Source organism: Drosophila biarmipes, unplaced genomic scaffold, assembly GCF_025231255.1.
Source record: "Drosophila biarmipes strain raj3 unplaced genomic scaffold, RU_DBia_V1.1 ptg000007l, whole genome shotgun sequence".
Classification (NCBI taxonomy): Eukaryota; Metazoa; Arthropoda; class Insecta; order Diptera; family Drosophilidae; genus Drosophila; species Drosophila biarmipes.
In genome coordinates, this window is record NW_026114528.1 from 261947 (window position 1) to 550304 (window position 288358).

A 288358-nucleotide genomic window follows, 5' to 3' on the forward strand; every position below is an offset into this window, starting at 1 on the left:
TCCTGGTTTGGGAAGAGTATGCTTATGTAAAACATTCCGCGAACCTGTCGGAGTACGAACGAGTTGTAGAAGAGACAGTCAAGCTCATTGACGTTTTTCCACAGTCTCACATAAAGAAGCTCCTGGTCGTAGATACGGTGCATCTGCAGGACTTGCTAGAGGCCTTGGGTACGCACCAAAGGGTCGCGAGAAGCATAGACTTCCTAGGGTCCATACTAAAGGCTGTGGCAGGTACACCTGATGCAGGTGATTTAGAAAGGACTAGGTTCACAGAGATGCAACTGATAAATTCCAACAATAGACAAATAGAAAAAAATAGTAGAGCTCAGGACCAAATTAATAAACTACCCTCCACAGTCAACCAAATTTTAAAAGTAACTCAAACTTCACAAATCGACACAAGTCACCTGTATGAAACTTTGTTGGCTGGAAATAGAATGTTGTCGATGGAGTTGCAAAATTTAATGTTGGCTATTTCACTTGCGAAAGCTAACATAGTTAGCCCTAACATTTTAGATCACGCAGACTTCAAATCAATTTGGTTAGAGGAACCCACCAACACCCCGATAGGTGACCTAATGTCTGTCTCGTCCGTAAAAGTTCTTCAGTCCCCTGACTCATTGCACTTTATTATTAAATTCCCCAAAGTCATATTTATTGCGAGATTCAGCCTAGCGACCTGGAGGCGATCACCGAGGTAGACGAGGCGATTATCATAGTCAACGATAATCCAGCAATGATTCAAGTCGACAACGGTACCGAGATCAGAGTGCTGGGCACGCACCTCATCACCTTAAAAGACGGAGCCAGAATCAGCGGGACACTATTCGTCAACCACAACAACGCCCAGAGTAGAGTCCCTGGGATCGTCAACTTCCCTTCACCGCCAGCCAAGATATTCTGAGCCTCCCGTTCCTTCATCGATTAAATGAACGAAACCTGGAGGAGATCGTGAAATTCAAGGAAGAAGCCGGAACGCATCGCATCTACAACGTGGCGTTCTCCGTGGCGGCTGTATGTTGCGCGCCTGTCACCTGTCGGCGCATCATCACTGCGAGAAGGTCTACAAAGCGGCTGAGGGACGTCGTTGCGGAGATAGGGTCGGCCGAGGGCGGCCTTAACCTCGAGGGGGGGAGTAGTTAAGACAAACAAACGGTCTGAGTTCGCTGACCGAATACGACACTGGCCAAATAGCTGAATAAGCATTTGTCCGGATGTCGTTGCATAGCCGGCAACCACGACACATTTGCGTGGCCGCTATGAAACGATCTCGTAACCATAAGTTGCGGGATTGTCTTGTTTGATTTTATGGTTTAGTTCTTATTCGATTTTGAACAGAGGCACTTCGGCCCTGTTAATAAATAATCATTAAAATAAAACTCCGCCTTTTAATTATACGAAAAGTTTCTAAATTTCAGGCGTAAAAGTCATCGACTATTTTATTGATATAAATCAAATAACATAATTTGTATGTCGTCGGGCCAATTGTTTGTACTGTTCGAAGTGCATAACATTGTTTGAGTAGTATTAGGCAGTTCCGAAAATCATTGGATCAAAAATTTAAATAACCTCTTTGTCACATTTTTAGGTCATAAGTGCACAAATAAAGGCATAAAAAACGACACAATATTCAAATATCCTGTAGCATCGATGCAGAATAAGCAGGAAGATTTTTCGCTTCCTGAAACTGTTACAGACAAATTTCTCCCATTATTCAAGACTCACCTTTGCAAGACAAATGTATTTAATGTCAAGAAATTATTAAATAGCTTAATAACGCCTTAATTAAACATAAATTACAATATCCAGGCTTCAATAAACATTTTTGTATCACAGCAGATGTTAGTAAGCAAGCATGCGGAGCCGTCTTAACCAAATCACATGATGGTATAGACTTTCCAGTAGCACACGCCTCTCGAACGTTTACAAAAGGCGAAAGTAACATATCAACAGCCGAACAGGAAATAGCAGCAATACATTGGCTGTAAATTATTTGGGACCATATGTATTAAAATAGATCCTAAGCCGTTATCAAATTAATTTTAAATAAAAAATTAAAACGAAAAATCCAACTTCCAAATTAACAAGAAAGAGAATAGATTTAGAAGAATTTAGTAAAGTACCTTAACGAAAAGAGCAAATACCAGGTTTATTAAGAAAAAGCATCGAAGAATTTAAAGTCCATGACCGACAAATAATAATAGTCAGATTTCAAAATAGACAGAACAAAAACTTCGCTCTTACACAATCAAATTTAGATGTGTTAATATATACTGCGTTTATACGATGCCACTCTATCATTGCACGCTTTCAGCCGATTCGTGTGTGTATAAACGCCATTTCGTGAATACGACAACACACGAAAGTTGACTTTGAATTCAGCCTGAAAGCGTGAATTTGTGGTGCGCAACCAACTTAACGCTATGCAGACCAGGGGCAACGCTGTGCATAAAAGTGAAAATCACCATCGACCTTCTGTGCGACCACTCAGTAATTTTGAAAATTAATTTTCCGGTTCTTATTTGCCGATTGTAAATAAAGAATTTTAGTTTATCCATCGCATTGTGCGGTATGTTTACATTTTGTAAAAGTGTGACCAGACTAGAATACAAAATTTTACGCGTCTAGCATCTCTACTGAAAGCAAATCACGAAATTATATGTGTCGTATAAACAGGGTTTAATTCTATATCGCGCTTTTAAGAAATCGTGATTCCTATCGTATATACATAGTAATAGTGACATTGCACTAAACAATATCAAATTGTTCTCTTAAGGGAAGAAAAGATATATGCAAGAATAAATATTTGATTAAGATAAATTTTCCAATGTCTGGAAAAAAGCCGTTATTAAAAAAGCAGCCAATTAAAAATGAATAAAATACTAACAAACTTAATCCAGTGACTACAATAAATAAGGAAATATAGTCCAATATTAGGCGAATATGTACAACTAAAACAACAGTAAAAAAAGACAATATTATTGGAAAAAAAAGGCACGTGACGTTGAAACTAACGTAATGAAATGTCCTAAATGCCAAAAAACCAAAACTACCAAACAAACAAAAACTTGACAAAAAATAACAGTGTGTTTTTTCGTAGTCTTTTTAAATTTTGGATACCACAGCCAAGGTCAAATTTTTTATTCTTTGGGCTCTCATAAAAATTTCTCGCTTAACCCAATATTTTTTTTGGTATTTCCTTAGCTCATCTGATAACCGCGCTGAAAAGCAAACCCTACGAAAAGTGTAAGCCACATATTCGCCTCTCGCTGGTTTGCTCGTGTTTATCGTCGATGTGAGTACTAGGCTTAATATAAAAAGCAATAAAAATGGACAGGGGAACTGAATATGAGAATTCCATTATTCATGATTTATTTTAGAAATAGTAGAAAGAAGTCACAGCTCATTTAACGAATACGTCAGATCGCACATCTTAATTGACAAAACAGATTGGGATGTTTGGCTTGAATATTTTACGAATTGTTTCAATAAAACACCCCCTGTGGCACATGATTATAGTCCATATAAATGAGTTTTCGGTGAAACTTCGAATTTTCCAAAAGAATATAATAGTTAAGATAAGGTGGAACCACTAAATAATGTTGAAGATTGCGCAAGAAATCTAAGTTTGGACTAGAAGAGGCATATAAAAGAGCCAGATTATTGTTATAGACAAATAAACAAAACAAAAACTTAACTATAATAAAAATAGCTTTAACCTTGAAATTAGGATATAACGTGGACTTTTAATATACAGATCGTCTTCGGTGTTTACGTTAACAAAATGTTAAAACATATATAAAAACAAGATTGGCAAGCCGAAGTTTGTATACCCTTGCAGTTATAAGAAATAATCAACTTTAGTTACACCGTGTGAAATTTTCAAGGATTGTTGCTGGCTTCAGTAATATAAAAAAAAATATTATTTCATTCTTTTTTTAGACCATTTTTTTGACATCTATATGGTAGAGTTATCCTATTTTTATTAAACTGATTGCGAAATTAATAATACTAATATGTCAAAAAGCCCAAAAGCTATAATTTTTTATACTATTTTACCACTAATTTTGTAATCGTTCCTATGACAGCTATATTTAATTTTTTCTATGGGAGCTATAAGAAATAGTTGTCCGATCCGGCTGGTTCCGACTTATATACTACATGCAATACAAAGAAGGAAGGAAAGTTTCAGCCCGATAGCTTTAAAACTGAGAGACTAGTTTGCGTAGAAACAGACGGACGGACATACTCGTCTAGTGACGCTGATCAAGAATATATATACTTTATGGGGAAACGGAAACGTCTCCTTCACTGCGTTGTAGACTTCTGACTGGAATCATCCCTCTGCAAGGGAAGATAAATACTGAAATTCTTCAAAGATTTGGATGTGCGGTATCATTTCCGTTCCCTTTATTATGGAAGAAATAGTAGCTGAAGAGGAATTTGCTGATTGAAGCAAACCCTTTGTGTGAATAGCTTAACCGACAATAGCAACAGTACATTTATTTGCCGCTGAATCCATTCCAGTGGCTAGCGTTTAAAAAGAAATTGGTTATGTTTAATTTTGCCTATTTTACTAAGAAACTGAAGACCCCTCATTTCAGCAACACTCAAACTCGCTTAAAATTGAATTGAATTCAAGCGGCTTCGTGCAGAGGTTAAAACTATCTATGGAGAACTTTCTTAAGTATTCCATCCGTAATTAGTTTATTTATTATGCTTTAAAAGTTCAGACTTTTTTATGGAGTTTTATACACTTGCATAACTTTATATAGATTTTGTATTATTATTTCATTGCTATTAGCAGATTGATCCGAGCAGCGTAGTGAAAACTTAATGGAGGCTGTTTTCAAGTTATAAACGCATTTCCTTCTCAAAAAAATGTATTGTTTTTTGTTATTATGAATATTTTAGTTGAATTTAGTTTGAAAATACTTAAATGAAAGCTTAATTTCTCCTAGAGAAGGATTTCTAAAATCTATATTATCTATTCGAAACTAATTTTTAAAATATTTTTTTTTTTAATTTATCGGAGCTTAAAAATTTATTTGATTAAATTGTTTGATTTCTTACATTTTTTCATATCTTATTTTTAAAGAAATGTATTATAAAATATCATCAATATTTTAAATTAAATATTTTCAAATTGATTATAATTTTTTTTTTCAAAAACCAATTATTATCGGTACGATTTTATTAAATAAGAAAGGAAGTTAACTTCGGTATAACTAATAATCAATATTAGTAACACCGTGTTCAATTTTTAATTGTTGCTGGCTTCAGTAATAATTAGTAAGTATTTTATTACATTTCCGATCGTTTTTTTTACAGCCATAAATTAGAGTTGTTCGATTATTATTATATTTAATAATACACTTTTAAAAATGCACAAAATGATATTTTTTAGGTATAAGATAAAATGTAAAAACGTTTGTTCCGATTATTCCTATGGGAGAAATAAGTATAACTTGTCCGATCCGTCTGGTTCCGGGGTCCTTTTTTTCTCTCCGTTATGTTTAGAAAGAAACCGAAAGAAGAAGAGTACTTGGTGCATTCTCTTTGAGTTATTAAAAGAGAAGCAGCGGCTGTTTGAACTGTGCGCAGCGACACATTAAAATTATTAATAAAAGTGATATTTTTAAAAAAAAATCAAGTCAGGTAAGGCCATCCGTAGGTTAAAGATGTGCGTTGATCCATGTTTAAAGAAAGTCCCTTTTAAAATTTTTTTATAGGTTTTATAAGATAACCCGTATAGGGTTTTACATAGTTTGAAAAGGTAAATATACAAGTGAAACACATGCCCTTATTTTTTCCAGGAACGTTGGCCAGGTATTCCGAACACCCGGACCAATCTTTAGGAAAAGCGATGAGAAAAATAAAAAAAAAATATCAAAAGATATAGAATAATATATAGTTTTAACTAATGATGAAATAAATGAAAAAAGAATCTACATATCGGAGGTAGTCAGGTATAACAGGGAAGAACGCTATAGTCGAGGGCCCCGACTATCAGATACCCGTTACTCAGCTTAAGGGAGCAAAAGGGAAATGGAGATATATAAGCAGCAAAGATGTTGTGTGAGCGGCAGACAGATTTAAGCATTTTAACCGTTTGTGGGCGGTAAAGTGTGCGTGGCACCCCACTAAAAAAAAACAAACTTGTGCTACGCAGAAAGTGCTGAAATCTGCATGACAAGCTCGGCAGTTCTAGCTTTTATAGTTTCCAAGATCTCAGCGTTCATACGGACAGACAGACGGCCGGACGGGCAGACGGACATGGCTAGATCGTCTCGGCTAGTCATCCCGATCAAGAATATATATAGTTTTTGGGGTCGGAAACGCTTCCTTTTACATGTTACATATTTTTCTACGAATCTTGTATACCCTTTTAATCTACGAGTAACGGGTATAAACATAGCTTGTTCCTTTAAAATAACGATAAAGTCGGAGGTTTATATCTGTAAAAAACCTCAGTTTTTCAGGACTGTGTTGAGTGAAAAAAAGGTATTATACGGAATCCGTCAAAAGGGGATGGTTGATTCTCTGTGGCAATCGGGTATAATAAGCATTGCCTGTGAATTTCAAAAATAAAAAAAATTTTATAAATACATTTTAAAAGCGATGTTCAGCAGCAATATACAACATTATAAACTGTTGCAAATATTAAAATATGGAAAATTTAGAACGGTTTACAAGGGATTTGATTTAAATAATACAAGTTTAGCTATTAAAAAAATTTCTCTGGACCGACCAACAGAGGAGCTTACAGCAATGTGCAATGAAGTTTCTACTATTCGTCGTTTCAAGCATAAAAATATTATTACAATCCTTCACTGCTTTTTGTATAATCAGCATGCATATCTGATGTACCCATATATGTGTTTTGGAAATTGTGAAATGCTGCTTCAAAAAGTGTATACCTCTGGTAAATTGATTGTGTTTATGTACAAAAGTAAATTCACATATTTTTAAGTACATACATACTGCATATGTATTTTCTATCGCATAACTTTTAGTTGATTACACTTAATAAGGCCCCCTTCAGTTCTGCACTCCCGTCGCGAAGACATGTCCGAGCGCAAAAAGCAGTTTTTTTTTTTTCTGTCTAAAACTGCTGTTGTCGACGTCAGCAGAGAGTTCTAAGCATTCTGTTTAATTTGTGAAAAGAGGATCAGCGGCTGTTTAAATTGTGCGCTGAGACACACTTAAATTTATAAAAAAAGTGATATTTAAAAAAAAAAAATCAAGTCAGGTAAATGCTTCCTTAAGTTAAAGTTGTTGTGCGTTGATCCACGTTTAAAGAACGTCCTGTTTGGATATGTTTTATACAGGTAGGTTGTAGGTTTTATAATATAACCCAAAAAATTCTGGTTCCGTTACCCGAAAGTGGCGTGATCCCTTAAAGGGTTTTAAACAGTTTAAAATACAAGAATACAAGTAAAATACATTTTTTTAAGCACATGCCCTTAATTTTTCTGGAGCATTGGACAGGGATTCCGAGGGCCCGGACCGAAAAGCAATGTTGAATATTAAAAACAAATTATTGAAAAAAAAAATAAATTGCAAATAATAATTGTAATTCTACAGAACATTAAATGGTACAACTATATAAAATATTGTGGAAAGTATTCCCATTCCGATGGGGATTTCCCTGGGACGTGTCGCTTGCAGGTGAAAACTCCCTGTAAAAATCGTGAATTTCCGATGGGATTTCGTGGGAAGCGACCCTCGCTGGAAAAACTCCCTTGAAAAAACGCGAATTTCCGATGGGATTTACCTGAGACGTTTCCCTTGCAGGTGAAACTCCCTGGAAAATCGCGAATTTCTGATGGGATTTCCCTGGTACGTGTTCCTTGCACGGGGCAGGCCATGGAAAAATGAGTATAAGGAACAGGGGAAATCCAAGGGGACTTCGAAAAAATTTTCACTTCGGAAAAAGCAGACATCCCATATACCCCTGAAAAACTTATTTTGGAACTGAAGGGACGCTACACATACGTGAGTGAGTATCGGATGGGCAGAACAAGCTGGATCAGACAACTTAATTTTAAACTCCCATGGGAATAATCAAAACCCTATTCTGAAAAAATCAAAAACATATTACAATGTAGGTATTTTAGTCAAAAAATTAAGTTATCTGCTATGGGAAATATCATTCTTTTATTTATTATTTTAGAACTTAGAATCAAATTTAAAACAAAAAAGGGAAGTTAACTTCGGCAAGCCTAAGTTTGTATGTATACCCTTGTAGTTATAAGAAATAATCAACTTTAGTAAATAATTTTTTCATATTATTTTCCCACTAATTTTCCGATTGTCCCTATGACAGCTATATGATATAGTCATCCTATTTTGATAAAATTTAATTCAAAATTCAGAAATAATTAAAAAATGTTATTTCCAAGCTAAGAAGGTTATATGTCAAAAAGCACCAAAGTCATAATTTGTTACATATTATTTTCCCACCAATTTTCCGATCGTTCCTATGACAGCTATATGATATAGTCTATCGATTCTGATAAAATTGAATTCAAAATTCAGAACTAAATAAAAAATGTTATTTTTCCAAGCTTAGAAGGGTATATGTTAAAAAATACCGAAGATATAATTTTCTCATGTTATTTTACCACTAATTTTCCGATCGTTACTATGGCAGCTATATAATATAGTCGTCCGATTTTGAAACCATTTAATTCGAAATTCAGAACTAACTAAAAAATGTTATTTCCTAGCTTAGAAGGTTATACGTTAAAAAACACCGATGGTATAATTTTTAAAATTTTTTTCCCGATAGTTCCTATGGGAGCTATAAGATATAGTTGTCCGATCCGGCTGGTTCCGACTTATATAGTTTGCGTAGAAACGGACGGAAAGACGGACGGTCATAGCTAGATCGACTCGTCTAGCGAAACTGATCAAGAATAGGTATACTTTATGGGGTTGGAAACGTCTCCTTCACTGCGTTGCAAACTTCTGATTGAATGAGATAGAATCTCACTATTTCTGTAGTTAGTTTTTAGTTTAAAAATCGAAAAGCTCTCAAATTACAGCGTTTCCACGGGTATTTTTGGCTTTTGAAGTTAGTTTCCTTCCTTTTTAAAAAATCAATTATTTAATGAGATTTCCAATTTCTTTTGAGGTTATACTTATACGAGTATATAAGGTTTGTTAATAAGTTAGGTTAGGTAGGTGAAGGTGGCGATTAGATAACCAATCCCCTCCACTTAGGCCACACTCGGCCCATTGGGCTCACGTAATCTCTGTGCAGTTGCTTTTCTGTAGCTCTTGGGTTATTGGTTTTCGCGAAACACTTTGTTCTTTTTAAAGACGTTTAAGGTTAGGCACTGGGCAGGAGCACAGGAGATATATTCGTTTATCTGCAAGCAGCTGCGTCAGTAGTCATGGTTGCTGAATCCCAGCCCGTGCTCGTGAGTCCCTAGAAGATAATGACCCGTGAGGGCCGTTAATGTGAGAATGTCCTACCCTTTTTTTTGTTTTTTTTTTCAAGTTTTAATTTGGCCACATTAGTCTGGAATTTACCCCAGTCTTGCCAGCTCGTCTGCTATGCGGTTGCCCTCAATATCACGGTGTTCAGACACCCAGAGTAAGTTGATTCTCAGATGAGTGGCCATCATTCAGAGATAGTTGTTGAGTTTGTTGTGTAGGAGTCGAGGGCCCTGAGGGCCGCTTGACTGTCTGAAAAGATAAAAATGTCTGGGTCGTGACTTTCTGATGTATCCAGGTGAAACATTGCTTCGTGGATGGCCATGACTTCCGCTTGGAAAACACTACTGTACTCTGGTAGAGTGAATGAGACTTTTATGTCTTGTTCGGGAAAGAAAACACCACAACCTGTTTGTGAGTTAAGCTTGGAGTCGTCAGGACCATTCTCTACGGGAACACCCTCTGATGGCCTTCTCCAGAAAAGAATTGTAACCTCGACCTTTACCCCCCCGACCTACTTGCTAAAAATTGGGCATCTGCAATAGCGTTGAGGCTCCGCAAAGAAGCGGTATAGACTACAGGCTCAACGGGTTACTTTAGTTTTCTAACAAATCAACCATACGACTCATTACAGACTACGTTCCACCCAAAGTCAACTTCGAAAGAAGGTACAGTATTCTCATTCGAGAGTTTGTACAGACTTGTACAACCTCCCAAAGCAATTCGAAAATGCCGTCAATATATAAATTGAATGATAAAGATATTCCCCCAGCGGATGTGAGCGTGATCGCATGCAGCCGTCCAGTTGAAGGGGATATCCAATTGCTGCCCTCAGGCTCGTGGGCGCAGGTCGACCTCGAGCGGTGGCGGTAACTAAGAAGCGGCCGGGTAGCTGGTTGCGGGTTTGTGGGCGTAGGGAAGTTGTTCTTCGCTGCGGTCACCGTTCCTCTTGGCTGACTGCCCACTGGTCATCTACTGTAGAATTAGGATGATTATGTTGGGAGAAAATTATTCCCCTTTTCCAGCTGGCCTAGAGACTCAGTCAGGATAAAAAAAGATAAGATTTCTAACGGCGGTTGCCGGAGTTCTTTTGTGCAGAACTTGTGTTCTTTATTCGCTGAATGACAAAACTGAACTGCGTACGGCTAACAAAAATTGGATATCATGCATGGGCATCCGGCCAGACGCTGTGTCACCAGTTTGGCCGGAGCGAGCTGTCGAACGATCGGTCATTGCCGGAGCTCGGTTAACTTAGTTAACTTATACACAGACGGCACTACGTTTGGTAAAAGCATTACAAGACGAAGTTTGTATACCCTTGCAGGTATATGAAATAATCAATGTTAGTAACACCATGTTACAATTTTGAGGATTGTTGCTAGATTCATTGATATTAAAAAAATGTAATAATTATTTCATTATTTTAATTTTTCTTACCGTTTCTTTGGCAGCTATTTTTATTAAATTTAATTCGAAATTCTTAAAAATACAAAAGTATATGATAATGTACACCGAAGCTATGATTTGTTTAGTCGTCGATTTTTGATTAAATTAAATTCAGAACTTATTAAAAATTGATACTTTCAAGCGTAGAAGGTAATATGTTAAAAAAAGTGTTAAAAGTTTTAAAACAAATTTTTTTTTGTTTTTTTTACGGGAGCTATATATATACTACAAGTATCTGCAAAAGAAAAAGGCTTTCGGGAAAGTTTTAGCCCTATAGCTTTAAAACTGAGAGACTAGTTTGCATAGAAACGGACGAACGGGCGGGCATGGCTAGATCGATTTCATCGCAGAGAGTTCGCGTTATTGTAGATTTATTGAACAAGTCAGTACACTTTTATGATTTTATTGGATACTTTTTCCCGAAGCACAATAAATAAACGTCTGCATGCAGATGATGGTGAAGCCACTTAATTATTTTTTGAAAAGATCATCAAGGAAAACTGCACCCCAAGTCTAAGGATCTTCCTAAGGGCGTTCAAAGTTTTGGACCTGGATACGCTTCTGTTATTAGCCGTTGAGTTCGAAGAAATCGAAAAGCAGCGGGGAGCGTTCGCACAGGAGAACAAGTTCTTGAAGACCAAGTCGGCATTACCAAAGCATGTCACATGCAGAAAATTCGAAGAGACAGGCAACCAGAAGACAAGAAAGAACTATTGTATCTTACGCATCGAGTGACTAGCGAAGGAAAATGCACGGATCCGGAAAAGACAACCATCGCCGAACTGAAACCACCATCAACAGTAAAGAACTCCGACAATACCTGGTCGTAGCATCATGGTATCAGCGATTTGTACAAGACGCAAAAATAGTCAAATCTGTCAACGATTTGATACGCAAGTGCGTATGGATACAGAAACAACAGACGGCATTCGAAAAGGTAAAGGAAAGACTTGTTGCAGAACCCTTAATGGCGTGTCGTGATCCTGACTGAGTCTCTAGGCCAGCTGGAAAAGGGGAATAGTTTTCTCCCAACATAATCATCCTAATTCTACAGTAGATGACCAGTGGGCAGTCAGCCAAGAGGAACGGTGACCGCAGCGAAGAACAACTTCCCTACGCCCACAAACCCGCAACCAGCTACCCGGCCGCTTCTTAGTTACCGCCACCGCTCGAGGTCGACCTGCGCCCACGAGCCTGAGGGCAGCAATTGGATATCCCCTTCAACTGGACGGCTGCATGCGATCACGCTCACATCCGCTGGGGGAATATCTTTATCATTCAATTTATATATTGACGGCATTTTCGAATTGCTTTGGGAGGTTGTACAAGTCTGTACAAACTCTCGAATGAGAATACTGTACCTTCTTTCGAAGTTGACTTTGGGTGGAACGTAGTCTGTAATGAGTCGTATGGTTGATTTGTTAGAAAACTAAAGTAACCCGTTGAGCCTGTAGTCTATACCGCTTCTTTGCGGAGCCTCAACGCTATTGCAGATGCCCAATTTTTAGCAAGTAGGTCGGGGGGGTAAAGGTCGAGGTTACAATTCTTTTCTGGAGAAGGCCATCAGAGGGTGTTCCCGTAGAGAATGGTCCTGACGACTCCAAGCTTAACTCACAAACAGGTTGTGGTGTTTTCTTTCCCGAACAAGACATAAAAGTCTCATTCACTCTACCAGAGTACAGTAGTGTTTTCCAAGCGGAAGTCATGGCCATCCACGAAGCAATGTTCCACCTGGATACATCAGAAAGTCACGACCCAGTAGTAGTTAGCTTAGAAAAGGACAGGCGTACATCGACTCGTCTTGTTATGCTGATCAGAAATATAAAAATATATATCAATATATCAAAGCTGGTACCTTCTTAAAATTGTTTCAATTTGCATCTGAAATGTTCAAATTTTTCATTCGTTTCTTAGGTCGAAGAAGATTTTCTGGCTAACTCAGTAGAATTGTGCGTTCGTTCCACCAAATTTATAGTCAACGTGATTGCCCGTAATATCAATTTCGAATCGGGAATAAAATTTAGCTAAAATGATGCTTCCCGCTCTGATCCTTCTTGTGTTCTCCTGCTCTCGGTGGCCTTCTCTTCGGCCTCCCGGCCCTTGCTCTGACCCGGCCGATCACGCCGGCTTTCACATAGTTGACGGTTCGGACAACCATCCGGGCTGTTGCCCGCCAATCTTGCGTGCGTTGCGACAGGTTACTAATTATAAGCCTAACGGTCCCCCGTTGAGATGTATCGCCCCCAAAACCTGGCTCAAAGTAGTTAACGATTAAGCTTTTTAATCGGTTAACACCACGTCACGATCGACGGGATGCCTAGATGCTACGCCCTCTTAATTCCTACTCAAGCAATCGGGCGACTGTCCGTCTCAGCTAAATCAGTCCTTGCAGAAGTCGACCTAGTTTCTATTCAACTAAGCCCTTTACTTGTCTGTGGGGACCTCAGTACCTGTGTCTCAATTAGGAAACTTGCGCCTTGCTGACTTTGACTCGTTTGACTTTGTTCACTCACGTTCCGATTCTTGATGACTGATACAGCTTCCAGTGATGGGCCTGCTTAACTCCAAACTCTCTTTGCTGAAGCTCTCCTGCCTCCCTGCCTACCGATACAAATTTTTTGCCTGTTACCAAATTGTTTAGGTCTAAGGAATAGATGTAGAAATTATATTTATTTAGTAGTTGATATTAGAAATTTTGTTTGTTGACGGTGCGATTGTCACTATATTTTTATATCGTTAATAGGTGTTTTTGTTTTATATCACAGATTTTTATTTTAAATATAAATCATACAATTCATATACTTTCCCATTATTCGTAGAATTCAACTGTTTAAAGGAATTTAATGATATCAAGACTGTAAAATAGAGTATGGATACGCAATGCTCAGTGTTTTTGATCTCTAACTTAAAAGCGTAACTTTTTACAACAATTTTACAATGTCTAAAGTTTGGCAATCCAAGAGTAAAACCATTACAAGTTTAACCTGAAATCTTTAAAGCAGATTTCGAAAAATTAGAAAAAGTTTAAAAAAAATGTAAATAAAAACTCTGTTGCCCATAATTGCTAAACAGTGGTATTTAGACAAATCATGTTAGAAAGCCGTACAATGTGTTCCCAAATACCTTTTAAGCGACTTATAGAACAAAATTTAGTTGTTTTTTTCAAAAGAGGTATACCAAATGTTTCTTTTTTTTTTGCGTATTTGGAATGACAACCCTTCAACAAGGAAAAACAACATTAACGTTTGAGTTCTGTATTTAATAATATTTTTATTTTTATAAGTCATCGCTTACGTAATGAACGTGAAATTCTTATAATATCCTTGGTCTATGTAGAACCACATATTTTTGTTTGAGCGGGAGCTTTATCAACGGTCTCCCTCAAAAGCTTGCTATCGTTGCCTTGTAGCACATTTTCTAACGGCATATGAATATTGTTATTTTTAATCCGATTCCTAAAGAAGCATGTCCAGAAATATTATGAAAATGCAATCTTTTACTTCTTTTAATTAATATTTAATTTCTTTAATTAGGCGTGCAATCTCAACAGTATGAATAATCAAATCCAATTCCAATGGATCCAAAACCATTTTTTGGGATAAAACTAATATCTAAATCTTATTATCCGTTCTAGCAGTACAATCTGTCGCAAACTTAGAACAATCAAGTAACTGAAATTGTGCCGTCTTACACAGTACTATTATCTTGGAACTAAAGGGAACCTGAAGCAACCAACTACTTATTTTCTAGCCAATGAGCTGTTGAATCTATTACTGTTTTGTATATTAAGTTTAAAAATCTATTTGGCTTACGTGGTTGTATTTCACAATTGTCATTTGCAGAAATTTTCGGAAGCAATGTGAACCATAATTTTAAACAGTTTATTGACTTTAAAGTGACATAAAAACAATTTTTTATGAAAAAAAAAAAAATTGGCTAAATTGTCATTGTGAAAAAAAAATTATGAACAAAACAAAAAGAAACTCGACAGCGTTAACTTGTCTATGTACAGAAATAGTGTTTAAAATTTCAAAAGCATCGGTGCAGTAGTTTTGAAGTAATGTTAGGCACCGACTTTGAAAACGTCAGTTGTGGGAAAAACTTCATCAATTTTGCTTCAATTGATGTTGACACAATATTCTTATAAATTCAATTTAAAAATAAAAATTATGAAGAAATGTGTTATACTTAGGTAATAACCATATTCCATTATGCGCATACAATTTCCACATCCCCTAATGGAACTAAGTTTATGGCAGCGGTATTATTTATATTTTGGGTGGTAAATGATTTATTATCGCCTTTTATTGGTGAGAACAAAGTAAATAAAATCATTATTATGCGGTGCCTAATTTGAAAAATCTAGGTGAAACTCTTTTTACTAGTATACCCTTGCGGATAACCCTAATGATTTCAGTCAGAAGTTTGCAATGCAGTGTAGGACACGTTTCCGACCCCATAAAGTATATATATTGATCAGCATCACTAGGCGAGGTTATCTAGCCAAGCACGTTTGTCCGATCGCTTTTAGGCAAACTAGTCTCCCTAGACCAAAAGTCTTCTTTCTTTTGGAGGTAGTATATAAGTCGGAATAATTATAATAAAATTTACTTACTTGCCAAAGTTTACTCCCTTTCTTGTTTTGTTTTTTATAGTCTTTCCAATAAGATTTTCTGCTTGTTTTACACAAATTAAAAAAAAAATTTGTTATTGGTACGGTAAATTAAGCTTTTTGGAACTTAACTTTTACGTATCCAACTTTAAAAATTAAAATAAAAATAAGAATAAATAAAATTAAATAACTATTAAAAACTAAACATTTTTAAAATAATACAAATAATAATAATAATAGAAATGATTATTCACATTGTATTTACTAAGATTAGTAATTATTTGCATATAAGTTCAAATCAAATTCTACAATTCTGACTAGCGCCTTAATTTATAAGTATGCAACATGCTCGTAGCGCTGGTGCTTAGATCCTCTCCTGTATAAATGAGTTCCATAAAGAATTCATTAAATAGGATCTACCTCAGGGTAGGGCAGGGATCTACCATTGGGCTAAGAAGAGTGTTCTAAAAATATTATTTAATCAGCGGAACTTAAGTAAAATAGATTGTTTATCCTTGTAGAATAAAATAATTATTATTAAGTTTGATTTTACGGTAGAATGCCACGTGGAATGCCCTGACTCCTGTCAAAAGTATTGGCGCGAAAAAAGGCAACCACGACAGATCTGCTATAAACGAAATCACGGTGGAGGATCATTATTGGTTTTGGCCGAATTTGGGTATGCTGGGAAGTTTCCACTTTGTTTTATACCGACTAGAACAAATGCAGAAATATATATAGAGTTACTGGAATCTGTGCTCATCCAATTTGCTGGAGACCTTTATGGGGATGAGTGGATATTCCAGCAAGACAACGCGCCAATCCACACAGCTCGTAAAACTAAAGACTTTCTTGCAGCTAGAAAAATACCGCTATTGCAATGGCCAGTGATCAGCCCGGACCTAAATCAAATAGAAGATCTTTGAGGAATACTTTCTAATAAAGTTCACAAAAGTGGCCGCCAGTTCGACACAGTTAATGACCTCATAAAAGCTTTGATCAAGGAATAGGATCAAATAAATCCGACAACTCTGCAAAACTTGGCAACTTCAATGCCCAATCGGATTAATCAAAATTTGTATTAAGAAAGAAAAACGTATAAATTATTAAGAAGTATACGAAAAATATATTGTTATTTTTTTGTTAATATGTACTCAAGCAATATAAAAAAATGTAATCAAAAACCTAATATAATTATTTTATGTTTTTTTTTTTTAAATAATTTCAATGCACATATACTTCTTTCCCTGAGGTATAATGAGTTCTAAATGGGATCCTTGAAATCCGCGATTTAAATTACCATAGCTTTCCTTGAGATGCTTCCTTTATTGCGCCACATTGTTTTCATAATCAATCTTGACTTAGAAGCTCTCGAAGTATTTTTCATTTCGCATATATCTGCCATTTTTACCTCACTACTTCCACGTCTAACTAAATCCTTTTCATATTGTATCCATCATATTGTTTTGATGTGAAATACTAGTGCTCAACCACACAGATGTTAGGCAAAACACTATGATTATGTATAAAAACCTTTTGTAGGTCTAAAGATCCTGAAAATCCTGATTTGCTAAGTCAACTGCTTCTTTTAGAGCTCAATTATAATTTATATATATTTATACCCGGATGTATCAGGTAAAAGGAAGCGTTTCTGACTCCATAAAGTATATATATATTCTTGATCAGGATCACTAGCCGAGTCGATCTAGTCATGTCCGTCTGCCCGTCCGTATGACTGTCTTTCCGTATGAACGCTGAGATCTCGGAAATTATAAAAGCAAGAAGATTCAGACCACGCCCACTCTAACGCACACAATCCGCGATAATCTGTGGCGCATACAGTTCTTATGATAGAAAAAAAAGTAATTAAAAGTTATTTGTCACATCCATACCTATCGACTGACTTAAAAATATGTGGCGCGCCCACTCTAACGCCGACAAACCCAAAACTGTGGTGGCCACAGTTTTCATGCTAGGAACATTTTTTTCTAAAATATATTTGTCTTATTAATAACTATCGATTGACATGAACAGCGCTAATAAAATCTTAAATTTAGGACAATAAGTGTTCTTCTTGAACAGTATTACTTTTGAACGGAGCATCCGATTTTGACAGTTCAGGTGTCGTTTATTATTGTGTATTATTTTAAGTAAGAATACAACTAGGTAAAAAGTGTGGGGTATATCCTATTTTCACTTGTTCACTATCACCGCTCTTTCTCATAACCAATTGATTTTACAATGTCTTGGTATGTAGTTTGTAGTACTTTTAGTTTTTCCATTACCTTTCGATTGATGTATCACTCGTAACAATCGAACGATTACTTTAGATTTGCAATTCTTCGCTTCGTCACTACAGGAATGCCGATCCCAGTAATATAAAAATAAAAAAAATAAAAATTGTTTGGCTTTTCTTTTTTTTGCACACGGCACCACAACACGGTCCAAAGTTTCCTTGTACTATACAAACTCTCTTTCCGTGGACTCTTCAAATTCTCTTTTCTCGTACTCTCCAAACTCCGTCTAACTGCATTTCCTAAACTCTCTTTCCCGCAGTAATGTAATATATAATATATAAATCTTGCTCCTATTTTCGTTACAATATACGGACCAGTATATTAACTAACTTATGACCAGTTTCTTTCTTTAATAAAACCTGGTCTCCTATTTTAAAATTTAAATTTTAAAATTATAAATTTTAAATTTTTTCTATTTTTATCGTATCTAATTTTTATACTTTTGCAGAGGGTGTTATGATTTCAGTCAGAAGTTTGCAACGCAGTGAAGAAGAGTGAAGAAGGTTCCGACCCCATAAAGTGTATATATTCTTGATCAGCGTCACTAAACGAGTCGATCTAGTCTTGTCCGTCCGTTCCTACGCAAACTTGTCTTTCAGTTTTTAAGCTATTAGGCTGAAACTTTCCCAAAACTTTCTTCTTTCTATTGCAAGTAGTATATAAGTTGGATCGGAAAACTATAAAATTATATCTTCGGTGTTTTTTAACATTTAACCTTCTAAGCTTGGAACTAACGTTTATTAATTTCGAATTAAATTTTATCAAAATCGGACGACTATATTATATTGCTGTCATAGGAACGATAAAAAAATTGGTGGGAAAGAAATATGAATAAAAATTATATCTTTGGGGCTATTTGACATATTATCTTATAATATTGGGAATATAATTTTTATATTTTTAAGAGTTTTGAATTCAATTTAATGAAAATCGGATTACTATAACATATAAATGTCAAAAAAATGGTCTATAAAAAAGAATGAAATATTTTTTTTTAATATCACTGAAGCAAGCAACAATCCTTAAAAATTTCACATGGTGTTACTAAAGTTGATTATTTCTTGTAACTGCAAGAGTATACAAACTTCGGCTTGCCGAAGTTAACTTCCTTTCTTCTTTGTTTTGTTATTATGTTGCATTAGTATAGCTTTTTGTGGGCTAGTTTCAGTTTAAGCTTACATTCTTTTGCATAATGATCTAAGTTATACACCGGACTTATAGTATAAAATTGTATTGGGAAGTTTGCTATTCTACCAAGTACCAGCTCATATAGACAATAATCATGTGCCATAGAGGGTAAAGTGTTAAAACTGTAAGTGAAGCCTGGGAGCCAAACGTCCCAATCAGACTGGTTGAGTGGTATGTAGGATCTGATGAATTCATTGAATGTTCAATGACTTCCTTATACGGTTCCTGCTGTCTTATGGTTGTGTGCGGTAGATGTAAAGTTTTCAATTTTCAAATTTTTACATTAATCCTTTATAGCTGCATTTTTATATTCTTTTCTAATGTCCGTAATGAATGTCTTCAATGGGCCGTTTTCACACTTGTGTCTGGTATAGGTATTGTGACAAAATATTTTAAATCGCATATAAATGTACAATCGTGGACATAAGTATTTAGACGTAGTGCTGCTTGCTTGAATTTTTCATCTAGGTCACAGAACTGCTGCCAGAGATCGCTCAACTGGTCTAGCTTACTGGAATAATAACCGTTTCGGTGGCGTCGTTCGGCAGAATCCTTGCCATAGTTTTTATTAGCTGTTGGATCTATCCTTGTAGCTTATTTTGGTAGTTTAGTATGTTTGACTTGTTTCCTCAATAAATGAAGTTGAAATAGTGCACTCGTGTGTGTGTGTGTCCTGTAATGCTGGACAATGCTTAATATCCCATGAAGCTGGATAAGCTATGGTATCTTGAAGCTGGATTAAGCTGCGTATTCTATGAAGCTGGTTTAAGCTGTGGTTAGCAGGGCGGGTGGGTATAGTGTGAATTTAACGCTATTTTTAACCAGTTAGAGGTTCAGCTTTTGGATGGAAGGGGTCGCTGGAGTGTGATTCTGTGTTGGTTAAGGATCACGTCGGACTCACCAATGTTTGTGCCCACCCGAAATAGAGACTTTTAGGTCACACCGCAGGATAAGGGGGTTATAGTGTGCGCCTTGTCGCTGGCACGGGGACGCTTTTATGGCAGGACGATTGCGTCACGACAATGGACGGAGAGACGAAGTGGGCACTGCGCTGAGGTTTGAGCTACCAGAGATTAGCCACTAGTTGAGATGTGTAACGAGGCCTATTCCCAGAAGTAGGAAGTATGAGCCAATTGATAACTGATTTTTTCTTAAGTTGGTACTTGCTTATATACTAACATGAGTTATATTCTAAAGTAGGTCAGTGGTTTTCGATGATGGTAGCAGTTGGTTGACTCTGCGACAATGTGCTGACAGCTTTGGTCGGTCAGTGCGCCGTCGAGTTATTGAGACGTTGAGTCAACCCATTGAATATAATATGTTGATCAGCAATTCTCATAACCAGTGAGTGATACTGAGCGCCTAGTACTGTTCCCAACTGGGCTACAGCTTGATTTGGGGGGGTGCTGGTCATGTTGAGCATGCTTGTGTACGAACAAGCAATTTTCAAGAAATTAGAAAAAAGCATACACAAAATGTAATGAAAAAAACTTTTGACTATAATTTTTAAACGGTGGTTTTTAAACAAATCACAAAAATCTAGTTTTGCGTAGTTGAAAGGAAAATCTTTTAATAAGGAAGAACAACATTCACGTTTGAGTTTTGTATAAAAGCTGACTTTTAATTTTCTAAATTTCGTATAATATACTACGCAGAACCACATATTTTTTTCTTGAGCGGGAGCCTTATCAACGGTCTCCCACAAAGCGACCCTTTGTGGAGTTTAATAACTGCATTTATGGTCAGGTTCAACAAGTCTGTACTTACAATTACAATTGTTCGGCACTGCACCTATGTATGTTTTATGTTACAGATCGTAACTTAAGGCTCTAGATATTTTTTTAAATTGACATGAACAGCGCTCATAAAACCTTAAATTTATGACATTTGGTGTTCTTCTTGAACATTCTGCCAAGGGCCGGCGAAATGAGGTGTATAGGTTATCAATTTTTAAATTATTTTCGTAAACTATATTTTTTAAATTTTATATATTTGTATTTTATTTATTTAAATTATTTTTTTGCTTATAAGTTTTTATTAGACACCTTGCAACCAGCGAACTCGACATATTTATTTATTTGCTTCTAACTTATTATTAATTATTAATTGATTAAATAATTAATATTATTAATCCGATTTCAAAGGAAGCATGCCCGAACTTATGAAAAAATGCAAGTCTTTATTTAGGCGTGCAATATCAACAGTATGAATAATAGAATCCGATTTCAATGGATCCAAAAAACTTTTGGGATATGACTATCTCCTACATTCGAAGATGATAGTACTTCTCAGATTGAATATTATATGGAACACTAACAATCTTATCATCCGTTCTAGCTGTATAATCTGTCGCAATACTTAAAACTCCTTTTGCTGGCAAATCATGTAACTGAATTTGTTCATTCGTAAACCTTAAACAACCAACTTTTTTTTTCCTCTGTCCAATGAGTTGTAAAATCTATTACTGTTTTGTATATAAAGTATGTCGCAGAATATATGAACTGTAGCACATAAATGACAGGAAACCCTAAAGAACAACAATCCTACCGAGGTACAGAGGGAATAGAAATAACGCTTATAACCGCAACAATAACAACCAACTGGTGCAGACATTTCATTAATAAAAAAATTTGTGTTCATTTCATGATATTGATGGTCATAACATTACTCAAATATCAGCTGTTAGTAAAAGAACAATGAAATCAAAAGCATACATTTCAAAATAACTTATCTAAAATACCTATGTGATTCCACAGTTTTCACTTAGTAATAAAATAACAAATTTTAGTAACAGCATGTAAAATTTGTAAGGATTCTTGCTAGCTTCAGTGATATTAAAAGAAAATATTTTTCATTATTTCTCTGACCCCTTCTTTGACACTTATATGTTAGAGCTTTCCGATTTTTAATAAAATTAATTCGAAATTCTTAATATTATAACAAATGATATTCCCAATATTATAAGATAATATGTCAAAAAACACAGAAGCTATATTTTGCTCCATATTACTTTCTCACCAATTGTCCGATTGTTCCTATGGCAGCTATATGGTACTGTCGTCCGATTTTGATAAAATTTAATTCCAAATTCAGAACTAGTTAAAAAATGTTATTTCTAAGCGTAGAAGGTTTGATGTTTAAAAACACCAAAGATATAATTAAACAAAAGTTTTTCCCGATTATTCCCATAAAGCTCTAAGATATAGTTGTCGAATTCGGCTGGTTCCGACTTATATACTACCTGCAATAAAAAGAAGACTTTTGGGAATATTTCAGCCCGATAGCTTTAAAACTGAGATACTAGGTTGCGTAGAAACGGACGGACAGACGGCCACGGTTAGATTGACTCGTCTGGTGACAAGAGTATGTATACTTTACGGGTTCGGAAACGTTTCCTTTACTGCGATTTAGACTTCTGACTGAAATCATAATACCCATCATAATATCTGCAAGGGTATACAAATGAAATAAACTAATAATAAAATATTCAAGTAAGCAAGGAAATCCTTTTATACTGATCGCTTAATATCTTTTAACCCGTAATTTGTATGACCAAAGCTTTTAAATATTAAATGTTGAGAAATCTCAGGGGCTATAATATTTAACATTTTTAATCAAATAGTCAAAAAATGATTTAAAAAAAATCTTTTATATTCCGATAATTTCAATATAAAAAGGGTAATTACAAATTAAATTATCTTTTCAGAGACATATAGACAAATACAAATTGTGGCTACCATAGTTTTGGGCGTTAGAGTGAGCGTGACACATTTTTTTGGGTCAATTGATAGGTATTTATGAGACAAATACATTTCATTTAAAATTTTGTTCTATAATAAAAACTGTAGGCCAGGAATCTGCATGCCAAGACTGACTACTCTAGCTCTTATAGTTTCCGAGATCTTAGCGTTCATACGGAAAGACGGACATGGCTAGATCGTCTCGGCTAGTGATCCTGATCAAGAATATATATACTTTATCGGGTCTGAAACGCTTTCTTTTTCCTGTTACATACTTTCTGACGGATGTAGTATACCCTTTCACTCTACGAGTAACGGGTATAAAAATACATTTTGTCCGAATTTTAAACACTACAGATAAAAACGAAATTATCCACCTTAACGAACTAAAATATGAATTAATAACTACGACATAGTAAATACAAATACAAAACAATACAGATTAAAAAAAAATAAATAAAATAGTCTCTTTTTCAATTTAAAACACATCTTAATGCATTATAAACAAAATACATACATATTTTCGGATTAGGAAGCGAATCGATATAAGCATATAATTTTTACAAACAAAACATAAGGATTAAAAATTATAAACCAGTTTATATTAAAAATGATAGAATTCCTGATTGTCGAAAAAAAAGAAGCAGACAAAATTATAGAATTTCGGTCAAATAGGCACTTCTCATGCTTAAATTTGATGTCAGGATTTCATCGATTAGAACTCGAAGAAAACTTTCGAAACAAATGGCTTTTATCGTTTCACACGATTACCCTATGGCTTAAAAATATCAACAAATTCTTTTCAAAGAAATATGACCATTGCATTTCCAGATATATATATGGGTGACCTAATTTTCATCGGTTGTTCAGAAATGCAGGAAACACAACCTTAAATTGCACCCAGAAAAGTGCTAATTTTTCAGACACGAAGTAACCTTCTTGGTACACAAGTTTACTAAAAAAGGTATTCTACCAGAGAACAAGATATACGATGTAACAGAAAAGTACCCAACCCAAACGGCCGCAAGTAACGCTTGCACTCTGCAATTATTACCGAAGTTTCATTACAAATTTTACCGACTTTTCACGCTACATCATGCGATTATGCAAAAAGAATGCGAAATTAAAATGAACAAATCAATGTTAAGAAGCCTTAGAGTACCTAAAAACCCAACTGATTAATCCAACATTATTACTGCATCCCGATTTTGACAAAGATTTTTGTTTAACAACGGATGTGGAGCTGTTATAACACAAGAACATAATAAAACGCAGCTGCTAGTAGCATAAGCATCACGGTTTTTCACCAAGTGAAAAAGTAAACATTTACACCATATATCAAAGAAAAACACTATAGTAAAAACATACCATATATTTTCCTTGACTAAGGAAAGTTAAAAATTAAAAAGAATGAGACTTGACTTTGAGGAATACGATTTTACTTTTCAATATTTCAAGGGAAACAACCAAACAATCATATCGCGAGGCATTATCACGAATAATAATCCAAGATTTACAAAAGGATAATAAGATTTTAAAAGTCATTACCAGAATTCAAAGTACATAAAAATCCTGCGCAGAAAAAGAACGAATAGAATTGCCTAAACAATCTACAGAAAAAGCAAATATCTGTAATACGCACAACAAAGATGAAAATTTTATTTTGTTTGTCAGTTGGTCCTGAAAATTCTAGACGATGTTAAACAGAAACTGTATACCCGTAACTTAAATTAAATTAACTTAAAGTAAATTTTTTTACTCTGTTTTCTGATTTTACAAAAACGGCTCTTACGGTTTTAAATGAAATTTGAAGGTGTATAGCCCTTGAGATTCCTGAACTTTTGTTTTTCGTTTTTTTTATTTTTAAGAGATTATTGTGTTATTGATAGCGAATAAGCTAAGAAGAGTGATCTAAAAATATTATTTAATCAGCGGAACTTAAGTAAAATAGATTGTTTATCCTTGTAGAATAAAATAATTAATATTAAGTTTGATTTTATGGTAGAATGCCACGTGGAATGCCCTGACTCCTGTCAAAAGTATTGGCGCGAAAAAAGGCAACCACGACAGATCTGCTATAAACGAAATCACGGTGGAGGATCATTATTGGTTTTGGGCCGAATTTGGGTATGCTGGGAAGTTTCCACTTTGTTTTATACCGACTAGAACAAATGCAGAAATATATATAGAGTTACTGGAAACTGTGCTCATCCAATTGGCTGGAGATCTTTATGGGGATGAGTGGATATTCCAGCAAGACAACGCGCCAATCCACACAGCTCGTAAAACTGAAGACTTTCTTGCAGCTAGAAAAATACCGCTATTGCAATGGCCAGTGATCAGCCCGGACCTAAATCAAATAGAAGATCTTTGAGGAATACTTTCTAATAAAGTTCACAAAAGTGGCCGCCAGTTCGACACAGTTAATGACCTCATAAAAGCTTTGATCAAGGAATAGGATCAAATAAATCCGACAACTCTGCAAAACATGGCAACTTCAATGCCCAATCGGATTAATCAAAATTTGTATTAAGAAAGAAAAACGTATAAATTATTAAGAAGTATATTAAAAATTGCTAAAAAATTGTTCAATTTTCTTGCACTATCCAAATATACTTATTTCATATGAAAATAAAGTTCTTTATTTAATTTAAAGTTAATCTTAACGTTTACGAAAAATATATTGTTATTTTTTTGTTAATATGTACTCAAGCAATATAAAAAAATTTAATCAAAAACCTAATATAATTATTTTATGTTTTTTTTTTTTTAAATAATTTCAATGCACATATACTTCTTTCCCTGAGGTATAATGAGTTCTAAATGGGATCCTTGAAATCCGCGATTTAAATTACCATAGCTTTCCTTGAGATGCTTCCTTTATTGCGCCACATTGTTTTCATAATCAATCTTGACTTAGAAGCTCTCGAAGTATTTTTCATTTCGCATATATCTGCCATTTTTACCTCACTACTTCCACGTCTAACTAAATCCTTTTCATATTTTATCCATCATATTGTTTTGATGTGAAATACTAGTGTTCAACCACACAGATGTTAGGCAAAACACTATGATTATGTATAAAAACCTTTTGTAGGTCTAAAGATCCTGAAAATCCTGATTTGCTAAGTCAACTGCTTCTTTTAGAGCTCAATTATAATTTATATATATTTATACCCGGATGTATCAGGTAAAAGGAAGCGTTTCTGACTCCATAAAGTATATATATATTCTTGATCAGGATCACTAGCCGAGTCGATCTAGTCATGTCCGTCTGCCCGTCCGTATGACTGTCTTTCCGTATGAACGCTGAGTTCTCGGAAATTATAAAAGCAAGAAGATTCAGACCACGCCCACTCTAACGCACACAATCCGCGATAATCTGTGGCGCATACAGTTCTTATGATAGAAAAAAAAGTAATTAAAAGTTATTTGTCACATCCATACCTATCGACTGACTTAAAAATATGTGGCGCGCCCACTCTAACGCCGACAAACCCAAAACTGTGGTGGCCACAGTTTTCATGCTAGGAACATTTTTTTCTAAAATATATTTGTCTTATTAATAACTATCGATTGACATGAACAGCGCTAATAAAATCTTAAATTTAGGACAATAAGTGTTCTTCTTGAACAGTATTACTTTTGAACGGAGCATCCGATTTTGACAGTTCAGGTGTCGTTTATTATTGTGTATTATTTTAAGTAAGAATACAACTAGGTAAAAAGTGTGGGGTATATCCTATTTTCACTTGTTCACTATCAGCGCTCTTTCTCCCAACCAATTGATTTTACAATGTCTTGGTATGTAGTTTGTAGTACTTTTAGTTTTTCCATTACCTTTCGATTGATGTATCACTCGTAACAATCGAACGATTACTTTAGATTTGCAATTCTTCGCTTCGTCACTACAGGAATGCCGATCCCAGTAATATAAAAATAAAAAAAATAAAAATTGTTTGGCTTTTCTTTTTTTTGCACACGGCACCACAACACGGTCCAAAGTTTCCTTGTACTATACAAACTCTCTTTCCGTGGACTCTTCAAATTCTCTTTTCTCGTACTCTCCAAACTCCGTCTAACTGCATTTCCTAAACTCTCTTTCCCGCAGTAATGTAATATATAATATATAAATCTTGCTCCTATTTTCGTTACAATATACGGACCAGTATATTAACTAACTTATGACCAGTTTCTTTCTTTAATAAAACCTGGTCTCCTATTTTAAAATTTAAATTTTAAAATTATAAATTTTAAATTTTTATACTTTTGCAGAGGGTGTAATGATTTCAGTCAGAAGTTTGCAACGCAGTGAAGAAGACGGTTCCGACCCCATAAAGTGTATATATTCTTGATCAGCGTCACTAAACGAGTCGATCTAGTCTTGTCCGTCCGTTCCTACGCAAACTTGTCTTTCAGTTTTTAAGCTATTAGGCTGAAACTTTCCCAAAACTTTCTTCTTTCTATTGCAAGTAGTATATAAGTTGGATCGGAAAACTATAAAATTATATCTTCGGTGTTTTTTAACATTTAACCTTCTAAGCTTGGAACTAACGTTTATTAATTTCGAATTAAATTTTATCAAAATCGGACGACTATATTATATTGCTGTCATAGGAACGATAAAAAAATTGGTGGGAAAGAAATATGAATAAAAATTATATCTTTGGGGCTATTTGACATATTATCTTATAATATTGGGAATATAATTTTTATATTTTTAAGAGTTTTGAATTCAATTTAATGAAAATCGGATTACTATAACATATAAATGTCAAAAAAATGGTCTATAAAAAAGAATGAAATATTTTTTTTTTAATATCACTGAAGCAAGCAACAATCCTTAAAAATTTCACATGGTGTTACTAAAGTTGATTATTTCTTGTAACTGCAAGAGTATACAAACTTCGGCTTGCCGAAGTTAACTTCCTTTCTTCTTTGTTTTGTTATTATGTTGCATTAGTATAGCTTTTTGTGGGCTAGTTTCAGTTTAAGCTTACATTCTTTTGCATAATGATCTAAGTTATACACCGGACTTATAGTATAAAATTGTATTGGGAAGTTTGCTATTCTACCAAGTACCAGCTCATATAGACAATAATCATGTGCCATAGAGGGTAAAGTGTTAAAACTGTAAGTGAAGCCTGGGAGCCAAACGTCCCAATCAGACTGGTTGAGTGGTATGTAGGATCTGATGAATTCATTGAATGTTCAATGACTTCCTTATACGGTTCCTGCTGTCTTATGGTTGTGTGCGGTAGATGTAAAGTTTTCAATTTTCAAATTTTTACATTAATCCTTTATAGCTGCATTTTTATATTCTTTTCTAATGTCCGTAATGAATGTCTTCAATGGGCCGTTTTCACACTTGTGTCTGGTATAGGTATTGTGACAAAATATTTTAAATCGCATATAAATGTACAATCGTGGACATAAGTATTTAGAAGTAGTGCTGCTTGCTTGAATTTTTCATCTAGGTCACAGAACTGCTGCCAGAGATCGCTCAACTGGTCTAGCTTACTGGAATAATAACCGTTTCGTTTAGCTGTTGGATCTATCCTTGTAGGTTATTTTGGTAGTTTAGTATGTTTGACTTGTTTCCTCAATAAATGAAGTTGAAATAGTGCACTCGTGTGTGTGTGTGTCCTGTAATGCTGGACAATGCTTAATATCCCATGAAGCTGGATAAGCTATGGTATCTTGAAGCTGGATTAAGCTGCGTATTCTATGAAGCTGGTTTAAGCTGTGGTTAGCAGGGCGGGTGGGTATAGTGTGAATTTAACGCTATTTTTAACCAGTTAGAGGTTCAGCTTTTGGATGGAAGGGGTCGCTGGAGTGTGATTCTGTGTTGGTTAAGGATCACGTCGGACTCACCAATGTTTGTGCCCACCCGAAATAGAGACTTTTAGGTCACACCGCAGGATAAGGGGGTTATAGTGTGCGCCTTGTCGCTGGCACGGGGACGCTTTTATGGCAGGACGATTGCGTCACGACAATGGACGGAGAGACGAAGTGGGCACTGCGCTGAGGTTTGAGCTACCAGAGATTAGCCACTAGTTGAGATGTGTAACGAGGCCTATTCCCAGAAGTAGGAAGTATGAGCCAATTGATAACTGATTTTTTCTTAAGTTGGTACTTGCTTATATACTAACATGAGTTATATTCTAAAGTAGGTCAGTGGTTTTCGATGATGGTAGCAGTTGGTTGACTCTGCGACAATGTGCTGACAGCTTTGGTCGGTCAGTGCGCCGTCGAGTTATTGAGACGTTGAGTCAACCCATTGAATATAATATGTTGATCAGCAATTCTCATAACCAGTGAGTGATACTGAGCGCCTAGTACTGTTCCCAACTGGGCTACAGCTTGATTTGGGGGGGTGCTGGTCATGTTGAGCATGCTTGTGTACGAACAAGCAATTTTCAAGAAATTAGAAAAAAGCATACACAAAATGTAATGAAAAAAACTTTTGACTATAATTTTTAAACGGTGGTTTTTAAACAAATCACAAAAATCTAGTTTTGCGTAGTTGAAAGGAAAATCTTTTAATAAGGAAGAACAACATTCACGTTTGAGTTTTGTATAAAAGCTGACTTTTAATTTTCTAAATTTCGTATAATATACTACGCAGAACCACATATTTTTTTCTTGAGCGGGAGCCTTATCAACGGTCTCCCACAAAGCGACCCTTTGTGGAGTTTAATAACTGCATTTATGGTCAGGTTCAACAAGTCTGTACTTACAATTACAATTGTTCGGCACTGCACCTATGTATGTTTTATGTTACAGATCGTAACTTAAGGCTCTAGATATTTTTTTAAATTGACATGAACAGCGCTCATAAAACCTTAAATTTATGACATTTGGTGTTCTTCTTGAACATTCTGCCAAGGGCCGGCAAAATGAGGTGTATAGGTTATCAATTTTTAAATTATTTTCGTAAACTATATTTTTTAAATTTTATATATTTGTATTTTATTTATTTAAATTATTTTTTTGCTTATAAGTTTTTATTAGACACCTTGCAACCAGCGAACTCGACATATTTATTTATTTGCTTCTAACTTATTATTAATTATTAATTGATTAAATAATTAATATTATTAATCCGATTTCAAAGGAAGCATGCCCGAACTTATGAAAAAATGCAAGTCTTTATTTAGGCGTGCAATATCAACAGTATGAATAATAGAATCCGATTTCAATGGATCCAAAAAACTTTTGGGATATGACTATCTCCTACATTCGAAGATGATAGTACTTCTCAGATTGAATATTATATGGAACACTAACAATCTTATCATCCGTTCTAGCTGTATAATCTGTCGCAATACTTAAAACTCCTTTTGCTGGCAAATCATGTAACTGAATTTGTTCATTCGTAAACCTTAAACAACCAACTTTTTTTTTCCTCTGTCCAATGAGTTGTAAAATCTATTACTGTTTTGTATATAAAGTATGTCGCAGAATATATGAACTGTAGCACATAAATGACAGGAAACCCTAAAGAACAACAATCCTACCGAGGTACAGAGGGAATAGAAATAACGCTTATAACCGCAACAATAACAACCAACTGGTGCAGACATTTCATTAATAAAAAAATTTGTGTTCATTTCATGATATTGATGGTCATAACATTACTCAAATATCAGCTGTTAGTAAAAGAACAATGAAATCAAAAGCATACATTTCAAAATAACTTATCTAAAATACCTATGTGATTCCACAGTTTTCACTTAGTAATAAAATAACAAATTTTAGTAACAGCATGTAAAATTTGTAAGGATTCTTGCTAGCTTCAGTGATATTAAAAGAAAATATTTTTCATTATTTCTCTGACCCCTTCTTTGACACTTATATGTTAGAGCTTTCCGATTTTTAATAAAATTAATTCGAAATTCTTAATATTATAACAAATGATATTCCCAATATTATAAGATAATATGTCAAAAAACACAGAAGCTATATTTTGCTCCATATTACTTTCTCACCAATTGTCCGATTGTTCCTATGGCAGCTATATGGTACTGTCGTCCGATTTTGATAAAATTTAATTCCAAATTCAGAACTAGTTAAAAAATGTTATTTCTAAGCGTAGAAGGTTTGATGTTTAAAAACACCAAAGATATAATTAAACAAAAGTTTTTCCCGATTATTCCCATAAAGCTCTAAGATATAGTTGTCGAATTCGGCTGGTTCCGACTTATATACTACCTGCAATAAAAAGAAGACTTTTGGGAATATTTCAGCCCGATAGCTTTAAAACTGAGAGACTAGGTTGCGTAGAAACGGACGGACAGACGGCCACGGTTAGATTGACTCGTCTGGTGACAAGAGTATGTATACTTTACGGGTTCGGAAACGTTTCCTTTACTGCGATTTAGACTTCTGACTGAAATCATAATACCCATCATAATATCTGCAAGGGTATACAAATGAAATAAACTAATAATAAAATATTCAAGTAAGCAAGGAAATCCTTTTATACTTATCGCTTAATATCCTTTAACCCGTAATTTGTATGACCAAAGCTTTTAAATATTAAATGTTGAGAAATCTCAGGGGCTATAATATTTAACATTTTTAATCAAATAGTCAAAAAATGATTTAAAAAAAATCTTTTATATTCCGATAATTTCAATATAAAAAGGGTAATTACAAATTAAATTATCTTTTCAGAGACATATAGACAAATACAAATTGTGGCTACCATAGTTTTGGGCGTTAGAGTGAGCGTGACACATTTTTTTGGGTCAATTGATAGGTATTTATGAGACAAATACATTTCATTTAAAATTTTGTTCTATAATAAAAACTGTAGGCCAGGAATCTGCATGCCAAGACTGACTACTCTAGCTCTTATAGTTTCCGAGATCTTAGCGTTCATACGGAAATACGGACATGGCTAGATCGTCTCGGCTAGTGATCCTGATCAAGAATATATATACTTTATGGGGTCTGAAACGCTTTCTTTTTCCTGTTACATACTTTCTGACGGATGTAGTATACCCTTTCACTCTACGAGTAACGGGTATAAAAATACATTTTGTCCGAATTTTAAACACTACAGATAAAAACGAAATTATCCACCTTAACGAACTAAAATATGAATTAATAACTACGACATAGTAAATACAAATACAAAACAATACAGATTAAAAAAAAATAAATAAAATAGTCTCTTTTTCAATTTAAAACACATCTTAATGCATTATAAACAAAATACATACATATTTTCGGATTAGGAAGCGAATCGATATAAGCATATAATTTTTACAAACAAAACATAAGGATTAAAAATTATAAACCAGTTTATATTAAAAATGATAGAATTCCTGATTGTCGAAAAAAAAGAAGCAGACAAAATCATAGAATTTCGGTCAAATAGGCACTTCTCATGCTTAAATTTGATGTCAGGATTTCATCGATTAGAACTCGAAGAAAACTTTCGAAACAAATGGCTTTTATCGTTTCACGCGATTACCCTATGGCTTAAAAATATCAACAAATTCTTTTCAAAGAAATATGACCATTGCATTTCCAGATATATATATGGGTGACCTAATTTTCATCGGTTGTTCAGAAATGCAGGAAACACAACCTTAAATTGCACCCAGAAAAGTGCTAATTTTTCAGACACGAAGTAACCTTCTTGGTACACAAGTTTACTAAAAAAGGTATTCTACCAGAGAACAAGATATACGATGTAACAGAAAAGTACCCAACCCAAACGGCCGCAAGTAACGCTTGCACTCTGCAATTATTACCGAAGTTTCATTACAAATTTTACCGACTTTTCACGCTACATCATGCGATTATGCAAAAAGAATGCGAAATTAAAATGAACAAATCAATGTTAAGAAGCCTTAGAGTACCTAAAAACCCAACTGATTAATCCAACATTATTACTGCATCCCGATTTTGACAAAGATTTTTGTTTAACAACGGATGTGGAGCTGTTATAACACAAGAACATAATAAAACGCAGCTGCTAGTAGCATAAGCATCACGGTTTTTCACCAAGTGAAAAAGTAAACATTTACACCATATATCAAAGAAAAACACTATAGTAAAAACATACCATATATTTTCCTTGACTAAGGAAAGTTAAAAATTAAAAAGAATGAGACTTGACTTTGAGGAATACGATTTTACTTTTCAATATTTCAAGGGAAATAACCAAACAATCATATCGCGAGGCATTATCACGAATAATAATCCAAGATTTACAAAAGGATAATAAGATTTTAAAAGTCATTACCAGAATTCAAAGTACATAAAAATCCTGCGCAGAAAAAGAACGAATAGAATTGCCTAAACAATCTACAGAAAAAGCAAATATCTGTAATACGCACAACAAAGATGAAAATTTTATTTTGTTTGTCAGTTGGTCCTGAAAATTCTAGACGATGTTAAACAGAAACTGTATACCCGTAACTTAAATTAAATTAACTTAAAGTAAATTTTTTTACTCTGTTTTCTGATTTTACAAAAACGGCTCTTACGGTTTTAAATGAAATTTGAAGGTGTATAGCCCTTGAGATTCCTGAACTTTTGTTTTTCGTTTTTTTTATTTTTAAGAGATTATTGTGTTATTGATAGCGAATAAGCTAAGAAGAGTGATCTAAAAATATTATTTAATCAGCGGAACTTAAGTAAAATAGATTGTTTATCCTTGTAGAATAAAATAATTAATATTAAGTTTGATTTTATGGTAGAATGCCACGTGGAATGCCCTGACTCCTGTCAAAAGTATTGGCGCGAAAAAAGGCAACCACGACAGATCTGCTATAAACGAAATCACGGTGGAGGATCATTATTGGTTTTGGGCCGAATTTGGGTATGCTGGGAAGTTTCCACTTTGTTTTATACCGACTAGAACAAATGCAGAAATATATATAGAGTTACTGGAAACTGTGCTCATCCAATTTGCTGGAGATCTTTATGGGGATGAGTGGATATTCCAGCAAGACAACGCGCCAATCCACACAGCTCGTAAAACTGAAGACTTTCTTGCAGCTAGAAAAATACCGCTATTGCAATGGCCAGTGATCAGCCCGGACCTAAATCAAATAGAAGATCTTTGAGGAATACTTTCTAATAAAGTTCACAAAAGTGGCCGCCAGTTCGACACAGTTAATGACCTCATAAAAGCTTTGATCAAGGAATAGGATCAAATAAATCCGACAACTCTGCAAAACATGGCAACTTCAATGCCCAATCGGATTAATCAAAATTTGTATTAAGAAAGAAAAACGTATAAATTATTAAGAAGTATATTTAAAATTGCTAAAAAATTGTTCAATTTTCTTGCACTATCCAAATATACTTATTTCATATGAAAATAAAGTTCTTTATTTAATTTAAAGTTAATCTTAACGTTTACGAAAAATATATTGTTATTTTTTTGTTAATATGTACTCAAGCAATATAAAAAAATTTAATCAAAAACCTAATATAATTATTTTATGTTTTTTTTTTTTAAATAATTTCAATGCACATATACTTCTTTCCCTGAGGTATAATGAGTTCTAAATGGGATCCTTGAAATCCGCGATTTAAATTACCATAGCTTTCCTTGAGATGCTTCCTTTATTGCGCCACATTGTTTTCATAATCAATCTTGACTTAGAAGCTCTCGAAGTATTTTTCATTTCGCATATATCTGCCATTTTTACCTCACTACTTCCACGTCTAACTAAATCCTTTTCATATTTTATCCATCATATTGTTTTGATGTGAAATACTAGTGCTCAACCACACAGATGTTAGGCAAAACACTATGATTATGTATAAAAACCTTTTGTAGGTCTAAAGATCCTGAAAATCCTGATTTGCTAAGTCAACTGCTTCTTTTAGAGCTCAATTATAATTTATATATATTTATACCCGGATGTATCAGGTAAAAGGAAGCGTTTCTGACTCCATAAAGTATATATATATTCTTGATCAGGATCACTAGCCGAGTCGATCTAGTCATGTCCGTCTGCCCGTCCGTATGACTGTCTTTCCGTATGAACGCTGAGATCTCGGAAATTATAAAAGCAAGAAGATTCAGACCACGCCCACTCTAACGCACACAATCCGCGATAATCTGTGGCGCATACAGTTCTTATGATAGAAAAAAAAGTAATTAAAAGTTATTTGTCACATCCATACCTATCGACTGACTTAAAAATATGTGGCGCGCCCACTCTAACGCCGACAAACCCAAAACTGTGGTGGCCACAGTTTTCATGCTAGGAACATTTTTTTCTAAAATATATTTGTCTTATTAATAACTATCGATTGACATGAACAGCGCTAATAAAATCTTAAATTTAGGACAATAAGTGTTCTTCTTGAACAGTATTACTTTTGAACGGAGCATCCGATTTTGACAGTTCAGGTGTCGTTTATTATTGTGTATTATTTTAAGTAAGAATACAACTAGGTAAAAAGTGTGGGGTATATCCTATTTTCACTTGTTCACTATCACCGCTCTTTCTCCCAACCAATTGATTTTACAATGTCTTGGTATGTAGTTTGTAGTACTTTTAGTTTTTCCATTACCTTTCGATTGATGTATCACTCGTAACAATCGAACGATTACTTTAGATTTGCAATTCTTCGCTTCGTCACTACAGGAATGCCGATCCCAGTAATATAAAAATAAAAAAAATAAAAATTGTTTGGCTTTTCTTTTTTTTGCACACGGCACCACAACACGGTCCAAAGTTTCCTTGTACTATACAAACTCTCTTTCCGTGGACTCTTCAAATTCTCTTTTCTCGTACTCTCCAAACTCCGTCTAACTGCATTTCCTAAACTCTCTTTCCCGCAGTAATGTAATATATAATATATAAATCTTGCTCCTATTTTCGTTACAATATACGGACCAGTATATTAACTAACTTATGACCAGTTTCTTTCTTTAATAAAACCTGGTCTCCTATTTTAAAATTTAAATTTTAAAATTATAAATGTTAAATTTTTTCTATTTTTATCGTATTTAATTTTTATACTTTTGCAGAGGGTGTAATGATTTCAGTCAGAAGTTTGCAACGCAGTGAAGAAGACGGTTCCGACCCCATAAAGTGTATATATTCTTGATCAGCGTCACTAAACGAGTCGATCTAGTCTTGTCTGTCCGTTCCTACGCAAACTTGTCTTTCAGTTTTTAAGCTATTAGGCTGAAACTTTCCCAAAACTTTCTTCTTTCTATTGCAAGTAGTATATAAGTTGGATCGGAAAACTATAAAATTATATCTTCGGTGTTTTTTAACATTTAACCTTCTAAGCTTGGAACTAACGTTTATTAATTTCGAATTAAATTTTATCAAAATCGGACGACTATATTATATTGCTGTCATAGGAACGATAAAAAAATTGGTGGGAAAGAAATATGAATAAAAATTATATCTTTGGGGCTATTTGACATATTATCTTATAATATTGGGAATATAATTTTTATATTTTTAAGAGTTTTGAATTCAATTTAATGAAAATCGGATTACTATAACATATAAATGTCAAAAAAATGGTCTATAAAAAAGAATGAAATATTTTTTTTTTAATATCACTGAAGCAAGCAACAATCCTTAAAAATTTCACATGGTGTTACTAAAGTTGATTATTTCTTGTAACTGCAAGAGTATACAAACTTCGGCTTGCCGAAGTTAACTTCCTTTCTTCTTTGTTTTGTTATTATGTTGCATTAGTATAGCTTTTTGTGGGCTAGTTTCAGTTTAAGCTTACATTCTTTTGCATAATGATCTAAGTTATACACCGGACTTATAGTATAAAATTGTATTGGGAAGTTTGCTATTCTACCAAGTACCAGCTCATATAGACAATAATCATGTGCCATAGAGGGTAAAGTGTTAAAACTGTAAGTGAAGCCTGGGAGCCAAACGTCCCAATCAGACTGGTTGAGTGGTATGTAGGATCTGATGAATTCATTGAATATTCACTGACTTCCTTATACGGTTCCTGCTGTCTTATGGTTGTGTGCGGTAGATGTAAAGTTTTCAATTTTCAAATTTTTACATTAATCCTTTATAGCTGCATTTTTATATTCTTTTCTAATGTCCGTAATGAATGTCTTCAATGGGCCGTTTTCACACTTGTGTCTGGTATAGGTATTGTGACAAAATATTTTAAATCGCATATAAATGTACAATCGTGGACATAAGTATTTAGACGTAGTGCTGCTTGCTTGAATTTTTCATCTAGGTCACAGAACTGCTGCCAGAGATCGCTCAACTGGTCTAGCTTACTGGAATAATAACCGTTTCGGTGGCGTCGTTCGGCAGAATCCTTGCCATAGTTTTTATTAGCTGTTGGATCTATCCTTGTAGCTTATTTTGGTAGTTTAGTATGTTTGACTTGTTTCCTCAATAAATGAAGTTGAAATAGTGCACTCGTGTGTGTGTGTGTCCTGTAATGCTGGACAATGCTTACTATCCCATGAAGCTGGATAAGCTATGGTATCTTGAAGCTGGATTAAGCTGCGTATTCTATGAAGCTGGTTTAAGCTGTGGTTAGCAGGGCGGGTGGGTATAGTGTGAATTTAACGCTATTTTTAACCAGTTAGAGGTTCAGCTTTTGGATGGAAGGGGTCGCTGGAGTGTGATTCTGTGTTGGTTAAGGATCACGTCGGACTCACCAATGTTTGTGCCCACCCGAAATAGAGACTTTTAGGTCACACCGCAGGATAAGGGGGTTATAGTGTGCGCCTTGTCGCTGGCACGGGGACGCTTTTATGGCAGGACGATTGCGTCACAACAATGGACGGAGAGACGAAGTGGGCACTGCGCTGAGGTTTGAGCTACCAGAGATTAGCCACTAGTTGAGATGTGTAACGAGGCCTATTCCCAGAAGTAGGAAGTATGAGCCAATTGATAACTGATTTTTTCTTAAGTTGGTACTTGCTTATATACTAACATGAGTTATATTCTAAAGTAGGTCAGTGGTTTTCGATGATGGTAGCAGTTGGTTGACTCTGCGACAATGTGCTGACAGCTTTGGTCGGTCAGTGCGCCGTCGAGTTATTGAGACGTTGAGTCAACCCATTGAATATAATATGTTGATCAGCAATTCTCATAACCAGTGAGTGATACTGAGCGCCTAGTACTGTTCCCAACTGGGCTACAGCTTGATTTGGGGGGGTGCTGGTCATGTTTAGCATGCTTGTGTACGAACAAGCAATTTTCAAGAAATTAGAAAAAAGCATACACAAAATGTAATGAAAAAAACTTTTGACTATAATTTTTAAACGGTGGTTTTTAAACAAATCACAAAAATCTAGTTTTGCGTAGTTGAAAGGAAAATCTTTTAATAAGGAAGAACAACATTCACGTTTGAGTTTTGTATAAAAGCTGACTTTTAATTTTCTAAATTTCGTATAATATACTACGCAGAACCACATATTTTTTTCTTGAGCGGGAGCCTTATCAACGGTCTCCCACAAAGCGACCCTTTGTGGAGTTTAATAACTGCATTTATGGTCAGGTTCAACAAGTCTGTACTTACAATTACAATTGTTCGGCACTGCACCTATGTATGTTTTATGTTACAGATCGTAACTTAAGGCTCTAGATATTTTTTTAAATTGACATGAACAGCGCTCATAAAACCTTAAATTTATGACATTTGGTGTTCTTCTTGAACATTCTGCCAAGGGCCGGCGAAATGAGGTGTATAGGTTATCAATTTTTAAATTATTTTCGTAAACTATATTTTTTAAATTTTATATATTTGTATTTTATTTATTTAAATTATTTTTTTGCTTATAAGTTTTTATTAGACACCTTGCAACCAGCGAACTCGACATATTTATTTATTTGCTTCTAACTTATTATTAATTATTAATTGATTAAATAATTAATATTATTAATCCGATTTCAAAGGAAGCATGCCCGAACTTATGAAAAAATGCAAGTCTTTATTTAGGCGTGCAATATCAACAGTATGAATAATAGAATCCGATTTCAATGGATCCAAAAAACTTTTGGGATATGACTATCTCCTACATTCGAAGATGATAGTACTTCTCAGATTGAATATTATATGGAACACTAACAATCTTATCATCCGTTCTAGCTGTATAATCTGTCGCAATACTTAAAACTCCTTTTGCTGGCAAATCATGTAACTGAATTTGTTCATTCGTAAACCTTAAACAACCAACTTTTTTTTTCCTCTGTCCAATGAGTTGTAAAATCTATTACTGTTTTGTATATAAAGTATGTCGCAGAATATATGAACTGTAGCACATAAATGACAGGAAACCCTAAAGAACAACAATCCTACCGAGGTACAGAGGGAATAGAAATAACGCTTATAACCGCAACAATAACAACCAACTGGTGCAGACATTTCATTAATAAAAAAATTTGTGTTCATTTCATGATATTGATGGTCATAACATTACTCAAATATCAGCTGTTAGTAAAAGAACAATGAAATCAAAAGCATACATTTCAAAATAACTTATCTAAAATACCTATGTGATTCCACAGTTTTCACTTAGTAATAAAATAACAAATTTTAGTAACAGCATGTAAAATTTGTAAGGATTCTTGCTAGCTTCAGTGATATTAAAAGAAAATATTTTTCATTATTTCTCTGACCCCTTCTTTGACACTTATATGTTAGAGCTTTCCGATTTTTAATAAAATTAATTCGAAATTCTTAATATTATAACAAATGATATTCCCAATATTATAAGATAATATGTCAAAAAACACAGAAGCTATATTTTGCTCCATATTACTTTCTCACCAATTGTCCGATTGTTCCTATGGCAGCTATATGGTACTGTCGTCCGATTTTGATAAAATTTAATTCCAAATTCAGAACTAGTTAAAAAATGTTATTTCTAAGCGTAGAAGGTTTGATGTTTAAAAACACCAAAGATATAATTAAACAAAAGTTTTTCCCGATTATTCCCATAAAGCTCTAAGATATAGTTGTCGAATTCGGCTGGTTCCGACTTATATACTACCTGCAATAAAAAGAAGACTTTTGGGAATATTTCAGCCCGATAGCTTTAAAACTGAGAGACTAGTTTGCGTAGAAATGGACGGACAGACGGCCACGGTTAGATTGACTCGTCTGGTGACAAGAGTATGTATACTTTACGGGTTCGGAAACGTTTCCTTTACTGCGATTTAGACTTCTGACTGAAATCATAATACCCATCATAATATCTGCAAGCGTATACAAATGAAATAAACTAATAATAAAATAATACCTTTTCTTATCATATTACTGTACCATAGCTTTGATCATTCAAGTAAGCAAGGAAATCCTTTTATACTGATCGCTTAATATCTTTTAACCCGTAATTTGTATGACCAAAGCTTTTAAATATTAAATATTGAGAAATCTCAGGGGCTATAATATTTAACATTTTTAATCAAATAGTCAAAAAATGATTTAAAAAAAATCTTTTATATTCCGATAATTTCAATATAAAAAGGGTAATTACAAATTAAATTATCTTTTCAGAGACATATAGACAAATACAAATTGTGGCTACCATAGTTTTGGGCGTTAGAGTGAGCGTGACACATTTTTTTGGGTCAATTGATAGGTATTTATGAGACAAATACATTTCATTTAAAATTTTTTTCTATAATAAAAACTGTAGGCCAGGAATCTGCATGCCAAGACTGACTACTCTAGCTCTTATAGTTTCCGAGATCTTAGCGTTCATACGGAAAGACGGACATGGCTAGATCGTCTCGGCTAGTGATCCTGATCAAGAATATATATACTTTATGGGGTCTGAAACGCTTTCTTTTTCCTGTTACATACTTTCTGACGGATGTAGTATACCCTTTCACTCTACGAGTAACGGGTATAAAAATACATTTTGTCCGAATTTTAAACACTACAGATAAAAACAAAATTATCCACCTTAACGAACTAAAATATGAATTAATAACTACGACATAGTAAATACAAATACAAAACAATACAGATTAAAAAAAAATAAATAAAATAGTCTCTTTTTCAATTTAAAACACATCTTAATGCATTATAAACAAAATACATACATATTTTCGGATTAGGAAGCGAATCGATATAAGCATATAATTTTTACAAACAAAACATAAGGATTAAAAATTATAAACCAGTTTATATTAAAAATGATAGAATTCCTGATTGTCGAAAAAAAAGAAGCAGACAAAATCATAGAATTTCGGTCAAATAGGCACTTCTCATGCTTAAATTTGATGTCAGGATTTCATCGATTAGAACTCGAAGAAAACTTTCGAAACAAATGGCTTTTATCGTTTCACGCGATTACCCTATGGCTTAAAAATATCAACAAATTCTTTTCAAAGAAATATGACCATTGCATTTCCAGATATATATATGGGTGACCTAATTTTCATCGGTTGTTCAGAAATGCAGGAAACACAACCTTAAATTGCACCCAGAAAAGTGCTAATTTTTCAGACACGAAGTAACCTTCTTGGTACACAAGTTTACTAAAAAAGGTATTCTACCAGAGAACAAGATATACGATGTAACAGAAAAGTACCCAACCCAAACGGCCGCAAGTAACGCTTGCACTCTGCAATTATTACCGAAGTTTCATTACAAATTTTACCGACTTTTCACGCTACATCATGCGATTATGCAAAAAGAATGCGAAATTAAAATGAACAAATCAATGTTAAGAAGCCTTAGAGTACCTAAAAACCCAACTGATTAATCCAACATTATTACTGCATCCCGATTTTGACAAAGATTTTTGTTTAACAACGGATGTGGAGCTGTTATAACACAAGAACATAATAAAACGCAGCTGCTAGTAGCATAAGCATCACGGTTTTTCACCAAGTGAAAAAGTAAACATTTACACCATATATCAAAGAAAAACACTATAGTAAAAACATACCATATATTTTCCTTGACTAAGGAAAGTTAAAAATTAAAAAGAATGAGACTTGACTTTGAGGAATACGATTTTACTTTTCAATATTTCAAGGGAAACAACCAAACAATCATATCGCGAGGCAATATCACGAATAATAATCCAAGATTTACAAAAGGATAATAAGATTTTAAAAGTCATTACCAGAATTCAAAGTACATAAAAATCCTGCGCAGAAAAAGAACGAATAGAATTGCCTAAACAATCTACAGAAAAAGCAAATATCTGTAATACGCACAACAAAGATGAAAATTTTATTTTGTTTGTCAGTTGGTCCTGAAAATTCTAGACGATGTTAAACAGAAACTGTATACCCGTAACTTAAATTAAATTAACTTAAAGTAAATTTTTTTACTCTGTTTTCTGATTTTACAAAAACGGCTCTTACGGTTTTAAATGAAATTTGAAGGTGTATAGCCCTTGAGATTCCTGAACTTTTGTTTTTCGTTTTTTTTTATTTTTAAGAGATTATTGTGTTATTGATAGCGAATAAGCTAAGAAGAGTGATCTAAAAATATTATTTAATCAGCGGAACTTAAGTAAAATAGATTGTTTATCCTTGTAGAATAAAATAATTAATATTAAGTTTGATTTTATGGTAGAATGCCACGTGGAATGCCCTGACTCCTGTCAAAAGTATTGGCGCGAAAAAAGGCAACCACGACAGATCTGCTATAAACGAAATCACGGTGGAGGATCATTATTGGTTTTGGGCCGAATTTGGGTATGCTGGGAAGTTTCCACTTTGTTTTATACCGACTAGAACAAATGCAGAAATATATATAGAGTTACTGGAAACTGTGCTCATCCAATTTGCTGGAGATCTTTATGGGGATGAGTGGATATTCCAGCAAGACAACGCGCCAATCCACACAGCTCGTAAAACTAAAGACTTTCTTGCAGCTAGAAAAATACCGCTATTGCAATGGCCAGTGATCAGCCCGGACCTAAATCAAATAGAAGATCTTTGAGGAATACTTTCTAATAAAGTTCACAAAAGTGGCCGCCAGTTCGACACAGTTAATGACCTCATAAAAGCTTTGATCAAGGAATAGGATCAAATAAATCCGACAACTCTGCAAAACTTGGCAACTTCAATGCCCAATCGGATTAATCAAAATTTTTATTAAGAAAGAAAAACGTATAAATTATTAAGAAGTATATTTAAAATTGCTAAAAAATTGTTCAATTTTCTTGCACTATCCAAATATACTTATTTCATATGAAAATAAAGTTCTTTATTTAATTTAAAGTTAATCTTAACGTTTACGAAAAATATATTGTTATTTTTTTGTTAATATGTACTCAAGCAATATAAAAAAATTTAATCAAAAACCTAATATAATTATTTTATGTTTTTTTTTTTTTAAATAATTTCAATGCACATATACTTCTTTCCCTGAGGTATAATGAGTTCTAAATGGGATCCTTGAAATCCGCGATTTAAATTACCATAGCTTTCCTTGAGATGCTTCCTTTATTGCGCCACATTGTTTTCATAATCAATCTTGACTTAGAAGCTCTCGAAGTATTTTTCATTTCGCATATATCTGCCATTTTTACCTCACTACTTCCACGTCTAACTAAATCCTTTTCATATTTTATCCATCATATTGTTTTGATGTGAAATACTAGTGCTCAACCACACAGATGTTAGGCAAAACACTATGATTATGTATAAAAACCTTTTGTAGGTCTAAAGATCCTGAAAATCCTGATTTGCTAAGTCAACTGCTTCTTTTAGAGCTCAATTATAATTTATATATATTTATACCCGGATGTATCAGGTAAAAGGAAGCGTTTCTGACTCCATAAAGTATATATATATTCTTGATCAGGATCACTAGCCGAGTCGATCTAGTCATGTCCGTCTGCCCGTCCGTATGACTGTCTTTCCGTATGAACGCTGAGATCTCGGAAATTATAAAAGCAAGAAGATTCAGACCACGCCCACTCTAACGCACACAATCCGCGATAATCTGTGGCGCATACAGTTCTTATGATAGAAAAAAAAGTAATTAAAAGTTATTTGTCACATCCATACCTATCGACTGACTTAAAAATATGTGGCGCGCCCACTCTAACGCCGACAAACCCAAAACTGTGGTGGCCACAGTTTTCATGCTAGGAACATTTTTTTCTAAAATATATTTGTCTTATTAATAGCTATCGATTGACATGAACAGCGCTAATAAAATCTTAAATTTAGGACAATAAGTGTTCTTCTTGAACAGTATTACTTTTGAACGGAGCATCCGATTTTGACAGTTCAGGTGTCGTTTATTATTGTGTATTATTTTAAGTAAGAATACAACTAGGTAAAAAGTGTGGGGTATATCCTATTTTCACTTGTTCACTATCACCGCTCTTTCTCCCAACCAATTGATTTTACAATGTCTTGGTATGTAGTTTGTAGTACTTTTAGTTTTTCCATTACCTTTCGATTGATGTATCACTCGTAACAATCGAACGATTACTTTAGATTTGCAATTCTTCGCTTCGTCACTACAGGAATGCCGATCCCAGTAATATAAAAATAAAAAAAATAAAAATTGTTTGGCTTTTCTTTTTTTTGCACACGGCACCACAACACGGTCCAAAGTTTCCTTGTACTATACAAACTCTCTTTCCGTGGACTCTTCAAATTCTCTTTTCTCGTACTCTCCAAACTCCGTCTAACTGCATTTCCTAAACTCTCTATCCCGCAGTAATGTAATATATAATATATAAATCTTGCTCCTATTTTCGTTACAATATACGGACCAGTATATTAACTAACTTATGACCAGTTTCTTTCTTTAATAAAACCTGGTCTCCTATTTTAAAATTTAAATTTTAAAATTATAAATTTTAAATTTTTTCTATTTTTATCGTATCTAATTTTTATACTTTTGCAGAGGGTGTAATGATTTCAGTCAGAAGTTTGCAACGCAGTGAAGAAGAGTGAAGAAGGTTCCGACCCCATAAAGTGTATATATTCTTGATCAGCGTCACTAAACGAGTCGATCTAGTCTTGTCCGTCCGTTCCTACGCAAACTTGTCTTTCAGTTTTTAAGCTATTAGGCTGAAACTTTCCCAAAACTTTCTTCTTTCTATTGCAAGTAGTATATAAGTTGGATCGGAAAACTATAAAATTATATCTTCGGTGTTTTTTAACATTTAACCTTCTAAGCTTGGAACTAACGTTTATTAATTTCGAATTAAATTTTATCAAAATCGGACGACTATATTATATTGCTGTCATAGGAACGATAAAAAAATTGGTGGGAAAGAAATATGAATAAAAATTATATCTTTGGGGCTATTTGACATATTATCTTATAATATTGGGAATATAATTTTTATATTTTTAAGAGTTTTGAATTCAATTTAATGAAAATCGGATTACTATAACATATAAATGTCAAAAAAATGGTCTATAAAAAACAATGAAATATTTTTTTTTTAATATCACTGAAGCAAGCAACAATCCTTAAAAATTTCACATGGTGTTACTAAAGTTGATTATTTCTTGTAACTGCAAGAGTATACAAACTTCGGCTTGCCGAAGTTAACTTCCTTTCTTCTTTGTTTTGTTATTATGTTGCATTAGTATAGCTTTTTGTGGGCTAGTTTCAGTTTAAGCTTACATTCTTTTGCATAATGATCTAAGTTATACACCGGACTTATAGTATAAAATTGTATTGGAAAGTTTGCTATTCTACCAAGTACCAGCTCATATAGACAATAATCATGTGCCATAGAGGGTAAAGTGTTAAAACTGTAAGTGAAGCCTGGGAGCCAAACGTCCCAATCAGACTGGTTGAGTGGTATGTAGGATCTGATGAATTCACTGAATGTTCAATGACTTCCTTATACGGTTCCTGCTGTCTTATGGTTGTGTGCGGTAGATGTAAAGTTTTCAATTTTCAAATTTTTACATTAATCCTTTATAGCTGCATTTTTATATTCTTTTCTAATGTCCGTAATGAATGTCTTCAATGGGCCGTTTTCACACTTGTGTCTGGTATAGGTATTGTGACAAAATATTTTAAATCGCATATAAATGTACAATCGTGGACATAAGTATTTAGACGTAGTGCTGCTTGCTTGAATTTTTCATCTAGGTCACAGAACTGCTGCCAGAGATCGCTCAACTGGTCTAGCTTACTGGAATAATAACCGTTTCGGTGGCGTCGTTCGGCAGAATCCTTGCCATAGTTTTTATTAGCTGTTGGATCTATCCTTGTAGCTTATTTTGGTAGTTTAGTATGTTTGACTTGTTTCCTCAATAAATGAAGTTGAAATAGTGCACTCGTGTGTGTGTGTGTCCTGTAATGCTGGACAATGCTTAATATCCCATGAAGCTGGATAAGCTATGGTATCTTGAAGCTGGATTAAGCTGCGTATTCTATGAAGCTGGTTTAAGCTGTGGTTAGCAGGGCGGGTGGGTATAGTGTGAATTTAACGCTATTTTTAACCAGTTAGAGGTTCAGCTTTTGGATGGAAGGGGTCGCTGGAGTGTGATTCTGTGTTGGTTAAGGATCACGTCGGACTCACCAATGTTTGTGCCCACCCGAAATAGAGACTTTTAGGTCACACCGCAGGATAAGGGGGTTATAGTGTACGCCTTGTCGCTGGCACGGGGACGCTTTTATGGCAGGACGATTGCGTCACGACAATGGACGGAGAGACGAAGTGGGCACTGCGCTGAGGTTTGAGCTACCAGAGATTAGCCACTAGTTGAGATGTGTAACGAGGCCTATTCCCAGAAGTAGGAAGTATGAGCCAATTGATAACTGATTTTTTCTTAAGTTGGTACTTGCTTATATACTAACATGAGTTATATTCTAAAGTAGGTCAGTGGTTTTCGATGATGGTAGCAGTTGGTTGACTCTGCGACAATGTGCTGACAGCTTTGGTCGGTCAGTGCGCCGTCGAGTTATTGAGACGTTGAGTCAACCCATTGAATATAATATGTTGATCAGCAATTCTCATAACCAGTGAGTGATACTGAGCGCCTAGTACTGTTCCCAACTGGGCTACAGCTTGATTTGGGGGGTGCTGGTCATGTTGAGCATGCTTGTGTACGAACAAGCAATTTTCAAGAAATTAGAAAAAAGCATACACAAAATGTAATGAAAAAAACTTTTGACTATAATTTTTAAACGGTGGTTTTTAAACAAATCACAAAAATCTAGTTTTGCGTAGTTGAAAGGAAAATCTTTTATTAAGGAAGAACAACATTCACGTTTGAGTTTTGTATAAAAGCTGACTTTTAATTTTCTAAATTTCGTATAATATACTACGCAGAACCACATATTTTTTTCTTCAGCGGGAGCCTTATCAACGGTCTCCCACAAAGCGACCCTTTGTGGAGTTTAATAACTGCATTTATGGTCAGGTTCAACAAGTCTGTACTTACAATTACAATTGTTCGGCACTGCACCTATGTATGTTTTATGTTACAGATCGTAACTTAAGGCTCTAGATATTTTTTTAAATTGACATGAACAGCGCTCATAAAACCTTAAATTTATGACATTTGGTGTTCTTCTTGAACATTCTGCCAAGGGCCGGCAAAATGAGGTGTATAGGTTATCAATTTTTAAATTATTTTCGTAAACTATATTTTTTAAATTTTATATATGAAAATGAAATGAGGTGTATAGGTTATCAATTTTTAAATTATTTTCGTAAACTATATTTTTTAAATTTTATATATTTAATTTATTTAAATTATTTTTTTGCTTATAAGTTTTTATTAGACACCTTGCATCCAGCGAACTCGACATATTTATTTATTTGCTTGTAACTTATTATTAATTAATTAATTGATTAAATAATTAATATTATTAATCCGATTTCAAAGGAAGCATGTCCGAACTTATGAAAAAATGCAAGTCTTTATTTAGGCGTGCAATATCAACAGTATGAATAATAGAATCCGATTTCAATGGATCCAAAAAACTTTTGGGATATGACTATCTCCTACATTCGAAGATGATAGTACTTCTCAGATTGAATATTATATGAAACACTAACAATCTTATCATCCGTTCTAGCTGTATAATCTGTCGCAATACTTAAAACTCCTTTTGCTGGCAAATCATGTAACTGAATTTGTTCATTCGTAAACCTTAAACAACCAACTTTTTTTTTCCTCTGTCCAATGAGTTGTAAAATCTATTACTGTTTTGTATATAAAGTATGTCGCAGAATATATGAACTGTAGCACATAAATGATAGGAAACCCTAAAGAACAACAATCCTACCGAGGTACAGAGGGAATAGAAATAACGCTTATAACCGCAACAATAACAACCAACTGGTGCAGACATTTCATTAATAAAAAAAATTTGTGTTCATTTCATGATATTGATGGTCATAACATTACTCAAATATCAGCTGTTAGTAAAAGAACAATGAAATCAAAAGCATACATTTCAAAATAACTTATCTAAAATACCTATGTGATTCCACATAGTTTTCACTTAGTAATAAAATAACAAATTTTAGTAACAGCATGTAAAATTTGTAAGGATTCTTGCTAGCTTCAGTGATATTAAAAGAAAATATTTTTCATTATTTCTCTGACCCCTTCTTTGACACTTATATGTTAGAGCTTTCCGATTTTTATTAAAATTAATTCGAAATTCTTAATATTATAACAAATGATATTCCCAATATTATAAGATAATATGTCAAAAAACACAGAAGCTATATTTTGCTCCATATTACTTTCTCACCAATTGTCCGATTGTTCCTATGGCAGCTATATGGTACTGTCGTCCGATTTTGATAAAATTTAATTCCAAATTCAGAACTAGTTAAAAAATGTTATTTCTAAGCGTAGAAGGTTTTATGTTTAAAAACACCAAAGATATAATTAAACAAAATTTTTTCCCGATTATTCCCATAAAGCTCTAAGATATAGTTGTCGAATTCGGCTGGTTCCGACTTATATACTACCTGCAATAAAAAGAAGACTTTTGGGAATATTTCAGCCCGATAGCTTTAAAACTGAGAGACTAGGTTGCGTAGAAACGGACGGACAGACGGCCACGGTTAGATTGACTCGTCTGGTGACAAGAGTATGTATACTTTACGGCTTCGGAAACGTTTCCTTTACTGCGATTTAGACTTCTGACTGAAATCATAATACCCATCATAATATCTGCAAGGGTATACAAATGAAATAAACTAATAATAAAATATTCAAGTAAGCAAGGAAATCCTTTTATACTGATCGCTTAATATCTTTTAACCCGTAATTTGTATGACCAAAGCTTTTAAATATTAAATGTTGAGAAATCTCAGGGGCTATAATATTTAACATTTTTAATCAAATAGTCAAAAAATGATTTTAAAAAAATCTTTTATATTCCGATAATTTCAATATAAAAAGGGTAATTACAAATTAAATTATCTTTTCAGAGACATATAGACAAATACAAATTGTGGCTACCATAGTTTTGGGCGTTAGAGTGAGCGTGACACATTTTTTTGGGTCAATTGATAGGTATTTATGAGACAAATACATTTCATTTAAAATTTTGTTCTATAATAAAAACTGTAGGCCAGGAATCTGCATGCCAAGACTGACTACTCTAGCTCTTATAGTTTCCGAGATCTTAGCGTTCATACGGAAAGACGGACATGACTAGATCGTCTCGGCTAGTGATCCTGATCAAGAATATATATACTTTATGGGGTCTGAAACGCTTTCTTTTTCCTGTTACATACTTTCTGACGGATGTAGTATACCCTTTCACTCTACGAGTAACGGGTATAAAAATACATTTTGTCCGAATTTTAAACACTACAGATAAAAACGAAATTATCCACCTTAACGAACTAAAATATGAACTAATAACTACGACATAGTAAATACAAATACAAAACAATACAGATTAAAAAAAAATAAATAAAATAGTCTCTTTTTCAATTTAAAACACATCTTAATGCATTATAAACAAAATATATACATATTTTCGGATTAGGAAGCGAATCGATATAAGCATATAATTTTTACAAACAAAACATAAGGATTAAAAATTATAAACCAGTTTATATTAAAAATGATAGAATTCCTGATTGTCGAAAAAAAAGAAGCAGACAAAATCATAGAATTTCGGTCAAATAGGCACTTCTCATGCTTAAATTTGATGTCAGGATTTCATCGATTATCGAAAATTCACAGGCATTCCTATATATGGGTGACCTAATTTTCATCGGTTGTTCAGAAATGCAGGAAACACAACCTTAAATTGCACCCAGAAAAGTGCTAATTTTTCAGACACGAAGTAACCTTCTTGGTACACAAGTGTACTGAAAAAGGTATTCTACCAGAGAATAAGAAATTCGATGTAACAGAAAAGTACCCAACCCAAACGGCCGCAAGTAGCGCTTGCACTCTGCAATTATTACCGAAGTTTCATTACAAATTTTACCGACTTTTCACGCTACATCATGCGATTATGCAAAAAGAATGCGAAATTAAAATGAACAAATCAATGTTAAGAAGCCTTAGAGTACCTAAAAACCCAACTGATTAATCCAACATTATTACTGCATCCCGATTTTGACAAAGATTTTTGTTTAACAACGGATGTGGAGCTGTTATAACACAAGAACATAATAAAACGCAGCTGCTAGTAGCATAAGCATCACGGTTTTTCACCAAGTGAAAAAGTAAACATTTACACCATATATCAAAGAAAAACACTATAGTAAAAACATACCATATATTTTCCTTGACTAAAGAAAGTTAAAAATTAAAAAGAATGAGACTTGACTTTGAGGAATACGATTTTACTTTTCAATATTTCAAGGGAAACAACCAAACAATCATATCGCGAGGCATTATCACGAATAATAATCCAAGATTTACAAAAGGATAATAAGATTTTAAAAGTCATTACCAGAATTCAAAGTACATAAAAATCCTGCGCAGAAAAAGAACGAATAGAATTGCCAATCTACAGAAAAAGCAAATATCTGTAATACGCACAACAAAGATGAAAATTTTATTTTGTTTGTCAGTTGGTCCTGAAAATTCTAGACGATGTTAAACAGAAACTGTATACCCGTAACTTAAATTAAATTAACTTAAAGTAAATTTTTTTACTCTGTTTTCTGATTTTACAAAAACGGCTCTTACGGTTTTAAATGAAATTTGAAGGTGTATAGCCCTTGAGATTCCTGAACTTTTGTTTTTCGTTTTTTTTATTTTTAAGTAAAATTTTAATTTTTATTTTGAGTATAATTTTAAAGTGGATAGCCCAGAAAATTGTTGTAAAAAGTTACCCTTTAAAGTTTTTAGGCAACATTTAGTAGTTCAGAGCATCTAACACTGTCTTATAAGGTCTAGGAATCATTTAAATTCTTATAAAAAACACTAAAAAACACTGCTCCAAACTCTTTTTCCGTGTACTCTCTTTCCTCGTACTCTCCAAACTTCCTCCCTTACTCCCTAATATTTCAGATTTAGATTTCTTATATTCGTACGCAGCGCAAGTTTGTTACGCAAACATGCCAAGCCCATTCGGACGCCTACAAACCACACAAGTGCTACCGTTTTAAATTCTCGCTTTGCTGCTTGTATACCTCCTTCCCCCTCCATCACCATTTAGCTGAATAAGTGATATCAGACAGTCATTCATACATTCATATTGATTCAAACATTTTTTTTCAGGATTTCCGGAAATTATGATAGCACTTATCATGAAGGATGTTTTATCAGCTATTACATATATTCACTCTGAGAACTGTGTCCATGGATCGATAAGAGCTCAGCACATTCTTATAAATTCTAGAAAAGCTGTTATATCAAATTTTCGAGATTGCCAAACTTTTATTATTCAAGGAGAAAAAAAAAAGTTCCTATATGGATCAACGGTGGGGGAAAAAAAACCATTGTATTGGAAAGCACCAGAGGTCTTAACTCAAAACCTTTCTGGCTACACCGAAAAAATAGACATATATTCCACAGGAATCACTTGTTGTGAAATGGCAAACGGCTTTCAACCATTTCAAGGCACAGAATTAACATACATGTTTATTGAGAAAATTCGTGGTAGTCGTCCTTTGCTATTGGATCACAACAGTATTATGGAAGACCAAGGTAATTTTTTTCACATTAATTACCTAAGCATATTAAAGAACATCATTTAAACTATGTTTTATAAAATTTGCATAAAAAAAGCTCCGTAGTCCCTTCCAAAAAAATGGGTTTTGCGGTGTACAACATATCTTGTTACAGGGTCATCAGAAAATCAAAACACAAAAATTGTTTATTAGTTAAAATGTGGCCAAAGAAATCTTCGTCGAGCTCTTTTTAAATTTTTGGAATTTTGGTATCACTTTGAAGTCAAAAACGTGATTTAACCTTAAATATTGGAATTGCCTATTGTTATTGTTAAAAAGAACTCGTCGTCAGTACCTGCTGATTGAGGTACAAAAAACAGTGTGCCAGACTTTAAAAAGCTGGAAACTGGACGGAGCAGACCGGCCTGGTATGCCCGTCGTAACAACGGTCATATCTTTTTTTTTTTCGTCCGCTTGACAAGAAATTTTAACACAACATTCTTGATATGTTTTACTTTAATAAAAGTACAAATTACTGAGATAGTTACTTAACCACAAGAGTTTGATTTTTCAAGGTGAAGTTGATTATATGTGTCCCAAACGGCATAGTGACCAAAAATGTCATACATTTTTATACCCGTTAGTCGTAGAATAAAAGGGTATACTACATTCGTCGGAAAGTATGTAACAGGTAAAATGAAAGCGTTTCCGATTCCAAAAAGTATATATATCCTTGATCAGGATCACTAGCCGAATCGATCTTGCCATGTCCGTCTGTCCGTCCGTCCGTCCGTCCGTCCGTCCGCTGAACGTTGAGATCTTGGAAACTATAAGAGCTAGAACAGTCGAACTTGGCATGCAGATTCCTGGGCTTCCTGCGCAGCGGGATGCCACGCCCACTCTAACGCCTACAACCCTCGAAAATCTGTAGCCCCTACAATTTTGTTGATAGAAACAAAATTTTAACTGAAAACGCCCACAAATGGCCAAAACGCTTAAATCTGTCTGCCGCATAACATCTACTGAAAAAGCCGGTAGGTGGCGCCCTAAAATATCGCTCTTCTGCTTATAAATCTTCAATATCCTTTTGCTCCCTTAAGTTGAGTAACGGGTATCTGATAGTCGAGGCACACGACCATAGAGTTTTTCCTTTTTTTTAGCTGTTTTTGAGTCACTGGGGGACTTAGTGGGTACCTAGGATCCCTATGAATGTGGAGTAAATATTTGTCTGTTTTGTTAAGATTTGGGCTATTGGCGCATTCTCTTAATTATTTCTCGTGTCCCGCGTGTCCGTTTGTATAAATGTTCTATGACCATTCAAGGCAAAGGGTGCATCTGTTACAGGTTTTTCATTGCCTGCTTTGTTTTTCACCTCATCTCGAAACATCTCATATTCGCATTGATCTTACCTTGGATTTTTATGATGTAGATGTATTTCTGCTTAATTTTTTGGCATCCTACATTGTGATCTGATGCTCTGCCGTGTTCGATGTTTCCGTCATGGCTTTGTCTCTACCAGCTAGTCCACTATACCACCGCATCTAATGCTGTTTGCCCTGCAGTTTCTCGTTTCCAATGCCCGACGTTTTCTGTTAAGCGTTTTTTCCACGCAGAGTGTAAAGTCTTGACTTCGTTCTATATTTTCTACTAAGGAATACGGCACGCGACCACGGGGTTCCGTTGCTTGATGTGACAGTTATGCTCTTGGTCCATACTTCAAAGTTTATTGCTCGACCTTTTGCCCTTGCTCTGCCTTTACATCAACCACTTTCTTTTTTCAAATCTTTTGCTTTCCAAACTTCCGTTCTCAAGACTTTATTTTTTCGGTGTTTTGTTCTCTAAATTCTAGGTCTCCTAAAATATGATCAATATTTTTCAGTCGTCAGTCTCAGCATAAAGCAGAGAAATATTGACAAGCTCGGGCTCTGGATGAGCGAACATATTTTTGTTTGGCCGTCCTCTCGTTACTAGATCAGAAACATTTAATATTGTCCCAAAATTGCATTTAAATACGGTTTTTAAGCTTAAGTAGGCGATGAAAACTTTTTAGGTGGAACTAAAAAATGTCATTCCTGTTTCTTTAGAATTCCTAATCCCGTTTCGTAATTAAATTTCGTAATACCCTTGTTTATAGGTATTAATATTTTAATGAAAAACTTATAATAATTTTTTTGTATAGTAACGAATATATATTTAGTTATTAATATTACATACCTATATTATTTTATTAATCATGTATTCAGTGATAGCAATTTTTACCGTTTTACGTTAACTAAATTTTTGAAAACCGAAAAACTCGCAGAACTCTCTTTTGGGACGCCAATGATTTCATTGGCAAATATCATTAGTAAGAGCACTATATTACCCCTGGATTCAATATATAATTCTTATAAACGACGTAAAAAATTATCTTAAACAATGACTTGGAAGACATCGTGATATTATCTATTTTGGTATTTTGAGCGAGTTAGTCGTGGTGTTGCCGGCGAATATAGATGTAGTTAGACCCTCGTTTGTAGGTATAACAAAACAGTGCAGGACAACGGCAATTAAAGTTACTGAGGAAATCGATTTCACAAACCTTCATCATACGCAAAGTTTGCTGTTAATCAAAAAACAAGTACTCAAGGCCAAAATAATAAAAACTCCGCAAGACATAAATCCCAAAACCAACAACAACGATACTGAACTATGATCTGACGAATTGATCAGACGAATTGGAACTCTCTACATTCATGACAGCGACACACCTCGAATGTGAAAGTGGTGACGAAGAAATGGAGATCGTCCAAATCGATGCCTACATCCAAAAGATCACCAAGGAAGATTTCTAGAGTCAGACATAAAAATGAATAGTTTCTTAACTGCTTAAGGACAAAGACAAGACCAAAAAAATGCAGTATTAATACTAAGAATCTAAAACACTAGTTCTAGTTCTTAATGTAAAAGATTTACTCTAAATCCTAGATATGGCCCTGCCTATAATTCAATGGAGCTGCAATGCAGTAATTTGCGCCTACAAGAAACTCCATAACATCCCTATACCCCCAAACATTACAATAATAGAAAACAACACAGCCAACAAGTCACATGGTAGAGTAGCAATGCTAGTCCATAATGTCATGCAATTTGACAACAATCAATATAGCTTCTCATAAAACTTTTCAGTTTAATAACTTGGTTAACATGATAGGAAACCCTAACATGAACGCGATTATAACGGGGAACTTCATTTATTGGCATCACGTGCAAAAAAAATATATATATGTGAGTCTTGGGGTCATCGGATGATCACTTTATTATCAGTAACGCATGTAAAGGCGAGAAAAATGTATAGTTTTTATGCAATCAGTTTTAAGACTATCGGGCTGAAACTTTCCCAAAAGTCTTCTCTCTATTGCAGGTAGTATAGAAGTCGGATCGGACAACTACATCTTATAGCTCCCATAGATCGGGGGAAAAATTAAAAAAAATTATATCTTTGGTGTTATTTGACTTATAACCTTCTAAGATTGGAAATTACATTTTTTAATTAGTTCTGAATTTCGTTTTATCAAAATTACGACTATATCATATTGTAATAGGCTTATCGGATGGTCACTTTATTACCAATAACGCTTGTAAAAGCAAGGCAAATGTATAGTTGGTAAGCAATCGGGACGAGAGACATTCTGGTGTGAATGCTCGAGTTAAACGGTCGTGCCAATAAGAAAAAGGTTTTATCTCGTAAAGTAAAGTTCTTTTTCTTCCACAAATTCAGAAGTGGTTCAAGCCTACACCATGGATTATGTAAATGGCTTTCCGTATTGGGACTGCCAACTCAAGGCCTTCAAACCGAATTGATGGCTCGTCTCGGTCGGGACCGACCGTGAACTTCATGACGCCGAAAACAACGATACAGAAAATGGAGAGGAAATGTCTTCCGAGAATGCTCTTTAGCAACACGAGCTTCTCGCCATAAATCGGCAGTTTCAAGCGGAGGCTAGTGCACATCACAATATGTTGCAGCAAACGCAGACACATGGCGCCCCACAACAGCAAAAAGAACATGCAGTTCACAATGCAGGTGGCAACTCCGGCGGTGAGAACACTCTAACGCATGAAAACGCATCAGTTGGGAGCCCTGCCAATCTGATCGTTTCGCCGACCACAAGCGACAACACGTCGATTGGCACCCATGCCAGTTTTGTCGTTTCACCGACAACAACGCATCGGTTGACATCCCCGCTAGCCTGAACGTTTGACAATATCTGCCTCCTGAAACCATTGACCGAGGGCACTGCGTGCAATGAGCTACGCAGCAGGAACTGCAACTCCAAAGGGCATTTTGCAAAGGATTGCCGCAAACCAAAAAGGCCTCCAGGTTCCTGTTTCGCCTGTGGAGAAATGGGGCATTTCGTAAAACAATGTCCTCAGAGAAAAGCGGTAATGACAACAACAACTTGTAAGACTTATACACTTTTTATACCCTTGCAGAGGGTATAATGATTCAGTCAGAAGTTTGCTACGCAGCGAAGGAGACTTTTCCGACCTTACAAAGTAAATATATTCTTGATCTGCATCACTAGACGAGTCGATCTAGTCCGTCTGACCGTCCGTCCTCTTCTCGTCCGTTTCTACGCAAACTAGTCTTATAGCTATATTTTATAGCTCCCGTAAGAATATCGGAGGAAAAAAAAATAAAAATTATATCTTTGCTGCTTTTTAACATATAACCTTCTAAGCTTGGAAATAACATTTTTTATTTAGTTCTGAATTTTAAATTAAATTTTATGAAAATCGACGACTATCTTATAACTGCCATAGGAACGATCGGAAAATTGGTGTAAAATAATATGAAAAAATTATAACTTCGGTGTTTTTTAACTACGCTTGGAAATAACATTAAATTTTATCAAAATCTGACGACTTTATCATATAGCTGCCATAGGAAGGATCGGAAATTAGTGGTAAAATAATATGAAACAAGAAAGGAAGTTAACTTCGGCAAGCCGAAGTTTGTATACCCTTGCAGTTATAAGAAATAATCCACTTTAGTAACATCGTGTGAAATTTTTTAGGATTGTTGCTGACTTCATAAAGTATATATATTCTTGATCAGCGCCACTAGACAATTCGATCTAGCCATGTCCGTCTGTCCGTCCATTTCTACGCAAACTTGTCTCTTAGTTTGAAAGCTACCGGGCTTAAACTTTCCCAAAAGTCTTCTTTCTATTGCAGATAGTATAAAAGTCGGAACCAGCCGGATCGGACAACTATATCTTATTGCTCGCATAGAAACTATCGGGGAAAAAATTAAATTAAATAACATTTCCTTATTAGTTCTGAATTTCGAATTAAATTTTATCAAAGTCGGACGACAATATCATATAGCTGTCATAGGAACAATGAGAAAATTGGTGGAAAAATAATATGAAACAAATTATAGCTTTGGGGGTTTTTGACATATTGTCTTATATTATAGTTTTTTATAGTTTTAAGAATTTTGAATTCAATTTAATAAAAATCGGACTACTCTAACATATAGATGTTAAAAAATGGTTTAAAAATAAGAATAAAATAATGTTTGTATTATCACTGAAGTCAGCAACAATCCTTATAAATTTCACATGGTGTTACTAAAGTTGATTATTTCTTATAACTGCAAGGGTATACAAACTTCGGCTTGCCGAAGTTAACTTCCTTTCTTGTTTTTTATTTATTTGCCTAATATACTATTTATTGCAGAATGTCTCATACACTCTGGGAGCGCTATATCTTTCATAAGTCCCTGTTGGAGTAAACATAAATAAAGTTAGCAGAATTATGCGTAAATTAGAGCCAACTCAACGTCATTGGAAAAACATTATGCTTTGTAATAAAGAAAGATATAAAGATTAAGTTTGATTTGATAATGGAACAAGATGCAATTTTGGGATGGGATTTCATGGAAATTTCTGGCTTGTGCAATTATCTAGACACCCTTGACACTATTGAAGATAGTAATTTTAATAATAATAATGACAACTTGAACCTGTTTGATGAGAGGATTGGTCAACCCTTTGCAAATTCGGAACTAGCATATGATTATTTCACAGATTGCCAAAAAAATAGTACTATGGGTGAGACTGTTAAGGAACAACTATTAAGGGATGAGACTGTTGAGGAACAACTGTTAGGAGAAACGACTGTTAAGGGACAACTTTTAGAGGAAAAGACTGTTATGAATAAACTGTTAAAGGAAGCGACTTTTAAAGAACAACTGATAGATGTTGAGACAAAGTAGAATTCTTAACAGGAACTGTTTTACAACAAAGATTTGCCAAGGTGCCCCAGTGATAGTTCTCAGGATTTTTGATTGTGCTCGATGGATAATGTTGATTTTGCTGCTGTTCGCGTTTCCCCACAACTGGGAGCCGTAAGTCCAGACAGGCTTAAGCGTTGAATTGTAGTGTAAGACCTCGAAGTCCAGGCAGAGCCAATGGAGGCTATTGGATTTTAGTTTTAGATTAATTTTCTTAGCTTCGATATGTCTCCGCCATGTAAGTCTCCTGTCTCGGTGAGCGCCTAGGTACGTTACATCGTCAACTTGTGGAAGTGGCGGGTTATTCAGACACTTTTACGCATTTATTTTTATACGCCAGTCTCTTAACCACCTCTCCACTACCACGAGATGATCAGCTAGTAGTGCTGATGCCTGAATTGTGCATTTGAACCGACATATGAAAGCGGTATCGTCTGTGAATGTAGAAGTAGTTACCCGGTCGTTCGTGGGAATATGTGCGGTGTAAAGGATAAATAGAGTTGGACCAAGTGCACTACCTTGGAGAACTCCAGCCTCTATATCTGTTGCATATCACGGCGAATTCTCTGTTGTACAGGTACGAATTAAGTATCCTGTGAGTGTTTTCCGGCTGAATATTTCTGATTTCTGCCATCAGGCTAGACTCGATTGAAAGCCTGTGCAACGTCCAGGAATACCGCACTGCAGTATTCCCAATATTCGAATGCAGACCGTATTTCTGTTGTTAATCTGTTGACTTTCTCTATTGTTCCATGGCTTTCTCGAAAGCCAATTGATGTGCCGGAATAAAATTGTGCTCTTTCAGATATGGGATTTTGCGCGTCCTAAGGCATTTTTTGAGCAGTTTTGACAGACATGAGAGTAAACTTATCGGTCTGTATGAAGCTGGTATTTTTTTTTGGAAATAGCCAAGTCGTGTAATCCCATTAAAGTGTTTACAAATGACCTCAACTGCACAGTTTGGGAGTTCAATTAGCATTTTGGTTTGGTTTCAATTGCTCGCTGATGACTTTTGCAACTTCGTTTGGTTGAAACAGAAGTGGCTCCGTCTCAGTTTCAATTCGAATTGACGGCGGCAGTAGTGCGAATGAATTTGTTGCAGGGTTTGGCTGAAACACATTTCGAAGGTGTAAAGCAAATGTACAAGCTCTGTCTTTGTCGCTGCCTGAAGAGTCTCTTATGGGAATTACTGTTTCGGCCGGTGTACTTAGATTTGGGTGGGCCCTCCACAAGGGATGCTTTGTGCTGGTAGGTGAAAGTTTTCGCGTTATGCCTTTACTTCTTCGTTCCTTAGGGCCCTGGTAAGACTGCGACCAGCTTCCTTAAGACTTTGTTTTGAGGATGGCGATCACCAAAACAAGCTGTTTCAAGGTTAGTTTGTAGTGAAACGTAGTCCAGTTTGTTGCATGTTTTGATGAGTGCACTATATAGTTGTCTTCCTTTGGGGGTCACAAGGCGGGATACCCAGTGTGCGTGCTTGGCGTCGTAATCTCCTCCTGCTATGAATCGCTCTCCAAGTGAATTGTAAAAGTCCATGAATTGGTCTTCGGAGACTGTAAAAAGTGGTGGGCAAAAACAGCGGCAATGGCAAGGTTGCAGTTGCTCAACTGTAATTTTATCGGTGTAGCTTGCGAATAAATGTTTGCAAACCTTTCGTGAAAGTGGTGTTTGATGTATTCTCTTTTTAAAATGCCGGTTCCGCCATGTGCTTTACCATCTGGATGATCGGTGCTGCAGAATGTGTATTCCCGTATTTGAAAGTTTTATTTGCTGGTGAGATGCGTTTCTGCCAGCAACAAAACGTCAATGTGGTTTTCGTTCAGAAATTGAGTTATTTCAGGTTTATTCGAGTAGTAGTCATAGTTAATTTGGACTGCTGAGCTGCAAGCATTTGTAACAAGGTGTTTTGGTTTTGCATAAGGGTTGCATGGTGGTTTTCATAAAGGACATAAGTTCCATCATATTTTGTTGCAAAGTGGTCATCATCGTTTCCATGTTACTTTGTGGCTGTCCTTTGTCCTGCTGGATGTTATCAAATTTCGGCTTCTGGCGTAAGAAATGCCGTTAGTAAGAAATGCCGTTTCAAGGGCCAAATGATGACCTGACTGCTTTTGCGAAGAAGACTTCCTTTTTTCTTTGCAAAGTTCTGCTGTCTGGCTCCAGCTCGACCTTGAATAGTGGTTGCGGCTTGTAATATTCAATGTCGACTCAAAAACTTTTTTTATGAAAAGGAGTTATGTATATTCAGATCCAGATTCTAGGTAGGCAAGAAAAAAATATCTTAAAGGGGATAAGAATAGAGTTTAAATGAAAAAGTTGAGTTTAATCGGGCAAGTTGTTGAGAAGGGCACTTTGTAGGATTGGTTTATAAGCTCAACAGTTATAGATGAAGTTGTGTAATAAGGATCTTTAGGAACTAACAAACATAAGGTCCAAAAGTCTATTCCGATTATTTTACCCTTGTGTACAGTTTTTTATACCCTTGCAGAGGGTATAATGACTTCATTCAGAAGTTTGAAACGAAACGTTTCCGACCTTATAAAGTATATATACAGACGGACGGACAGACGGACATGGCTAGATCGACTCGTCTTGTGACGCTGATCAAGAATATATACTCTTTACGGGGGCGGAAACGTTTCATTTACTGCGTTGCAAACTTCTTACTGAAATCATTATACCCTCTGCAAGGGTATAAAAATTATATCTTTTGTATTTTTAGCATATCACCTTATAAGCTTGAAAATAACATTTTTTAATTAGTTCTGAATTTGGAATTAAATTTTACTAAAATCTTACGACTATATCGTATAGCTGTCATAGGAACGATCGGATAAAATCTTACGACTATATCATATAGCTGTCATAGGAACGATCGGATAATTGGTGGGAAATAATAGGAAACAAATTATAGTTTTTGGGCTTTTTGACTTATTATCTTATAATATTGGAAATATAAATTTTTTTATATTTTTTAGAACTTCGAATTCAATTTAATAAAATTATTGATTATTTTTTATAACTGCAATGGTATACAAACTTCGGCTTGCCGAAGTTAACTTCCGTTTTTGTTTGATAAAGCTTTATGAATTATAACATAGACCGCATTTAAATGACCTTTGGATCTATTCTTCAATAGCCATATCACCTCAATGTTAAATAATGACACGGGTGTCTTAGGTTTTACATTATGGGATTCCGAGGACTACTATCATCTTATCAATGCAGTCTTGAATTAATCGACTTGCCGTTATTCAAACACCGTAGAACAATGCAATGCCATTATGTGTGACTCTAAATCGCTTCTTTCCGATCGCTGTTTCGATTTAGCAAGGTGTTATGCCGATCTTGACAATTAAGGCAGTTGTGTGCGCTTTGCAATTCCGGGTTGATGGCTGTTTGCAAAGCAATTGGAGCACAACAGCTTCCTTAGGATATAGGCTGACGATCGGCTACCGTCATTTGTAGAAAGCGTGGAAATATGCAGCGGGTGGTTCTTCTTCAAACACAGATCGAGACTACCCTTGTGTTAAATAAATGTATTTTTGGTAATTCTGTTACTTGATTTGGACTGGACATGGAGGGAACTGACATCAGAAGCTATCGATGACCTCAAGAGATCGATGGCGTTTCGTCAAAAAGGAATCAAGCTCTACCTACGTAGGAATTTTGGCTTTATTTTGGGTGGATTGATCCCATAATGAGAGCGTAAGCTTTCATCATTTCATTCTACAGAGTTTTCAGGTGACCGTTCACCTATAAGTGCTTATTTTCAAAGTTTAGTTTTCCCAAGCTGAGCGAAAACCATCATTAGTGAATGGGAATCTCTTGTCTTTGAAGTTAAGTGAATAATGGAATGGAATGAAGAAAACCTCTATGTCGATAGGAGGGAGCAGTCAACAGTACAACGTGGATTTTTTTTTTCAATTGTGCCATGACGGAAAATATTTTATAATTTTTTGGAAGTAAGGAAACAAAATGGGACAAGAAGTTAAAATTTATGAACCAATTGAAATCTGTATAAATATACGGTCACACTTGCGCCCAGACAGACAAATTCAATAATTATTACTTAGATCGGACGATCGGACTTTTGTAAAAATTACGGACTTTAATTGTTTTCTGTCTGTTACAAACATTTTTTGTGAGCCCTTGTTCTTGTCAGTGTGCGCTGGAGAAAACGAAGATTACGTGTGTATGCGGGATATCAGAGCATTTGGAAGATTTCGCATATGTTTGTCTGTCGGTGCGTTTGTTTGTCAACTCCACAATTAAATTGCAAACGTTTTTGCTTCAGTAAATCTGCCATTAGTAGGATTTATTTTTAAAGCTGTGTTTAGCAGTAATTGTAGGAGAAAAGTACTTGGAGTGGACTGTACTAGGTTGTAGAGATGGACTGTATTAGAAGTACTATATTTATGTATATATAAACAAGCAGCTGGAAAACAGTAAAAACAAGCCAGGAAGTTAACTTCGGCAAGCCGGAGTTTGTATACCCTTGCAGTTATAAAAAATAATCAATAATTTTATTAAATTCAATTCGAATTTCTTAAAAATATAAAAATGTATATTCCCAATATTATATGATAATATGTCAAAAAGCCCCAAAGCTATAATTTGTTTCACATTATTTCCCACCAATTATGCGATCTTTCCTATTATAGCTATATGATATAGTCGTCCGATTTAATAAAATTTAATTCAAAATTCAGAACTAATTAAAAAATGTTATTTTCCAGCTTATAAGGTTATGTGTTAAAAAACACAAAAGATATAATTTATATTGCATGTTTTTCTACTAATTTTCCGATCGTACCTATGGCAGCTATATGATATAGTCGTCCGATTTTGATAAAATTTAATTCGAAATTCAAAACCAAATAAAAAATGTTATTCCCAAGCGTAGGAGGTTATAAGTTAAAAAACACCGAAGATATAATTTTTTAATATTATTTTAGCACTAATTTTCCGATTGTTCCTATATGATATAGTCGTCCGATTTTGATAAAATTTAATTCGAAATTCAGAACTAATTTAAAAGTGTTATATCCAAGCTTATAAATTTATATGTTAAAAAACACGAAAGATATAATTTTTTTTACATTTTTTCCCCGATTGTTCCTATGGGAGCTATAAGATAAAGCTGTCCGATCCGGCTGGTTCCGACTTATATACTACCTGCAATAGAAAGACTTTTGGGAAAGTTTCAGCCCGACAGACGGACATGACTAGATCGACTCGTCTTGTGACGCTGATCAAGAATATATGTACTTTATGTGGTCGGAAACGTCTCCTTCACTGCGTTGCAAACTTCTGACTGAAATTATTATACCCTCTTTTTCAGCCATATAGCTTAAAAACTGAGAGTCTAGTTTGCGTAGAAACGGACGGACAGACGGATATGACTAGATCGACTCGTCTAGTGATGCTGATCAAGAATATATATACTTTATAAGGTCTCCCTCACTGCGTTGCAAATACCCTCTGCAAGGGTATAAATATATTCTAAGAATGTATGGGTTCAGTAGTAGCACTGGAATGAATATCTTTTTTATCTGACTGGTATTGTTCTCAGTGTAAATAACGGAATTGAAATAGTTTATTAAATGAAATAGTTTATTAATGCGTGGGACTAATTACATTTCGAAGTAGGCTACATCCAGTTTTTATGACCGGAAAATAATCCAGCTCCAGGAGAGGAAAATCAAAAGAAATTATACTCCCATTTTGCATGAGCACCCACAATACCTCAACATGGCGAATATGCAGAATAGTGGAAGTCTTAAAAAAAAATAATCCAGAACTCCATAAAGAATGTTCAGTTGGACTTCGCTCCCTACAGGGACACCCAGCCGGTGTGGGTGTCTTTTGACAGCTAATGTCGAACTGAAGGATTTTTTAGGGAGTAAATGAAGACTAAAGGAAAGCTGGAGTACCTATTATTAGCCATTTTAAAGGTGCTGGGTGCCTTCCTGCAGTACGGTGATACTGCAACTCTGTTCCCATTCCCATTTTTGGCATATTCGGAATCGGAACTGCACTGCAGATAGGACCGATATTTTTTATAATTAAAAACAAGTTTAATTTTAATTAAAAAATTCATTATTTTTATACCCGTAACTCGTCGGAAAGTATGTAAAAGGTAGAAGAAAGTGTTTCCGACCCCATAACCCCGAGTTGATCTATCCATGCCCCACAAACGGTTTACACGTTTAAATCGACTAAAGCGTTGTTCCTTTTTAATATTTAATTTTTTGGTAAGAAATAATGACAATTTTTGATTTGTTTTTATAAAACAGGGTGTACATTTTGGGTTTTTGCGCGACGTGAGGGGATGTTTATTCATCATGACTTAGGGTAGTGATGGAGAGGGAGAGCAGAGTGTAGTGCGAGCGAGCGAGATGGTGACATCTGCATAAACTGCTGCTATACACTGCCTCTAGAAATTAATCGCACTTTTGGCATGAAAGATTTACACGATTAGTACGACCATTGCGCATGCCTTCGTGCTCTAAATGCAACTACAACAGCCTTTATAATATTTTGTCATTTGAAATACCTATTAAAACTCTTCCGATTAAGGCATCTTAAATCATTAGAATCGTAACTATACTCATTTATTGTATCCTATTTTATATTTAGTTAGTTTTAGTTCATCCGTATTTGGCCCAAAGTTTTAAAAATAACGGGTTTCAACAGATATAATATTTGCAAAAACAAAAATAGACTACATTATAAATAAATTCTTTTTGCTTTCTCTTGCCGAGTGTCGTCTTTTTTTCTATGAATAGATTGGGGGATAAATATAACATAAAAATATTGTGTACATAGTCATAATTGCTTTTCGGCGTTGATGCCGAACAGCTCGATAGCTCAAGATATATATTAAAAATTTATTTCTTCACCGGTATTTACGTTTTTTTGGGAGTCATAAAGCCGTTTAAAAACTACTACCAAAATTGTGCAACCAAAAATTTTTTGACTTTTTCTTTTGAAAAGTTTTTGGTTTTGGGGGGCTTATTGGTGGGTTGAATACTAAGCCTAGTCACTTAAATATATAAAGTTTCACAATAATTGTAGGGGAGAGTGGGGTAAGGATAGTAGTCTATTTTGGTTGGACCATAATACCATGAAGATGGTATCATTGGAAAGCCTGTTCTCTTGGCTATAACGTCTTCTTACAGCAGGTTAGAGTGAATTGCAAAGCCTCCGAGAAATGTTGTAAAATGTCACAAAACTTTTTAAGGGGGAGTCTGCCTTGGAGGCTTCAAAAATCAATTTTTTTATTTTTACACAACCATATACTAAAGCTATAGTACATCTAAAAAAAAGTTTTTTTCTTAATTTAAAAACTATATTTAAATTTAAAAAATAATTTTACGTAGAAATTAATTAAAAATTCATAAAATTAAAAAAATATTTAATTAAAAATTGAGTTACGTAAATCTACACTATTAAAAATATAAAATTTTTTTGTTTTGTTTGTCTCGAATAGAAATGGCGACTTGCATTTTTCCCGCCGCACGACATATGCACATCGAGGCGCCTCGTAAATCTGCGTGTACCAGGCCAAATATTACATATATTTAATTGGAAAAATTAGAGAAGACTATTAAAATAAAAAAAAAAATAAGAAAAATCAATATTTGTATGCTTCTAAAGTAGGCTCCTCTCTTTGACTATCCTTGCCCCAGCGTTTTAAGCTGTAAATTTACTTCCGCTGCAAATGGTAAATGGTAATATATTGATTGCTTTCGGAAGAGATTAGAATACCAAAATTCACATGTTCCAAAAATGGTTTATTAATGCAGCTTCATTAATTTCCAAAATGGAACATTCTGCAGTAGTATATAATATATTAGGTATAAATCTATGGTTGTTGTTTTTCGACTTTCACTTTAGCATGGATTATAGTATGTTATAATAGAATGATCAGTAAGATTATGTCCTATCAATCGACAAATAATGGATTATTCGGATATTAACGAAAACAAATGGAATCGTGTAAGGTCTGAAGAAAATTCATCTGACTTAGCATGTACAGTAATTAGTTCTATCCAACTAACTATTAGTGATTTATAGTGGATCGGTTCGAAATGGCTATCTGAACAAAAGGACCTTTGGCCCGACAGATATTCAAAGAAGATGTAGTATTATATATTGAAATACGTATTATAAAACCGATAATAACGTTCAGGATTTATATGACATTTTTCTCAGCATTAAAAAATAGTATATACAAAAATATATAAATAAATAAATATATAAATAAATTTAATTTTCTCTATTTATCCGCAACGGAGCTCAACAAAGCTGAAAAATACCAAAAAGAAACAAGAAACATTTGCAGTTATAAGAAATAATCAACGTTAGTATCACCGTGTGACATTTGTAAGGATTGCCGCTATTCAGTGGTATTGAAAAAAAATTGTTTCATTATTTCTCTGACCGTTTCTTTGACCGCTATGTATTTGAGTCGTTCGATTCTTATTAAATTTAATTCGAAATCCTTAAAAATATAATATAAATATAATATAATATGTCAAAGAACACTGAAGCTATAATTTGTTTCATATTATTTTCCCACCCATTTTCCGATCTTTCCTATGGCGGCTATATGACAAAGTCGTTCGTTTTGGATAAAATTTAATTCGAAATTTAAAACCATATGTTTAGAAACACCAAAGATAAGATTTGTTCATATTATTTTCTCACCAATTTTCCGATCGTTTCCATGGCAGTCATATGATACGATATGATATGAAACTAAATGAATTGCATACCAAGACATTAAGAAAATCAACTGGTGTGGCAAAAAAAGTAGTGAAAGTGCAATCAATATGCCATTGCTTAGTTGTTTGATTTTAATGAAGCGTGCCGAACGTAAAAAATATGGAAAGTGTATATATTTAGTGATCATACATTATATTTTCGTCACAAAAGCTGATATCAGAACTTTTGATAGTTGACTTTATGTTTACCTCGCTAGGAGGTGTTTTTGTTTGATTCAGAACTAAATAACACGTGTTATATCCAAGCGTAGAAGGTTACAAATTATATATACTTTTTATATAGAATGTTTTAAGTCAGAAGTTTGCAACGCAGTGAAGGAGACGTTTCCGACCCCATAAATATTCTTTATCAGCGTCACTAGACGAGTCGATCAGTCTGTCCGTCCGTCTGTCCGTCCGTTTCTACGCAAACTAGTCTCTCAGTTTTAAAGCTACACAGAAAAAAATCCGAGTCAAGTTAAATTTGACATGCGCATGGTACGTTTTGTGTTTTTTAGACACATATCAATCTTATCATGTAATAATTTCAAATTGATACCAAAAAATTTCGATTTGTTGATTTCTCTCTTTTCGATAATTTATTGATATCGAAAAAGAGAAGGTATAACAACCAATTACGTGAGTGGAAACGGAGTAGATATATTCGAAATTCGAATTGGCCAACCTCGAACATGTTGTCTCGCTTGCACAAGCATACGTTTAAGTGGATATTTCGCCACTTGTGTTTTATCCTAAAGCCGGTCAGTCGTAGTGTTTCCCCAAGTGCACAAAAAATGAAAAGGTGAGTAAACTTAACATCTAGTATTATAAGGTTAATAATAATATTATAAGTGAAAAGAAAATTTAGTCGTGTGCTTTTTTTGAACAACTGTCAACGGCAATGAAAACACGTGTAACTACTTTTGTACGTACGCATTCAAGCGCGTGTATGTGTAGAGGCTGTGCGGGAGTGAAAACAGAATGAGTAGCCATGTGCATCTTATTCATAATGGCATTTAAACATAAAAATATTTTTAAATTCACTTCATTTATGTTTTGTTTTCTACGCCGCCCTAAAAAGTCGCTTCTCATGCACACATACATAGTTTCGTACATATATATGTATTTTATTATTATTATGTATTATATATTGTATGTATTAGTCTGCACACGCTTTTCATTTCCGAATGAATGAATGTGTGAGATGTAAAAAATGCACAAGTGAAATAAATAAAATCTCACTTTGCATAGATGCACTGATGCGCACGCTTTTCGTAGCTTTTCTTTAAGCTTTGCATATATGCATCCTATTATGTATGTACAAACGTACACAGAAAAAAAAATTGATATGATATGATGGTCAATTTGATGAAATCCAGTATCAATTCGGCCCTGATATGTCACATTAATTTGATATGATCGAAATGTTAAAAACGATATTTCGGTAATATCATTTTTACATTAGCGCTATCAATTTTTTTTTAGAAAAAAGATTTGACAAAGCTTTTTTGTCACAATCAAGCGTTGGCTCAGAGGGCTAGCGCTTCGTTTTTGATACACAGGCCTGAGGGTTAGTGGTTCGAGTCCTCCCCGTGACAAATTTATTTTTATTTTTTTATTGAAATCTGAAATCATTTAAATGCAGCTTTGTTATAGCAATTATAAGGACATTTTAGATATTATTCTTAAGCATACGCCTTGGGGCGTACCTGGGACCTTCAGCATCAGAGACAGACACCTTACCATCTGGTCTATCGCACAACGTTTTCCGCGGGCGTTAATGTCAAAAGCCACGAAAACCATGTTAGTGCAAGCGAGACAACATGTTTGAAGTATCTATTGCGCTTCTACTTACGTAATTCACGCCGCCATATTGCTCTATCCTCTCTTTTTCGATGTCAAGAAATACTCGAAACGAGAGAATTCGAGAAAATTACATTTTTTGGTATCAATTTGTCAATTTTTCATGGTAAAAGTGATATTTGTCTAAAAAACACAAACTTACCATGCGCATATCAAATTGATATTGACGGATATCGGGGAAAAATGTAAAAAAAGGGAAAAATTATATCTCTGGTGTTTTTTAGCATTTAAATTAGTTCTGAATTTCGAATTAAATTTTATCAAAATCGGACGACTATATCATATAGCTGTCATAGGAACGATCGGAAAATTGATGGAAAATAATATGAAACAAATTATATCTTCGGTGTTTTTATAACCTTGTACACTTGGAAAGAACATTTTTTAATTGGTCTTGAATTCCGAATTAAATTTTCTTAAAATCGGACGACTATATCATAGACTGCCATTAAAACTATTGGAAAATTAGTCGGAAAATATAAAAAATTTATATCCTTCATGTTTTTTTCACATATAACCTTCTAAGCTTGGAAATAACATTTTTTAATTAGTTCTGAATTTCGAATTAAATTTTATCAAAATCGGACTACTATGTCACACAGCTGCCATAAAAACAAACGGAAAATTATTCGGAAAATATAAAAAAAAAATTGTATCTTTCTTTTTCTTTTTTAAATTTTTACGAATTTCGAAATCAATTTTTTAAAAATCGGACTGGTATAACATATAGATGATCAATAATATATATACTTTAGGGGGTCGGAAACGTCTCCTTCACTGCGTTGCAAACTTTTGACTGAAATCATTATACCCTCTGCAAGGGTATATTTGTATCTTTGATGTTCTTAACATATAGCCTCCTAACTTGTTGTAATTAGTTCTAAATTTCAAATTTAATCTTATTAAAATCGGACGTCTATATCATACAGCTGTCATAGGAACGATCGGGAAATAAATAAAAATCGGAGAGTCTAAGATATAGCTGTTAAAGAAACAGTCAGGTATATAATATTTTTTTTAATTTTTTTAATTTAATTTCACTGAATCTAGTAAAATTTCTTAAAAATGTAATGGTTGATTATTTCTAATAACTGCAAGGGTACCAACTTTGGCTTTCCGAAACTTACTTCTTTTCTTGTTCATATTTAATTTTACTCTTGAAAATATAATTGTTTTACTATTTTAGATTTTTATATTTTTATTAGAACGATCGGATGGTTTATGTCAAAATTATAAATGTGAACGTTAGACAATTTAAATATAAAAATTAAAAAAAATTAATTTATATAAAAAAAAGAGCTTGGAGGATAGAGTCGAAGAGCTTAAAAAGTACGAGGAAAGAAAGTATGGAGAGTACGACGAAAGAATGTTTGGAGAGTACGAGGAGAGAGAGAGAGTTTAAAGAGTATAAAGGAACTGAGTATGAAAAATAAGAGGAAAAAGAGTTGGCAGAGATAGGGGAAGGAGAGTTATAATAAAAGGAGTGGAGAGAACGAGAGAGCTCCGGTGTGCCGTGAGTACACAACAATGTCAAGCAAGTCAAACTCTAGAATTTACAGCCATAAAAGTTGGACAGAAGCAAGAACAAGAGCAAGCTGACTGGAGACTTGGTCGACTGCTAGAGAAACTACTTTAGTTACATCTGACAGGTGTGTCTCGGATCCCTCCGAACTTATTTAACGTGCCGTGTTCCGCACTGAAGGGAGTACAGCCACGGCATTCTAATATACCCACAAGTGAGTATATAATGCACGGGTCTGGGTTAAGCACCAAACCAACGCCCCGGACTAGAAGCTATAGCTCTGTACATAGCAACCACCCCAGTAGCAATTTAAGTACTTGCTTGTCGGGCAAGGACTCACTCTTGCGTAGGGGCGAGATCTATCTAAAATCTCTATTGTTCTTTGGGTCGCAGCACCCGAGTTGTATAAACGCAACATCCACGTCGATCCCGGAGACTCTATAGGTGTCAAACACAGCCACCACGAAACTCCCACTTGGGGGCCGACCTCAATGAGTAGCCTTGGAGAACCACTCAACCCATGGCACCGAAAATTCAGGCTCGGTGGTCCTCACCCCTTCAGCAAGCAATGACAGGCTGTGGCAGTATTCTTCGCCGTTGCCACACGGCAAGGGGGTTTTGGAACTATTGTCCCGGCGCCTGCGGTTCATCCCTCGTCGCATCCATCCTACGCCTTGAGAAGGCAGCATCAGCAAAAGCTCCTAGGACACGCTTCCGTTCTGGGGTCTCGACTATTCCTGCGATGTTCCATCGTTCTTGGACTCGAACAAATCCAAGGGCATCCAAGTCACGCAAATCGCTATAGAGGCGGCACTCACACAGTATGTGAAGCCAGTCCTCACTCACCTCTCTACATGAGCATGCGGTTTTGATGCTGAGGGTTCTGCCATGGAGAAATGTTTTGAACGACCCGTACCCTGTCAGCAAGAATCCGACTCTTAAGGTAAAGACAAACTTCTTCCTCTTGTAGACGAACGCTGCCTCTGGGAAGAACTGGCGAGTCACGGAACCGTGAGCCGCTAGATCCCATCTGTGATGCCACCCATTTAGCAGACACTCGTCTAGCAAAGCCATCTTGGATTTCCTGTCCAACACAGACAAGCCCTGTCCGTGGAGTCAGTCGCTCTCGTCCAGGGGAACGTGCTTTCTCAGCTTAAACTTCACTGCCATCCTATGAGCATAAATAGTTAAGTGGGAATTGAGCAGGCGTAGCACCGACGCATCTTCGTAGCATAGGGATCTTGCCAAGCAAGATCATCGCCGAGAAGCGCAGAACGTCATCAGCAGCACCGCCGCGCGCAAGATTGGCAGGGAGAACATCCAGGATTTACACGGCTTAGATTCGGAAGACTAGGTTCGACTTCCACTGGGTTTTTGATATTGGGACTGCTGGCGTAAGTCGGACGATTGTCCGTGTCGTCAAAGGGAAACTGAGTGAAGGCCGGCGTGATCTTCCACACGTTTTTTTTTACCAAGGTGTTACTTCGATAAGCTCGCTCTGGTCTGCCAAGCGAGGGAACCATAGGTTCAGATAGTCTTTTAAAAACTACTTGATTGAGATGGATACCCTAACAAGAATACTCTGACCACGTGGACGACTTTGGAGACCACAGATCACCATCTAGCGGTTACAAGGTTTCTAAGCCCATTACCGAGCTGCAAGAAGCCCGTCGCTTGGATGTGCTGTAGGATTGGGATAAGAGGTCTCACAAGGTGTCAAGCCATCAAGGTGTCAGCAGAAGCAGCAGTTGTTCATAGCAGTGACGATCAGTGGAAATTCCTACAAAGCCAAAATCGACAGCGGATCAACAGCGAAGAGCTGCGGAAATCCTGGCTGTACTGGGAATGATTACAAGGACAAGACGACAAGTTAGGCTCGCAGACGAAAGGTTCAGCCCAGCAAGCGTAAAGCTCAATGTAGAAGTGCTGATATTACCTGTTGAATTACCAGGGGTAGTAGACGCGTTGGTGCTTAGATAGCCAGGTCACGAAATCGTCATACCTGCCATTAACAGACACAACGGCCGGGGTGTTAACGGCCTGGAACCTGGGAGTCCCTCAAGAGGTAAGGTAGTCTTGCAAGAGTTACCGAGCCTGTAGGAAGCAATTACCAGACTAGTAGACCGGTATTACCGGAAGTTCGAACCAAATCAGAGGAAAGCGGCAGGGAAAATATTGAACCAGAACCGAAAAGGTGTGCGCAAACTGTGTAACTACTTCCAAGATCGAACAGCGGAAAGAATGGGTGACCCAAAGTGGTAATCACGGATAAAGGGGTGCAGTTTGCCAGTCGAGCATTAAGCGCGGGTAATCAAACTAGACCGTAAAAACAATGAAAGCACAATTTGCCGGACAAAACAAAAGGAAAGTCAACTGGTTACTCGCCTTCGTTCCTAACACAGGCAAAGAAACGCCAAAAAAATACAAGAAATAATTGAAATTATGCCACAAAATCTAGGAAATCAGCCCAGGACCAATCCAAGTATTACAGCCTGCGACGGCTGCAATAGAATCCAAGGATCGGCGATGTCGTTTGAAAACAGGAGCAATACCTGTCGCAGGCCGCAGAAGGAAGGTGCTCGATTTTGTATTACCCGTAAACTGCCAAAATCGTATTGTGCACAAGAGCGATTTGAAGAATCAAGAATAGGCGGACGGCACGAGAAAACGACGAGGCACAACATGGGAGCTCTACGGTCCGAAAATGTAAGAGGCAAAAGCTGTTTTCATCAGGCAACAGTCGGAGTAATCTGAAGTTGAGCTGAATGCAATGGGAAAGCTGATCCTCAAGTTACCGTTAAAAGCAGTGATGCAACAGACAAAGGCAAGGCAAACTCTCTGACAGTAAAGGCAGTAAAGGCCATAAGAGCATGCTGAAGAAAATGTCACAAGTGACTGTTCACAATTACACACCAGGTACGGCGCCACTTACCGGCAATCTCTTTGTTTGCTTATAACTTTTTAATGGATAGTCTGATTTCGAAAATGTTTTATTTCATGAAATAATATATTGATAATCAAAATAAATTGCACTTAGACTTATTTGAATACTTTGAGAATGTGGGCGGTAGACAGTTTGTTAGAGTGTGCATGGCAACTTGAAATAAACAGACAGGCGGAAATGACTAGGTCGACTGAATAAGAATATATATATTTATGGGCTCGAAAAGGCATTCTTCTACCTGCTAGAATCTAGTATATCATTATACACTACGAGTAGTAACGGGTATAAAAGTACTACCGTATCATTTTGCTAATTCACCATACGAATACCCCGTCGTAAATTTGGGAACGCATTTCAAAAACAAATAGTTCTAAGTGGACATGTTAGTTATATTTCGCAGTCGAGACGTCTAGATGTATTTCGTTATAGTGTATTCAGATGCGTAACCAAATGAGAATTGGGGAACTTTAAAATTGGAATACGCTGGGTAAAGTTTCCCACCCATTTTCCGATTGTTCCTATGACAGCTATATGATATAGTCGTCCAATGTTGATAAAAGTTAATTCAAAATTCAAAACCAATTAAAAAATATTATTTCCTAGTGTAGAAGGTTATATGTTAAAAAATACCAAAGATATAATTTGGCTGACAAAAATGAAGGGTATTTTCCCACCCATATTACGATCGTTCCTATGACAGCTAAATTAAATAGTCGTCCGATTTTGATAACATTCAATTCGAAATTGGGATAAAATCGGAAAAAGAGTGAAATAATTTTTGTTTTAATATCTCTGAAGCCAGCAACAATCCATTAAAATTTCACATGGTGTTACTGAAGTTGATTGTTTCTTATAACTGCAAGGGTATACAAACTTTGGGTTGCCGAAGATAACTTCATTTCTTGTTTTTTTTCATATTTTTCGACTAATTTTCCGATCATTTCTATGGCAGCTATATGATATAGTCGTCCGATTTTGATAAAATTTAATTCAAAATTCAGAATTAATTAGAAAATATTATTTCTAAGCTTGGAAGGTTATATGTTAAAAAACACCGAAGATATACTTTTTTTTTAAAATTTTTCCCCGATAGTTCCTATGGGAGCTATAAGATATAGTTGTCCGATCCGTCTGGTTCCTACTCATATAAGAAGACTTTTGGGAAAGTTCCAGCGCGATAGCTTTAAAACTGAGAGATTAGTTTGCGTAGAGGCGAACGGACAGACGGACATGGCTAGATCGACTCGTCTGTAGCGCTGATCAAGAATATATATACTTTATGGGGTCGGAAACGTCTCTTTCACTGCGTCGCAAACTTTTGACTAAAATTATTGTACCCTCTGCAAAAATTAACGACCGAGTCGCCTAAACGCAAGAAATCCAGCTTAACCGCCGTTAATACGATTACTTGGTAGCAGCAGTTTCTGTTTACACAGGGGTAAATGAACCAACTGTGCCTATGGATACAGCTAGCTCGGGTGAAGTCCATGTTCCCGGAATAAAATCTTTTGTAATGACTAAGTCTAAGAAAGTATAGGCACATTAGGCACCGTTATCAGTCTAGAGAGGTTAAAACTGCTGCCGGGGGCATAAGAAACTTCATTTGTTCCACAAAGGAAGTTGATTATTTGGGTTAATATTACCCAGATAACACATCTGAGGGTGTTTGGGAAATTTTACGTTAAAAATTCCCATCCGAGGATATTGCAGTTAAACAATTTCGATTTTCATACACTCGTAGGATATCGTCTTTTAAAATGTTTGATATCTTTAGTGTATAACTTTCTGAAAGCTTTTGGCTTGATGATGATTTAGTACTTAAAGAATTTGTTCCCAATAAACTGAGAACAAATAACAGGCCTTCCACTGAGCCAAATAACTAAAAAGTTTATTTTTTGCCTATCTAAATGTTAGGGGACTAAATATGAAGATATCCAAGCTTTATGATGAATTAGAATTTCTAAGTGTGAAAGTTTCCGTGCAATCTTTATCTATTGGGTAACATTTTCTTTTATTCCACCTGGCTCTGATCTAGTAATTTTATTGTTTTGGGCGACTTTAATCTATCTGATATTTTGCTTTACCTTTATCCGCCCATTAAAGCAAGTAAGCTTTATACGAAATTTCTTAAACAGACAACTAGATCTTATGTTTGTTTCAGACCCGTCTGAAGTCACGGTATGTAGAATTGACGCTCTTGTTGTACCTAAAGACCGATATTATACAACAATGGAGTTGGCAATTTGCCTCCACTGCTCTGATACCTTTAGTTTCTCCAACTAAAATTAGATTTTTTTGTAAATGTGACTTAAATAAACTTAACGATATAATTTGTCATTATATTTGGACAGACTTTTACAATTGTACAGACACATATTAATTTGATATGATCGAAATGTTAAAAACGATATTTCGGTAATATCATTTTTACATTAGCGCTATCAATTTTTTTTTTTTAGAAAAAAGATTTGACGAAGCTTTTTTGTCACAATCAAGCGTTGGCTCAGAGGGCTAGCGCTTCGTTTTTGATACACAGGCCTGACGGTTAGTGGTTCGAGTCCTCCCCGTGACAAATTTATTTTTATTTTTTTATTGAAATCTGAAATCATTTAAATGCAGCTGTGTTATAGCAATTATAAGGACATTTTAGATATTATTCTTAAGCATACTCTGCCTTGGGGCGTACTTGAACCTGGGACCTTTAGCATCAGAGACAGAAACCTTACCATCTGGTCTATCGCACAACGTTTTCCGCGGGCGTTAATGTCAAAAGCCACGAAAACCATGTTAGTGCAAGCGAGACAACATGTTTGAAGTATCTATTGCGCTTCTACTCACGTAATTCACGCCGCCATATTGCTCTATCCTCTCTTTTTTGATGTCAAGAAATACTCGAAACGAGAGAATTCGAGAAAATTACATTTTTTGGTATCAATTTGTCAATTTTTCATGGTAAAAGTGATATTTGTCTAAAAAACATGCGCAAATTAAGTTTCTCACTAGTGATTTGATTTAAAAAATTTATTTTTATTTATTAATCACTTAATCACTACTACAATTTTTTAATAGGTCGAACTTAGTTAATTCACTGCTCGTTTAGTTTTACTCGATTTGTACTACTGCTCGATTCGGATCTCAAAAACGGACTGACTGCTCTCTAGTTCAATGATCAATAATCAAACCTCGGCTTAAGAGATTTTATCCACAAAAATTGATAAAGAGAATGGCTCAAGAGAGTCGGAAAATAGGATGATGCAATTTGCCAATTAAATTTGAAGTCCAATCTTGGCCGGAAATTGGTGTTTACATTAGCGGAGTTTTAGGGACCGCTTTGGGGATCTTTTTGTTTACGTTAACGGACTCGGGGCTCGCTTTGGGGATCTTTTGTCTACGTTAGCGGACTGGATGTTTACAGCATCCGTTTGATTTGGGCTGCGTGAAATTGATCTGGGTGGGAATGATTCGGAGGCCTGGTTGAAAGAAATAGCTGACCACGGGTTTATCTCGGGTCTGTCAGAGTTATTTGGAAATTGGCTCTCGGCTCAAAGTTGTTTATAAATTGGGTAAGAGCCCCTAAATAATGTGTCATATAACTCGCATATCAAATTGATATTGACGGATAGGAACTATCGGGGAAAAATGTAAAAAAAAGGGAAAAATTATATCTCTGGTGTTTTTTAACATTTAAATTAAAATCGGACGACTATATCATATGACTGCCATTAAAACTATCGGAAAATTAGTCGGAAAATATAAAAAATTTATATCCTTCATGTTTTTTTCACTTATAACCTTCCAAGCTTGAAAATAACATTTTTTAATTAGTTTTGAATTTCGAATTAAATTGGATCAAAATCGGACTACTATGTCATACAGCTGTCATAAAAACAAACGGAAAATTATTCGGAAAATATAAAAAAAATTATATCTTTCATGTTTTTTCACATATAACCTTCTACGTTTGGAAATAAAATTTTTTAAATTTTTACGAATTTGAAACTGTTCTGATTAAAAAAAATGTTTACAAGTGGTACAAACTCTTCCAAGATGGCCGGGAAGATGCCAATGACGAGCCTCGCTCTAGACGCCCAAGCACGTCAACAACTGATGAAAACGTTCAAGCAGTGACAAAAATTGTTTTGGAAAATCGTCGTATCACTATCAGAGAAGTTGCTGAGGATGTCGGTATATCGCTTGGCTCGTGCCATGAAATTTTTTCAAACGTTTTTGGCATGAGTTTGTTCCAAAATTGATGAATTTTGACCAAAAGAACCGTCGCATGAGCATCGCTCAAGAGCTGTTGGATGACGTCAACGACGACCCAGATTTACTCAAAAGGGTCATAACTGGTGACGAATCATGGGTATTTGGGTATGATATCGAAACAAAAGCCCAATCGTCACAATGGAAGAGCCCAGGTGAGCCAAGACCGAAAAAAGCACGCCAAGTTCGATCAAATATCAAAGTTTTGATCACTGTATTCTTCGATTACCATGGCGTGGTGCATCAGGAGTTCTTACCATATGGACGTACGGTCAATAAACAGTATTATCTAGAAGTTATGCGTCGTTTGCGAGAAGCAATACGAAAGAAACGTCCAGAATTGTGCAAAATCAATTCATGGCTTTTGCATCACGATAATGCCCCTGCTCACTCATCTTTGCTTGTGAGAGCTTTTTTCGCCAAAAACAACACCACAATAATGCCTCAGCCACCATATTCACCGGATTTGGCCCCATGTGACTTTTTCTTGTTCCCAAAACTAAAGAGACCTTTGAAAGGACGGATATTTGCAACGATTGAAGAGATAAAGACTGCATCGCTGGAAGAGCTCAAGGCTATACAAAAAGGTGCTTATGGGAGGTGCTTTGAGGACTGGAAAAACCGTTGGCATAAGTGTATTGTATCTGAGGGGGATTACTTTGAAGGGGACAACATTAATATTGATAAATAAATTAATAGTTTTTCTTGAAAATACAAAGTCACAATACTCTTTGAACACACCTTGTATATACTTTATGGGATCGGAAACGTCTCCTTCACTGCGTTGCAAACTTTTGACTGAAATCATTATACCCTCTGCAAGGGTATATTTGTATCTTTGATGTTTTTAACATATAGTAACCTAACTTGTTGTAATTAGTTCTAAATTTCAAATTTAATCTTTTCAAAATCGGACGTCTATATCACACAGCTGTCATAGGAACGATCGGGAAATAAATAAAAATCGGAGAGTCTAAGATATAGCTGTTAAAGAAACGGTCAGATATTTAATATTTTTTTTTTTAATTTCACTGAATCTAGTAAAATTTCTTAAAAATGTAATCGTTGATTATTTCTGATAACTGCAAGAGTACCAACTTTGGCTTTCCGAAACTTACTTCTTTTCTTGTTCAAATTTAATTTTACTCTTGAAAATATAATTTTTTTTTACTATTTTAGATTTTTATATTTCAATTAGAACGATCGGATGGTTTATGTCAAAATAATAAATGTGAACGTTAGACAATTTAAATATAACATTATGTTAACAATACTGTATAATACTATAATAATTATAATAATAATAATTCGTTAAATCTCTGAGAAACGGATCCGAGAAGAGCTATTCGACGACGGAGAAAGAGTGCTTGACCATTGTCTGTACGGAGGCCTTCTAGTTTCTGAATACGTAATAAATGACGTAATATAAGACCTGCGAAAAAAGAGCTTGGAGAATAGAGTCGAAGAGTTTAAAAAGTACGAGGAAAGAGAGTATGGAGAGTACGACGAAAGAAAGTTTTAAGAGTACGAGGAGAGAGAGTTTAAAGAGTATAAAGGAACTGAGTATGAAAAGTAAGAGGAAAAAGAGTTGGCAGAGATAGGGGAAGGAGAGTTATAATAAAAGGAGTGGAGAGAACGAGAGAGCTCCGGTGTGCCGTGAGTACACAACAATGTCAAGCAAGTCAAACTCAAGAATTTACAGCCATAAAAGTTGGACAGAAGCAAGAACAAGAGCTAGCTACGTCGCGACATTCGGGACAGCATAAGTCTCCGAATTGCGGCATAGGTAACTGAGATTAAGTACACGGCCAAGTTGACTGGAGACTTGGTCGACTGCTAGAGAAACTACTTTAGTTACATCGGACAGGTGTGTCTCGGATCCCTCCGAACTTATTTAACGTGCCGTGTTCCGCACTGAGCAGAGTACAGCCACGGCATTCTAATATACCCACAAGTGATAAATAATATATTGATAATCGAAATAAATTTCACTTAGACTTATTTGAAAACTTTGAGAATGTGGCCGGTAGACAGTTTGTTAGAGTGTGCATGGCAACTTGAAATAAACAGACAGGCGGAAATGACTAGGTCGACTGAATAAGAATATATATATTTATGGGCTCGAAAAGGCATTCTTTTACCTGCTAGAATCTAGTATAGCATTATACACTACGAGTAGTAAAAGTACTTACCGTGTCATTTTGCTAATTCCCCATACGCATACCCCGTCGTAAATTTGGGAACGCATTTCAAAAACAAATAGTTCTAAGTCGCATCTTTTTTACAACACGCATGTCAATTTTCTAAGGCAAATGGACATGTTAGTTACATTTCGCAGTCGAGACGTCTAGATGTATTTCGTTATAGTGTTTTCAGATGCGTAACCAAATGAGAATTCGGGAACTTTAAAATTGGAATACGCTGGGTAAAGTTTATGGGCGTTAGAGGGGGTGTGGCAACCAATTTCCCACCCATTTTCCGATTGTTCCTATGACAGCTATATGATATAGTCGTCCAATGTTGATAAAAGTTAATTCAAAATTCAAAACCAATTAAGAAATATTATTTCCTAGTGTAGAAGGTTATATGTTAAAAAATACCAAAGATATAATTTGGCTGACAGAAATGAAGGGTATTTTCCCACCCATATTACGATCGTTCCTATGACAGCTAAATCAAATAGTCGTCCGATTTTGATAACACTCAATTCGAAATTGGGAAAAAATCGGAAAAAGAGTGAAATAATTTTTGCTTTAATATCTCTGAAGCCAGCAACAATCCATTAAAATTTCACATGGTGTTACTGAAGTTGATTGTTTCTTATAACTGCAAAGGTATACAAACTTCGGCTTGCCGAAGATAACTTCATTTCTTGTTTTTTTTCATATTTTTCGACTAATTTTCCGATCATTTCTATGGCAGCTATATGATATAGTCGTCCGATTTTGATAAAATTTAATTCAAAATTCAGATTAAATCAAAAAATATTATTTCCAAGCTTGGAAGGTTATATGTTAAAAAACACCGAAGATATAATTTTTTTTAAATTTAGTAAGATTTAGTAAGATATAGTTGTCCGATCCGTCTGGTTCCTACTCATATAAGAAGACTTTTGGGAAAGTTCCAGCGCGATAGCTTTAAAACTGAGAGATTAGTTTGCGTAGAAGCGAACGGACAGACGGACATGGCTAGATCGACTCGTCTGTGACGCTGATCAAGAATATATATACTTTATGGGGTCGGAAACGTCTCTTTCACTGCGTCGCAAACTTTTGACTAAAATTATTGTACACTCCGCAAAAATTAATGACCGAGTCGCCTAAACGCAAGAAATCCAGCTTAACCGCCGTTAATACGATTACTTGGTAGCAGCAGTTTCTGTTTACACAGGGGTAAATGAACCAACTGTGCCTATGGACACAGCTAGCTCGAGTGAAGTCCATGTTTCCGGAATAAAATCTTCTGTAATGACTAAGTCTAAGAAAATATAGGCACAGTAGGCACCGTTATCAGTCTAGAGAGGTTCAAACTGCTGCTGGGGGCATAAGAAACTTCATTTGTTCCACAAAGGAAGCGATTATTTGTCTCTATATTACCCCAGATAACACATCTGAGGGTGTTTGGGAAATTTTACGTTAAAAATTCCCATCCGAGGATATTGCAGTTAAACAATTTCGATTTTCATACACTCGTAGGATATCGTCTTTTAAAATGTTTGATATCTTTAGTGTATAACTTTCTGAAAGCTTTTGGCTTAATGATGATTTAGTACTTAAAGAATTTGTTCCCAATAAACTGAGAACAAATAACAGGCCTTCCACTGTGCCAAATAACTAAAAAGTTTTTTTTTGCCTATCTAAATGTTAGGGGACTAAATATGAAGCTATCCAAGCTCTATGATGAATTAGAATTTCTAAGTGTGAAAGTTTCCGTGCAATCTTTATCTATTGGGTTACATGTTCTTTTATTCCACCTGGCTCTGATCTAGTAATTTTATTGTTTTGGGCGACTTTAATCTATCTGATATTTCGCTTTACCTTTATCCGTGCATTATTTTGGGGAAGGCCTTTTAGAATTATCGTTAAAGCAAGTAAGCTTTATACGAAATTTCTTAAACAAACAACTAGATCTTATGTTAGCTTCAGACCCGTCTGAAGTCACGGTATGTAGAATTTACACTCTTGTTGTACCTGAAGACCGATATTATACAACAATGGAGATGGCAATTTGCCTCCACTGCTCTGATACCTTTAGTTTCTCCAACTAAAATTAGATTATTTTGTAAATATGACTTAAATAAACTTAACGATATAATTTGTAATTATATTTGGACAGACTTTTACAATTGTACAGACATTGAAAGTGCCACTGAACTATTCTATATAGAATTAAATACTTTTTTTAATGAATGCGTTTCTGATATGCTTTCTTCCAAGGCTTCTGTAAACAGATAACACAAAAAAGCGAGAGATGGTAATAAATCGGACGCCAGAAGTGTAACTGTATAAATTTATATTTATTTGTCTTTACCTAACATTCGATATAAGTTAGAACAATCAATCGCGATGAATAAGGCTTTAATCTGTTTTAAAACTTTAGCTTAAGGCTGACGATCCCATTATCCTCTTCATATGTAGCTTGATGGACCGAATTCCGGCTTCCCAGATTTCCCCGAAATGTGGGACAGGAGGCGTTATGAAGTGTCACAAGATACCTTCATTGGCGAAGAAGTTTTCTGAATTCTCTTCCTTGCGTTGCTCAATGGTTAACAGCCTCATTTCGTCGAGTACTCGATTGCTGCCATGAAAGGTGGTACCGTTGTCTAAGTATAGATCAGTGGAAACCGCGTTTACAATGAAAGACAGTCATTCTTGGCGTTTAGGGTGGACCTCTCAATTCGTCCGCCAACTTGCATGAGTTCTTTCTAATTAAGAATAAAAAAACACGGATCAGCTGCGATTTTGCATTAAGCTGGCGTCCTTTTTTTTAGCTGAAAGGCCCATTTGTAACGAAGAAGTTGGTCTTGAGCTGCCTGCAGTTCAAAGTTCGAAGACGATTAATAAAGCGATAACAAAAGTTAGTTACTTTTAAGAGCCGAGTCCAGGATCAGATCTAGTTGATGAGAAACTTGCCGATACTTTCGTCAGGAAAGCTATGTAAAGTTGTTGGCTTTGCTGGGCGTTCTTCTCTGAAGAACTGGGCGTTCTATACTGAAGTACTTGGCATTGAGTTAGCGGCGATAAATCCTCTACTATTGCCCTCCAGCATTCAAGGATTCAGAAATTGGTTCCTTCCAGTGTATGACAGCGGTCCAATTTTCTTGGAAAATAAGCTTGAGAAGCATGGCAGCGGGCGCTGCAATCACAAGTGGATCGTAGATCTGAAAGTTGCAATAACAGTTTTCGCTTCGGAGGACAATGCTGAGATCGAATTTTGTGGATTTGATAAACATTACATAGGGACCTGGATTCCACTGAATTCCAAGGACCTTGTCGGGCGATTCCATGGGTGAATTTTTGCTGAGCTGCACCTGGCTGTAACATCAGACCTCTTCAGGTAATGAATGCAGAGGGTGCTAACAGTTTGAACTACATTTCCGTAGTTTGAACTTCGCTTTGCCTAAGAGTCAAATTAGCTTCGTCTTTGGAACCAAAATATCCAAAAATTGTATTGAGAGCTATGGGATCCCTACTAAAATGTTTTCGTTCTCTGTTATATAGAAACCATAGTTGATCAGATCCGACGATGACATCTGTAGATCCTGGGGTACAGAACGAGAGGTCTGCTAAGGGATGATGGCAGCAATGACAAAATGAAGGAATCCATATCGATGATATGATCCAAATGACGAAATCGCAGCTTAAAGTGAGCGCCTCCTCGAGTATGACCGGATCGAAATGCGTGCAAATTAAATTATTGCTTAGTGAATTTAAAAAAAAATATATTTTTTTTATTGATAATTCTTGTTCACTAGTTTACACAATTTTTCTTAGTGCCGAACTTAATTTCCACTGCTTGCGATATTCTGTTTGATGAACGATCAATTCGGATTTAAAAACGGACTGCCTGACTTTGATTCAATAATCCATAATCGAACCTCGGCTTAAGAGATTAGATATTAGTTTCTGGTTGAATTTCAATTTGAATGGATTGAATATTAAGAATTTTCTGTCTTTAATTAAAAGCATTTAAGTCCGTTTATAAAAATGGCTACTTCTTGAATTATATCTACATTTTTAATGTTTTATTTTATTACATAAAGATTTTTCTCCATTTAGTAATCTGGTAAAACAAGAATCTTCGGGTTTAATGTGCAATAGTTGTTAAATAATTCCGTCTTCAAATTAGACATTACATACAACTTAATTTTACATTTTACGACATGATTATTGATCAACAATTTTCCATTATTGAGTTGTAAACTTCACAACGATCAATAATTATAGGGTATATAAAATCGCTTTGTATATAATAATAAGTTCGCTATTATATATAATAATAAGATCTTGGTGCAAAGCGATTTTATATTCTGATATATCCAATAGATCAGTAATAATAACAGGTTTTGGTTCATGTTTATAAATTTCCTGTATGTCATCATTGTTTAGAATTTTTGTGTTGAAAGCATCTATTTTTGCTAATGTAAATGTGTCCATTAAATTCATAGGATCGTAAGTCAGCAAACGAAGGCGGTATTATCTGAGTGGAATTTCTTGATCTTTAAAGGCGGTTTTAAAGATGTCAGATAGAGTTTTTACTTCTTTAAATATTTTGGAATTAATAACGAATTGAACGTTATTGTTTTTTATCAAATCATCAATTTTATTTTGAACTGTTATGAAATAATCCTGATCTGATGTTCCTGCTATCCATTTCCAGATTGTGCCTAATTCATTAATGCCTCTTTTTGAGGGCGTTATTTGAGAAATAAGTATTTAATTGAAATAAGTATTGAATTCTGAACGTTATGACTGTTAAAAGATTCTGTTCAAGAGTAATAATATCTTTAGAAAAACTTAAGTTAGTTATATGAAATAAATCCGCGTATGATTCATAAATGAGGACTTCTTTGGTATCCTTGTAAAGAAAGTAATCATGGTCTGTGTAATCCATAATTTCGATTTGGTTGAAGCTACCAGCAATAATAAGTACATTACTGAATTCATTATATGGAATTTAAGATAACTAAAATTGTTTAAAATTTAATATTATCTTTATGAATCGTACGGTTTCTGTTATTAATAATCACTTTATGAGGATGATTTTCCTTAACACCCTGTTTTTTATATCTAGGGTTAAGCTTATTTCTTTCCCCGTGTTTCTTTACTTAAATTACTTCTCCTACGTGATAATTCTTTTCTTTTCTGTCTTTATTATGAAAATGTAACATTTTATCCTGTGCTTGCTTAAACAATTGGGGAATTTTATCGTGTTTGATTTTATTAAATAATATATCATACTGTCGTTGATTGATTATAGAGTGAATTGATAAGTTGTATTTCTGTGCTGCTCTAATTACTATTTCAGAATAATCAACTAAGTTGAGTTCATCTTTAATGCAGCGTGCAATTTCTGTTAAAGTAAAGTGTGACCTTTCAATTTGTCCGTTGGAAGTAATATGTCGAGGATCTGCAAAAAATAAAGATATCCCATTTCTTTGTGCAAAAGATTTAAATTGGGATGAAGAAAAACTTGGTTCGTTATCTATCATCAAGGTTTTGGCTCATGGGAATTGTTGTAGAATCTCTGAAACTTTGTTTTCTATATTTAATTTATTAGGGATTTCTTTTACGACTAAAAATTTAGAATATGAATCTATACATGTGATGAATATAAGATTTTGGGCGTAATAAATGACAATATGCAAACATTCACCTTCTCCATCCGGAATAGGTGCTTGACCGATAGGAATTTGTACTGGATGTCTGTTATATTTGTTCTGATTGCAGATTGTGCAATTCTTAACAAACTCTTTTAGTTTTTGATATAAGTTAGGCCAATAATATAGCCGGTTAGTTTGTTTATAATTTTCATTAAGCCCTCTGCGTGTTCGACAATGCGTTTATGTTATTATAAGCGATCTGTCTTCAGCGTTTTCTACGTCTTGGACAAATATTCTAGTAAATAAAAATTTATTTATAAAATTATCCTTAAGTGGTTTTTAAATTATGTAAAGGTTTTCTAAGCTACAATGAATTTGAATTGTAATATTAGGTGGAAGGTATTCCTTTAAGAGAGTTATTAAATTTTCCGGAGTGTCATACTCTATTATATGTATGTCTAGTATTTCCAAACACGTTAATCGACTCATGTATTGTACACCTCCCTGTTGCTATTAGGAATTGTTGCTCAAACTGGTTTAAGGGTTATCGGGTTTCTTGTATATCATTCTCGAAACTACTCTCTGAATGCTGAGTGTTTTGATCTCAGACCAACTCAATACTTTCTGTTAAGTTATTAACTTGTATCTTAATTTGTATAGATTGTATAGAGCGGTTGATAATCTGTGTAGATTTCAATGTTGTTAACTCCATATAAATAATTTCGTTAATTTTTAAAAGCCCAAACTTTAGCTAAAAGTTCCTTCTTAAAGTAGCATATTATTGTTCAGTTTTTGTCAGAGTTTTTGATATGAAAGTAATTGGTTTTACTTCCTGAGTAAAAACCGCACCTATAGCCAAATCTTACGCATCGGTGGTTAAAGTAAATTTTTTTTTATAATCGGGTTGCACTTACTTTACTTGTGCGATTATTTTATTTTTGAGCTCGTTAAAAGCTCTTACAGCTGGCTCATCTAACTGTATAGAAGTTTTGCGTGATGCCTTTTTTGATACTTTGCCATTTTGGCCTTCTAAATTTTTCGCGGTTAAGCAATTTTGGCGTAATTTTGAACAAATTTTCTGTAGTATCCTGTAAGGCCTAGGAAGCTTCTATGCTCTCGAATATTTTTAGGAATTGGATATTCTACGATTGTGGTATTCGCATTTTCCATTATTTATTGAGAATTAGGTTTTTTGAATGTCTTTTTCATTCTTGAGAATTTGGTGGAATCCTGATTCCAAATCAATTGTGGAAAAGTATTTAGCCTTCCCGAGGTTTGAAAAAATTGCGGAAGGATCCTGCGTTGGATATCTATCTGGTATGGTGTTTTCGTTAAGTTTCTTATAATCTATTACTAGTCTAAGTTTGGGAGTTCCATCTTCGTTAAAACCCCTTTTTGGTACGACTAATACTGGGGAATTATAAGGGCTACTGCTGGGCCATATAATTTCTTCTTTAAGCATTCTGGCGATTTCAGAATTTACAAAATCTGAGGCTGATAGAGCATAAGGGTATTGCTTACTATAAATAGCCCTGTCGTTTTCGGTATTTATTTCACCGCGTCAGTCCTAAAAGGAATCTGCATATTTATTTTGGAATATTCTTTTTTAATAATATTTAATATTTTGTCCTCCAAATCTTTTCTTTGATACGAGGATGAATTCTGTATATTGTTAATTTTTTGGTTGTCGGATACTTCTACGACGGCGCGTTCAGGATTTTTGTATTCCAAACTTTTACTTCTGTCGCATAATTCAACGACGGCGTGTTCAGGATTTATGTTTCCCAAACCAGAGTAGCTTTGATTTCCCTCTTCAGATTAGGATCTGATTTGAAGCTTTTGATCAAAGTATTTTTTTATTATGAATTCTTTTAACGGAAGAATGGTGTTTTCTTCTGTCAAAGAATGTTGGTTTAAAATATTACCGTTATCGTAATTTAATTTTTCCTCCTTTCCATTATACTTTATTACCCCTTTTGCTGTATCAATTATAGCTCCGATTTTTTTCAATAGGTTGTAGCCAACAAGTAAATCTGAGTCTAGCCCATCTATTTCATAAAAAATATACCGCGTATCGAGAATAGTTATCATATGATAAAACTTAATTATTGAATATCCATTCAATGTGGATACTTTTTTATATATTGGTAGTTCATTTTTGTTCTTATAAATTGCTGCTTTAATATAACAAGAAGTCTTTTGAAGAAGACTTTTGACTTGCGTTGTGATGATATAAAATTGTTCGCGAATTGGGCCCTCAAATTGTTGCTATCAAGTTCTTGTACTATTACCATTGCGTTCAGTAAATCGGGTGGATTCATTGAAAATATTACATCTGAGATATGGCCGTTACGGCCAGTTATGAACACTCGTAGGGTTGTCTTTCTATGTTTTTGATTAAGTTCAGATGTAATTGGCTTATTCCATGTGTCATAATGGTTTTGTTAATCAAGAAAGTACATTTTTTATTTACCAAATTATAAAATTCCATAATCGATAATTTCCTCTGACTTAATACACTTAAGTCCTGTCCTAAAATATATTTAGGTCGCTTGTGACCAAAAACAAAATCTAGTCTTGCCATTATGGCGTCAAAATTCAATACGGTTCCATTATCAGTTAAAGCATCATCGGCAATGTCTTTAATTTTATTTCGAAGAATAGATTGTGCCGAGAAGTATTTTTCACTTCCCCTTTCGAATTGACACATTGCTATTTTCGGCGATTCTCTCCAGCTAAAGTAAATATCTTCTTCGCCTTTATATTCTCGAACCGAACTAATGATTTCATAAGAAGTATAGCACCTTACGTTTGGATCAACATCTTCCACCTTGAATTCCTCAACCTTCTTTACATTGTGATTTAATTGTGTCTTTAAACTCGCGATTTCATTCCTTAAAGGACTCAATTCCTTATTAACTATTTGTGCTATTAAATCGCTTACATTAACCATCTGGCAGCTAGAAGCCACTGTTATCATGTTAGAATCTTTTCAAAGTCGTTGATTAACTCTTCCACCTTGTTTGTTTTTATTAAAAAGTTTTTATGAACTAAATTCTTATATATATATAACTATAATTAAACAGCTCACTAACTGTTCTTCTTAGTTTCCTTGCTTATGGGATGTCTTCTTTTTGCCTGATGATCCTGTTTGGCGTCTTCTTAAAGCGAGGGGTGGCCCCCAGCTCTTCCATCAATTGATTTCCGTGTAGCGAGGGATGGCCCTCAGCTCTTCCTTCTTTTGTTGAATTTGTATTTGATTTTTAATTAAAAATTTTTATTTATCCATTTGACTTTTATTTTTGTTTAATATTTGTTTTTGAGAGTAATAGTTTTTTTTGAGCAGTGTGTTTTTCGTTACGATCACTAATAAAGGATTGTTGTAAACAAAGGGGGATTATTGCATTTATTGTTTTCCTCCTTTAGCTATTTTCACGATGTAAACACTTTTTATCATGTCATCGGTTAGGTTTTAGAGCGGCTCGAATTCCCTTTTTGTTTTCGAAAACTAATTTGTTTTAAAACTTATTTCAGGAATTTTTTTTAAATAGCACCGCCCCAAGTTGGGCGTCAATTAAATTCTTGCTTAGTGAATTTTTTAAAAAAATATACTTTTTTATTGTTAATTTTTATTCACTAGTTTACATAATTTTTATTAGTACCGAACTTAATTTTCACTGCTCGCTATATTCAAATTGTCGACCGATCTATTCGGATTCAAAAACGCACTGCCTGACTTTGGTTCAATAATCCATAATCAAACCTTGGCTTAAGAGATTTATCACAAAAATTTGATTAAGAGAAACATCCAAGAGAGTCGAAGAATAGGATGATGTGTTTACAATATCGGCTTGGATGTTTACAGAATCCCTTTAGAGCGGAGAGAGTGAAACTGATCTGGGTGTGAATCGATTGGAGGTTTTGTTTAAAGAATGGAAAAAAGCTCTTGGCTCAAAGTTGTTTATAAATTGGGCAAGGGCCCCTAAGTAATGTGTCATATACATTGCACGCGTGCGATGCACGCCAATCCGCTGCACAAATTATTCAGATGCCAAAGTATTGGTGGATCCCGTGTCTAAAAGCATTCTGCATGTTGCTGTGTTTCCGAAAGAATCGCTGACATCCGCTTGGATGGTTGGCAATAGGGTTTTGCAACTGGAATGTTTTCCAGAGTGTAATAAGTATATTTCCCTGCAGGAGAAACGCTTCATTATGGTGTACCTTGTTGAGATCGAAGTTGATTGCTTGCGCTTAAAGATCTAGGTATTAGTAATTGGTCGATGGTCAGACTAGGGTTTTCAGATTTTGCATACTGGGCCCATGATTAACGAGGTTGGTGGTTGTATCATTAGGCAGCGTTAAAAAAATGTTCAGAAATTATAGGATAATAAGCGGGTTTTGTTGTACAGCTTTTTCAACTTGTCTCAGGCTTCACTGTAGTTTATAAAGGTAACGGAAATACGTTTCACTAATGTGAGTGCCTTGCCAGACAGGTAGGATCTCAAATTGTGAAATAGTTTGCAATCAGTGAAATAACGTATTAAATGCGATCGATGCCGCGAACATATTCGAAAAGTGTTTCCAGTCTTCATAGTTTCCAGAAAAGGTAGGCAGTTTCATTCGCTCGTACTGAAAATCTACTTGGCTTCTGCGAGAAGTGTTGAGCAATTGATCGGAAACGAGAGTATTGTCACCGACTTCAGTCTTTAAATCTGCAAGGGTATTACTGAGAATAGCGTATGTAGCGTAGTGTTTTTCCTCATATCAATGTCTTCTGCAGGGTCTCCCCAACCCTCTTCAGACTCGTAGGCGTACAAATACTCCGTGAGCCGCACAAACCGCAATTAGTTGTCTTGTATCTAGGCCAATCGCGCGACTGCGGTCGGGATTATATATTATATGTCTTCCACAAATTTAGTGGCAATGTTTTTATAGTTATATTTTATTTCCTGAAGTCAGCAAATATCTGCCAACATAACCATAATACCCGTCTCACATCAAGTGGGCGGTGGCAAAGACAGGTAGGTAGGATGTTTGATACATTCAGATCTACAGAGCATGCAATGAATATTAAAAATCACAATATTGGGAACATATAACGCGAAATTGATCTTGTAATTCACAATTCGCTTAACAAATATTTAGGGTCATATGTCAAAAGTAACGAATTGACTTTACAGGGATGGATAACTTTATTTGACGGAGAAGATAGCTTGATTTTACAAGTCCAGTGATTATTTTGTGAAGGAACATTACACCGTGGCAGGACTGACGATCCTTAAGGTAGGGCAAGTTCAGTAGACGCAGTCTGTCCGCGTAAGACGGTAGGTTACGATGTGTTTTCCAGTTTAAACCACGTAGTGCAAACAAAAGGAACTGTACTGATTCGGTCCTGATACTTAGCCTTCGGAATTCGTTAAAGGCAAGTTAAGTTTTCCCATGTTTGTGCGTTATTGTCCTAGAAAAAAACAATTCTTGCTTAAATACGAACATTTTTGTAGTTTAAGGTTATGTTGCCTACATTTCTCATAAACATCCGTTAAGTTCAAAAAAAATTTGGCGCTTTTATTAAACCGGAAATTTATCATACAAGAGTTTTTTATTAATCTGACGATAGTAGATTAGCCATTTTTTTTCCCGATTAGGAAGTGACTTTTTGTTTTTTAATAAAAGAGAGCTGTTATTTTATCATAAAAAGTTTTTGGACTCGTTCTTGAATTTTGTCTTTTTAACTATGAGGACTTTTATAATTTTGGATTTAAATGGAAATTCATCCTTTTATTTTTTTTTATTTTTTAGGATATTTAAGTATTTGGCTAGCAGAATTATGGAGATGTTACCAGAACTGTTAGTTACTGGAACATAAATCCGGTAATTTAGTGTAATGTATGCCAATATGCGTTCTTATCATATAACATAAATGTTGAGCGGCAACACTTTGTTAGCCGAAGTCGCAACACTTTGTTGTTATGCCAATAATATACATAGGGCATTACCTTTGTCACTCAGCGACAGCGTGCCAAGTTCCCACAACCATTTCAAAGTGCTTAGAGCCGAGTCAGCATGGATCCCATACTGAGCGCTTATATACATATGTGCTCTCTCTCTGCCCTTTTAACATATTGTTACTTTACTTATATATTAAATATATAAAACGGCTGCTCTGCCGCTGTGCCGACAGCTAGCAAGCCTGAGTCTAAGAGCACCAAGATTCATTCAAGTAAAGACGATAAAAGCACCCACAACCGATGGTCTAGTCAATTTAAAATGCGATTGTTCCAAAAAGCTTACATGGAGACCGTGACAAGTGTGACGAAGAGCAGCGAAGAGGCAACTGGACTCAAAAGCATTCCACCTCTGAAAAGTTTGGCAACAAAACAAGGCGACGGGAAGAAATAAAAAAAAAGGAAGACTGAGTGAGTAGAGTGTGAGTGATGGTACTTGGAGGTCAGACAAAATAAAATTAATAAAAGAATAGCGCACATCAAGTGGCTGCTATTTGCACAGCCAACGCCGCCTGCAGGACGACGGCTCAAAAACTTTATAATCAGCTTGCATTTTTAAAAGAAACCCTCAAAAATAGAGTACCACAAGTCACAACTCAACAAATAAAATAAAAGTTATAAATCAAAAACTCATAACAAAAACAAATACTCCCAAGCTACTGCCGAAAAGACCAACAGTCTGCCCTACCAACTGCCCCGGACCTCTTTACTCTGCGGCATGCAAATACGCATGCATAAAGCCGAAGACCAGTGCAAGGACCGACACCGGCCCCGCCTAAGCGAATAGGGCCCAGATATCAGCAGCACATCAACAAGCGAAAGGGGCAACCCGCCACTTTCGCCTGCGAAGAAGCGTCAGTGCAGCCAACCACCATGACGACCAGCTGACGCAGAGGATGCGGATCATCAGTATATATTAGGTCTAAATATTTCCATTTCCGCTCGTTTAGAAGTGTAGCCTGTAAAGCTATACGAAACTAAAAGTAGGATACATGTAAAAGAAAACAAAATAAAGATATATAAAGAAGGCCCTTATAGAATAGAAGAGGAGTAATTCGATAAGTAAATTCAGTGAAGAAATACCTGATAATTACAATTATAATTTTAACAAAACAATAATGGCTATAGTAGACGTTAAGTCAGTGGATTCCACTGCTAATGTAATAAATAAAGTTGAACCGAATAACATTGATTTGGAATTTGTAAATATAATGCTAGTTATAATTGTTTTCATAATGTGCGCCAAGTAGAAGAGTTCAGCAATTAATATATACAACCCCTGTTAGCGTATACGAATACGGAAACCATTGCTTCACTGCACTCCAACCCAAAAACGAATAGCACTAACGACCATGCCGGGTGTGCAAGTTAGATCAAGAATAGACGAGCACCCAATCTTAGGTAGAGCAATTGTTATGATGGAATGTAAAAAATAATTCATACCTATAACATAATGGAATGGAATAGGTAGAGCAATTGTTATGATGGAATCTAAAAAATAATTCATATCTATAACATAATGGAATGGAATGAATTATCAAACATTAAAGCTGAATTTGACAAATCGCATAAGTCATTAACCAAGAATATACCGATACAGAAAACCACTGTTAGAAAACACGTAGAAATATTAGTTAAATGCTTTAATGAAGCACGAATACTAATATCTGAACACAGAGATAATTTCAATTAAGATCATGGGTGTCAAGTATTAAAGTTTTTGATCAGACTAAGATCCAATTTGACAACTATTAAAAAAAAGTTTAAGCTCGATATATCAATACCTAATATTCTTAATACTTAATAATAATAATTGAAACTGGTGAAGAAACAGAATCAAAAGAAGTTATTAATATTAATCAAAAGGATTTGGAAGGGGAAGAAATAAATAACCTCACTATCCCAGCTATATGAATGTTTGATTTGGACAATTCTACAGATTCAGACAATAGCTCGAGAACAGCTGAGGAAAAACTTATTACAATGGCACAGTGAAATACTGATTTTATCAACACTGCATCAAAGCTTATACCAGTATTTGATGGTAAAGCAGAAAACTTAGCAAGTTTTCTCGATATCGAATTAGGTCGATAATAAAAACAAAACTAAACCTACAGCAACGAAACAAAACTGCTATCTAATACACGTCAGGATTGAGCAGATGAAGAGAGCTCTAGAAAGTGCTTACATAACGGACGGCGCAATTGATAAGGTAAAATTCTGTACCAAACACTGTACTTTATTATAAAAATTATCCTCAGTGGAGGAAACCGCGAACTTTAATGGTCGTAATAATAATTAAACCGACTACTACAGTTTCAATTATAATAATAATGGAAGAGGTCAATAAAAAGGAAACCATTGAGAGACGTGGTAGCTCAAATAGAGGCCACAATACCAATAATACCAATAACCAATAACCAATAACCATGAGTAGCCCAAAATACATCGGGAAACTCTCGAGACCCTTTAAGTACCCAACAGTAGAAAATGTAATGTCTCATGCAATTAATCTCAGTCAGAATATATTTTTTACTTTTACTAACGTATCCACAGGAAAAGAACTTATGTTTTCAGTAGACACGGGTGCAGACATTTCAATAATCAACGAAAATTCGAATGTCTATCATGACATAAACTTTAACTATATAATATATATAAAAGGAATAAGTCAGGAGGTTACAAAATCAAAAGGGCTAAGCTCTATTGAGATACAGACAACTAAATATATAATCCAAAACGACTTTCATATCGTGGACTTACATTTTGCTATTCCATGCGATAGCATATTAAAAGAAAATATATGGACGTTGATGCACTTCGAACAGTACAAATAAGTGGCCCAACGACACCAAGCACGTGCTTGTTACGCGCGGGGCCCTTTTATCAATTTGGGCAAAAAATGCGAGTTCGTGAGGAAGATACATACATAAATAGAGACGGGACACAAATGAAAATAAAGGGCACAGCTAAGAATAAAGCAAATGAGTTAGAATATAGAGTTAGGGATAGATGTTGAAATGCAAATTAAATGATAAAGTTTATTATAGTTATTACATAGAACGCGAAAGGGCTCGTGCAGACAAAAATTTGATGTACATCGTGGCAAATTTAGAGGATAATAATTTCGTGTTAGTCTAACGGGAACGTTGAATGTTAGGCGGTTTAAAAGTTCTGCAGAATCAATGTCACCTCTTATAAGATTTTTTATAAAAATAGTACCAAGCATTGTTCTACGATTTACAAGTGTAAGTAAATTAAGCAATTGTAATCTACTCTCGTAGGAAGGAAGCCTTCCCAGTTCAAACTTCGCAGGGCAAATAAGAGAAATTTTTTTTGTACCTTCTCAATACGGTCGATGTGCACTTGATATTGTGGATTCCAAACCGACGAACAATATTCCAAAATCGAACGGACAAGGGAGGTAAATAATAATTTGGTCGTATAAGGGTCATCAAATTCTTTTGGCCAACGCTTTATAAACCCAAGAACACTCATGGCTTTGTTAACAGTGGACATAATGTGGCAGTCAAATTTAAGTTTAGGGTCAAAAATAACACCTAAATCGTTAACTGAATATATACGGTCAAGTGGCGTATTTTTAAGAAAGTAACTGATAAACGTAGGAGTACCCCTATAAAAAGTCATAACGTTGCATTTAAGGCAGTTCAAATTTAAAAGGTTGTACTCACACCATTCATGAAAACAATCAATATCCGACTGTAAGTTAAATCCCGACGCTATATCATTACATGATAAAAAAAAGCTTAACATCATCAGCATACATTAGTACACGAGAATGTGTTATGATTGAGGGAAGATCGTTAATAAACAAAGTAAACAGCAAAGGGCCCAAATAACTACCGTGAGGCACTCCAGATGTCATGTAGATAAATTTAGTAACAGCATTCTTGAATATAACCCTCTGAGTCCTACCATTCAAGCAACATGAAATCCAAGATAATAGATTACCAGGAAACCCAAGCTGATCTAATTTAAATAAAAGAAGTGAGTGGTTAACGGAGTCAAAGGCCTTACTAAAATCTGTATATACAATGTCAGTCTGCATTTTTTTCTTAAACCCATTTATTACAATAGATGACAATTCAAGAAGGTTGGTAGTGGTCGATCTTCGCTTAACAAAACCATGCTGACACGGTGATATAAGCGAGGAACATAAATGTTGCAAATGAGAAGTGATAATACGTTCAAATGCTTTAGGAATTGTCGACAACTTAGAAATACCTGTATAATTTTGGGCATCTGCTTTCCCATCTTTTTTATGGAGTGGAATAATAAAAGAGTCCTTCCAGATAGAAGGAAAAACTGATGTTGAAATAGACAAACTAAAAAGTTTAAAAATCGGCTTACAAATGGCTTACGCACAAAACTTAAGCACACATCCAGGAAATCCATCTGGACCGGGTGAACATGTTGGCGTTGTTGTTGCTAAATCTCTTACGAGAGAGCTTTCGGTGATTACAGGGGAGAAAATACAATTTGCCCTATTTAAGGGATTAGGGTAGTTAGAATTTGACCAAGCTGTCGAACTATAAGTAGTTTGGAAAAACTCTGCAAATAAATCAGCTATTTCAGAATCCGTCGATGCCCCCATTGAGTTTAGACGTACCGATGAAGGCAATACCGATCGTTTGAAAATTCAAATTTACATCGACTGAGATACATAGAGTAGCAACGACTGTTGAGAACATTAAAATCTGTTCGAGCCACAACATATTTAGAAAAATCTGCTGGTCTACCTGTTTTTTATACTGTTTATAAGTGTTAGATTTAAGGTTTTTAAGTCTTTCAAGCGCATTGGTAAACCAAAGTGGTCTGTTTAGGTTTGAAAGAAAGACTGTATAGAATAGTTCAGTGGCACTTTCAATGTATGTACAATACGGTATTGAACCCCTCATTGAGTTGCCTAAAAGCATCCGGGATATTCAACAGGCTGTCTCGAATCTGCTTCATAAAGCCGCTCATCTCAACCACCATTTCCTCGCAGAAACCACATGACCACATAAGATCAGAGTTAAGATCAATAAAATCTTTTACTCTGCCGGTGAATTCTGCACATTTGACGTGCATCATCGAATCGCAGAGCCAGCAAAAAGTAAAGGGGTCTTTTGTTGAAGACTCAAGTGTGCAGTTTTTCTTGGAAAAGACAAGGGCTTTATAATGGCCCTTGTCTTTTCCAAGAAAAACAAACAAATGAAAAATGAAATAAAATATCAAAAATACCCCAAAGTAAATTTGGTACTGGGATCAAATTCAAAAATCACAAAGGCACAAAACACAAAAAAATTAAAGCGCGAGATTGCGAAAATTTGTCAAAACGTAAGAGAGTATGAGAAAAAAATATTCTATCAACTGAGCGTGGCTTGTACGACACTAAAAACTTTCAGCACGAACAAATACAAAGTATATCAAGAAAATAGCACCGAAAAAGTCAACCAGAAATTTAGCGGGTGCCCAAAGAGGATGTTACAGTTATAAAATAGAGCGAGGGAGATTGAAAGGGAGTAAAAGAGTATTAGCAAGCTTAGGAGCGTAAGTTACACAAACAAAGCTATGAGATTAAACAAATTAAGACGTACCCGTTTACCGGGATATCTATTTAAAATTACTAGCGCAATTGTTAGGCTAATCTTTGTAAATAAATACACACAGAACATCATCACACAAAATCACTGAAAAAGACAAAAACTCGGAACACAAAAGTAAACACAGCTGTTCACAAGCGACGCTAAATTGAATATTAGGAAGCGACTTTAAAAAGAAATACAACAGTCAATTAGACTTCAAGCCACCTGAAGATTGGCTTATAATCAGACCCGATAACCTTAACCTTCCAATTTATGTGCCAATAACATCCAGTTCTGGTAACAACTCAATACTTCTGCCAGCAAGATCCCAAGAAGACAGTGTATTGATTACAAACCAAGAAATTAAAAACGGTATTTACGTAGCTAGTACAATAGCAACAACAAAAAATGAATTCATAATTCATAATTCATACAACAAATATAATACAGTACAAGTAGCTTGGCATATGAATCACTTTCGAACTACGAAATAGTCAAAACTAGAGAAAGGTCTGTATTATCTCAACTGTCAAAGAACTTTCCTTCACAATTTAAGTCACAGCTCTCAAGCTTATGCACCAAATACAGTTATATATTCGGTTTGGAAACAGAACGAATCAGTACAATTAATTTCTATGAACCAAAATATTTTTCGTGTCTTGACCTTATGTCAGAATTCCACCAAATTGAACTCGAATAAAGTTCACGAGACATAACGTCATTTTCAAAGAGCAATGGTTTGTATCGTTTCATATCATTTCAGGGAATGATGATTATTGCATTCTCTGGGTTAAAACCTTTACCAGCATTTCTTTATATGGATGACCTAATAGTTATAGGTTGTTTCGAAAAACATATGCAGATTTTTTTGAGAAATGGAATTTTATAGACAATTTATTAAAAACTTCGCCGAAATTCTTGGCACATAACAAGATTATGCAAAAAGAATGTTTCCTTTAAATGGACAGTTTAAAAAACAAACTAATGGAACCAACATTGTTACAATACCCCGATTTTAGAATTCAGTATAATTACGGAGGCAAGCAAACATGGATGATGAGTGGTTTTAACTTAAAACGACCAAGGACTCCAACTTCCCATTGCTTATGCATCTAGATCATTTACTAAAGGAGAAAGTAAGAAGTATACTACCGAGCACGAAATAGCTGCAATACACTGGGTATTACTACATTTTGGACCATATATATATGGAAAAGATTTCATAATTAAAACAGACCATAGACCAATAATATACCTCCACTCAATGATCAATTCCAGTTTTAAGCTGATAAGTATGAGTCTCGAATTAGAAGAATGTGATTTCTCTGTTGAATACTTAAAGGGAAAAGACAACTATGTAGCTGATACGTTATCACGAATTTTGTAAAAAAATATACTTTTTTATTGTTAATTCTTATTCACCAGTTTACACAATTTTTATTAGTACCGAACCTAATTTTCACTGCTCGCGATATTCAATTTGTCGACCGATCTATTCGGATTCAAAAACGGACTGCCTGACTTTGATTCAATAATCAATAATCAAACCTCGGCCTAAGAGATTTATCTGAAAAAATCTTATTAAGAGAATCATCCAAGAGAGTCGAAAGATAGGATGATGAAATTTGTCAATTAAACTTGAAATCGAAATTTTACAGAATTGAAATTCTGCCGGAAATCGATGTTTACGTTAGCGGACTTGGGTCTCCCTTTTTGGGGCTCTGGTGTTTACAATATCGGCTTGGATGTTTACAAAATCCGTTTGGAGCGGGGAGAGACTGATTTGGGTGGGAGTCGATTGGATGCTTTGTTTAAAGAATGGAAAAAAGCTCTTGTCTCAAAGTTGTTTATAAATTGGGCAAGGGCCCCTAAGTAATGTAACATATAACTTGCACATATGTATATAAGCGGTCAGTATGGGATCCAGGCTGACTCCGCTCTAAGCGCGGTATGCTAAGAGTGCAGATCATATTTTATTTGCACTTGAAATGAGCACTGGGCACGCTGTCGCTGAGTGACAAAGGCAATGCCCTATGTATATTTTTGGCATAACAACATAGTGGTTTCGGCTAACAAAGTGTTACGGCTCAATATTTATGTTATGTGATAAGAACGCATATTGGAATACATTACATCACCCTCCTTTTGAAAAAACACGAAATTTCATGAAGATTTTTTGATTCTTATTATCATAAAATTAAAAAATTTTATTTTGTGGGTGTTTTTTTTTGTATTTGAGATTGTACTTAACAACGATAAAGAAAATGAAATGATCAAAAATATTTATATATCAAAAATATTCATATGTATATGTTAATATCTATGTATGGCCATACTAAGTGCGATTATGAAATAACAACTTTTAATTTTTCCTTGTAAACTGTTTTTTGTTTTTGCCTTTATTGCGCTCATTAACTATTATAACATTATTTCTATCTCCTATTTCCGTTACAGTATATTTATAATCTAACTTATGACCTGTTTCGTTTACTTTACTTTATCTCCTACTGATATATCTATATTGTTTACTTTTTGATCATATAGCACCTTATTTTTATTCTTGTGCTCTTATATCATTATCCTATGCTACTTCTAATCTATATTTACTTTCTTTAGCATAATCATCTATATTATATATTGTTTCTATGCTATGCTATTAAATTGTTTTGGCGAATTACTTGTTTTACTAGTATTTTCTAGCTCATATGGACAATAATTTTGTGCCATAGAGGGCGTGGTGTTGAAACAAAAGACAATATATTGAAGCCAATCAGTTTTATTAACCGATATATGTATGTAATATTTTTAATATTTAAATATTTGCACAAATTGTCTATAATTGAATTCTTGTATTCTGTTCCCATGTCCATGATGGACGTCTTCATTGGACCGTACTTTAAGATAAAAGATTCCAATACTTCCTTAAAAACAGTATTAGCATTCTTATTTGGGACAGGTATGGCAACTAAATACTTAGTTAAGTCACATATTAAAGTGACTGCATATTCTGTCGAAAACATTTATGGGTGTGTCTGTTATTGTTAGTGGGTTAGTTAGTTATTTTAGCTTTTAGGCATTTTTGAAATTTTCGTATGTACTTAGTGATGTCAGGAGTCAAGCCTTAGGCTAAGAGAACCGAGATTCATTCGAATAAAGACGATTAAAGCAACCACAACCGATGGTCTAGTTAATTTAAAATGCGATTGTTCCAAAAAGCTAACATAAGGTTATTTAGTCTGATTGAAAGACAGTTTTCATATAGTTTGAAATGTAATTGGCAGTTGTAATTTTATGAAAGCGTTCCCTAGAATTCCATCATAGGGAATGGCGATTTTTTAAGTTACTATATGAAAATCGTGTCGGAAAATCGCTAGTAAATTACCGCCAACAGGTAGGGAAACAACAATCATACTAAAAATACAACTAAATACTAGCTATAAATAATACTAGATTACCATTAAATACTAATACTAAATACCAATGTAATATGGTAGAAGATCTAATAAAAGTGAATTGGTAACGTTGTTTAATAGAAAAGGTCTTGGACTGAACGCACAATTTACACAGATTGTAGCTAAGAAATGTTTTGAATAAATCCAGTGGGTCGCGAAGTTGCATATTCACTCCTGCTCCCTCTCTCCCCCATCCAAACTTTGGATTTGCTGGTTGTTACAAGTTCGCAAATCACCAAAAGTTATATAACAACTGTAAAAAAGGCAAGTTTATGCTTGTCACAATGGCTGGAGACGGAAACGTATTGGTAGAGCTCCCTCAGCGGAAAACGAGAATTGAGGCCACAGTTCGTGGTTAAGTTACTTCCCATAATACGTATGAAACGGAATGTTGTTAAGGTATTTTAAATGGATACATCGAAAAGGTATTCGAGTTCCATCAACGATTAGAGGCAATTAATAATGTATTAGCAGGTAGAGGGGAGCTAGAAAAATTGTGTGTATCCGCAAAGGCATTATTGCAGGGTCATATTTTTAGAAAAGATAACGCTGGCTTAAATAGTATGATATGCTTTATTCACATTCGACTTGTTAACTTAGGTTTTACAAAATACACGTGTGATATAGAACTGTCCTTTGCGAGATTCTGGCAGAGAGTCAGTACGGCAGTGCGTTGCCACTTTTCACTCACGTTGCAACTGGGTATCGAATACAACTTAGGAATATCGAGTACAGAAAGGGAAAGATATTAGATCAGTAGGTGAGACCGCTTCTAGTGGTCCTTGTCTCTCCAGTACCGCATCCCACAATCGGCCCTCCTGACGCACGATTCGACCCGAATATCTTCCATGGTTTCCTACTTTGACTACTTTATACGGCCCTAGGTACTTTCCTTTCAATTTCAAACCAGTACCATACTGGGTGCGTTTAATAGCCACCAAATAGTTTAACTGGAACTTATTTTCTACCTTTCTTTTTGCATCAAAAGCTTTCTTGTTTTCAGCTTGGATACTCTTAATGTTCTCCCTTGCTTCCATCCTCAGTTTGCCGCGTTCCTCATCTAATTCTGCAATCAAACAATCCTGTATCAATGACCTGAGCAGGACATCTCCTGAGATACGCATATCTAATCCTGTTAGCAGTTTGAATGTTGAAACTTTCGTACTCCTTGGCTCAGTGTTGTTTATGATCTGCTGTACCTTGCCTACATGCTTATAGCAGCACCCTGGGCTTTCAAAGCTTAGTTTTGAGAGCATCGGAACAACTATTTTATGCATGCGTTCTACTTGTCCGTTTCCCCTTGGTACGCCTGTTGCTATCAGCAAATGTTGAATCTTCTCGTTATCGCAGTACTCCTTGAACAGGTTGGATGCAGCTCCACGATCTGACACTATCCTATACGGATTTCCAAAGCGAACAGCCTGGCGCTCCAAGCAAGTCACTACTTCTTCAACCCCAGTACTTCGTGTAGGATACAACCATACGTACTTGGAAAAAGCGTCTACAATCACGAAAATGTGATTATATCGTTTTTTGGTTAACTCCATCGGACCAACATGATCTACATGGTATGTGACGAGTGGCTTGTCTCCTTTGTTTATTGGTGTAAGGAACCCTTCTTGCCTACCAGCCTTCGTATTCACAAGGAAGCACTCTACGCAGCTATCAACCACTCGCGAACCATGGCAAAAGCATTACAGTCTGTAATAATTTTAAACTTCTTCCCTAAAACATACACCCGCCACTTTACCAAGGCTCCAATAACCGCAAGTACTTCCAGTTCATAGGAATGATACTTGTCCTCACATGGCTTGGTTTTACGGCTCATGTAGAAAACTGGATGCCACAAGTTATCACAGGGATCTCGTTGAAGCAAAACGGCTCCAAATCCGAACTTGGATGGGTCGGTATGAATTTCTGTGTCAAGCGAATGATTATAGAGCTTCAGAACTGGTCCACTGATCAACGCTTCTTTTAGCTTTTTAAATGCTGCTAATTGCTGGTCTTGAAACTCGAACCTCACATCCTTGCGCAACAAGTCGGACAAGTGCTTTGCAATTACGGCGTATGCCTCCACAAACCTACGGAAATACGACGTCAAACCTAGGAATCTTTGGACTCCTTTCTTGTCGCGCGGAATCGGAAAATCAGCAACTTCTTGAGTTTTCTCATTATTTAAAAAGAAATACAACAGTCAATTAGACTTCAAGCCACCTGAAGATTGGCTTATAATCAGACCCGATAACCTTAAACTTCCAATTTATGTGCCAATAACATCCAGTTCTGGTAACAACTCAATACTTCTGCCAGCAAGATCCCAAGAAGACAGTGTATTGATTACAAACCAAGAAATTAAAAACGGTATTTACGTAGCTAGTACAATAGCAACAACAAAAAATGAATTCATAATTCATAATTCATACAACAAATATAATACAGTACAAGTAGCTTGGCATATGAATCACTTTCGAACTACGAAATAGTCAAAACTAGAGAAAGGTCTGTATTATCTCAACTGTCAAAGAACTTTCCTTCACAATTTAAGTCACAGCTCTCAAGCTTATGCACCAAATACAGTTATATATTCGGTTTGGAAACAGAACGAATCAGTACAATTAATTTCTATGAACCAAAATATTTTTCGTGTCTTGAACTTATGTCAGAATTCCACCAAATTGAACTCGAATAAAGTTCACGAGACATAACGTCATTTTCGAAGAGCAATGGTTTGTATCGTTTCATATCATTTCAGGGGATGATGATTATTGCATTCTCTGGATTAAAACCTTTACCAGCATTTCTTTATATGGATGACCTAATAGTTATAGGTTGTTTCGAAAAACATATGCAGATTTTTTTGAGAAATGGAATTTTATAGACAATTTATTAAAAACTTCGCCGAAATTCTTGGCACATAACAAGATTATGCAAAAAGAATGTTTCCTTTAAATGGACAGTTTAAAAAACAAACTAATGGAACCAACATTGTTACAATACCCCGATTTTAGAATTCAGTATAATTACGGAGGCAAGCAAACAGGGATGATGAGTGGTTTTAACTTAAAACGACCAAGGACTCCAACTTCCCATTGCTTATGCATCTAGATCATTTACTAAAGGAGAAAGTAAGAAGTATACTACCGAGCACGAAATAGCTGCAATACACTGGGTATTACTACATTTTGGACCATATATATATGGAAAAGATTTCATAATTAAAACAGACCATAGACCAATAATATACCTCCACTCAATGATCAATTCCAGTTTTAAGCTGACAAGTATGAGTCTCGAATTAGAAGAATGTGATTTCTCTGTTGAATACTTAAAGGGAAAAGACAACTATGTAGCTGATACGTTATCACGAATTTTGTAAAAAAATATACTTTTTTATTGTTAATTCTTATTCACCAGTTTACACAATTTTTATTAGTACCGAACCTAATTTTCACTGCTCGCGATATTCAATTTGTCGACCGATCTATTCGGATTCAAAAACGGACTGCCTGACTTTGATTCAATAATCAATAATCAAACCTCGGCCTAAGAGATTTATCTGAAAAAATCTTATTAAGAGAATCATCCAAGAGAGTCGAAAGATAGGATGATGAAATTTGTCAATTAAACTTGAAATCGAAATTTTACAGAATTGAAATTCTGCCGGAAATCGATGTTTACGTTAGCGGACTTGGGTCTCCCTTTTTGGGGCTCTGGTGTTTACAATATCGGCTTGGATGTTTACAAAATCCGTTTGGAGCGGGGAGAGACTGATTTGGGTGGGAGTCGATTGGATGCTTTGTTTAAAGAATGGAAAAACGCTCTTGTCTCAAAGTTGTTTATAAATTGGGCAAGGGCCCCTAAGTAATGTAACATATAACTTGCACATATGTATATAAGCGGTCAGTATGGGATCCAGGCTGACTCCGCTCTAAGCGCGGTATGCTAAGAGTGCAGATCATATTTTATTTGCACTTGAAATGAGCACTGGGCACGCTGTCGCTGAGTGACAAAGGCAATGCCCTATGTATATTTTTGGCATAACAACAAAGTGGTTTCGGCTAACAAAGTGTTACGGCTCAATATTTATGTTATGTGATAAGAACGCATATTGGAATACATTACATCACCCTCCTTTTGAAAAAACACGAAATTTCATGAAGATTTTTTGATTCTTATTATCATAAAATTAAAAAATTTTATTTTGTGGGTGTTTTTTTTTGTATTTGAGATTGTACTTAACAACGATAAAGAAAATGAAATGATCAAAAATATTTATATATCAAAAATATTCATATGTATATGTTAATATCTATGTATGGCCATACTAAGTGCGATTATGAAATAACAACTTTTAATTTTTCCTTGTAAACTGTTTTTTGTTTTTGCCTTTATTGCGCTCATTAACTATTATAACATTATTTCTATCTCCTATTTCCGTTACAGTATATTTATAATCTAACTTATGACCTGTTTCGTTTACTTTACTTTATCTCCTACTGATATATCTATATTGTTTACTTTTTGATCATATAGCACCTTATTTTTATTCTTGTGCTCTTCTATCATTATCCTATGCTACTTCTAATCTATATTTACTTTCTTTAGCATAATCATCTATATTATATATTGTTTCTATGCTATGCTATTAAATTGTTTTGGCGAATTACTTGTTTTACTAGTATTTTCTAGCTCATATGGACAATAATTTTGTGCCATAGAGGGCGTGGTGTTGAAACAAAAGACAATATATTGAAGCCAATCAGTTTTATTAACCGATATATGTATGTAATATTTTTAATATTTAAATATTTGCACAAATTGTCTATAATTGAATTCTTGTATTCTGTTCCCATGTCCATGATGGACGTCTTCATTGGACCGTACCTTAAGATAAAAGATTCCAATACTTCTTTAGGAACAGTATTAGCATTCTTATTTGGGACAGGTATGGCAACTAAATACTTAGTTAAGTCACATATTAAAGTGACTGCATATTCTGTCGAAAACATTTATGGGTGTGTCTGTTATTGCTAGTGGCTAGTGGGTACTCAGTGATGTCAGGAGTCAAGCCTTAGGCTAAGAGAACCAAGATTCATTCGAATAAAGACGATTAAACCAACCACAACCGATGGTCTAGTTAATTTAAAATGCGATTGTTCCGAAAAGCTAACATAAGGTTATTTAGTCTGATTGAAAGACAGTTTTCATATAGTTTGAAATGTAATTGGCAGTTGTATTTTTATGAAAGCGTTCCCTAGAATTCTATCATAGGGAATGGCGATTTTTTAAGTTACTATATGAAAATCGTGTCGGAAAATCGCTAGTAAATTACCGCCAACAGATAGGGAAGCAACAATCATACTAAAAATACAACTAAATACTAGCTATAAATAATACTAGATTACCATTAAATACTAATACTAAATACCAATGTAATATGGTAGAAGATCTAATAAAAGTGAATTGGTAACGTTGTTTAATAGAAAAGGTCTTGGACTGAACGCACAATTTACACAGATTGTAGCTAAGAAATGTTTTGAATAAATCCAGTGGGTCGCGAAGTTGCATATTCACTCCTGCTCCCTCTCTCCCCCATCCAAACTTTGGATTTGCTGGTTGTTACAAGTTCGCAAATCACCAAAAGTTATATAACAACTGTAAAAAAGGCAAGTTTATGCTTGTCACAATGGCTGGAGACGGAAACGTATTGGTAGAGCTCCCTCAGCGGAAAACGAGAATTGAGGCCACAGTTCGTGGTTAAGTTACTTCCCATAATACGTATGAAACGGAATGTTGTTAAGGTATTTTAAATGGATACATCGAAAAGGTATTCGAGTTCCATCAACGATTAGAGGCAATTAATTATGTAGAGGGGAGCTAGAAAAATTGTGTGTATCCGCAAAGGCATTATTGCAGGGTCATATTTTTAGAAAAGATAACGCTGGCTTAAATAGTATGATATGCTTTATTCACATTCGACTTGTTAACTTAGGTTTTACAAAATACACGTGTGATATAGAACTGTCCTTTGCGAGATTCTGGCAGAGAGTCAGTACGGCAGTGCGTTGCCACTTTTCACTCACGTTGCAACTGGGTATCGAATACAACTTAGGAATATCGAGTACAGAAAGGGAAAGATATTAGATCAGTAGGTGAGACCGCTTCTAGTGGTCCTTGTCTCTCCAGTACCGCATCCCACAATCGGCCCTCCTGACGCACGATTCGACCCGAATATCTTCCATGGTTTCCTACTTTGACTACTTTATACGGCCCTAGGTACTTTCCTTTCAATTTCAAACCAGTACCATACTGGGTGCGTTTAATAGCCACCAAATAGTTTAACTGGAACTTCTTTTCTACCTTTCTTTTTGCATCAAAAGCTTTCTTGTTTTCAGCTTGGATACTCTTAATGTTCTCCCTTGCTTCCATCCTCAGTTTGCCGCGTTCCTCATCTAATTCTGCAATCAAACAATCCTGTATCAATGACCTGAGCAGGACATCTCCTGAGATACGCATATCTAATCCTGTTAGCAGTTTGAATGTTGAAACTTTCGTACTCCTTGGCTCAGTGTTGTTTATGATCTGCTGTACCTTGCCTACATGCTTATAGCAGCACCCTGGGCTTTCAAAGCTTAGTTTTGAGAGCATCGGAACAACTATTTTATGCATGCGTTCTACTTGTCCGTTTCCCCTTGGTACGCCTGTTGCTATCAGCAAATGTTGAATCTTCTCGTTATCGCAGTACTCCTTGAACAGGTTGGATGCAGCTCCACGATCTGACACTATCCTATACGGATTTCCAAAGCGAACAGCCTGGCGCTCCAAGCAAGTCACTACTTCTTCAACCCCAGTACTTCGTGTAGGATACAACCATACGTACTTGGAAAAAGCGTCTACAATCACGAAAATGTGATTATATCGTTTTTTAGTTAACTCCATCGGACCAACATGATCTACATGGTATGTGACGAGTGGCTTGTCTCCTTTGTCTATTGGTGTAAGGAACCCTTCTTGCCTACCAGCCTTCGTATTCACAAGGATGCACTCTACGCAGCTATCAACCACTCGCGCTACATTATCTTTAAGCTTCGGAATATAATACTACTTCTCAATCAAATCCTGAGTTTTCTTGGATGAGAAATGTCCTTGCCTGTGACTGTTCTGGATGATTTCTTCTTCATGGTCATGGCAAAAGCATTACAGTCTGTAATAATATTAAACTTCTTCCCTAAAACATACACCCGCCACTTTACCAAGGCTCCAATAACCGCAAGTACTTCCAGTTCATAGGAATGATACTTTTCCTCACATGGCTTGGTTTTACGGCTCATGTAGAAAACTGGATGCCACAAGTTATCACAGGGATCTCGTTGAAGCAAAACGGCTCCAAATCCGAACTTGGATGCATCGGTATGAATTTCTGTGTCAAGCGAATGATTATAGAGCTTCAGAACTGGTCCACTGATCAACGCTTCTTTTAGCTTTTTAAATGCTGCTAATTGCTGGTCTTGAAACTCGAACCTCACCTCCTTGCGCAACATGTCGGACAAGTGCTTTGCAATTACGGCGTATGCCTCCACAAACCTACGGAAATACGACGTCAAACCTAGGAATCTTTGGACTCCTTTCTTGTCGCGCGGAATCGGAAAATCAGCAACTGCTTGAGTTTTCTCATTACCTGGCTTGATGGTACCGTTTTCAACGACATAGCCTAAGAAGTTAACTTTGCGCTTCAACACCTGACATTTACTCCAATTTATGCGCAAGCCATTTCCTTGTGCCACTTCCAAAACTCGCTTCAACTTCTGCACGCCCTCATCGATACTCTTGCTCGAAATTATCACATCGTCCATGTATACAACCGCATCCTCGTTCTTAATCGAATCCCGCATAACCGCCATGATAAACCTGGTAAACACTGCTGGAGAGTTTGTTATACCGAAGGGTACAAACAGGAACTCATACTGACCACTTTGAGTTACGTACGATGTGTACTTTTGGGATTCTGGCGAAACAGGCACGTGAAAGAAACCATTAGTCAAATCTAGAGTTGTAAAAACTGGTCCACCCTGTAGCTTTTCGATCACACAGTCCATTTGAGCTGTTGGGAAGTTATCTCGGACAATCTTTTCATTTAATTTTCTATAATCGCAACACAAGCGCTTCTTCCCGTTCTTCTATCTACAAGCACCACCGGCGAAGCAAACTCGGATGTACTAGGCTTGATTATCCCTTCCTCTAGCCATTCTTGAACCTGGTTATCGACAATTTTCTGATCGCAATAAGCTAATCGTCTCGGATGTTGGAAAACAGGCAACTCGTCTGTCAACAAGATCTTCATCTCGACTGGGGAAGTGATATTTCTTTCTGGCTTGTAATTATCGATCAATGACTCCACTTCAGAAGCTACTTTCTGTCTCAAATGCTCCAAATCTACTGCCGAGACTGTCTTAGAGCCTTTGATGCTGATCATGCACAGACTTTCGAATTCACTAATTAGCTGCATACAAGTACTTTGCCCGGCCTGGTTATCGTGTGATCCTGTCGTTGGTCTTTGCTGAACATTTCGAACTGTTGCCGAAAATATAGTGCCAGTCTTGGTTACCATCATGTCAACACAGTTTAAGATTGTTGTGCCTAAGATTGCGTCAAACTTCATATCGTCATCTGGTATGACATGAAACTCGACCGACATGTCGATTCCATCGATTACGACGTTTGTAATGAAGCTTCCGAATGTTAGCACCTGACTTTCACCGAAACCTGTCAAAACTCTCTGACGACCCATCAGACTGCCTACTCCAACGCCTAGCTTCAAGAACACACGCCTACGCAACAAACACAGTTCAGCACCTGTGTCCACAAGTCCTTTGATTTCTGAATTCCTGCAAATCACAGATTTCAATTCCAAGCTCGAAGAAAAGGACTCACGCGATGGTTGTGAAACGACTTTATCGTCCTGGACGACATTGGTTGCTCTCTCTGTTTTGACCTGTACTTCTGCTTTACACTGTGCTGCTCGGTGTCCTGGCTGATCACATTTGAAACATTTCTCCTTCACGGGACAGTCTTTCTTCATGTGCGACGAATCTCCGCACCGAAAACATTTCCGGACGGATCCAGCTACCGAATCTTGTTTTGTGTCGTGCACAGCCTTGCTACCCTGCGAACCATACTTGTTTACTGGTTTGGATGATCCACGGGATTTTTGATACGCGTCGATTCGTAACTTAAGATCCTTGAGATTTCTGGCCTGGTATAGCATTGCCTTATTTGATCTAGCATCTGGGATACCCTTAACGAAATACTCGATCAAACTTTCTTCCTCCAAACAAATGGGCTTTGCAATTTCCATAAGTGCATAAAGGAACTTGTGTAAGGATTCACCCTAATGCTGCTGTCGTTTTCCTAACCTGCGATGAACTTCTGCTGAGGATAACTTGATTCCGAACTCCTCCACCAAAACCGATTTCAAACTTGCCCAGTCTTTGATATTCCTCTGGCTACGCACAAACATCTTTGCTGCTCCACTAAGCAACTGTTTTGCATACACAAACAACTGTAAAGGGTTCTACTCAACTGTAGCTGCACAGTCTTCCAACTCTCCTACCCATTGGTTTATATCTAGAGAACTCGACCCAGAAAACTGCGAAACACTGCCCTCTACATCTTTCAATGTGAACCATGATCTACTGATCTTACTGATCGACCATCTTCACCATTATCTTCCGTTTCCGACTCACCATCGTTATTTAGACCGTGGTAGGTCAACAACCTCTCTTGCAATTCCACTTTCAATCCAGTCGTACCCAATTGCAACTCCGACAACTTCCGACGCAACTCTTCAACTCGCAGTGCCATTTTACAACTTGTCCTGTAGATTATTAAGTTTAAATAATGTTTACTTAAATTTAGTATCAAAAGCAAAATGTAAATAGATTAACCACCCTGTCTCTGGAACTGCTTGATTTCAATGTTACCCCACTATTTTACAAACGACTTGAAATTAACTTTCCGGCAACACTCCGCCAAAGTTCAACCACCCGCTCAATGATGTCGCTTTGGTTCGTCGTCGTCTTTCCTTCCCACGCTTCCCGCTTTTGCAGCGTGACACATACAATGAAGACTTCCAAACTCAACTGGAACTTTCTGGATGCTTTCCTCTGCTGCCAAGATCTGTGCACCAGTCTTCCGCTTGCACAATCCTGCACGCACGCTCCGATAACCACACCAGATCCAATGTTTTGATCGCTGTATCTCCACTGCTTCCAGCCCGTGTCTGCTGCTTCTCCTATGTCTCCAGGCACTATCCGCTGCCTCCTAATCCTTCCAGCACTTCGTCCGCTAGTTCTCCAAGTTCTTGCCTTTGCAAAAGCGACCAACTGTGTCTGCTTCCTGCGCCAGCTTTCTTTGTCACATTCCAGCCAAATTGCTTATGACAATTAAAAGATATCTAGCCGATTTGCTCAATTTCACCAGCTCTCCGCTTACGCACTCCACGGGCTTTTGCCAAAATGAAAGTTCTGTCAAATGGTAGGCTATATCCCGGTTGAGCCCCCAAAAATTGCAGGGTCCTCTTTTTAGAAAAGATAACGCTGGCTTAAATAGTATTATATGCTTTATTCACATTCGACTTGTTAACTTAGGTTTTACAAAATACACGTGTGCTATAGAACTGTCCTTTGCGAGATTCTGGCAGAGAGTCAGTACGGCAGTGCGTTGCCACTTTTCACTCACGTTGCAAATGGTTATCGAATACAACTTAGGAATATCGAGTACAGAAAGGGAAAGATATTAGATCAGTAGGTGAGACCGCTTCTAGTGGTCCTTTTCTCTCCAGTACCGCATCCCACAATCGGCCCTCCTGACGCAGGATTCGACCCGAATGCCTTCATGTACTCTGCGACGGTTGATGTCTTATACGGCCCATCACCTTCTCCTACCCTTTCAACTTCGTATCTTCCATGGTTTCCTACTTTGACTACTTTATACGGCCCAAGGTACTTTCCTTTCAATTTCAAACCAGTACCATACTGGGTGCGTTTAATAGCCACCAAATAGTTTAACTGGAACTTCTTTTCTACCTTTCTTTTTGCATCAAAAGCTTTCTTGTTTTCAGCTTGGATACTCTGAATGTTCTCCCTTGCTTCCATCCTCAGTTTGTTGCGATCCTCATCTAACTCTGCAATCAAACAATCCTGTATCAATGACCTGAGCTGGATATCTCCTGAGATACGCATATCTAATCCTGTTAGCAGTTTGAATGGTGAAACTTTCGTACTCCTTGGCTCAGTGTTGTTTATGATCTGCTGTACCTTGCCTACATGCTTATACCAGCACCCTGGGCTTTCAAAGCTTAGTTTTGAGAGCATCGGAACAACTATTTTATGCATGCGTTCTACTTGTCCGTTTCCCCTTGGTACGCCTGTTGCTATCAGCAAATGTTGAATCTTCTCGTTAACGCAGTACTCCTTGAACAGGTTGGATGCAGCTCCACGATCTGACACTATCCTATACGGATTTCCAAAGCGAACAGCCTGGCGCTCCAAGCAAGTCACTACTTCTTCAACCCCAGTACTTCGTGTAGGATACAACCATACGTACTTGGAAAAAGCGTCTACAATCACGAAAATGTGATTATATCGTTTTTTGGTTAACTCCATCGGATCAACATGATCTACATGGTATGTGACGAGTGGCTTGTCTCCTTTGTCTATTGGTGTAAGGAACCCTTCTTGCCTACCAGCCTTCGTATTCACAAGGATGCACTCTACGCAGCTATCAACCACTCGCCCTACATTATCTTTAAGCTTCGGAATATAATACTACTTCTCAATCAAATCCTGAGTTTTCTTGGATGAGAAATGTCCTTGCCTGTGACTGTTCTGGATGATTTCTTCTTCATGGTCATGGCAAAAGCATTACAGTCTGTAATAATATTAAACTTCTTCCCTAAAACATACACCCGCCACTTTACCAAGGCTCCAATAACCGCAAGTACTTCCAGTTCATAGGAATGATACTTTTCCTCACATGGCTTGGTTTTACGGCTCATGTAGAAAACTGGATGCCACAAGTTATCACAGGGATCTCGTTGAAGCAAAACGGCTCCAAATCCGAACTTGGATGGGTATGAATTTCTGTGTCAAGCGAATGATTATAGAGCTTCAGAACTGGTCCACTGATCAACGCTTCTTTTAGCTTTTTAAATGCTGCTAATTGCTGGTCTTGAAACTCGAACCTCACCTCCTTGCGCAACATGTCGGACAAGTGCTTTGCAATTACGGCGTATGCCTCCACAAACCTACGGAAATACGACGTCAAACCTAGGAATCTTTGGACTCCTTTCTTGTCGCGCGGAATCGGAAAATCAACAACTGCTTGAGTTTTCTCATTATTTAAAAAGAAATACAACAGTCAATTAGACTTCAAGCCACCTGAAGATTGGCTTATAATCAGACCCGATAACCTTAAACTTCCAATTTATGTGCCAATAACATCCAGTTCTGGTAACAACTCAATACTTCTGCCAGCAAGATCCCAAGAAGACAGTGTATTGATTACAAACCAAGAAATTAAAAACGGTATTTACGTAGCTAGTACAATAGCAACAACAAAAAATGAATTCATAATTCATAATTCATACAACAAATATAATACAGTACAAGTAGCTTGGCATATGAATCACTTTCGAAATACGAAATAGTCAAAACTAGAGAAAGGTCTGTATTATCTCAACTGTCAAAGAACTTTCCTTCACAATTTAAGTCACAGCTCTCAAGCTTATGCACCAAATACAGTTATATATTCGGTTTGGAAACAGAACGAATCAGTACAATTAATTTCTATGAACCAAAATATTTTTCGTGTCTTGACCTTATGTCAGAATTCCACCAAATTGAACTCGAATAAAGTTCACGAGACATAACGTCATTTTCAAAGAGCAATGGTTTGTATCGTTTCATATCATTTCAGGGGATGACGATTATTGCATTCTCTGGATTAAAACCTTTACCAGCATTTCTTTATATGGATGACCTAATAGTTATAGGTTGTTTCGAAAAACATATGCAGATTTTTTTGAGAAATGGAATTTATAGACAATTTATTAAAAACTTCGCCGAAATTCTTGGCACATAACAAGATTATGCAAAAAGAATGTTTCCGTTAAATGGACAGTTTATAAAACAAACTAATGGAACCAACATTGTTACAATACCCCGATTTTAGAATTCAGTATAATTACGGAGGCAAGCAAACAGGGATGATGAGTGGTTTTAACTTAAAACGACCAAGGACTCCAACTTCCCATTGCTTATGCATCTAGATCATTTACTAAAGGAGAAAGTAAGAAGTATACTACCGAGCACGAAAGTAACAGTAATAGTAATTTTAATTCTTCAGGAAGTCACAGCTGAATATGATAATCTGTGCCTAATATACTTAAAAGTATCCCTCGATTGTTTTAAGTCCCAACAATGAAAGCGCCTTCCCCGCGGCGTTACGATTCCTTTTCGACACCGTAACTGCTGTATATGAAAGTCTTCTATCGTTTAGCAACGAGACAATTCTCGAAAACGCAATGATGATTCACATCGTCATACCTAGAGTAGATCCCAAAACGTCAATCTATGCCTCAAAGAGTAGTTCTCGTCTTACTTTGAACTGCCCTTGTTGAGGTTCATACTCAGTCAAATGCCAAACTGTAAGCTATATTTTTGCAAAACTCACGGTCATTATTACGGAGGATTTGTTAAAAAATCTACAATTAAAACGGTACCGGCATGAGGCTAAATTCTCAGAAATTGAGAATTCCGCGTGTTCAGCTTGCTTCGCAGTCCAGACGAAAGTGGGTTCGCAATTAAACTCCTTTGAAGGGTTGGTCTCAGGGTATGGTCCAAACGAAACGCAATCTCTTCCGATATCTGACGGGGCTGACTTGTATTCCGACTTGCTTAGGGAAGGAAACACGTCACAAGCACTACAAAATACTATCTTTAGTTGAGTAGTGTGAAAACATATAAGAAAAATCCGATTTATCTCATACTCCGCTCTAGTAAGTATTGAGGACTACATTTGGATCACACGATAATACGCTTGGAAAAAGCATTTTTAAACAATCCTGTTTTTCGAATTTAATTTTATCATAATCGGAAGGCTATATCATATAGCTGCCATAGGAATGAACGGACATACTATCTTATACTTTTTTTTTAAATTTTAAATTAAATTTTATAAAAATAATGAAAATATATTTTTTTTGATATTACTGAAGCTAGCAACAGTCTTTAAAAATTTAACATGGTGTTAACTAAGGTTGATTATTTCTTATAACTGCATAGGTATAGAAACTTGTTCTCTTATATCGCGCAGGCTGTTCAGCGTGAATCGTTTGCAAACGAGTTCAATAAATTAAAAAAACATCTTACCAAAAGCTTAGCCCATTTATCAGCAACGAGACTTTTGGAACTCGTACTTTAACATTGGTGCGAGAGGGCGGTCGACTAGCGCATGCGGATCTAGAACCCAGTGCCAAATTCCCAGTATTAATGCCTAAAGGGAATCGTTTTGTCAAATTGCACATCGAGCACCTGCACTATGCTAATCGCCACGCAGAACCACGGGCCCTAGTTAGCCTGCTGCGGCAGACAATTTGGTTGATCAATGCGCGACACGAGTGCACTGTTTTCGATATAAGCTACGGGTAATGTCGCAAGTAATTTTAGTCAAATTTATTGTTCAACTTATTCTCTTTTTAAATTTTCCTTTAAATAAATTTATATAAATAACAAGAAAGTAAGTTAACTTCGGCAACCCGAAGTTTGTATACCTTTGTAGTAATAGAAAATAATCAACGTTAGTAACAACATGTGAAATTTTTAAGGATTGATGCTGGCTTGATTGATATTAAAAATAAAATTATTTCATTATATCGCTGACCGTTTCTTTGAAAGATGGTGTTAGAGTCCTGCTATATTTATTAAAATTAATTCATAATTCTTAAAAATGTAAAAATAATATTCCAAATATTAATCAGAATGTATTAAAAAGCGAATGAGGTCATATGTTAGAAAATACCAAAGATATAATTTGTTTCATATTATTTTCCCACCAATCTTTCTCCTTTTTTTCGATTTTGACAAAATTAAAATTGAAATTCAAAAATAATAATAATAATAATAATAATAATAAAAAATGTTATTTCCAAACGAAGGAGGTTAGATGTTAAGAAACACCGTCCGTCTCTCCGTTCGTTTTTACCCAAACTATTCTCTCAGTTTTAAGGCTATCGAGCTGAAACATTCCCAAAAGTCTTTTATTGCAGGAATTAGCCGGATTGGACAACTATATCTTATAGCTCCTATATAAGTTATTGAAAAAAAAAATTGTAAAAAGTAAAAAAAAATATCTTTGATGTTTTTTAACATTTAACCTCCTGCGCATTGAAATAACAGTTTTTAATTAGTTCTGAGTTTCGAATTAAATTTTATCATCCCGACTGCATTGCAAACTCCTGACGTAAACCATTACATATTCTGCAATAGTATAAAAATGATGATAAATAAAAAATAAAGATGGCATCAAGATATAATCTTTCAATTTGCAGTAAAAAAATTAATAATGAGAATATAATTAACTCTACTCTGACAAAACTGAATTACGAGTACCGATTCTCCCAACCAACAAACAGCTAATGCCGATTCTGCACCACAGACGCCAGATCGATCTTATACATCCTAAAGGCAAGTTTCCACCTTGTGGGGTCTTAAAGTCGTCTATTTCTTAGGATTTTTTTTGAGAAAACAATTAAAGATACAGCGCTGAAATTTTCGTCTGCATATGACCATGTATTTACAATTAATAATACAATTTTTTGAACTGGAAAAAATCCAAAAAGAGGGCGGAGGTGGCGCCCATTGGTTTACTTAAATTTAGTATCAAAAGCAAAATGTAAATAGATTAACCACCCTGTCTCTGGAACTGCTTGATTTCAATGTTACCCCACTATTTTACAAACGACTTGAAATTAACTTTCCGGCAACACTCCGCCAAAGTTCAACCACCCGCTCAATGATGTCGCTTTGGTTCGTCGTCGTCTTTCCTTCCCACGCTTCCCGCTTTTGCAGCGTGACACATACAATGAAGACTTCCAAACTCAACTGGAACTTTCTGGATGCTTTCCTCTGCTGCCAAGATCTGTGCACCAGTCTTCCGCTTGCACAATCCTGCACGCACGCTCCGATAACCACACCAGATCCAATGTTTTGATCGCTGTATCTCCACTGCTTCCAGCCCGTGTCTGCTGCTTCTCCTATGTCTCCAGGCACTATCCGCTGCCTCCTAATCCTTCCAGCACTTCGTCCGCTAGTTCTCCAAGTTCTTGCCTTTGCAAAAGCGACCAACTGTGTCTGCTTCCTGCGCCAGCTTTCTTTGTCACATTCCAGCCAAATTGCTTATGACAATTAAAAGATATCTAGCCGATTTGCTCAATTTCACCAGCTCTCCGCTTACGCACTCCACGTGCTTTTGCCAAGATGAAAGTTCTGTCAAATGGTAGGTTATATCCCGGTTGAGCCCCCAAAAATTGCAGGGTCCTCTTTTTAGAAAAGATAACGCTGGCTTAAATAGTATGATATGCTTTATTCACATTCGACTTGTTAACTTAGGTTTTACAAAATACACGTGTGCTATAGAACTGTCCTTTGCGAGATTCTGGCAGAGAGTCAGTACGGCAGTGCGTTGCCACTTTTCACTCACGTTGCAAATGGTTATCGAATACAACTTAGGAATATCGAGTACAGAAAGGGAAAGATATTAGATCAGTAGGTGAGACCGCTTCTAGTGGTCCTTGTCTCTCCAGTACCGCATCCCACAATCGGCCCTCCTGACGCAGGATTCGACCCGAATGCCTTCATGTACTCTGCGACGGTTGATGTCTTATACGGCCCATCACCTTCTCCTACCCTTTCAACTTCGTATCTTCCATGGTTTCCTACTTTGACTACTTTATACGGCCCAAGGTACTTTCCTTTCAATTTCAAACCAGTACCATACTGGGTGCGTTTAATAGCCACCAAATAGTTTAACTGGAACTTCTTTTCTACCTTTCTTTTTGCATCAAAAGCTTTCTTGTTTTCAGCTTGGATACTCTGAATGTTCTCCCTTGCTTCCATCCTCAGTTTGTTGCGATCCTCATCTAACTCTGCAATCAAACAATCCTGTATCAATGACCTGAGCTGGATATCTCCTGAGATACGCATATCTAATCCTGTTAGCAGTTTGAATGGTGAAACTTTCGTACTCCTTGGCTCAGTGTTGTTTATGATCTGCTGTACCTTGCCTACATGCTTATACCAGCACCCTGGGCTTTCAAAGCTTAGTTTTGAGAGCATCGGAACAACTATTTTATGCATGCGTTCTACTTGTCCGTTTCCCCTTGGTACGCCTGTTGCTATCAGCAAATGTTGAATCTTCTCGTTAACGCAGTACTCCTTGAACAGGTTGGATGCAGCTCCACGATCTGACACTATCCTATACGGATTTCCAAAGCGAACAGCCTGGCGCTCCAAGCAAGTCACTACTTCTTCAACCCCAGTACTTCGTGTAGGATACAACCATACGTACTTGGAAAAAGCGTCTACAATCACGAAAATGTGATTATATCGTTTTTTGGTTAACTCCATCGGACCAACATGATCTACATGGTATGTGACGAGTGGCTTGTCTCCTTTGTTTATTGGTGTAAGGAACCCTTCTTGCCTACCAGCCTTCGTATTCACAAGGAAGCACTCTACGCAGCTATCAACCACTCGCGAACCATGGCAAAAGCATTACAGTCTGTAATAATTTTAAACTTCTTCCCTAAAACATACACCCGCCACTTTACCAAGGCTCCAATAACCGCAAGTACTTCCAGTTCATAGGAATGATACTTGTCCTCACATGGCTTGGTTTTACGGCTCATGTAGAAAACTGGATGCCACAAGTTATCACAGGGATCTCGTTGAAGCAAAACGGCTCCAAATCCGAACTTGGATGGGTCGGTATGAATTTCTGTGTCAAGCGAATGATTATAGAGCTTCAGAACTGGTCCACTGATCAACGCTTCTTTTAGCTTTTTAAATGCTGCTAATTGCTGGTCTTGAAACTCGAACCTCACATCCTTGCGCAACAAGTCGGACAAGTGCTTTGCAATTACGGCGTATGCCTCCACAAACCTACGGAAATACGACGTCAAACCTAGGAATCTTTGGACTCCTTTCTTGTCGCGCGGAATCGGAAAATCAGCAACTTCTTGAGTTTTCTCATTATTTAAAAAGAAATACAACAGTCAATTAGACTTCAAGCCACCTGAAGATTGGCTTATAATCAGACCCGATAACCTTAAACTTCCAATTTATGTGCCAATAACATCCAGTTCTGGTAACAACTCAATACTTCTGCCAGCAAGATCCCAAGAAGACAGTGTATTGATTACAAACCAAGAAATTAAAAACGGTATTTACGTAGCTAGTACAATAGCAACAACAAAAAATGAATTCATAATTCATAATTCATACAACAAATATAATACAGTACAAGTAGCTTGGCATATGAATCACTTTCGAAATACGAAATAGTCAAAACTAGAGAAAGGTCTGTATTATCTCAACTGTCAAAGAACTTTCCTTCACAATTTAAGTCACAGCTCTCAAGCTTATGCACCAAATACAGTTATATATTCGGTTTGGAAACAGAACGAATCAGTACAATTAATTTCTATGAACCAAAATATTTTTCGTGTCTTGACCTTATGTCAGAATTCCACCAAATTGAACTCGAATAAAGTTCACGAGACATAACGTCATTTTCAAAGAGCAATGGTTTGTATCGTTTCATATCATTTCAGGGGATGATGATTATTGCATTCTCTGGATTAAAACCTTTACCAGCATTTCTTTATATGGATGACCTAATAGTTATAGGTTGTTTCGAAAAACATATGCAGATTTTTTTGAGAAATGGAATTTATAGACAATTTATTAAAAACTTCGCCGAAATTCTTGGCACATAATAAGATTATGCAAAAAGAATGTTTCCGTTAAATGGACAGTTTATAAAACAAACTAATGGAACCAACATTGTTACAATACCCCGATTTTAGAATTCAGTATAATTACGGAGGCAAGCAAACAGGGATGATGAGTGGTTTTAACTTAAAACGACCAAGGACTCCAACTTCCCATTGCTTATGCATCTAGATCATTTACTAAAGGAGAAAGTAAGAAGTATACTACCGAGCACGAAAGTAACAGTAATAGTAATTTTAATTCTTCAGGAAGTCACAGCTGAATATGATAATCTGTGCCTAATATACTTAAAAGTATCCCTCGATTGTTTAAAGTCCCAACAATGAAAGCGCCTTCCCCGCGGCGTTACGATTCCTTTTCGACACCGTAACTGCTGTATATGAAAGTCTTCTATCGTTTAGCAACGAGACAATTCTCGAAAACGCAATGATGATTCACATCGTCATACCTAGAGTAGATCCCAAAACGTCAATCTATGCCTCAAAGAGTAGTTCTCGTCTTACTTTGAACTGCCCTTGTTGAGGTTCATACTCAGTCAAATGCCAAACTGTAAGCTATATTTTTGCAAAACTCACGGTCATTATTACGGAGGATTTGTTAAAAAATCTACAATTAAAACGGTACCGGCATGAGGCTAAATTCTCAGAAATTGAGAATTCCGCGTGTTCAGCTTGCTTCGCAGTCCAGACGAAAGTGGGTTCGCAATTAAACTCCTTTGAAGGGTTGGTCTCAGGGTATGGTCCAAACGAAACGCAATCTCTTCCGATATCTGACGGGGCTGACTTGTATTCCGACTTGCTTAGGGAAGGAAACACGTCACAAGCACTACAAAATACTATCTTTAGTTGAGTAGTGTGAAAACATATAAGAAAAATCCGATTTATCTCATACTCCGCTCTAGTAAGTATTGAGGACTACATTTGGATCACACGATAATACGCTTGGAAAAAGCATTTTTAAACAATCCTGTTTTTCGAATTTAATTTTATCATAATCGGAAGGCTATATCATATAGCTGCCATAGGAATGAACGGACATACTATCTTATACTTTTTTTTTAAATTTTAAATTAAATTTTATAAAAATAATAAAAAAATATATTTTTTTTGATATTACTGAAGCTAGCAACAGTCTTTAAAAATTTAACATGGTGTTAACTAACGTTGATTATTTCTTATAACTGCATAGGTATAGAAACTTGTTCTCTTATATCGCGCAGGCTGTTCAGCGTGAATCGTTTGCAAACGAGTTCAATAAATTAAAAAAACATCTAACCAAAAGCTTAGCCCATTTATCAGCAACGAGACTTTTGGAACTCGTACTTTAACATTGGTGCGAGAGGGCGGTCGACTAGCGCATGCGGATCTAGAACCCAGTGCCAAATTCCCAGTATTAATGCCTAAAGGGAATCGTTTTGTCAAATTGCACATCGAGCACCTGCACTATGCTAATCGCCACGCAGAACCACGGGCCCTAGTTAGCCTGCTGCGGCAGACAATTTGGTTGATCAATGCGCGACACGAGTGCACTGTTTTCGATATAAGCTACGGGTAATGTCGCAAGTAATTTTAGTCAAATTTATTGTTCAACTTATTCTCTTTTTAAATTTTCCTTTAAATAAATTTATATAAATAACAAGAAAGTAAGTTAACTTCGGCAACCCGAAGTTTGTATACCTTTGTAGTAATAGAAAATAATCAACGTTAGTAACAACATGTGAAATTTTTAAGGATTGATGCTGGCTTGATTGATATTAAAAATAAAATTATTTCATTATATCGCTGACCGTTTCTTTGAAAGATGGTGTTAGAGTCCTGCTATATTTATTAAAATTAATTCATAATTCTTAAAAATGTAAAAATAATATTCCAAATATTAATCAGAATGTATTAAAAAGCGAATGAGGTCATATGTTAGAAAATACCAAAGATATAATTTGTTTCATATTATTTTCCCACCAATCTTTCTCCTTTTTTTCGATTTTGACAAAATTAAAATTGAAATTCAAAAATAATAATAATAATAATAATAATAATAAAAAATGTTATTTCCAAACGAAGGAGGTTAGATGTTAAGAAACACCGTCCGTCTCTCCGTTCGTTTTTACCCAAACTATTCTCTCAGTTTTAAGGCTATCGAGCTGAAACATTCCCAAAAGTCTTTTATTGCAGGAATTAGCCGGATTGGACAACTATATCTTATAGCTCCTATATAAGTTATTGAAAAAAAAAATTGTAAAAAGAATATCTTTGATGTTTTTTAACATTTAACCTCCTGCGCATTGAAATAACAGTTTTTAATTAGTTCTGAGTTTCGAATTAAATTTTATCATCCCGACTGCATTGCAAACTCCTGACGTAAACCATTACATATTCTGCAATAGTATAAAAATGATGATAAATAAAAAATAAAGATGGCATCAAGATATAATCTTTCAATTTGCAGTAAAAAAATTAATAATGAGAATATAATTAACTCTACTCTGACAAAACTGAATTACGAGTACCGATTCTCCCAACCAACAAACAGCTAATGCCGATTCTGCACCACAGACGCCAGATCGATCTTATACATCCTAAAGGCAAGTTTCCACCTTGTGGGGTCTTAAAGTCGTCTATTTCTTAGGATTTTTTTTGAGAAAACAATTAAAGATACAGCGCTGAAATTTTCGTCTGCATATGACCTTGTATTTACAATTAATAATACAATTTTTTGAACTGGAAAAAATCCAAAAAGAGGGCGGAGATGGCGCCCATTGGGGGCAGCATGCGTTGTGCTTGGCTCAAAACCCGTGATCTGAAACACAAGAACCAAACACCGTTTTAATTAGTATCGTATCATCTATCAAATGAAAAAAAAAACAAAATACCAAAAGTTATGAGGTTTTGAAAATAAAAAGGTAAATTTTCGCATTTATTTTTTCACTGATAATTTTTTTAAATAAACAATTTAAAATGTTTTTGGCTGATTATAGGTCATTTGTTAGGAAAAACACGAGGAACATTGTAAAACAAATTTGGTGATGATTGGTCCATTGTAGCGTCCTCAATCCGGCACGTAAGGTCCAAAAACATGAGAAAAACGCGTTTAAATTTTTGGCTTCAAAAATCAATGAACAAATATCGTAATATAACTTTCGTAATTTTTCAGATTTTGATCTGAAACTTTTACAGTACATTTTTGGAACATACGTGGTGTGTTCAAAAAGTAAGGTGACTTTGTATTTTCAAGAAAAACTATTAATTTATTTATCAATATTAATGTTGTCCCCTTCAAAGTAATCCCCCTCAGATACAATACACTTATGCCAACGGTTTTTCCTATCCTCAAAGCACTTCCCATAAGCACTTTTCGGTATAGCCTTGAGCTCTTCCAGCGATGCAGTCTTTACCTCTTCAATCGTTGCAAATCTCCGTCCTTTCATAGGTCTCTTTAGTTTTGGGAACAAGAAAAAGTCACATGGGGCCAAATTGGCATTATTGTGTTGTTGTTTTTGGCCAAAAAATCTCTCACAAGCAAAGAGCAGGGGCATTATCGTGATGCAAAAGCCATGAATTGATTTTGCACAATTTTGGACGTTTCTTTCGTATTGCTCTTCGCAAACGGCGCATAACTTCCAGATAATACTGTTTATTGACCGTACGACCATATGGTAAGAACTCCTGATGCACCACGCCATGGTAATCGAAGAATACAGTGATCAAAACTTTGACATTTGATCGAACTTGGCGTGCTTTTTTCGGTCTTGGCTCACCTGGGCTCTTCCATTGTGACGATTGGGTTTTGGTTTCGATATCATAACCATATACCCATGATTCGTCACCAGTTATGACCCTTTTGAGTAAATCTGGGTCGTCGTTGACGTCATCCAACAGCTCTTGAGCGATGCTCATGCGACGGTTCTTTTGGTCAAAATTCAGCGAACAAACTTCGCTGACACACGACTCATGCCCAAAACGTTTGAAAAAATTTCGTGGCACGAGACAAGCGATATACCGACATCTTCAGCAACTTCTCTGATTGTGATTCGACGATTTTCCAAAACAATTTTCTTCACTGCTTGAACGTTTTCATCAGTTGTTGACGTGCTTGGGCGTCCAGAGCGAGGCTCGTCATTGGCATCTTCCCGGCCATCTTGGAAGAGTTTGTACCACTTGTAAACATTTTTTTTACTCAGAACAGTTTCACCGTATGCCACTGTCAACATTTCAAGTGTTTCGGAGCACTTAATTTTATTTTTTACACAAAATTTGATGCAAATCCTTTGATCCATATTTTTTGATAGCAAAAAGTCGCTGAGCACGCAAAACAACTTGTTACCTTTACGCCTCTCACAACTAAGCAAAAAAGGGGATTCAATTGAAACTTTGTACAGATGTTAGGGAAGAGTGTACCAACATAACAAAACAAAAAAAATCGATAATCGAAAATATGTTGCCCGCGAAATTTGAAAAGTCACCTTACTCTTTGAACACACCTCATATATCTACACGATAAGACAAAAAAAATACGATTTTTCAGACCCCACAAGGTGGAAACCTGCCTTAATGACTGCACCGCACTTCAAACACATAGATCATAGATCATATCTGACCTTTTAATTAACCCTTCATTTGAAAATCTCTAGCCAATCATTTAAATTGATATCTCTTTCTCTTCGCATTCATATGGAAAAATCTAGTTATTAAGTAAACCTGTATTGAGGAGTTATAAAACTCCACACAAATCCCAGCAGCTATAACAGACGGCTGCTTGCCAGGCACGGGGCGAATTCGCATAGGGACGGCGTGGCAAAAAGCGGTTGGAGAGGAAAAGAGTTTGGAGACCTATGATAGAGGACAAGAGAGTTGGAGACCAAGCATAGAGAAGATAAGTTTGGAGACCAATTATGGAGAATGAGAGAAGGTTGAGATCAAGGATGGAAAAAGAGAGAATGGAGACTTGGCGGGAGGGCTGAGCGAGAGTGTGTGTTAAAGGGAATATCGGGACTCCGCCGGACTTTGGACTCTGTCGTGAACTTTAAACAAAGAGAGGAAGTGCTACATCTCAGCAGAGGAGCTTCACCAATATAGGAGCAGTACTACCCCAAGAATACGAAAGTAAAATGGGATTTATAGAGCACTCAGCAAGCCCATACAGCTCTCTTATCGTGATGGTTAAGAAGAAAACGGGCAAGTGGAGACTATGGCCCGGCATCCCACCAACCGCATGCCACTTGCGGCAGAAGAGAAGCCATCTCGAACAAAAGGAGCCTACCTAGATGATGACTGCAACTAGAGCATAACCTCACCACCACGCGCCACGCGCGGCAACCACCGCCTCAGCTTTGGCTAAGCCATGAAGCGAACATTTTTAAGGGTTATGGTACTAGGACTGCAGCGCAGAATGGGCCGCAGATCGTACCACTGGATGTGATTCAAGGAGAAAGAGAACGAACAATATATGTGATTTTTTTGGAACCGCTCCTATGTCGCCCCACTAACTCGCGCCACGCGCGGCATGGTAGTTCGCAGCTCTGGCTAGCCCAGTTAGCGATATTTTGGTAGGCGATTTCGGGCTTAGGAGTTTGCAGCTTGCCAAAGGAAAAGGCCTCGCCGTAGGCGGAGGTTTTTGAGAGGATAGCAACAGGAAAGAGATCTGCTGTCCAACATGCGAAGATGCGAAACCCTTCGTTTGTAGCGCAAGACTCAGTAGTTTTATTTTTGAAATACGTAGAGTAATTTCTCGTACTAGCTTGCGTAGCGTACCATTTGTATTGATGAATCTCTTATTTTATGAAAGTTCTGACAATGACCCGTGTAAGCCACACAAGAGAAATTTCGTCAGAAAATAATTTGTAAACTAAACTATTGTAAGCTATATGAATAAAAAATGTGAATAATGAGTAAACGTTGAATAAGGGATAACCGCCAACAAATTCTCACGAGTAATCATGGTAAGGAGGGTATAGAATGGGGAGGCAATATCACCTAGCCACCCTAACTCCTAATGCTGTCTGATTCGCTTTTGCCTTCAACGTCCGTCCACATGTAATAAGTCAGTTTACACCCCCCTTTTCTTGAGCATTTTAGATTAACGCAGTGCATGCTTTAGAGAAGACAGGGAAAATCCCACGACAACCTGACGAGCTTAGCACCAAGCAATGCTAGAAGTGCACGAGCCCGAGTCTTCCTATACACTAGGTTACCCTTAACCTAATGAACGCAGGTCTGGAAACCCTCAGGGGCAACTATAGACCCTAGCTGTCTGCTACACCACATGACACTGAAAAGGCTCAACAGCATTGAGAGCCCTTTAGGAAGGACCGCCAGATGGGTCCTACGACTTGGAAATAGTACAACTCAACGTGGTGGCAGACGAGTTGTCAAGGCAGCCACTTCCAGAAACGCTTTAAGGAATCAAGGAGACATCGGCGGCGGAAGTTTCCGCAGCAAAGTACCGTAAAAGTACTCGGACTACGTGATGGAGGGTGACAGAATGTCGTGACGTGGAAGATGTGCGTCCCAATAGCTCTACGGGAAACCACGACTCCAAGGCAGATAGCCACGTAGAAAACCGAAGTAAAATAGCACGTCTGGCAGCCCAATATTACTGGCCAGGAATCCACAGAGACGCCGAAGCCTACATGAGATGCAAGCTTCTGGCAATATGCTAACGCAGGTGCCAGAGGAACCATAGGCAACAAAATGTGCAGACTTCGTCGACCCCTGCCACGTTCGAAGCACGGCAACCAAATGCTGCTGGTGCTGATAGACCGGTTCTCTAAATGAACTGAGGTAGTGCCATTGCGAAGCGCGACGGCCGAATCCCTAAGGAAAACGTTCAGGGAACGCATCATAGCAAGGTATGGGGTACCGAAGTTAGTCATAACGGACAATGGTGTACAGTTCAACAACAGAATCTTCAAAAGTTTCCTGGCCGAGAAGAGAGCAAAGCAACAGTTCACGGCTCCATACACCCCGCAGCAGAACCCGGCAGAGAGCAAATAGGACCGTGAAGATAATTATAGCGCAGTTCACTGGGCAGGATCAGAGAAACTGGGGCGAGAAATGGCCTGAGATCATGCTTTGCAGCGAAATTGGCCCCAAGATACCACGGACCGTACCAATTGCATCATCAGTAATCTGCATAATAAGACACGTAATCACAAAGAAAGAGAGAACAATCAACGTAAGCAAGCTGAAACAACAACAAACACAAAACACAAGCAAGCAGCTACAACAAGCAGATACAATTGAAAACAACATTAAAACCCAAAGGATTCTCAAAGGACACGGCGGAAAGAATCCAATGATAACTCCAGGGATTCTCAAGGGATACTACGAAAAGAATCGAAGAATGACTCCAAGGATGCTCAAAGGATATTGGGGGAAGAGCCCAAGGATGACTCCAAGGATGCTCAAAGGAAACTGAGGAAAGAGCCAAGGGATAAATTCAAGGATGCTTAAAGGATACTGAGAAAAGATCCCAAGGATACTAAATGGATACTGAGGATAACTTTAAGAATTCTCAAGGGGTACTACGAAAAGACTCCAAGGATTCTCAAAGGGTACTACGTCAAGGATAACATAAGGTCGACAAGAATGATAATGGGAACGAAGCAGGGCATTCAAAGACTCAATTGGGACTGACAGGAAACACGCATCAGCAGTCTCCCGAAGGAAGGGTACATCTCTCTAAGCTGTGCCGAAGAAGACTGAGCGCTCCGGGGAAGGACATAATGCCCAGACGAAAAGATAGGAAAGGATCGCCGTCCGGATCGGGGTCCAAACCGGAAAACACAGCTTCAGGAGTCTAAAAATGGCATTCATGGTGAGCAACAGCAACTGCGAAGAGCAACCTGAAAGGCTAAGCACATAAAGCACATACAGGTGTCGTTTGGGAGATCAGGGTACTTAATTAGTGTTAAGGGCAAGTGGAAATGGCGGGCTGGCGGGAAAAAAAGCGGGAAGAAAATAAGTAGCAGTTGTACCGGCAGAAACAATTTGCAAAATCACCATAGATCAGGGAAGCGGGCCTTCGATAGTCGGTCGATTGGCAGCGGAGCGGCACCCAAACGAACCGAATGCATCACGGGAACCAGCGGGACGTCAGCATAAGGCAGGACTTCGGTTGGAAGCTGCGCATGAAGGAAAGTCGGTCAACTGGAGCCATGGTCTTTGGATCCAGAGTGAAGAGATTTAACGTGCCGTGCGCAGGAGGGAAATAACGGTTCTGGGAGGCCCTATATAAAGCCGCAGGGCGCTGGCAGTCGATCAAAAGGAGTCAAACCATCAAGATCAGATATCAAATTGAACAGTTAAACAAGAAAGAAACCTACAAGGAGCAAAGTCACTATGTCGAGACCTTCGGGATTGGGTCAGTAGAAATCTCCGAATTAAGACACAGGTAGCTGAGGTCCAGAGGGCATCAGAGGCGATCTGTTTATTTCTGTCAACAAAATCCTGGCATTACTCCTAGAGAGTCTGTCAGAGTTTGAGCAGTTAAGGCCGGCGACAAAAAATCGTGAACTCGGGGAGAAGCGTGTCTACACCCAATTTACCTCGCCTTAATCACTATTTTGTGGTGTTCCGGCGTAAGCCCAGTAAGTCAGGTGGAAAAGGTGCAGGTCCTGACGCGTTCAGCCCGATGGGAGAGCGATCGATCAGAACGGCCTTAAGTGGAGTTTTCTAAAAGAGCCTACAGTTCCGACTCGTGAATTTCCAGAAAGGCGTTTCCAAACCCCGAGAATAACGAGTCAGAAAGGAATGCGGTTGATCAGTACGGTCTCGAGTGGAGTTTTCTAGTGGAGCCTGTGTTTCCGACTCGTGAGGTACTGGATCGGCGTATGCCCGAGACTCAGAGAACCAGAAGCCACACAACGTCCAGCCACGCAGCCAGAAGCAGTTCAAAAGACATCGTCATCAGCAAAGAAGACACCACATCGCGACAGCCACGCAAGACAGATCGAACCACGCAGGAACGTAACGGACATTAAGCGAATAAACGGCGAAAAAACGCCTATTGCGAAAAAAAAGAAGCAAGTTAATTTTATTTTGGGCTTATTAGGGCTTTTAATACTAAAATACAAATAAAGGCAAAAGAAAAGAATAAAAAAAAGTGATGAACCCAAACGAAGCTCGAACGCAGCGCTAACGTAAGCAAGACGAGCGTTGGCCCCGCTGCTAAAGACCAATGCACACTTCGTTTTCTTATCGACAGCCGAAGCAGCAACAACAAAAGCTTCTGCAGTAGTCGATCCACCGCGATCGTTATCCCCAACACCTTCTAACGAACTCAAGCTTATTCACAACGAAAGGGTGCGCTCTCTCTCTCTCCGTCGATGTCAGCGACGGTGCAAAGTGGGGTAAACAGCTAGCGCATGACCGACAGATGCTTCAATTAATATGCAAGGTTTGACCATTCACACTGGCATGAATCGCTACATAAACATTAAAAGAAAAGTAGTCCACTGGAGATGAAAATGGATAACAACCACGCAAAAATTATTCGAGCTTCCTCAAGTTAAGGAATTGTTAAAAACTCGAATACTGAACTTTTGGCTGACACGTTCGACGAAATCCCTTCGGCAGTCTTGGATACGGCCAAAAAAGCGAGAAAAACTCCAACAACCTTGTTAATATAAAAATCGATCTGATTGGTAAAGAAAGCTTCCAAGTAATCCCCTTGACTAAAAAATATATACATGAAACAACTTTGATACCCTCCAAATCCACACCTGATGTTTTCTTTTTATCAGCAGAACGATCTTCACTCGGCAGTTCTACTATAAATAAAAACGTAAGTTTTGCAAGCGTTAAAAATCGGGTCATGCGAGCCTTGCGTACAATGTCCAATCATCACCTACAGTCTCTTACCAACCTGCAGAGCACACCGAAAATAAAATGGAAACACAGTATGGTTGAACTCATTTATTCTATGCGAACGACCATGCAAAGTATGTTGACAAATCAAAATATTTTGATTCATATGCTCGAAAACACCTTATAAACGTAATGTTACTTTCAAAAACCTATCCTACCAAGAAATACAATTTCCAAATCCGAGGGTATATTTTTTACAATACTAATCATCCTGATGGAAAGGCCCATGAAGGCACTGGAATCCTGATTAAAACGCATCAAGCTCCACTGGGGCGCTTCGTCCCTACAGGAATGCCGTCCCCAGTGATATATGAAATAATTTTATTTTACGCATTGGAAATGTCAATCTCTTAAAAAATGGTTTGGCTTTTCTTTTTTCTGCGCAAGGCACCACACAACGGTCCGAACTCTCTTGTACTCTCCAAACTTCCTTTCCGTGGACTCTTCAAACTCCCTTTCGTCGTACTCTCCAAACTCCCATTAACTGAATTTCCCAAACTCTCTTTCCCGCAGTAATGTAATATATAATATATATATATCTTGCTCCTATTTCCGTTACAATATACGGACCAGTATGTTTAAAGTTTAACTTATGACCAGATTCGTTCTTTAACAACACCTGGTCTCCTATTTTTAAATCAGCGTCACTAGACGATTCGATCTTGCCATGTCCGTCTGTCTCTCAGTTTTAAACTTTCCCAAAAGTCTTCTTTCTATTGCAGGTAGTATATAAGTCGGAACCAGCCGGGTGTTTTTTTTAACATATAACCTCTTTCAATTAGAAATAACATTTTTAAATTGATTTTTAATTTTGAATTAAATTTTATCAAAATCGGACGACTATATCAAATAATATGAAAAAATTATATCTTCGGTGTTTTTTGACATATAAACTCCTACGTTTAGAAATATCATTTTTTTTCATTGGTTTTGAATGTCGAATTAAATTTTATCAAAATCAGACGATCATTCGAATTAAATTTTATCAAAACCAGACGACTATATCATGTAGCTGCCATTAAAACGATCGGAAAATGAGTGGGAAAATAATATGAAACAAATTATAGCTTTGGGGCTTTTTGACATATTATCTTTTAATTTTGGGAATTTAATTTTTTGTATTTTTAAGATTTTCAAATTTACTTTAATAAAAATCGGACTACTCTAACATATAGAAGTAAAAAAAAACGGTCTGAAAAAAATAATGAAATTATTTTTTTTAAATATCTCAGAAGTCAGCAACAATCCTTAAAAACTTCAAATGGTTTTAGAAAAGTTGATTATTTCTTATTACTACAAGGGTACACAAACTTCGGCTTCCCGAAGTTATTTTCCTTTCTTGTTTGTTTTGTTATTATGTTGCATTAGAATAGCTTTTTGTGAGCTAGTTCTGGTCTAAGCTTACATTCTTTTGCATAATCATCTAAGTTATACACCGGATCTATAGTATACACGCTATTAAATTATATTGGGAAGTTTGCTATTCTACCAAATACCAGCTCATATAGACGTCCCAATCAGTCTGGTTGAATTTTCTTTGTCTTCTTTCTTCGGTTTCTACTGTCTTATGGTGGTGTGCGGTAGATGTAAAGTTTTCAATTTTTAATTTGGTACATTAATCCTTTAAAACTGCATTTTTATATTCTTTTCAAAATAAAATTTTATACTATAGCTTTGGCTACAGTTTTCACACTTTTGTCTGCTATGGGTATTTTGACAAAATATTTTGTTAAGTCGCAGATTAATGTACAATCGTGGACATAAGTATTTAGACATAAATATATGTGAAATACACTCGTAACTTGAACTTGCTTTGTTTAACTTTTGGCATCAATGAAAAGGTAATTTAAATGCCTTTTGAATGATGCACTACTTTTCTTAACCCAGTCATTACTTATTGAAAACTCCAAATTTGTGTGAAAATCTACTTTTTAAATTTTTTTCCTCGTCTTGAAAATTTAAGTTTTTTATGTCAAAAGTTGGTTTAAACAAAATAATAGTAACTGCAAAAAGAACTTTTCAAAGTGACAACGTCGGAAAGAATTTGTATGAAAGAGGAGAAAAAGTGGCTCAAGTGCTTATTACTAAACATTTTTAAAAAATTCAAAATATTTAAGAAAAAATTATTACAATTACTTAAGAAAAATTCTTTGCCTTGAAATATTCGTATTCCCCTAAGTCAAGTCTCATTGTCTTTGTGAATGAAAAACGTGCACTTTTCTGGGTGCAATTTAAGGTTGTGTTTCCTGAATTTCTTAACCACCGATGACAATTAGGTCATCCATATGAAGGTATGCCTGTTAATGTTAGATATCTGAAATGCAATTGTCATCATTCTTTGAATGAAATTCGGTGCTATTTTTAGGCCATAAGGTAATCGCGTAAAACGATAAGAGCCATTAGAGTATTTGATAAATTAAATTCAAATACAACACAAAAACTAAACTGGTTAATTTTAAATAAGCGAAAAGACAACAACGGCAACAAGAACCACGACAACAAATTAAAAAAAGCAAAATTTACAGACCATACTAGATCGGTATCTAGCGTAAGCTCTTCCCATATCAAGCGTAAGCTGATCCCGAGAAATACCCCGGTAGGTAACGAGCCAAAAATAAACCCTGTCCTAAAAAGAAAATAAATTTTCCGGGAAATCCAAGAGCAATAGATTTGCGCTTCTAGCAGAAAATTAATCAGAACAGGCTCAGTAGACCCGACCGAAACCTAAGCCCCACCAATTTACATCAGTAAAATTTCGAACGCTCTGGTCAACTAAATTGTTGCGCTGACCAGGGACGGAAACTTTCATGTTGTATCGGTCACAAAAGGGGTATCCATGAAACCGAGCAGTATCCAAATACCTCGAGGAAGCTAGGAAAAGCTACTACGTGTACCAACTAAAAAGCAGCAAGGGCCTGCTAGTGGTACTAAAAGGAATCGGGCCCGACGTAACCGCCAAGGATGTTATCGATGCTCTTAAGGAAAAAGGGATTTCTGCAACGAAAGTCAGTAACATTATAAATAGAAAAAAAGGCGCAACAACTCTTCAAGGTTGAGCTGGAGCCAGACAGCAGAGTCTTGAAAAAAAAGGAAAAGCACCCCATTTGTAACCTGCAATACTTATTGCACCATAAAGGAACAAGCCAGTGCAATGCACAAATTGTCAGGAGTATAAACACACCAGGGCACACTGTTCACTTCGAACTGACTACACCCAATTTACCTCGCCTTAATCACTACTTTGTGGTGTTCCGGCGTAAGCCCAGTAAGTCAGGTGGAAAAGGTGCAGGTCCTGACGCGTTCAGCCCGATGGGAGAGCGATCGATCAGAACGGCCTTAAGTGGAGTTTTCTAAAAGAGCCTACAGTTCCGACTCGTGAATTTCCAGAAAGGCGTTTCCAAACCCCGAGAATAACGAGTCAGAAAGGAATGCGGTCGATCAGTACGGTCTCGAGTGGAGTTTTCTAGTGGAGCCTGTGTTTCCGACTCGTGAGGTACTGGATCGGCGTATGCCCGAGACTCAGAGAACCAGAAGCCACACAACGTCCAGCCACGCAGCCAGAAGCAGTTCAAAAGACATCGTCATCAGCAAAGAAGACACCACATCGCGACAGCCACGCAAGACAGATCGAACCACGCAGGAACGTAACGGACATTAAGCGAATAAACGGCGAAAAAACGCCTATTGCGAAAAAAAAGAAGCAAGTTAATTTTATTTTGGGCTTTTTAGGGCTTTTAATACTAAAATACAAATAAAGGCAAAAGAAAAGAATAAAAAAAAGTGATGAACCCAAACGAAGCTCGAACGCAGCGCTAACGTAAGCAAGACAAGCGTTGGTCCCGCTGCTAAAGACCAATGCACACTTCGTTTTCTTATCGACAGTCGAAGCAGCAACAACAAAAGCTTCTGCAGTAATCGATCCACCGCGATCGTTATCCCCAACACCTTCTAACGAACTCAAGCTTATTCACAACGAAAGGGTGCGCTCTCTCTCCGTCGATGTCAGCGACGGTGCAAAGCGGGGTAAACAGCTAGCGCAGGACCGACAGATGCTTCAATTAAAATGCAAGGTTTGACCATACACACTGGCATGAATCGCTACATAAACATTAAAAGAAAAGTAGTCCACTGGAGATGAAAATGGATAAAACCACGAAAAAATTATTCGAGCTTCCTCAAGCCAAGGAATTGTTAAAAACTCGAATACTGAACTTTTGGCTGACACGTTCGACGAAATCCCTTCGGCAGTCTTGGATACGGCCAAAAAAGCGAGAAAAACTCCAACAACCTTGTTAATATAAAAATCGATCTGATTGGTAAAGAAAGCTTCCAAGTAATCCCCTTGACTAAAAAATATATACATGAAACAACTTTGATACCCTCCAAATCCACACCTGATGTTTTCTTTTTATCAGCAGAACGATCTTCACTCGGCAGTTCTACTATAAATAAAAACGTAAGTTTTGCAAGCGTTAAAAATCGGGTCATGCGAGCCTTGCGTACAATGTCCAATCATCACCTACAGTCTCTTAGCAACCTGCAGAGCACACCGAAAATAAAATGGAAATATCGTCGTTTCCATTGCAACAGATAGCAACACAGTATGGTTGAACTCATTTATTCTATGCGAACGACCATGCAAAGTATGTTGACAAATCAAAATATTTTGATTCATATGCTCGAAAACACCTTATAAACGTAATGTTACTTTCAAAAACCTATCCTACCAAGAAATACAATTTCCAAATCCGAGGGTATATTTTTTACAATACTAATCATCTTGATGGAAAGGCCCATGAAGGCACTGGAATCCTGATTAAAACGCATCAAGCTCCACTGGGGCGCTTCGTCCCTACAGGAATGCCGTCCCCAGTGATATATGAAATAATTTTATTTTACGCATTGGAAATGTCAATCTCTTAAAAAATGGTTTGGCTTTTCTTTTTTCTGAGCAAGGCACCACACAACGGTCCGAACTCTCTTGTACTCTCCAAACTTCCTTTCCGTGGACTCTTCAAACTCCCTTTCGTCGTACTCTCCAAACTCCCATTAACTGAATTTCCCAAACTCTCTTTCCCGCAGTAATGTAATATATAATATATATATATCTTGCTCCTATTTCCGTTACAATATACGGACCAGTATATTTAAAGTTTAACTTATGACCAGATTCGTTCTTTAACAACACCTGGTCTCCTATTTTTAAATCAGCGTCACTAGACGATTCGATCTTGCCATGTCCGTCTGTCTCTCAGTTTTAAACTTTCCCAAAAGTCTTCTTTCTATTGCAGGTAGTATATAAGTCGGAACCAGCCGGGTGTTTTTTTTAACATATAACCTCCTTCAATTAGAAATAACATTTTTAAATTGATTTTTAATTTTGAATTAAATTTTATCAAAATCGGACGACTATATCAAATAATATGAAAAAATTATATCTTCGGTGTTTTTTGACATATAAACTCCTACGTTTAGAAATATCATTTTTTTTCATTGGTTTTGAATGTCGAATTAAATTTTATCAAAATCAGACGATCATTCGAATTAAATTTTATCAAAACCAGACGACTATATCATGTAGCTGCCATTAAAACGATCGGAAAATGAGTGGGAAAATAATATGAAACAAATTATAGCTTTGGGGCTTTTTGACATATTATCTTTTAATTTTGGGAATTTAATTTTTTGTATTTTTAAGATTTTCAAATTTACTTTAATAAAAATCGGACTACTCTAACATATAGAAGTAAAAAAAAACGGTCTGAAAAAAATAATGAAATTATTTTTTTTAAATATCTCAGAAGTCAGCAACAATCCTTAAAAACTTCAAATGGTTTTAGAAAAGTTGATTATTTCTTATTACTACAAGGGTACACAAACTTCGGCTTCCCGAAGTTATTTTCCTTTCTTGTTTGTTTTGTTATTATGTTGCATTAGAATAGCTTTTTGTGAGCTAGTTCTGGTCTAAGCTTACATTCTTTTGCATAATCATCTAAGTTATACACCGGATCTATAGTATACACGCTATTAAATTATATTGGGAAGTTTGCTATTCTACCAAATACCAGCTCATATAGACGTCCCAATCAGTCTGGTTGAATTTTCTTTGTCTTCTTTCTTCGGTTTCTACTGTCTTATGGTGGTGTGCGGTAGATGTAAAGTTTTCAATTTTTAATTTGGTACATTAATCCTTTAAAACTGCATTTTTATATTCTTTTCAAAATAAAATGTTATACTATAGCTTTGGCTACAGTTTTCACACTTTTGTCTGCTATGGGTATTTTGACAAAATATTTTGTTAAGTCGCAGATTAATGTACAATCGTGGACATAAGTATTTAGACATAAATATATGTGAAATACACTCGTAACTTGAACTTGCTTTGTTTAACTTTTGGCATCAATGAAAAGGTAATTTAAATGCCTTTTGAATGATGCACTACTTTTCTTAACCCAGTCATTACTTATTGAAAACTCCAAATTTGTGTGAAAATCTACTTTTTAAATTTTTTTCCTCGTCTTGAAAATTTAAGTTTTTTATGTCAAAAGTTGGTTTAAACAAAATAATAGTAACTGCAAAAAGAACTTTTCAAAGTGACAACGTCGGAAAGAATTTGTATGAAAGAGGAGAAAAAGTGGCTCAAGTGCTTATTACTAAACATTTTTAAAAAATTCAAAATATTTAAGAAAAAATTATTACAATTACTTAAGAAAAATTCTTTGCCTTGAAATATTCGTATTCCCCTAAGTCAAGTCTCATTGTCTTTGTGAATGAAAAACGTGCACTTTTCTGGGTGCAATTTAAGGTTGTGTTTCCTGAATTTCTTAACCACCGATGACAATTAGGTCATCCATATGAAGGTATGCCTGTTAATGTTAGATATCTGAAATGCAATTGTCATCATTCTTTGAATGAAATTCGGTGCTATTTTTAGGCCATAAGGTAATCGCGTAAAACGATAAGAGCCATTAGAGTATTTGATAAATTAAATCCAAATACAACACAAAAACTAAACTGGTTAATTTTAAATAAGCGAAAAGACAACAACGGCAACAAGAACCACGACAACAAATTTAAAAAAGCAAAATTTACAGACCATACTAGATCGGTATCCAGCGTAAGCTCTTCCCATATCAAGCGTAAGCTTATCCCGAGAAATACCCCGATAGGTAACGAGCCAAAAATAAACCCTGTCCTAAAAAGAAAATAAATTTTCCGGGAAATCCAAGAGCAATAGATTTGCGCTTCTAGCAGAAAATTAATCAGAACAGGCTCAGTAGACCCGACCGAAACCTAAGCCCCACCAATTTACATCAGTAAAATTTCGAACGCTCTGGTCAACTAAATTGTTGCGCTGACCAGGGACGGAAACTTTCATGTTGTATCGGTCACAAAAGGGGTATCCATGAAACCGAGCAGTATCCAAATACCTCGAGGAAGCTAGGAAAAGCTACTACGTGTACCAACTAAAAAGCAGCAAGGGCCTGCTAGTGGTACTAAAAGGAATCGGGCCCGACGTAACCGCCAAGGATGTTATCGATGCTCTTAAGGAAAAAGGGATTTCTGCAACGAAAGTCAGTAACATTATAAATAGAAAAAAAGGCGCAACAACTCTTCAAGGTTGAGCTGGAGCCAGACAGCAGAGTCTTGAAAAAAAAGGAAGAGCACCCCATTTGTAACCTGCAATACTTATTGCACCATAAAGGAACAAGCCAGTGCAATGCACAAATTGTCAGGAGTATAAACACACCAGGGCACACTGTTCACTTCGAACTGACTACACCCAATTTACCTCGCCTTAATCACTACTTTGTGGTGTTCCGGCGTAAGCCCAGTAAGTCAGGTGGAAAAGGTGCAGGTCCTGACGCGTTCAGCCCGATGGGAGAGCGATCGATCAGAACGGCCTTAAGTGGAGTTTTCTAAAAGAGCCTACAGTTCCGACTCGTGAATTTCCAGAAAGGCGTTTCCAAACCCCGAGAATAACGAGTCAGAAAGGAATGCGGTCGATCAGTATGGTCTCGAGTGGAGTTTTCTAGTGGAGCCTGTGTTTCCGACTCGTGAGGTACTGGATCGGCGTATGCCCGAGACTCAGAGAACCAGAAGCCACACAACGTCCAGCCACGCAGCCAGGAGCAGTTCAAAAGACATCGTCATCAGCAAAGAAGACACCACATCGCGACAGCCACGCAAGACAGATCGAACCACGCAGGAACGTAACGGACATTAAGCGAATAAACGGCGAAAAAACGCCTATTGCGAAAAAAAAGAAGCAAGTTAATTTTATTTTGGGCTTATTAGGGCTTTTAATACTAAAATACAAATAAAGGCAAAAGAAAAGAATAAAAAAAAGTGATGAACCCAAACGAAGCTCGAACGCAGCGCTAACGTAAGCAAGACAAGCGTTGGCCCCGCTGCTAAAGACCAATGCACACTTCGTTTTCTTATCGACAGCCGAAGCAGCAACAACAAAAGCTTCTGCAGTAGTCGATCCACCGCGATCGTTATCCCACAACACCTTCTAACGAACTCAAGCTTATTCACAACGAAAGGGTGCGCTCTCTCTCTCCGTCGATGTCAGCGACGGTGCAAAGTGGGGTAAACAGCTAGCGCATGACCGACAGATGCATCAATTAATATGCAAGGTTTGACCATTCACACTGGCATGAATCGCTACATAAACATTAAAAGAAAAGTAGTCCACTGGAGATGAAAATGGATAACAACCACGCAAAAATTATTCGAGCTTCCTCAAGCCAAGGAATTGTTAAAAACTCGAATACTGAACTTTTGGCTGACACGTTCGACGAAATCCCTTCGGCAGTCTTGGATACGGCCAAAAAAGCGAGAAAAACTCCAACAACCTTGTTAATATAAAAATCGATCTGATTGGTAAAGAAAGCTTCCAAGTAATCCCCTTGACTAAAAAATATATACATGAAACAACTTTGATACCCTCCAAATCCACACCTGATGTTTTCTTTTTATCAGCAGAACGATCTTCACTCGGCAGTTCTACTATAAATAAAAACGTAAGTTTTGCAAGCGTTAAAAATCGGGTCATGCGAGCCTTGCGTACAATGTTCAATCATCACCTACAGTCTCTTACCAACCTGCAGAGCACACCGAAAATAAAATGGAAATATCGTCGTTTCCATTGCAACAGATAGCAACACAGTATGGTTGAACTCATTTATTCTATGCGAACGACCATGCAAAGTATGTTGACAAATCAAAATATTTTGATTCATATGCTCGAAAACACCTTATAATGTTACTTTCAAAAACCTATCTTACCAGGAAATGCAATTTCCAAATCCGGGGGTATAATTTTTACAATACTAATCATCCTGATGGAAAGGCCCATGAAGGCACTGGAATCCTGATTAAAACGCATCAAGCTCCACTGGGGCGCTTCGTCCCTACAGGAATGCCGTCCCCAGTGATATATGAAATAATTTTATTTTACGCATTGGAAATGTCAATCTCTTAAAAAATGGTTTGGCTTTTCTTTTTTCTGCGCAAGGCACCACACAACGGTCCGAACTCTCTTGTACTCTCCAAACTTCCTTTCCGTGGACTCTTCAAACTCCCTTTCGTCGTACTCTCCAAACTCCCATTAACTGAATTTCCCAAACTCTCTTTCCCGCAGTAATGTAATATATAATATATATATATCTTGCTCCTATTTCCGTTACAATATACGGACCAGTATATTTAAAGTTTAACTTATGACCAGATTCGTTCTTTAACAACACCTGGTCTCCTATTTTTAAATCAGCGTCACTAGACGAGTCGATCTTGCCATGTCCGTCTGTCTCTCAGTTTTAAACTTTCCCAAAAGTCTTCTTTCTATTGCAGGTAGTATATAAGTCGGAACCAGCCGGGTGTTTTTTTTAACATATAACCTCCTTCAATTAGAAATAACATTTTTAAATTGATTTTTAATTTTGAATTAAATTTTATCAAAATCGGACGACTATATCAAATAATATGAAAAAATTATATCTTCGGTGTTTTTTGACATATAAACTCCTACGTTTAGAAATATCATTTTTTTTCATTGGTTTTGAATGTCGAATTAAATTTTATCAAAATCAGACGATCATTCGAATTAAATTTTATCAAAACCAGACGACTATATCATGTAGCTGCCATTAAAACGATCGGAAAATGAGTGGGAAAATAATATGAAACAAATTATAGCTTTGGGGCTTTTTGACATATTATCTTTTAATTTTGGGAATTTAATTTTTTGTATTTTTAAGATTTTCAAATTTACTTTAATAAAAATCGGACTACTCTAACATATAGAAGTAAAAAAAAACGGTCTGAAAAAAATAATGAAATTATTTTTTTTAAATATCTCAGAAGTCAGCAACAATCCTTAAAAACTTCAAATGGTTTTAGAAAAGTTGATTATTTCTTATTACTACAAGGGTACACAAACTTCGGCTTCCCGAAGTTATTTTCCTTTCTTGTTTGTTTTGTTATTATGTTGCATTAGAATAGCTTTTTGTGAGCTAGTTCTGGTCTAAGCTTACATTCTTTTGCATAATCATCTAAGTTATACACCGGATCTATAGTATACACGCTATTAAATTATATTGGGAAGTTTGCTATTCTACCAAATACCAGCTCATATAGACGTCCCAATCAGTCTGGTTGAATTTTCTTTGTCTTCTTTCTTCGGTTTCTACTGTCTTATGGTGGTGTGCGGTAGATGTAAAGTTTTCAATTTTTAATTTGGTACATTAATCCTTTAAAACTGCATTTTTATATTCTTTTCAAAATAAAATGTTATAATATAGCTTTGGCTACAGTTTTCACACTTTTGTCTGCTATGGGTATTTTGACAAAATATTTTGTTAAGTCGCAGATTAATGTACAATCGTGGACATAAGTATTTAGACATAAATATATGTGAAATACACTCGTAACTTGAACTTGCTTTGTTTAACTTTTGGCATCAATGAAAAGGTAATTTAAATGCCTTTTGAATGATGCACTACTTTTCTTAACCCAGTCATTACTTATTGAAAACTCCAAATTTGTGTGAAAATCTACTTTTTAAATTTTTTTCCTCGTCTTGAAAATTTAAGTTTTTTATGTCAAAAGTTGGTTTAAACAAAATAATAGTAACTGCAAAAAGAACTTTTCAAAGTGACAACGTCGGAAAGAATTTGTATGAAAGAGGAGAAAAAGTGGCTCAAGTGCTTATTACTAAACATTTTTAAAAAATTCAAAAAATTTAAGAAAAATTATTAAAATTACTTAAGAAAAATTGTTTCCCTTGAAATATTCGTATTCCCCTAAGTCAAGTCTCATTGTCTTTGTGAATGAAAAACGCGCACTTTTCTGGGTGCAATTTAAGGTTGTGTTTCCTGAGTTTCTTAACCACCGATGACAATTAGGTCATCCATATGAAGGTATGCCTGTTAATGTTAGATATCTGAAATGCAATTGTCATCATTCTTTGAATGAAATTCGGTGCTATTTTTAGGCCATAAGGTAATCGCGTAAAACGATAAGAGCCATTAGAGTATTTGATAAATTAAATCCAAATACAACACAAAAACTAAACTGGTTAATTTTAAATAAGCGAAAAGACAACAACGGCAACAAGAACCACGACAACAAATTAAAAAAAGCAAAATTTACAGACCATACTAGATCGGTATCTAGCGTAAGCTCTTCCCATATCAAGCGTAAGCTGATCCCGAGAAATACCCCGGTAGGTAACGAGCCAAAAATAAACCCTGTCCTAAAAAGAAAATAAATTTTCCGGGAAATCCAAGAGCAATAGATTTGCGCTTCTAGCAGAAAATTAATCAGAACAGGCTCAGTAGACCCGACCGAAACCTAAGCCCCCACCAATTTACATCAGTAAAATTTCGAACGCTCTGGTCAACTAAATTGTTGCGCTGACCAGGGACGGAAACTTTCATGTTGTATCGGTCACAAAAGGGGTATCCATGAAACCGAGCAGTATCCAAATACCTCGAGGAAGCTAGGAAAAGCTACTACGTGAACCAACTAAAAAGCAGCAAGGGCCTGCTAGTGGTACTAAAAGGAATCGGGCCCGACGTAACCGCCAAGGATGTTATCGATGCTCTTAAGGAAAAAGGGATTTCTGCAACGAAAGTCAGTAACATTATAAATAGAAAAAAAGGCGCAACAACTCTTCAAGGTTGAGCTGGAGCCAGACAGCAGAGTCTTGAAAAAAAAGGAAGAGCACCCCATTTGTAACCTGCAATACTTATTGCACCATAAAGGAACAAGCCAGTGCAATGCACAAATTGTCAGGAGTATAAACACACCAGGGCACACTGTTCACTTCGAACTGACTACACCCAATTTACCTCGCCTTGATCACTACTTTGTGGTGTTCCGGCGTAAGCCCAGTAAGTCAGGTGGAAAAGGTGCAGGTCCTGACGCGTTTAGCCCGATGGGAGAGCGATCGATCAGAACGGCCTTAAGTGGAGTTTTCTAAAAGAGCCTACAGTTCCGACTCGTGAATTTCCAGAAAGGCGTTTCCAAACCCCGAGAATAACGAGTCAGAAAGGAATGCGGTCGATCAGTACGGTCTCGAGTGGAGTTTTCTAGTGGAGCCTGTGTTTCCGACTCGTGAGGTACTGGATCGGCGTATGCCCGAGACTCAGAGAACCAGAAGCCACACAACGTCCAGCCACGCAGCCAGGAGCAGTTCAAAAGACATCGTCATCAGCAAAGAAGACACCACATCGCGACAGCCACGCAAGACAGATCGAACCACGCAGGAACGTAACGGACATTAAGCGAATAAACGGCGAAAAAACGCCTATTGCGAAAAAAAAAGAAGCAAGTTAATTTTATTTTGGGCTTATTAGGGCTTTTAATACTAAAATACAAATAAAGGCAAAAGAAAAGAATAAAAAAAAGTGATGAACCCAAACAAAGCTCGAACGCAGCGCTAACGTAAGCAAGACGAGCGTTGGCCCCGCTGCTAAAGACCAATGCACACTTCGTTTTCTTATCGACAGCCGAAGCAGCAACAACAAAAGCTTCTGCAGTAGTCGATCCACCGCGATCGTTATCCCCAACACCTTCTAACGAACTCAAGCTTATTCACAACGAAAGGGTGCGCTCTCTCTCTCCGTCGATGTCAGCGACGGTGCAAAGTGGGGTAAACAGCTAGCGCATGACCGACAGATGCTTCAATTAATATGCAAGGTTTGACCATTCACACTGGCATGAATCGCTACATAACATTAAAAGAAAAGTAGTCCACTGGAGATGAAAATGGATAACAACCACGCAAAAATTATTCGAGCTTCCTCAAGCCAAGGAATTGTTAAAAACTCGAATACTGAACTTTTGGCTGACACGTTCGACGAAATCCCTTCGGCAGTCTTGGATACGGCCAAAAAAGCGAGAAAAACTCCAACAACCTTGTTAATATAAAAATCGATCTGATTGGTAAAGAAAGCTTCCAAGTAATCCCCTTGACTAAAAAATATATACATGAAACAACTTTGATACCCTCCAAATCCACACCTGATGTTTTCTTTTTATCAGCAGAACGATCTTCACTCGGCAGTTCTACTATAAATAAAAACGTAAGTTTTGCAAGCGTTAAAAATCGGGTCATGCGAGCCTTGCGTACAATGTCCAATCATCACCTACAGTCTCTTACCAACCTGCAGAGCACACCGAAAATAAAATGGAAACACAGTATGGTTGAACTCATTTATTCTATGCGAACGACCATGCAAAGTATGTTGACAAATCAAAATATTTTGATTCATATGCTCGAAAACACCTTATAAACGTAATGTTACTTTCAAAAACCTATCCTACCAAGAAATACAACTTCCAAATCCGAGGGTATATTTTTTACAATACTAATCATCCTGATGGAAAGGCCCATGAAGGCACTGGAATCCTGATTAAAACGCATCAAGCTCCACTGGGGCGCTTCGTCCCTACAGGAATGCCGTCCCCAGTGATATATGAAATAATTTTATTTTACGCATTGGAAATGTCAATCTCTTAAAAAATGGTTTGGCTTTTCTTTTTTCAGAGCAAGGCACCACACAACGGTCCGAACTCTCTTGTACTCTCCAAACTTCCTTTCCGTGGACTCTTCAAACTCCCTTTCGTCGTACTCTCCAAACTCCCATTAACTGAATTTCCCAAACTCTCTTTCCCGCAGTAATGTAATATATAATATATATATATCTTGCTCCTATTTCCGTTACAATATACGGACCAGTATATTTAAAGTTTAACTTATGACCAGATTCGTTCTTTAATAACACCTGGTCTCCTATTTTTAAATCAGCGTCACTAGACGAGTCGATCTTGCCATGTCCGTCTGTCTCTCAGTTTTAAACTTTCCCAAAAGTCTTCTTTCTATTGCAGGTAGTATATAAGTCGGAACCAGCCGGGTGTTTTTTTAACATATAACCTCCTTCAATTGGAAATAACATTTTTAAATTGATTTTTAATTTTGAATTAAATTTTATCAAAATCGGACGACTATATCAAATAATATGAAAAAATTATATCTTCGGTGTTTTTTGACATATAAACTCCTACGTTTAGAAATATCATTTTTTTTCATTGGTTTTGAATGTCGAATTAAATTTTATCAAAATCAGACGATCATTCGAATTAAATTTTATCAAAACCAGACGACTATATCATGTAGCTGCCATTAAAACGATCTGAAAATGAGTGGGAAAATAATATGAAACAAATTATAGCTTTGGGGCTTTTTGACATATTATCTTTTAATTTTGGGAATTTAATTTTTTGTATTTTTAAGATTTTCAAATTTACTTTAATAAAAATCGGACTACTCTAACATATAGAAGTAAAAAAAAACGGTCTGAAAAAAATAATGAAATTATTTTTTTTAAATATCTCAGAAGTCAGCAACAATCCTTAAAAACTTCAAACGGTTTTAGAAAAGTTGATTATTTCTTATTACTACAAGGGTACACAAACTTCGGCTTCCCGAAGTTATTTTCCTTTCTTGTTTGTTTTGTTATTATGTTGCATTAGAATAGCTTTTTGTGAGCTAGTTCTGGTCTAAGCTTACATTCTTTTGCATAATCATCTAAGTTATACACCGGATCTATAGTATACACGCTATTAAATTATATTGGGAAGTTTGCTATTCTACCAAATACCAGCTCATATAGACGTCCCAATCAGTCTGGTTGAATTTTCTTTGTCTTCTTTCTTCGGTTTCTACTGTCTTATGGTGGTGTGCGGTAGATGTAAAGTTTTCAATTTTTAATTTGGTACATTAATCCTTTAAAACTGCATTTTTATATTCTTTTCAAAATAAAATGTTATACTATAGCTTTGGCTACAGTTTTCACACTTTTGTCTGCTATGGGTATTTTGACAAAATATTTTGTTAAGTCGCAGATTAATGTACAATCGTGGACATAAGTATTTAGACATAAATATATGTGAAATACACTCGTAACTTGAACTTGCTTTGTTTAACTTTTGGCATCAATGAAAAGGTAATTTAAATGCCTTTTGAATGATGCACTACTTTTCTTAACCCAGTCATTACTTATTGAAAACTCAAAATTTGTGTGAAAATCTACTTTTTAAATTTTTTTCCTCGTCTTGAAAATTTAAATTTTTTATGTAAAAAGTTGGTTTAAACAAAATAATAATAACTGCAAAAAAAAACTTTTCAAAAATAATTTTTTTTTTTAATATTTTTTAAGACTTTTCGAAGGTGACAACGTCGGGAAGAATTTGTATGAAAGAGGAGAAAAAGTGGTTCAAGTGCTTATTACTAAACATTTTTAAAAAATTCAAAAAATTTAAGAAAAATTATTAAAATTACTTAAGAAAAATTGTTTCCCTTGAAATATTCGTATTCCCCTAAGTCAAGTCTCGTTGTCTTTGTGAATGAAAAACGCGCACTTTTCTGGGTGCAATTTAAGGTTGTGTTTCCTGAATTTCTTAACCACCGATGACAATTAGGTCATCCATATGAAGGTATGCCTGTTAATGTTAGATATCTGAAATGCAATTGTCATCATTCTTTGAATGAAATTCGGTGCTATTTTTAGGCCATAAGGTAATCGCGTAAAACGATAAGAGCCATTAGAGTATTTGATAAATTAAATCCAAATACAACACAAAAACTAAACTGGTTAATTTTAAATAAGCGAAAAGACAACAACGGCAACAAGAACCACGACAACAAATTTAAAAAAGCAAAATTTACGGACCATACTAGATCGGTATCTAGCGTAAGCTCTTCCCATATCAAGCGTAAGCTTATCCCGAGAAATACCCCGATAGGTAACGAGCCAAAAATAAACCCTGTCCTAAAAAGAAAATAAATTTTCCGGGAAATCCAAGAGCAATAGATTTGCGCTTCTAGCAGAAAATTAATCAGAACAGGCTCAGTAGACCCGACCGAAACCTAAGCCCCACCAATTTACATCAGTAAAATTTCGAACGCTCTGGTCAACTAAATTGTTGCGCTGACCAGGGACGGAAACTTTCATGTTGTATCGGTCGCAAAAGGGGTATCCATGAAACCGAGCAGTATCCAAATACCTCGAGGAAGCTAGGAAAAGCTACTACGTGTACCAACTAAAAAGCAGCAAGGGCCTGCTAGTGGTACTAAAAGGAATCGGGCCCGACGTAACCGCCAAGGATGTTATCGATGCTCTTAAGGAAAAAGGGATTTCTGCAACGAAAGTCAGTAACATTATAAATAGAAAAAAAGGCGCAACAACTCTTCAAGGTTGAGCTGGAGCCAGACAGCAGAGTCTTGAAAAAAAAGGAAGAGCACCCCATTTGTAACCTGCAATACTTATTGCACCATAAAGGAACAAGCCAGTGCAATGCACAACTTGTCAGGAGTATAAACACACCAGGGCACACTGTTCACTTCGTACGGAATGTGTAGCTTGTGGAGACTTCCACAATTCGGCTAACGGCCTTGCCAACAAAGAAGACACCAAAAAGAAAATAAGTCAACTAACTAACAACTGGTCAACTAAATACTTAGAGGGCTTTTCTCCGTTCTATCAGGGACAGACACTCCAGTCTAATCTAGGAAACGCTCAGCAGATCCAAGTACAGTCACAAAGCACTCTGGAAGCTATGATGGTCACCATTCAACATGGTATTACGGCTACTTGTAGCTAATCAGTCAAAATAACAGATGGCAAATCTACGAATAACAATGTGGAACGCCATTGGCGTTTTTAGACAACTTCAACTCACTAGGGATCTTGTGACGACGAAAGGTAGACAATAAACTTAACTGCGTTTCCCCTGGTTCACCTACACACTAACCAAGTCACCCAAGAAAACTGCAGGACTTGATTGACTTCTCAGTTACAAAAAAAATCACATGAAATCTTATTAGCACCAGTTCTCTTTCGGATCTATCATTAGACCACTTGCCTGTACTCTTTACCCTAAAGCAACAGCTATTTAGTAATGATAATCCCGTCATGTTAACCTCTAACAGCGCAAACTGGCTCAAATTCAAAAAATATGTAAGTTCTCACATTGATCTTACACCACAGCTAACCGGCGACATCAACTTCAGCGGCTCGAGTCGCAACATTCGGAAGGCAAAACATAACACTCACAAAGCACTCGAATGCAGAAATAGAGCAGATCGTTTTGGCAAAGCGTCGTTCTTGTCAATTACTTCGATCGCCATCTGCAAAACAATAGCTTGAAGAAGCTTCACGCCGACTCAACAAGGCACTATGACAAGAAGATGACTGATTCCAACAACGCTATATAGAACAACTGTCTCCATCCAGCTCAAAATTGCCACATAGAAAGCCCACTCAATACTGAGCCCTTCATCAGTAACGGTTACGCCAATATGGACCCCTGAAGGCTGGGTACAAAGCGACAAAAACAGAGCCGACACATTCGCTGCCCACCTTAAAAATGCGTTCCAGCCAAATCCAGTAGCAAAGCAAGCGTCATATAAGATCGCAATCTGAAGACGACTTTCCTATTGACGAACCCATTGTATTTTGACCATGCCACTATGGTCCAAAGGTCCAAATTTTTGGCATAAACTCTAAAAATGATCGTAAGATTCTGAAAATTTGCACGAATATCAGGGAGGATAAAATAGAATTTCGAAAAAAATTTTGTGTTATTCTGACCACGCCTTCCCCCCGTCCCCATACAACCGATATAAACAAAATTACACATATGTCGTATTTATTGGTATAAATAGTAAAGTCGTCTTATATACAACCCCAAAAGCAACACAAATGAAAACGCTAATACATTTATAAAATATATTTTTATCATTATTTTTTATTAAACTAATTTTCATTTTCAATTTCTGAATCCAAAATAATATTATCTAAACAAAAAAAATCTTCTTCGTCTGTTTCTCCATCCGACTTTCCAGTCATATATAGCTCTGGATCAGGAACATCGAGTAGATCAATGACTTCTTTGGGAAGGACCTTTTTGGATTTTTTTTTTTCCCTTTCCTTCAAACAAATTGTAGAGAGAAATGGGTCGGAAGAGTCCAGTGCTCGATGAAATACGTCTTCAATATTTGCTAATCGGCTGAATTTTCTGGCATGAGACTTTCGATCGCTCTTGTATAATTTGTTTCGCGCTTCAGATGCATTTTCTCCAAGCACACCAACTGGAACAATAAAATGGGTTATAATTTGGTGTCCATGTACCAATATTTTATGTACGGTTGGAGACATTGGATACCAAGAATACAGTTTCATATATAAATTAAAAGTATTGTTACACAAATATTTAAATTTTTCGGAGTCAATAATATGCTTAGAAGAAATAGCTGTTAAAATAATATAAAAATTATAGATGAGTTTAAAATCCAAATCCAAGATAATCGAAAATTTAAGACTACTTGAGAATGCCCGTCTTGCGGTATTTCCGTCATTGCTATTACCACTTCCATTTTGTTTTGGTGTATCTACATTAAGGCCAAGCTCAATCCACAACTTCTCTTGAATACTTTTTTTACGCAAGGATACTTAAAGCTTTTCATCTCCTTTCACGTGCCACTTCTTTACTTCAATTCTATAGGAAATTCGCAGAGGAAACTCCATAAACCGTATCCATGCATGTAGCGGACTCACTCCATATTTTAAATTTTCTGATTTCACATTAAAAATCGGCGAGTTAAAATCAGTTGTTTTAAGCAATTGAGTAGGCTTTGCACCACATAACGGACATGATTGACACGAATTGGTTCCGGTTACAATGTTTAAGACCTTACCATCGATTAAAGTCATATGAGTTTGGTATTTTACAGTTATTATATTGCTTTTGTAGCTATAAGATAATACGTTTAGGTTTTCTATTTCCACGTCCAGATTTTTTTTCTCTTTTAAAATCAGTGCAGTACTTTCCTTCACAAACTCAATTTTCAAAGGTCGACAAAATCTCACTGACTTTGGAGTCCTATTAATCCAAATAACCCGATGATGCTGATCCATTAGCTTTAACGGTATAACAGTGGTGACAAAAAGCGAATGATCTAAGCCAACTGATTCATTCAATTGAAATCTTTGCTTATATGTGCTGTGTCCAGTAGACCCATCGAACACATAGCTCACAATTAAAGTGCATTCTGTTGCATCTGGCCAAATATCAAAAACTTCCTGTTGCATTTCAAGCATGCGGTGAGCTGTATGATCTAGCAAATTTTGGAATGAGACTTCCGCTTTCGTTTCACAGATTTTAATTTCCAGTGGTCTGCATTTCAATTTGGATTCGGCGATTTGATTATATGAAGGGAAAATATCACATCCTTGTTGCTTATTTAGTGCTTTTATATTCAAATATTGCTGCTTTGTAAATCCATTTTCAATAAAAAATGCCAGTGCACTATCAGGACTTATTGGAATCGGCTTATTCATATTAAGTTGTTTTTTTAAATCATTTATGTCTTCACTGCTTTTAGCTTTCTGAAACTGAGGCAGCATGTAAAAGGAGAGAAGTTGAATGAGCTTCTTCTGAAGCCAGCTCAGATGTTAATTTTCTTTTAAGGCGACGTCCTGCATCTTCATAATTCGACTTTTTTCTCCCAGTTTTCAAAGTGACTGGTTGCTTGTCAATGCGTATAACCATTTTTGAACCAAGCCATCGTGAGTGAACTGATTTAAAACGCCCTAACATACGATTGCATTTCGGTAAGTTTCTCTTAACATAGCTAATGAAATACTTAACTTTATTTAGTATTTCCCCCATATGCTCTTCAGAAAGGTCAATCCTGTCGCTTTCTGTTATTCGTTTTATAACAAAACCTCTAACAGCGTCGTCTTTCCGCTTGCTCTCCTCCCAAACTTCGAGGAGCGCTGCATGAAAAAACTCATAAACACCTGCAACATGTATTGTTTTTTCGAAAAGGGGCAAAAACGGGCAAAAACCATTACTTAAAATTGATTTTATAGTAATTTGTTAAAAACATTAATATATTACCTTCAAGGCACTTGGAGGCACTTAAAAGAAAACTTTAACAGAACACGTGTACTTTTGTTAGAATAACCTAGAACAACACACTTGCAACACATTGGACAAAACAACACAAACATGTATAAATATAGTAAAAAGTTTAGAAATTATAAATTTACATACCTTGACCTTTATTTTCCATTAAGACACTTTTAGCTTTGAATGTTCGCTTTAATTAAATCACTAGCTGCAAGGTATGAAAATTTTCCCGCGTTTTTTAGCCAAAACATAACGACACTGAACAGCTGACTTTAAAAGCGCGCAGAAGATTAGGGGCATTCCGAAAAAATCTTTCCAAAATTTTTTTTATATCATTTCAGTATTATAGAAACCAAAAAATTAAACAAAAAAAAATTATTTCACAAAAAAAATATCATTTATGCCAAAAATTTGGGCTTTTGGACCATAGTGCATGCGAAGTCATAAAAATTATAAAAGAGCAGCTACAACCGAAAAAATCTCAAGGCTGCGATCTAATAATTCCAAAAATGGTTATAGAACTCACACTATGCGCTGTTGGTACCATATGCCAGCAGTTCAACGCGATGACAAGACTCAATCATCATAATGATACCAAAACCAGGGAAAGACCACACGCTCACCTTCTCAAACAGACCGATAAGTTTAATTACATGTCTATCAAAACTCTTTGAAAAATGCCTTCTAACCCGTATCATACCATACTTTAGAAGACATAATAGTATTTCAGCACATCAACTCGGCTTTTGCGAAAAACACGGAACTATCGAACAGGTGAACCGGCATTACATCAGAAATTCGAAGTGCATTGGAAAATAGGGTATACAGCAATGCGGTATTTCTGGACTTCTCTTAAGCATTTGACAGAGTATGGCTTGACTTCCGAATGCATAAAATCAAAGGAATGGTCCCTAATAACACGCATAAACTCTTGAAGTCATATCTTTCTAACAGGATATTGGCTGTAAGATGCCTTACTTCCATGTCAACTGAACATAACATCGAAGCTTGTATTCCTCAAGGTATTGTGCTCCGTCCAACTTTATATCTACTCTACACTTCTGATATTCCGACGAGCAGACAACTGACTATAACTACGTTTGCCGATGATACCGCGATGCTCAGCAGATATAAATGTCAACAACAAGCGTCAGCGCAACTTGCGGCCCATCTAGATGTAGTACAGAAATGGCTCTCAGACTGGCGTATAAAAGTAAATGAGCAAAAATGTAAACAAGTAATCTTTACCTTAAATAGACAAAATGGCCCAAACCTTACATAAACCTCCTCATTAAAGCATTAACATTGGTATGTAGCCGTTCTCGCCTTCGTCGTAGCGACCGTCCCATCCAGCGATAATTATTAGGACAGTCTAACATAAATACAGTTTAACAAACTGTTAGAATAATGTAGTACTTTAAGATTTTAACACATTTTGTTAGTCTCGTAAAAGAAGATTCAAAATAAAAAAACCGAAGTATAATAAACATTTAACTGAATATGTATTTTTCGTTGCTTAAATGTTGCAACTCCGTGTGTAGCGCGTACAAACCACTTAAAATATCGTCCGTATAAAAGCATATTTTGAGTTTTGAGAATAGGTATAGTTACCTTAAATTCAATTTCTTTTAATATAAATCAAAACTTTTCTAAATTTAAAATTTAAAATATTTGTGATTGATCTACTTATCCGATCTTTGTTTAGCCCAAAGATACTACGGCTGTATCATCAAAAATAAATTTGTTTTATACAAGGCTTATTCGATTTCAATTTTTTCTTTCTACCTCTTCTATAAAGAACCATCTTGTTGGTATATGTCAACGCTAACTTTTAAGGACTTAAAATAATGGGTGAATAATTGAAAATACATATGTTAGTTTCATAGCGTTCATGTAATGTAATTTTAATTACGAGCCTTACGTTTGACCTTCAGTGTGTATAAATCGGATTACTGGTGCTAGCATGTTTTCTATTTTTTTTAAAATTTTTAACCCTTTTTTTCAATTTCAGAGTCAAGTTTACTGCTTCAAACAAATGAACTGTTTCACCGTGATATATTTATGAAAAAAAAATTTTCAGATGACTTTCATCAGTTCGTAGAACTATGCTTAAATAAAAATCCACAGTCTCGATGGGCTACGTCTAAACTAATGACACACTCCTTTCTTAAGCAATGTCGGTCTACAAGTTTTTCAGAGCAATTTCAGGATTTCAATCATGATATGTCTAATTTAAAATTGAAAGAACGTATGTATATTTCAATACTTTTATTTAATTTAAGGGTTTAAGCTAAAAATATACAAAACTGAATGAAATATACTGAACTGAAACTAAAAATTTCTTATATTTTTAAGAATTTCGAATTCAATTTAACTGGTTAATTTTAAATAAGCGAAAAGACGGCAATGGCAACAAAAACCACGACAATAAATAAAAAAAAAACTTTGCTGTTGCTGGCGCTCCCCCACAACTGGGAGCCAGAAATCCAGATTGGTTTCAAAACGAAGTTGTAAATGTAGAAAGTATATTTATATAGTAGTATATTATATTTTCGTCACAAAAGTTGATATTAAAACTTTTGTTTATTGAAAGTGCGATCATCACTATATATTTACTTCGTTAAGTGGTGTTTTTTTTATATCAGAAGTTGTTTCCTTAAACATAAATTATATAATCCATATACTTTTCCAAAATTCTTAGAATTTAAGTTTCTTATGCGGAACTGTTTTTTAGAATTAAGTTAATTCCAAGACTCTAAAATGGAGTATGTTAGATTTTCTGAACAAGTAAATACTGTCATTTTTGTTGATTAATTTAGAGCGTAACTCATTACAAAAATTTTGTGTATGTCAAAGGTTGAGGAATACCAAGGGCTAAAGTTTTACTTACATTTTAAGCCGAAATCGTTAGAGCAGTGTTTGTGCCCAACCGAAATAGGCACCCGCTGGCACGGGGACGCTTTTATGGCTGACAGTCGCGCACGACGATAGACCTACCGGATGTTAGTTGAGATGTGTACCGAGGATAACTGATTATACCCGTTACTCGAAGAGTAAAAGGGTATACTAGATTCGTCAGAAAGTATTTAACAGGTAGAAGGAAGCGTTTCCGACCCCATAAAGTATACCCTGCAGTACCATTCAGCACTGAATGAGCACCAAATCACTACAAAACCTGCAGTACCATTCAGCATTAAATACCAAATCACTACTATGCGCTCATCACTGAGAGCTCATGCAGTGCTCAATTTTTTTTAAATTGACTGCCTAAACTAACAGGCATACAGCAGTGCTTAAAAATGAGCACAGATTCAGTGCTTTTTCAAGCAGATGAAAAAGCACAGATTCAGCACAGGTTCGGCACAGATGAGCCCACAATGTGGGCTTGGTTTTTATTGAGGTCGTTGTACCTTATGCTTAAGGCAGCTTAAGTTCTTAACACATCTCATTGCCTCTTGCAGCGCTTTCTCTGGAGGCTCGGATGGCTCTGTCTGAGAGATTGCACCCAAAATTAGGAAAAAATTGTTTTCAAAATAGAATGAGACACGAATAAAGTTGTAAGTTTTATTTTTTAGTACAAGAAATTTAATTTTTGGCATTTTAGTACAGATCCCATAGGTCTTTTAAAAATTAAACTTACAAATAATAGTTTATTTCAGCCCGTAATAAAAACATACTAGGTAAGGTCGCGACAATATTTGGGTAGGCCTTCAGCTTTTATAACATTTTCCCAGGTACGAAAAATTAAAGATGTTTGAGACTTTTATCCAAAAAGTCATTGAGTTTTACGAACAACCTTCTTTACTTTTTGGTCACTAGCAAATTTGAATTCAATAAAATTTGAATATTCTTTCACAGAAAAATGCTTTTCACTGCTATTTTTTTTCCGGCACTGTGTTTCTTGAGAAACTCGTATTTTTATCAATGTTAGTATAAATAAACTCGATGTTAGTTTTACTTTTATAAATAAATAGTGAGAGAGACGTTCCAGTAATTGCTTTTTTGTTTTATTAATTTAAAAACACTTGTTTGGCAAGTTTCGCTCTAACTCCTTCAACTAGGTAAACGGAAGTGAAAAAGACAAAAAAAAACGCGTGCCTTCCAGAAAAACAACAACAACGATTTTGTTCTGTTTTATTGACATGACCCGTTTGTCTATGCACATAAAAGCAGGGTATTTATGGACATGTTTGACTATGCCATTCGTTATATAAAAATAAAATTTACTTTATTTAAAATTCACTTATTAAGAAATTATTAACGGTAAACATATAAACTTTTTGCCTTCAACCGCATTTTTCAGGGAAGCATGTCGGGAGAGGAAGGGAAAAAAAACCTTTTTTTGCTCTCCCGCGAAAGAGCGCGGCCCTGCCCGAGTCGCTGGCTGCTCTGCCGACGTTGAAGTCGACTTTGTGGTGATTGAGCGCTTAAGCTGAATTGTAGAACGGCAGGGTATATATTGTTGTTTAGGGTCACTAGCCGAGTCGATCTAGCTATGTCCGTCTGTCCGTCCGTCCGTATGAACGCTGAATCTCAGAAACTATACAAGCAAGAAGAGTCAGACCACGCCCACCCTAACGCCCACAATCCGCGATAATTTCTGGCGCATAAAGTTCTAATGATAGACAAACAATTTTTAATTAAAAGTTATTTGTCACATCAATACCTATCGACTGACCTAAAAAAAAATGTGCCACGCTCACTCTAACGCCGACAAACCCAAAACTGTGTGTGTGGCCACAGTTTTCATTCTAGAAACATTTTTTTTCTAAAATGTATTTGTCTCATCAATACCTATCGATTGACATAAACAGCGCTCATAAAATCTTAAAATTAGGACAATAAGTGTTCTTCTTGAACAGTATTACTTTTGAACGGTGCATCCGATTTTGACAGTTGAAGTGTCATTTCAGGTATTATTTTAATTGAGAATGTCTTGGTATGCAATCCAGTTAGTTTTTCCATTACCTTTCGATTGATGTTTCACTCGTAAGAATCGAACGATTACTTTAGATTTTCAATTCTTCGTGTATATAGTAGTCGCCTTCGCACACCTACTGGACCGCTTCGTCACTACAGGAATGCCGATCCCAGTGATATGTAATGTCAATCTCTTAAACAAATTTTTGGCTTTCTTTTTTTTCTGCGCACGGCATCGTTCCAATGACAGCTATATGATATACTCGTCCGTTTTTGATAAAATTTAATTCGAAATTCAGAACTAAATAGAAAATGTTATTTCCAAGCTTAGAAGGTTAAATGTTAAAAAACACCAAAGATATATTTTTTTCATATAATTTTACCACTAATTTTCCGATTGTTCATATGGCAGCTATATGAGTAGTCCGATTGATAAAATTTAATAAATTGATAAAATTTAATTCGGAATTTAGAACTAATTTAAAAATGTTATATCCAAGCTTAGTTAAAAAACACCGAAGATATACATATATATTTTTTAATTTTTTCACCGATAGTTCCAATGGGAGCTATAAGATATAGCTGTCCGATCCGATTCTGACTGAAATCACTATACCCTCTGCAAGGGTATACAAATTATATCTTTGGTGTTTTTTAACATACGAACATTTTTAAATCAGTTCTGAATTTCGAATTAAATTTTATCAAAATCGGACGACGTTATCATATAGCTGTCATAGGAACGATCAGAAAATTGGTGTGAAAATAAATTAAAAAAAAATATAGCTTTGGGCTTTTTAACATATTATCTTATAATATTGGGAATATAATTTGTTATATTTTTAAGAATTTCGAATTCAATTTAACTGGTTAATTTTAAATAAGCGAAAAGACGGCAATGGCAACAAAAACCACGACAATAAATAAAAAAAAAAACCAAATTCAGCAAGCTGTTCCGGCCTTACAGACCGGACTAGATCGGTATCAAGCGTAAGCTCAGCCCATAAAAATAAACCGTGTCCAAATAGAAAATAAATTACCCGGGAGATCCAACAGCAATAGATTTGCGCTTCTAGCAGAAAATGAACCAGAGGAGGAGACTTAACCGAAACCTAAGCCCACCAATTTACATTAGTAAGAAAATCTAGAACGCCATGGTCAACAAAATTGTTGCGCTGACCGGGGACGGAAACTTTCATGTTGTTTCGGTCACAAAAGCGGTATCCAAGAATCCGAGCAGTATCCAAATGGAGGAAGCTAGGAAGCTACTACGCGAACCACCTAAAAAGCAGCAACGGCCTGCAAGTGGTACAAAAAGGGATCTCTCTCAAGGAAAAGGTATTTCTGCAAAGAACGTCAGTAACATTACAAACAGAAAAAAAAAGCCACAACTATTCTTGAAGCAAAATGAAGAGCACCCCATTTGTAACCTGCAATACTTATTGCACCGATTAATTAAAGTGGAAGAGCCAGATAAAAGGAACGGCCCAGTGTAATGCATAAATTGTCAGGAGTATAAACACACCAGGGCATACTGTTCACTTCTGTGTAGCTTGTGGATACTTCCACAATTCGGCTAACTGCCCTGCCAACAAAGAAGACACCAAAAACTACAGGGGCTGTCCGATCAACAAGGACATGAAGGACCTCATGCAAAAAGTGACAGCAACGCGTAATCAGAATACCCAAAATGCCTCATTTTGTCAACTAAATACCGAGAAGGGCTTCTCTCCCTTCTATCAGGGACGGAAAAACCACTCCAGTCTAATTTAGGAAATGCTCAGTAGGTCCAAGTAGAGTCACAAAGCACTCTGGAAGCTATGATGGTCACCTTGCAACAAAGTATGATGGATATCATGTCATTAATAAAAAGGACTGTGTTTCAAATCCAGAACATGACGTTACAGCTACTTGCAACTAATCAGTCCAAAAAACAGATGGCAATTCTACGAATAACAATGTGGAACGCCATTGGCGTTTCACGTCACAACTTTGAAGTAACACAGTTCCTGAATGATAATCATATCGACATTATGCCACTTTTACAGACGCACCTCACAAACAAATACAACTTCCAAATAAGCGGCTAAACTTTGTACCGCACAGATCATCCAGATAGTAAATCCCACAGTGGGACCGCCATCCTAATCAGGGAACGCATCAAGCATCAGTTTCACCAAAGGTTTGTAACTAATTACTTGCAAGCCACGTTTATCAAAGTGCATTCAGGCAACGGAAATTTCACCATAGCCGCTGTCTACTGCCCGCCTCGCTTTACAATTTCTGAAGGACAACTCATGGACTTCTACAACTTCCTTGGAGATCGCTTTGTAGCTGCAGGGGACTATAATGCCAAACACACGCAGTGGGGATCACGCCTTGTATACATTCCACGCAATATAATAAGCGCCAAAGTCAGACCATTCGCCAGTGCTAATACCTCTTCTTCAAAGCACAAAAAATACAGATCACCCCACAGGCTAACGTCGCACAGAACCAACTGGTTAAAATATAAAAAGTATGTAAGCTCACACATCAAATTAACCCCTCACTTCAACATCGAAGCGGACTTTGACTGCTCTACCGATATTCTTGAAAAAGTATTCGTAGAGGCAACCACTATCTCAACACCACAATCTGAACAGCTAGTCCTAGACAGGAGACGCCTGCGACGTACCTGGCAAACCAACAGCAGCAAAGGTGGCGTGTTGCGATTTATAAACATTCTGCGCAATATTTCATCGATAGACCCATCATTTAAAATCTTTCAATATCTTTCAAGAATATTATCATTCAAACGGCATTTAAATTACATTTCCATTCATGCAAAAATTTATAAGAAGTGGGTATGAATTATGATATTATTTAACTTTTGCATCGTCAAAATATTTATGACTTATTTTAAAACTCATAAAATAATCATTATTTTTGATCCGAAAAAAAACTCACAAAAGCAAAGACTTTTAAACTTAAAAAGAATCATTTTTTTAAACACTGAATCTTTTTATACCCTTGCAGAGGGTATATTGATTTCAGTCAGAAGTTTGCAACGCAGTGAAGGAGACGTTTTCGACCCCATAAAGTGTATATATTCTTGATTAGCGGTACCAGACTAGTCGATCTAGCCATGTCCTTCTGTCCGTCCGTCTGTCCGTCGGTTTCTACGCAAACTAGTCCCTCAGTTTTAAAGCTATCTGGCTGAAACATTCCCAAAAGTCTTCTTTGTATTGCAGGTTGCATATAAGTCGGAGCCAGCCGGATCGGAAAACTATATCTTATAGCTCCCATAAGAACTATCGGGGGGAAAAAAAAAATTACGACCATATCATATAGCTGCGCCATAGGAATGATCGCAAAATTAGTGGAAATATAATATGAAAAAATTATATCTTTGGTGGTTTAAACATAAAACCTTCCAAGCTTGGAAATTACATTCTTTATTTAGTTATGATTTTCGAATTAAATATTAAAGAAATATTTTTTGATTAGTTATGAATTTTGAATTAAATTTTTCAAAGTCGGACGAATATATCATATAGCTGTCATAGGAACGATCGGAAAATAATATGATACAAATTACAGCTTTGGGGCTTTTTGACATATTATCTTATAATATTGGGAATATAATTTTTAATATTTTTAAGAATTTCGAATTCAATTTAATAAAAATCGGACTACTCTAACATATAGATATCAATAAAAATGGTCTGAATAAAAGAATAAAATAATTTTTGTTAGCTGTTTAACATCATTTTAAATTTCCAGGACCTTCAAAAAGAGTTTGGATACGCGCAAAAAAGGTCAATGCAAGGTTAGATGTTCTCAACTGGTAAATGTGGCCATTTTTGTTAATAATAATTTTGAAACATGTATTTTTACTGGAATGTGTCATATGCCAAAAGTTTGAGAAACCAGAAACAAGGCTAAAAAAATGTAAATAAAAAATGTTTGCACCATAATATTAAAACGGTGGTATTTAGACAAATCGTATTTGAAAGGAGTACATAGTATTTCAAAATACCTTTCTAACGACGTGTAGCACAAGCTGACGCGCTTAAGTGAGAATACAACTAGGTTGATAGCGGGGGGTAATTATACCCACCGGAACTAACGGATTACATTTTCAAAGTGTTAACTTTTACACTTTCACCCCTTTTTCGCTTAAACCCATTCAATTCAGTCTTGGTATGCAATTCTTTTACTCGAAACAATCGGAAGTACTCTGTAGATTTTCATTCCTTCGTGTATACGAGTATATAGAAGTCACATTGCAATTCTCCACCACTATTAGTAATGTATGTCAATTACATTTTTCAACGGGTGTAAAATGCAGGGGTAATGGAAATCTACTGTTGTTTTTGGACAACCGCCGTAGAATGTTTAAGCAACTCTTAAACTTGCTTATTAAGTTTTGTGGTTCGATATCGATATAAGCACATAAGGCAAGGAAAGCAGACAATCAAAGTCGTTAAAAACATTCCTATGCCGGCTAGTCGCTGCGACACAGGTTATGGTTATGCCGCCCTGGTTATGTTTGCCACCATTATTTATATTCATTTCTTTCTTTATTCACCGTTTTCTTCACTTCATTTGGCAACGCCAGGCCAAACAAGGACAATCTGCGAAAATCTGTAGCTCCTACAGTTTTTATGATAGAAACAAAACTTTAACTGAAATGTGTTTGTCTCGTCAATACCAAGTGCCACGCCTACTCTAACGCCTACAAATGTCGAAAACGCTTAAATCTGTCTGCCGTCCACAGAACATCTACTGAAATAGCCGATAGGTGGCGCGCTAAAATATAGCTTTGCTGCTCATATATCTCCATTTCCCTTTTGCTCCCTTAACCTGAGGAACGGGTATCTGATAGTCGAGGCACTCGACTATAGCGTTCTTTCTTGTTTACATTCAGCACACGGCAATACAATATGCAAAGAAAAAACCATATTCTCGGTCAACTAGGCAGAGCTTAATACTTTTCAGATAGCCACCTCTCTACTACGACAAGGTGGTTTGCTAGTTGTGTTGGTCTCGGCCTGGGCACCTCGAGCCTCTTAAAATTGCGGTGTAGTCCGCGAACCTAGATGTTGTTGCTCGTTCGTGGGAATATCCGTTGTGTATAGGAGGAAACAGAGTACGCCCTAGCGCGCTTTCTTGCTGGACTCCAGCTTTGATAATGTAGTCCTCGATGTTGTTGTTTTGCACCTTACTGCGAAGGTTCTGTTGTATAGATACGACTCAAGAAGCTTGTGAGTGTAATCAGGCAAGTGTGTTTTTATTTTTTGCATGAGGCCATCGCCAGGGGCCTTTTTCCAGATGAATTTCTTAATGTGACTGTTTCGATTGGCGTGCTCAGATTTGGGTAAGCCCTCCACAGAGTATGTTTTGTACTGGTTGGCGAAAGTTTTAAAATGTACCGCAGCTGTGCATTTTTTGTTTCTTGCTTTAGAGCTCGATTTAGTGTGCGAGTGGCTTCCTTAAGAAGTTGTTTCAATAACAACGATCAGTTGGTTTGCCAGGTACGTCGCAGGCATCTCCTGTCTAGGACTAGCCGTTACGAATACTTTTTCAAGAGTATCGGTAGAGCAGTCAAAGTCCGCTTCGATGTTGAAGTGAGGGGTTAATTTGATGTGTGAGCTTACATACTTTTTATATTTTAACCAGTTGGTCCTGTGTGACGTTAGCCTGTGGGGTGATCTGTATTTTTTGTGCTTTGAAGAAGAGGTATTAGCACTGGCGAATGGTCTGACTTTGGCGCTTATTATATTGCGTGGAATGTATACAAGGCGTGATCCCCACTGCGTGTGTTTGGCATTATAGTCCCCTGCAGCTACAAAGCGATCTCCAAGGAAGTTGTAGAAGTCCATGAGTTGTCCTTCAGAAATTGTAAAGCGAGGCGGGCAGTAGACAGCGGCTATGGTGAAATTTCCGTTGCCTGAATGCACTTTGATAAACGTGGCTTGCAAGTAATTAGTTACAAACCTTTGGTGAAACTGATGCTTGATGCGTTCCCTGATTAGGATGGCGGTCCCACTGTGGGATTTACTATCTGGATGATCTGTGCGGTACAAAGTTTAGCCGCTTATTTGGAAGTTGTATTTGTTTATGAGGTGCGTCTGTAAAAGTGGCATAATGTCGATATGATTATCATTCAGGAAGTGAGTTACTTCAAAGTTGTGACGTGAAACGCCAATGGCGGTTCACATTGTTATTCGTAGATTTGCCATCTGTTTTTTGGACTGATTAGCTGCAAGTAGCTGTAACGTCATGTTCTGGATTTGAAACACAGTCGTTTTTATTAATGACATGATATCCATCATACTTTGTTGCAAGGTGACCATCATAGCTTCCAGAGTGCTTTGTGACTGTACTTGGACCTACTGAGCGTTTCCTAGATTAGACTGGAATAGGTTTTCCGTTCCTGATAGAAGGGAGAGAAGGCCTTTTGGGTATTTAGTTGACCAAATGAGCCGTCGTACGAGAGTAAGTGTACGCTTTTTGGGTATTCTGATGACGCGTTGCTGTCACTTTTTGCGTGAGGCCCTTCATCTCCTTGTTGAACGGACAGCCGTCTTAGTTTGCCGTGTTGTTACCTTGCCAGTTAATGATTTTTTTCTTTTTGGGGTCTTTGTTGGCAGGGCAGTTAGCCGAATTGTGGAAGTCTCCACAAGCTACACAGACTGTCCGAAGTGAACAGTATGCCCTGGTGTGTCCATACTCCTGACAATTTGTGCATTGCACTGGCTTGTTCCTTTATGGTGCAATATGTATTGCAGGTTACAAATGGGGTGCTCTTCGTTTTTTTCAAGACTCTGCTGTCTGGCTCCAGCTCAACCTTGAAGAGTTGTTGCGCCTTTTTTTCTATTTATAATGTTACTGACTTTCGTTGCAGAAATCCCTTTTTCCTTAAGAGCATCGATAACATCCTTGGCGGTTACGTCGGGCCCGATTCCTTTTAGTACCACTAGCAGGCCCTTGCTGCTTTAGTTGGTACACGTAGTAGCTTTTCCTAGCTTCTTCGAGGTATTTGGATACAGCTCGGCAAAGTTCTTCAAATTTGGTCTGAAGCTTGGTTTCATGGATATCCCCTTTTATGTCCGGAACAACATGAAAGTTTCCGTCCCCGGTTAGCGCAACAATTTTGTTGACCAGGGCGTTAGAAATTTTTTTTTAATGTAAATTGGTGGGGCTTAGGTTTCGGTTGGGTCTTCTGAGCCTGTTCTGATTAATTTTCTGCTAGAAGCCCAAATCTATTGCTGCTTGACCTCTCGAGTAATTTATTTTCTATTTGGATACGGTTATTTACCGCGGTATTCTGCGGGCTAAGCTTACGCTTGATATGGATGTACCGATCTAGTCCGGTCTGTAAGGCCGTACCCTCTTGCTGAATTTTTTGGTTTTGATTGGTTGTCGTGGTTTTTGTTGCCGTTGTTTATAGAGCTGCGGGGTAGCCGTAGGTATGCATGGTGAGCAATATCGTGCTATTTGGCTATCGACCGACAGTAAATTTTTTGCACTTCGTTGGGGGTAATAGACCGCGCTTGATCAGATCTCGCATTATTTTCGGTTACTTTAAAAGAGAAGTACGCGTTGTTTCTTTGTGCTGAGAGCCTTCTCTCGTCTTGCTCACGTTGGCGTTGTGTGCGATTGTCGTTTTGACTCATTGTATTCGAGGTTGATTTAGTAAGAGTAAGTAAGAGGGGGCCATAGCCCCCTGTGGTTTGACCTACCCTCTGATTATAGTTATTATACCCTTGCAGAGGGTATAATGATTTCAGTCAAAATTTTCAACGCAGTGAAGGAAACGTCTCCGACCATAAGTATAAATATTCTATTCCATAAAGTAAATATATTCTTGATCAGCATCACTAGACGAGTCGATCTAGCCATGTCCGTCTGTCCGTCCATCTGCCCGGCCGTTTCTACACAAACTAGTCTCTAAATTTAAAACTATCGGGCTGAAAGTTTCCCAAAAGTCTTCTTTCTATTGCAGGTAGCATATAAGTCGTAACCAGCCGGATCGGACAACTATATCTTATAGCTCCCATAAGAACTTATAAGCTTGAAAATAACATTTTTTTATTAGTTCTGAATTTCGAATTAAATCGGACGACTATATCATATAGCTGTCATAGGAACGATCGGACAATTGGTGGGAAATAATGTGAAACAAATTATAGCGTTGGGGCTTTTTGATATATTATCCTAAAATATCGGGAATAAAAAGTTTTATATTTTTAAGAATTTCGAATTTAAATTAATAAAATTATTGATTATTTTTTATAATTGCAAGGGTATAAAATTTCCTTTCTTGTTTTTAGATAAAAATCTATGTTTAAAAGCTTGCGGAGTTGCAAGCGATTTTACGATGTCTTCAGTTTTTGGAGTCACCGGAAAGATTTTAAGTTTCAATAAAGGTGGGCTCGAGTCGGAGCATTTGACAAAAGAATGGACAAAATTACCGTTGGTTGGTTTTTTTTTTTTAACTTTCTAATCAACAGCGATCATATTGGAAGATCAGATGGGGTGGTGAAAATGTTGATATGAACAGTCTGCAAAGCAAATTAATATCTTTTCTTCAAGAAACACATTTCATTGATTTTTTTTGTGATAGCAAGGCTTTTTTGAAAATCGAGTCCACTCATTAATAATCAATTTCATGAAATGGAAAATAAAATACCTTTTAAACTTTTCTTCAAACAGGAAATGAATAATTAAATCAGACAATTATCTTTTATATAAAGATAAGCTTTCACTCGCTCCCGGAAACGTTTCGCCTATAAATTTTATCATAACGAAGAGCTAAATAGTTAAGGACAGTCATTTACAAGTAAAAGGAATTTATTATCAGTAAATGTGATTGTGTTTTCGCTTTTTTGCTCTACTCTATTCTTGAGTTTACCGCCAGTCACTGTGTTGTTTTTGTTTGTGCATTTTCGTAAGTCGTGAATAGTCACACACACGGAAAGCTTTTCGCTGAATAAACCGCAAATCCAGTTATGATCCAGCATTGTTGTTATTTTCTGTCAAAGCCGATCTTGTCGTTCAATGTATTTTAATGATCGGTAGGGACAAGCACATTAGAGTTTTTTGCTGTTCATATTCAGGTTCACGATTATTTCGTTTCGTACACAGAAGAGTAAAACTGTAACACTGTATGCACGTTAAAATTTGCCCATAACTTCAGCATTTGGCTCAAATACAGAGTATTTATTCAAGCATTCAAGCAATAACAATCATCTTATTGTGCGATTTTAACCCCCCTGCCATTTCTTGGATACCCTCAACTGACCCAAATGTTCTCGAACCCAAAACGGTCCATGAGTTTGTTCTCAGTCCTATTGATCTTTTTTTTAGGACAACTGAACTCAGTCTGATCTGGTAAAGTTTGGACTTTATTTTTTTCTTAGAGTTTGCAAAAACATATGTTGCTCGAACTAGTCGTCTCTCGAATCCTTAACACGCGTACCATCCTACACTTGAGATATACTTAGAAGCATCGGCTTCAGTAATGCCAGTTCACTGAAATGAATAGACATTTATTCTAATTCCATTGGTCCTTCATAGATTCAATCGCGATCCCCTTTCATACTGTGGAACGGTTTTATAAGACACTATATTCTGTTTTGATATGTTTGCCACGTCATTTCCCTCTGCCACCGAGTCCCGTAAGCCCCCCTGGTTCTCTCGTAAACTCTTTCCTAAAAAATTCCATGTCTAGGCTTTTTAAGCTGGTTGACCATTCGAGGTAACTAATAGCTTGATCTAATTTCTTAATCCATAATTCCGAATGCTACAATACACTAGGGAGTAAATTGGATGTAAACAAAGAAGTAGGCTATAGTCGGAGGAACAGAGCTTTCAGCATTCGACAAAACAAAAACATCTCCAAACGAGGTAAAAGCTTGTGACGATTGCACCTAGTGCAAACAAAAGTTCTGATATCATCTTGTGTCCCAAAAAGTTTTTCTATCTACTAAATACATTTTCTTTTTTTTTCATTCGGCTTTTGTTTTATATCAGAAGTTTTTGTGTTAAAGATTAATCAAAGATTTTTATATTTTCATAACTAATTAGTATTAAAGTTTCTTATGTAGAACATACACCCCAAACAATATGCATACGCAAAAACAAAGTTTAACGCTCAGGCAGTTTTATAGGTTCTAAAATAGTACGTGTATGCACTTTTGTTGATAAGAATATTAAGATGGGACTTTTAAAACAATGTGTTGCATGTAGAACATGAGGAAATGAAAATGGCTTGGACAAAATGGTTAAAGTTTATAATTTAGCTATTTATAGCTGTTTTCTTGCCAAACCAGCTAATTTTTCCAAAAGTGTAGAACTAATGTTTATATTGAGCTGTTTAATTCAGTCTAGAATTTTCAGGACTCTAAAATAACGCTTTGGTACAAACTGACAATCAAAATAAAACTTTTATTTTGAGAGAAATCCGAAAATTCTTTTTTGCGTATTACTTTTGAACGGTGCATCCGATATTGACAGTTGACGTGTCATTCGACGCGTATTTGAAGTGAAAATACAATAATTATACAAACAACAGATCAATTTTTGCAAATTTCAACTTCTACACTTTTACTCCCAAACCAATTGATTTTATAAAGTCTTGGTATGCTGTTCTTTCAGTTTTTGCAATAACTTTCGATTTCACTCACAACAGTCGGACGATTACTGTAAATTTGACCTTCGTACACCCTCCTGGTGGACAGCCGTCCACAATGATAAGTTATGTAGACGAATTCATTGACGAAAAACAGTTGACGAAGAACTTGTCATTCTAACAGATTTTCTGCGAGCAATGCGATCGGTTGGTTTAAATTTACGGGTATCCAAATGTTTCTTCCCTGAGACTATGACACTTAGTAAAGGCAAACGGGATTCAGCTACGAGTGCAGAAAACCATATGCATCAGCAATTATGGAACGCCGCAAAACGATGGTGACGTACGCAGATTTCACGGCATTAATGGATTATTTCGGAAGTTTATCAAGGAATATAGCATGATGGCAACTCGTTTATGTAAGCTTTTGAAGAAAAGTCAAAAGTTCTAGTTGGAAGCAGAACACTTAAAAAAGCTAACTTGATGGAAGCTATCACATCACAGCCCGTATTGACGATTTATCATCCAGCACAGCGCCACAAGGTACATACGGATGCAAGCAGCAAAGGTATTGCAGGAGTTCTACTGCAAGAAGAAGACGAAGGACTCAGGCTCCTATTTTATTGCAGCATGCTTTGCTAAGAAGCTAAGAGCTGCTACTCAAGCTATGCGCTAGAAGTTCTATTTCTGAATTTCTGTGTTAAAAGGCGGAAAAGCTGAAATTCGGTGTAGACTATCTGTTTATGATAGGTTTTTTTCCAGCTGCGACAAGAGATGCATTAATTGAATGCAGCCTTTAAAGGACCTCATATTGTAACCAAGGTTCTTTTTTATGATCGATACATAAGTAAGGACCTTAAATATCGTTTAGTTTCTCAACGACGATACATCAACGTAGTATTCATCGATTACATGCAGCCTTAGTGTGCTTTATTCCCAGATCTGGATAGCACTGATGAAAACTAACAGGAAAATTGTTTAGGTGACTCTTTAAAATTTGGCTTTTCTGCTTATATATCTCTATTTCCTTTTTCAAACTGAGTATCGGGTATCGACAGAGTACTTCCTCGCTTTTTTCTATTTTCATTCTGTGTTTGTAACATTTTCTCTTGATTTGTTCAATATTTGAGGAAAATAAAATTTCAGAACAGTTGGTAAGATTTAATGCGTCTTTTATGCCAACACCAATTGTGTTGGTGTCGAATTTTCCCTTTCAATCCATTTAGGGCAGTGTTCCTCTGGCCTGCCGAGGTAAAGCTCGGTGCATTATCATTTATAAGTTCTTTGGGGATATGTTAGAAGTAATTCCATTAATTAATTTTATTTTTATAAACGTTAGGCTTGGGGAATATTATATATAAATGTGTAAATTTTATCGTTCTGTATATACACGTAAATTGGGCCAATAATATAAACAAATGTTTTGTATATCTTTTTTGTCTAGTTTTCCTATAAGCTCTATTATGTTTTTCTTCCATTATTACAGCTATTTCTTCATGTCCTTTAGAAAAATTCGCGTAAAAATTAGGTTGTTAGTAAAAAAATTTTTAAAAATACCTGAATATAAATATATATTTTTAAACTACAATGAATTTGAACCCTAATTTTAGGTGGAAGGAACAAAACATAAAAGAATACCACCGAAACTGTGAAGAATAAGGATTGATGGTCGGTTTGCACATATATGCCAATATCTCCAATTAATTGAATTATTTTTTATTTGTGTTCCGCTTTTTTTAATATTTAGAAATAAAAGTTATTGGTTTCTTTTCCAGTTATAGTACTGTTCCGACGCTGATGCGTCTGTTCTTAAAATTATTTTTTTTTTATAATCTGGCTGAACTAATTAAAACTGGCTGAACTAATAAAACTTCTAGCTTGTTGAAAGCTTGTCCAGTTGATTTGTTAAACTGTATTAAAATTTGTTTAGACCTTCTTTAAGAAACATTTTAATTTTCCCATTTAGATTATTTTATTTATACTCTGACTTACTTATAATAATTAAGCTACAGGAAGGGATGACAGCCACAGCTGCTCAGGCTTTCGGTTGGTCCTCTCTGGATATTTTATTGACGGTTAGCAATTTTTGCAAATATCAACATCATTTCAACATCATATCAACAAAGAAAGTTTTTCCTACTAATTCCCTTAAGATATCATCCATAGCTTTTTGAAAAATTCTGTGTGTGTGTTTTGTTTGGATTCACCAAATGACATTTGTTAAAATTAAATTTTTCCGTTATTAATAGGTGGTCGCGATTTTTTTCATTGACATTGATGGAATCCAGATTCCTAAACAATTATTGAAAGGCATTAAACCCAAATTAGCTAATATAAAAGGCAGGGGTTACATTGGGTATCTGTCAGTTATAGTGATTTTGTTTTTCGTCACTTTCCACAAATATAAAATCTGTTTTTTTTTTGTAACTTTTCCCATAAAATTACTTATATACCCTTGCAAAGGGGTTAATGCTTTTTAACATATAACCTCCTACGCTTGGAAATAACATTTTTTAATTAATTCTTAATTTCGAATTAAATTTTATCCAAATTGGACGACTATATCATACAGCTGCCATAGAGACAATCGAAAAATTTGTGGACAAATAGTATGAAAATAATATAAAAAATTATATCTTTGGTGTTTTTTAACATATAACCTTTAACATTTTTTAATTAGTTCTGAATTTTGAATACAATTTTATCAAAGTCGGACGACTGTATCATATAACTGTCATAGGAAGGATCGGAAAACGGGTGGTAAAATAATATGAAACAAATTATAGCTTCAGCGTTTCATGACAGATTATCTTATATTATTGGGAATATAATTTTTTATATTTTTTAAGAATTTAAAGTTAAATTGATTAAAAATGGGACTCAAACATATAGCTGTCAATGAAACGGTCAGAGAAATAATGAAATAATTTGTTTTGAAATATTACTGAACCTAGCAGCAATCGTTCAAAATTGCACATGTAACTAACTTTGATTACTTATTAACTGTAAGGGTATACACATAACTTCTTTGCTACATAACTTCCTTTCTTGTTTTAAAGCAAACTCTTTTATTGGAAGAGTATTGTTAACTTCAATTGAACTTGCTTCGCTTGTTTTCTCATTATCACAATATATTAACTTTTCTGTCTTCCTTTTATACTCCAACAATCCCTTTTCTATATTTATTAAAGCTACGATTTTTAAACCCATTACTTGCAGTTTTACTCTACGGGTCTACTATAAAGTATGTAACATGTAGATGGAAGTGTTTCTGATCACCTAAAGTATATATATTTTTGATCATGATCACTAGCCGAGTCGATTTAGTCATGCCCTTCTGTCCGTATGAACGCTGAGATATCGGAAACCATAAGAGCAAGAGGAGTGGGACCTGGGCTTCCTGGGAAATGCAAGTTTTTCTTAGCCGGGTACCACGTCTACTTAAATCCCCACGTACCAGAAAAAAAATTGGTTTTTATCCCAGAAAAAAATTTAACTTAAACGTATTTGTCCATCAGTACCTATCGATTGTCTAATTAAAAATGTTGACACGTCCACTCTAACTCCCAAACTGATGCTAGAAAAACTGAAGAACCTGGTGAGCGGCGCTTTACAATATCGCTTTGCTACTTAAAAATATCTGCATTTTAGCTTTTGCTACCTGAAGGGAAAGCCTGCTTATGAAATGATTATTTTGTCCATTATCTAATTCTAAAGACGCATACCACACTTGATGTTACTTTAGAAGCATCAGTTCCAGTACTTCCCGACTTTGAACCAGCATCCTTTCGTTGTTTCGTAGATGTAAATTCGCAGTAATGAATAGACATTTGTTCTAAATCTAATGGTCCTTCTTGGATTCAAACTGTTTAAGAGATAATTGACCATTTAAGGTTTCCAATTGCTCGCTCTAGTTTTTAAATCCATAATTCCGAATACTGCACTAGTTACCCAATTCCAAGCTGAATCTCTAACCTTGTCCACTTAACCTCTGGTGTTTCGGAAGAAAGTAACCTAGGACTTTTTCTGTTTGGAACTTTCATAAATATAAATATAACTTTTGTTCTTTCATCGGAAGAATCTTTTGCTCACACGATATATTATTGGCATAATAGTTAGTAATGCGAAATCTGTTTTTTGCCTTTGAGGCCCTTTTGAGCACCCCTATGCCACGAATCACTTATAAATTTCCTTGGTTCGTACGGTCCTTGAAATCTAATTCTGTTTTAATGACTCCGATACCTAAATATCAGGACCGGTCCAGAAACAGTTACCTGGTTTAAACTGGAATAAACATTGTCGTCTACAATCTGTAGTGGATAGACTGCGTCTGTTAAATTGAACACTAGACTTGTAAATGTAAGATACCTCTTGGTCAAACACGGTTCTCTCCCTGAAAGAAACTCGTTACTTTTGACCTATTGCAATATACATTTGTAAGACTGATTTTTAATAAATTTAAATTCGTGTTTTATGTTTGTAATATTATAAACTGTTTTTTTTTTGTTGCTATTCACTGAATAAATTTAAATGTAAATTACATGCAAAAAACATCTTAACCCACTTATCTTTGTCGCCGTCCACTTGGTGTGAGACGGGTACTACGATAATGTAATGAAATAATCACCATCAAACCTCATTTTAAGAACTGATTTTAAGCTAAACAATTTTTCATTAAGATTACCCATAGATTCATCGCTGCCACCATCGCCGCCGCTGCTGCCGTTTCTTATTATTGTTTAATTGTAATTTGCTAGTGCATTTAAGTTATTGTCATTGCTGTAGACTTTAGAAATAGGTATTCTGCATCCCACGATCTTTGACCGAAACGTGCATGCTCAGCGCTCTATTGAGGGCATTGGTTGTGCAATCAATGCTTACTCTTACTTATGTAAAGGTCTTAATATTGTTTTGGTTGTTAATTCTTCCCTTCTTAAACGTGATTGTCCTCGGTTGTAACGTACAGGTTCGGAATATCTGGAACGGAAAATAGAAGTTCCGTGGTTGATCGTATTATAAGTAAAATTAATTGGTGGCGGATCCGTAAGATACGGAAGATTCTATAGTTGTTTTGCTTTTAAGTTTTTTCAAGGCTTTTAAGTTGTTGATGTTCAGATCCTTCACCATTTGTAGTGAGAGAACTTTCTTTATCTTCGTCTTATTGAAATAATAATAGTTGATGTTGAGTTACGGTATTTTAATATAAACGAGCCCCGTCTAACGAGTCTGGCCCATTAAAGTCGTTTAGGACTAAAATTCCGGGCATTATTTCCTCGAAATCCGGTATGTGTTGATTGCTGATCATCTTACATTCTGGTTCTCGAAGGTTCAGGAGAGCGTTAACATAAGTATCATTGCTTTAATCTAGCAAATTTTCTTATCATTTTGAGATTCACAAAGAATTTTTATTGCAAATAAAGTCTCTTTCATTCTAGAAAATTTTCAAATATTAAATAATTGATTACATGGGGTTTTTATTGCTTAAATTTTAAAAGTTCTACAATTATCAGTTTTAATGGTTGGCAGGCTAATAATATAAATTAGGTTGTTGCGATTTCCAATTATTCCTTCCCTTTTTTAAGATTTCTTCCACCACTGTGGTTTCTTTGCCTGTGAATACAAAATAATTTATTGTGTTAGATTTTAGACCATGTAACTGCGTATAGTATGTTATTATATTATTTCTTTTTATAATGTTATTTCTTCTTTATTAATATTTTCGTTTTGATCCACAATTTCTTCTGAACTCTGTGTAACTTAAATAATGCTTGATAGTTTTTGATTTTCAAATGCTTATTTATTTTATTTACTAAGTTCCCGCCAGTCATTTCTATGAAGTACCTATTCCTTCAATGGCCCTTTTTTTAATTTTATACCCTTGAAAAGGGTATGATAATGTCAGTCTCAAGCTTACAACGCAGTCAAGGACACGTTTCCGACCACACAAGGTATATATATCTTATATGACCAGCGACACTAGATGAGTTGATCTAGCCATGTCCGTCTGTCCGTCCGTTTCTACGCAAACTAGCCTCTCAGTTTTAAAGCTATCGGTCTGAAACTTTTCCAAAAGTCTTCTCTCTATTGCAGGTAGAAGTCGGATCGGACAACTACATCTTATAGCTCCCATAGATCGGGGAAAAAATTAAAAAAAAATTATGTCTTTGGTGATTTTTAACATATAACCTCCTACTCTTGGAAGTACCATTTCTTAATTGTTTTTGAATATCGAATTTAATTTTATCAAAATCTGACGACTATATCTTATAGCTCACATAGAAACTATCGGGGAAAAAATTAAAAAAAAAAATTATCCTTGGTGCTTTTTGACATATAACCTTCTAAGCTTGGAAATGAAATTTTTGTATTAGTTCTGAAATTCGTTTTATCAAAATCGGACGACTTTATCATATTGTTGTTATTATTTTTATTGTTGTTATTATCGGATGGTCACTTTATTACCGATAACGCTTGTAAAAGCAAAACAAATGTATAGTTGGTAAGCAATTGGGACAAGAGACATTCTGGTGTGAATACTCGAGTAAAACGGTCGTGCCAAAGTTAAGTTCTTTTTCTTTTTCAAATTCAGAAGTGGTTCAAGCCTACACCATGGATAACGTAAATTTCAACGAATACTCAGTGATTCAACTAAAGAAATGGCTTTTCCTATTTGGACTCTCAACTCAAGGCCTAAAATCCGAATTGATGGCTCGCCTCGCTCGATATTCACCCGAAGTGCGTGGCGTGCATGACGTCATCGACGATTCTGGGCAAGGTCTTGAAACCAACAAGGATTCTAGCGAAAATGGAGAGGAAACTACCGACCATGAACTTCATGACGCCGAAAACTACGATCCAGATAATGGAGAGGAAATGTCTTTCGAGAATGCTCTTCAGCAACACGAGCTCCTCACCATAATTCGGCAGTTGTAAGCAGAGGTTAGTGTGCATCGCAAGTTGTTGCAGCAAACGCAGACCCGTGGCTCCGCACAACAGCAACAACAACAAGCAGTCGACATTAGCGGTGGCAGCTCCGGCGGTGCGAAAAATCTGTAGCACGAAAACGCATCAGTTGGCAACGCTGCCAATCTGATCGCTTCACTGACCTCGAGCGACAACACGTCGGTTGGCAGTCCTGCCAGCTTGATCGTTTCGCCGACTTCCGACAACAACGCATCGGTTGACAGCCCTGCTAGTCTGAACGTTTCTCCAGCAGTTTTTGCAGCCCCAAACATAAACATTGCAAGTGAAGACTGCATCAGCAGTTTCCATGTCGTTCGCTAAAGAAGCATCTATTTGCTTTGACGAAAATATGTGTGCTCGCATTGGTCAGCTGTATGGATTGACTGACGACTGCCTAAGGATGTTGTTCATCTCCAAAGTTCAAGGAAAAGCTTACCGTTGGTTACACGGAAACCCTTCTAGGACGCTGGAACCTTTCGAAAAATTGTGTGAACAGCTAATTATGGCATTCGGGCAATTATCATCAAAGTCGGAGCAGCGTCGCAAATTCAATCGATTTGCGATTTGCCATATACTTCGAAGACAAAATGACGTTAGCCCATCCCATCAACTTAGACACAGACGATGGAGCATATTATTGAAGGAGTACAATCAGCAACCTTGAGGGATCAAGCCCGTATTCGCCAACCCAAAACAGATGCAGCAAGCCTTTGCCAATATCTGGCGCTGGGTACAATGAGCTATGCAGCAGGAACTGCAACTCCAAGAGGCATTTTGCAAAGGATTGCCGCAAACTAAAAAGGGGTCCAGGTTCCAGTTTCACCTGTGGAGAAATGGGGCATTTCGTGGGACAATGTCCTCAGAGAAAAGCGCGAATAAGGTTTATACAAATTTTTTTTATTTATTTACCTAATATACCAATAATTGCAGAATGCCTCATAGACTCTGGTAGCGCGATATCTTTTGTAAAGTCTTCTAAAGTCCCCGTTAGACTAAACACCATTAAGTTTAGCACTAAGTATTATGGCACAAATAAGAGCCAACTTAACGTCATTGGAAAAACGTTACGCTTTGTAATAAAGATAGAAATAAAGATTAAGTTGCTGATGAGTCCATGAAACATGATGCAATTTTGGGAAGGGATTTCATAGAAATTTGTGGTTTGATCATTAATCTAGACTAATCTAGTAATTTAAATAAGAATACTGACAACTTGAACTTGTTTTATAAGAGGACTGGTCAACCCTTTACGAATTCGGAACTAGCAAATGAATATTTCACAGATTTCCAACAATATACTACTATAAGTGAGACTGTTAAGGAACAACTGTTAGGGAACGCGACTGTTAAGGGACAATTGTTGGAGGAAGATTTGAAGAAGATATGTTAAACATCCTGGTGATTGATGACATCTTTCCGGTTTACAGCTACGGTAGTGATATAAACTATGAGACCAAATCCAGGTTTGAAAAGAAATGATATATTACTGCAAAAAGACCAGAGATACCACTTACCAGATGTGAAATGAAAAACCAAAGCCATTTAGTTGTTCACCTAGCCGACTATCATACAGTGAAAAGGAATAGCTCCAAAAACTGTTAGGCGAATACAAGAAAACGGTTAGCAATTTTTGCAAATATCAACATCATTTCAACATCATATCAACAAAGAAAGTTTTTCCTACTAATTCCCTTAAGATATCATCCATAGCTTTTTGAAAAATTCTGTGTGTGTGTTTTGTTTGGATTCACCAAATGACATTTGTTAAAATTAAATTTTTCCGTTATTAATAGGTGGTCGCGATTTTTTTTCAGTTTTCATTGAAATTGATGGAATCCAGATTCCTAAACAATTATTGAAAGGCATTAAACCCAAATTAGCTAATATAAAAGGCAGGGGTTACATTGGGTATCTGTCAGTTATAGTGATTTTGTTTTTTCGTCACTTTCCACAAATATAAAATCTGTTTTTTTTTGTAACTTTTCCCATTAAATTACTTATATACCCTTGCAAAGGGGTTAATGCTTTTTAACATATAACCTCCTACGCTTGGAAATAACATTTTTTAATTAATTCTTAATTTCGAATTAAATTTTATCCAAATTGGACGACTATATCATACAGCTGCCATAGAGACAATCGAAAAATTTGTGGACAAATAGTATGAAAATAATATAAAAAATTATATCTTTGTTGTTTTTTAACATATAACCTTTAACATTTTTTAATTAGTTCTGAATTTTGAATACAATTTTATCAAAGTCGGACGACTGTATCATATAACTGTCATAGGAAGGATCGGAAAACGGGTGGTAAAATAATATGAAACAAATTATAGCTTCAGCGTTTCATGACAGATTATCTTATATTATTGGGAATATAATTTTTTATATTTTTTAAGAATTTAAAGTTAAATTGATTAAAAATGGGACTCAAACATATAGCTGTCAATGAAACGGTCAGAGAAATAATGAAATAATTTGCTTTGAAATATTACTGAACCTAGCAGCAATCGTTCAAAATTGCACATGTAACTAACTTTGATTACTTATTAACTGTAAGGGTATACACATAACTTCTTTGCTACATAACTTCCTTTCTTGTTTTAAAGCAAACTCTTTTATTGGAAGAGTATTGTTAACTTCAATTGAACTTGCTTAGCTTGTTTTCTCATTATCACAATATATTAACTTTTCTGTCTTCCTTTTATACTCCAACAATCCCTTTTCTATATTTATTAAAGCTACGATTTTTAAACCCATTACTTGCAGTTTTACTCTACGGGTCTACTATAAAGTATGTAACATGTAGATGGAAGTGTTTCTGATCACCTAAAGTATATATATTTTTGATCATGATCACTAGCCGAGTCGATTTAGTCATGCCCTTCTGTCCGTATGAACGCTGAGATATCGGAAACCATAAGAGCAAGAGGAGTGGGACCTGGGCTTCCTGGGAAATGCAAGTTTTTCTTAGCCGGGTACCACGTCTACTTAAATCCCCACGTACCAGAAAAAAAATTGGTTTTTATCCCAGAAAAAAATTTAACTTAAACGTATTTGTCCATCAGTACCTATCGATTGTCTAATTAAAAATGTTGACACGTCCACTCTAACTCCCAAACTGATGCTAGAAAAACTGAAGAACCTGGTGAGCGGCGCTTTACAATATCGCTTTGCTACTTAAAAATATCTGCATTTTAGCTTTTGCTACCTGAAGGGAAAGCCTGCTTATGAAATGATTATTTTGTCCATTATCTAATTCTAAAGACGCATACCACACTTGATGTTACTTTAGAAGCATCAGTTCCAGTACTTCCCGACTTAGAACCAGCATCCTTTCGTTGTTTCGTAGATGTAAATTCGCAGTAATGAATAGACATTTGTTCTAAATCTAATGGTCCTTCTTGGATTCAAACTGTTTAAGAGATAATTGACCATTTAAGGTTTCCAATTGCTCGCTCTAGTTTTTAAATCCATAATTCCGAATACTGCACTAGTTACCCAATTCCAAGCTGAATCTCTAACCTTGTCCACTTAACCTCTGGTGTTTCGGAAGAAAGTAACCTAGGACTTTTTCTGTTTGGAACTTTCATAAATATAAATATAACTTTTGTTCATTCATCGGAAGAATCTTTTGCTCACACGATATATTATTGGCATAATAGTTAGTAATGCGAAATCTGTTTTTTGCCTTTGAGGCCCTTTTGAGCACCCCTATGCCACGAATCACTTATAAATTTCCTTGGTTCGTACGGTCCTTGAAATCTAATTCTGTTTTAATGACTCCGATACCTAAATATCAGGACCGGTCCAGAAACAGTTACCTGGTTTAAACTGGAATAAATATTGTCGTCTACAATCTGTAGTGGATAGACTGCGTCTGTTAAATTGAACACTAGACTTCTAAATGTAAGCTACCTCTTGGTCAAACACGGTTCTCTCCCTGAAAGAAACTCGTTACTTTTGACCTATTGCAATATACATTTGTAAGACTGATTTTTAATAAATTTAAATTCGTGTTTTATGTTTGTAATATTATAAACTGTTTTTTTTTGTTGCTATTCACTGAATAAATTTAAATGTAAATTACATGCAAAAAACATCTTAACCCACTTATCTTTGTCGCCGTCCACTTGGTGTGAGACGGGTACTACGATAATGTAATGAAATAATCACCATCAAACCTCATTTTAAGAACTGATTTTAAGCTAAACAATTTTTCATTAAGATTACCCATAGATTCATCGCTGCCACCATCGCCGCCGCTGCTGCCGTTTCTTATTATTGTTTAATTGTCATTTGCTAGTGCATTTAAGTTATTGTCATTGCTGTAGACTTTAGAAATAGGTATTCTGCATCCCACGATCTTTGACCGAAACGTGCATGCTCAGCGCTCTATTGAGGGCATTGGTTGTGCAATCAATGCTTACTCTTACTTATGTAAAGGTCTTAATATTGTTTTGGTTGTTAATTCTTCCCTTCTTAAACGTGATTGTCCTCGGTTGTAACGTACAGGTTCGGAATATGAGGGCTTTTATTTTATTTTCTTGCGTTTCCTGAACGGAAAATAGAAGTTCCGTGGTTAATCGTATTATAAGTAAAATTAATTGGTGGCGGATCCGTAAGATACGGAAGATTCTATAGTTGTTTTGCTTTTAAGTTTTTTCAAGGTTTTTAAGTTGTTGATGTTCAGATCCTTCACCATTTGTAGTGAGAGAACTTTCTTTATCTTCGTCTTATTGAAATAATAATAGTTGATGTTGAGTTACGGTATTTTAATATAAACGAGCCCCGTCTAACGAGTCTGGCCCATTAAAGTCGTTCAGGACTAAAATTCCGGGCATTATTTCCTCGAAATCCGGTATGTGTTGATTGCTGATCATCTTACATTCTGGTTCTCGAAGGTTCAGGAGAGCGTTAACATAAGTATCATTGCTTTAATCTAGCAAATTTTCTTATCATTTTGAGATTCACAAAGAATTTTTATTGCAAATAAAGTCTCTTTCATTCTAGAAAATTTTCAAATATTAAATAATTGATTACATGGGGTTTTTATTGCTTAAATTTTAAAAGTTCTACAATTATCAGTTTTAATGGTTGGCAGGCTAATAATATAAATTAGGTTGTTGCGATTTCCAATTATTCCTTCCCTTTTTTAAGATTTCTTCCACCACTCTGGTTTCTGTGCCTGTGAATACAAAATAATTTATTGTGTTAGATTTTAGACCATGTAACTGCGTATAGTATGTTATTATATTATTTCTTTTTATAATGTTATTTCTTCTTTATTAATATTTTCGTTTTGATCCACAATTTCTTCTGAACTCTGTGTAACTTAAATAATGCTTGATAGTTTTTGATTTTCAAATGCTTATTAATTTTATTTACTAAGTTCCCGCCAGTCATTTCTATGAAGTACCTATTCCTTCAATGGCCCTTTTTTTAATTTTATACCCTTGAAAAGGGTATGATAATGTCAGTCCCAAGTTTGCAACGAAGTCAAGGACACGTTTCCGACCACACAAGGTATATATATCTTATATGACCAGCGACACTAGATGAGTTGATCTAGCCATGTCCGTCTGTCCGTCCGTTTCTACGCAAACTAGCCTCTCAGTTTTAAAGCTATCGGTCTGAAACTTTTCCAAAAGTCTTCTCTCTATTGCAGGTAGAAGTCGGATCGGACAACTACATCTTATAGCTCCCATAGATCGGGGAAAAAATTAAAAAAAAATTATGTCTTTGGTGATTTTTAACATATAACCTCCTACTCTTGGAAGTACCATTTCTTAATTGTTTTTGAATATCGAATTTAATTTTATCAAAATCTGACGACTATATCTTATAGCTCACATAGAAACTATCGGGGAAAAAATTAAAAAAAAAAATTATCCTTGGTGCTTTTTGACATATAACCTTCTAAGCTTGGAAATGAAATTTTTGTATTAGTTCTGAAATTCGTTTTATCAAAATCGGACGACTTTATCATATTGTTGTTATTATTTTTATTGTTGTTATTATCGGATGGTCACTTTATTACCGATAACGCTTGTAAAAGCAAAACAAATGTATAGTTGGTAAGCAATTGGGACAAGAGACATTCTGGTGTGAATACTCGAGTAAAACGGTCGTGCCAAAGTTAAGTTCTTTTTCTTTTTCAAATTCAGAAGTGGTTCAAGCCTACACCATGGATAACGTAAATTTCAACGAATACTCAGTGATTCAACTAAAGAAATGGCTTTCCCTATTTGGACTCTCAACTCAAGGCCTAAAATCCGAATTGATGGCTCGCCTCGCTCGATATTCACCCGAAGTGCGTGGCGTGCATGACGTCATCGACGATTCTGGGCAAGGTCTTGAAACCAACAAGGATTCTAGCGAAAATGGAGAGGAAACTACCGACCATGAACTTCATGACGCCGAAAACTACGATCCAGATAATGGAGAGGAAATGTCTTTCGAGAATGCTCTTCAGCAACACGAGCTCCTCACCATAATTCGGCAGTTGTAAGCAGAGGTTAGTGTGCATCGCAAGTTGTTGCAGCAAACGCAGACACGTGGCCCCGCACAACAGCAACAACAACAAGCAGTCGACATTAGCGGTGGCAGCTCCGGCGGTGCGAAAAATCTGTAGCACGAAAACGCATCAGTTGGCAACGCTGCCGATCTGATCGCTTCACTGACCTCGAGCGACAACACGTCGGTTGGCAGTCCTGCCAGCTTGATCGTTTCGCCGACTTCCGACAACAACGCATCGGTTGACAGCCCTGCTAGTCTGAACGTTTCTCCAGCAGTTTTTGCAGCCCCAAACATAAACATTGCAAGTGAAGACTGCCTCAGCAGTTTCCATGTCGTTCGCTAAAGAAGCATCTATTTGCTTTGACGAAAATATGTGTGCTCGCATTGGTCAGCTGTATGGATTGACTGACGACTGCCTAAGGATGTTGTTCATCGCCAAAGTTCAAGGAAAAGCTTACCGTTGGTTACACGGAAACCCTTCTAGGACGCTGGAACCTTTCGAAAAATTGTGTGAACAGCTAATTATGGCATTCGGGCAATTATCATCAAAGTCGGAGCAGCGTCGCAAATTCAATCGATTTGCGATTTGCCATATACTTCGAAGACAAAATGACGTTAGCCCATCCCATCAACTTAGACACAGACGATGGAGCATATTATTGAAGGAGTACAATCAGCAACCTTGAGGGATCAAGCCCGTATTCGCCAACCCAAAACAGATGCAGCAAGCCTTTGCCAATATCTGGCGCTGGGTACAATGAGCTATGCAGCAGGAACTGCAACTCCAAGAGGCATTTTGCAAAGGATTGCCGCAAACTAAAAAGGGGTCCAGGTTCCAGTTTCACCTGTGGAGAAATGGGGCATTTCGTGGGACAATGTCCTCAGAGAAAAGCGCGAATAAGGTTTATACAAATTTTTTTTATTTATTTACCTAATATACCAATAATTGCAGAATGCCTCATAGACTCTGGTAGCGCGATATCTTTTGTAAAGTCTTCTAAAGTCCCCGTTAGACTAAACACCATTAAGTTTAGCACTAAGTATTATGGCACAAATAAGAGCCAACTTAACGTCATTGGAAAAACGTTACGCTTTGTAATAAAGATAGAAATAAAGATTAAGTTGCTGATGAGTCCATGAAACATGATGCAATTTTGGGAAGGGATTTCATAGAAATTTGTGGTTTGATCATTAATCTAGACTAATCTAGTAATTTAAATAAGAATACTGACAACTTGAACTTGTTTTATAAGAGGACTGGTCAACCCTTTACGAATTCGGAACTAGCAAATGAATATTTCACAGATTTCCAACAATATACTACTATAAGTGAGACTGTTAAGGAACAACTGTTAGGGAACGCGACTGTTAAGGGACAATTGTTGGAGGAAGATTTGAAGAAGATATGTTAAACATCCTGGTGATTGATGACATCTTTCCGGTTTACAGCTACGGTAGTGATATAAACTATGAGACCAAATCCAGGTTTGAAAAGAAATGATATATTACTGCAAAAAGACCAGAGATACCACTTACCAGATGTGAAATGAAAAACCAAAGCCATTTAGTTGTTCACCTAGCCGACTATCATACAGTGAAAAGGAATAGCTCCAAAAACTGTTAGGCGAATACAAGAAAACGGTTAGCAATTTTTGCAAATATCAACATCATTTCAACATCATATCAACAAAGAAAGTTTTTCCTACTAATTCCCTTAAGATATCATCCATAGCTTTTTGAAAAATTCTGTGTGTGTGTTTTGTTTGGATTCACCAAATGACATTTGTTAAAATTAAATTTTTCCGTTATTAATAGGTGGTCGCGATTTTTTTTCAGTTTTCATTGAAATTGATGGAATCCAGATTCCTAAACAATTATTGAAAGGCATTAAACCCAAATTAGCTAATATAAAAGGCAGGGGTTACATTGGGTATCTGTCAGTTATAGTGATTTTGTTTTTTCGTCACTTTCCACAAATATAAAATCTGTTTTTTTTTGTAACTTTTCCCATTAAATTACTTATATACCCTTGCAAAGGGGTTAATGCTTTTTAACATATAACCTCCTACGCTTGGAAATAACATTTTTTAATTAATTCTTATTTCGAATTAAATTTTATCCAAATTGGACGACTATATCATACAGCTGCCATAGAGACAATCGAAAAATTTGTGGACAAATAGTATGAAAATAATATAAAAAATTATATCTTTGGTGTTTTTTAACATATAACCTTTAACATTTTTTAATTAGTTCTGAATTTTGAATACAATTTTATCAAAGTCGGACGACTGTATCATATAACTGTCATAGGAAGGATCGGAAAACGGGTGGTAAAATAATATGAAACAAATTATAGCTTCAGCGTTTCATGACAGATTATCTTATATTATTGGGAATATAATTTTTTATATTTTTTAAGAATTTAAAGTTAAATTGATTAAAAATGGGACTCAAACATATAGCTGTCAATGAAACGGTCAGAGAAATAATGAAATAATTTGCTTTGAAATATTACTGAACCTAGCAGCAATCGTTCAAAATTGCACATGTAACTAACTTTGATTACTTATTAACTGTAAGGGTATACACATAACTTCTTTGCTACATAACTTCCTTTCTTGTTTTAAAGCAAACTCTTTTATTGGAAGAGTATTGTTAACTTCAATTGAACTTGCTTAGCTTGTTTTCTCATTATCACAATATATTAACTTTTCTGTCTTCCTTTTATACTCCAACAATCCCTTTTCTATATTTATTAAAGCTACGATTTTTAAACCCATTACTTGCAGTTTTACTCTACGGGTCTACTATAAAGTATGTAACATGTAGATGGAAGTGTTTCTGATCACCTAAAGTATATATATTTTTGATCATGATCACTAGCCGAGTCGATTTAGTCATGCCCTTCTGTCCGTATGAACGCTGAGATATCGGAAACCATAAGAGCAAGAGGAGTGGGACCTGGGCTTCCTGGGAAATGCAAGTTTTTCTTAGCCGGGTACCACGTCTACTTAAATCCCCACGTACCAGAAAAAAAATTGGTTTTTATCCCAGAAAAAAATTTAACTTAAACGTATTTGTCCATCAGTACCTATCGATTGTCTAATTAAAAATGTTGACACGTCCACTCTAACTCCCAAACTGATGCTAGAAAAACTGAAGAACCTGGTGAGCGGCGCTTTACAATATCGCTTTGCTACTTAAAAATATCTGCATTTTAGCTTTTGCTACCTGAAGGGAAAGCCTGCTTATGAAATGATTATTTTGTCCATTATCTAATTCTAAAGACGCATACCACACTTGATGTTACTTTAGAAGCATCAGTTCCAGTACTTCCCGACTTAGAACCAGCATCCTTTCGTTGTTTCGTAGATGTAAATTCGCAGTAATGAATAGACATTTGTTCTAAATCTAATGGTCCTTCTTGGATTCAAACTGTTTAAGAGATAATTGACCATTTAAGGTTTCCAATTGCTCGCTCTAGTTTTTAAATCCATAATTCCGAATACTGCACTAGTTACCCAATTCCAAGCTGAATCTCTAACCTTGTCCACTTAACCTCTGGTGTTTCGGAAGAAAGTAACCTAGGACTCTTTCTGTTTGGAACTTTCATAAATATAAATATAACTTTTGTTCATTCATCGGAAGAATCTTTTGCTCACACGATATATTATTGGCATAATAGTTAGTAATGCGAAATCTGTTTTTTGCCTTTGAGGCCCTTTTGAGCACCCCTATGCCACGAATCACTTATAAATTTCCTTGGTTCGTACGGTCCTTGAAATCTAATTCTGTTTTAATGACTCCGATACCTAAATATCAGGACCGGTCCAGAAACAGTTACCTGGTTTAAACTGGAATAAATATTGTCGTCTACAATCTGTAGTGGATAGACTGCGTCTGTTAAATTGAACACTAGACTTCTAAATGTAAGCTACCTCTTGGTCAAACACGGTTCTCTCCCTGAAAGAAACTCGTTACTTTTGACCTATTGCAATATACATTTGTAAGACTGATTTTTAATAAATTTAAATTCGTGTTTTATGTTTGTAATATTATAAACTGTTTTTTTTTGTTGCTATTCACTGAATAAATTTAAATGTAAATTACATGCAAAAAACATCTTAACCCACTTATCTTTGTCGCCGTCCACTTGGTGTGAGACGGGTACTACGATAATGTAATGAAATAATCACCATCAAACCTCATTTTAAGAACTGATTTTAAGCTAAACAATTTTTCATTAAGATTACCCATAGATTCATCGCTGCCACCATCGCCGCCGCTGCTGCCGTTTCTTATTATTGTTTAATTGTCATTTGCTAGTGCATTTAAGTTATTGTCATTGCTGTAGACTTTAGAAATAGGTATTCTGCATCCCACGATCTTTGACCGAAACGTGCATGCTCAGCGCTCTATTGAGGGCATTGGTTGTGCAATCAATGCTTACTCTTACTTATGTAAAGGTCTTAATATTGTTTTGGTTGTTAATTCTTCCCTTCTTAAACGTGATTGTCCTCGGTTGTAACGTACAGGTTCGGAATATGAGGGCTTTTATTTTATTTTCTTGCGTTTCCTGAACGGAAAATAGAAGTTCCGTGGTTAATCGTATTATAAGTAAAATTAATTGGTGGCGGATCCGTAAGATACGGAAGATTCTATAGTTGTTTTGCTTTTAAGTTTTTTCAAGGTTTTTAAGTTGTTGATGTTCAGATCCTTCACCATTTGTAGTGAGAGAACTTTCTTTATCTTCGTCTTATTGAAATAATAATAGTTGATGTTGAGTTACGGTATTTTAATATAAACGAGCCCCGTCTAACGAGTCTGGCCCATTAAAGTCGTTCAGGACTAAAATTCCGGGCATTATTTCCTCGAAATCCGGTATGTGTTGATTGCTGATCATCTTACATTCTGGTTCTCGAAGGTTCAGGAGAGCGTTAACATAAGTATCATTGCTTTAATCTAGCAAATTTTCTTATCATTTTGAGATTCACAAAGAATTTTTATTGCAAATAAAGTCTCTTTCATTCTAGAAAATTTTCAAATATTAAATAATTGATTACATGGGGTTTTTATTGCTTAAATTTTAAAAGTTCTACAATTATCAGTTTTAATGGTTGGCAGGCTAATAATATAAATTAGGTTGTTGCGATTTCCAATTATTCCTTCCCTTTTTTAAGATTTCTTCCACCACTCTGGTTTCTGTGCCTGTGAATACAAAATAATTTATTGTGTTAGATTTTAGACCATGTAACTGCGTATAGTATGTTATTATATTATTTCTTTTTATAATGTTATTTCTTCTTTATTAATATTTTCGTTTTGATCCACAATTTCTTCTGAACTCTGTGTAACTTAAATAATGCTTGATAGTTTTTGATTTTCAAATGCTTATTAATTTTATTTACTAAGTTCCCGCCAGTCATTTCTATGAAGTACCTATTCCTTCAATGGCCCTTTTTTTAATTTTATACCCTTGAAAAGGGTATGATAATGTCAGTCCCAAGTTTGCAACGAAGTCAAGGACACGTTTCCGACCACACAAGGTATATATATCTTATATGACCAGCGACACTAGATGAGTTGATCTAGCCATGTCCGTCTGTCCGTCCGTTTCTACGCAAACTAGCCTCTCAGTTTTAAAGCTATCGGTCTGAAACTTTTCCAAAAGTCTTCTCTCTATTGCAGGTAGAAGTCGGATCGGACAACTACATCTTATAGCTCCCATAGATCGGGGAAAAAATTAAAAAAAAATTATGTCTTTGGTGATTTTTAACATATAACCTCCTACTCTTGGAAGTACCATTTCTTAATTGTTTTTGAATATCGAATTTAATTTTATCAAAATCTGACGACTATATCTTATAGCTCACATAGAAACTATCGGGGAAAAAATTAAAAAAAAAAATTATCCTTGGTGCTTTTTGACATATAACCTTCTAAGCTTGGAAATGAAATTTTTGTATTAGTTCTGAAATTCGTTTTATCAAAATCGGACGACTTTATCATATTGTTGTTATTATTTTTATTGTTGTTATTATCGGATGGTCACTTTATTACCGATAACGCTTGTAAAAGCAAAACAAATGTATAGTTGGTAAGCAATTGGGACAAGAGACATTCTGGTGTGAATACTCGAGTAAAACGGTCGTGCCAAAGTTAAGTTCTTTTTCTTTTTCAAATTCAGAAGTGGTTCAAGCCTACACCATGGATAACGTAAATTTCAACGAATACTCAGTGATTCAACTAAAGAAATGGCTTTCCCTATTTGGACTCTCAACTCAAGGCCTAAAATCCGAATTGATGGCTCGCCTCGCTCGATATTCACCCGAAGTGCGTGGCGTGCATGACGTCATCGACGATTCTGGGCAAGGTCTTGAAACCAACAAGGATTCTAGCGAAAATGGAGAGGAAACTACCGACCATGAACTTCATGACGCCGAAAACTACGATCCAGATAATGGAGAGGAAATGTCTTTCGAGAATGCTCTTCAGCAACACGAGCTCCTCACCATAATTCGGCAGTTGTAAGCAGAGGTTAGTGTGCATCGCAAGTTGTTGCAGCAAACGCAGACACGTGGCCCCGCACAACAGCAACAACAACAAGCAGTCGACATTAGCGGTGGCAGCTCCGGCGGTGCGAAAAATCTGTAGCACGAAAACGCATCAGTTGGCAACGCTGCCGATCTGATCGCTTCACTGACCTCGAGCGACAACACGTCGGTTGGCAGTCCTGCCAGCTTGATCGTTTCGCCGACTTCCGACAACAACGCATCGGTTGACAGCCCTGCTAGTCTGAACGTTTCTCCAGCAGTTTTTGCAGCCCCAAACATAAACATTGCAAGTGAAGACTGCCTCAGCAGTTTCCATGTCGTTCGCTAAAGAAGCATCTATTTGCTTTGACGAAAATATGTGTGCTCGCATTGGTCAGCTGTATGGATTGACTGACGACTGCCTAAGGATGTTGTTCATCGCCAAAGTTCAAGGAAAAGCTTACCGTTGGTTACACGGAAACCCTTCTAGGACGCTGGAACCTTTCGAAAAATTGTGTGAACAGCTAATTATGGCATTCGGGCAATTATCATCAAAGTCGGAGCAGCGTCGCAAATTCAATCGATTTGCGATTTGCCATATACTTCGAAGACAAAATGACGTTAGCCCATCCCATCAACTTAGACACAGACGATGGAGCATATTATTGAAGGAGTACAATCAGCAACCTTGAGGGATCAAGCCCGTATTCGCCAACCCAAAACAGATGCAGCAAGCCTTTGCCAATATCTGGCGCTGGGTACAATGAGCTATGCAGTAGGAACTGCAACTCCAAGAGGCATTTTGCAAAGGATTGCCGCAAACTAAAAAGGGGTCCAGGTTCCAGTTTCACCTGTGGAGAAATGCGGCATTTCGTGGGACAATGTCCTCAGAGAAAAGCGCGAATAAGGTTTATACAAATTTTTTTTATTTATTTACCTAATATACCAATAATTGCAGAATGCCTCATAGACTCTGGTAGCGCGATATCTTTTGTAAAGTCTTCTAAAGTCCCCGTTAGACTAAACACCATTAAGTTTAGCACTAAGTATTATGGCACAAATAAGAGCCAACTTAACGTCATTGGAAAAACGTTACGCTTTGTAATAAAGATAGAAATAAAGATTAAGTTGCTGATGAGTCCATGAAACATGATGCAATTTTGGGAAGGGATTTCATAGAAATTTGTGGTTTGATCATTAATCTAGACTAATCTAGTAATTTAAATAAGAATACTGACAACTTGAACTTGTTTTATAAGAGGACTGGTCAACCCTTTACGAATTCGGAACTAGCAAATGAATATTTCACAGATTTCCAACAATATACTACTATGAGTGAGACTGTTAAGGAACAACTGTTAGGGAACGCGACTGTTAAGGGACAATTGTTGAAGGAAGATTTGAAGAAGATATGTTAAACATCCTGGTGATTGATGACATCTTTCCGGTTTACAGCTACGGTAGTGATATAAACTATGAGACCAAATCCAGGTTTGAAAAGAAATGATATATTACTGCAAAAAGACCAGAGATACCACTTACCAGATGTGAAATGAAAAACCAAAGCCATTTAGTTGTTCACCTAGCCGACTATCATACAGTGAAAAGGAATAGCTCCAAAAACTGTTAGGCGAATACAAGAAAAAGGAATCATACAAAATAGCGAATCGGAATACACTTCACCAATTGTTTTAGTAAAGAAAAAATGGGAGATTTTAGATTATGCATAGACTATAGAAAGCTAAACAAAAAATAATAATAATAAAAGACAACTATCCCTTACTTTTGATAGATGACCTTTTGGACAAGCTGGTCAATAAAAGTATATTCTCAAAGCTAGATCTGAATAATGGATCTCACGGAAAATGGATTTCACGTTTTTGTGGATTAATAAAATATGCTTCCTTCTTAACTTCGTTAGGACAGTTAGAATTTTTGAGAATGCCTATGGGCATAAAAAATTCTTCAGCAGTATTTCAAGGTTTCGTAAGCAATATTTTTGACGATTAGATTAGAGAAAATAAAGTTATAGTATATATGGATGACATTATGGTAGAAAGCAAGGATGTAAAAGAACATTTAAAAACTTTGAAAGAAGTATTTGTACGATTACTCAATAACAAGTTAGAATTGCGATTGGACAAATGCGAATTTATGCAATCAACAACAAAATACTTAGGATTCTAAGGAAGGAATAAAAGCTGATGACAGAGGCCTTGATGCGATTAGGAACTTTCCAATCCCAGAAAAAGTGGACAATGTTCAAAGTTTTTTGGACTCATATATCAGAAGATTCATAAAAGACTTTTCTATTTTAGCCAAATCACTGTATGACAAAGATAAAGAATTTTCATTTAAGGAGAGAGAATTAAATTGTTCTCTGAGCCTTAAGGAAAAGCTAGAAGAATCTCCAGTTTTAGCTATTTATGATCATAAAGATGATTTCGAGTTGCATTGCGATGCAAGTTCTTTTGGTTTCAGTGCGGTGTTAATACAAATGAAAGGAGATGGACAATTTCATCCCGTGTTCTATTCCTCAAAGCGAATGACAGAAACAGAGTATAAATACCACAGCTTTGAGCTAGAAACTGTGGCTATTATATACGCTCTTCGCCGATTTCGAATATACCGTCAAGGAAGGCACTTTATGGTAATAACCGACTGCAATTCCTTAACACTTACATTAAATACGGTCGAACCAAACCCTAGAATTGCCGGTGGGCACTCGAACTTCAAAATTGCGATTATGACCGATCGAGAAATAAAATGCAGCATGTTGACGTCCTAAGTAGGTGCCATGTATTGATTTTGAGGCTAATACTTTTGAAGATAATCTGTTAATCTGTCAATCAAAGGACTCAAACATACAACAAATAAGGGATCAACTAGAGAAAAACCAGCTTAAAATGTTTGTAATGAGGACCGGTGTTGTCTACAGAAAAACGATCGACGATAGATTAATATTTTTTGTACCTGAAGAAATGAAGAGTCACATTTTAAATAAATTCCGTAATGAACTTGGACACATTAATGGAGACAAAAAGATAGACGCGATTTTAAAAACTTTGCTTTACCTCTAATGAATTTGAATATTTCCTGTGTAAAAGAGACGTAAAACACATAACTGACACACATCTACTATATGTCCTATGATTGCAAAAAATTTACGGAGTCTGAAAACGGCGCACATTGGGTCACAGTAATTGAGCAAATTGAGTATACACTCAATAACACAGTACACAGAAGTATTCAAAAGTTCCCTACCAAAATGCTATTTGGTGTATAACAGAAGAATGAGATTGATGAGCTTACAGAAAAATTGGAAGACATACAGGATTAAAATGTTGCAGAAAGTTTAAAAGAGATCCGAGTAAAGGCTATGCATAATCAAACTCAAACTCAGATATACAATAAGACTTATTTTGACGATGCAATGAAACAGGCTAAGGATAATACAAAAGGGGGACTACATTATGGTAAAAAAATTTTATAGTACATTGGGGGTGGAAAGAAAACTGATACCCAAAAATAAAGGCTCATACATTATAGCAAAGGAACTTCGAAACGACAGGTTCTTGTTGAAGAATGTTGAGGGCTTCCAATTTTCACGAAATCCATACAAGGGTGTTTGGAGTGCTCAAAACATAGGCCCATGGATAGATAAAAGGAAATCATTGCAATGCATAGATTTAATATAACATGTATAAAAACGTAATAATATTATAAGTAAATCTATATTTTGTCCTAAGAACATCAGGATCATGAGATCCGATACGCAGGATAGCCGAATTGTAGTAAGCTCATCGGATGGTCACATTATTACCGATAACGCTTGTAAAAGCAAGACAAATGTATAGTTGGTAAGCAATCGGGACGAGAGACATTCTGGTGTGGATGCTCAAGTAATACGGTCGTGCCAATAAAGAAAAATGTTGTATCTCCACAATACAGCTGCCATAGGAACAATCGGAAAATTAATGGTAAAATAATATGAAAAAATAATTTCTTCGGTGTTTTTTAACATATAGCCTCCTACGCTTGGAAATAACATTTTTAATTAGTTTTAAATTTCGAATTAAATTTTATCAAAATCGGACGACTATATCATATAGCTGACATAGAAACGATCGATTAATTAGTCGGAAAATATGAACAAATTATATCTTTGTTGTTTTATAACATATAACCTTCTAAGCTTGGAAATAACATTTTTTAATTAGTTCTGAATTTTGTATTAAATTTTATCAAAATCTGTCGACTATATCATATAGCTGACATATCAACGATCGGAAAATTGTTGGGCAAATAATATGAAACAAATTTGACTTATTATCTAATAATATTGGGAATATATATTTTTATATTTTTAAGAATTTCGAATTCAATTGAATAAAAATCTGACTACTCTAACATATAGATGTCAAAAAAATATTCTGAAAAAAAGAATGAAATAATTTTTTTTAATATCTCTGAAGTCAGCAATAATCCTTAAAAATGTTACTAAAGTTGATTGAACTGCAAGGGTATACAAACTTCGGTTTGCCGAAGCTAACTTCCTTTCTTGTTTGAGTTTGGAATATGCGTAAATCAGTATGAACCTGTTTTAATTTGTAGGAAAGATAGCGGTGTAATGGATGAGATGAGGTGAGTTAGCAAAATCATTTTTCTAACATCGCCAGAGTTTCTTTATAGCTGAGTAAGTTAGAAATGTGGATGATATTAAATGTTTTGTCAGTTGGAATATGTCATGTTGATAAATTTAATCTGAAAAATTATGTTTTTATATTATTTTTATGTGTGATTTTTACGTTTTGTGTTTTAATAGTGGTTATTTTGTTTTCTGGTACTTTTTTTAGCTTTGTATCTAGGTGTAAATTCAGTTCCTAGCCATTTACCTAATCTTAAATGGACTTTATCGTTTGGCTTAAAAAGTTTTAATTATTTTTCCCCGATTGTAATACTCGAGGTTGCCTTCTTTTTTTTTTTGATTTTCTGTTTTATTTTTTTCTCTTTTCCGTATATTCTGTTGAACTGGAGATTGTGCTTTTTAAAAAGATTCCTATGGGACTTTCCTCTGTCGATCGATTTATTATAATCCTGAACTGCTCTAAAGATTAAGTCTTTAAATGTCATGCTCCCGTTGCCTTTTTTGAGACACCGCATGATTTCGGGTATGAATGACAAACCTATGTACTTTCTGTCTCTGTCGGAATATGGAATTGCCTTGGCATTTTGTTAGGGCTTAATTTGTTGAAAGTTCTAAGAGGTCTTTTCCTGAATAATCATTATTTTCTAAAAATGTCTAAAATTATATTGTGGGCCTTTGCTTCGATATATATATATATATATATATATTTTTTTTTTTAATATTTGTCGCACGTTTTAATATTTACCGCACGCTGCAGCGATCTCTCACGAGTTCTGGTTTTATTTTAATTTAATTTTCATCGGCCAGTGCATTTAACTTATTGTGATTTTTGTACGCACGATCAACTTTGGAAAATAGATTCCTTGCATTCTTACAATCGCTGACCAAAAGGTGCAAGTTCATTGGATATGCAATTAACACTTACTTTTACTTTTATCAGGGTCTTAATATTATTTTGGGTGTTAACTTACGAGTATATATACATGGCCCAACCTAATAATGACATCTCAAAAGGCTTTACTTTAAATGCAATAAATACACTTGGAATAGACATAATTTAAAACTAAATGATGAACCACTGCAATACAACAATTTAAAATGAATAAGAAATGCAGCTTTAGGATCAGCCCTTACAGATTGTTAAAGAACACCAATAAATAACTTAAAACCAGAATCAACACAATATAATACAAAACCTAACTTTTTTGCAACCAAATTAAATTAAAACCCCGCAAACATTTTCTTTCGTGGAAGGCAAGTGGCACACTTCTTTCCGATGGGAGTCATTTTTGCGATCCGAATGCAAAATCACCGAAATGACTTCGAGAAGTGCCACCGAAGTGGCACATTTCGATTTCGATATCGTCGAAGTCACTTCTGGAAGACACTTGTTAAAGATACCAGAAGAGCCTTGCCCAATTGGAAATTTTGAATAAAAGAATTTTTTTTTATTTATTTTTCTTTTGATAACTTTGACTGTTTGTAGAAGCGGTCGTTGGCATGTCGGAAACTAAATTTTATATATGTCCACCTCCGTTGTATGTCAACGAAATTTAAAAATAAGTTTTTTTTTTAAAAAGGAAATTTAATAAGGAAACAACTATGTTATTTTGCATAGTCAAAATAAAAACAAGAAAAAAAGTTAACTTCGGGTAGCCGAAGTATGTATACCCCGCAGTTATAAGATCTAATCAACGTCAGTGACACCATGTTGAATTGTTGCTAGCTTTAGAGATATTAAAGTCGTCCAATTTTTAAAAAATATAAAATGTTATTTACAATAGTATAGGATAATATGTCTAAAAACCCTGAAGATATATTTTGTTTAATATTATTTTTCCACCAATTTTCCGATCGTTCGTATGGCGGCTATATGATACAATCGTCCGATTTTGATAAAATTGTATTCGAAATTCTGAACTAATTAAAAAATGTTATTTCCCAGCGAAGGAGGTTATATGTTAAAAAACACCAAAGATATAATTTTTATTAATTTTTTCCCCGATAGTTCCTATGGGAGCTATAAGATAAAGTTGTAGATATAGTTGTCCGGCTGGATCCGACTTATATACTACCTGCAATAGAAAGAAAGACTTTAGGGAAAGTTTCAGCCCGTTAACTTTAAAACTGAGAGACTAGTCTGCATAGAAACGGAAGGACAGACTGACAGACGGACGGACAGACGGACATGGCTAGATTGACTCGTCTAGTGATGCTGGCCAAGAACATATAAACTTTATGGGGTCGGAAACGTCTTCTCACTGCGTTACAAACGTCTGACTAAAATCATTATACCCTCTGCCCTCTTCCCTTACCTTTTATATTTAAATATGAGAAGAATCATTGAATGCCCGATTTCACTGGAGTTACACGTGTTATATGCTAAACTACAAAAAAATTCATAAATTACAAATTTAACAAAGTTGTTAACGTTAGGCCAGATAACGATAGGCAAAATTCGATAAACGACTATCGACGACTCGTGAGTACAAAAAGTCTGGTAACTGCTTAAAGTTAAAATTTAAGACTTATAAAATTATGTAACACGCCAAATTAATTTTTTAAATTTAAATCTATTTAGAACATTATTTTTTTAACTTATTTATTTATAAATATCTAAATTGTATTTATTATTTTGTATTTATTTATATATAAGTTAAGACAAACAAACGGTCTGAGTTCGAAAACGACACTGGCCAAATAGCTGAATAAGCAATTGACCGGATGTCGTTGCATAGCCGGCAACCATGACGTATTTGCGTGGCCGTTATGAAACGATCTCGTAACCGTAAGTTGCGGGATTGTCTTGTTTGATTTTATGTTTCAGTTCTTATTCGATTTTGAACAGAGGCACTTCGGCCCTGTTAATAAATAACCATTAAAATAAAACTCCGCCTTTTAATTTTACGAAAAGTTTCTAAATATTAGGCGTAAAAGTCATCGACTATTTTATTGATATAAATCAAATAACATAATTTGTATGTCGTCGGGCCAATTGTTTGTACTGTTCGAAGTGCATAACATTGTTTGAGTAGTATTAGGCAGTTCCAAAATCATTGGATCAAAAATTTAAATAACCTCTTTGTCACATTTTTAGGTCATAAGTGCACAAATAAAGGCATAAAAAACGACACAATATTCAAATATCCTGTAGCATCGATGCAGAATAAGCAGGAAGATGTTTCGCTTCCTGAAACTGTTACAAAGGCTTCATACAAATTTCTCCCATTATTCAAGACTCACCTTTGCAAGACAAATGTATTTAATGTCAAGAAATTATTAAATAGCTTAATAACGCCTTAATTAAACATAAATTACAATATCCAGGCTTCAATAAACATTTTTGTATCACAGCAGATGTTAGTAAGCAAGCATGCGGAGCCGTCTTAACCAAATCACATGATGGTATAGACTTTCCAGTAGCACACGCCTCTCGAACGTTTACAAAAGGCGAAAGTAACATATCAACAGCCGAACAGGAAATAGCAGCAATACATTGGCTGTAAATTATTTGGGACCATATGTATTAAAATAGATCCTAAGCCGTTATCAAATTAATTTTAAATAAAAAATTAAAACGAAAAATCCAACTTCCAAATTAACAAGAAAGAGAATAGATTTAGAAGAATTTAGTAAAGTACCTTAACGAAAAGAGCAAATACCAGGTTTATTAAGAAAAAGCATCGAAGAATTTAAAGTCCATGACCGACAAATAATAATAGTCAGATTTCAAAATAGACAGAACAAAAACTTCGCTCTTACACAATCAAATTTAGATGTGTTAATATATACTGCGTTTATACGATGCCACTCTATCATTGCACGCTTTCAGCCGATTCGTGTGTGTATAAACGCCATTTCGTGAATACGACAACACACGAAAGTTGACTTTGAATTCAGCCTGAAAGCGTGAATTTGTGGTGCGCAACCAACTTAACGCTATGCAGACCAGGGGCAACGCTGTGCATAAAAGTGAAAATCACCATCGACCTTCTGTGCGACCACTCAGTAATTTTGAAAATTAATTTTCCGGTTCTTATTTGCCGATTGTAAATAAAGAATTTTAGTTTATCCATCGCATTGTGCGGTATGTTTACATTTTGTAAAAGTGTGACCAGACTAGAATACAAAATTTTACGCGTCTAGCATCTCTACTGAAAGCAACTCACGAAATTATATGTGTCGTATAAACAGGGTTTAATTCTATATCGCGCTTTTAAGAAATCGTGATTCCTATCGTATATACATAGTAATAGTGACATTGCACTAAACAATATCAAATTGTTCTCTTAAGGGAAGAAAAGATATATGCAAGAATAAATATTTGATTAAGATAAATTTTCCAATGTCTGGAAAAAAGCCGTTATTAAAAAAGCAGCCAATTAAAAATGAATAAAATACTAACAAATTTAATCCAGTGACTACAATAAATAAGGAAATATAGTCCAATATTAGGCGAATATGTACAACTAAAACAACAGTAAAAAAAGACAATATTATTGGGAAAAAAAGGCACGTTATTGATATAAATCAAATTAAATAATTGGCGCCCAACTGGTAATGTTGATTTCCCGCGCTTGTTTTAATATCGCGTTATAAAAACAAGAAATCAACAACGTTGCTAGACCAGCAACGACATTAACAAAGTGACACCGCTAAAAATAAAAAAAAAAAACAACGACAACTACAACTACAAACCAGTGACTGCTGCGCGGAAAGCCTACCCCATTATAATAACTACAAAACGGCGACTGCTGCGCGGGAACTATACCCTATCCTACCCTATAAAATTCTCGTAACAAGTCATGTAAGTGGAGTTCCTTGTAACAATACTTTTTTTAGGTCTGCTAAGCAAATCAAACTAATCAAAAAGGTAAACTGCTTCATTAAATTTTGCAACTTGAAATTAAAAAACATTTTAAGTAAGAACTGTGTTTATTTCTTTTTGCCACATTGTGTTTACAAAAAAAAGTTTTAGCTTTGCATCATTCGTAATTCGACCCGTTGAATTTTTTGTTGTTTTTGCGCTAAGTCGCCTACTCATGAGTTTGATTGTTTTCTTTTCCGTACCCATTCAACGTTCGGGCCGATGAGCTCGCCATTTTCAAGCTACAGAACCCCTCAGCAACATTGCACCGATTCAGAGTCAGACTCTGATAGCCATACTAGAGTTCTTAGAAACAGAATTGTAAAAAGCAAATGTATTCTTGTTGTTTCTTCACCAAACATGGACCCAGAACAACTTAGAACAGTGGTTGAGGCAGCGATTCGCAACGCTTTAGCTGAGCAAGCTGTCGTACACGACGGTAAGCAGAAAGCATTAATTCAGAGAATTAATGAGTTGTCCAACCAAGTAGCTACAGTTCAAATTACGCCGCCCGTAGTTGAAGAATACAAGGCCGTTGAGATTAGCCACTGGATGCCGTCAAATGTCTGCAAGAGTTTGCAGGGGCCCAAGAGTCTTATGTCTCTTGGAGACAAGCGGCGCTAGCCGCCTACGAAATTTTCAAGCCATATAATGGTAGTTCGCGCCATTGGTTGAGGCAATCATAAATCGCCTTGACTTCACATACAGCGACAAGCGCCCAATGCATGTCATTGAACTTGAGCTTGGTACATTGAGGCAGGGCAACATGCCACTGCTTCAATATTATGATGAGGTAGAGAAAAAGCTCACACTGTTGATAAACAAAGTCAACATGAGTTACGAGTCAGCAATAGCTGAGGGCTTACATAACAAATTCCGCGACGATGCGTTGCGAGTTTTTGTTTCGGGGCTTAAACGCAACCTCACAGATGTACTTTTTGCTGCGAAACCTAAAGACCTACTTCCGGCTTTACCCCTTGCTCAAGAAATTGAATCAAATCACGAAAGGTACGCTTTCGCGGCTAACTTCGCTAAAAGTTTAGAAGAAAAAGACCACAAAGCGGAACAGAAGACTCAAGGGAAAGACCCAAAATCAAACCCGAAGCAGTCCAAGTCCCCACACTTTAAGCAACCGCAGGGTAGCAAGCATAAAGCAAGCCAAATAACTCAGACACGCCGAAGCCAATGGACATAGACCCATCCTCGTCCAAATTTCGGCAACTAACGGCGTTTTCAAGGCCAAGCCCCTCGGGTAATAACTACACCCAAAACCAGAAACGTTCCGCTTCTCAGCGCATGTCTGGACAAGGTCAGCGACAGAGAGTTGATCATATTACGCCAGACACATCACAGGCACAAACATTTCCCTCTTACAATGAGGCAGCCACGTCAGCCGTCAGCAATATAGACAGCGACGCAGATTCAGACCAAGATGCGGTCAATTTTTTAGGGGCGAGTCCCTGGTACCGTTCATTCAACGCAGAGTAACAGGGGTCAGCAAAAAATTTTTAATCGACACGGGCGCTGCAAAAAGCTACATAAAGCCATTTCAGCAACTAAAATACATTACCCCTGTCGATAAGCCATTCTCGATTTATTCAATCCATGGCTCAAATAAAATAACAAAAAATAATACAAATCTTCGGCGTAACCGCCCCATTTTTTGTACTAAACAACCTGTCGACATTCGATGGCATTATAGGTCATGACCTGCTAGCTCAAGAGGGAGTCGATTTGGTGGGCTCCAAATGCGAGGCCATCCAATATCATAAATGCGTATGCGATAACCTCACGACGTCGTGCGTCAAAGCTAAATTCGCACAGATGCTAAAGTTCCGGGTCAATGCCTTTGCTGACCCAGACGATGCATTACCGTTCAACACTTCGGTTGTAGCAACCATACGAACGGAGGACGCGGAACCTATATATTCTAAGCTATACCCTTACCCTATGGGTGTGGCCGTTTTCATTCGATTCAGAGTTAAAAAACCTCCTTAAAAACAAAATCATACAAAAATCCAAATCACCTTATAATAACCCAATTTGGGTTGTTGACAAAAAAGGTGTAGACGAAACGGGTAACAAGAAGAAGATTTCAGAAAACTGAACTCAAAAACCATTGCGGATAAATACCCAATGCCAAACATATCAATGATATTGGCGAACCTCGGACAAGCGAAATACTTCACGACACTAGACCTGAAGTCAGGCTACCACCAGATAACTCTGGCGGAACGTGATCGCGAGAAGACCTCGTTTTCTGTAAATGGAGGCAAGTACGGGAAGCATCTTCCAAAGAGCCATCGACGATGTGCTCCGTGAAGAAATTGGCAAGACATGCTACGTCTACGTAGATGACGTCATAATCTTCTCAAAAAACGAAAGCGATCATGTCAAACACGTTGACGTGACAAGAGAAATCAATATCTACACAGACCACCAACCTCTAATTTTTGCAGTTTCCGAGGGTAACCCCAATGCAAAGATAAAGCGTTGGAAAGCCCGGCGCCCGATTATTCTAGAAACCCGGGAAAGAAAACCACGTAGCTGATGCATTATCACGGCAAAACCGATAAGCCAATAAAGTGCTTTAGGACTCAGATCGTGATTGAGGAGGCAAGGTACCCTTTAACTAGGAGAGTCATATTGTTCCGAGAAAAAACTCGGCATACTCTTCATTTCGTTGACAGGGAATCTTTATTTAGGGAAATTAAGGTTGCAGTTGACCCCAAAGTGGTCAACGCGATCCATTGCGACCTCCACACCCTCGCCCAGATTCAAGATGAACTGGTTCGAACATTCCCAGCAACGAAATTCCCACATTGTAAGAATATAGTCGCCGACATCTTCGACATCAATGAGAGAAGGGAAATCTTGACGGATGAACATAATCGCGCCCACAGGGCTGCACAAGAGAATGTCAAGCAGGTCTTAACAGACTATTATTTCCCCAAAATGACAAAGAGATACATTGAATTGTAAGGTGTGTCGCAGAGCCAAATACGACAGACACCCAAAGAAACAGGTACTAGGCGAAACGCCAATCCCTTCACATACGGGGGAGATGTTACACATAGACATATTTTCCACTGATAAGAAATTCTTCCTCACTTGCGTCGACAAGTACTCCAAGTTCGCTGTAGTTCAGCCCATGCCGTCGAGAACCATTGAAGATCTGAAGCCAGCAATTCTTCAATTGATGAATTTCTTCCCAAAGGCTTAGACAATCTACTGTGACAATGAGCCCTCATTGAACTCACAGACAATCTCAACAATGCTGACCAACAGTTTTGGAGTCAACATTGCGAATGCTCCACCGTTGCAGAGTGTTTCGAATGGGTAGGTAGAGCGATTTCATAGTACCTTGCTAAAGCTTGCTAGGTGTCTAAAAATCGACAGGAAAATAAGTGACACAGTAGAAGTCATTTTGTTGGCGGCAACGGCAAAATAAGAAAGGCTCAAAACGCGCTAAGGAGCAGAGAGAATGCGTCGCGGCAGAATAGAGTCTTTGAATTTGGCGAGAAAGTATTAGTTAAGTCCAACAGAAGGCTGGCAAACAAGCTGACGCCATTGTGCGAAGAAAGAGCGGTAGAATCGGACCTGGGGACCACGGTCCTAATTAAGGGGAGGGTGGTTCATAAAGACAACATATAATGACCCCCTTTCTTCTCCTTTTTTTTAGCCACTAGGCATTTATATTTTTTAAGCCACTAGGCACCTACTTTTTTGGCCACTAGGCACGCTAGTATTAGTTAGTAATAGTTTTGTCAGCCACTAGGCGCATTTATGTTTAACCACCTTGGCATAAGTTTCTTTCAATCTTCCATTTGGTTGTGGGTAACCTCTCTAAGAAAAAAGAAAAAAAAACTAAAGTAAATATAAAACACACATTTCACCCTACAGGTTTGAAATCATACTTGTCTTTTCTTTGTCGCTGGCTTCGGCGCACATCACCGATTACTCGCACGCCAATTACATCCCCACCATAGATGGGCAAGTCCTGGTTTGGGAAGAGTATGCTTATGTAAAACATTCCGCGAACCTGTCGGAGTACGAACGAGTTGTAGAAGAGACAGTCAAGCTCATTGACGTTTTTCCACAGTCTCACATAAAGAAGCTCCTGGTCGTAGATACGGTGCATCTGCAGGACTTGCTAGAGGCCTTGGGTACGCACCAAAGGGTCGCGAGAAGCATAGACTTCCTAGGGTCCATACTAAAGGCTGTGGCAGGTACACCTGATGCAGGTGATTTAGAAAGGACTAGGTTCACAGAGATGCAACTGATAAACTCCAACAATAGACAAATAGAAATAAATACTAGAGCTCAGGACCAAATTAATAAACTAGCCTCCACAGTCAACCAAATTTTAAAAGTAACTCAAACTTCACAAATCGACACAAGTCACCTGTATGAAACTTTGTTGGCTGGAAATAGAATGTTGTCGATGGAGTTGCAAAATTTAATGTTGGCTATTTCACTTGCGAAAGCTAACATAGTTAGCCCTAACATTTTAGATCACGCAGACTTCAAATCAATTTGGTTAGAGGAACCCACCAACACCCCGATAGGTGACCTAATGTCTGTCTCGTCCGTAAAAGTTCTTCAGTCCCCTGACTCATTGCACTTTATTATTAAATTCCCCAAAGTCATATTTATTGCGAGATTCAGCCTAGCGACCTGGAGGCGATCACCGAGGTAGACGAGGCGATTATCATAGTCAACGATAATCCAGCAATGATTCAAGTCGACAACGGTACCGAGATCAGAGTGCTGGGCACGCACCTCATCACCTTCAACGACAGAGCCAGAATCAGCGGGACACTATTCGTCAACCACAACAACGCCCAGAGTAGAGTCCCTGGGATCGTCAACTTCCCTTCACCGCCAGCCAAGATATTCTGAGCCTCCCGTTCCTTCATCGATTAAATGAACGAAACCTGGAGGAGATCGTGAAATTCAAGGAAGAAGCCGGAACGCATCGCATCTACAACGTGGCGTTCTCCGTGGCGGCTGTATGTTGCGCGCCTGTCACCTGTCGGCGCATCATCACTGCGAGAAGGTCTACAAAGCGGCTGAGGGACGTCGTTGCGGAGATAGAGTCGGCCGAGGGCGGCCTTAACCTCGAGGGGGGGAGTAGTTAAGACAAACGAACGGTCTGAGTTCGCTGACCGAATACGACACTGGCCAAATAGCTGAATAAGCATTTGACCGGATGTCGTTGCATAGCCGGCAACCACGACATATTTGCGTGGGCGCTATGAAACGATCTCGTAACCATAAGTTGCAGGACTGTCTTATTCGATTTTGAACAGAGGCACTTCGGCCCTATTAATAAATAACCATTAAAATAAAACTCCGCCTTTTATTTATACGAAAAGTTTCTAAATTTCAGGTGTAAAAGTCATCGACTATTTTATTGATATAAATCAAATTAAATAATTTATACATGTTCTTTGTGAAAGTCCTTCAGTACAGTAGGTAGACTCCATAAATGATAAAACTTAAGACAAAAATTTCAAATACAATGTTCCATTAAAATGAATTCATCTGAGTAGAGATTCGTGTTGGGAATGAGAGGACTTAAGCGATGTAGTACGACCCAGAACAAACAAAACAGAGCTGAGAGATGTTTCCGATGGATGATTAATGTTGCACTCATGGTTGGAAGGACTACAATTATAGCCGTGTAGTCCAGTCCAGAAGTTCAATCCGTCGTGAAAATTGCCGTTGTCAGAGTTTAAAATTCCGTTTTATGTTTGCTGTGTCTGCTGCGTGGAAAACATGTTGGTTGTTCCCTTCCCTTGGATATTCGACGACTACCTGGCAATTGCACTGCGCGAGAAGCAGGACAATCACATACGGGTAATGTGCACAACTAGCTTGCCCATAAATAGCTAAACGTAATAGGGTAAGGGTAATTATCGCGTCCTCCTTTTTCCCATTATTATTTTTTTTAATTTGTTCTATCATCTAGAAGTGTCTCAGAAGTTACTATTTCGCGATCGCGACCCTTTTTTGCTTTTTCCTAAATGTGTTCTATCGTATTTATCGGCCAGAAATGACATAAATGCGTAATATCGTTTTACTGTCTTCCAGAAGTTACTAAGAGGCGAAAAAATGTATGCTTTCTTTATACAAATTTGTCGTTTGAGCCTTCATTTCGTGACACGTCATACTATATGTAATCATTTGTGAGATGAAGAATATGTCCAATGAATATTTATTTATATTTATTATTTATTTATTATTGATTTATTTATATTAGTTGTCACTGCAAGCGCTTTCTTCTAATTTCCGTTTGTCGCATCGGGTCACGGTTTTTAAGTGCAAACATGGAGCAAAATAGAGAGAAAATACGGAACATTTTACAGTACTACTACGATAAAGATACGATACAACGATTTTATGGACTCAAAACAGTTTTCATTTACACCGCAAAATGATGTTTTCAGCGCATTCGTTCGTGTAGAATTGGAAGATGCGCCCCGCTCCGGAAGATATGTCGTCGAAGTTTCAATAAAATCGCTGAATTGGTTGAAAAGAACTGGAATATTAGCAGCCGTAGCATCGGAAAAGAGTTGGGTTGAAGTCATTAAACTGTTTAAAACGATTTGAAGAAGCTTGGAATACTAAGAAGCTTGATGTATGGGTGCCCTACAAATTGACGCAAAAAAAAAGAGAGTCCTTTGAATATTTGCTCTTCGAGTTTTTTGCCAATAGGGAACAGAGCTTCTATAAGAGGGGCATTATGAAGTTGGCATCTCGTTTAAACGCGTTATCAAAGAAAACGGCGCATATTTGACTTGAATCACACTATTGTAACTATTAAAAACTCAATAAAAATACAAAATTTAAAATTATGTTATTCAGATTTTCCTGTAGGCTAAAATTAATGTCAATAGGTCTTGTTTTTTGCTTTTTTCATTTTTGTATCTCCACATCTACCTCAAACATATGTCCAGTTCCTATGAATCCTTAGCTCCTAAAAAATTGGCACACATATTTATAAAAAATGTGTTTCACTAGTATATTTACCTTTTGGAGCTGACCCTGATTTTTGTTGCCATCAAAAAATCTTTCATGCCAATGATAAAAGACCTTAAAAATGTACCTACCCTAAACTTTGATCAATTTTAACACTTACCTAACTTTATTATTTTCAATAAAACATAATTTGTACTAACAAAATAAATGTGTTTTGCTGCGCACAATATGTATATCATGCTTCTCTTTAAATAACTGAAATAGAATGCACTTCTTCTCATTATTTATTTTCTTTTATCTTCACTGATGCCCCCTGTCCTATACCCCTTCTAAACCGAAAATAGTAAGGCTATAAAGTATAAAGTATATGTATTCCTGATCAGGATCATTAGCCGAGTCGATCTAGCCATGTTCATCTGTCCGTATGAACGCTGAGATCTCGGAAACTATAAAAGCAGTCAGTCTTGGTATGCAGATTCCTGAGCCTCCTACCCAGAGTATGTTTGTTTCAGCGGGGTGCCACGCCGACTCTAAGGCCTACAATCCGCTAAAATCTATAGAGCCTACAGCTTTTATGATAGAAAAATAATTTTAACTAAAAAGTGTTTGTCTCATCAAACGAATGATCCAAAAAAATGTGCCACTCCTACTCTAAGGCCCACAACAAGCCCAAAACTGTGGCCACAGTTGTCATGCTAGAACATTTTTTTTTGCTTAAAGTATTTGTTTCATTATTATTTATTATTTTTTATATAGTGTATATGTGTCATTAAAACCTTTCGATTGACCTAAAAATAAGTTTGCCACACCCACTCTAATGCCCCAAATGGCTAGGACTTGACTCGGCACAGCCAGTTGAGAGCCGCGCTCTTTCACGGGGGAGAACCCACAAAAAGAAATTTTTCGCTCTCCCTCTTACGACATGCCTTCCTGGAAAAATGCGGGTGAAGGGAAATAGACCGAGCAATTAAAGTGACATTTAAATAATGCAACATTTTTAGTAAATGTAAATCCAAATAACTTAAATAATTTGTGTGGAGGCTTTATTTTTTTTTATAATTATAATTTTCAAAATTATATTTTTGTATAGTGATTTTCATAGTCGAACATGTCAATAAATTCCCTGGTGTCATGTGCAACGGAACATGCATAGACAAACGGGAAATGCCAAAAAAAGAACATTCACGAATAAGCGAAACCATTGTTGTCACTTGTTGTTCTTCTGGAAGGTACGCCCTTTTCTTCACTTGCGATGCACGAGTTAGATTGAACAAGTATTTTTCAATTAATAAAACAAAAAAACAATCACAGTCTCTCAAACCATTTGTTTATAAAAGTGCAACTAACAACAAATTAATTTATATAAGCATTACTAAAAATACAAGTTTCCCAAGAAGCACAGAGCCTGAAAAAAACAGCGAAAGAAATTATTCATTATATATTTTTTATATATATAAATATATATATATATATATATATTATATATTTTAGATAAAAGTTTCAAACATCTCTAATTTTCAGTCCTTTGAAAAATGTTATTTTTTCAGTTACTGCCAAAAAATATATGTTGTAACAAATAGTAAAAAAACATATACAATTTGTGGGAAACTAAAATTTTTTAAACTAATTATACAATTTTTAATATTTAAGAAAAATACATATTTTTTGTTTTTACGTCCAAAATATATTTATTTGCTTATTGGCAAGGAAGACTATGTAAGTTTCCTCAATAGCTTTATTTTTTGCTTTTTAATATTTTGATATATTTTTAGATCAAGATGATGGCAAATCTGCTAAAAAGTAGAAGGCCCATCCGCACAATAAGAAATTTTATTTGGGAGCAAATTGTTTTGACCCATAATAAGGAAAAAAAACTGAAGGCCTACCCAAATTTTGTCGCGTAAGTAAGTTTTCATTAGGTGCTAAAAATAGTTATTTTTATAAATTATTTATTATATAAATATTTGTAAGTTTAATTTTTAAAAGACTTCTGGATTTTTACTCTAAATTCCAAAAGTTACATTTTTTGTATTTAAAATAAAACTTACAAATTTAATCGTGACTCGTTCTATTTTAAAAATTAATTTTTTTCTAATTTTAGGTACAATCTCTGAGATAAACCATCCGAGCCTCCGGAGAAAGAGCTACAAAAGGCAATGAGGTGCATTAAGAACTTGAGCTGCCTTAAGCAGAAGGCTACTCAGACCCTTGATGCAGAGGTACCTATGACCGCAACGACCCCAATAACACTAGAGCCCACTATGTAAATCCAAAGGAAAAAATATATATTTTTTTTAAATCATTGGTTTTGTTTAATAAGCAATGTTACCGTGGTTTAAATCACTGGTTTTCTTTTATAATGAATGTTGGCATGGTTTACTCCAATTAGTTCACATAAGCAAACGCAAGTGAAAAAAATAAAAGAGACGCGTGCCACGCAGAAAAAGAAGAAGCTACATCAACGGGTTCCGCTAATCTGTTGTTGCTCTGTTTTTGGGATGACGCGTCTGTCTATGGATGTGCAACAGCACATGAAAGCAAGGTTGTTATGGACATGTTCGACTATACAAATCGTTATGTAACAAGAACGGAAGTTAACTTCGGCAAGCCGAAGTTTGTATACCCTTGCAGTTATAAAAAATAATTAATAATTTTATTAAAATGAATTTGAAATTCTTAAAAATATAAAAATGTATATTCCCAATATTATAAGAGAAGAAATCAAAAAGCCCAAAGCTATAATTTGTTTCCTATTATTTCCCACCAATTATCCGATCGTTCCTATATGATATAGTCGTCAGATTTTAATAAAATTTAATTCGAAATTCAGAACTAATTAAAAAATATTATTTTCAATCTTATAAGATTATATGTTTAAAAACACAACAGATATATTTTTTATTTTATGTTTTTCTGCTAATTTTCCGATCGTTCCTATGGCAGCTATATGATATAGTCGTCCGATTTTGATAAAATTTATCCAACCTTTTATAAACCTAAGCCGCGGCCCGATGACTAATTTTTTATACCATATGTATAGGCTTTATTTTTTAAGTTATTTGAGAATTTTAATTTTAGTATTTATTACCATTGACGGGAGTTTTTATTGCAAGCAGAGAAAAACGAAACTTTTTCAGCTAAATATGTATGTATGTTCAATCTGATCATGATGCATGCATTTTTGCATATAATTAGTGCAAGGGTATGAAAACTTCGGCTTGCTGAAATAAGCTTCTTTTCTTGATTTATGTTAAACGCTTTTTTTTAGTAATTAAAAAAGGATTTTAGCTTCGGAAAGCTAATGTTTGAATACCCTTCCAGTTTTAAGAAATTCTTGCTAGCTTCAATGATATTAAAAAAATTTCTTTGACAGTGTGAGGAGTTGAATAACTCCCCACAAATCCCAGCAGCAGATGGCCGGCCGCTCACCAGGTACGCGACTTCGCGTAGTGGCGGCGCGGCGAAGAGCGAGGACGGAGAACGAGAGAGTTGGAGGTCGAGGACGTAGAACGAGAGAGTTTGGAGATCGAGGACGGAGAACGAGAGAGTTGGAGATCGAGGACGGAGAACGAGGGAGTTTGGAGATCGAGGTCGGAGAACGTGAGAGTTTGGAGAAGAAGAGAGTTTGGAGAGGAAGAGAATTTGGAGACAAGAGTTTGGAGAGCGAGAGAGTTTGGAGAGGAAGAGAGTTTGGAGACAAGAGTTTGGAGGGCGAGAGAGCTTGGAGAGAAAGAGGGTTCGGAGACCAAGAGAGTTTGGAGACCAACAATGGAGAAGGAGAGAGCGGAGACTTGGCGGGCGGAGCGAGAGTGCCGTGTGCAAAAAGGAGTAGCGGGACGCCGCCGGACTTTGGACTTTGGAAAGAAGGTGCCACATCTCAGCAGCGGTGCGGCTCACAAACATGTCGCATGCGTCTCCGGGATCAGCGGGACGGCAGCATCAGGCTGGACGGCGGCGGGAAGCAGTGCGTCAGGGATAAGAGGGTCAAACAGGAACCATGAACTTTGGACCCGATGTGGAGAGTTTTGGCGGGCCGTGTGCAAAAGGGAAATAAATAGGTTCCCAGAGGCCCTATATAAACCCGCAGGGCGCTGGCAGCGGGATCAATCATTCAGTCGAGAGCATTCAGTCGAGATCAGTCAGTCAAGAGCGAGCAGTCAGTTGAGAGCAAGGAGTCGAACGAAATCCAACCAAGCAAGTTACGAGGGATCCACACCAGGGCGAGTCGTCGGAAGCAGCGCCGTGGGAGCCTACGAGGAGCAAGATCGTCACGTCGAGACGTTCGGGATTGGGATTACTAGGAATCTCCGAACTGAGACACAGGTGGCTGAGGTCTAAGGAGGCACCACACGGCTAAGTTCTGTTCTGTCCTGCCGACGAAGTCCTGGCGTTACGCCTGGAGGGTCTACTAGACTTAGATTTGAAATCGAGAGTAGCAAGCCAGAAGGGAGAGAAGTCCCGGAGCGGCGTAACAGAACCCCTAGAGTAGCGAGCCAGAAGGGAGAGAAGTCCCGGAGCGGCGCAACGGAACCCCTGGAGTAGCGAGCCAGAAGGGAGAGAAGTCCCGGAACGGCGCAACAGAACCCCTAGAGTAGCGAGCCAGAAGGGAGAGAAGTCCCGGAGCGGCGCAACAGAACCCCGAGAATCACGAGCCAGAAGGGAGAAAAGACCCGGATCGGCGTATGCCCTCGAACCCAGCACAGAAGTCAAGACCTACAGCCACCTGTCAGGAGCAGTTCGCAGGACATCGCCACCAGCAAGCAGGACACCACACCGCAACGGCCACGCAAGGAGGATCGAGCCCGCAGGAGCGGCACGGACAGTACGCGGAAGGGTGAGGCTAGGGTGGAACGTTCGTTTACACGAGGCACAGAAGCGAAGTGAAAAGCGAAGCAGCTTCCTGGCGTTCCGCCTTTACTGTCCGCACGATCTGAGCGGAAGCCCGTGGGACCATCCGGGACAGAGCAAGGGACAGGAGGTCGGGTATCGAGAGGAGTGATCCTGGAGAGCTCGTCAGTCTGTTCACTCTAGTCTGAGAACGGTGACGCTTCCCTAAGCCCGCACGGCTGACCCCATAGCGAGTCTGAATCGTGACCGAGCAGTCACCGAGCCAGCCACGTCAGGAGCAATCAGCGGTCAAGGATCTTCGAGGAGCGACAAGACAACCCACACAGTCAAAGACAGCGAGACAAGCAAGTTATAAAGCCGGCTGCAGTTATACCCGCAATAAACCCACTCCGAACCCGAGAATTCTGTGCTTTTTCACTGAACTACTGGGCGGTCGCATTTATATAAATTTGGTGGGACGAACACACACAATCTACTGAGCTAGCCGCACAAATACCGTAGCGAGCAGAAACCAAAGAAAACAGTTCGTTACAACAGATAGATGTAACAGTCGCCCCATAATTTTTTGCAATTTTGCATAATTGGTGTGAAAATAATATGAAACAAATTATAGCTTCGGTGTTTTTTGTCATATTATATAGTATTGGGAATATCATGTTTTATATATTTAAGACTTTCGAATTTATTTTAATAAAAATCGGACGACTAGACGAGTCGATCGAAGCATGTCCGTCTGTCCGTCCGTTACTACGCAAACTTGTCTCTCAGTTTTAAAGCTATCGGGCTGAAACTTTCCCAAAAGTCTTCTTTCTATTGCAGGCAGTATATACGTCGGAACCAGCCGGATCGGCTTGTAAAAAAATATATCCTTGGTGTTTTTAACATATAACCTCCTACGCTTGGAAATAACATTTTTTAATTAGTTTTGAATTTAGAATTAAATTTTATTAAAATCGGACGCCTATATCATATAGCTGTCATAGGAACGATCGGAAGTTTGTGGGAAAATAATATGAAACAAATTATACTCTTATGTTTGGTGCTTTTTGACCTTCTAGGCTTGGAAATGACAATTGTTTATTAGTTCTGAATTTAAAATTAAATTTTATCAAAATCGGACGACTATATCATATAGCTGTCATAGGAACGAGAAGAAAATTGGTGGGAAAATAGTATGAAACAAATTATAGCTTGGGACTTTTTGACATATTATCCTATAATATTAGGGAATATAATTTTTTATATTTTTAAAAATTTAGAAGTCAATTAAATAAAAATTGGACTACTCTTACATATATATGCAAAACACAAAAGGATTAAAAAAAAGAATGGAATATTTTTTTTTTAATATCTCTGAAGTCAGCAACAATCCTTAAAAATTTTACATGGTGTTATTAAAGTTGATTATTTCTTATAACTGCAAGGGTATACAAACTTCCGAAGTTAACTTCCTTTCTTCTTTTTTGATTGAAGCTAGCAACAATCCTTAAAAATTTCACATGGTGACGTTGGTAACGTTGCTAATTTCTTATAACTGCATGGGTATAAAAACTTTTATATAATAATATACGTTACGTTTTTGTTTTAGGAGCCTGCATTCCGTTTTTCAAAAAATACAAAACATGTTGTTTATTATACCCTATAAGCTCTTTGGCTGAAACTTTTCCCAAAAGTCGATCCAGAACAACTATATTTTATAGCTTCCACAGGAATATTGGGAAAAAAAAATTTTAAAAAAAGTATATATCATTGGTATTTTTTTTAACATATAACCTTCTTACGCTTGAAAATAACATTTGTTATTTAGTTCTTAATCAAACAAAAACATTCTTAACGTGGTAAAAATATAGACAACTATCCAAAGTTCTGATATCAACTTTTGTGGCGAAAATATAATGTATGATCACTAAATAAATCCACTTTTCATATTTTTTACATTCGGCACGCTTCATTAAAATCAAACAACTAAGCAATTCATTTAGTTTTTGCGATATCTTTCGATTGATGTATAACTCGAAGCAATCGGATGATTACCCTTTTGATGCGCTTCATCACTACGAGGACTGCCGTCAACAGTGATAGTAGTCACCTTTGCACACCCTTTTGGTGCGCTTCGTCACTACGTTGACTGCCGGACAACTGTATCATATAACTGCCATAGAAACGATCGGAAAATTGGTGGGAAAATAATGCGAACAACTTTTATCTTTGGTGTCTCTTAACATATGACCTCCTCCATAAAAGCTTCGGTGTTTTTGGAAATATCTTATTATATTGGGAAAATAGAAATAGGACGAATCTAACATAGGACAACTACAAAAAAACGGTCAGAGCTATGAAAGATTTTTTTTTTTTTAGTCAACTAAGCTAGCAACAATTCTTAAAAAGTAAACATGTTGTTACTAACATTGATTATTTCTTATAACTGGAAGAGTATACAAACTTCGTCTTGCCAAAGTATGCTTCTTTTCTTGTTTTTATTATATAATAATAATGCAAATTTTAATAATGATTAATTTATTTCATTATTTCAGATGAAACGTTTTGTGGCGCTGACACCAACAGAATCAGGAACAATGATAATACCATATGGAATTTTTAATCAATTAAAATAAGATGCATGATTTTTTGGGCCCAAGTTCTTTAACATATTTGCATATTCCTCTTCTCTCTCTCTATTCAACGAATCCCTTTTTAAAGAATATGTTTGTTTGGCCCAATTCAGTTCGAATATGGTAAAACCAAATAAAGAGAATAGCGAAATGTTTTTGTTTGTCACAATTTTTGCTTTTTTATATTAACTAATAAATTTTAGGGACTGATTGCTCACGGAGTAGGAGCGAATATGCAACTTGACAGCTAATGCCTACCGCTGGCTTTTATAGGGAGAAGCCATTAACCATTACCAAATTGCTGGGAGCTTGCCTGCAGTATCATCGCTTGAACTCCGTTCCCATCCCGAGTCCTACTCCCTTAAGGCCTACGTTGGCATATTGGGAACCGAAACTGTACTCCAGACGGCACGAAGAAGTGGCGTAGCATACGAGGCTCTAGAAGGAAACCAAACTACTTATTAACATAAATAAAGAAATTCCTTTGAATATTCAATATATTGTTATTTCATTGTGCACAAGCAGATTCGTTTTTTTCAAATTTCATATTTCGGTTTGGTAGTAGGACCATGATAAGCTTTCTTAGTCTAGTATCTTATATTTCCACTTTGATCGTTGCTTGCCGACTAGATGATGATAAATAAAAAGTAATGTGAGCTTTGCTACGCCCTTACTCACAGCTATCGATAGTCAGGCAAGATCAAACATCACCCGCGTTGAAGCGATTCTGGCTTTCAATTAAGGGCTAGAGTGGCAAGATGATGATACTAATAGTTTTTATCCTCCTTAATGATGACAATAATTTCTCGTTGGAGATTGACCGATTCCTTTCAGTCCTGCGATATATTGGCGGGATCAGTGTCTCCAACAACATTGTTTACTGGTTGATATAAGCTGTTAGATTTTAAGAGCTTTAGATCGTCGTTCGGATAAGGAATTACATTGATCAACCAACCAACCAACTGATAGACCATAGTTAATGAGTCGCGTTCATAGGCAAAAAAAGGGTCTCCGAATTAAGAAAAACTTTTGACGTTCAGGCGAGGCTTTATAGTAGGCCCTACCAAAAGAATACCATTTAATGTAATTTTACATAACGCGTTAAATACAACTCTTTATGTAGTCGAATAACCTTCTGGTCGACATGAGATGGAACTTATATGGTATACAATAATGATATTCGTTGGGAATCCCATTATTTAAAGCCTTTATGTGACCGAGAACAAAATACCCCTATGTATACTGGGTTATAATGAATAATTTCTTAGGTTCACGTTCATTCATCGCTCTAATAGTGGAAAACGTCTTCGAGCTGTATCATACGTGAAACCGAGACAAGAATAACGTAATTGACAAAGTGCTAAGTAACCAATTCGATGTAAATGCATCAGAGTCTGTATTCAACAAGCCAGAACCTACAAATTGGGATATACACGAGTAAGAAAGAAACAAGGAAATACATTGGGACACACGCAGATAAGCTATTGTTACAGCTGTGGTGGTCTCCATCTTCGGAAGAACTGTAATGAATTTAAGAATGAGAAATGTGGCAAATAGGTGCACATAAGAAAGAATTGCAAATATACTAAAACACAAATTTTTTACTCCGAAGAAGTAAATTAGCAGGTGCAAGATTGCACCAATGTAATAACATGAACACGGAAAGAAAATGGTTCAAATGCAAACCAATAGGAAGGAAATAGTAATGGAACTAGATATAGGGGCTTCATATTTTGATAAATTATTTGGATGAGATTGGATTTCTTTTCAAGCCTATTTACGCTCGATGACCTATCGCAGTAGTCTTATCAGGGAACCTTAAATGTGAGTAAAGCGTTAATCAACGCAATAAAAATACAAGCAATAGTCTGGCGCACAGATAAGATGTTGCCTTCAACAATTACTCCAACCATTTATAGATGTTTTCAGTACAACAGCGGGCATGTTTAAAAGACCGCCTGCCAAAGTTCACCTCAAAGCAAGCCAAGCCTATATGTGCTTAATATGTGCAGTCTACGGGCATTCCAAATATATTAAAATTGTTCGACGATATCTTGATCTACGCTAAAAATGTGGAAGAGCTTTTAAAAACTTTAGAGAAAACTTTACGTACACTTAAGACTCAGGGATTCAACCTGAATAAGAACTAGTGCATGTTTGCCACCCTATCCATCGAATTTTTAGTTCATAAGATCAATGATCTGGGAATTCGAAAGTGAAGCTGTCCTATAGGCACCAACGCCGAAATCAATTGAAGACGTACAGCTGTTCCTCGGAAAAGCAGCGTAAAACACCAACTTCATTCCAGACCTAGTCAGTCTAGAGAGATCGCTTAGAAATATCCTTAAAGAACACAAGTTTAATTGGACGTCAGATCACAATTCGGCATATAACAGCATTAAGAAATTGTTAGTATCACCACATGTCTTGATGCCATTGTAAAGAAGTCTCGTAGGTTGGGATATACTCAGTCCCGCCAGGGTCTCTTTACCGAAAAACTTTGTAAAGATATGGGACAGAAAGGTATAGGACGAAAATCGGTTGGCTGGCGTGAGATGTAGAGAGTCAGAGAGCCAGCCACCGAGATACGGAGTGAGAGAAATAGTTTATTCGGTGTCTGTAGCAGAATGAAAAGGGTCAGCGGTAACGCGCATTCGGGCCTGGCTCATAGCATTCGCTACAACTTTTCCCTAGGGCAGAATTTATGGCCTAAAACCTCGGCATTTGTCTTCGAATATTTGTATTTATGCGTGGCCAGCTTGGTTGTATTCTTTTCCTACGAGTTGTGTTAAAATAAGGAGAGAAATATTTTATATTTATTAGAGCGTTTTATTTCTTGGTTCATATTTTTCTCAGTGCTCGCAATTAACGGGTTAGGTTAGGTCATGGTTTATAATTTCTAGCCTACTCTGGGCGAAGCCGCATCGAGGCCTTCGAGTAATTTCTCATTGCACGGGACTCTCGCTGGCCAAAATGCGGTTCACTCCACTCACTCACCCGTCTCGCTCTCACGCACACACACACACGCGTGACTCCGGGTTCTCCGCCGCTGGTCCTGGGCCGGCACACTCTCCTCGAGGTCGTTTAGGTAAACTCCATCCTGGGTCACTTGACACCAGTCACTCGACTGCACCACTTTTCGTACTCCGAAGGCAAAAGACTCCTGTTGTCCACATGAATTTGATCTATTCACACTTCTGATCCCGTGCGCCGCCTTTGCAAAAGTCCCCTGCTTCTCGCACTTCTGGTCCGGTGCGCTGCGTTTTTCCAAAGAAAACCTTGCTTCTGATCCCGTGCACCGCCTTTTCCCAAAGAGACCTGCGCGCACTTCTGATCCCGTGCACCGCCTTTTCCAAAAGAGACTCCTCGCACTTCTTTTCCCGTGCACCGCCTTTTCCAAAAGAGACCTTGCTTCTGACTCCGTGCCCCGCCTTTTCCCAAAGATACCTTGCTTCTGATCCCGTGCGCCGCCTTTTCCCAAAGCGACAGAGTCAAGCTTTGCCGCCGCGTTTTGTTCAAGTTTTCGGCTGCTCTGGGTTTTTTCCACTTGTCGAAGTTTCGGAACTCCTTTTCTCTCGCTCTTCCCTTGGCGCGTGCCTATTTTCGGGGGTTGTTTTCCTCTTTGATCGAACGTCCTCTCTCGCTTGCTCCTGCGCGGCGCTGCACTTATCGTGGTGAATATATCGTTGCTCTCCTGGTGTGTGTGTGTGGCTACTGCTGATGCGGGAGGGGAGGGGGAAGCTTAGCTTAAGATAATTCTTGGCTACAAATATAACTACAAATCTTACAATTATTGGTTAAGCATACATATTAAGTGAACTGTACAAAGTTTTTACAAAGTTATGCGCGAGCGTTTTGTTTTGTTGTTAGCTGCTGTTTCTATTGTAGCTGGCTGCTGAGGTTGCTGGCGCTGGCGATGTTGTAACTCGGACTGCCGATGTTGTTGGCGCTGGCTGGCGATGTTGTTGGCGCCAACTGGCGTTGTTGTTGGCGCTGGCGGCTGATGTTGTTGGCGCTAATTGGCGTTGTTGTTGGCGCTGGCGGCCGATGTTGTTTTCGCTGGCTGCCGATTTTGTGGGCGCTATTTGTGAGGGGTCAAACGACTCCTCACATTCCCCTCCTACTTCGGGGGGCGTTAAGAAATGGTGATCCGGTCGGTTTTTTGTGATGTGTACCCGGAATTCCTCTGCCGGATAGTCTATGAGGACTTCGTTCGGACCCGTGTCTTCTAAGGTGGCCGTGGCTTGCGTGTTCATGCGCCACAGGTGGGACGGGTTGTCCGACGCCATGTCTGTAGGGGAGAACCAAAGGGTATTAGTGCTTTGTTTTAACGATTACTAATTGGGTTTTAATTGTTTAGTTAGTAACCATGGGGAAAAAGGTTCGCTGAGGTAGCACTGGGAGCGTTGAGTTCCCGCTAGGAAAGTGGAACGTTGGGAAGCCGCACCCTCCAGTAAGTGGCCCCACTGACTCAAACATTGGCTCCTGTCGCAGTGTTCCTGGTTGGCTCTCGCCTCGGCCAGATCGAGCGTCACTTTTTTTTGTGGCAAGTTCGTTTCTATTGTGCCGTCTTCGTACGAGCTTCTGGCGCTGTTGCTGCGCTACAATCTTCGTGTATGCTTCCGTCGTCTGCGGGTATCCTTGGATGCTTCTCTGCTGCTCCCGTCTTGATGTGTCCATTTCTTCGTGCTGGCTTCTCCGTTGCGTCCGCCTTGATGCGGGTATTCCTTGGTTTCTCTGCTGCTTCCGCCTTGATGCGGGTATTCCTTGGTTTCTCTGCTACTTCCGCCTTAATGAGGGTATCCTTGGTTTCTCTGCTGCTCTGCTGTTGCTCTTGCTCTGCTACGGGTTTTTAGCGTCAATCGATCGCTAAACTTGCTCCGCCATCTGAATGTCTTTGTTGTCGTCCAGTCGTCTGGGGACCAGATTCTGGGTTTCTGGCTCGTTGCCTGCTTCCTTCAAATCTCCAAGGGATGCAGTTTTGCGTTACCTGCTCTGGGTATGTTGCAAGCGGACTATGGTGGGAGAAAAGAACTTAATTACTTTGTACGGGCCCTCGTACTTGGGTTCTAGCTTAGCGGCAAAGTTATCCGCTGCCCTGGACAAATGATGCTGTTTTACGAAGACCAGCGATCCTATGGTCGGTCTCCACGCACGTCGCCTAAGATCGTAATGATTCCGCTGCTCCAACGAAGCTCTCTGAGTGTTCTCCTGTACTACCTTGAAAATGTCCCGTAGCAATTCCGCTTTCGCTTCGGGTGAACGTGGCGCTTGGCTTGGTCCTGGAGTCACTTCATCGTACAAGGCCCCTGGGAGTCGTGCCTCTCTGCCTTGGACGATGAACGCCGGACTGAATCCGGTTGGGTCTGAGATGCTGCTATTAATTGCCAGATTCAGTCTGGGCAGAAGCTCGACCCACGTTGTCTGGTTGTCCTCGATATACTGGGCGACCATCGTTTTAATGGTGCGATTGGCCCTTTCACGTCGGGTTCTGCTGCGGAGTATAAGGTGCTGTATGTTAGATCTCCATTCCCGCCTGCTTTCAGAAGGCTTTTATTGAACGACTCGTAAACTATGTCCCATTATCGCAGACAAATGTTAGGGGGATACCAAAGTGATTCAAAATCCTCGCCCGAAAGGATTTTTTGAGATGCGCCGAAGTAGCTTTTCTCGAGGGGACCAACTCAACCCATTTCGAAAAGGCGTCGAAGAATACGAGCAGCATCGTATTCCCACTCTTGGATCGCGTAAGGGGCCCAAAAAAATATGCGAAGACAGTATCGAACGGCTCGTTAATCTGTCTGGTGAACACTTTACCCGCCTGTTTGGTTTGGCTGACTTTGAACCGTTGGCAAGTGTCACACTTGCGGACATACCTGGCAATATCGCGGAAGAGACCGGTAATATCTCTGGGCGATCCGGGTGGTTGTCTTCCTGACTCCGAGATGTCCTGCCGTGGGCTGGTCATGGCATTCCGACAGTACTGGCTGTCGGTGTTCCTTGGCTACGCACAGTTTCCAGGGCACGGAGTCTTCGTCGTCATGTCGGGATCCGATATTCCGATATAGCTGTTGGTTCTCGTACGCGTAGTCCGGGTAATCTTCAGGCCTGTCCTGAACAAGTTTCAGCATCCGCTGGTACCATGAGCATCCCGGCTTATCCTCCTGGATCATCTGAAGTACTTATAAAGGCTGTCGAGAAAGTGCATCTGCAACAATGTTCTGGCTCCCGCGTCGGTAGGTGACGTCAAACTAGTACTGCTGCAGTTCCAACGCCCAGCGCGCTATGCGGCCGGTGGGATTATCAATCGAGTTGAGCCACTTCAAGGCGAGGTGGTCCGTTATCACCTCGAATCGATAACCTTCCAAGTAGCATCTTAGTTTCCTGATGGCCCATATGATAACCAGACACTCTTTTTCTGTGGCGGAGTAGTTCTCCTCGGCGGTGATGAGGCGTCTGCTGGCGAATGCGATGACTCGTTCTTCTCCCTGGATTATCTGTGTTAAAACTGCTCCTAGGCCGATGTCGCTCGCGTCTGTTTGCAACACGAACTTCTCGTTGAAGTCGGGGCAGGCGAGAACCGGCGCTTCCGTGAGTTTTCTTTGGAGTTCCTCGAACGTATCTTGCTGCTCCTGCTCCCATTGCCATTTCTTTCCTTTCTTGAGTAGCAAAGACATGGGCTTCACTACGCTGGCAAAGTTGGGTACAAAACTCCTGTACCATGACGCGATCCTTAGACATCTCCTCAACTCCTTGCATGTGGTGGGCAGACTCAATCGCCGTACTGCCAAAATCTTGTCGGGATCCGTGTGAATTCCCTCCTCACTGATGACGTGTTCCAAGTACACCAGGCTGCCCCACTGACGATCTGTTCATCGATAATCCTCTGCATCGCGGGATTCTTAGGAAAATACCTCTGTTTAATGGGCTTATCATCTCGCATCGTGATTGTAGGCTCAGCGATATTTGACACTCCCGTCAATCCTTCGAATTTGGCCAATTCCTCCTGTAGGAATTTGTTTACCAGGGCTCTAATTCTTCTTGCTCGGTGTTTGCTGTGATTACGGCTAGTGCTCCTCCAACGTCAGGGGTGGGTAGGGGTTCGGAGTCGGTGAACGCTGCTTCCTATCCGTTAGTGCAGCTGTAATTTCCGTCTCACATTCCTGTAGCCGCTCGGCTATCTCCAGCACGTGGTCAACACGGTTATTAAAAGCAGCCAGCCGGCTCCTCATTTCCTCAAATGTTCCAGTTGCTTCCAAAGAAAACTCCTTCAGAATCGCCTCCAATTCCCGCGTCCGGAGATACAAAATCCAACGCGCGCCCATATTGTTGTGAAATAATAGTTACCTGGCAAATGACAGGAAAAGTTTCGATAGGACGAGAGAAATTCTTGGACGAGGGTCAAACGATGTTCGAACTGGTTAAAATCTTCATTGAAAATTCTATTTTATTTGTCACCAAGAATTTACTGAATTCCCACGTGCAACGATGGTGACCACAATCCGATGTCAAACGACAATTTAATTCCTAAATTTTTCTCGACGGTGATTGAATTTTGTTCGACGACGATGTAGTTTTAAATTTTCCACGACGATGTTTTTATGAGCTCGTGTTGACTCGACGATGGTTATATGAGAAGCCCCTCAACGATGTGATCCCGTTGCCTGTAATTGACTCCTGCTCGTGTGAGAGAGACGACGATGAGAGTGGGAACGAAAAACAAAATGGCTGCGCTGTGGGGAGTATACGTTAGCTTTTCCTTAGAGGGCTCTCGCTCTCTCTTTCTTTCCGATTATCTGCCTGTATGTGTTTCGTCCTCACATGATTTGCTGGCCACGTGATCTTGGAACAAAAAATATCTGATTTTAGGTTATGTAATTCGCTCTGCTTAGAAATAAATGTATGTGTGTCTGCGTGCGTTAGAAATTTCTTGTATACTTTTGTATAAGTTCTTCCGAATGTGCCATGTGCTCTGCTTAAATTCTAAGATTTTCTTTTCTGAGGTTATGTTTGATGCGTTGGTATATGTTTAAATATATATATATTTCCCTGTTTTCTGCCCTAGAAATTTTTGTATCCCTTGATATATGACATTCCTTACGTTCCGACTTAAAAATTTCGCCTCTAAGGCGAACCGAAAATTTTAAAACTACATGTACCCAGATGGTCTTTATGCCATATTTAGTCTAAAATTTCGTAAACCCCATGTCCCTGTTCGGGCGCCATTCTGTAAAGAAGTCACGTAGGCTGGGATATACTCAGTCCCGCCAGGGTCTCTTTACCGAAAAACTTTGTAAAGATATGGGACAAAAAGGTATAGCACGAAAATCGGTTGGCTGGCGTGAGATGTAGAGAGTCAGAGAGCCAGCCACCGAGATACGGAGTGAGAGAAATAGTTTATTCGGTGTCTGTAGCAGAATGAAAAGGGTCAGCGGTAACGCGCATTCGGGCCTGGCTCATAGCATTCGCTACAACTTTTCCCTAGGGCAGAATTTATGGCCTAAAACCTCGGCATTTGTCTTCGAATATTTGTATTTATGCGTGGCCAGCTAGGTTGTATTCTTTTCCTACGAGTTGTGTTAAAATAAGGAGAAAAATATTTTATATTTATTAGAGCGTTTTATTTCTTGGTTCATGTTTTTCTCAGTGCTCGCAATTAACGGGTTAGGTTAGGTCATGGTTTATAATTTCTAGCCTACTCTGGGCGAAGCCGCATCGAGGCCTTCGAGTAATTTCTCATTGCACGGGACTCTCGCTGGCCAAAATGCGGTTCACTCCACTCACTCACCCGTCTCGCTCTCACGCACACACACACGCGTGACTCCGGGTTCTCCGCCGCTGGTCCTGGGCCGGCACACTCTCCTCGAGGTCGTTTAGGTAAACTCCATCCTGGGTCACTTGACACCAGTCACTCGACTGCACCACTTTTCGTACTCTGAGGGCAAAAGACTCCTGTTGTCCACATGAATTTGCTCTGCTCGCACTTCTGATCCCGTGAAGATCCTTGACCGCTGCTTGCTCCTGACGCGATTGGCTCGGTGACTGCTTGGCCACGGTTCAGACTCGCTATGGGGTCAGCCGTGCGGGCTTAGGGAAGCGTCACCGTTCTCAGACTAGCCGTTCCTGCGGGCTCGATCCTCCTTGCGTGGCCGTTGCGGTGTGGTGTCCTGCTTGCTGGTGGCGATGTCCTGCGAACTGCTCCTGACATGCGCTACTCTCGGGGTTCTTTCGCGCCGATCCGGGACTTCTCTCCCTTCTGGCTCGCTACTCTCGGGGTTCTGTTGCGCCGGTCCGGGACTTCTCTCCCTTTTGGCTCGCTACTCTCGGGGTTCTGTTGCGCCGCTCCGGGACTTCTCTCCCTTCTCGCTCGCTACTCTCGGGGTTCTTTCGCGCCGATCCGGGACTTCTCTCCCTTCTCGCTCGCTACTCTCGAGGTTCTGTTGCGCCGGTCCGGGACTTCTCTCCCTTTTGGCTCGCTACTCTCGGGGTTCTGTTGCGCCGCTTCGGGACTTCTCTCCCTTTTGGCTCGCTACTCTCGGGGTTCTGTTGCGTTGCTCCGGGACTTCTCTCCCTTCTCGCTCGCTACTCTCGGGGTTCTTTCGCGCCGCTCCGGGACTTCTCTCCCTTCTCGGGGTTCTGTTGCGCCGCTCCGGGACTTCTCTCCCTTCTGGCTCGCTACTCTCGGGGTTCTGTTGCGCCGCTCCGGGACTTCTCTACCTTTTGGCTCGCTACTCTCGGGGTTCTGTTGCGCCGCTCCGGGACTTCTCTCCCTTCTCGCTCGCTACTCTCGGGGTTCTTTCGCGCCGCTCCGGGACTTCTCTCCCTTCTCGGGGTTCTGTTGCGCCGCTCCGGGACTTCTCTCCCTTCTGGCTCGCTACTCTCGGGGTTCTGTTGCGCCGCTCCGGGACTTCTCTACCTTTTGGCTCGCTACTCTCGGGGTTCTGTTGCGCCGCTCCGGGACTTCTCTCCCTTCTCGCTCGCTACTCTCGGGGTTCTTTCGCGCCGATCCGGGACTTCTCTCCCTTCTGGCTCGCTACTCTCGGGGTTCTGTTGCGCCGCTTCGGGACTTCTCTCCCTTTTGGCTCGCTACTCTCGGGGTTCTGTTGCGTTGCTCCGGGACTTCTCTCCCTTCTCGCTCGCTATTCTCGGGGTTCTTTCGCGCCGCTCCGGGACTTCTCTCCCTTCTGGCTGATCGCGCCAGGACCTGCTCAACTCCACTTAACGCACTGGGCTCACGCCGGGATACGTCCGCGTAGTGCTTGGGCGAGGTACACTGGGGCTCGACAGGCTTACCCCCGAGCTCACGATTTCAAATCTAAGTCTAGTAGACTCTCCAGGCGTAACGCCAGGACTTCGTTGGCAGGAAAGAACAGAACTTAGCCGTGTGGTGCCTCCTTAGACCTCAGCCACCTGTGTCTCAGTTCGGAGATTCCTAGTAATCCCAATCCCGAACGTCTCGACGTGACAATCTTGCTTCTTGTAGGCTCCCACGGCGCTGCTTCCGACGACTCGCCCTGGCGTGGCACCCTCGTAGTTTGCTTGGTTGTTGCTCGTTCGACTGCTTTTCTTAACTCTTGATGATCGTACTGGACTGATGCTCTCGATTGACTGCACGGTCTTCACTGATTGCTCTCGACTGAATGATCTGCGGGTTTATATAGGGCCTTTGGGAACCGTTATATTCCTTTTGCACACGGCCCTCCGAAACTCTCTACACCGGGTCCAAAGTCCGTGGCTCCTGTTTGACCCTCTTGTCCTTGCCGCACTGCTTCCCGCCGCCGTCCAGCCTGATGCTGCCGTCCCGCTGATTCCGGAGACGCATGTGGCATGTTTGTGTGCCGCACCGCTGCCCGGATGTGGCACCTTCTTTCTCGGTCCAAAGCTCACGGCCGCGTCCAAAGTCCGGCGGCGTCCCGTTACTCCTTTTTGCACACGGCACTCTCGCTCCGCCCGCCAAGTCTCCGCTCTCTCCTTCTCCATTGTTGGTCTCCAAACTCTCATGGTCTCAGAACCCTCTTGCTCTCCAAACTCTCTCGCTCTCCGAATTCCCTTGTCTCCAAACTCTCTTCCTCTACTCTACTACTCTACTCTCACGTTCTCCAAACTCTCACTTTCTCCAAACTCTCACGTTCTCCGTCCTCGATCTCCAAATTATCTCGTCCTCCGTCCTCGATCTCCAAACTCTCTCGTTCTCCCATCGCTCTTCGCCGCGCCGCCACTACGCATACCTGGTGAGCGGCCGGCCATCCGCTGCTGGGATTTGTGTGGAGTTATTCAACTCCTCAAAACTACTATTAACTTCTATTCAGATAGCACAAAAAACAAAAAAGTTGAGAATTTGTAAAAAATATAATACAAGCTATCGAAGGCGGCCAGTGCCTGCAGCGAGCAGGCTATAAGGCTCCAGTACACAACTACCAAATCTCATCTGGGTGCCTAATTTTGTAGTGGTAATCCCGACCAAACTGAGGTACTAAAAAAACTTCATATTGCTACTTGGGTATCGCTAAAATGAAGAGAATTGCTCGTTAGATTACATATTGGCCAGGGATTGACAAAGATATTCAAACATAGCCAAATAATGTGAGGGTTGCGCAAAAAATGCCACTTTTTTTGCCGAAATATTCTCAGCACCACTAGGAATATCCGAAAACACTCTGGGAACGCGTGCAGATCGACCATGATGGCCCTTTTTCAGGTCAAGATAATATTATTAATCGATGACGCTAACTCCAAATGGCTAGACGTAGCGCACACGAAATCAATCACATCAGATTCCAGCGCTTTACTGGATGATCTTTTTCGAAAGTTTGGAGTACCCCAGATGTTAGTTTCGGATTACAAAACCAATTTTAAATACAAAAAGTTAAACGATTTGTTGACCAAAATTGAAGTTGAACGGAGAAGCGAATCGCAATGTACAAACTGTCAAAACTGGCCTCAAAGCGTTCGATACTTCTTCTAGTTTCTTAAAGGGAGATCTGAACGAATTCCTCCGTCAATATAACAACGCTCAACACTCCAAAACAGGCGAGTCACCAGAGAAACTATTTATGGGCAAACGCCTGAATCTAATGCGCCCTAACGGACCCCAGGACAGAGTAACTTTTAAAAAACATACATGCCGACGATTTGTTCCAGGTATACACTCCGTGAATGGATAAGTGCATACCAGGAAAAATTGGAAATAATTTGGGTTAGTAATTAAGCACAACAACAAAATCTATAAGCGGCATATTGACCAAAAAAATTGAAATTCGGGAACACCAGGGCTAAGTGAGTATTAAGAGCATTACCTCCACCAGTTACCTCCTCCCAATTAGTCTCAAAGCGGGCCAAGGCATCAATATCTCACGCAAAAACAACCTTGGCGAAAATGCAGAAAATGACTGTTTTAGCAATCCAATTTCGGCTCGGGGATGAAGAACAAACATAGAAGTCCGGGAGACAGAACAACATATCCTTTGGCGATCCACCAGAGTTCATAGGCCGATAGTAATTTTTTATCTTATCACACTGAGAGGAGAAGAAATGTTATATTTAAAAGAATGACAGCCCTATTCGTTGGACCACGTCACCCTGTAGATTGAGCGAAGCGATGTCGGTATATTTTTGACTATCGTACTCGTGTAATCCCTCATTTATAGTTTTACTTTTGACTCTCCCATTTTTGCATAGTGTAAAAAACATTTATTTTGTTAAACTAAACATCAGATAGAAAGATATGGACAAATTCGACATCCGGGATGAACTTGTAGGACACCCGGCCGGATGACCCTATGCTATCCCATCTGTCTTGCTACTCGTGCAGTATGCACTGCTCAGTACTTACCTTCATCCTGCCCTCGGCTAAGACTTGTGAGGTCCTCGCCATAGCACAGATCGTACTCCTCCAACGGATATCCACGCCTAAGCTTGTAGTTGGCTGCCACTTGCTTGGCGACCAAATCAAGCGGGGGAGCACAAACAAGAACATGCAGGGTCACAGTGGATACAGTGGATGAGCCTCTGGCAAGAAAGTAGTCGCTTTCTGGCCACAACTTCCTGTGTCGTATCGACATACCATATCGGGGCACCAAATAGCACACACCACGAGTCCGGCATAGATGGTCCGCATGGCTGAATCCCCAGTCTGTTTGAAGCAGTTTGCTCCAGCAAGCTTGACCGCAGGGGGCCGACTAAGAACACCCGAAAGATTACGTGCCAAGGGTGCACGGGAATTCTCCATGACTTAAAACTCCATTATATAACACTTAAAACTAAAAAATTGCCCACAAATTTTTAATGACGTTAAGGTGTAATGATTGGGCAGGTGGATTCACTATTTGAGGACAGGTCCACATCATCCAGTTCTGCCCAATACCATTGGGCCCAATACCCATAAGGGTCATTGTCCTGGTAAAATCTAAAACTACGCTTTAGACCCAATTTCTCGGCGCCCTGGAGTAAGTTGTACTTCAAAAGTCTAAGATACATGTTTTTATCCATGTTTCCTTCAATAAAAATCAAGTTTAAAACGCCGGATGCCGACATACAAGCTCAAACCATGACACTACCGCCACCGTGCTTGACTGTAGGTTTTAGGTTTTTATTTTGAAACTCGTTGAAACTCGGTCTGCAAAAATTACGCCATTCCAGAAGGATGGCTGGTGTATAACATGTAACATGGCAAATTTAAGCCTGCACTTCTGATTTTTCTCGCTTATGAACGGCTTTTTCCGGGCAATTCTGCCATTAAAGTCGTGTTCCGCAAGACGCGGCGGACAGTTTTTCACTTTTATTTTCCGCACATCTCGCCTTTCCTCAAGATCTCTAAATATTTTATTGGGAGCATTTTGGCCTTTATCAACCATCCGATTTTCCCGGACGAAGCGCTGGATGATATATTGGACCGTACTTGTGCTAGGATCAACCATTTCCATTTTTAGTTTTAGGTGTTATCTAATGAAGTTTTAAATTAATGAAGTGCCTTAATAAATGCCCAAATACTACCTAACTTAACTGCATTTAAATCTTTTTCATATTTTGTATAGTTTACAAGTTTTACGCATTTGCATTTTAAGTTTACCTCTGCACGAAATAAGCTGCGAGCCACTGTACATAAAACAAGTAGAGCCAGGACACAAATGAAAAGAAAAGGTACAACTAAGCATGAAGCAAATGTGTTAAAGTATTAGATTTTAATACCGAGATAGAACTTAAAATTTAAATTAATCTCGTGTAGACAAAAATGTATGTAGATCGTGAAAAATTTAGAGATAATAATTTCGTGTAAGTCTAAAAGGAACATTGAAAGTTAGGCGGTTTTAAAGTTTTGCAGAATCAATATCACCTTATCATCCTATAAGATTTTGCATAAAAATAGTACCAAGCATTGTTTTACGATCTGCAAGTTTAGGTAAATTAAGCAATAGTCATTTTCTCGGGTGGAAAGGTAGCCTTACGTTTTGATCCCAGTTAAAACTAAAAAGGGCGAAAAGAAGAAACTTTTTTGGACCGACTTAATACGGTCAATGTGCGACGAACAACATCCAAAATAGGTCGGACCACGAAGGAAATTAATAATTTGGTCGTATTCTTTTGACCAACGCTTTATAAACCCAAGAACACTCGTGGCTTTGTTAACAGTAGACATTATTTGACAGTCAAATTTAAGTTTAGGGTCCAGAAAAACAGCTAAATCGTAATTGATAAACTTAGGAGTTCCCTCATAACGTTGCATCTAAGGCAGTTCAAGTTTAGAAGGTTGTACTCACACCATCCATGATAACAATCAATATTTGACTGTACATAAGTTTAATCCCGACGCTATATCATTGTATGATAAGCAAAGCTTAACATTATCAGCATACATGCATAAGTACACGAGCATGTGTTATGATAAAGGGAAGATCATTAATAAATAAAAAAAAATAGCAAAGGGCCCAAATGACTACCCTGGGGCACTCCAGATTTCATGCAGATCCATTTTAAAACAGCATTCTTGAATATAACCCTCTGAGTCCACCATTAACGTTACTTGAAATCCAATTTAATAAATAACTAATCTAGTATGAATAAAAGAAGGGAATGGAGTCAAAGGCCTTACTAACATCTGCATATGGGCCGTTCTTTTACAATCCAAACGAATTCGGCAAGAATTTAGGTGAAAAAAAATATTTTTTTATTTAAAATTTTTATAAGTTTTTTAAACGAAGAAATGAAGTTAACTTCGGCAAGCCAAAAATTGTATACCGTTGCAGTTATAAAAAAATATTTTTTATAATTTTATTAAATTGAATTCGAAATTCTTAAAAATATAAAAATTGATATTCCCAATATTAAAAGATAATATGTCAAAAAGCCCCAAAGCTATAATTTGTTTCACACTATTTCCCACCCATTATCCGATCGTTCCTATGACAGCTATATGATATAGTCGTCCGATTTTAATAAAATTTAATTCAAAATTCAGAACTAATTAAAAAATGGTATTTTCAAGCTTATAAGGTTATATGTTAAAAAACACAAAGGATATAATTTGTATTTCATGTTTTTCTACTAATTTTTCGATCGTTCCTATGGCAGCTATATGATACAGTCGTCCGATTTTGATAATTTAATTCGAAATTCAAAACCAAATAAAAAAATGTATTTCCAAGCGTAGAAGGTTAAAAGTTAAAAAACACCGAAGATATAACTTTTTAATATTATTCTAACACTAATTTTCCGGTTGTTCCTATGGGAGCTATATGATATAGTCGTCCGATTATGATAAAATTTAATTCGAAATTCAGAACTAATTTAAAAATGTTATATCCAAGCTTAGAAAGGTGTATGTTAAGATATAAGATATAATTTTTTTTTAAATTTTTTCCCCGATTGTTCCTATGGGAGCTATAAAATATATTTGTCCGCCCACTAGCTTTAAAACTGAGAGACTAGTTTGCGTAGAAAGGGACGGACAGACGGACACGGCTAGATGGATTCGTCTAGTGATGCTGATCAAGAATACTTATACTTTATGTATAAAAAGCACATTTTTTAAAAGTACCCTCAGTTTGCAAGACTATATCTCCATCTGTAGTTAGCCGATGTCTTTTGCATAAAATCCTCTAAAACCCCTACTAAAAAATTCTTTAAACCAATACTACACAACATTTTTTTAAATTTATAAATATGCCCCCACTTGTCACCTACAATCGGTCTTTTTTATTGGTTGGAGCCATTTTTTGTTTTCAAGATATCGAATTTGACGTAATAAGCCCTTTGATAATTTCAGCAGCATTTCGCTCTCCCTTTGGCGTTTGTATTTCAAAGTTATTTAACCTACTGTTTATTATTTCAAAATAAAAAAGAATATATAAATAAATTTATAATTTTAGTTTATTTTATTTGTTTTATAGGTCTTTTCTTAATATATTTACTACATTTTAAACAAGTCTTTTTTCTTGTAATAGCTAGTGCTTAGCTGTAGCTAATTTTTGGGTTTTTTATATAAAGCAGTGAATGGATGAAATGGCTTAACAGTTTTCGTTTTTTGGATCCTTTTTTCCAACTTTTTTTCTTCAAATGTATATTTTGCGTTGGTTAAAAATTTGACTGTTATATTTGGTAGAGACTTGGATGGCCATTCGAATAACTCCTAGCGAGTTTGTATTGGGTTAGTTACTCTTGCAGACTTGCAAGTGTCGTTAATGAACATGTACAGATGATGATGCAAACATTCGAATATTATTACCAGGCTTTTGAAACCTACTTCTACTTCGTTGTTCCTGAAATAAATCGCAAGCGGATGCACTGTTCCAATGAATTCGCTGCAGCGAATCTTGATGTACAAAAAAGTTATATTCTTAAACGTCGCAAATGACAATGACTCATCTGTTGTTAGCTCTTTCTTTTTTTTGGTCATAACTTCATTTTGCTAACTAAGAATGCTTTATACCAAAAACCCAATAATTAGCTAAAGCTAAGCAAGCAATATTCATTACAAGAAAAATCGACTTGTGTTAAAATAATTGCATAATAAACAGTAGGTTAAATAACTCAGAACGCCATAAGGTTCTTTTGAGAGCGGGCGAGATGACTGCTGAAAATATCAGAGGGCTTATTACATTAAATTCGATATCTTGAAAACAAAAAATGGCTACAACCTGTAAAAAACAGATAATAGGACAAATTTTTTTGTGGGGTCAATAGTTAAAAATTTGTATACCCTTGCAGAGGGTATAACGATTTCAGTCAGAAGTTTGCAACGCAGTGAAGGTTACGTTTCCGACCCCATAAAGAATATGTATTCTTGATCAGCTTCATGGGACGAGTCGGTCAAGCCATTTGCGTCTGTCCGTCCGTTTTTACGCAATCTAGTCTCTCAGTATAAAACTATCCCTAAAGTCTTCTTTCTTTTGCAGGTAGTATATAAGTCGGAACCAGCCGGATCTTATAACTCCCATAGGAACTATCGGGGAAAAAATTAAAAAAATTATATCTTTGGTGTTTTTAACATATAACCTACTACTCATTTTTTTTATTGGTTTTGAATTTTGAATTAAGATTTATGAAAATCGGACGACTATATCATATAGCTGCCAAAGGAACGTTCGGAACATAAGTGGTAAAATAATATGAAAAAATATATCTTTGGTGTTTTTTATCTATAACCTTCTAGGCTTGGAAATAACATTTTTTTATTGGTTTTAAATTTCGAATTCAATTTTATCAAAATCGGGCTATATCATAAAGATGCCATAGAAAAGATCGGAAAATTAGTCAGAAAATATGAAAAAATTATATCATTGGTGCTTTTTAACATACAGTCTTCTAACTTTGGAAATAACATTTTTGAATTAGTTCTGAATTAACGACTTATCATATAGCTGTCATAGGAGCGATGGAAAAATTGGTGGGAAAATAATATGAAACAAATTATAGCTTCGGTGTTTTTTGACATATAACCTTTTAAGCTTGGAAATAACAATTTTTCATTAGTTCTGAATTTTGAATTAAATTTTATTAAAATCGGACGACTATAAAATATAGCAAACCTAGGAACGATCCGAAAATTGGTGGAAAAATAATGGGGCTTTTCACATATTATCTTATAAATTAAATTAAAATTTGCTTTCATTTTTAAGAAATTAAAACTTAAGTGCGTTTAAAAATTTTTTTTTTTAAATTTAATGATTTTTAGAGGATTTTATGCAAAAGTCATGAAATCAATCGGATGTAGATATAGACTTGCAAACAGGGAATCCTATTTAAAAACTAGCTTATTATAACAAACTTTAAAAAAAAATTTAAATTTTTTGTTTTGGCCAAATCCTTATACACGTGTTTGCTTATTTTTTGAATAGTATATCCTCCAGATAGTAGGGAAAAATGATAATGAAATAGAAAAATTTAAAAGTTTAAGTGTTTGAAGCGCATTTGTAAACGAAGGAGGCCTGTTTAGCTTTGAAAGCAGCCTATGTGTAACGCCTTCATCAAAAAAAGGATTTTATTTGATATAAAATAGTTCAGTGGCACTTTCAATGCCTTTACAATTATACAAGTCTGTCCAAATATAATGACAAATTATATCGTTAGGTTTATTATATGTATTCACATTAAAAAAAAAAACATCTAATTTTAGATGGAGAAACTAAATGTGTCAGAGCAGTGAAGGCAAATTTCCAATTCCATTGTTGGATTATATTGGTCTTCAGGTACAACAAGAGAGTCAATTCTACATACCGTGCCTTCAGACGGGCTGAAACAAACACAAGATATAGTTGTCTGTTTAAGAAATTTCGTATAAAGCTTACTTGCTGTGACGATAATTCTAAATGGCCTTCCCCAAAATCATTGGCGGATAAAGGTATAGCGAAATATCAGGTAAATTAAAGTCACCTAAAACAATCTCTGTTAGAAAGAAGGAATAAAACAGATTTTATTTGAGACAGATGGTGCTCAAAAATTACTAGGTCAGAGCCTGGTGGAATATAAGAACATGTAACAAAATAGATCTGGAATATGAATGAGAATGAGTTATTAAAGTTATTAGACAGTACTTCAGAGTCGGATATCTCTAGTCTTAGCCAAGTTTCCGTAAAAGCTAAAATATCTTCAGTAAATGCAGAGGAGTCAGCATAAAGATTGGATAGCCTCATATTTAGTCCCCTAACATTTAGATGGCAGCAAAAAAAACTTCTTAGTCATTTGGCACAGTTGAAGGCCAGTTATTTTTTCTCGGTTTATTGGGAACACATTTTTTAAATACCAAATCATTATTTAGCCAAAAGCTTTAAGAAATTTATATATCAAACACATCAGGTAGAGAAAAAAAATTTTAAAAACTACTTCTTACGAGCGATAAAAATTGAAATTGTTCAACTGCAATATCTTCGGAAATTTAAAAAAAAATCTTTAGATTTGGTATCTGGGGTCAATCTATAAACAAATAATTGCTTACATTGTTTGGGCGACTTGGTAAATATTTTTTTATTATTAAACTGGGCACTGACGGAATTGAGCCCCTCTTTGAGTTGTTTAAAAGCTCCTGAATTATTCAATAGGCTCGAGTCTGCTTTATAAAGCCACTCAGCCGAGTGCTGAAAAGGACAGAGAGAGAGGCGTCCAATGTTCAGGCACCATTTGCTGGCATAAGCTACGTCGTATTTGGTAAGCCTCTCTCCTCTCCAACATAACGAGAATAAATATTTAAAGTGCCTGAAAAAAATAATATTAGTGCGTAAAGTTCTTCGGTCGTCAGTCCACACTGCACCTCAAGCAATACGGTCGGGCTGTGTTTTGGCCATATTCTCTCCCTTTCACACATTCGTGTGCCAATGGATCGTCGCGGGCCGCCCAATACGATCCCCTATTGTCCAGCTTCTCCGTCGAAAGTTATGTCATTTTTCTTGACCTACTCCACTGCTTGCTAGCACATCATGTTTTCGAATTTTTATTCACATTATAAATTTATTGAATTAATATGTATGTCGTCATATGCCGTAGATAAGCAATATAATGTGGACAAAAGCTTACAAGGTGTGTTCAAAAAGTAAGGTGACTTTGTATTTTCAAGAAAAACTATTAATTTATTTATCAATATTAATGTTGTCCCCTTCAAAGTAATCCCCTTCAGATACAATACACTTATGCCAACGGTTTTTCCAATCCTCAAAGCACTTCCCATAAGCACCTTTTTGTATAGCCTTGAGCTCTTCCAGCGATGCAGTCTTTATCTCTTCAATCGTTGCAAATCTTCGTCCTTTCATAGGTCTCTTTAGTTTTGGGAACAAGAAAAAGTCACATGGGGCCAAATCCGGTGAATATGGTGGCTGAGGCATTATTGTGGTGTTGTTTTTGGCCAAAAAATCTCTCACAAGCAAAGATGAGTGAGCAGGGGCATTATCGTGATGCAAAAGCCATGAATTGATTTTGCACAATTTTGGACGTTTTTTTCGTATTGCTCTTCGCAAACGGCGCATAACTTCCAGATAATACTGTTTATTGACCGTACGACCATATGGTAAGAACTCCTGATGCACCACGCCATGGTAATCGAAGAATACAGTGATCAAAACTTTGACATTTGATCGAACTTGGCGTGCTTTTTTCGGTCTTGGCTCACCTGGGCTCTTCCATTGTGACGGTTGGGCTTTGGTTTCGATATCATAACCATATACCCAAGATTCGTCACCAGTTATGACCCTTCTGAGTAAATCTGGGTCGTCGTTGACGTCATCCAACAGCTCTTGAGCGATGTTCATGCGACGGTTCTTTTGGTCAAAATTCAGCAATTTTGGCCCGAGCCAAGCGATATACAGACATCTTCAGCAACTTCTCTGATAGTGATTCGACGATTTTCCAAAACAATTTTCTTCACTGCTTGAACGTTTTCATCAGTTGTCGCTCTCGCTTGGGCGTCCAGAGCGAGGCTCGTCATTGGCATCTTCCCGGCCATCTTGGAAGAGTTTGTACCACTTGTAAACATTTTTTTTACTCAGAACAGTTTCACCGTATGCCACTGTCAACATTTCAAGTGTTTCGGAGCACTTAATTTTATTTTTTACACAGAATTTGATGCAAATCCTTTGATCTATATTTTTCGATAGCAAAAAATCGCTGAGCACGCAAAACAACTTGTTACCTTTACGCCTCTCACAACTAAACAAAAAAGGGGATTCAATTGAAACTTGGTACAGATGTTAGGGAAGAGTGTACCAACATAATAATACAAAAAAATCGATAATCGAAAACATGTTGCCCGCGAAATTTGAAAAGTCACCTTACTTTTTGAACACACCACGTACGTAGTATTCCTACTTGACAAATGTCGCTCAGAGGGCTCTTGCAATTGTACATACAACTACAAAGCTGATACTCGCCGCTGAAATAATAAATTTAATTAATATATATATAAAAAGTAAAAAAAGGTATAAAAAAGAAGTATAGATCTAAGGATTATATATATATATGAATAATTATTTTGATAGGATTACTTCTTAGTCTTAACTAAGAATGTATTAGCATTGCCCAAAAATATGTTCTTGTCTAGAAAACAATGACTGTGGGAGCCGTTGATATAATGATAGCTTTTTGGGTTTAATTACAATGTATGAGTGCACAGTGGTCGGGCTTGTATGGAGCCGCGGCCATTAATACTTCTAGATTTGCTATCGCTATGAAACCAAAAATCTAAAAAAATATTATAAACATATGTTACAAAAACTGGCAAGATCGTACTACTATATCCTATAGCTTTCAAAGGAACTATTTTCTCAGGGGTTGCGTTCACATGAGAAAACAGTCATAAATTGATTTCTTGTAATCATAACAGGCTGAACTTTTCAATGTAAGTAACTTAAAAACCTAGAATTGTAATAAAAAAGTATGGGAGTGATTACTCACTACACCTTCCACGCCCACCTTCTCAAAAAAATATAAGAAGCAAAACAAACAATAATAAAAAATTATATAATATATAAATGATTTTATTAAGTAACAAAAGAGTTGACTTCCTTATAATTTTCTTTTCTGTCCACTAATGAATGGATCGAAATTGGAAGAAAACTAGTATTCCGAAGAATGTCTACATCCTTCCTGGAAGACACCATTATTCCGAAGGACGTCTACATCTATCCTTGGAAGACGCATATATACTAACAGAAGTCTTTACACCAAGCAAACCAAGGTGGGCAGCAAAAAGTGACCGGCAGTACCGCCAATATTATGAACACCGTGGAGATCGTTGACCACAATGATGATATTCAGGATGTGAACAAGACAGTAAGTCTCATCGTTGGACTACTCCTTGCGATACAACGAAAACCAACTATAACTACAACTAAGCACACACAGACACAGAACAGTGCTTTCTTGATAGAGCTAAGGTTAGGTTTGATTTTTTAATGGCACAAGTCCATCGGCAAGTTTCGGCAGCTGAACAAAACATTTATAACCGGGGGAAAGCACTTAAAACTTTACCTAAAACATTGTTATGTACAACATTTACGAACTAAATTGGACGCACGTTTTACCACTTATTTACAAAAAACCCAACACAGGTAATTAATAAATTGTCTTGTGTTGATGTATCTGTATAATGAAAGTATATACTGTTATGAACAAAATCCATATATTCGGATGGGGTTAAACCGAGCTTTATACTTTATTAGAATTTTTTTAATTCACTGCGTTGCACTGCACTGTTGACAAATTGCAAGCAAGTAAGCACGTTTTCACACTTTTCATTCCATTGTTGGAAAGTCCCTTTAGAAATTCCAAAAAAAAAATATTGTGTCATAAGGCTTAGATATTCAGCTGATCGTAAAACCGGTTTCGCTGGAATATCTCAAAATCAATTTTTTTAAATCCCTGGGTTTTGGAAGACGTTATAACTGGTTTATACATATATACGTGTGATATTGGATGGCGGTTCACAAAAACATAACACAAAAATTACATTAAACAAAAAAATAACATTATGGCTGTATAGATATAATGTATGTATGCATCGTACGGGAGTTCCACAGCGGCAGTTTTAATGCTCGATCTTGAGCTGGTCAGTGCAGCTCAAATTTCTTGTCTGAGTTGTCGATTCTTTTTCCCTTGCATTGAAAAATGCATGGACTTGCCGTTTGTTTTCAATTGTTGTTGGCTATTCACTTTTGCTTGTAATTAATTTCCACTTAATTTGCCTTTGTAGTTTATGGGCTTTTTTGTTATGAGCACTTTTGCCTAGACTGACACTTTTTATGCTTCGATGTGGGTCTTTACTTTCTCCAGGGCTAGATGTTGGTCGAGGCGACGCTGAACGGAGCTTTTGTACATCTTGACAATCTTAAGGATCAAAGCCATTGTGTTATTATACCCGTTACTCGTAGAGTACAAAAAATTGTAACAGATAGAAAAAAATTTTAACAGATATATATTTGTCTCATCAATTCCTATCGATTGACTCAATCGATTTCTATTTGGCTCCCTCAAGCTGAGTAACGGGTATCTGATAGTCGAGGCACTCGACTATAGCGTTTTTTTTTTGTGCAACGTAATTTTTGTGTGAACCGCCATCCAATACAGAGTGGCTCACAGCTTATTTCGTGTAGAGCTAAACCTGAAATTCAAATGCGTGTAACTTGTAAACTATACAGAATATGAAATAGATTTAAATGCAGTTATCTTAGGTAGTATTTGTGCATTTATTAAGGCACTTAATTAATTTAAAACTCCATTAGATAACACCTAAAACTTAAAAACTAAGTAATGACTTATTTCATGTCACAGCTTATTTCGTGTAATGACTTTGGGAACATTTAATTTTAAAATTGTCAGTCTAAAATAGTTCATCTTACTTGTAACGCATTCGAGACAATATCAGTTAATTTAATTATCACTGCAAGGCGTTGGGTCATACTGAAAAATGCAGTTTTTCTTTAAATTTGCAAAATGAGCCCAGTACAAGTACCGAACAGCGTGAATTGGTCCTAAACCATTTCAAAACAGCCAGCGAAATATTGCGGAAATGGTCAATCTTAGACCAAGTATGGTCCAATGTATAATCCAGCGCATCGTCCGGGAAAAGACCAAAATGCTCCCAATAAAATATTTACAGATCTTGAGGAAAGGCGAGTTGTCCGGAAAATAAAAGTGAATCCAAAGCTTTGCTTTTTTTGTGCAAAAAATTTTCCGTAGAAACTGTCCGCCACGTCTTGCGGGAACACGACTTTAATGGCAGAATTGCCCGGAATCAATTATAAGCGAGAAAAATCAGAAGTGCAGGCCTAAATTTGCCAAGGAAAGGAAGGAACTGCAATATGTGTGGCGTCAAAATAAAAACCTAAAACATACAGTCAAGCACGGTGGCGGTAGTGTCATGGATTGGGCCTGTATGTCGGCATCGGCGTTGGAAACTTTTGTTATATTGAAGGAAACATGGAACATGTATCTTCAACTTTTGAAGGACAACCTAATCTAGGGCGCCGAGAAATTGGGCCTGTCCAATCATTAGACCTTAACGTCATTGAAAATTGTTTGGCAATTTTAGACCTGGCCATCCGCAAGAGATTCATTTCTAACAAAAATGATCTTAATCAAGCCCTCTTGGAAGAATGGGCAAAGATTCCAAAGGAAACCATTGAAAAGTTGGTTACTTCGATGCAAACTCGCTTGAAATATGTCATAAAACAGAAGGGAGGCCACACTAAGTATTAAATTAATTAAATGTCAATATATTTAACATTAAGTTCCTTGCACGAAAATAGCTGTGATATGCAATTAGTTATAACTTATATTTTTTTTTAGTTTTAAGTGTTATATAATGGAGTTTTAAATTAATAAATTTCCTTAATAAATGCCTAAATACTACCTTACTTAACTGCATTTAAATCTTTTTCATATTCTGTATAGTTTGCAAGTTACACGCATTTGTAGTTTACCTCTGCACGAAATCAGCTGTGAGCCACTGTATATATATGTATAATCGTCGTCCGTCTTATAACGTCTTCCGAAACCCAGGATTCGGAGCGTCGAGATTTTATCGCACAGGGCTAAAACGGAGGTAAGTTTGTCGGAAAGAAGTTCCCACTTTAATGAATATATCTATATATAGATAACCGTGCAACATTGTCACAACCCAAGTGTTGGAAAGGATCCTAATCAATGATCCAAAGTTTAACGTAAGAATTAAATATTTACTTTCGAAAGCATACCTACCCATACCTACGATCCGCTGATTTTCTAAGCCTTACGACACAATAGTTTTTTTTTAAATTTTTTAAGGGACTTTCCAACACTAGAATGAAGATTGCGAGAACGTGCTTACTTGCCATGTCAACAGAACGATTTAAACCCATTCGAACATAAGGATATTCTTCATAACGGTATGTACCTTTATTATACTGTTACATCCACACAAGACAAGTTATTAATTACTTGTGTTCGGCTTTGTGTAAATAAGTGGTAAAACGTGAGTTCAATTTAGTTCGTAAATGTTGTAAATTACAATGCTTTAGGTAAAGTTTTAAGTGCTTTCCCCCGGTTTTCCACCAATTATGTTTATATCCTGTTATTTATGAATATTTCAAGATTATAAAAATGTTTTGTTCGGCTGCCGAAACTTGCTGATGCACTAGTGCCATTAAAAAATGCAACATAACCTCAGCTCTATCTAGGAGAAAGCACTTTTTTTGGATTAGGGATATGAAAAATTCAGGATATGAGCTGGATATTTAGAAGTTAAAAAACATTTATCCTTCATTTTTAAGATTATAAAACAATTCTTACTTTCGATTGAAGAGCTTTCAGAAGAAGCCGCTGAAGCAAGAAATTATGACATTAAAAAATGCTGACTCCAACATACACGCAAAATTTCAAGATTCTCCTCAAATACATAATTATTTAACAGATTGCTGTTAGGTTCCGATCCATTGAAACCATTTAAATATTATATCATTTTTTTTATCGTTCGTTTTGCTTTTTATAACTTTTTTGGGAATGTGGGCGTGGGAGGTGGAGTGAGTAATCACTCCCATACTTTTATATTACGGTTCTAAGTTTGTAAATAACTTACATTAAAAAGTTCAGCCCTGGGAAGCTATAGGTTATAGTGGTACGATCTGGCCATTTTTTGTAACATATATAATATTCTTTTTTTTATAATATTTTTGTAGATTTTTTAAGATTGGTTTATAAAAACTTGATTATATGGCTTAAATTGATTAATCTGAGTTATTTGGGTTTTTCTGATCGGGGAAGTTAACTGCGTATGATTTGGATTTATTCATAGATGTGAATGGACTGCTTTGCTTTACGGGTACCATTCGGTGTGAGTGGTAACTTTAAGTCCTTTTCCTTTTACTAAATAAATGCACTTTTTATATTTTTACGTCATTTTTTTTAAATATCGTCATCAATATCCCATTGTCGTCTAAGTGTCAATGTAATACTATTGAGTGTCAAAAAATGTCCGATACGAAGAACATCTAATTCACACTATTTTGGTGTCATTTTGCTATTTTCAAAAATATTTAATTAAACCCTATTTGGTGTCAAAAGGACGCTACACATTGACATAGTAAGAATATGTTGTCACATTGACAATATTTCGCAGTAATTTGAAACTGCTTCGGAATAAAAGAATTCCTTTCCTGGGGTCAAATTAATACGATTTTATTATCAAAATGACACGAATAAATTTTTGATGTTAGACCCAACAAGGAAGGAAATGCTTCGGCAAGGCAAAGGTTGTATACCCAACCAAAAATCATTAAAAATAATTTGATAATTTCTTATAACTGCAAGGGTGTTCAAACTTCGGCTTGCCGAAGTTAACTTCTTTTCCTGTTTAACTTGCGGTATTCCTGCGTCCTGCTAAGTTGATAGAATTTTGTTGTGTTCTGGACTTTATTTCCCGACTTTAAGAGACCCTTTCTAGGTTCTACGTGGATCTCCTTGGTTATTTTGCCAGAGTCACTGCAGTAGTCTGGGCCTCTCTGGATACTCGCTATCTCTTTAACCAAGCGACTGTATATGACGACTTGAAAACTATAAAAGGATTTGGCACGCAGATCTTTGAGCATCTTGGATTGCAAAATAATAAAGCAAAAAAAAATTGTACAAAGCGATATCGGCTACAACTCGAAGTCAAATGTAATCCAACAATCCTGGGCTAGAAGCTTTTCTTTCTGAAGCTTATAAAATATTATTTTTGATTAAAATAATAGGTTATGTTAAAACTGTTGAATCCCGTTGTGTAATGCGATTATGCTGATCAATGTAGTTTGATTGAAAACCGAAACGCAATACTTTTGCCTTTATAGGACGGTCAAGCGCGGACTTCGGAGTTAATGGCAAGGGAAACACAAAGGGCAAAGGGAATGTTCCTAAAGGCAAAGGAAATATCCCTGAATGTAATAATAATATCGCTGAGATTTTCATTTGTTCATTAATTACTTAAATGAAACCATTTTACGGGATGGATTACTCTTCCTTTTTTAAAATGGTTCTTCTTCTATTTATTATTTCAATAATAGGGTATTATAGTTGGCAACGTTAAAGGTGTCAGACGTGGGCCGCACGCTTAAAAGCCAACCAGATTTCTTTATACTTTGTGTTAAATTCCTTATTGTTAAATAATTTTTAAGCTTCCCGACAATTCAGAAGTGGGAAACAAACGAACGAATGACGAATGGCAAGACCTTGCAAAATGGCAACACAAAATAAGAAACAAGGTCAAAAGAAAGGCGGTAGCAAAAAGCATCTGGAAGGAAAGAGACGGGGACACGAAAAAGAAACGGAACGGAACGGATGACTATGATTTCTATGCAAATACCGTACAATCCTTAATTGACGAGGTGAAGCAGTTTTTATCTTAAACGCTTTTAGACCTTAAGTGTTAACAGGGAAATGCGACTTCGAGCCAAGCTGACGAAGGGTTACAGCAGGACCAACGACTGCTTTAAAGCAACAACGTTATGCAAACACGTTAGGCTTCAGGCCAGGAACAACCGCATTAAAAGATCGCACGGCCATTAACCATTATAAAGAATGTGATTGCTGTGTTTGCTTACTATAATCCAGTTAGGAGCAACATGTCTTTACAACTGTTTGTAAGCAAAGCCGAGCATTTGCAAAGTGTTTAAAAATGAGACGTATGGCAATGGAATGGTTAGATGTACAGTCAAGACAAGATTTTACAAGCCTGAAATCCTTGTCCTTTCAGTTCTGCAAATGGATCGGGATGACATGTCAGGCGGCAAAAGGGTTTTTTCTTTGTTTCTGCCTTAAATTCGGTGCGTCTGTCGTCGCCAGCAAAGCTTTCGTGCAAAAAAGAAGGCAAATCTTCGCAGACTTCCCTCTTTTTCAGTGTCTTATAATCTGCCTGTCGGTAAGACAACCTTAGCTCGGTCCATTAGTTTTCTTTTGCACCTCCGTTATTTTTAGCTAGCGACCAGAATTCTATCAGAACAATTTATGTGGCTCAGTGGAAAGTGAATTCCCTAATACTTTAGGAGCATCAATGCAACAGCAATGTTGTTATATATAAGTACATTTTTTGATTATATAAGAATAGAGTTTTTGAATTTACTTATAATTTTATTATATACAATATATTACTATTATATTGTAATTATTTAGTTTAGTTAAAGAAATTTAGTCTGCTAAATTTATTTCAATATTTAAAACTATTTAGTGCTTACACATTTAAACTGTTTACACTGTTTTTAATCGAAGAGTAAACATTAAATATTCGGATATATTTCGCATGTGCAGTGGCACAAAAGACCTGGTGCATTCGTTCGAGCGGACCACTTTGATCAATTATTATTATTATTTATTCTTTATGAACAAAAACTGGTAAAAAATTTTACCCCCCGAACATTCGGTGACAATTGAATTGGATTATTAGAAGCCGACAGAATATGACGCGGTAAAGCGGCTTATAACGAAAATAGTGCGTGCAACGTCGCACAACAGTACTGCACTAGCGTCATGCGATGATCAACCAGCGTATAGATCGTGGCCAATGTGTCGTGTCATAGGCAAAAAAAAAAATTTTTAAGTCAAAATTGAATGATTTTTAATATTTTAGTGTTGTCTGCCAACATTGCGAATGCATAGAATCTGAACGTTAAAAACCTTGGCATACAGGTAAGGCAATATAGTAGGCCCTACCAAGAGAATACCATTTAACGAGACTTAGGCCGTGGAATGTTTAATACCTATTCCCTGCGGAATATTAAATAACTATTCCAAGCGTATCTTTTTCTAACTGAATCTTTTAATGATTTGTAATATTGTGTTATTGTTTGGCGGCCTAACAAACGGACGCGTTTTTTATAAGCTCCAAAGAAAAATAGTTTTCACTCTAAACTTCTAGCTAAAATAAGCGTAGACACCAGGTAAATGGGTAATAAGATCTCACTTTCACTGTGAATACTGCAAATCTTCTTTGGCTCCTGTAAATTTGCCATTTAAACTGATTTAGAAAAATAAAAAACAATTAAAGTCGACCGCCTCATCTATATCTGTGTACGAACATCGATCCTACCGCCGTCGAACCTATCTGTCCACACTCCTCACGTCTCTTTGTCTTTAAATGCAGTTTCAGCAAACACACGACTTCGTAGCAAAACCAACAACATTGTCAGTCCCATCGAGTGCATGTCTGATGCTCCGCCGCCGTGGTTCCTAGAAATGCCCAACTTGCGCTTCAAAGAAGAAACTGAGCAAATAGCATATATGTGAAGGACGGAGAGGAGCGTATTCTAGATGGGCTTACGCGCTAAATGGGATCAGCTGAGTGAACGCGTAAAGCATGTGGATCGATCGGTTGGCGAGCTGACCACCCTGAGAGAGAGGTTGAGGGAGATAAAGGCAATATTGGCAGCACAGAAAATAGCAAATGGAATTCCATTTATTAAGGGAGAAAACTTAAAGGTGCTGTATAACAAGCTCTGTTTTTCACCACCACCGACAACAAGGGAGATATTCCGGGTCAGAAAAGCACAAAACTCTTCTATAGACCCGGTGGTCATAACACGCATGGAAAATCAGCACGAAAAATAGCGCTGCTGCGCTGTATCGGAGCTTATCGTCGCACAGCCAAACAACAACTAAGCTTACATGTGATGGGCTTCGTTTTGGCCATTTGTGGGCGTTAGGGTGGGCGCCTTTTGATGAGTTGATAGGTATTTATGAGGCAAATACATTTCAGTTAAAATTGTGTTTCTATCATAAAAACTGTAGGCGCTATTGATTGTCGCAGATTGTGGGCGTAAGAGTGGGCGTGGCACCTTGCTGAAACAAACTTGCGCTGCGTAGGAAGCCCAGGAATCTGCATGCCAATTAAGAATATTCTAACTCTTATAGTTTCCGAGATCGCAACGTTCATACGGACGGACGGACATGGCTAGATCGACTCGGCTAGCGATCCTGATCAAGAATACATATAGTTTATGAAGTTGGAAACGCTTCCCTTTACCTGTTACATACTTTCTGACGAATCTATTATACCCTTTTAGTCTACCAGTAACGGCTAAATTTATTTAATTTATTTTTTTTGACAGCTACATGTCATCAACATCAACTTTAATTCGAAAAAGGGGGTGGGGGTGACCCTAATTAGTCACGCATGGTTGCACACAGGTGTCATAATGACCTAATTAGCATAATTAAGTAATAAAAGTGTGATATAAAGGGGGTGGGGTTGACCGTTAGGTAGCACACAGGTGTTATAATGACCTAATTAGGGTGATGTTTTTGTCATGTCTTGTCTTATCTTTTCTCACCCCAAACGTATGTGTGAGGGGTGTTTTGTCATGCGTACAATTTGTGGTTGTTTAGAGTGGTCTTTTTCTGTCTATTCAATTAGGATGATATTCGTTCATGTAACCTGTCTTCAGTCTTGTGGTCAGCAGATGTTGGTTTGAGGGATATTAGACCGGATTAGATGGGGGATGTAGTGTGAAACAAGCGTTTGTTTGAGGTGTTCGAGAACCTCCCCCGATCTTTAGCGAGCGTAAGGAAAAGGAAACATAGTTCGACAACATCCCCCAAGTGTTAGCATTAGATGGGGAAGAAGATGTGAAACAAGCGTGTCTTAAATGTTTCAACTTTATAGAGGGTGGCTCCTATTAGAATATACACAAATTAGACAGTTTATTTAGTCAAATACAAGTTAAACTAGTTTTAATTACCCTCAAATTATTTCTTCAGTCTTGTGGTCAGCACGTGTGGGTTTGAGGGATATTAGACCGCATTAGATGGGGGATGTGGTGTGGAACAAGCGTGAGTTCGAGAACTTTCCCGATCTTTAGCGAGCATTAGATGGGAAAGTGAGCGTAAATACCTAAAGTATGTTGCTTCTAACGTGTAATAAGTAAAGGAGAGGGTAATCTTAAATGTTTCAATTCTATAGTGGAGGTGGTGGTGGTGGTTCCTAACAGAATATACACAAAAACAAATGAGATCGTTTATTTAGTCAAATACGTTTTTATTTAATCATATTCATGTTACATTGGTTTCCATTCAGTTTTTTAAACAAATTAATGTATCGTTCCATCAATTTCAAGGCATCTTCTTCTTTCTTTTCAACATGCATACACCTGCAGGTGTCAGGCCGACTTTTCAATCATCATATGCCCATGCACAGGATGATAGGTGTTCCCCATACTTGGAATGAATTACTAGGGTGGCTTCAACATCTTTAAAAAATGTATGAAATGATTTCAACTTCGAAACATGTTCCTTGAAGATCTCACGCCCATGCTCCTTTAAAAAATCTTCAATTTTTGAGGAAATCATTTTTTCTTTCAACGTAATAGGCTGAATGTTTATCTTAAACTTAAGTCTGTTGGACATAAATCTTTGTGTTATCTTAAAAATCAGATGTTAAATAATGCAACAGCTGTTGATAGACCCACCCTCGAAGACAAATTCAAAACAATAGATTTTTTTTTTGGTTTTTTCTTTATTTTAGAATTTTAATATATGATGAGCTTAATTTTCTAACTTTATATTGTTGAATTACAAAATGAAAACAAGCACACGTTTCTATATTATCATTAGAAAATTTACATAAATTTAAATGTTCTCCAAATGTTGTTTTTATAAACTCCTTCACGTCAATACTCATAGACAAATCCCTTGACACCATCAATAATTTCAAGTCCTCTTTTGAAATCATATTTCCAAGTTTATTAATAAATAAATTAATTTTATTTATCAAGGAAGACTAATTCGGTATATTAAGATTGTTATTAGAATCCGACATTTCGTAAACTTCTTTTCTCGACTCTCAAATTGTGAATGAAGGAATGAATGGTGAAAAGTTGTTGTTGTTAGCAGTTTTCTTTTGTGTAAATTTTATGAGCATTGAGCAGACACCATCTCGAGCATGTAATGAACAATATGGGAAGTGGTTTCCATCCATTATTTTTAGAGAGGGACATCCAATTTCATCAATGTTAATTACATCATCAATTTTTAAAATTTTTTGTATGAATAACCTTTTTTGATATCCCTTAAAAGTTATTTATTTTTTTCTAATTATTTCACTTAAATAATTTTGTGTTTCTTTAAAAAAGTATACTCCATCGTTCCAATAAATTTTATTATTTTTGTTAACCAAGTAGCTGTTTTTCTACATTTTTTATTCAATTTAATAAAATCATGTGGAGAGTGTATGAGAAATTTAGAGTTCAAGATTGTTTCGTTTTTGAATACGACTCCAATTTCTTTTAGAATAAATTTATTATTATTTCCTTGAAATCCTTAAACAACAATTGCAACAGTGTCTTCACTCATGATAAATTGATTGATTGTTAGACAATCCGCTGGACTAGACCATTCAACGGGTTATATTCAACTGAACGATCATGTATCAGCACGCAATATACTTGAACATTTTCGATAGCGGGCTTACTAAGTTCAATTGAAATCCTAACATCAATGGTTCCTGATTTAACCATTTATTTTGATATGATAGGTCTATTACGATAATAGGAGCTTTAGTTTTAAACTCTGCAGGTAAGGGAAATTCACTTCCATTATAGTAGCTAGTTTGAAACTTGCAATACATTTCATATAGGTTAGCAAATCGAGGAACTGAATTTTTAAATGATTGATCACCTCCCTCGATATTTATAACACAGATTTCTTGTTTTTGACGTATTAAACGCATATTTACGAGTGTAATGTAGTTCATTCGATGAGAAATGCTCCTTGATTAAACATTATATAAAATGGGCAAAAGTTTTTATAATTGTTGCAGTCAGAATTAAAACTTGAAACGAGGTAGCGGTATTATCAACAAAATAATTATCACACTTCCATTTGAAGCACATATTCCTGGCTAAAATTTTTGTGGACCTAGAACAAAGCTTAAATAAAGGTTGGAGAGCAGCGATCGTGGGATGAAGCTTTCACAGTACATGATATTGCATATTCACAAAACAAGGATCTACCTGATCGACATAAGGCTGATGCAGTATTAATAAATAAAGCGTGGGAACGTGTTGGATCAAAAGATAGTAGTATTGCAGAGAAAACAGTAGCATACTTGGTTACAAATAATATAAAAACAAAAAGAAAATTCGGAATGGGTGTGAAGAAGGGAACAAAGAGAAAGTGTAAGAAGAGGAGATCAAAGGTAAAGAGTTTTTCAAATGTTATCCAAACAGGAATAAAGGCATTGAAAATTCAGAAACCACTAGATCTAATGATCAAGGTTGCCATAAAGAAGTCAGTAAATCGATTGGTAGAAAAAAAAAAAAAAAATTAAGATTCCTCGTGTCATTAATGTACCGAAAATTGTTGGTTGTTTACCTATTGTACCCATTTTAACTGCACTAAGTGCATAAGGTTGTCTTGGTAGTGAAGCCATTGTTAAAACAATTAATAATGCAAATATAGGAAAAACAAACAATTAGAAGAGAGTAAACGACATACTACAAAAATGGAAAGTAAGGTGGGTGAAGGTATGTTTCTTAATCCTCATAGAAAAGGTTATGGATTACATCTCAATCCATTTAGAGGAAATCCAAAAAATTGATTACTAAGCGACCTAACAAACCACTTTCAATTTTTGAAATTTTGAATTTTGCTCAAAAGTATATTCCACATTTCCGAGGTGTGTTTTTGAGAGACTCACTACCAAAAACTCCTTAAAGAGAAGAGTCGGGAATTGTAAACCTAGATGATAGTTCATCGAATGGTACACATTGGGTAGCTTACAACTAAAATAAAAAAAGTATACATTATTTTAATAGCTTTGGAAATTTACAACCCCCAAAAGAAGTTGTGAAATACTTGAGGAATAATATAAACTATAACTATGAGAGAAAACAAACCTTTAATACTACCAACTGTGGACACCTGTCCCTCCAATTCTTACTCTCTAGCCCTCCCTAACTTTTTCTTTATGGTTAAGTGATTTCTCTATGATTCTCTTTGATTCTTGAAACTCACCCTATTTTACATGCTATTCGCTGCCATGATTGGTCAATTCCAAATCAAGAATGAGATAGAAAAAGGAGGGTTAGTTTACCTTTATGTATAAAAACTCGATCAAAAGTAGTTTAACTCACATTTAAAAAACCACCTGTAAGAAGTCTCAACCTAAAAGTTTTAAGTTGAAAATTTAAATCTAAATAACCTTGCAAACTGCTAAAAAAAAACAAATATAATAACAAGAAAAAACAGTTAAAACAACTACAAACAGCATCTAAAACAGAGTTAAAACAACTACAACAGCTACAAACAACAACTACAACAACAAAAACAAGAAGAAGAAGAATAAACAAGTAGATGAAGAAACAACTACAAATGGTCAACCCGGAAATGATGAAGGTACTCAAGGGTTTTAATGGTAACCTACCAAAACTCTCGCTCTTGAACTTGAAGAGGATATGCTGTACTTGCCAGAACGATACTCGACTTTAGATGATTCGACCATTGAATATATAAAAGATAATCTGTTTTGTATTATTAAAAGGAATGATAACAACCTCTATTTTGAATTGAATTTAAGCTTTATTTAATTATGTATTTAATGTATTCATTTTTAATATTATTAATGTACTTATTTTCTCAAATAAAAATAAAATTTCATTAAACTCCAAACACTTTGTTATAAATATTTAGATTATACTACATTTTTCCCCAGTAGCACATTTGTATCAGAGAAAACTACAACAATGAAGCGGAATCTTTTAGAACAGTTGACGAAAAGTAGGAATTCATTAAAAACTAAATTTGATAAATTGAAGCAAATAAGAAATGAGAACGTATCAAATTTGGAGGAAACTTTTAAACCTATTACAGAATCTTTACATGAATTACTAAGTGAAAATAAAAAATTAAATAAGAAAAAAATGTATATTAATGATACACACAATGTTAAGACTAAGTTCAAGAAAGAGAAAATAAGTGTACCTAAAAGTAATAAAAGGGTACAGGAGAGAGTAATTAAAAGTGATAGTAAGAGTGATGTTTATGTTGATGCTTACTCAGAACACTCTCATATAGATGAATCTGACATTTCTCATCAATCTCTTATAGATGATCTTATATATATATATAGATCTTATAGATCAAGAAAAGATTTTTGATAATAGTTATGGACCAAGAGAAGAAAATAATATTTTGATGTTGGGTAATAGTACACTTAAAATTAAAAACAAGAAAGGAAGTTAACTTCGGCATGCCGAAGTCTGTATACCCTTGCACTTATAAAAAATAATCAATAATTTTATTAAATTGAATTCGAAATTCTTAAAAATATAAAAATTTCAATTACCAATATTATAAGATAATATGTCAAAAAGCTCCAAAGCTATAATTGGTATCACATTATTTCCCACCAATTATCCGATCGTTCCTTTGACAGCTGTAGGATACTCGTATAGTCGTCAGATTTTAATAACATTTAATTCGAAATTCAAAACTAATTAAAAAATTTTATTTTCAAGCTTATAAGATTATATGTTAAAAACAACAAAAGATATAATTTTTATTTCATGTTTTCCTTCTTATTTTCTGATCGGTCTTATGGCAGCTATACGACGACTATATCGTCCGATTTCGATAAAATTTAATTCGAAATTCAAAACCAAATAAAAAATGTTATTTCCCAGTGTAGGAAATTAGAAGTTAAAAAACACCAAAAATATAATTTTTTCATATTAATTTACCACTAATTTTCCGATTGTTTCTATAAGAGCTATATGATATAGTCGTCCGATTTTGATAAAATTTAATTCGAAATTCATAATTAATTTTTTCCACGATAGTTCCTATGGCAGTTATAAGATAAAGTTGTCCGATCCGGCTGCTTCCGGCTGGTTTCAGCCCGATAAAATGTCTATTTACAAGTTTGGTCACTTTTCAAATGATAGAGATTTTTCCTCACTTTTCAAAAGGGAAGTTGAGAGTCTTACAGGTTTAAATCTATATACTGATGGTCTCATAAATGTTCAGAAAAAAAATTAAAAACTCTTCAAAACCAATAAATGAAAATGATTTGGCTATTAAATTTTCTGTAGATGAGTAAATTAACGAAGCGAAATCACAACAAATGGAAACTATAACAAAATCATTTCAACTACAAAATAAAAGAGTATCAGAGTTGGAAAGTAAAGTAATAAAAATGGTAACTCAAATGGAGTATATAAAAAATACATTAAAAGAGCTTCTTGATAAATTGGAAAATCTTAACAATTTCATAAAACAAAATTTAAAAAAGTTTGGTTGTTTTTTAAATGAGAAAGAGTTCTCAAGAGATATAACAAAAGGTGTAGAAAAAAAAGGTGTAGAGGAAACGATTTAAAAATTCCCTTCCCCCCCATTCATGAAAATGATATTGCAACAAAATTTTATGTTGATGATGAAATAAGTAAACTAGTACAGAATACATCTAATGAAATTTCTAAGCAACCACAGAAACAAGAAATCTTTAGATTAAGACCTCAAATCAATAATATTGAGAAAAAAGTGAGTGAAATTTCTAAAAAAAATTGGAATTTATCTTGAAAACTATTAATAAGATAGTAGAGGATATAAATGAAATAGAAAGTAACATTTTCAATTATATCATTGCACCGACCGCAGTTTTAAAAAGTGAAATTGAATCTTTAGAGAAGAAAACATTTGTACCAAATAAAATAAATAACGAGATATTATAAATGAGTTACATCGACCATCATCCAAGAATTTTCCAAGATTTAGAGCTATAGTAAATGGTATTAATGATTTATGGCAGGCAGATTTGTTTGAAATGGGGGCATATGCATCATCGAATAAAGGCTTTAGGTATTTATTAAGAGTAATAGATACCTTTTCTAAATATGGATGGGGTGAAGCAATAAAATCAAAAAATGCAGAAGAAGCTACAAGAGCAATGGAAAATATAATAAAATCTGGTCGTGGTGTACCAAAGAATTTACGAGAATTTGCGAGCGCGCCAAAGCTAGGAGAATCACCTGAAATAGAGCCTTGGGAGCTCGTTCAGAATCAGCCAATACAGGTAGACACACTGTCCGAAGAAAACAATCTGGACCAAGACACCGGAATAGAAGGAGCCGCCGGTAGAAAATTTACCCCTCGGACCTCCTCGAGGGAGATCAAGTATGCTTCCCCAGAGTATGCTTTCAAGTATGCTTTCAGAGACACGAGGAGGACAGCTTAGAAGCTGCCGAGCGACGTGAGCAGAGATTGATGGATCTCTTGAGGCAGAGCAACGAGATGCAGCGTAGTATGAGCGCCCAGATAAAAGCATTGAAAGCGCAAGTAGCCGACAATAGCCAACATCCCGAACTGTTCCGAATCCGACTGACAGCTTCTTGAGATACCAAGAGACTCCGCCTCTGGAACCGGTGACGCCGGACATGCTCAATATTCAGATGCACCGTTTAAGAACACCCAAGCGAACGGATACTCCGTCCCACAAACAATTCCGACCAGACGAAAGGGAGACGAGCCACCAATTGCATCCAGAGATCGATAGGAACGCATCATGTCAGGGACCGAGATCAAGAGATGTCAGACTAGACAGATGGAACCTAGAGTTCGACGGCAGTGGACGCGGCATGACAGTTGAGAGCTTTCTGTTCCGCGTGGGCCGACTGCAAGAATTGCATGACCTCAGTCGCCAACAGGTCTGTCGTGAGTTCCATCTTCTTTTGACCGGTGCGGCCACTAAATGGTATTGGTAACTTATGGAAGACAAAGCGGAAGATTACGATTAACCCAAGAAATGAGACGGGCGTTTTCCACTACTGCGAGCGACCTCATGAAAGTCAAGGAAATAATGGATCGCAGAAAGAGACCACATGAAACTTTTAGCGATAATGTTTTGGATAGCACAACTTGCATTTCAAGCGCAAGCACAAAATTGCTTAAGAAGAATTTGTCGAGCTTTTGAAGGACAATATGAACTCCCAAATAGGAAGACTGCTGTTAACATCCCCGATAACCTCATTGGTGGAGCTCAAAAGAGAAGGTCTCCGAGTTGATCGCTGGCTAAAGAGCACCGGGAGAAACATGCGCAGACGAGCCGCGGTCAACGAAATAGAAGAATTTCCGACCTTGGAGGATCTGCCGGACGCGGTCACAGTAGAAGAGTTTAACCGGCAGCGAAAAAAACCTCGAGGGCGTTGTGGGGATGGACAAGAATGCTCAGGTCCACCACACGACCTAGTGTGCTATAATTGTTGTAAAGGGGAGTGCTTCTACAGGAAACACCTTTCAAAGGAAGGTTCCTGCCCGAGCATATTCCATGATGCCACTTGCAGGTTCTTTGAAGACATAAGAAAGGATACCGACGGTCACCCAGCGGCTTTTGCGCGGAGTCCGTCAGGCAAGATCGTGATAGCTGGGCGGACAAAGATCAACCCTTTCCGGTAAAAGCAATAAAACTAAAACCAATCTCCCCTCATAAGAGCCTAAAACAACGAGAAAGGAAGTACTCGCTCGCGAACGTATCTTCACCGGCTCGGAAGATGACAATAACGAGAAACAATTGCTCGAAAAATACTAAAGTTATATGATGTCAGAGCAGACCATCGCCGGCTCAAACAAACAGTAGTGGACACAGTAGTGAGCATGCATAACGACAACCGCTTCTTTACCAAAACAAAGGTCGATGGAGAAGAAACACTTGCGTTACTAGACACAGGCGCTAGTGCGAACTGTATTGACGGAGGAGCAAGTGCTTTTTTGAAAAACAGGTCGAGGCCAACAAGAAAGCTAAATGGAGAGTGTGTACGCACAGCTAGCGGTGGCGAGACCCAAGTAATCGGAGCAATAACGTTACCGGTAGAATGGGAGGGGAAAACCAAGGACTTAGAGTTTTTGGTAGTGCCAGGTCTGACACAACGATTTTATTTCGGAATTAATTTCTGGAATACATTCGGCCTCACTTTCCTCGACACGCTCAAGCACGAGACGGCTTATACCCCGCATCAGTTCACTCCAGAAGAACATTCAAAGTTGCAGCAAGTGATAGACACATATCCCTCATGCCTGGAAAAGGGATTAGGAAAGACCAGTCTAGAGAAACATGTAATTGAAGTTACCAACGAGGACCTACCAATCAAACACCGACATTACCCAATATCCCCAGCTAAACAAAAGCTGGTATATGCCGAGCTATACCGCAATCTAGGTCTAGGCGTGATTGAGGAGAGCAACAGTAGCTGGAGTTCCCCAGTGACCCTGGTCCAAAAGGGCCAGAAAAATCACCTTTGCCTCGATGCACGTAAAGTCAATTTCCGGACGATCAAAGATGCATACCCACTACCGCATATTGAGGGTCTGTTAAGTCGACTACAGGAAACGTATTACAGAGAGAAAACCGCATTCACAGTACCCGGCAGACCACTGTATCAGTTTACAGTCATGCCGTTTGGGCTGTGCAATGCCGCACAGAGAATGTGCTGACTAATGGATAAAGTTATTCCAGCAGCGCTGCGCGAAAATGTATTTGTGTATTTCGATGACTTGTTGGTTTGTTCACCTACATTTGAAGCTCACCTAGATATGTTGAGCCAGGTCAGCGCCTGCTTACAGCGGGCAAAGCTAACCATTAATGTAGACAAAAGCTAATTTTGCTGCAGCTAGGCAAGGTATGTAGGATACGTGGTTGGGGGAGGATACATCCGAACTGACGTGGCAAAAATACAATCTATACAGGAATTTCCTCAGCCTAGCTCCACCAAACAAATGCGAAGGTTCCTGGGTATGACTGGCTGGTACAGGAGGTTTATTCAAAACCACGCCCAGACAGCGGCTACGCTTCACGAGTGCTTGAAGAAAGACCGGGGGAAGAAATTTGAGATGTCCGAAGAAACAATTAAGGCGTTTGAACTGTTGAAAACCAGCATGGCCTCAGCACCTTTACTTGTCACCCCAGACTTCAAGAAACAATTTACCATCCAATGTGATGCGTCCACCACGGGAGTAGGAGGAGTTTTGTTCCAAACTCAGGCGGGGAACACCCGATTGCCTATATGTCAGGCAAGTTGAACATGGCTTAGCGGAGCTACAGCATAACCGGGTTGGAATGTTACGCCGCTATTCTCAGCATTACCAAATTCCGTACATACGTAGAAGGGATGCCCTTCAAAGTAATGGGTCAGAAAGACTTGTCAGGCAGGCTCGTACGGTGGAGTCTGAAACTGCAAGCGTTTGACTTCACCATAGAACACAGAAAAGGAGCACTAAATGTAGTCCCCGATGTACTATCACGAGTTCATATGGACGAGGTACAGAAGACTGGTGCGGAATAGCTGGACCTGCACATCAACCTGGATTCGACAGCGTTCCAATCACCTGATTATGTCAAACTGGTGCAGGCGGTGGAACAACAGTTAGTTAAAAATCCAGACCAATCCACCAACAAAACTTCCGCGCCGGCTGTCGTCTCCGTAAGCAGCAGGTGCGCTCTTGATCGAGTGGATGCACGGCTTGAGCCGGAGTATCCAGCTCGAAGAAGAGGGCATCCAGCAATGCTGGATGCAAATGTGCCAGGTCCTCACACGAGGGGAAGCCCTCACACTGGCAAGGCAGGACATCGCAAAGGTTCTGAAGGAGCCTAGGAATAACGTTTATTATTAAGATAAGAAAAGTTTAAAAAAAAAAAAAAATTAAAAAAAAAAAAATTTACATGTTCTTTTTTGGGAACAAAAAAAATATATAGATAATAATAATAATAATGGGAATATTCTCCACAATTCAGCTTCGGAGCCTCGGTTAAAGAAAACCATTTTATTGTAGTATTTAACTATCTTCGAAAATTTGGTTTGTTTTCTTCCCTTTCTCCCTTTTCAGGTATGAATATGTATGTATGAATGTTTCCGTGCGAGGCCGGAAAGCTTTTATTTTTCAGCAACAAATACTATAGTAATGCAATAATACCCTGCCATAATACACAGATTATATAATAAGCCCGACTAGCTCTTCTAAGGCGTGGGTCGAAGCCACACATCACTGGGCGCCTGAAAAAAGAAAAAAATAAATAAATAAAAAAAAAGAGGAATCAACAAAACCAAAGACAATGGTCGTAAGCAGATTCCTTTTGCGAAGTCATTCCATGCGTTCCGCATCGATCACTTCGAGCCTGTTACGTACGCCCTCCGTGTAAAGAAGATTCCATATAGAAACAAACAATGAATATTGAGACAGAGGGAGAGGTACATGTGACCAGCCGGACTTAGGCTAGTAAAGGCAGCAGAAGAAATTGCATTTCGGCAAATTGCGGGTGTCAGATGACCAGAACAACGACCACAATCGACCTACTGGTAACCGTACTCCGGCAGATGGCAAAATACGTGAAACATTATCCCTAGTTGGGAACACCTAGTTAATTCATCCAATACGGGAGGGCTAGCGAAAGCTCTAGCGCGGTATAAAAGACGTTAGCCCAAATGTAGAAGGCAGACAGAATTTGTTCTGATCTCCTCTGGATCCGGTCAAGAGGTACTGGAAGAAAACTAGTGTTTCTAAGGAGAAAATCTAAATCCTTTCCTGAAGGACACCCTTATCCCGAAGGAAGACCACATCCCAATCCTGGAGGACGAAGAGTGCAACAAAACAAACTGAAGGCAATAAGGACCCCCCAAAATGGGCAGTAAGTCGTCCAAAGTCGACGGCAGCACCGCCAATGTCATCAACACAGTGGAGATCGTTGACCACATGGATGATATACAGGATGTAAACAAGACCATGAAACTCATACTTGGTTTACTCCTGAAAGAAAAAGAAAAAAAACAATAAGCCGATAAAGGGCGAAATAAATGGCAATTAATAACAAATAACAGTAACAGTAAATCGCCAACAACAATAGACAACAAAAAGCAAGTGCATGCAATTTTTTTTCAATACAAGTGAAGCAAGACCGACAACTAATGCAAGAAATTGGAGCTGCACTGACCAGCTCAACCATTGAAACCGACGTGTGCCACTGTGGAGTTCCCGTCCGATGCATAAATTTATAGTGCTAATTTTTTTTTGTGTAACGTAGTTTTCGTGTTATGTTTTTGTAAGCCACCATCAAGTATCGCACGTACACTCGTATACATATTTAAACCAAACCCCAGGATCCAGAGCGTCGAGATCTCATCGCACAGGATTAAATAAAAAGGGGTAAGTGTGTCAGAGCGAAGTTTCCGTTTTTATGAATATATCTATATATGTGTATATATCCGTGAAATATAATCACTACTCAAGCATTAGAACGAACCTTAGAAAATGAGCCACAGTTCAACGTAAGAATTCAACATTTGTTATTATTATTAAAAACATCTCTACCCATAGCGGTAGATGATTTCGAGAAATTATATATTGAGACCTTCCGTCTGGAATTTTCACCACTCATTCATTGTAACAGGACTCAAAAAGCTATCATAATATCAACAGTTCCCACAGTCATTGTTTTTTTCTCGTCTAGACAAGAACATATTTATGGCAATTTCAATATATTCTTAGTTAAGACCAAAAATTAATCCTATTATTAGCTCTATATTCCTTTGTTATAAATTTTATGTATTTTACTTTAAGACACATACAGTAATTAAATTTAACATTTCAGCGGCGAGTATTAGCCTTGTAGGTTTATGTAGAATTTCAAGAGCCCTCTGAGCGACGTTTGCAGTCGTGAATGGTCAGCGTTTTGCTGATGTGCGCACCTTACTGATGGTAAATTCGATACCCTCCGCTAATAAAAATAATTGTCAAATAGAGTTGTTTCTTATGCATTACCCAACTTTATATTGCTTATCCATGGCATATGCTGACATACATATATAACCCAATAAAATTATAATGTGAAAACGAATTTGAAACCATGGTGAACTAGAATTTTAACATGGGGGGTGTGCTGATGTAAGAAGTGGAGTAGGTCAAGAACAATAACATAACTTTCGACGGACAACCTTGACAATAGGGGGTCGTATTGCGCGGCCCGCGACGATCTATTGGCACACGAATGTGTAAAGGGGAGGGAATATGGCTGAAACGCAACCCGATCGTACTGCGATCAAGCGACAGCTGAGCTTGTGGAACAGTGTGGACTGACGAACCTTACGCTATAATTTTATTTTTCCAGGCACTTTAAATATTTATTGTTGTTATGTTGGAGAGGAGAGAGGCTTACCAAGATCCCACGTCCCGAGTACGACGTAGCTTACGCCGGCAAAAATGGTGCCTGAACATCGGACGCCTCTCCCTCGGCCCAAGTCCTTTTCAGGACTTAGGCACTAATATGCCTACGTAACACAACAACAACTACACCTTCAATATCAACATCAATATCAAACCCACCTACTTTGATAAGTAGTCTGGAAAAGGAAGAAGAATCAAGTACCCCAACATCTACAACGACAACTACATCTGCAACAACAACTACATCTGCAACTACAACTACATCTGCAACTACAGCAACATCTGCCACAACAACAACAAACCCACCCAATCTTTTTGATATTATTACTAAAGTTACAAATGTTGAGAAAATGTAGAATAAAAACATAGGAGCTGAAATCACAAAAAATTGTTATGGGTATCAATGGTTGTGAGGCAGTTCCAATAAAAAGAAATACGACACAAAAATTAAAAAACACAGCAAACATGCTTAACTCTGAAATAGAATTTACAAATGGAAAAATAATGGAGAATTTTAAAAACCAAAATGAAATGAAAATAGGGGGACGTCTAGATTTAGGAAGAAGGGGGTTAAATATATTCTTCACCGTAACATATAAAAGTGCTACGGTAGGTGTTAAATGTCACTACAATAATATATATAGAAGATCGGATGCTAAACGTAGTGAGAATAAATCTAAACGTAGGAATACAAAACAATTAACTACTCCCCACCACCAACGAAAATCTAAACGAAATATTAATACCCCCTAGCAACATTAAGAATAAATTGCTTTGAATTTGCTGAAGTTTTAACACATTCACGAATACATGCAGAGAGACAGAAAGATAGGAAAGTATATGAACGAATTTCGAAAGATGCTGATCTTTTTTCTTTACAAGAGAGTACACGGGAAGAGATAGGAAATGTAGAGCCAGGATATCTTAGCGATGGACCAAAAATAAATAAAATAGATATCGAAACAGCAGAAAAAATTAATGGAAAATATTTGAGAAAAAGAAATTTAGAATCTCAAATGCTAATTGAGTATTTAAATAAAACAGGAAGTGAGATTAGTACAGATGATGATATAATTAATTAATGACATTAATGACTTCAAAATAACTAATAGTGATAACAGAATCTGATTTAGTAGGGAAATATGTTTGTTTTTGCAGAATTTAAATAAAGAAGTTGCTAATACTATTTCAAGTGGAGTATAAAAAGGTGAGTTGAATAATATATATAATAATATTTATATATACTAATAATATTTTTATTTTCAGAATTTCAATTATTAATAAAAACGTTAATAATACTATTTCGAGTGGAGTACAAAAAGGTGAGTTGAATAATATATACATAAATAAAATAATATTTATGGTTTTAAAAAGATATACTAATAATATTTTTATTTTCAGAATTTCAAAACCTTAACAAAAATGAGGTTAAAGACGACACTCTGGTTTTGTATGATGAGCATGATGACGATGGTGATGATGATGATGATACATTACCTTAAATTCCCTTTAAATAAAAAAGCGATGTTTGTTCTTAAAATTTAAAATTTCATTGTTTTATTTATAATTATAGATTACATTTATTCATTTTCACAATTTAGTAAATTTAATCCTAGTTCTGTATAAAACATTTCAAATGTACAATTATCAATATTTTTCTTAAATTTTTCTATTTCAATGTCTTGATTATTATTTCTATTAGGACAATTCTCTATTTCTTTTATTCTTTGCTTGTAAACATAAATATTTGCATTTATTTCATCAAGTTTATTTTCTAATTTGTTTTCTTCTATTTTTTAATGTCCATATTGTAACGTATTAATTTTATTGTTTTGTATAACGAGCTTTGTGTCTTTGTTTCACCTATGTTTCAAATATCTCGTCCTTTTGTATCCCTCTAACTGCTACCAACTGACTCTTGCTTTTTTAATTAGCGGGCCCAAGCCAAGTAGCTCACAAATTTCAATCAGCCAGGGGCCCGAAAAGGGGATAGTAAAGTGGGAACTGCAGCAGTGGTTTAACCTTAACCTTAACCGAAGTGTCGACATTGTTGTCTCCTCCTTGCCTCAGCTATTGATATAGTAAATTTCAAAAGAAATCTTAGAGATATGCGTCGGCTAATAAGCATGCGACAGCATTTAGTGGCAGATGCAACTGTGTTTTTTTGTGTCGCTTGGTTTTCATCGGCTTGGGATTGGGTTTGGCTATGGGTTAGGGTTTGTGTTTGGCTCTGAGTTTTCTCTAGGATTGCACCACACACTCGCCGTGTTTATTAGCTGCCATAATTTATATGAGCCAACATATTTATTGAATGTTTTGGCCGTCGTTTTAACGGCTAGCTCGAGACCCGCGGCTTGTGTCCAACCATTTGAGTATCATAAGACTGCAGTTGGGAAAAATTCGTAGATTTTAAATCGCATATTATAGGAACACATATTTAAAATACTAGAAAATCTAAATTTTTAAAAAGATATTAACGTTTGTAAGAATTCAAAAAGGTCTTGACATATCTCTAATATTTTTAATAATTTTATCTAATAACACAATAGGTAACCAAAATAAATGATCTTTCGCTCCTTAAATATTTTTCCAGTGCATTCAGCGAGTGCCATAAAGTTGGGACAGACCAGCGACAGTTGCCACGAGGTCAGGAGTTAGTTTCTGGTATTCTGGCTTTCTGGCACCTGGGCGTTAGGAACACCAGGGTGTGGTGCCTCGGAGACTGGGAGTTTTGCTTTTGGGCTAAGCTCACAGAGTGAAATTATTTTTACTGTACGAGTGTGAAAAAAAACCTGCCAATAGTGTGCAGAAAGTGTCCTGCGCTTCCTTCGCCAGCTCCCGGCCTCCTTTATCCATTCAAGTGCGCACTTGAGTGGCGAGGCAGGGTATCCAGCTGTCCGCAGATCCTACAGGGTCCTCTATACAGTCCATACCTACCATCGGTACTCGAGACGCTGTGGAATGAGATGATGGATGAGCCGAGGCGCTGGGCGAACGGCAGGATTTAAGTGCTTGTGGTGTGTCCTTTTGTTTAAGTTAACATTATTCTTAATTTTAAATACCAATTAATAACTGCATTTCTGAGCTCTGTCCATACATTACAAAAATAAGGTGGGTTGGATTTGGTATAAAAATAAAACATTTACTTTCCTTATGCCAAAAAAGTTAATATATAAAATATTTTTTATATTTAATATAAAGCGGGTATTATAAAATAATATATTTTCAAGCCCGAATCTGATAAATGGCGCTATATATATTTCTTTCAGTTCTCTAAGAATCCTTTTCTATAGCCTGAAGACTTATCACAACAAATTAAATAAATTTGTAAAATAAAATTCTTTTTTTTAGCTTGTTTTAATTTGATGAATATTTCCGAGTGTAATTACCTCTCTTCCCCTCTTCGATCTGGCGTGAATGCGTCATAATCTTGCCACTTGAAAATGATCGCAAATATTTGCAGAGCAACCGCTGACGACGACGTCTTCTTTGAGTCGACGACGTCGACAACAACTTGAAACAATTAATGTGGCATTTGTGTTACGCCGCATGACTTTCGGCTTCTACGCTCAGATCCGCACCTCGGCAAACAAATGCTAATGGGTATGACAAGTTATATCACACTTTTATTACTTAATTATGCTAATTAGGTCATTATGACACCCGCAACCTGTGCAACCATGCGTGACTAATTAGGGTCACCCCCACCCCCTTTTTCTCCATGATTTATTACCTAATGAGCCAGGAACCGTATTATCCTACTGCTACCGAAGCTATAATTTGTTTCTTATTTCCCGATCGCTCCAATGACAGCTATATGATGTAGTCGTCCGATTTCGATAAAATTTAGGTAGAAATCCAGAACTAATTAGAAAATGTTATTCCCAAGCTCAGAAGGTTATATGTTAAAAAAAAAAACATAATGTATAGAGTTTATACCCTTGCAAAGGGTCGACGAGTCGATCTAGCCATGTCCGTCTGTCCGTCCGTCTGTCTGTCCGTTTCTACGAAAACTAGTCTCTCAGTTTTAAAGCTATCGGGTTGAAACTTTCCCAAAAGTCTTCTTTCTATTGCAGGTTTGTTATTTGTATATTCTAGACTGTTAATTGAAACCAGCTTTCAATGAAATTCACATAAATTTCCTTGTTGCTAAACACGCTTTAAAAAGCACGCCATGGAATTGCAAGGATTGTTTCGTAATTATTTTTTACTTCACTGAATAATATTATTGTGTAATTTTTTTAATCTTCTTTTTCATTCCTTTTTTATATTCATTTTTCTTTCCTATTTTATTTATTTTTTATATTTCCCTTTTTTTCCTTTTTAATAAAGAAAAGAAAACCAGGAAAAACGCTATGGTCCATTGCCTTGACTATTAGATACCCGTTACTCAGCTTGAGGGAGCAAAATGAAAAGGGAGATATATAAGCAGCAAAGAAACATTGTAAAGCGCAACCTAACTACTATTTCGGTATATGTTATGTGGGCGGCAGACACTATTAAGCTTTTTAGCCGTTTTGGGGGCGTTAGAGTGGGCGTGGCAAACATTTTTTAGCTCAATCGAAAGGTTTTAATTAGGCAGATACATTTTAGCCAAAAAGAATGCCATGCAAAGTCTGACTTCTCTAGCTCTTATAGTTTCCGAAATTTCAGCGTTTATACGGACGGCCGGAAAGACGTACTTGGCTAGATCTATGGGGTCGGATGTCTTCCTTCTACCATACTTTCTGACGAAAGGGTAAACTTTTACTCTACGAGTAACGGGTAACCAGGACTTAAACAAAAAATCTACAAAACCATCGTATTTTTGCGTGTTTTCATTAATAAATGGCCATATTTTCATAATACGGTGGAACCGCAGCCTATTTTCATTATTTTTTTAAATGAAATTTGGTGAAAACTTACAAAACTAACGTTTTTTTTTCATTCTTAGCTACTATTAAAGGCATTTTTATGTTTAATTATTCCGCAAAGAAAACATATGATTCGTTTGCACTTTTTTTAACAAGTTTCTTTATTGCAATCTAATAAAAAGATAGAAATCGAATAAGGGCGGAAAAATGTTCAATTAATTGTCAAAAAAACAACAACCAAAAAAAAATAAAATTTTATATACTATACTTAAGGGCATATACACTAATACAAGATGGAATAAGGAATGTATATCCAGCAGTCCGTTCGAATTTTGTGTGCAGAAAGGAAAGACAAATTCTGTCGAGATCAGTTACATTACATTGGAGGTCAAGTAATTCAGTCCCATTACTTGATAAGCTTAATAAGAATGTATGTTAGTTTAGTAGTATTTATTTACAGACATAAGTTTTATATTATTGCAAAAACATCAGAACAAACGAAAAAGAAGACGCGCTTGCGTTTTCCGCTTTGCCTTTTACTTGCATATCTAATTTGTCTATATGTATGTAAGTATGCACATTGTGCCATTGGATTTAATTTTTGGTTACGGCCAAGCGTTTTTAATGCAAGTTATATGACACATTATTTAGGGGCTCTTACACAATTTATAAACAACTTTGAGCCGAGAGCCAATTTCCAAATAACTCTGACAGACCCGAGATAAATCCGTGGTCAGCTATTTCTTTCAACCAGGCCTCCGATTCATTTCTACCCAGATCAATTTCACGCAGCCCAAATCAAACGGATGCTGTAAACATCCAGTCCGCTAACGTAAACAAAAGATCCCCAAAGCGAGCGCCGAGTCCGTTAACGTAAACAAAAAGATCCCCAAAGCGGTCCATAAAACTTCGCTAATGTAAACACCAATTTCCGGCCAAGATTGGACTTCAAATTTAATTGACAAATTGCATCATCCTATTTTCCGACTCTCTTGAGCCATTCTCTTTATGAATTTTTGGGGATAAATTCTCTTAAGCCGAGGTTTGATTATTAATCATTGAACTAGAGATCAGGGAGTCCGTTTTTGAGATCCGAATCGAGCAGTAGTGCTAATCGAGAAAAAGTAAACGAGCAGTGAATTAACTAAGTTCGACCTATTGAAAAATTGTAGTAGAGATTAAGTGATTAATAAATAAAAATAAACGTGGGGCCGTGCGATTAAAAAAAATTCTAAAAAGGCAAAGCTTTAAAATAAAAACAAAAAAGTTTTAAAGTAAACAAAGGAATTTAGCGCGGCCAAAAAAAACCGATACAACCGACGAATAAATAAAAAGTTAGTGTTGATCAAAAAAGTAAGGTGGAAAATAATAAATGAAATAATCCCCTTGAAATCTCAAATTACAAAATAGTGATCGTAACATAAATTCACTGCTCGGACAATATAAAAATCAAAAAGCGAAAAAAAATTTTTCATCAAAAAAATAAACATTATGAAAAACAATTTAAAAAAAATCTTCAAAATCAACAACAAAGACATTCTAAGAAAACAGGCTGAAGGGCAATCCCTCGCCAAATATTGCAAAAGAAGGAAGACCCAATTTAAAAACAGAATTAAAGAAGGAAGACCCCGAGACAAAATCTAATAACAAAAAAGGAAGGACGACCCCAATCAGGATCATCATTTAGGATAAGGACGACCCCAACAGGCAAAATAACAACGAAAAGAAAAAAATAAGGACGATTCGTGAGCGATACTATTTTATTAATTTCATTCATTTTATATTATTATTATTATATTAAAAATTTGTAAGAAAGGAAATATAAATATACAAAGTAAAAGAGTTAATTTCAAATTTCGAAAAAGTTCTCAAAATGCCAGAACCTTCAACAAGCCAGACTGGAGCAAATAAAAGACTCCACATGAATCCGCCACAAGAAAATACAAGCCATCAGGCAATAACAAACAACACCATGGTAAATGTAGAAGATTTTATTAAGCAAATTGTAAATTTTGAATTAAATCCATTAAAGGAGGAGATCGTTAACTAAAGATCGAAGCTTTCTCACAAAATTAAAACGGTTGAGGATTATCAGATAGAGATTGTAGATCCAAATATAAATATGTTCTCAATGAATCCACCTGACCTACCAAATGCAATGGTCATAGTTCAGGAATTGGAAAGCAACAACATGAGCATATCAGCAAAACAATAGTAGTAACCAGCGAAACAATAATAATTTAAGGTTTAATCAAGACAACAACCAGAACAAAAATACTTATGGTTATTATAATCAGAATAAAAATAATTCTTGGAACCAGGGTAGATTTAATAATAACCAACAAAAACAGTGGAACACCTATAGGCAGCCACAAAATAACCCGGAACCAATGGAGGTAGACGAGTCTATCCAGGTTCAGAATAAGGCTAACAACGGCTATAATCAAGGCTATAATAAATATCAAAATAATAATTATAGTCAGAACATGTGGGATCAAACAAAAAAATTTGAGACACAGAACACTCAGCAAGGACAAGCCCAAAATAAAAGGGTACCAACTGGAACTGTTAACCAACCGGCTAACAAGACCATGAGATTAAATAACATTGAGGAGAACCATTTATTAGACAAAAGTCAGGAGTAGGCTTACCCTACTTATTTAAAAATGATCCAAAAATAAATAAAAAATTAAAAATATTAATTGCCACTGGGCCAACCTCGTGTTATATAAGAACAGGAATTTATAAAAATAAGAACGAGCTTCCAATCTACAAAAGAGTATCTACAGTAAATGGATATTCAATAATTAAATATTATCATATGATAACTATTTTTGATACTCGATATACTTTTTATGAAATAGATGGGATAGACTCAGATTTACTGGTCGGCTATAACCTATTAAAAAAAATAGGAGCGGTAATTGATACAGCTAAGGGAGTAATTAAATATAACGGAATAGAAGAATAATTAAATTATGATAACGGAATCATATTAAACCAACATTCTTTAACAGAAGAAAACACCATTCTTTCATTAAAAGAAATAATATTAAAAAAATACTTTGATGAAAAAGCTCAAATCAGATCCGAATCTGAAATGGGTAATCAAAGCGAATCTAGATCTGGAGAACGAAATATTAAATATTATCAATAAAGAGCATTCAAAAATAAATATGCAGATTCCATTTAGGACAGATATCCGCGGTGAAATAAACACCGTAAATGATAGGGCCATTTACAATGATAGCGCCTTATGCTCAATCAGCTTCAGATTTTGTAAATTCTGAAATAAATCGAATGTTAAATGAAGAAATTATAAGGCCAAGTAGAAGTCCTTATAATTCACCAGTACTAGTAGTACCAAAATAGGGTTTCAATGAAGATGGAACTCCAAAACTTAGACTAGTAATAGATTATAAGAAACTTAACGAAAACACCATACCAGATAGATATTCAATGCAGGATCCTTCCGCAAGGCTAAATACTTTTCCACAATTGATTTGGAATCAGGATTCCACCAAATTCTCAAGAATGAAAAAGACATTCAAAAAACCTAATTCTCAATAATTAATGATTATAAAAAACTTAATGAAAATACAATACCAGATAGATATCCAATGCAGGACCCTTCAGTGATTTTGTCAAATCTTGGGAAAGCCAAGTACTTTTCAACAATTGACTTGTTATCTGGATTTCATCAGATTCTCATGAATGAACCAGACATTCAGAAAACATCATTTTCAATAAACAACGGCAAATACGAATTCCTAAGAATGCCTTTCAGTTTGACCAACGGATGGATGATATCTTAAGAGAACAAGTGGGTAAAACATGTCACGTTTATATGGATGACATAATTATATTTTCAAAAACAATTGAGCAGCATTACAAAGATTTTAATCTCATTATTAAAATTTTGCTGAACGCAAACATGAAAATTTCAATTGAAAAATCAAAGTTCTTTAAATTAGAAACCAATTTTCTCGGTTACGTTGTTTCCCACATATTTAGAAGGCCAAAACGGCAAAGTATTAAAAAAGGCATCACGTAAAACTTTAATACAGTTTGATGATTCAGCTGTAAGAGCTTTTAACGAGCTCAAAGAAAATTTAATTGCACAAGTAGAACTAGTACAACCAGACTATAATAAAAAATTTACTCTAACAACGGACGCATCTGACTGAGCAATTGGTGCCATTCTTTCTCAGGAAGGAAAACCAATTACATTTATTTCAAAAACTCTGACAAAAACCGAACAATTATTCGCAACCAATAAAAAGGAACTTTTAGCCTTGGTATGGGCTTTTAAAAATCTTCGAAATTACTTATGTGGGGTTAACAACATCGAGATCTATACCGATCATCAACCTCTTTCATTTTCCTTTTCTCAAAAAAATCCAAATATTGAGATGAAAAGGTGGTATTCCTTTATTGAAAGCTATTCACCCAAAATTATTTACAAGCCAGGAGCAACAAATGTTGTTGCGGACGCTTTATCTAGGATTCAAATAAATAACTTAACGGAAAGTAATGAATCGGTCTCAGATCAGAATACTCAGCATTCAGCAAAGAGTAGCTTTGATAATGTAATACAAGAACCCGAAAACCCTTAACCAGTATAAGCAACAATTGCTAATAGAAACGGGGAGGTATACAATACATGAGTCGATTAATGTATTCGGAAATAATAGACATATAATAGAGTATGACACTCCAGAAAATTTAGTATCAATCTTAAGGGAATATATTCCAGCCAACGAAACAATAGGAGTTCACTGTACTCTAGAGGATTTTTACAGAATTCAAAAACCACTTAAGGACAATTTTATAAATAAATTTTTATACACTAAGGGATTTGTCCAGAATGTCGAGAACGCTAAAGACAGATCTCTTATTATTACAGAAACTCATTGTAGAGCTCATAGAGGGCTTGATGAAAATCATAAACAAAGAACTAGACTCTATTATTGGCCAAATTTATACAAAAAAGCTTAAGGAGTTTATAAAAAATTGCACTATCTGCAATCAAATCAAACACAACAGACACCCAGTACAGATTGCTATCGGTCAAGCACCAATTCCAGAAAGAGAAGGTGAGAATTTGCATCTTGACATATTTTACGCCCAAAATCTTATATTCATTACTTGTATAGATTCGTATTCGAAATACTTAGTGGTAAAAGAAATCCCTAATATACTAAATATAGAAAATAAAGTTTCCGAAATTTTACAACCATTTCTATTAGCCAAATCTTTGATGATAGATAACGAACCAAGTTTTTCTTTATCCCAATTTAAATCTTTTGCACAAAGAAATGGGATATCTTTATTCTTTGCAGATCCTCGACATAGTACGTCTAACGGACAAATAGAGAGGGGACACTAACTTAACAGAAATTGCTCGCTGCTTTAAAGATGAGCTTAATTTAATTGATTATTCCTAAATTATAATTAGAGCAGCACAAAAATACAATTTAACAATTTATTCAATAACCAATCATCGACCTTTTGATATATTATTTAATAAAATCAAACACGATGATATTCCTATATTATTGCAGCAGGCCCAAGAGAAAATGTTACATTTTCACAATAATGATAGACAAAATAAGAATTATCACGTAGGAGAGATAATTTACGAAAAGAAACACGGGGAAAGGAACAAGCTTAATTCTAGATATAAAAAACAAGTAGTTAAGGAAAATCTCCCAAGTAAAGTTATTATAAATAACAGAAACCGTACGATTCATAAAGATAATATTAAATAACTTGTTTCAAATTACAGATAATGATTTAAATAATGTACTTATTATTGCTGGTAGCTACAACCAAATCCGAAATTATGGATTACACGAACCATGATTTCCTTCTTTACAAGGATACCAAAGATGTTCTTATTTATGAATCACACGCAGATTTATTTCATATAACTAATATAAGTTTTTATAGAGAAATAATTAATCTTGAAACAGAAATTCTAAAGGGTCACGCCAACAAGAATTTTCTTTAGGAAATATCCCACGATTTAGAAATTATCAAAATACTTATCTCTCAAGAGGCATTAATGAAATAGGCACCATTTGGAAATGGATAGCGGGAACACCAGATCATAATGATTTCATAAGAGTCCAAAATAAAATCGATGATACAAAATCGATGATACGACTTAATACAAAATAATAACGATCAATTCGTTATTAATTCTAAAATATTTAAGGAGATAAAATCTTTGCCTGAACAATTCAAAACAGCCTTTAAAAATCAATTGATGTATTGAATACTAATATTCTAAACAATGATGATATACTAGAAATTTATAAGCACGAAAATACTCTGAAGTTATAACAGACCTTTTAGATATATCTGAATTTAAAATCGCTTAGCATCAAGATCTTATTATAATTTACATAAAATACCCTATTATTACCGATCGTTGTGACGTTTACAATTCAAGATCCATTTCACATAATGATGGAAAATTATTAATCGATAATCACGTCGCAAAACGTAGAAATAAGTACCATGTAATTTCTAATTTTAAGACAGAAATATTTAATAATTATTGCACACTTAACCCAGAAGGCTCTTGTTTCACTAGATTACTAAATGGAGAAAAATCCTTTTGTAACAAATCCATTTTTGTAAGTGGAGAAAATACAGTTAATGACACTCATTTAAATGGGTCATATTTAATAACTTTTAATGGCGCCACTAAAATTAATAATATTTCCTACACCAATGTAGACAATAAGATATTGAAATACATCACAGCTCGAAAATATACAGATTTTTTAGTATCCGAATATATTATATCTAATGATTCGGAACTCACATTCGATGATATTAACATACTAAATCCATTTATTCAAATTAAACAAACCCAAATACCAGTTACGTTAATATTAAATATATTAGAACATTTTTAATATTCAAACCATGGCAAATTCATATAGAAACTGAACCAGAAAATAATATTTCCGATAATGAAATAAATAATATACCCGACAATGAAAATACCCTAGAAGAAAATATCATTGTCGAATTAACCCAACAATTACATTCAATATACCCATCAGTTCCAATGAATCGGGACGATTCAGTTTAGAATGGGGGGAGTTATATGACACATTATTTGGGGGATCTTACACAATTTATAAACAACTTTGAGCCGAGAGCCAAGTTCCAAATAACTCTGACAGACCCGAGATAAATCCGTGGTCAGCTATTTCTTTCAACCAGGCCTCCGATTCATTTCCACCCCGATCAATTTCACGCAGCCCAAATCAAACGGATGCTGTAAACATCCAGTCCGATAACGTAAACAAAAGATCCCCAAAGCGAGCCCCGAGTCCGTTAACGTAAACAAAAAGATCCCCAAAGCGGTCCCTAAAACTCCGCTAATGTAAACACCAATTTTCGGCCAAGATTGGACTTTAAATTTAATTGGCAAATTGCATCATGCTATTTTCCGATTCTCCTGAGCCATTCTCTTTATCAATTTTTGGGGATAAAATCTCTTAAGCCGAGGTTTGATTATTGATCATTGAACTAGATATCAGGCAGTCCGTTTTTGAGATCCGAATCGAGCAGTAGTGCAAATCGAGTAAAAGTAAACGAGCAGTGATTAAGTGATTAATAAATACAAATATATTTTTTTAATTAAAACACTAGTGAGGAACTTAATTTGCACGCAAATTGTTTTTTTTTAGCTAAGCATGTATTTGTATTTTTATACCCTTGCAGAGGGTATAATGATTTCAGTCAAAAGTTTGCAACGCAGTGAAGGAAACGTTTCCGACCCCATAAAGTATATATATTCTTGATCTTGGCTGAAACTATCCAAAAGTCTTCCGAACCAGCCAGATCGGACAACTATATCGTATAGCTCCCATAGGAACTGTCGGGGAAAAAAAAAAAAAAAAAATTATATCTTCGGTGTTTTATAACATATAACCTTCTACGCTTGGAAATAACATTTTTATAATTAGTTCTGAATTTTGAATTACATTTTATCAAAATCGGACGACTTTAGCATATGGCTGCCATATGAACAATCGGAAAATTAGTGGTAAAATAATATAAAAAAATTATAATTTGGTGTCTTCTAACATAAGAGTATAACTTTCAAAGCTTTGTGGGAAAATAATATGTAACAAATTATAGCTTTGGTGCTTTTTGACATATAACCTTCTTAGCTTGGAAATAACATTTTTTATTTAGTTCTGAATTTTGAATTACATTTTATCAAAATCGGACGACTTTAGCATATGGCTGCCATATGAACAATCGGAAAATTAGTGGTAAAATAATATGAAAAAATTATATCTTCGGTGTTTTTTAACTATTACCTTCTAAGCTTGAAAATAACACGTTTCATTTAGTTTTTAATTTCGAATTAAATTTTATCAAAATCGGATAACTATATCATATAGCTGTGGTAAAGTAAAATGAAAACATTACATCTTCAGTGTTTTTTAACATATAACCTTCTAAGCTTGGAAATAAGATTTTTTTAATTAGTTCTCAATTTTGAACTATAATTTATTTAAACAGACAGACAAGGCTGGGTCGACTCGTTTAGTGATGCTGATCCAGAATATATATACTCTATGGGGTCGGAAACTTCTCCTTCACTGCGTTGCAAACTTCTGACTGACCTATATTCTCTCTATATAAAACGTAAAACTTTTTCAAATGCTTAAAATTACAGCTCTCTTAAGTAGGTATATCATTTTCCCTTAAGACTCTTTTTTGTGTTTAATAGTGGTGCGGAGACTAATTATTATATCAAAAGCAATATGTGCGTATGCGTTACTGATTGTCTGGTCTATGGATAATGGATGACAATGTATATTCGCCGAGTGTGAGCAGCTATACGACGCTTAGAGTACTTGGTAATCAGAGAACTGGCCTTCGTGTATGCCATATTAACGCTCAAAGCTTAGTGAATAATATTGAAGAAGAGTTCTGATATCGATGTTATTGTTTGTCCGAAACTTGGTTTTTGTCTTATGTTAGTGATTCGTTAGTAGAATCATAATGTAGTGGCTATGATATCTTTCGTTTCGACCGAGGTAGCCACGCTGGGGGAGAAGTATATAAGTAAGTAAACATCTTAAGTTTGTCTGTAAACATCAGAGTGATAGCTCTATTGAATGGATATTTGTTCAGATCACAAATACATTAGATTCATCAAAAACTTAAATAGGCTGCGTTTATAGACCACACCGATTTATTGATCATCAAAATGTAATTGACTTATTGTCCTCTTTGTCTGTCCCTTATTCGGATGTTATCCTTGCTGTGGATTTCAACAGTAATATTCTAAAGGGAAATAAATTATCGAACGGCATCGAATCTATTGGTTTGTTTTTAAAAGACTAAGGAATGTAGAATTACTTCGGTGAAAACAGAACTCAGATAAATTTATGTACGCATTCACAGTGTACCCGTTGACATTCTTCAATATGACGTTTTCAAAGGCAGAGAATAACTCTGTAGTGAGGACTATGAAGAGATTGGAACTTCAGGCTCGATAATGTAAGCAGAAGAATCAGAAATTAACTTCAATATAAGCGCTGATGTCAGTAGCTTCCAGCACAATGAGGAGAGCTATGTAACTAATAGTCGATACCAAGTTGCATTTTTAAAAAGAGATGCACTCCGATCTCAGACATATCTCTTACTCTCAACGCAGCCACTGTAAAAAAAACAATATCCAATGCCAATTTTAGATGAACAATTAGCCAATCTGTCTGGGAACTCGAACTCTGGACATGAATTTAGGATACTACCAGGTCCCCGTGGACCAGGAAAGCAAGAAATCAATGGTAGAGGAACAATTTACCATGCTGTCTAGAAGCTCATCCTATACAGCTCTAGGCATGACAATCAAAAACAGTTAACGAATGATTTTCCATTTTAAACAAGTTTTTGCAGGCAATCCTTATTTATTCCTAGAGACTAAGGTCAAGTTTTTAGGACACTTCATAACGGCAAAGGGGATTCAGCCAGGAATTCAGAAATCATTTGCAACAGTAAATGTCACATACTGGTAGTTTTACTAAATACATCTTTCTAATACAAGAACGTAATACAAAAACAACACATAAAAAAAGTTTTATGCGTTTTTGGGCAACCTGTACGCCTAATTACAAAAGAATCTCATATTGTAACCAAGGTTCTTTGTTATGATCGATACATAATTGAGAACCTTCCAGATCGTAAAGTTTGTCAACGACAATACAACAACCTAGTACCAATTAATCACATCATGCCTTGGTGTGCTTTGATGCCAGATCTGGATAGCAATGAGGAACACTACCTTACTAGCCTTATTGAAAATCAACATATTGAAAATCAACATGTCTTATATATATATTTATACAAAAACAATGACCGCTCCTCTGCTGACGTCAACGGCGACGCAGCTCCGCAATCACTAGCTGTAGGAACAAATGTAAAAGAACTCATAAATTATGTAATAAAGAGATCTTAAGAATTAAACACCCGATCCTCCTGCCTGGGTTAAACACTTATTAAAACTAAACAAGCAAAAACCTTGAAGGATATTACCTGGATATTACATGGCGATCGTGACACTCAATCAGGAGATTGAAGGACAAAGGACAACCAAGTACTAAAAACAAATTAAAAAAAATCTGATGACCCGGAAAATGAAAAAAAATCTGGGGGCCAATGGAAAAAAACTGTGTGTTATATAAACACAATTGGTTTGATCGGTACGAAAAGAGTGGACTCCACTGCAAACGTCATTTTTAAAATAGAATCGACAAAATTTTATAAAGCATACGTATTAGACAATAAGTGTATAACAAAAAGGGCCCTAAGCCAAGCAAGCAATCTAGATAAAATCGAATTGCATACACGCACAAACTATTTTAATATTTATAAAAAAATATAAATATTCCAAAATTTTGAAACCCATATACATATATATTGAAAATCAACATGTTTTTTGTAAATAATGGTCTATGTAATGAGAAATGAATTGATTAACAAATAAACATCATCCCTGACTTATGAAATTAATAAAATAAAAATAATGATAATAAATAAAAATGAAAAAAATGTAAGATCGTAAAAGAACTAATAAAAAAAAGGAATTAGATTTTGAGAATATATAATAGGCTGACAGAAGTAAAAAATGCTTTTGACAAATCATTTAAATGCCTAAATCAAATTAGAAATGTACAAGAAGGAACCATAAACAAGCACGCTAAAATACTAGTAGAATGTTTTAACGCTAGTATATAATATCAGAGAAAAACTAATCAAGTCACACTGGTCATATGAACCAACATTTTTCCTACGGATAAGATCGAATCTAATTTAAAAAAAAAAAAGTTGGATATATGTATGTATGGCTGAAACTAGTCAACAACTAGAGTCCGATTCCGATACTACTAAAAAACTAGAAGAAGAACAAAATTTAAACGAAAAAAATACAAATGATTTAACATTAGCTGCCGTAATAACATTACCTGAATCAGAAGAAGAAAGTTGGTTAGAATCTGAATCTAGTTGTAGTACTGTTAAGGATAAGCCAGTAATAATGGCGGATAAAACAAAAGCCCAAAGGGAATACATAAAATACATTTCGAATGCTATACCAAAATTTAATGGACAGAGGATACATCTTTAAAGATTTGTAATGGCTGTAAAGTTAGTAAGCTCGACAAAAGGCACATTCGAAGAGATCGCTGTCGAAGTAATAACATCAAAAATAATAGATCCACATTGTACAAAGTAGACAACGAAACAAGAATTAATTACACAAAAATTGCAAGACACTATATCAGTCGAAACATGTGATGTAAAGGCAAAACTGGCCAAAACTACACAGAAAGGAAAAGCTGCTGAAAAGTTCACAACAGAAGTTGACAATTTACGTAGGCTTCTGGAGACCTCGCATATTGGCGAAGGTTTATTACGCTGATTTACACACAAAGAGGACGGCCAGCGCGATAATTGCAACAAAAGAGGTAATTATAAATCACTCTAGAACTACGACGTAATATTATCCCACCTTTCCAAAAATTTTCCTCTAGAATTCCGGACACAACTGTCAAGCCTATGCACACGATGTGTTCATATTGGAAACAGAATCGTTGAGTACAATAAATTTTTATAAACAGAAGCTGAGATTAAAGAATGAAGAACAGGACAGAAGTCCTCACATTTAAAAGGACGAAATTCAAAACCAGGTACAAAATTAATAAAGATAAAATTATTAGTTCTGAAAAAGTCCATCCCGGACTCAGATAAAAAGAAATGGCGATTAGTAATTGACTATCGTTAGATCAATAGAAAACTATTGTCGGAAAAATTTTAACTACCTAGATTGATGACATATTATACCAACTAGCGTATGCTTTAAAAGAACCAACTTTGTAAGCAGTTTGTGGAATAGTTTTAACTCAAAACAAAAATGGACTTCAAATCCCAGTTGCATTCGCATCAAGATCATTTAAAAAAGGTAAAAATAACAAAATTACAACGGAACAAGAACTTCATTGGGAAATAACACTTCCGACCATATATTTATGGTAGTCACTTAACTGTCAAAACAGTTCAAAGATCACTTACCTACCTATTTTCCATGATAAATCCGAGCCCCGAACTTACGCAAATAAAGCTTCAATTAGATGAGCATAACTAAAGGGTAAAGACAATTAGGTAGCAAATGCGTTATCGAGAATAACCATCGAAGAGCTTTAAGACATTACCAGAAATATGAGTAAAGTCACTAAGAGATATAAAAGTAGACAGAAATCCTGCGCAGGAGAAAAAGAAATACAATTGCCTAGGCAATGTATAGAAAAACCTTCAAAAGCGTTATCAATAATGACGAATTACGTAAAATAGTAACCTTGCCCGAACACAATATGACCTTAAAATCAATAGAATTCTTAAATTAGGTCAGTTCTTCAAAAGGCTTCAATCCAACCGGCGTGGCATATTTTTATCAGCAGAAAAGCCATACTTTAGGGCGCCATCTAATTCAGTACATGTTATGTGAGCCGCAGACAGATTTATGCGTTTTAACCGTTTGTGGGCGTTAGAGTGAGGGTGACATATTTTTTTAAGTAAGTCATTAATACCTAATGAGACAAACATTTCAGTTAAAATATTAGTTAAAATTCTGAAACAAACTTGCGCTGCGCAGGAAGCACAGAAATCTGCATGCTTTTCAAGATCTCAGCGTTCATACGGATAGACAGACAGACAGACAGACGGCCAGACAGACATGGCTAGATCGACTCGGCTAGTGATCCCGATCAAGAATATATATACTTTCTGTGGACGGAAACGCTTCCTTCTACCTGTTACATACTTTCCGACGAATCTAGTATATCCTTTTACAGTACGAGTAACGGGAGTAATGATAAAGAAAAGAAGCTATACTGTCAACATTTCACAAAGATCCAGTACAAGGAAGTCACACTGGCATTACTAAAACCTTTGCCAAGGTCAAAAGTTATTATTATTGGAAAGGTATGACCCGATATATTACTAGTACATAAGAAAATGTTAAAAATGCCAAAAATTAAAAGTAACAACACATACAAAGACTCCTATGACAATCACAGACATAATAAATGCTTTCACAATCAAAATCAGATAATGGTAACGAATATGCAGTCACACTTATATGTGATTTAACAAAATATTTAGTTGCCATTCTAATTGCCAATAAAAGTGAAAACACTGTCTTTGAAATCTTGTTTTTTGAAATCTTTTATACAAAGGTACGGTCCAATAAAGACGATCATTGAGGGCCTGGGAACCGTTTATAAAAATTCAATTATAAACGATTGGTGCAAATTCGTAAAAATTAAAAATATAACATCTACAGCACATCACCACCAGACCAGAATTGTGCCAAAACAATTTTATTCTATAAAAAACATAGAGCCTATGTAATATAGATGATTATGCTAGAGAGAGTAAATATAGATTAGAAATAGAACATAAAAGAGTTAGAATTATGATAGAGAAAAATAAGAGAAAAAACAAAGAATTTTATGACTAATGACATTGATATATCTATAGGAGATAAGGTTTTATTGAAAACTAAAAGTTGGTCGGTAGAATGTTAAAAAGATAACGAAAATATAAAAAAAATCAAAAAACATTGGAAATTAAAATGCATAATTTGTTATATAAATCAATATACTAAGAAAATAACTTCATATTATTACGTTATTTTGTAAAAAAGGGAGATGTAGTATGTTTACTTATCGAATGCAACTTGGACGGCATATGTGTATACAAATCCATGTTCCAAACATTCCCGCAAGTGCCCCGTTATATGAACACCGTTGAGTGCAATGTCACAGGGAAATGCTGCGCCGCATATTTGACATGAACATAATGCCTTCTCTCTATCGAGGCGGCTATCGCCCGGCTTTACTCATATATACATTTAAACATAAGCACAGACCGCTTCTCTGCTGGATATTTAATAGAACTCACAAATCAGTCAATAAAAAGAGTTCAAGAATTAAACATCCAAATCTGATGCCTATGCTTTAATGATAAATGCTAGGAGAGAGACTATTTTAAAAACAATTTATAGAACTTAACTACCGGAAACTTGAAGGATATTACCTGGATATTACAATGTCTCTATTTCCCTTTTGGTAAAAGGTATCTGATAGTCGAGGCACTCTCGTTCTTTTCTGTTTTCATTGTTACGTGGGCATATTAGTGCCCGAGCCCTGAAAAAAACTTGGGCCGAGGGAGGGGCGTCTGATGTTCAGGCACCATTTTTCCCGGCATAAGCTACGTCCTATTCGGGTCGTGGAATCTTGGTTAGCCTCTATCCTCTCCATCATATCGAGAATAAATATTTAAAACATGTGTATCTGTGTTTCGGCCATATTCCCTCCTCTTCACACATTTCTGTCCCAATAGATCGTCGCGGGCCGCACAATACAATCCCCTATTGTCAAGGTGGTCTGTCAAAAGTTATGTGATTGTTTTTGACCTACTCCACTTCTTGCATCAACACACACACCTTGTTAAAGTTCTAGCACACCATTGTTTCGGTTTTCTTTTCATATTATAAATTTATAGATAAATTTATATATATATATTTATATATATATATTTATATATATATATATATATATATATATTTATATATATATTTATATATATATATATATATATATATATATATATATATATTTATATATATATATATATATTTATATATGCCGTGGATAAGCAATCTAGTGTGGGCTAAGGCATACTCGTATGTATTAAATATACTTAACAAATATTTTATTAGCGGAGAGTATCGAATTTACCACCGGTAAGGTGCACACATCAGCAAATCGCTGACTGTTCAGGACTGTAAACGTCGCTCAGAGGGCTCTTGCTATTGTAAATACAACTACAAGGCTGATACTCGCCGCCGAAAAGTTAATAACAGTATAAAAATGTTGTGGACTTCACGATTATTTATATTTGTAAGCTTTAAGAAAAGGAAACAGGTTCCGTTCCCCCTTTTCAATCCAGTGTGATGAGATCTCTTCGCTCCGGATCCTGGGATTTGCAAAATATTATATTGGATATATATATATAAATATACGTCCACTCAAAAAAAAAAAGACTGCTGCTCTCAAGTATACCAATTCACTTAAAAACAAATACATATAAGCAAAATGGCTGAGGCATGCGTCGCCCTTAACGGCTTGCGGAGAGACTCGTCTTCGCTAATTTTTTATCAGAATCAGCACCATTGATTCACTTAATTTGTAGTTCAATTCATTTTTTAATGCGTATATTTTAAGTATTATATGAGGCTATTGGCTTTTAATTATGCATAAGCCCCCTTTAGCTTTGATTCGATTGACACACTAATATTTCACCACTACTTTTTCGAAGTATTCTATTGTTCACTACGCCTCTGATCGGACGGCTTATACAGCTGAACAATCCTCAGGAGCATCAGGTTGGATGTCGTCCTTATGGTTGATCTTTCCCTCCTTCTTCGATTATAATGGCGGCAATAGTCCGACACATGAGATTCTTTCGAGCTCTTTGTGTCCCCCAAAGGGCTGTTGAATCCTGGTAATTGATCCTGGAGGCAGAGGACTTCGTGGACGACTGCCACTGGGAAAGTGGCATTTTCTTAGAGCTGGTGGCTTCTGACAGCAAGACACCAGAATGGATTCTCACCCATTTTCTAATCGTCTAAGGTCTTTTATACCATAGTAGAGCCTTCACTTAGCAGCCGCATTGGATTGGATAAACTAGGAGTTCCCACCTTGGGGTTCTATCTCTCGTTACCCGATATCTTTAAAGTCAACGGCCGGCTGTTGCACTTTGCCAGCTACCGGGGTATGGTTACCAGTACGTTGATCGTGGCCGTTGTTCTGGCCACGCGACACGAGTAAGTTTCCGCCAAAATGCAATTTTTTTGCTTTTACTAGCTTTACGTTCTTCCTTATCTCAGGCGCCCATTGACGTGTGGCTTCGAGCCTCTACTTTGATCAAGAGTCTCATGTTTTATAGGCTAAGCTGTCCGGAATGATACCTTCACTGCTGATGATTTATATTGTTAAAGGTATATTCTCTATGCTAGTATATACTCGTATTTATACCCTGGAAGAGGGTATAATTCCGAAAAACAAAGCAACACACACATTTTACACAAAACTGGACTGACCACAAGCAAATTCCGAAATAAACTGACGCTTGGTCGAAAAATTGCAGCGTAGGTAAAAAGGGAGAGGAATTTTCAAAAATAAAGGGTAACGGCAATTATCGTGTCCTCCTTTTTCCCAGTAACTTTGTTTTTGTATCATCTATCTATGGTCCAGAAGTATCTCAGAAGATGCTTCTTCACGATCGCGACCCTTTTTGTCCAGAAGTATCTCAGAAGTTACTTCTTTGCAGGCGAAATGTGTGCTATCGCCTTTCTATCGCTCAGAAGTGACTTAGACGTTACTTTTACGCGATATTTGTATATTTTGTTTTTGTAAAATGTGTACTATCGTCTTTCTATCTTCCAAAAGTGACTTAAAAGTGACTTCCGGACGATAGGCGATAGAATTATCGCCTTTTTGCTGGCAGGGATACTAGTTGTAGAAATTGAAATAGGTGTCAACCAATGGCCACATTGGATTTGAATGCGACTTACTTGTTTTTAACAAATTTTAACGTTAAATTGCTTTGCGATTTGCAGCTTAGTATTGTCTTGCAATATTGGCCTGCTGGTCTCTTAAGTCCTTAAAATGGCTCCCAATTTTGCTGTATTTTCTAGAGGACATATTATTCAGTATTTGAAACAAAATAACCGAATAAATGATCAGTGATGTCCTGGTGGTAGTGCCTCTCCAGATCAGCCCAATGTTTAGGGAGCACCGGTAGGGTGCTTGCTGAGTAATAGCTGCTGTTTAGGTGGATAGCGGCCGGGCTGCTGTATGTAGGGCTGCCTAGAGAAACGTAGTCCAGTTTGTTGCATGTTTTGATCAGTGCATTATATAGTTGCCTTCCTTTGGGGGTCACAAGACGGGATTCCCATTGTGTGTGCGTTGTAATCTCCTGCTGCTATAAAACGCTTTGCAAGTGAATTGTAAAAGTCCATGAATTGGTCTTCAGAGACTGTTAAACGTGGTGGGTAGTAAACAACGGCAATGGCAACGTTACAGTTGCCCAACTGTAATTATTTCGATTTTACGATATTGGTGAAAGTGGTGTTTGATGCGATCTCTTATTAAGATGCCGGTTCCGCCATGTGAGTAGCTATGAAAAGCAGTTTTTATTTTAGAACAGAGAAAATTATACCATTGGAAAGGGCTTGAAAAATGCTTTCCAATGACACCAAATTTTTTTTTTATTTTTAGTGAGGGGGTATACTATGTACGGTATCGGAGGTCATCGTCGCTTTTTGCCTTTTTCAGTCGAGTAGTGGGAATATACACACTGATTCTGGGATGAGTATACGCTTGCAATTAAAAACAACTTATACAAAATACATTTAAAACCACCTAACAAACCTCCGCAACCGCTTTTAATAGCTACTCATGTGCTTTACCATCTGAATGATCTGTGCTGTAGAACGTGTATCCCCGTATTTGAAAGTTAAATTTGATGGCAAGATGTGGTTTTCGTTCAGAAATGAGTTATTTCAGGTTTATGCCGAAAGACACTGTTAGTTATTCGAAGACTAGGCATAGCTTATTTGGACTGCTGAGATGCAAGCATTTGTAACAAAATGTTTTGATTTTTCATAAGGGTTTGCATGGTGGTTTTCACAAAGGACATAAATTCCATTATATTTTGTTGCAAAGTGGTTATCATAATGGGTGTTTTTTAGAGGTATTGGCATCACTGTTCAAGATGGCGACCAATTTAACAGCTGTCATGTGATTTATTCTTAGTTTGGTTTGGCAATTCATCATGAATAGACTCACGCCTGAACAACGCTTGCAAATAGTGCAATTTTATTTCGAAAGTAATGGTTCAGTGCGGAATACGTATCATTTACGTATAATTTCACGTTTTGGACCTGTAAATTGGCCTCCAAGATCTTGTGATTTAACACCGCTAGACTACTTTTTGTGGGGCTATTTAAAGTCATTGGTTTATGCGGATAGCCACAAACGCTTGACCATTTGGTCAAAGTTTGGGAAAAGTCATCGAAAATTGGACGTCCAGATTGGACTACATCCGAGCCAGACGTGGCGGTTATATATAAAATGTAATGCCACAAGATTATCTTTCGAATATAAAAAAAAATTCATGTCAATTGAATAATCCATCGTTGTTTTATTGCAAATTAAAGTTCTATACCTCTAAAAAAACATCCTTTAGTTTCTATGTTACTTTGTGGCTGTAACATGGCCTGATGGATGTTATCAATTTTCGGCTCCATGTGAGCTGTGCCTGATCTTAGAGCACTGGCGTAAGAAATGGCGTTGTTGGTAATTGAAGGGCCAAATTATGACCTGACTGTGATTTATTAGCTTTTGCGAAGAAGACTTCCGTTTTTTTTAAAGTTCTGCTGTCTGGCTCCAGCTCGACCTTGAATAGTGGTTGCGGCTTCTTGTTTTTTTTTTTGTTTATAATGTTTATAAAATTGTTTGCTGCCAGGTCAGTGGTGATGCAAGGGGGTTCCAGTTATTCGTTGATGAGTCCTCAGAGTTGGTGTTTTTGATTTACATATTTATATTTGTAAATATTTCTCTTGCAAATTATTAATCATTTAATTTTTTTTGTGTATATGGGCCGCTCTTTTACAAACCAATCGAATTTGGAAAAAAAATCAATATTTTTGATTTGCCTGAAACTTTTTTCCCGTATACTTTTTGAAAAATAAGTAAAAACGTATACCAGGATTTGGCCGAAAAAAAATTATTTTTTAGTAAATATTTTTTAAAGATTGTAAGATAAAGCTAGTTTTTAAATAGTAAGCTCTATTTGCAAGTCTATATCTCTATCTGTAGTTATCCGATTGATTTCATGTCTTTCGCATAAAATCCTCTAAAAACTCTACTTATTATACCCTGCCATGTCCGTCTGTCCGTCTGACCGTCCGTTTCTACGCAAACTAGTCTCTCAGTTTTGAAGCTATCGGGCTGAAAAAAGTCAAAAGTCTTCTTTCTATTGCAGGTAGTATATAACTATCGGGGAAAAAATTAAAATAAAATATATCTTAGGTGTTTTTCAGCATATAACCTTCTAAGCTAGAAAATAACTTTTTTAATACTTCTGAATTTCGAATTAAATTTTATCAAAATCGGACGACTATGTTATATAGCTGAACGATCGGAAAATGAGTTGTAAAATAATATGAAACAATAAAGGAAGTTATAAGAAATAATCAACTTTAGTAAATAATTTTTTCATATTATTTTCCCACTAATTTCCCGATTGTTTTTATGACAGCTATATGATATAGTCGTCCGATTTTGATAAAATTTAATTCCAAATTCAGAACTAAATAAAAAATGTTATTTCCAAGCTAAGAAGGTTATATGTCAAAATGCACCAAAGCTATAATTTGTTACATATTATTTTCCCACAAAGCTTTGAAAGTTATACTCTTATGTTAGAAAACACCAAATTATAATTTTTTATATTATTTTACCACCAATTTTCCGATTGTTCCTATGACAGCTATATGATATAGTCGTCCGATTTTGATAAAATTTAATTCCAAATTCAGAACTAAATAAAAAATGTTATTTCCAAGCTAAGAAGGTTATATGTCAAAAAGCACCAAAGCTATAATTTGTTACATATTATTTTACCACGGTTTTTCCAATCGTTCCTATGACAGCTGTATGATATAGCCTTCCGATTTTGATCAAATTTAATTCGAAATTCAGATCGCATCATATGCATCCTTGAACGCGTCGACATACGTCTCCATCCAGTCCCGTTCTACGGCGTTAATGCTACACTGAGCGGCCACAAACTTTTTTAGGACAATTTTTTTTTTACTATTAAGTACGTTGAATTTCACCAACGCCGAGCGATAGTATATTTTTATTGTGCTCGATTAACATATATATTCTAGTCATGTATATAAAAAATATATTTCTATTTAAATTTTATTAACCTATAAATTTCAGTGCGCAATCTTTTGTATAATTTGCGGCAGATAATAATTTTTTCGTTAATCTCGCTCACCTTATTCCCATCATAGACGCACAGGTGAAGAGTGTGCGCAGTACACCGTGCAAGATAAATATTCGCCAAGTCCAGAACATCCAGCTTACCCATCAAATTTTCCTCTTCTGTGTCATCTTCAAAAATTGATTCCTCCGTTTCGTCAGAAGTAACACTGTCCACAAAGGATTTTTTTCCACCCGGCCAAAACGTTAATGCGGTATTCTATTTTGTTGCACCATAATGCGCCGTCTCATCGACGCTTGTGTCCGCCTATTTGACCAAAAATCACATTTTAACCATCAACCACTCCCCGTATTCACCTTATATGGCACCGTGCGACTTCTACCTTTACGGAAAAATGCATTTGCCGATAAAAGGAAACCGTTATGCAGACGTAGAAGCCATTTAAAAGGCTTGTACCGGCATACTGGCGGCCATACCGGGCAACGACCTAAAACTATCGTTCGACATGCTTTTGGACCGTGCAGAAGGAGACTATTTTAAATAAAATGAATTGATTTTGCAATAAACTATTTGTTCTATATTTATTTTTAAAAGTCCTGTTTACTTTGGAACTCACCTTGTACTCGTATAGATGTAAAAAAAAATGGTCTAAAAATAATACTAAAGTTTATTATTCCTTATAACTGCAAGAGTATACAAACTTCGGATTGCCGAAGTTAATTTCCTTTCTTGTTATTATTATTATTAAGACGTTTTATTAAAAACTTCGCCGACTATTCACGGCTCTTAACTAGATTTTGTAAAAAGAATGTTCCATTTGGATGGCCATCCGAATGCCAAAATTTATTCCAATATATACAAAAAACCTTTAGTGGATGTAATTAAATAAGCATGTGGCGCGGTATTACCTCAAAACCTTAACACACTCCAACTTCCGAAAGCATATGCATCACGTTTATTTCCTAAAGCTGAAAGTAGTATTGCCTTGGCAATCTCAAATAAAAAATTTATTTCTTATAACTGAAAAGGTAGAGAAAATTCGGCTTGCCGACACAAACTTCCTTTATTGTTAATGCAAAATGTAGGCATTTTTTACCTTAATGACAGTTTTTTTTGATTCTTATATTAATCTGGATTGATTGAAAGCTTTTTCTAATATAAACTTTGTTTCCTTTGCATGATCATTTATATTATAAATAGGTTATATTCTATTACGCTATTAAAATGTTGTGGTAAATTCAAAGTCCTACCGAATAATAACTCGTACGGATAATAATCGTGTGCCATAGAGTGTTTTTGTATTGAAATAATAAATAAAATATTTTAGCCTTACATCCCAATCCGCCTTATCAGTTGAGGTGTATGTACGTATAAATTCATTAATGTTTTTGGGGCTTCGTTACACAAATCCGACAGTCTGATGATGGGTGGTATCGGTGTTATACAATTAATATTTGGGTTTTCGCATAAGTGTTCGATTACAGAATTGTTGTTCCCATGTCCGTTATGAACGTTTTCATAGAACCGTACTTCACAACCAATTCTTCGAATATATAAAGGTTCAGATACTGTTATTGCATTTGTATTTTTTTACCGGTAATGCAACAAGGTATGTAGAATGCCGATTTCGGCAGGGGAGCGATCGTATCGACATTTACCTTATCGAATACCATTTCTGGCATTTTTGGTTAGTGTTAAAGGAGTTTTAGTGTGTTTTGTAGTTTTCGACTTTTAGCACTTTGAAAATTTACGTTTTTATTTGTTTATGTCTTTATTCATTCCCGTCCAATAGTAGTGTCTTTTGACCTTGACCATGGCTTTTGTTTTACCTTTATATCCTCCTTGAGTAGGATCGTCATGTAGTACAGACCATTGCTTCTTTTTCATTAGTAGTTGTTATTAGGATCAACGGGTAGAGTAGCGGTAGCGGCCAATTTTTATACCCTTGCAGAAAATATAATGATTTCAGTCCAAAGTTTTCGACGGAGTGAAAGAGATGTCTTTTTTTTTTTGCAGGTAGTATATAAGTCGGAACCAGCCGGACCGGGCAACTATATCTTATTATTTTTGTTAATTATTTCTTTGGTGCTTTTTAATAAATAACCTCCTACGCATGAAAAATTATTTTTTCATTAGTTTGTATTACTTCTTATTAAAATTGAAAGACTTTATCATATAGCTGCTATACGAACGATCGGAAAATTGATGTCAAAATAATATGAAAAGAATGTATAATTTTTTTTTAATTATGTCTGAATTTTAAATTTGATTTTATCAAAAACGGAAGACTCTAAAATATAGTTGCCAAAGAAACGGTCAGAGAAATAATAAAATTATTTTTTTTTTTCAACAGTCCTTAAAAATTTAACATGGTGTTTCTAACGTTGATTATTTATTATAATTGCAAGGGTATACAAACTTTTTGCCGAAGTTACCTTCCTTTCTAGTTTAAATTTATCTTTTGAAATATTTTTTAAGATATAATCGCATGGGTAAGTTCTTGTTTACCAACCTACAGCAAGCCTTTGGAAAAACAGGATTACATTAGTATACAAATCTCCATTATCATATCTTGCTGTAATCTTTTTTCCATCTTACTTCGTTATTGTTATTGTCTTTATATACGTTGGGCTTAGAACCTTTTATTTGAGATTGCCAAGGCAATACTACTTTCAGCTTTAGGAAATAAACGTGATGCATATGCTATCGGAAGTTGGAGTGTGTTAAGGTTTTGAGGTAATACCGCGCCACATGCTTATTTAATTACATCCACTAAAGGTTTTTTGTATATATTGGAATGAATTTTGGCATTCGGATGGCCATCCAAATGGAACATTCTTTTTACAAAATGTAGTTAAGAGCCGTGAATAGTCGGCGAAGTTTTTAATGAAACGTCTTAATAATAATAATAACAAGAAAGGAAATTAACTTCGGCAATCCGAAGTTTGTATACTCTTGCAGTTATAAGGAATAATCAACTTTAGTATTATTTTTAGACCATTTTTTTTTTTTACATCTATACGAGTACAAGGTGAGTTCCAAAGTAAACAGGACTTTTAAAAATAAATACAGAACAAATAGTTTATTGCAAAATCAATTCATTTTATTTAAAATAGTCTCCTTCTGCACGGTCCAAAAGCATGTCGAACGATAGTTTTAGGTCGTTGCCCGGTATGGCCGCCAGTATGCCGGTACAAGCCTTTTAAATGGCTTCTCAGGCACAGCTCACATGGAGCCGAAAATTGATAATATCCATTAGGCCATGTTACAGCCGCAAAGTAACATAGAAACTAAAGGATGTTTTTTTAGAGGTATAGAACTTTAATTTGCAATAAAACAACGATGGATTATTCAATTGACATGAATTTTTTTTTATATTCGAAAGATAATCTTGTGGCATTACATTTTATATATAACCGCCACGTCTGGCTCGGATGTAGTCCAATCTGGACGTCCAATTTTCGATGACTTTTCCCAAACTTTGACCAAATGGTCAAGCGTTTGTGGCTATCCGCATAAACCAATGACTTTAAATAGCCCCACAAAAAGTAGTCTAGCGGTGTTAAATCACAAGATCTTGGAGGCCAATTTACAGGTCCAAAACGTGAAATTATACGTAAATGATACGTATTCCGCACTGAACCATTACTTTCGAAATAAAATTGCACTATTTGCAAGCGTTGTTCAGGCGTGAGTCTATTCATGATGAATTGCCAAACCGAACTGAGAATAAATCACATGACAGCTGTTAAATCGGTCGCCATCTTGAACAGTGATGCCAACTTAAAGTTCTATACCTCTAAAAAACACCCATTATGATAACCACTTTGCAACAAAATATAATGGAATTTATGTCCTTTGTGAAAACCACCATGCCAACCCTTATGAAAAATCAAAACATTTTGTTACAAATGCTTGCATCTCAGCAGTCCAAATAAGCTATGCCTAGTCTTCAAATAACTAACAGTGTCTTACGGCATAAACCTGAAATAACTCATTTCTGAACGAAAACCACATCTTGCCATCAAATTTAACTTTCAAATACGGGGATACACGTTCTACAGCACAGATCATTCAGATGGTAAAGCACATGAGTAGCTATTAAAAGCGGTTGCGGAGGTTTGTTAGGCGGTTTTAAATGTATTTTGTATAAGTTGTTTTTAATTGCAAGCGTATACTCATCCCAGAATCAGTGTGTATATTCCCACTACTCGACTGAAAAAGGCAAAAAGCGACGATGACCTCCGATACCGTACATAGTATACCCCCTCACTAAAAAAAAAAATTGGTATAATTTTCTCTGTTCTAAAATAAAAACTGCACATTTTGAACAAAACTCACAAAATTAAAATTTCACACCTTCGCGCACAAGCAGTCATGAGCAAGGACTCGAGGGTAGAGGGTGAGATTCGGGTTCGTGGGTACGCACGTTCACTTTCTCAGAAGATAACGAGGGGTCACAATATTTAAAATGCAATAAAAAGGGAGGGTTCCGTGGAATACCAAACACACTGATTCTGGGATGAGTATACGCTTGCAAATAAAAACAACTCATACAAAATACATTTAAAACCGCCTAACAAACATCCGCAACCGCTTTTAATAGCTACTCTTAGCTTAAGGCTTAGGAAATTCGAATGGTTGCATCGCGACATCTTATGCCAATGCTGGCCCGACTTTAACTGACCATTTATTCATATCTTGCTTACACAGAGATTGCCTTTCCTTAACCTATGTCGAAGTTGCACACCTTCGATATTTACCTACATCCAGACCCCTCCTACACCACGTTCACCCCCGGTAACAGATTGCCTTTCCTTAACCTATGTCGAAGTTGCACACCTTCGATATTTACCTACATCCAGACCCCTCCTACACCACGTTCACCCCCGGTAACTTGTTATCAATCCTTGTGTTCGTTTTCCTTCTAATAACCATTCTACTGGGGAATTGGGCTGCTCCTTATGTTCGAGAACCAATCGGATTGGTTCTAGGAGTACAACATGCCTGTATGCACTCCCTGTAGATGTCAACCTGTTAAGTGAACATTCTTGACTATAAAAATGACACCACTCAAATTGCTCAGGATCAGTTCTTCAAATGCCTCAGTACTGCATACCTATGGATCCAACCGTAGAATTTATCGATTCGGAAAAAGAGGTTGAGATTGACAACCTGGAATTACCACCCACGCAAGATTCTGATCTTGAAATAATCGAAAACTCGGATCTGGAACTTGTGCAGGTTTCCAAAGCAGAAGATTCGGTTGATCGCCTTCTACAAAGCGTATTTCAACCGGCTGCATCGTCGACCCAAAATAGGGACCCAGGATTGGAGTCTCTTGAGTGGAGCCAGTTTCCATTGGGGACTACTACGCAGGCTTTCTTGGAATCCCTTATCACACACGAAAAAGGTTAAGATGTATTTCAGAGTGCACAGGAATTTCAAGTGGACGACGACCTATCCAGGCCAGTAGATGAGGTTTTTCCTAACGACGACCACATCTTTAAAGAACTTATGGGACGTCAACCGCCACCGTCTAACCATTATTTAACTTTAACTTAAGAAAAATAAAGTAAAAACTATTTTAAAATTTAGGGCTCATAATTGTTTTTTATTTATTGAACAATTTTTCTTTGCTTTACAAATACTTTTTAGCTCTGCGTTGTGAACCAATAGACGATGCATATTAAAGTCGTATCGCAACCAAGTTTTTCGTACTTTAGGACAGAAATAACAATAATAAAAGGAGGACTTAGATTTCTGATAGGCGAAGTTGTGTATTTTTAATGTGTGCGCTTTTAGACCGCTGCGAGTAGTAAAGGATTTTGTTTCTGAACACAACTCGCAATGGTACTATACCATTTCGATGTTTTTAAAAATAAACTGACTTTTCTATGAAAAATGTATCTTATATAGCATTTGAGGGACAATTCTTACGTTATATATACTAACTTTATTTTAACGCTATTGAAAGATATATATAAATATAAAAAGAGATAGACATACTGATATGTATTTCTGACTTTATTGTCAAGTATTACATAGTTTGAATAAGTATTTTTGTGCATATAATGAAGACATATTGTTATCTCATTTACTCCACATGAATTGATAGAAATGTATAGTTTTTGACAAGTATAAAAGACCATGTAATTTATGGTTTAAGAATTAGTATACAACAGTTAGGTACTAGTGCACGACGAATCCAATCTTACGCTGATCAAAAATGGTATGCATATAAATTAAAAGTAAATACTTTATCACCTAATTTTGTTGAATTTTATAGGAATTCTTAGAGACCTTAAATGACATGAAGCCTGTGATTGGCTACACAAAAATTGAAAATCTATGTATCGGATTTGAGTATAAGATCACTGGATGTAAGCTGAAAAAGACACCATATGGAACTAAAATAGCTCTGTATTTAACTGATAAGGACGATAAAGATGTTTGGATATTGCTACCTAAAAGTTATGTGAACAAATTTTCTACAAAGACACCATTTAAGAAATTAAATGAGAATGGAATAACTCATATGGTATATAAGGGAAAGGGAAATAAATTTAGTTGTGCTCAAATTGAATTTTTATCAGTAAATAAGTAAAGTAAATAAGATTCTTCAATATAAAGAGCTGAGTTTTTAAATCCAACAACAGTCTTAAATCAGTCTTAAAAAGAAATAGTTTTCCTTAAAAATGTACGCTCAACAGATAGAACTATTCTTGATGCAATTTGAAGGCATGCTTTTCGAGCAACACCTACAAAGGATGGAGTTCCTAAAAGCTACTTTGGAGGATTTAGAGGAAAAAGAGTTGATCCATTCGAAGTTTGGATTCCATTATAAACTTTGTCCCTGGAGCGACGATGATGCCTCATCTGGACCAGACACATGTCAGTGTCATATGCTGCCTGCACTGAAAGAGGAAGCCCTTAGTCTAATGATTAAATATTATATGTTAAAAAAACGTATTGCTCCAAAACCATAAATAAAACGAATTAATTTTACTTAAATATATATATATGTTTTTTATTTTTTAAAATGGTTCTTAAACATTTTTATTATTAATTTATCATTAAATGAATAGTCGCTTTTCTTGAATTTTTTTAAAAAAGAAATTAAGTGTTTTCTTTTTACTTTTAAAAAGACCGAACAGCATACAATAATGTCCGCCAGTGTTAGAAAAATATCCCTGCAGTTGTTTCTTATTAACACAAAATTTATAAGCGTTAGATTTTAAAAATTTTAAAAATTCTTTTTTCTGGGGATATTGACCATATGAATCGAAAAATTCTGCTGACCTACGACTATCAACATAAAATGCAATGCAATGAGTTCCAGGTTGATCTGAAGTGTTGGTATTCGCAATTATTAGTGCGGGATACTTTAAAATAGTTTTTGGTAACCTACCAGAAGGAAAAATTCCTTTAAAAACAGATTTTGTCTTTGAATGCTTAGAAAGAAAATGTTCAATTTGTAAAGTATTCATTTTAAAAGAGCGTACGAATATTTCTATACTTATCAGTATCAATCATTGAATCGTATTTACAGTATACCAAGCAAGTAACTTCTTCAGCGAGTGGTTTCGAAAATTTTCCTTTGATTCTTATAGTACCTTGAGAGATTAAATTTGAACATTTAGTTGAATTTGATTGATCAGCAGTTAAGTCAAAGGCTAATATAAAACTGTTTGAATCAAACATTGTAGCATTGGTAATTTGTAGTCCAAGATCGTAATGTTTAATTCCACATGATCTAAAAAGCTTATTATAACCTCTTGAGCTCTGAACCTCTTCAGCGTTCGAGTAATCGAACTCCAGAGCCTCGGAAGGAACTAGAACTCCGTTAACCAATAGGTTAAAGCGTTGAATTTTAAAATGTTCAAATTGAAATGGGTCTAAGCCTCGGTTTCCTGAGTATGAGCGGTTCTTAACCATACAAAAGGCCAGAAAATTTGGTATTTGACCAATAACTGCGTTATCTATCGACAGTGTATTGTTGCCCGGATATATTGTAAATGATTTGACTTCAACCTTGCTGAATGGGTACAGAGCATTTTTTGTTTGTAAAACATGATGATGAGCCAATAAAATGCTTGGGTTAACTGTTATGTGGTTCATGAAAAGTTGTGCTACAAGTATCTTTAAATTTGATTCAGTACCAGTTTCCATTAAATAAAACGCTGTTTTTTCAATATTCAAATTGATTCTTAAATCAACATTGTTAACAAGCAGTTTTTTTTGATTGAAAATATCTCCATGACCTTTTCCGAATAACTCAACCTTGTTACTATTTTGAAATATATTTTTAAGGGTTTCATTCGAGTCCGGATAAACATATTTCCCTGTTGTTATTGGGAAAATAACCTTGGCAGGCCTAGTGACTTTCAGAGGCGTCACTCCCATAGTTTAAAATTGTTTGCAAATACGCTCTATAGTGATAATTATTAGAACTTTGCGATACCAGTATATTATTTAAATAAATGTATATGTAGAATATTTTTTACAACACCAACAGCATTTCCTTCAATGCTGTTGTTATCATTTTTTTTAAGTTGCACAACAAGTCGTAAATAAACACTGGATAAATCTCGATACGTTTCACCATTTCCCAAGCAAACAAATTCGATTGAAGAGGCATCGTCCAAAGAAGCAATTGGGTTGTATGAGACTTCTTCAGTTCTTAGAATAGAACTATGCGTGGGGTGTGCCGCAAACAAATCTAATTCACTTTTCATACATTCGATATGCATACTCATTTTGTTTTAGAAAAAATATCTTTAATATTTAAGTTTCTTGTTGATTTTTTTTTATGTTGCGTTTGGGTATGTTTACGTGGTCGTTTAGATGTATAATGAAGTCGTTGATTCCTATTACCTAGCCTTTTATTTCTTTTTCCACTTCCACTTTGAAAACGGGTAATTTTATCAATTGCTTTATTTGAAAGATTTTGTTAAGCGATTTTACTTTGTTCTTGAATTATATTTCTTAAAGGCTTTCTCCCAAATTCATTGATTACAGCCTTACCAGTCTCAGCAACCTTATTTTTTATAGCAGTTATGCCCGAAAGACAAAGTGGCTTTATGTAATTAATAAGACCGATAAAAAAATTTCCGATTCCTCGTCCTTATATCACTATATGCGGAGATATGTAAAGACTTCCGATGTTGCTTATGCCCCCACCACACACTGATTTACTTACTGACTATTTTGGTTCTAAATAAATAATATTTGGGTATGTATTATTTATAGTTCTGACCTTCTTCTTCTTCTAAAGGGAAGAGTAACAAAAATCGGAACAGCTGAAGTTTCAAATGGTACCTTATATCCATTGGAATCAGTAATGAGTATTGAGATTTCATTTGGCGACCATATGTCTAAAGGGTAATATTCAATATTTTTAAATTGAATATTTCTTTCCTTTCCATTATAATGCATTACACGAAGACATCGCGGTCTTTTACTACCTAATGACCTTGGTTTTATTATGTCAGTGTAAATAAAAGTCAATCCATTTTCAGGAATATTCGTTTGAGCGGATACATTTTTATACCTAAATGTTTAAGCATTTACAAGACTAACAAACTCGGTTTCTTCAACGACATTTTTATCTTGGTTAGGTGTATATTTAATGTAATTATTCAAATATATGTCTGAAATACCGACTTCCCAATCATCGTTCATGTCTTCTGGAATGTTAACAATGTTTGTAAATGCACACTTTACGTTGTCAGGAAATACATTCATTGAGTCATTACTTAACAATGTGATAAAAATCTCATTTAAATAACCCATATTTGATATTTATGGAAGTTAATGATACGAAATCCAATTTAATTTATTTTTACCAGTTTGTACTGGAATTTTTGTTCTAACCTTTCGCATTAATCATATTTTCTTTTTATCTGTTTCACTATCTAAAAAAGAGGTATCACTCACTTTTCGTTTATCTGAAACAACATTTTCTTTTTTATTTGAACTAAAATCCTCATTATCACTTTCAGGTGGTAAATCGGGAAACTTAAATTTTTCCGGACGTGAGTGATTGGAATTTTTAAAATGAACAAAAAGCGAATCCTATTAC

General features: G+C 36.4%; 1 protein-coding gene and 4 long non-coding RNA genes across 18 annotated transcripts; 4 read left to right on the plus strand and 1 right to left on the minus strand.

The window, feature by feature from the left end:
• The first annotated feature begins 6580 nt into the window (after positions 1 to 6580).
• LOC108028871 (putative serine/threonine-protein kinase STE20-like) lies at positions 6581 to 209348 on the plus strand. 12 transcript variants are annotated; one of them, XR_006367984.2, is made up of 5 exons: positions 6581 to 6925; positions 51335 to 51763; positions 151671 to 151907; positions 203821 to 203982; positions 209102 to 209348. XR_006367984.2 is itself a non-coding variant. In XM_044092641.2 (4 exons), exons 1-4 carry the CDS (start codon positions 6622 to 6624, stop codon positions 209167 to 209169), a joined length of 1038 nt encoding a protein of 345 aa, XP_043948576.1. In that variant the 5' UTR covers positions 6584 to 6621; the 3' UTR covers positions 209170 to 209348. The 12 variants fall into 12 exon arrangements, 7 of the variants coding, with proteins under 7 accessions (XP_043948576.1, XP_050745753.1, XP_043948578.1 ...); XR_006367983.2 differs by having other exon boundaries at positions 203821 to 203938; XR_006367986.2 differs by lacking the exon at positions 203821 to 203982 and adding an exon at positions 203492 to 203619 and having other exon boundaries at positions 6583 to 6925.
• On the plus strand, positions 51773 to 65652 carry LOC122818503 (uncharacterized). 3 transcript variants are annotated; one of them, XR_007765016.1, is made up of 2 exons: positions 51773 to 56151; positions 65505 to 65652. It is a non-coding gene; the product is annotated as an uncharacterized LOC122818503 (long non-coding RNA). The 3 variants fall into 3 exon arrangements; XR_007765015.1 differs by lacking the exon at positions 65505 to 65652 and adding an exon at positions 57454 to 57606; XR_006367989.2 differs by lacking the exon at positions 51773 to 56151 and adding an exon at positions 64538 to 64916.
• On the plus strand, positions 91042 to 92385 carry LOC127011734 (uncharacterized). Its single transcript, XR_007765014.1, has 2 exons — positions 91042 to 91610; positions 91856 to 92385. It is a non-coding gene; the product is annotated as an uncharacterized LOC127011734 (long non-coding RNA).
• On the plus strand, positions 149254 to 151128 carry LOC127011733 (uncharacterized). The gene is made up of 3 exons (XR_007765013.1): positions 149254 to 149358; positions 149428 to 150623; positions 150682 to 151128. It is a non-coding gene; the product is annotated as an uncharacterized LOC127011733 (long non-coding RNA).
• LOC122818502 (uncharacterized) lies at positions 192647 to 194085 on the minus strand. The gene is made up of 3 exons (XR_006367988.2): positions 193510 to 194085; positions 193187 to 193368; positions 192647 to 193111 (listed from the first exon to the last, which is right to left on the minus strand). It is a non-coding gene; the product is annotated as an uncharacterized LOC122818502 (long non-coding RNA).
• Positions 209349 to 288358: the final 79010 nt, after the last annotated feature.

Bases quoted from the DNA above. Each gene is read 5' to 3' on its own strand.
- LOC108028871 (XM_044092641.2), top strand. From the start codon at position 6,622: ATGTTCAGCAGCAATATACAACATTATAAACTGTTGCAAATATTAAAA. The intron at 51,764-151,670 runs GTAATTTTTTTC...TTTCAATTTCAG, and splicing joins CAGTATTATGGAAGACCAAG to AGTCAAGTTTACTGCTTCAA. The intron at 151,908-209,101 runs GTATGTATATTT...TCATTATTTCAG, and splicing joins TAATTTAAAATTGAAAGAAC to ATGAAACGTTTTGTGGCGCT.